This window comes from Pelodiscus sinensis, chromosome 4 (genome assembly GCF_052426305.1).
Source record: "Pelodiscus sinensis isolate ZL-2025 chromosome 4, ASM5242630v1, whole genome shotgun sequence".
In the NCBI taxonomy this organism is placed as follows: Eukaryota; Metazoa; Chordata; order Testudines; family Trionychidae; genus Pelodiscus; species Pelodiscus sinensis.
In genome coordinates this window covers 109,465,068-109,720,540 of record NC_143055.1, presented here as the reverse complement: position 1 = coordinate 109,720,540, position 255,473 = coordinate 109,465,068, and the positions used below count along the sequence as shown (strand labels likewise).

The 255,473-nt window shown below is 41.8% G+C and overlaps 3 protein-coding genes and 1 long non-coding RNA gene across 6 annotated transcripts; 3 read left to right on the top strand and 1 right to left on the bottom strand.

The window, feature by feature from the left end:
- The first annotated feature begins 11,735 nt into the window (after positions 1 to 11,735).
- On the top strand, positions 11,736 to 70,258 carry ARHGEF38 (Rho guanine nucleotide exchange factor 38). Its single transcript, XM_006119314.5, has 14 exons — positions 11,736 to 12,428; positions 24,625 to 24,815; positions 27,368 to 27,491; positions 33,591 to 33,738; positions 36,360 to 36,377; positions 43,537 to 43,736; positions 44,889 to 45,022; positions 47,198 to 47,302; positions 47,717 to 47,839; positions 51,417 to 51,737; positions 54,612 to 54,752; positions 58,596 to 58,794; positions 58,956 to 59,212; positions 69,348 to 70,258. Exons 1-14 carry the CDS (start codon positions 12,227 to 12,229, stop codon positions 69,531 to 69,533), a joined length of 2,349 nt encoding a protein of 782 aa, XP_006119376.1. The 5' UTR covers positions 11,736 to 12,226; the 3' UTR covers positions 69,534 to 70,258.
- A 12,191-nt stretch (positions 70,259 to 82,449) lies between these two features.
- Positions 82,450 to 96,115, top strand: LOC142829556 (uncharacterized). Its single transcript, XR_012904059.2, has 5 exons — positions 82,450 to 82,611; positions 83,859 to 84,023; positions 88,715 to 88,844; positions 93,837 to 93,922; positions 95,732 to 96,115. It is a non-coding gene; the product is annotated as an uncharacterized LOC142829556 (long non-coding RNA).
- Positions 85,612 to 107,282, bottom strand: INTS12 (integrator complex subunit 12). Its single transcript, XM_075929690.2, has 7 exons — positions 107,152 to 107,282; positions 99,380 to 99,543; positions 97,672 to 97,824; positions 96,965 to 97,152; positions 93,030 to 93,189; positions 91,531 to 91,683; positions 85,612 to 86,290 (listed from the first exon to the last, which is right to left on the bottom strand). Exons 2-7 carry the CDS (start codon positions 99,533 to 99,535, stop codon positions 85,709 to 85,711), a joined length of 1,392 nt encoding a protein of 463 aa, XP_075785805.1. The 5' UTR covers positions 99,536 to 99,543; positions 107,152 to 107,282; the 3' UTR covers positions 85,612 to 85,708.
- Positions 107,165 to 240,562, top strand: GSTCD (glutathione S-transferase C-terminal domain containing). Of its 3 annotated transcripts, none has more exons than XM_075929687.2 (13): positions 107,165 to 107,294; positions 129,442 to 129,873; positions 131,845 to 132,321; positions 138,697 to 138,951; positions 139,404 to 139,497; positions 161,780 to 161,842; positions 209,794 to 209,909; positions 211,610 to 211,654; positions 214,604 to 214,732; positions 225,306 to 225,439; positions 227,136 to 227,166; positions 233,342 to 233,411; positions 235,953 to 240,561. In XM_075929687.2, the coding sequence occupies exons 2-13, from the start codon at positions 129,463 to 129,465 to the stop codon at positions 236,087 to 236,089; spliced, it is 1,962 nt and encodes a 653-aa protein (XP_075785802.1). In that variant the 5' UTR covers positions 107,165 to 107,294; positions 129,442 to 129,462; the 3' UTR covers positions 236,090 to 240,561. The 3 variants fall into 3 exon arrangements, with proteins under 3 accessions (XP_075785802.1, XP_089634173.1, XP_006119374.1); XM_089778047.1 differs by lacking the exon at positions 107,165 to 107,294 and adding an exon at positions 116,832 to 117,871 and having other exon boundaries at positions 235,953 to 240,562; XM_006119312.5 differs by lacking the exons at positions 107,165 to 107,294; positions 161,780 to 161,842 and adding an exon at positions 116,841 to 117,871.
- Positions 240,563 to 255,473: the final 14,911 nt, after the last annotated feature.

Here is a 255,473-nt window from a genome sequence, read left to right as displayed (position 1 = left end):
ACAGTCTTGTTACAGCAGTGCCTGGGGCTATGTCTAGGCAGTGGCACTATTTCAGGATACCAGAAGTATCCCGAAATAGCTATTCCATGTCTTTAAACACGCCTGTTACTTCTAAATAGACTTCAAAATAACAGGCACTCTATTCTGGCACCCTTGTAACCCTCATTCCATGAGGGTTAAGGGACTTTTCAGAATAGCACTTTATTTTGAGGTAAGGGTGCAGTGTAGATACACCCTACAGATACCAGTGAAAACAAGGATTCCATTTTCTCCTCTTGATTTGTGAAATTTTCAGACATCAAAAGATCACATCATTTTACTACAAACTTTTGAAGCCTTTTGCAAAATTCTACACCTGTTTTTAAAATAGGGGTTGTCTTCCTGTATCTTACCTTTACTTGGCTCATTTTCTTGCTTTCCTTGGTTAGCTTTGATATCATAACATATATAAGAACGTAAGAATGGCCATACTGGGTCAGATCAAAAGTCCACCTAGCCCAGTATCCTGTCTGCTGACAGTGGCCAATACCAGATGCCCCAGAGGGAGGGAACAAAACAGGTAATCCTCACATGAACCCTCTCCTGTCACCCATTTACAGACAAAGAAGCTAGGGACACCATTCTACCCATCCTGGCTAATAGCCATTGATGGACCCAGGGCCAGCTTTAGGCCGATTCCCCAGAATGGAGCCCCGCGCCTAAGGGGATCCTGCTCCCAGGTGCGCGACGCATGTGCAGTGCTGCCCTGGGTACGCGACGCTCTGGGCGCACAGCGCATGCGCAGTGCCATCCCGGGTGCTCAACGCATGCGCAGTGCCCCAAGCTCTCAACGCATGCCGTGGGTGCATGAAGAATGCGCTGTGCTGCCCAGTGCCCCCGCGCATGCGCAGCCCCACCCCCAGAATCGGGCCCCGCACTTGCAAAAGCCGGCCCTAGATGGACCTAACCTCCATGAATCTATCTTGCTCTTTTTTGAACCCTGTTAAAGTCCTAGTCTTCACCACATTCTCTGGCAAGGAGTTCCACGGGTTGACTATGCGCTGAATGAAGAAAAACTTCTTTTTGTTTGTGTTTAAACCTGCTGCCTATTAATTTAATTTGGTGACCCCCTAGTTCTTATATTGTGGGAATAAGTTAATAACTTTTTCTTACTCACATTTTCCATACCAGTCATGATTTTATAGACCTCTATCATATCCTCCCTTACTCTCCTCTTTTCTAAGATGAAAAGTCCATGTCTTTTTAATCTCACTTCATATGGGACCACTTCATTAGGGACCTGGTGTAACCCCTAATCATTTTGTTGCCCTTTTCTGACCTTTTTCCAATGCCAATATATCAATGTTGAGCAGCAGTCAAAAACCAACTAGAATGTTAGGAATCATTATAAAAGGGATAGAAAATAAGACAGAGAATATCTTATTGCCTCTATGTAAAATCAGGGTACGCCCATATCTTGAATACTGCATACAGATGTGGTTGCCTCATCTCAAAAGATATCACAGTCCCAGCTACTTGATCAGTCGAGTCAGAATACTTTCTTGGGAAGAGTGCTGTTGCTGCTATGACTCCATAACAAAGATTTAAAAACAGATTAGCCCTTGCTTAGTAAATTCATCTTCCCTCGTAAAAAGAGAAGATGAACAAAATGCAAATTTGGATCATGATATCTCCCAATAAGAACAACCAGGCATTAGTTCTTTATTTTTAATTTGAGAATTCAATCAAGAAATTAATTAATTAATCAAGAAAATAAAAATAGAAGGAAGCTATCTGTGAAAGAAAAGACTGGGTGATTCATTCTGCCTTTATAAAATACAGCATTGATACCCTGCATCTCATACTTTCCAGCTTGTCCCTGCTCAGATTGGGCAGTGCCCCAGGCCATCAGTAGCTTTTAATATAGTTAGGGCCGTGGCCGTGAATTGCTGTTCTCAGCCAATGGGAGCTGTGATTGCCTGTATCTGCAAAGATGTAGTTCAATTTAGCCACAGTGGCCACTAGGGGCTAACCCTAGTGAACCACTGCTGTTTTATTGCCCACCCCTGATTTAAGACCTGCACTGTGTGACAAGTCAGTAGCGCAGTGGGAAATAATCTATGAGCTTTACCACAAGGAATTCAGAACACAGACTCCTTTGCCTCACTAACACCAGAAGGCCCACTCGCCCTCACCTGTATCTTTCTTTCTTCAGGTGGACAAGGCCGTAAATGGGCTGAGTTTCAGATGGGACAAATTTGGAGAACACCAAGATGAGCTGAGGCAAACATGGAAAGCGCACATGGCAGCACATTCAAAATGGCAAAATGAAGCCACCTGGGGAATCTGTCTGTACATTTTCTACAGTGTCAAGGACAGGAGGCTGCATGCAGTGAGGATACATTGCTCTTTGGGGACACAGGAATGTGCGGTCGAGATAGAATTCCCACATTTCACCTGGAAACATAGATGTGGGGTTTGCATTAGAGTTTTGCTTTATTGGCTTTGGTATTGCTATCATTTACCATTCAGGAAGATTGCTGCAACAGATTCTGCTGCATCATCTCTGCAGTGTGTGTCCATTCTCACTGATGCAATTCTGCAGTGTTCCCTGGCCTGGATGGTGGCCCTCCTGTAACCATGCACCCTGCCCCTCTCCCTGTGTTTCCCTTTGAATACCTTGTCCCCCTTTACATACATGCAACACATAACATTCCTGGATGTGCATACTCAGGCACAGTCTTTATTCAAAGCAAGAAAAATAGGCAATGCTGCTTCCCTGGTTGCACAGCCTGCTAACTTGAGCTCTCAGCTCTGAAAAATCCTAAATCCCTCTGGCTTCTTCAAGGGAAAATAGCTGCATTAATCTCACATAAACATCTGCAACAGAAGTGGCTAAGAAGCAGTCAATCCACCTGGTCACTTACTTTTATAGATCTGTTTTCTGTATTAGAAGTTTCCCTTCTGGCAAAATCAACAGTGGGAGGCAAGGTGACACGCACATGCCAAACACTTCATGCAAAAAATCTAGCTTCAGCACTTCCCTGAATCTTTTTTTTTTTTTTTTTGCATGAGTTTGGTTTCTTATTACTTTCTCAGTAGCTTTCTCAGATCATTTGGGAGCTTTATCAGTGTATGTGTCAAGGTAATTCAGCTTTGAAATGTTAGTCATGAAAAAATCAAAAACCAGATTCCTAGTTCTATTCATTTTTGCTGCTTTGATACCAGATCTATCATCTTCTTATCTCAAGGTGTAGCTGAGGACATATATTGTATATGTACTAACAACTTCTAATGAATAGGTTACAGTGCTCAAAGTCCTCTGAGATGCAGTCATGTGGTAATTCTTATCACTATTTACATCTCCACCTTATCCTCCCACAGGTGTTTTAGTACAGCTGATATTTTGCATGCCGTCAGAGTGGTAGCTAGTACAATAAAGACCCTATGCGCAACAATATCTACTTCTCCAGAGAGCAGCGGCTAAGTCAGCTTTCTCTGCTTATGTAGCTGGAAGACAAGAGAGGAGTTCTTGGGGCCATCATCATTGTAGGTTTACACCTGTGTGATCGGGGGGGAGGGGCAAAGACATTTCAAACAATAACTGCAGGGAGTGGCTTTTCACATCGTGTGTTTTTCTTGGTTTCGGACAAGAAGACCCATGGAGAGAAAAGCAAATGAAGCATTGTTGGGGGTTGTTGCCACTATAATCCCATTTAAGATCACACTGGGTGTAAGTAATCCCTGTGCACAGGGCTAGTACAAATCTATACACCTCTAAAGATGCAGCTACATTTTGAGCTGGAGGTGTGATTCCCAGCTTGAGGAGAGATATGTCAATGCTAATAATTCTTATGGAGCTGGTGCCTTAAAAAATAACGCATAGCTGCGATGACACAAGCTTCTAGACAGGCTAACCACCCCAAATATGTACCCATTAGAGATCCAGGACCTGCAGCAGCTCACACCATGGCAGCCACACGCTGTTTTATGGAACTATTATGTTAAAATCCTGGCTTCACTAGATTAGTGGCAAAAATTTTGCTGAAATTGATGGTCACATTGGCCCTCAATTCTATTTTACATTTCAAGAATTAAAAACTGATGAGACAAATTCTGGTCCTCAGCCTTGTCTAACAGGAAAACTTTTCAGTGTATGTTTTCCCATTATAGCTTCACTGAAAGTGACTCCATACCATTTTGTATATGCTGTTTTATGCTACTTCCTTGGTGACTCATTGTTTGTCCATGTAGCTCTGTTCTATTAAATTACTTCACACAGCATTCTGGCAGCTATCCAACAGGTGAAGTATAGCCTGCCCCGTTACACAATGTTCCACCATGATTCGTCTCACATAGCACATTGTAGGACATTTACCAAAACCCACTGGAATTCTTGGGTTTGGGATCAAATTATCAGGAAAGAATCATATGATTTTGTAATTCTGTAATTTTAGTGAGGTAGTGCCATTTTATAGACTAGAGAAAACACTGTTTAGTAGTGTAAACCACCCGACTCAGGAGGCGTGCGTGTTCCCCTTTTATTGAACCCTAAGGAAACTCAAAAGCCTTCTTCTTGATAATGCTTCGCCGCTCCCCCCCATCTAGTCCGAACGGGCCGAGTCCAAAGTCCTCCACCAGTTTCCCTAAACCGTGTCACTGCCTACCCCAGTTCGAACAGGCCGAGTTCAAAGCCCTCTACCAATTTCCACAGTCTTTATGTTATTCCAGCCCCGGTACCCTTTTTGGGGCTCAGCACCTTCGTAACACCGGGAGACACTCATGGGTGACGGGGTAGGGGGACCAGGGCCCACCTTCACTCCCGGGTCCCAGCCCAGAGCCCTAAGGCAGGGACTCCTACTTCCCGTGCCTGGCTGACAGAGGAGTTCCCCTAAACTCACCAGCCCATGGGCTTCACGACCCTGCCCTGGGCCACTTGCTACCTGTCTCCTGGTGCTGATGTACATTCACGGGATACTGCCCTCCATCTGGCTGTGCTTCTGGCGTCTTTTGCTCCCAAGTCCCCAGGTTGTCTCGCCGGTCCTCTTCTTTGGGGTTGTGCTCCTAGCTCCCCCCCCCCCCATCTTGCGTCCTTCTGGACCCTTTTGAGCCACCCACCGCCGCTTCAGCGGGTGACATCATTCTCCTGCACCGGGCAGGCGATGGCATCCCCCCGTCACTCCGGCGGGTGATGTCAACCGCCTGCACCAGGCTGACGCTCTGCCTGTTTTCCCCATAGTGCCGGGACAGCGCTGTCGAGAGTGCGGGGCTCGCTAGCCCCATCACAAGCGGCATGACTTTGACAATCATTGATACAACAATGGGGTGCTCTACATGTGTTGGCAGTCACATAGCCAAAGAGCTTTGGATGAATTAAGACATCTAACAACAGAACTGCTGTGTGGCTACTGAAAGAGGAGGAAGAGAAAATCAAGCAGTTACTTCTGTCTAGACCCAATAAATCAACTCCTGAGCACTCTCTCATTGACTCTGGTACTCCATCAAAATGAGAACAGTAGATGGAGTCAATGGGAGAGCGTCAGTTGTTGATTTACCACTGTGAAGATACTGTGGTAAGCAGACCTAAGTACATCAACTTCAGCTAAGTTATTCATGTAGCTGAAATTGAATAATTTAGGTCAACAGCCTGTGGTAACATAGTCAAGACCTGCATCTTACCAATTTGATGTGCACACCTATCAAGAGAGTGCTGCTGGCCTGACTCATACATTTTAGCAATGCTAAGGGGTTACTGATAGATTTGCATGGCTGGGACTTCTGAATAATATTGGGACTACTGATGGAAACCACACACTTTATTATTTGCCCTCCCACACTGGGCATTCAAGTTCAATGGAAAGGAATATTTCTCCATGGTGATCCCTTTAAGCCATTGTAACTGTGTTAACATAAGGGAGGTTGTCCTGGTGTAATGGAACAATTTGTCCCTTAACCTTGATTAAATTAAAATAGTCCATGGTTTAGATGGTTCAGTTTCAGTAATAAAATTGAAAATGGTGGACCTTCTTCACGACCTCATTACTACAGCTTTAAACATATGTAAATCCATTGACATTAAAAAGTGGTAATTAAAATAATGAGTAGGCCCATTATTTTATATCAATGCACAAAAGTCCAAATACATTATTTTTAGTTATTTATTTAAAAAAAAACATGTAACAGCTGTGAGGAGTCACAAAAACAAATAACCATTTGCTTACTTAGTGGCTATCAGAGTCTTGATGGTGCTTTTGGTTCATTTATGGCTGTGGATCCAGCTAAAGATTAGCCTTGACCACACAACTATAACCTAATACTGTTGCTTGGGAACACAATGCCAATATTTTCCATGTTGAGATCAGCACCTGTTCTGTCTCTTAAGTAGCAGTAGCACAGATTATTTGTAAATAATGCAAACATCAATTCCAACATAGAGCCCAATTTTCTAACAATTATGTGAAGAAAATATGTGTGGGTGGGGGGGAATTAGTCAGATTTCACCCTAATTAAAGAAAACATGTCATTTGTTTACAATTTACTATAATCCATTCACTAATTGTTCTTAAGGTTGGAATGAAACAGGAATAATTTCTAAAGTTTGAGTTATTTCTTTAGTTTTATCATGCATTGTGATTAGCAGCTAAGCTCAAGTAGTTCACAGAGTTCTGGTAATGTTTTGTGTAAATTGTATTGCAAACCATGTAAACTACTGAAGATTAAAGGAGTCGTTTACAGGGTGGTGCCTTGTTCTTACATTCCCCAGCCTCCAATCTGACAGTCGCACAGGACTTCTGTTTTTACCAGGCACTGTGTTCTACCAGCTGTGGAAGCCCCTGTGATGAAGTCCTTTGGCAGGCCCTGTCAAGGAGTTCGTGAGGCCCAAGGTGGCATGCTGTGGTTGGCTGTGCCATGAGGCTCCAAGCCAGGGCAGCGAACGAGCAGGCGGACAGGCATGTGCCGGGCAGAGCAGAGCCCTGAAGGTGTGCAGCCCAAGGTAATCAACTGTCTTGCTCACCTTGCCCTAAGGCTAGGCCTGTCCTTTGGCTCATGGCTGGCTGAACGAGGACAATCTACAATGGCTTGTTTGCAACATGGACAGGGAGCCAGACAATCCTTAACTTCAACCCACAGCGTGCAATGCCTCTGAGTTGAGAAATTACCTAAAAACACCCCGCACTTTTTTCCCCCAATAACAGTACTAGACAGCATGCAGCAGGTACTTCAGGAGTCCCAGAAAGCTGTTTTATATGTGGATATTTCAGAAGGGTTTGATCAAACATAATGCTGTGTTGTATGGATCCTTAAGCCATCACGACAAATAATGCAGCAAACTGTATCATGCAACCAGTGTCCCTGACATAGCATCCTTGCTAAGGGAACAAAACACAGGACTATGTAGCACTTTAAAGGCTAACAAGATGGTTTATTAGGTGATGAGACTCATCACCTAATAAACCATCTTGTTAGTCTTTAAAGTGCTACATAGTTCTGTATTTTGTTTCAGCTACACCAGACTAACACGGCTACATTTCTATCGCTATTCTACTTGCTAAGGGAAGACACTTTTACTCTAGAGAATGATTTTTGGGAAGTGGGGAAAATATTTTTGCATCTGGATAGGTAGCAACAGCTGACTAAACTTTATTATGTTAATCGTGGGTTAGACCGAGTCTCTGATGAAGCCCCAAGATTTAATAAAGTTTGTTCCACTGTTTACTGCCATACCTACCTGCAAACTTGCAAAATAATCTCTCCCTCCAACATTCATTATTTTAAAATATAATAAAACCACACGAAACTGATAGAAGTCATGGGCCCTGACAACCATGACAGTGAAAGTTCATAAAGCATCAAATTAAAAGAATTGGCCAGTTAGCACCACCACCTTTATCTATTGTTCACTGATGAGATCCTTAAGGCGCTGCCATTTATCACAGTGCTATCACCAGGACATATCTGCTGCCTTCATACTTTTCTAACCAGTGCATCCAAAGCAGTTGTCACCTTTAAGGAGCTAGTATTAACATACTGATAGGAGAGGTATTTAGAACAATTCAAAATGTAATGGAAATGTCTTACCATGTGCTCTTGGGGAAAACAAACTCTTCACAGTAAACCTTTAACTGCTTTATTTTTCTATTAGGTGTTAGGGGTGGGCATTTTGTGCAGCACTAACAAACTGCTGCATTTACTAACAAACTGATAGTTTCGTAGTAATCTTTTCCATTCACTACTTGGAAGAAAGTGGGAGCATTAATTAAGAGGCAAAGTCAACAGAATAAGAACAATTATCCAAGGACAATGGTCTCCTGCTGCTTCACAGACTGCAGCATTTGAGGGGAAATAAATGTTGAAATGAGGCAGGAGAACTGCCTCTTCTTTTTGCTGTTTCTCTGTAGTCCTTCACAATGTCAGCTGAAGTGATAAAGCTTTAGGCAGTATGGACTGCTGGAAGGTGCTCAGATACAACAGTGTTAAATGCAGACTTGATAACATGGGTCCTACATGCTACACTCTATCTCGTTGTGAGGATGAAACCTTCTGCCACAGCATCAGTGCCACTGCATCCATTGCTTACCACCAAGTGGTAGAGTTGGGTTCCTAGGGTAGACAAGGTCCTAGTGCAGATTGGTTACCAGTTGGTGGTGGTCTTATCTTTGTTAATTAGACCCTCTCAGACTGGATACATGCCAATGTTAAAAATACCATTATAACCTCTTACAGAGATGACTTCTGAAGTCAGTGCAACCAGGAATCTGCTGTACAGGTTGAACCTCTCTAATCCAGCACTCTCCAGTCTGGCAATATCCATGGTCCAGCATGATTTAAGTTAGCTGGATGTCCACTTATCATACATGTGGCCAAGTTTTCTGTGGCTCCATAAAGTTTGTTTACAGCCACCAGTCTTGACTCTCAGTGTTCTGTGCTGCTATTTAGCTTTAATTTACTGCTAAATGTGTCATTTAAGAGGCCAGTAGCAGTGTTGGTAATACTGCTAGACCATATTGACCTGGCAATTACAGACTGGTCTAACGTCAGTATCAGGCAAATAAGCTGAAATTATAGTAAAGAATAAAATTGTCAGACACATAGATGAACATAAATAGTAATAGAGATGTAGCCGTGTTAGTCTGGTCTTGCTGAAACAAAAGACAGGACTATGCAGCACTTTAAAGACTAACAAGATGGTTTATTAGGTGATGAGCTTTTGTGAGCCAAATGAACATAATTGTTGGGGGAAAAGTCATCATGGTTTCTGTAAAGGGAAATCATGCCTAACTAGTCTACTAGGATATGTCTAGCCTGCATCCCTCTGTTGGCAGAGTAATGCATATTAGGCAGGTCGACATTGCAAATGAAGCGGGGATTTAAATATCCCGCACTTAATTTGCATAAAAATGGCTGCCGTTTTTGCCGACTCAGCACTTTGTCAGCAAAAAGAGGCAGTCTAGAAGGGGATCTGTCGAGAAAGAAAGACTTTTTTCAACAGATCCCTTATGCCTCCTGAAAGGAGGTTTGCAGGATCTGTCGAAAAAGGCTTTCTTTCTCGACAGGTCCCCCTCTAGATTGCCTCTTTTGCCATTTTATGCAAATTAAGTGTGAGATATTTAAATCCCCGCTTCAACCTGCCTAATGTCAACCTGCCTAATCTGCAATGTCAACATGCCTAATCTGCATCCCTCTGCCGACAGAGGGATGCAGTCTAGACATACACCTGGAGTTCTTTGAGGGGGTCAACAAACATGTGGACAAGGGGGATCCAGTGGCTATAGTATACTTAGATTTTCAGAAAGCCTTTGACAAAGTACCTCACTAAAGGCCCTTAAGTAAAATAAATTGTCGCAGGATAAGAGGGAAGGTCCTCTAATGGACTGATAGTTGGTTAAAAGACAGGAAACAAAGGGTAGGAATAAATGGTAAGTTTCAAAATGGAGAGACGTAACTAGTGGGGTCCCCAAGGATCCGTATTGGAACCAATCCCATTCAACCTATTCATCTGGAGAAATGGGTAAACAGTGAGATGGTCAAATTTGCAGATGATACTAAACTGCTCAAAATAGTTAAGACCAAAGCAGACTGTAAAGAGCTTCAAAAAGATCTATTGAAACTAAGTGATTGGGCAACAAAATGGCAAATGAAATTCAATGTTAATAAATGTAAAGTAATGCACATTGGAAAAAATTATCCCAATTATACACACAAAACGATGAGGACTAGTTTAGCTATAACTACGCAAGAGAGAGATCTTAGAGGTCATTGTGGCTAGTTCTCTGAAAACATCCAGTCAATGTGCAGCGGCAGTCACAAAAGCAAACAGAATGTTAGGAATCATTAAAAAAGAGATAGACAATAAGACAGATAATATCTTATTGCCTCTATATAAAACCATGGTACGCCCACATCTTGAATACTGCATACAGATGTGGTTGCCTCATCTCAACAAAGATACGTTAGCATTGGAAAAGGTTCAGAAAATGTTCCCAAAAATTATTAGGGATTTGGAACAGGTCTGATGTGAAGAGAGATTAAAAAGATATAAGAACTAGGGGACACCAAAGGAAATTAATAGGTAGCAGGATTAAAACAAACAAAAGGAAGTTTTTCTTCACTCGGCGCACAGTTAACCTGTGGAACTCTTTGCCAGAGGATGTTGTGAAGACCAAGACTTAAAGGGGATTCAAAAAAGAATGAGATAAATTCATGTAGGCTAGGTCCATCAATGTCTATTAGCCAGGTTGAGTAGGAATGATGACCCTAGCCTCTGTTTGTCAGAGGCTAGAAATGGATGACAAGAGAGAGATCACTTGATGATTGATTCCCTGTTCTATTCACTCCCTCTGGGGCATCTGGTATTGGCCACTGTTGGAACACAGGATACTGGGCTAGATAGACCTTTGGTCTTACCCAGTATGGCTATTCTTATGTTCTTTTATTCCCGTGGTTCAGCAAATTCTCTGGTTCAGCACTGAGGTCAGGTCCTGAGGGTGCCAGACTAAAGACTTCAACCTAATGCTTTTTATCCAACAATCTCAAAGTTGAAGATACCAGGAAGGAATAATTAGGAGTACAGTTCTTTGTATATCTTTCCCCTTCTTCCTCTGTCCCTTCTTCTCGCCCTTCCTGGCACTTCATTTTTCTTGGCTCCCTTGTCATGTTCCATGTTACTCTTCTCCTGGTTGCCTTAGGACTTATTTAGCTCAGGGGTGTAACAGAGGTGTAACCTGTGCGATCCCCTGACATAGCCACACCATTCCAGTGTGAAACACGTCAGTTTCCTTAATCTAGGCAAGCCCTCAGGTGCATTCAGTGTCCCACCCCAGATCATTTTTGCATTACCCGTTTGGAAACTCCCTCCCAAAACATGCATTCTGTTTACTTTCCTGTTCTGTCCCAGTGGTGTTCAACCTTTTTTTTATATGCAGACCCCTACACTATTTCCAAACGGAGGTCTGGAGCCCTTTAGAAATGCTAGACGCATTCTTTCCCCCGGGGTCTGTCGACCACCGTAAGAGAGACTGTGTCTCTGCCCTCTAGCCCCGCTGGAGGGGAAAGGAGTTGAGTGGGCGATGAGGAGGAACGAGGTCTCTTGGCTGTGGAAAGGAAAAGCCCTGGGCGTGACCAAGCCCCGGTGCACTAAGTTACTGTCGCATGCACACGGACCGGGGACAGCCTCCAGGGCAGCCTTTGCAAACGGCCTCACCTCCACTCCGAATGGATGGGAAACCCGAGCGAGCCTGCCCGCATAACAATACAGGCTCCCCCCTCCGCCCCTCAGGTGCCAATCGCTCCGCGCAGGCAGGCACGGCCCCAGGAAGTGTGTGGGGGGGAGGGGAGACTCATTCCGGGCTGTTGCTATGCAGATGGCGATTTGGACCCCTAGACAGTCAGGGGCGTACACACCGGTGTCCAGCAGGGGCCCATGGCCCGGCAGCACACACCCGGGGCCGCTCCTAGCGCGGCTCTGCCCGACTCCAAGCTGCCGGTCTCTCAGGTAACAGGTGGCTGGTTCCCCAGTCAGGCTCCCAGGGCAGCCGAGGATGACTTCATAGGGGTGGAGCCCTGCGAGGCTGCAGAGGTGGCAGGCAGCCTGAGCCAGGGGACAAGTGAACTTGTGCAGGTATAGTCAGGTGAGCTGATAGGAACAGGCAGCTTCTCCTTGGGAAACAGGCACTTAAACTCAGCTCCCTAAGAATCGACTTATTCTCCCAAGGCGGTGGGCAAGGGGGGGAAGCTGTCTCTGCTGAAAATGGAAACCAAAGAATCCCCTGGGAAAGAAGGTATGGGAGCCAAGAGGAAGAATTTGACCTTCTTGAAACACAGACTGTACATGTTGGAGAGAAGGAAGACAGATACCGTTGTTGAGAACAGTGTTTCTGTGGACCAGGGTAACTCTGGCACTTTGAGGAGGAGCCAATCCGACAGGACAGAATACAGCCAGAAATTACAAGGTAACAGGAAAAAAATCTACTTATTTATCATTTGTATTGCAGCCTTATCACAAACCAGGACCCCATTGTGCCAGGCACTCTTAAATAAAGAACAAGCCAGGGGGCCCTGTCTTAAAGAGCTTGACATTTAAGTGGCAATTCCCCCCTCCTCCCTATACACACTATGGTAATCCTTCCTGGCTGGTTTTAGAGCTATAAACTATAGCACTTGCACAAGATTCCAAATGGGATTCATATGATGCACAGCTTTTTAAAGCCCATGTACAAAATATACACAGCACTGAAATGCTCCTCTGCATATTAGCCATATGACATAGCAATTCTTCTGGATTTTGAAAACATGCCTCCGCAGGAATTGATATTTTTTCTGTGGAATGGGATTCACACTAAGTGAAACTAATAGAGGTGGCAAGGGATATTTTTGTTTAAGTTAAAACTTGACAAAAATTTAAAGAAACATTTTCCTGATCATCTGTTATCTAGATTGCACGTCTGAATTTCAGGTATATCCATCCATAAACCTTTAATGGTAACTCTGATTCCAATTATAAATTTACAGTGACTTTTCAAATTCATTACCTTTTTTAATTTTAATTTTATTTTTATTCATGAATTATTCATGACATTAGGAAGAAACTTTTAAAATTTCATAAATGTTTTATATAAAGCCAGAGGGATATACACTGAAACAAAGTATGCAGTCAACAGGTTTGATGGTGGCATTCCCTTTCAGTGATTAAAATACTACCTATTCTGATGTAATAAAAACTGTGAAGAGCTTTAGATTAATTTTTTCCTCTCCCAGTGTTCTAAGCAATACCAACTTTAAGGAGAAATTTATTATTCATTGATTAGCAGCTACTTAGTGAAAAAAAACCACCTTGGAATTTGAGTTACCTACAGCTCAATATTTTGAGAAACCAGTAATAATATAATTATATCATAAAGTGGGAAAATCTAACCTCATTGTTTTGCCAAAAGAAATAGGGAAGTTAACTATTAGCATATACCAGAATACTTTATAGTAATCTTTATTGAAAGTGCTGTTCCTTCCTTTCACACATATTAGGCCTGAGTCTCTTATACAGGAGTGAGGAAGTCATGGAAATATGGAGTGCAAAAAAGTGATAGGAATGTAGCAGTATTAGTCTGGTATAGCTGGAACAAAAAACAGGACTATGTAACACTTTAAAGTCTAACAAGATGGTTTATTAGGTGATGAGCTTTCGTGGGCCACACCCACTTCCTCAGATCAAATAGTGGAAGAAAATTGTCACAACCATATATACCAAAGGATACAATTAAAACAAATGAACACATATGAAAAGGACAAATCAAATTTCAGAACAGAAGGGAGATGGGGGGGGGGGAGGTAAATATCTGTGAGCTAATGATATTAGAGGTGATAATTGGGGAAGCTATCTTTGTAATGGGTAAGATAATTTATGTCTTTGTTTAAACCTAAGTGTAAAGTGTCGAATTTAAGCAGGAGTGCAAAAAGTGAGAGAAGATGGGTTACTGTTTTTCAGAACTATAGTCCTCTTCTAGTGAATTGTCATTCTTGAAAGCAAAATGAACTGTATGTCTGTGACCAGTTTGGAAAGGGCCCTGCAAATTTACACTAACCAGATCTTTAGCAGAGATAATTCAGCATTTATTTGTGGGGGGAAAAATCTGCAGAGCTAGTCAAGCTTGTGAATAAAAATACGATCTACAGATTTACTGACCTGATAGTTAATTACCTATTATCAAATGCTCTTTAAACTAGCATTTTTGGTGGGGCCAACTTAAGAAAGTTTAGTTCAAGTGAAAGATGCTAACTTGACAGATTGGGCCACATACTCTGACTAGATAAGGGTAGGCAACAATGGAAAGCAGCTACTCTTCTCCAATTACCTCAGTCCCTGTTGAGAAGACTTCAAATATGAAAGATCTAGTCTACAATGGTATTTCAGTCAGCCCTGTTTATATTAGGAAAATTTGTGAACATTTTGGCTATGCAACAACATATAAAACCCCTAGGCTACGTCTACACTGGCCCCTTTTCCGGAAGGGGCATGTAAATTTCACCAGTCGTCGTAGGGAAATCCGCGGGGGATTTAAATATCCCCCGCGGCATTTAAATAAAAATGTCCGCCGCTTTTTTCCGGCTTTTAAAAAAGCCGGAAAAGAGCGGCGGACATTTTTATTTAAATGCCGCGGGGCATATTTAAATCCCCCGCGGATTTCCTTACGACGACTGGTGAAATTTACATGCCCCTTCCGGAAAAGGGGCCAGTGTAGACGAGCCCCTAATGTCAGTGTACTATACTAGTGCAAAATCGGGCTTTTGCCTGGTCTACACCTAAAACTTAGGTTGACCTAGCTATAAAGCAATAACTGCATAGTATAGACACAGCCTACGTCAATGGAAGGAGTTTTTAACCATTGCTGAACACACACCATCACTGAGTGATGGTAGCAATATGGATAGATGCAGCCCTTTCACTGTGGCTTGGTCTATGAGCACATAGGGTACATCTACACAGCAGTGTTATTTCGGAATAACTGACGTTATTTTGAAATAACAAAGTCTGCATCTACACAGCAAGCCATTATTTCAAAATAATGTTGAGATGAGGGACTTCTTACTCCAACTCCTGTAACTCTCATTTCACGAGGAGTAAGTGACATCGAAGGAAAAGTGTTCTTCCTTCGACTTCCTGTTGTGTAGACAGCGCCGAAAGCCACATTAAGCTACTTCAACTTCAACTACGTAGTTTACATAGCTGACGTTGCATATCTTAATTTGACTTTTCCCTGCAGTGTAGATGTACCCTAAGGTGTTACAGCAGTTGTACCCTTGCTATTCTTTTCTGACAGAGACATGGCTTGATGAGAGCAGCTATAACCCATACTATCACTGTGCTGTTGAAATCCCAGCCCTTTCACAGGCACCTTTACTTTCGAAATGTTAAACTTAAAAAATAACAAATTCCTGTAGTAAGGTAGCACTTTAAAGACTAATAAAACATGTAGAAATGTTGTTAGGCACACAAAGTAACAATGGGTGCAATTTATATGAGCAGAATTGCAGACAAGAAAAATCCACAGATCTTAAAGATTCAGGGCCTCCCCTGGCTTTCCATTATATTTTGCCTTTTGTATGGAATCTAAATGTTCATCTTTTTCAGAGATAACCAGGGGGGCACAGTTAGTTTTGTGACTCCAGATACTGAAGCAACAGGGTTAGGTAGTGTGTGAATTTCCCATTGTCAGTACTTTTCTCTTTAAAAGGTAACTACTTAATTAGCAACATAGCTATGGAAATGTTAAATAATGATTATACCAGAAACATCCAGTAATGCACTTATCTAGTGTGAGTGCTTAATGTTTCATTCATTTTAAAAAGCTATTCCATTGGAGAAAAGCTGACCATTTTGCACTTCAATAGCATCATTTCAGTCTTCAATTTCATAATGCATTACAGACATCAGTCAACTTTCTCAATGTCTTCTCAAAAGCTTCAGAGGGGTAGCTGAGTTAGTCTGAGTTTTTGATCTGAGGAAGTGGGTCTGGCCCACGAAAGCTCATCACCTAATTAACCATCTTGTTAGTCTTTAAAGTGCTACATAGTCCTATTTTTTGTTTGAGTTAGTCTGTAACAGGAAAAACTTAAAAAACAACAAATAGACTAATAGCACCTTAAAGACTAACAAAACATGTTGATGGTATCATGAGTTTTTGTGGGCACAACCCACATCTTCAGATGACAGGAGTATTAGGACAGTATACAAGTCTATTTGTTATTTTTTAAGTTTTTTCAATGTCTTCTGTAAGGCAAAACTCCATTCATTTGAAGAAGTGGGTTGTGTCCATGAAAGCTCATGATACCATCTACATTTTTGTTAGTCTTTAAGGTGCGGCAAGACTATTGCTTGTTTTTTAAGTTTTTCTGTAAGGTAGTTATCTAGGTACTATTAGCCCCGTTTTACAAGTGTATAAACATAGGCACCTACTGATGTACCTCAGTCAGTGGAAAAACCAAACTAAAAAGGAACTTGGTTGGAATTCAGGGGATCTGTGTTTGGTTCCCGGATCTGCTAGCTACAGACTTCTTGGCTATATCATTTCTGTATACTGCAGTTCTCCCCTGGTAGGGTGGGGGTAATATGTGGACATCATGAAGATAATTCATTAATACTTATTATTTATTTAGAAACATTGATCGGATTCTTAGAAGTGTCTTAGAGGTGTCTTAGGACGTCTGACTTCCAGTCCCTTGCAAGTAATGTAATTTGCTTTAGACTCAGTAAGTGAGGACATTACTATTGTCCTTAAAAATCAAATAAACAGTAATTGTTAGTTTGTCAATTTTAAAAACAAATTGTTAGTCTCCCTACTAATAAAGTTTGATCTTTCGTATAAAACCGAGACCAGCAGCAGTGAAAGCCATTGTTATCTTTGTAATAATTTCTGTATTGCATCATAGCAGGGCTTAAACTAATCTAAGGCCTCCATCCTGGAAACGCTTGTATCTAAGTAACTCAAATTCAGTGTCTGTGTCAGTACTCACATGCATAAGTATCTGCAAGATCAGGGCTTAGGCAAAGTCAGGTCTACACTTAGAATTAGATTGATCTAGCTATGTTCAGGGCTGTGAAAAAAAATTCACCGTGTGTGACACAGGTTGACCTAACTCCTTGTGTTGATATTGTCAGGTCAAAAAGGATTCTTCCATTGACCTAGATACTCCCTTTCAGAAAGATGGATTACTTCCATTAACTACAGTGCTACAGCTGTGCTGCTGTATTGTAAGCATACCTTAAGATATGACAGAGAAATGCCATTAGGCATTGAGGGAGGAACACACAAAATAAGTTGAATAGATTGCTTATGTTATGTTTGTTCACTTTATAAGGAGATAACTTATTATCTGAGGGATTATGGAAAAGGTGGTTTTTAGAAAGTATCTAATTTAGGGCTTTGTAGTATTTAACTTTAAGACAATACATATTTTTGAAAAATCTTCTTGTTGGAAGTCTATCTAGTATTAATACCATCATTTTTGACTTGTCACTTTAGGGGCATGTTGATCACCTCTAATGTCAAAACACTGTTTGCAGTGTTCTTGGACTGCTGCTACCATTTGATTTTACAAGAAATCAGATAACAGTCCGTCCCCAAGCCTTTTTCTTTGTCCTAATCCTCACTGAAAACCATGTCACTTCTTCCTATCTGCTGACAGCTTTTCCAAACCTCTTCCTCTGTAGCTCCTCATTGAAAGCCCATATATGTCTCCCCAGTTCTCTTATATTCTTTGAACTCTTCATGGATATTAAATATATGCAGAGCTAATTTCTTATAGCACTGAAAAATGTGTCGCAACTGGTTTCTGGGTTGAATTAATATACAATTAGGAGTAAACATTTGCATAGTTAGTGCAGGAGATGCACTTTGTAAATATAGCCATTCTCCTGAGCTCATTTACAGCAATAAGTCCACTTGTCCTTCCATACTAAAATTTCTATTCAGTGAGCATAAGTCTGCTTTTACTTGCCCCATTGTAAATCTAGAGCAACTCTGGGGAAGTAATTGGAGTTACAAGCAGTCCCCTGGTTACATGGATCCGACTTACATTGGATCCCTACTTACAAACGGGGTGAGGCAACCCTGCACTAGCTGCTTCCCCCCAGCAGACCAGGGAGATGCGAAGCTAGCGGACCCCCCAGCAGACCAGGGAGACGCGGAGCAGCTTTTCTCAGCAGACACCTCAGCTTGAGAATAAAGGACTGAGGGAAGTGAGGTGTGGGAGAATAAAACTGAGCTCTGGAGAAATGTTTGGCTAGAGTTTCCCCTACAATATGTACCAGTTCCGACTTACATACAAATTCAACTTAAGAACAAACCTACAGTCCCTATCTTGTACGTAACCCGGGGACTGCCTGTACACTGATGTAACCTCTTTGGGGAACCACCTCTATGTTTGTACAGCACCTGGCAAAATGGAACCCATGACTGAGGTTCCAAAGGGCTGTTGAAACAAGCTACACTTCCTTTGGCTATGTCTATACTGCTGTTTTTTTTGCAGCAGAAGATATGCAAATTGCACTCTCAATTGCATATCTTCTGCCAAACCTTTTTGTGGAAGAGGTTTTTGCGGTAAAAAGCCCTGTGTAGATGGGGACATTTGTTGGAAAAAAACCCTTTTTCGCAAGATACTGTAAACTTCATTTTTTGAAGAATAAGGGATCTTGGAAAAAAAACTTTTTTCCAACAAATGGTCCCATCTACACAGGGTTTTTTATTGCAAAAACCTCTTCCGCAAAAAGGATCGGCAGAAGATATGCAAATGAGAGTGATTTGCATATCTTCTTCATATCATAGCTTTTGCCAGCAGAGAGTATGCTAATGAAGTGCTCATTAGCATGTGTCACGCTGTCATTTGCATATTTTCTGCCAATGCGTTTTGCACAAAAGGTTTTTGCACAAAAACAAGCAGTGTAGATGGGTCTTGCACAAAAGGGTTTTTTTGCACAAAACGGACCCATCTAAAACCTCTTGCGCAAAAACTTCCTGCACAAAAAGCATCGGCAGAGAATGTACAAATGACAGCATGACACATGCTAATGAGCGCTTCGTTAGCATACTCTCTGCCCGCAAAAGCCTTCAGTGTACACATAGCCTTAGTGTATAATTTTAAAGTGTATAGAAATTCCACCTCCATACACATGGTCAGACCCACTAATAAATGTTTTATTAACTCAAGATGTTAGATCTTGGTTCAGAGACACCTGATAGCCCTTTCAGACGATCCATGTCAGAGGCTGACATGCATATCTGGATGTAGCCATCATCGGGTTTTCTGTTACCAACATTAGCCAACTAGCATACGGCTGATATAAATATACCCGTCCATGACATATTGCAAAGGTTGATTTGCAGGTAATGGCACTAACAGTCACAGCATTCCTCTGTCACACAGCAAATAAGCTTCCTCTTCCAGCACATTCCCATGGGGATCTCTCTACTCTCCTGTCAGCACTCACAGAAATGAACAATCTAATGTCAAGGAACTGAGGAAAGGAATTTCATATAATATTTGAATCTTTTCCATACCTGATGCAAAACAAATAATGACAGAGACTTGAATTATCTAATTACAAACTATCTGTACAAACTATCCTGATATTTGGAGAAATCTCATTACCCTGGCAACTCATGCAAACTCACTTATACTGTAATATTCCTCTTTTTGTGTTCTAAATACTGTAATTTATTTTCCTCTGCACTGGATACTTTCATAACTTCTTCAGGGTGGGTGAAATTCCTCTAACTGCAGAGTGTCAGCATAAAGCTTATACACCACTTACGTGCCACTTGAGCCCTTAAAAATAGGTCATTAACCGACTTTTGCAGAAGGAACAGCATCATGCTCTAGGACCACTAGTTTTTTTTCACCATATTATACTCATTGATGTGTAACCCACTATCAACGCAATTCTCCCTCTCCCTTCAGTGAGAACATTGGATATTCTCACAGGAGGGTTGGACGGGACAAATCTAGGGTCCTCACCTAGTAACTTGGGAAGAATCCTACTCCCAGGGCTGCCCACTCTATGAAGTTGAAGGACTTGAGGATCTTCTGGCTCGGACTTCTCCCAAAGCATGCCCTAAAACTATACTAATGAGATCGCAAGTCCCTCATTAGGATATTTTCTGCCAGAAGAACTCACAGTGAAGGCAAAGCCTGAGGGAGCTACTGCAGAAGAAGGATCTATTGTGTATTGCTTGCACACAAGGCAGATAGCCCCATAAATCCTACCTACACCCTTCTACAGCCAGAGGATCTTTTGTACCCGTGGAGGTAAGTACTGGGATTTGCCTCTTCATGATTATCTTTAAAAAATGGTTTTAGACTGAGCGTTCGCAAAAAGAAAAAGAAAACACAGGTAGCTGTGTTGACAGTGTCTTTACTAGGAGACTGTCATGCTCATATAACCTGACATCTCCAAGGACAAAGGTACTATATTGCGCAACAATGGCACTGAGCCTTAAACAATGCTGCCTCTTTCTCCCGCCTCCCCCACTATTGATGCAGGTGCCAGATTGAACAGAAAAACTTCAAATATAGGCAGAATGTGTTTGCTATAGCTGAATTCCTCTAGCTTTCTTTCTTTCTTTCCCTTCTGACCATAGAATGCTATTAATATCGTCAAAGAACTCAAAAGCAATCAGCAGAACATAAAATCTTAAGTTCCGCTGTATTCATCAGTTCAGCAGCTCCTTTGGCATTATATAGAGACAGGGACATCCAAAGTGAAAAAGTAAATATATTTAGTAAAACTGTAAAGTTATAATATTTTTAATAAATGAAATATTTAAAAATACACCTTCCGTAAGAAAACAGGATTTACTGAAATTTCTCCTATTTGTTTGTGTTGAGGCCTAGTGATGTTATTTCTGGTACTATATGTTATGTATCATATATTAAAACTAATACATGAGTTTTGTCGAACAATTTGAATGACAAACTAAAAGAACAATTTGAAGCCCAAAATGGGATGAGGCATGAGATCATTTTACTGTGTTCACTTAAAAAAAAGTTATAAGATTAGAATGTTTCTCTTCAACATGTCTGTTTACATCATTAGTTTCCAATCTTTTTAAGCACGAGATCACTTTTTGAATTTAAGTGCAATTCAAGATCTACCTCAAACCCAAACACCCTTGCCCCATCTCCTTTGTGCCCCTTCTCTGAGGCCCTGCCCCCTCCTTATTCCATTCTCCCTCCCTCCCCCATCCTCACTTTCACCAGGCTGGGGCAGAGGGTTGGGGTGCAGGCTCTGGTCTTGGATTAAGGGATTTGGAGTGCGAGAGGGGCTCTGAGCAGAGCTTAGGGCAGGCTGTTTGGGTGCCCAAGGGGGTTCTAGGTGTAGGTTCTGGGAGGGCATTTGGATGCAGGGGTGCAGGGCTGGGGCTTGGGGTGCAGGAGGGGTTCTTGACTGGGGTAGGAGTTTGAGAAGTGAGCTCCAGCTGGGCACTACTTACCTCAGGTGGCTCCTAAGTGGGGGTGCAGTGGGGCTAAGGCAGGCTCACCCCTGCCTTCGCCCTGCACCACTTCCAAAAGAAGCCAGCAAACACCCTCCATCCCAAGTCCTCTGCTCTGTGGAGACAGGATACAAGGAGGGGGAAGGGGCACCTTGGTATGAGCACTCCTTACCCTCCCCTGCCATGCACAGAAAGCCGGAGGCTTCTGAGGGGACAGCTCCAAGGCAAAGGCCAGGAGATGCACAGCAAGCTGGGGGGAAGGGAGGGGCAGGTGAAGTGCCAACACCTGTTGGCCAAACCCATTAGGATCACGTCTCAGAGGCTCCAACATCTACCAGTAGATCCCGATTTACTAGTTGGTGACCACTGGTTTACATGGATGCTCCAAACATTGTCCTATAAGTCCTGATAACCAGACAGAGAGACAGTACCCTGGAGTTTTCCATATTGTCTGATGCTCTATGCACATTTTCAGAAATCTTATTCACAATTTAATTACATTATTTTCACATGCCACCTCAATGAACATGTTGATTTTTGTGAAAAGTTCACTACACATAGCACTTAAATGGATTCAATTCTACAGTATTTTAGATGGTTCACTCTGAAGTTTTAAGTGTAGTCACAAATCAAGATTTCTATGGAAAAAAATGAGTGCACTGTTGCAGAGAGGCAACAGACTGAAAGCTCTGGCCCTGTGTTTGAGCTGGGAAATGAGAAGTCATTGGAAGCAGGCCATGAAAAGGTACAAATAACCCCTTTGTTCTTTCTTTCTTTCATCTGTGAGGGCCAATTGCTGGATATAGCAATAACTTGTTCATTTATTCCACTTTGCAGCATCCACGATGAATAGGTATTATAAGTAGATGCAGCGCCACTGAAATCAGTAAAATTGCAACTGCTCACACCACAGCTAAGGATAGCCTAAAAATCTGGATCAGCTGGGCCCAGAGAAGAGAAACATCCTTCTACTAGGTTGCCATTTTGACAGCAATCTTTCATCCTCAAGAAGAAAACTTTCCCCCCTCCTGTTTATCCTTTTATATTTACAAACCAAGGCTGAGAAGCTCAATGATTGCCTAAGAGGAGAAATAAAAATCAAAGCAACCTGGATTGGGCTACAAATGTAGTCAGGCTCATCCTTTGTGTTTGAATATATCAAAATTGAGGGAAGCAAAGAAATGTTCTTATTAAAAAAATCATGGCCTCCTAGCATTACTTAACACAACTGCCCTTTCTGAATATCCAGGGTCAATGCTCACCATAATTACTGAAGATGATGATGACATGTCGGCTCAATACAATTTATAGCCCATGATGATGAAGAACAACTCAAAATATTCCATCTTGCAAGCTTGTTGGTTCTCTCATAAACATTATCCCAAGCGACAGAAATGTAGATCTATATTGTCTTATGCAGGCATTCCTGGATGTTTATTACCATTCTCCTGCTAAGCATTTCATTAATAAACTACAGAATGTTCAATATTGATTATCACCTTGCAAAAATAAAAGATGCATCTTGTTCCTGGCTCATTAGACAATAGGGCGTACGCAAGATGTTGGCACAAAAACTACAAAAGTCTTGTTCTCTGGAGTGGGTTTCAGTGCATTGCCAATCAGCTGTAAGTCTCTTTGCTGTCAAACTGTTAAACGAGTATTGCACAGTAATGATATGTCCCTTTTTTTTTTGGTTGGTTCTATACACCATCTTGTGGCTAGCAGTATCTTAAACACCTTCCGATTCTCCCTTTCTATTACGTAGGAGTTTTTTCCTGTGAAAAAGGGGTAGATCTGCGTACACAGATAAATACACAACCTGTCTACACAGCTCGCATAATGTATCTTCCAGATTGGCAAACCAAACACCTTACAAACCTGTGAAAGGAAGGAACATTATTACAGATGTTCATACCCTGTAATACATGTGAGGATTTCTTGTCTTCTCTACCTGTCACACATGTATATGATTCATCATCAAAGGAACATTTCCAAATATCTGGGATAGAATAGGTATTTTAGGTTTTATATAGGGAAAATAGTCATGAGTAGCCTCGTTTCCATAGCTCCTACCCTTTGGATCCATAGCTCCTACCTTTTGTGTTACTGGATATCACAACTGACCTCATTCTTCTAGAATTTCTCAGCAATGTCCAAAGGAACCTAATCAGATAGAATTACAGATTGCATTATCATCATGGACAGAGAAATCTGTAGCACACTTTCCTGTCTCCCTGAGCCATCACATTAATGCATCTTTAGCAAAGCAAAGTTTATTTCAGTAAAGATCAGTTAAACAAAATAGGAAGTTACATTTTTCCTACCTCAAAGAGTTAATCTAGGGCCAAGATTTTACTTCCAAAGGAGACTAATAGAGTTAGATGCACATGTCCTAATACATTTAAATGGGAGAGAGACAGCATCTACGTCCTTCAGTTCTTTCAGAAGTACCAGCCTAATTTTATAATAGATTTTATAATAGCCTGTCATCTGAGGAAGTAGGTTGTGCCCACAAAAGCTCATGATACGATCTACAATGTTTTGTTAGTCTTTAAGGTGCTACTAGCTATTCGTTGTTTTTTAAGTTTTTCCTGTTACAGACTATCTTGGCTACTCCTCTGAAGCTTTAGAATAGAAATCTGCCTCAAATGCTCACAACCTTATCTTACAACTGCTGGTTGCAGGGTTTCTTCCACCAAAGCAGCTGCTACTGGGCACTAAGTTAATTGGACTAAATGGACTATTTACCTGACCTGAAATAGAAATTCCTAAGTAGCTACTCTGCTGAATATACTTCTCCCCTCTTTGCCCATGTGACTGGACAAGACTTCAGTGGCCTCTAGCATTGGTTCTAACCCCACATTCTCCCACTGCACTAACAGAAAGCAAGCCCTGGAAAAAGCTATGTTGCTTAGAGCTCAGGATTCCCACAGTGAAGCTCCTTGTTCCAGGGCAATGACCACAGGAGTCTGCTGCTTGTTTGACCTTCCTTGTTTGTAGCCAGCGAGACAGGTTTTATCCTTAAGATATACCAAGCCTCTTCATGACTCTGAATAGATTAAACACGTATCAGTACATTGTGACTCAAACCAGGCTGGGCTTGACAGTGGGAATAAACATTCTTACATGACAATTCTCACAAGTTTACTGTGTTCAATTTTAACAGAAAAGATGGCCCCCCAAGCAGGATCCTTGCCACCCGTCACATCACTGAAGGAGAATGAAGAGAAGCTGACCAGGCAAATGATGGCCAAGAGAGTAAAAATCATTGCAGAACTGGTACAGACAGAGAAGGACTACCTCCATGACCTGGAGCTATGCATCAGGGAAATAGTCCAGCCCTTAAGAAACAAGCAGGTAAGAAAGTGTTGGGTGTTTTTTGTTTTTGCAGGAAGCAGGGTAGATTTGACAGAAATCTGAATTCACCCCTGTTCTGTCTGCACTCAACAGGAACTGCATGGTGCCAGCTGCAATTCTAGGCCTGACCATTTTGGAGGGAGTTCTAAGGAGCTTGCTTGCAGGCAGGAGTACTTTAAATGCTCAAGGTTTTTAGAATGAAATTCACTTCAGCTACATAAAGATGGAATAAATGGGGCAGAAACAAGACCGCAGCCTAAATCTCCTCATCATGAATCCTATGGCCATAACTTCAGGCTATGAATTAGAATAGCAGACTTCACTCCTCGGTGCTGCTTGGGCAGCATGCTGTGTAATCACAGATTACCTATCCCCTCTTCTTGCTTTCTCCCATCACCTCCATGGAAGCTCCACTATGCTGACCTCCCCAGTAAGGAGCTTGAGTGTTATGGTCCTTCATGCCATAACATTCAAGGCCGCTTAAGCCCCCTTTATTCAAACAAACTCACCATGGTTCCTTGAACAGCTGTTATGAGGAAATGCTAGGCAAGGCAACCCCGTCAGTCCTGATGTATTTGCATTTTAGATAGTGAAGCTAAATGTAAGCAGGATGGATCAGTTTTCGTCTTTCCTGCAGGTCTTACTGCTCTGCTTATATTCATTCTGCTCTTCCACAGAGATTTCAAACCTGTTTGGCTGCTATTCAGCCGTTTTCCCCACAAAAAAACCTTTGCAATTCTGTGCAAACTGTGTGCTGGAATTGCCAGTATTCTCTGCTGGATGTGCAACAGCTTGTGGCAGACAGATTAAAGTTTTCCTCCTACCTCACAGCCCTCTGTGAAGGCCAAGCAGCTGATATTCGCTACAAGCACAACTCAGAATACACACTGGGTCTTTACCCAATTACCTAAATTGTGTATATATGATTTCATATGAAACAGTTTGACTGCTTTCTCCTCTCTAGCTCCTGGCATTTGGAACAACTTTATGTATCCATTTGCTGCTCTCCGTCATATTGAAAACATTTTCTCCTCTGTCAGCTATTTTATCAGTTAGGTACACCTACCAATTTGGGTCTTTGTCATGTGCTCATGTATTTCTGAATACCACATACATGTTGAATTAGGTAAGGTAGAGATTCACTGATAAAAAGACAAAAGCTTATAAAAATAAGATCACAACCCTACATTTCTAATTTAACATAATCTGCATTTTTAAAAGAAGGCTTCTAAAACAGTCATAGGCTTTTAAGATTATTTTTGAGGTGAATAATCACATTTGAAAGCTTTTATTTATTTGAAGACTTACTGCTTCAACAGGAAAACATTAGTGTCTAGAAGATCAAGCTAGAGATGAATCCTTTACATATCCTAATGGAGTAAAATTATTGTTAATCTCTATAATCAGAAATTAACTACTCAAGCAATTAAAACATGATGTTGATTTATTGCAACATGCAATTCGATTCTCCTGGACTGTTTCTGTAAGCTGCTGTGTAAACACACAGTTCTATTACTAATGAATAGGCATGATCAGAAGTACCGGCATATCTGCCAAAATAAACACTGCCTTTAGTTTTTCACCTTTTTTCTGACAGGGTAACTCTAATTGTTCCATAAATTTAATGATGTCCCTCTATCCATGAAAGGAAGTTGCCAATGTGAAAATTATATTTTCTATTTTGTTTGCCTTTTTCAAAATAAGCAGGGAGATCATTTTCCCTGTCTATTAAGATCTCCTGTTAGCATATGCTGGTTCAGCTTCATTGAAGCCAGTTTGTATCAGCAGAGGATTGGGTGCACAGATTATATTAATGACTAACAGTAAATCTACATATGAAGGGTTGTTTTAGCTGTGTTGGTCCTAGGATATTAGAGACAAGGTGGGCGAGATAATCTTTTATTGAACCAACTTCCGTTGGTGAGAATGATAAGCTTTCAGGTTAGAAAGACATTGGTCCAGTAAAAGATACTACTTCACCCACAATGCCTCTCTAATAACCATAAATCTCTTTCTTTTAGGCAAAATACATTGCCTTGATTTTACTCCTATCACCACAGATACATTGGCTTTTCTATTTGCCTGAAATATGGTACCTCATGTAAATAAACAACCAAGGCTCAAGTTTATGCAGTCTCTATGGGCAACATGATAAAAGGATCAGATTCTCTCTCATAATTGTCATTTTCAGTTTTACTGTCTTTTTTCTCTGAGATGAGGTAAATAAATATTTTAGCTAGCTAAAGCTTTTCCTTTAGCTATCTAATAATATTTACTTCTCTTCAAGATACACATATTCCCTTTAGGAATTGTTCAAAATAAGTTTAAATACTCTTGATAAAGTGCCCCTTGTTAACTGCATTAGCCCAGTTGTATTAATTAAAACACTGCACATGTGTCCTTGACATTACAGCAAGGGTGTTTACATAGGCTTTTGCAAAAGTGGCATGCCCTGTTTCAAACACTTGAGGCTATGCAGGAAAAAGCCTGCACTATTCAGTGTTGCTCCTTATGCTTCTATCCTTTGTTGCTCAATATTTGTGTTCCATCAGATTGTTAGGTTTGACGTGGACGGCTTGTTTAGCAACATTGAATCAGTCCATCAGATATCAGCCAAACTGTTGTCATTGTTGGAAGAAGCCACAGCAGACGTGGAACCACCTATGCAAGTAATTGGTATGTTGATTGTCTTTTTGAGTCCTACAAAATGGCATGAAGGGATAATATAAGAATAGTTGTCCATCCCAGACCCCCACCGGCCTTCAGTCTAAGCTAGGACCACTTCCATTGGGAGCAGGTCTTTACTAAATCCCCATTATACATACAAATAAAAATAAATGTACAGTCTATCTATTGATGTATTGCATTCACATTGAAGGCTGGATCTTGTAGCCCTTACTCAATCTTTATGCAATTTTAATGGGAGAGTAAGAATGGCAAAAGGGAATCCTGACTGTAATGTCACTGGTACTAATTGCCCCTCCCCCTTAGTTTGATATTCCCTACAATTGGGCAAACTTTCATGTTTTACACGATCAATAGTACTGTTATAATAAGGAATTAGAGCATTGGCAAAGTAAGAATACCCTGAACAAAGTGAAAACATGGTTGTAATGATGTTTTCTTGCAATATATTATTCAGCCAAGTATTATTCAGATGTGTGCATGTTGTATAGAGTTCCAAACAGGGTGTGTGGCTCATGGTCAACAAACAGCAGAATACAATCTGTGTGTTAATGCCTGTAGTTGTTTAAATAAGCGATGCTGATTACTTGCATCATGGCAATCCCACAGTCATGAGTTCCTGTGTGATTTCAAGATGTGATAAATTCAGTCTTTAGGTTATTAGACACTATAAGCCAGTTATGGCAATTCAAGCCTCTGGAACCCTGGAGTATGGGAAGCACATGTCATGCTCCCATAATGGGAGAGGGAGGTGTTTTGCTTCCATAAGGCACAAAATCTCCAAGGGCACTAGGGTAAGTATGCTCAGCTATGGCACCTGCTACACTTTTAGAGCCAGCACTTATATTAATGAAAACTTGCTAGTGATTATTGGTGCATAGGAAGGACAATTCTACACAAAGGTGCTGCACTAAAGAGCTTCAACTTCCCTATTAGCAGGGGCGGTTGGGAACGGGGCGGTCGCCCCGGGCCCCGCGCTTCAAAAAGCCCCGTGCATGTGCCGTGGCGCCACCGCGCATGCGCATGGCGTCACTGTGCATGCGCCGTGGCAAAGGGGGGCCCCGCAAAATTATGCTGCCCGGGGCCCCGCAAAACGGTCATCTGCCCCTGCCTATCAGACTCTCACTGCTTTCATTCTTAAGCACAAATTATAGCTGTCTCTTGCAAAGGTACACTGGGAGGGAGAGAGGAGTTCCTTGTGCTGTTTTATTGGATACCAAATCTAATTTTAGATGATAAAAATGCCATAAACATTTATATACTTGAAGAGATTTCACTTTTAAACCCCATTTATTTTCTATATCTCTTCCTTGCCGATATGTCATGGGTCTCACTCAGCATTGGGCCCCTGTTTATGGCAACATCTAAGAATGAGTGCCATTCAGGTTTGATACTCACATTCCTCCTCCGTCTGCAGGACTCAGTCCTTCAGCTGAGCCAAGTCACTGAACAGATCTCCCTTTCCAGAGTATCCAGAACTACTAGATCAGCTGTCCAAACGCTGTTCCAGACAGTCTTCCGCTAAAAGGATGAGTCTTATGCCACTTCTGTAGAGGCTGGTTGCCACCTTTTATATAGCAACTCATGTTTGCTTGCTCCAAAAGCCTGTTGCTATTTTCCTAGACACTTTCCTATTTCCTCCTTTGATTACTTGCCAAACTCTATAGCCTCAAACACATCTTCCCTTCTCCCAGGGAGTGACTGAGTAGACTACTTCCTCTGTGGAACTCTTCTTCTCAGCCCGGTGGCTTTATACAAGCTCAGCCTGCCCCTGCCTAGCTGGGTTTCAAAAACACTTAGTGCTTGTTTTTCAAGCCTAAATCTCCTTCCAGGTGCAGTCTACCTGCCTATCAAAAAATAGGAGTTAGCTAGCTGAAAAGAAAACCTTGATTAATCTTAGAACACAGAGAAAGAAGTAACATTGAGTATTCACTAGTTTCAGTTTCCAATATCTGATAGTGCTTTCCAAGCATGGAGGAAGATTCTTTGCCATCAGGAGCACACCTTCAAGCGGTACTGTAGTGTGACAAGTGAGAGCTATAAAAGGAACTGACGTTGTTTTATTCACTTGTACGGAAGTTAGGACAATGATGGGGGCTTCTAGACACTATAACATATATATAATGAATAATAATAGAGAGGAAAAGGATTACAAAAATAGGCCCACTCTTTCACGGTTGGATCATTGCGCCAGTTAACTTCAGTGGACTTCAATTAGATTTTAGGGTTCCCATCATTGCCAGAGACTGATGAATACTGATATGATTATAATCCAAGAGTCAAGAGAATGAAATCTGAGCAACAGAGATGGGAAAGAATTCTTAGCCAGTCTTTTTAACCATCTTTGTATTTTGTCAACAGCTACTTAACTTCAATGACTAATAAGCGCTTTGGGGAAAATATGTTGTTGTTAAATTTGCAACACCATTGTCCCTTCTGTCACAGTATACATACAGTATGTAGGTTCTGAGATAGCCAGAAAGTTCTCAAAAAAACAAACAAACCCCCCAAAAACCACCAAAGATCAAACTTGCCATTTCTTTGGTTTTGAATTAAGACAAGGATCCATCTTCTCCTGTCTTCAGTCTCAGGACTTCCCCAGTAGGAAGTGATAGCCTTTTTTTTTTTTGTTTCCTGCTGGGCCTAGCTCTTCTAGCTGCTGGAATGCCAATTTGCATTGGTTATGCTAACAGCTAATTTTGCATGATCTCTCTAGGCAGCTCCTGGAGGTCTAAACTGACTGCTGTTTTCTCCCAAAGGGTACCTCATTTGGGTACAGTATATCAAGTTGGGAGAGCCTCCAGCAGAGAGGCATCAAATGCCTGGTATGCCCCTTCACACCAAGTGTAATTCAGAAACATCTGCAGACTCAAATTAATAAAAGCTATGAACGTAGCTTAGCACATGTGCTCACCTCCCATGCACATTACTCAATCAACTCAATATGCACAATGAATAGTCAAAGGAAAGTTTGGGCTTTTTTGTGTTCGATTTTTCCAAATTAGTCATAAGCCTGAAGCAACATGCCATAGAGAGACCGTGTGTGCTTGCAAGAGAATTGAGAAAACCTGTGATTTGCCACAGATTTTAACATGAATGGTGCTTGGCCAAAGTACTGATCTTCGTAAGTCTGTATCCTGTTTGCCAAGGCAAACAGCTAAATGTGATTTGATAAGACTGTGCGGCTTGATGGTATTTCAATAATTCTGTGTCATGGTGATTCTTATATACCTAATTAAAAATGTGCATTAAATCAGGCATTTATTTCCTTCACAGCAATAGGAGTCAGTGTTTTGAGTCCCTGCCATGTCTGGAAGAAAAGGCAAACAATTTCATCAGTCTATTTGGTTGTATTTAGCTATTTCCTTGGAAGCAATATGGACATAAGAATTAGTATGAAAATAAATGTTGGTCTGCTAAAGCTGGATGGCTAAACCACACTGTGTAAAAGACTAGAATGGGCAGGATGGAGCTGGAAAAAGGTTAAAGAGCGGTTCCATCTTGTGACCTTAGTTTCTGAAGAACGATGGTCATATCATTATAGAAAGGCAATTGAGCCTTTGGCATTCCAGAGGGTTAACATGTGAAGATAACTTTGTTTCTGAGGTTCTAATACTCTCTATAAAGGATGAAAAACAAAAGCCCCTGAAAAAAACAATTGCCCCGAGGAAAAGGAACAAAAGAAGATCCCAAAAATAATGTCAGACTCTCCAAACATTCATTAGTGGCAAGGAGCTAAAAATATATTGAATTTAGACATTTTCCAGCATACAATTTTGCTCTTAAATCCAGTCACTATGAGGTTGGGCTGCACTGCTTATTCACCAGTCTGACACCAGAAATGAGATATGTCTAATGTAGACAGGACCTATTTGCACTGGTGGAATAACAACAATGTAGTTAGTGTCATCAGGGTAAATCCCTAACACAGATACACTTACCCAGGTAAATCCCACAATTCATAAAATATTGTTTGCCCTTTGGTGTGTATTGAGCAGAGATTATGTACTCTCCAGTTCTCCTCCTGCATATGTTTCTCTCCCCATTCTAGTGACTGGCTGTCAGAGGAATATGAAGTTTTAGAAATTTCAACAAGGTTTAAATTTACCATGTGACACTTTCTACCCCTGTCACTTTGTTGTAGAAACAGGAAGCACCCCTGAAAGCTGTGGGAAAAGGTTGTTTTCCTTGTTCGAGCCTTTCTGGGGTTTCATCGCCAAGACCAATTTAGCCAGAACATTCTAGAATGCAGTATGGGAGAGAAGTCAGTGTTGGATCCCCCAGATTACTCAGAAGACTGAGACTGGAAGTAATATCCATTTCCAATTACAGCCCGATAGTTTGGACTATGCTATACTGAAAGCTGTCATAATGATTTACCTACATATGTGTTGGTTGGCTCTGTTCATATGGTCTGGAACCAAAAATAACTTTTAGGCCTTTGAAATACATCTGTCTCTACAGGTCCTAATCAGTACATAATGTCTTGTTTAGAAACAACATAAATGCCAATGAATTAATTTGGCATAGTGAGAAACTGTACTAATGCACAGATTTTGTAGAGCTCATGTACTCTAGAAGGCTCTTTTAGATCCTACATGCAAATCGTCTGAGATGAACTGTGAGCCTGTAGTTGGCATTTGTGGTGCAGAAAACGAAATTGTTGCTCTTGCCAGAGGTTAACACACGCAGAAAATCAAGTCCTAAGGGAAAAGGACCCAGAGAACATTTGTATGGTTTTCTTACTTTGTTGGGTAATAATGACCTATACAGGATTAATGGGAAAGTCAGTCCCCTGTTCACATCTTAAAACCAACACACATTATATAGCCCAGCTAACCTTCACTGCAATGGGGAAAAAAACAGAACTGTTGTTACTGTGGAAACAGAATCACTTTTTACTTCAAGACAGAGGGGTTCATGCAGTGTATTATGAGTTAGCAGGCAATGGTCAGGCTGAAAGGCAATGCATACACTGCACCTGACAGGTCCATGCTTGACCTGTGAATGGGGCTATGGATCTCAATTAGTGTGACATTCTGCTTTTTAACTTCAGTCATTATTACCATAACCTCAGTGCAACCTTCTTGTTTATGAAAGGGGAAGAATCTGACTGGTTGCCACACAGGTGTAATTTTTGTTTAGTTCACATTATAATAATTATTTACTATGAATAGTCTAAGCTGCAGCTTGCTATTGATCCTGGCACCATTTCTTAGGGTTAGAACAACAACAACAAAATCACTTAGGATAAGAGATAAAACACCCCTTCCCTACTTTGCATCCTATCTCTTTCTAACAAGAAAACCAAGTTAGGAGGTTTAAAGTGGGGGAAGAATCTGAGGGAAATTAGCACACAAATCCCATTTATATTTAATAGGAGCTGAAAGTGCACTTGAAAATCCAAAATATAATTCTTAAGGGTAGACTGCTGCATGGTATGGTACATTGGGGAAGGAGGTGAGAACATGTTCCTTTATTCTTTTCCATTTTGATTGCATATAAACCCAAATGGTATGTAATAATGATTCTAATCCACAGTGTTTCTTTGGTTCTCAGTGACATGGGGGAAAAAACTCTTATCATGGGCCTCAATCGTTGTTGCTTCAGTATTATGCAAAACAAATAAAAAGAGAAAAAACAAATGGACTAATGGGAGGGCAGGGTCGTTATTCTTGTTATGACCCATTTCAGTGTATGTGCACCTGAAAAAACATCAAAAATAAAATTAGTCTGCTCGTTCCTTCCCCCCAATGCCCACACACGATCATTCTTCCTTCAAAAGCTAAACCACCAGTTTAGTTTCCTTGTAAACTGAGAGGGGACCGGCGCAGGCGAAGAGGAGAAAGAGAGCATTTCATACCTTTCCCTGAGGATTTGTTCTTTCAAACTGTTATAATGGTGCCCAGCTATGACAAAGATGAGCCACTGAGGAAGGCATATAATAAATAATGCACATACATACACAAGGTAGCTTCTAAGGAGAATAAAAGTGGAAACCAGCCTTTTTAGCTCTTGACTAATGTTGTGGAAAACACCTTCTGAGATGCTCTTGTCTGGCTTGACATGCTTTGTTTTTCTGTTTAACAGGGGAAGTCTTCTTGAAGATTAAAGGCCCACTAGAAGACACATATAAAATCTACTGCTATCACCACGACGATGCACACACCATGCTCGAATCCTATGAAAAGGATGAAGCACTGAAGCAGCATTTAAAACACTGTGTACAGTCCTTAAAGTAAGATCTTTTCAAATGATGATATCCATCCATAGTCAGCTGCCTGGCAGGGAACATTTTAAATGGAGATAGATGAAAGGTCCCCTGTAAATCCGGAGTTTTATGAGGTTGGCTGGGAGCTCTGGCTTATGCTGCTTTCATGAAAAGATGACAAGCCAGGGGCCATGATTAGATTTCTTGCTCTCTGGGATGGCCAAAAATAGCACAAGGAAGGTTTTTCTTCCTTTAGCTTCAGTGCCCACACTGGCAGAGAAATGCAGTATTAGAAAAGGTGTTGAGAGTACCTTGTCCAGACCTCCCAAAGACCTCACGCACTTCCCCTATCTACTGTAACTCTGTTAAATATACATGCACAGAATAACGTGACTGGAATTAAAATGTCATGTGATGATAGCTATTTGCTTTCTCTAATGACATACTCATAATTCTGTGTCCCTACATCTTTCTCAGGCTACAGGGATGAGAAGCAAGTGCACTGTTAGATACTGTGCGTTGTGGGCATTAGAACTCACAGTTAAGACATGCTGTGATTGCCTGAGTGAATTTGTTCAGTACCACATAACTTCGTTTCCAGTTCTTTAGGGAAGTTCTATTCAGAGCTGGCATGGAACAGGATAATGTGACTTATTCCTAAACCCAGCCATGTGAATCTGTTTCATCTGTTGATGTAGAGCACCTCCATCCCAATACCCACATTTTCTTTCCATCTCCATTTTGCCTTCTCGTCCAATGGCCTATCTTTGACCCCCCCCCCCAACTCTGTTCTTTCTGGTTAATCCTTAATCTTTTTTCAGGAACTAATTGGGAAAAATCACTATGTGTATTACATTGTGGTTTTTATTTATTTGTTTGTTTGTTTATTGTTTACAGTGACTAAAGATGGCAAGTAGGAACTTTAATATCTGCTTCAGCAAGTGGCAGAAATGTTAGTAAAGAAAGAGTTGAAAGAACACAATCAAAATATATAGCTGTGGTCATCTGAATCTGTTATTGTCCGATAGAGAGTATGGCCCAAAAGTGGGAATTAACTAGAGTTCCTACCAAATATAGACTCCTTTTCAAAACACATTCAGATATCCACAATTATTATTTTTGGAAAATTTCACTCTTAAAAACAATAACATTTTTGTTTGTGTAAGGTATTGTCAGTTTTTAAAAAAAAAAAAAATCTTAAACTGTATCAAAATGATTAAGGAATGGGACGGTTGCTTCTCAACTGAGCTGAGTCCAATAGTATTAAAAGAGTTTCATATTAGGACTAGCATGAGGTTTGTGCTCTGCACATGTGTGCAGGCATACTGTATTTAATTATCCTTGTCTTCCATATCATGATTGATGAGTAACCAACATGTCTGAAATTCCATTGAGCTTGTAGGTGATGCCTTGGGGACATGCTTTGGGGATACCAGCCTTAGTAAATTCTGTAGAATCTTATAATCCAGTGGTGATATTGTGCATTAGCTTAGCCTATGGAATTGATTCTGTGTACATTAAATGTTGCTAGTGCTCACTCCTTTACTGTTAGTTATCAAGTTACTTTGGTATCTAGTTAGTTATTTAGTTACTTTGGTTATCAAAGAGAGGGTCAAAACAACATCAGAAGCACTCGCAAAGCTATCACTGCAGGAACTCTGCAGCACTACAAACCAGCTGTAGTTGATGGGGCTTTGTGGAGGGCAGCCAGATGGTAGTGGGTGAAGATGTTGGGAGGGAATATTGCTCTACATTGAGCAACAGAGAAGTCAGCTGTGAAGAGATGTTGAATTTCTGATTCCAATTTTTTTTTCTGCTAAGCATGCCATACTCATGGCCAAATTTCTCTATGTTAAATCATACCTTTAATAAAATAGCCTGTGTAAATATATCTATGTGTTTCTTTCCACAACATTTTTGGTGTATAAATTCATAGTATTTACACATCTGTTGACAGTTTTTGAAAGTAAATCTACAGAGTCTTTCAGGAAGTAAATCTTTTCATTAGGGGAAAAAAAAGGAATCCTAATAAAAATACAAGGGAACTTCAGAAAGACTGAAATATGCCATCCATCTTTCATTAATATTTTATTTCTATTTAAAGAGAATAGAGTGGATATATATGTACCCCAAGAATTTACACTCTTTTAGTGATTTTGTAGGTAGGATTTAAACATTAATCATTGCTAGCATAGTACCCTCAAGTCCCTTATATAAAACTATCTATGAAATGATTGAATTTTATCATCAAAACTGAGTTTATCAATGTCCTTACCAATGTTCCCTCTAATTTTTCCTAACCATGTGCTGAATAATTTTTGTTCTGTGTGCCAAGGCATGTGCCGATGTGCATCACCAATAGAAACACATGCTGTTGGCTGTGGACACTTTGGGAACTCTGCTAATCATCTGGGCAGCCTTGGAATATCTCCAAGGTTACACTGGTCCTTACCCATTAAGAATTTTCAAGAAGCTGTTTCAGCAGATTCACTGGTAACCACTGGTTGCTTTTTGAAGTACTAACCACAGTTGGCCAATTACAGCTGATTTGTGTCATTGACATGCATTAGTCAGTGTTACCCATAGTCTGTATATATATTTTTTCTTTGAAGCAAGCTAACACTTGTTTTGTTTTTCTCCTTTTACAGAAAGATATATGAGGAAGAGTAAGTATCATGCCAACTTTTTTGTTGCTTTTTAGAAATAAAATAAATTTAAATTATCTCCAGATGTTAAAAAATGTTTAAAACCGCATATATGGAAATATTCAGAACAAGAGCCTCATTTTACTAAACTAGGTAATTCTGTGCAGCAACAGAAATGAGATTCCTCCTAGACACTGGTGATAAAGTCTTTGGCTTTTAATTTCTCTTAATCTATCTGGTGTTCTAATTACTTTTGTGCCAGCTTTGCAATATCTTTCAAAACTAGCTTATGAAGCTACTTAATCTGGTTCCCAATCCTTAGAGCCCATTATTTTGTTGCCTCCCCTCAGAGCAGATGTATTTCTGTGATTCTAAAGCATGCTTCCCAAAAAAACCAACAGTGCTGGTGTTTGAAATCCTAGACTAGCAAGCAATGAGCCAAATGCTAGAGATTTGAGATCTGGATTCGAACCCATCTAGTCTCTCTGCGTACATCTATGCAGCAGGGCTAAAACTGAAATAAGCTAGGCAACTTGAGCTACGTCAATTGTGTAGCATAAGTCTAAATAGCTTGTTTTGGCTTTTGGCGCTGTCTACACATCAGGAAGTCCTAGAAAGAGCTCTCTTCCTCCAACTTCCCTTACTCCTCATACAATGAGGTTTACAGAAGTTGAAGTAAGAAGTCCTCCAGCTCGACATTATTTCGACATGTTGAAATAACTGCTTGTAGTGTAGACACAGACTTTGTTATTTTGGAATAACATCAGTTATTTCAAAATAATGCTGCTGTGTAGACATAGCCTCTCAGAATAAAATTCTTTCCAAGCTAATGCCCTAAATAAAGCAATAAAGAAGGGAACATTCCTAAACTGCAGTTCTGGGAGACCCACAAGCTCAGGGTCATCAAAATGGGACAAATGTGAAGATATCTTGAGAGGGGTTAAGAAAAGAAAGTGCTTTAACTACAAATTACAATCCTAGGCAAAATATTAATTATGATAGATGTCGTGCCTCGGTGTTCTGTACCTTTGGTGGTCTGAACTGTCAGTGTCAGCGTCATCTGGTCAGGGTCATCCAGGCACGCTCTTGACAGGACCTCTACTCCGTCAATGATGATAAACTTTCGGCTGCGTGCATAACAATCGATACTTCCTTTATCTAGAGTGTTAGACCCCGTGCACTTGAGTCAACACAGGAGATCTCTGAGAGGCCCCGGAAACGACAGATACAGGCCAGGTTTAAAATCAGTCGAGCATGTTTATTATCAAATGTGAAGCTCTACCAGTTGGTAACAGAGATCAGTACAATGTTACACCACTGGGCACTATGACCCGCGTTGACAAGGTACCAACACCAGGTAGGCCTATTGCCATATAACAGATATTAACAGCAGTTAGTCAAAGTTAAGCTACTGTGCATTCTGTAAGTTTAGGCAATGACACCTGCCGTTCAGCTAGTGTGCCCCTCCCAAGATTGGCCGGCGAGCACCTTTTGCGGTGTCCTTTTATAGACAGGTACAAACAACTTACATCACTTCTTTACGTACCAGGTTGCCACCCTCTGTTGCCTAGTTACCACCCCTCACCTTACGGAAGGGGGGCTTATTTACTATCCTTCATGCTGTCAATCTCGACCCGGTCCTGAACCTAGGTCGGTATGTGCATTAGTTTTTAGGGAGTCTTTGTACCAAGACATTTCTTATTAAGATGTTCCGTTACTCCCCTTTGGCTCACAGTCTGTACCCAGTGCCTTACATGCTCTATCTAACTTACACAATTACAGTTATCAGTAGGCCTCTCTCTCGGCTCCTGTGTTACTGAACCAAAGTTTTGTTCATTAGACTGCAGTCCTGTTGCTGCTTTCATCTTACAGGCCTCTATTTAGGCCTGCTGACTCCTTGTTACTGACCCTCAACTTACTATATTAGATAAAATTGGTCTGCAAACACCTGACAGGAGTGGGGAAGGAAATCTTAAAAGACAGGAAATTCTAAGTTAAGGGTACAGTTATGAAAAAAAAAAGAAATGGTTAAAATTGTGACTGTGTATGTGTGTTTGCAGTACTGCTAGTTACCAACAGTTCAAATATAATGATTCAGGCCCCCAAAATTAGGAGATAATGTTAAAAATCATTGAGATTTAAAAATAAAATTAATGCTGGATCCTCTTTACTTACTTCTTGGCATTTTGAATCTCTAGAGATCATGTTTTCAAGCTTCTCTCTTTTTTAAATGAAAGTTCAGCCAAGACTTCACTAGCTGGGGCCTTAAGTAAATACCAAATATCATTAGACTAGTAACAAAAGGACTATTGGCAACACTGGGACTATGTCTAAACTTCAATGATTTATTGGAAAAAGGTACACACGCATATTGTGGTCCTCAATTTGCGTACCTTTTCCCATCTACACTGGGCCACATTTTGGAAAAACCTCCTCTTTTGGAAGAGTCCTTCTTCCTCGTGGAATGAGGAAGACAGGGTTCTGAAAGAGCATATCTGCTCTTCCGCAAAAAAAAGTGGAAGAGCAGACACGTTCCCTGGACTACGCCCATAGTGTAGACATAGCCTGAGAGCAGGAATAGTGAGAACTGGCCACCCTGGCTGTGTCTAGACTACACCTCTCTGTCGACAGAGAGATGTAGATTAGGCATGTCGAAATTGCTAATGAAGTAGGGATTTAAATATCCCGCACTTCATTAGCATAAACATGGCCACCGCTTTTTTTTTCAAAATGGAGCTTTTTCAAAAAAACTTGCAATCTAGACACGGATCTGTCGAAAATAAACCCTTTTTCGACAGACCCTATAATCCTCATGTTTTGAGGAATATAGTATCTGTTGGGAAAGGGTTTATTTTCGACAGATCCGTATCTAGACTGCTGGGTTTTGTTTTGTTTTGTTTTTTTGAAAAAAAAGTGGCTGCCATGTTTATGCTAATAAAGCACGAGATATTTAAATCCCTGCTTCATTAGAAATTTCAACATGCTTGATTTGTATCCCTCTGTCGACGTAGCCCTTGACTTGCACTGTACTATCAAAAATTAACATGCACTTTTCTCCCTCAAAGAATGTCCAATAGAAACACGTAAATTGTGAGTTTCTCACTGAGTTTAAATTGAAGGATCCATAACCAGTTACCTCTTAGAGGCCAAACACTGCTTGGCCCTTCTGTGGTTGTAATGGGTGTAAGGAACCATTCTCCTGTGCAAGGACAAGACATAATCACAGTCCATGCACTCAGGAATGCTAAGGAATATTGTAGCACGTGTAGGGAGCTCTGCAAATACCTTCTCCTGGGGTGTCATGTCATTCCTTTCTGGTTAAAAGCCATCAACGAGCCTTTGTCTTGTAGCAATGGGAAGGTGGTTCTGTGTCCTGTAATGTACAGGAGATCAGACTAAATAGTCATAATGGTCCCTTCTGGACATAAAGTCTGTACACCTGTAAATAGAAGGAATGTCTCAATGGGATCCATTGCTGCTTTTTCCATTCCTGCCCTACATAACTGGTTTATCCTGATTTAGAAAGTACACTGTTATTTACTCCAAGCATCTCTGAGGTCACTGGAACTGTGAGGCTACAGACTGTTTTACAGAGTAGTGTAATAGGGAAAACATTGTCTTCAGTATGAAACCTTGCTGCACTTAGCCATCTGTTGGATGGTCAATCAAATATAGCCATTTTCTGCCCTCACTTCTACACGTGCTAGCTCATTGAGTTCATTAGGTTTGCATGGGTGTTAGTGACAATAGAATATAGACCAGTGATTTATTTGCCCAATAGATTTTGTGAAACAGGGAATTTGCACACACAAAAATAATGTTTAAGGAACATTACAAGTTATGACAAACACACACAACAATAAAAGCTGTCAAACTTAACATAACCCTAACTCGACCTGAACATGTTTTCCACTAGGATGTTGTACAATGGAATTATATATTTCATAAAGAGAGTAAGCCAGACTTAACACCAAATAGTATATTTTTCATAGTTTGCCACCATGACTATTTAGATGTACATGTGCATGCCCCCCACTTCTCCATCTGACTTAATTTTGATGTATGCTGTATGGAGGGTGTGCACTCGACTCGGATGCAATTAAACCAGCTGTGTTTACATGACTGCAAAGCAACAGCGATTTGCAATGAGATTAGTGCAGCTACTTCAGCACTAAAATACTTGCTAAATTCTTGATATGACTGGGTGGCTGCAGTAGCATTACAAATGAATTATCAGCTTATTTTTTTGCATAAAAGAAGTCAGAAGTCGTTACATATCTGTTTAAATTGTGTGCCAAGGCAGTGTTCTGATTGGTTGCAGTGTATTCTAACGGGGTGTATTAGAAACGGGACTATTCTAGGGAGAGTAGTTATCACAAAATAATCTTACTGAGTAGAATTAGATGAGTTGAACTTTGTGGCATTTTTTTGCCGCAGGGAGTCATCATCTCCTAACAAACCTACTATCTTTCAAACCATATTGCTAGACTGTGTCATGCAGATATGTGAACAGAGGGCTGTTTATCACTTGGGCGGCTGTCCAAAGTGCAACTGTATGGAGAGAAGACACTTGAAGATTTCCATTCATGAGGCAGCTTTTAAAAGATTTGCATTCATGGGGCTTTTCAGTGAAAACAATAACAATTTAAGATTATTTTTATTCCTGCTGCCAGAAGCTGAAAGAAGGAAAAACAGCTTTATATTTGATGAAGGATGGATGGGGGGGGAGAGGGGGAGGAGGGAGGAGGAAGAGAAAAAGAAAAGAGAAATGATTAAAAGGTTTTGGGACATCAAGAGGCTTTAAAAAGCATTTACTGTTAAAACTCCTTTTTTTCATGCAGGACTTTTTATATTTGGTGTCTGTGAGTGAGTGATGGCTCAAATATGCAGATGTCTCTTTTCCAAAGCATCCAAATCATAACTTAATTAGTCAACAGTGCTCCAGTATATTTTAAGTGGAAGCAAAAGTTTTCCTTCCTTCCTTCCTTCCTTCCTTCCTTTCACCCATGCTCACACATTCTGGTTCACCTCTTTATTAAAACTCATATAGTTAATATCACAGGAAATTTTTCCTTCCAGAAACTCTTTTCTCAGGGTGTAATGGAAGCATTGCTCTGTCGAGAAAAACTGCATTACAGGCAAGGTTCTTGTCTTTTTCACACTATTATCAATAGCTCACCCCCACCTTTAAAGTACAGACCTACAAGAAGGTCCTCAGCAGTTTATACGTGGTTTTGTCTCTCATGTGAAGAGACAGACAAACCCTTTTTACTCAGCTGCTGCAGACAGGACTGCATTAACCTTTTGTGGGCCAGGTGCCAAACATATTTGTGAGCTCCCATGGGGGCAATGGAGCATGGCACAGGGAGACCGATCCCGGGAGCAGGGAGCTGGCCAGGGGCATGGCATGGCAAGGGTGGCTCTGCTCTGCCCATCCAACTTGAGGGCACTGTTTATAAACCAGCAGTTGCCAGATGCACAATGGCCACCTAGCCCTGTACTGCCAAATTATCCCTTCCCCTCGGGATTGGGCATGTCACACTATGCAGCTTCCTGCCCAACTCTGGAAATCCCTCATTGATTACCAGACCCATTCTGCACCCTGCACATCAGCCCTGCCCTGCACCCTGTCTACAACCCCACCACAACTGTCCAGTATACTCACAAACCATTCCCTCAGATCTTCCTTTCCCCCTCACAAACCAGCCCCCACCCCCACCAGGCTCTCCAGAGACCCACTCACCCATGCTCTGCTTCCTGGCTGCATTCACCAGCCTGCTGAGAGGTGACAGTGTCTGCCAGTCTGAAGTACCAGTGCAGCCAGGGCTGGTCCAGGGCCAAGGAACTGCTTTGGCCCCTCAGGAGTGATGCCATCAGCCAGGCCAGGGCCTGCCCCCAGCAGGTTCTTTCAGGGTTGCCTGGAGGGGCCCAGCCAAGCTCCCCTCCCCCGATCTGGCTGGTGTCTGGCTGGTGAGTCTTGCCCACATGCTCAGGATTTAGCTGATCACCATATTTGATCACCATATTCCTCGTGGAATGAGGAGTAACGGTAGTTCGGACTAGGAAGCCTAGTCCAAACTACCTAGTTCGTGCCACGTGTAGCCGCGCGGCACGGGGTTCGAACGAGCAGGGATTTAAAAATGGCGGCGCCCAGTTTATGCAAATGAAGCCCGGGAAATTCAAATCCCGGGCTTCATTTGCAAGTGCAGTATGCCTACATTACCCCACTAGTTCGAACTAGCGGGGTAGTGTAGACATACCCTATGAGTCTACGATCCCATTCAATTGGCCAAGCCTGGCCAAGATTGCTAGGATTCTATACCAGTCCCAGGAGGCTGAGCTCTGGGGAGACAGGTGGGCCCCAACAGCTGGTGAGAAGCAGGGACTACCCAGAGCTGGAGGTGCACTGGGGTCTGGCCTGGAAGTGGAGATGGCTTTTGTGGGGAAGGCAGGAGTCACAGCAGGATAGGATGGGACCAGATGGTTTGGGTAAGCCTAGGGTAAAGTTCCAAACTGGAGAAACCAGACCAAATTTTGAATCCTTTTCAAGTTTGCCCATTACTAGCTATAGTATCGACCCTTTCACTTCTGTGGTGGAAAGACAAAGTACTGTGGTTACAGAGATAAGCTTAGAGGTGTAAGGTACAGTGGGTGTAAAAAAGGAACTCTGAGCTGCTGTCACTTTCCCTGTAAGGTGCCAAACCCAGTTCAAGGCTAAGATCAGGTGTAATATACTTACTTTAATACTTTCATTTGGTTAGTTATTTTTCCTGCTGTATCTCTCTCTCTCCCAGCTACTTGGTGTATAAAGTTTACCATCAGACTCCTGTAGAGTCAAGAGGCTAAATTCAGAGATCATGTAGAAATTATATGCTGATAAGTGGATATGACTTAAGGAAGTATAAACTGGCGTAACTTTCATGCTGAGGGAGCGGAAAGAGTTTTCAATTTACCCCAACCCAGACTCCCCACTGAACGTGTCTTGTAATCTTTCAATTTAAATGGGAATTGTACCTGCGTAACTGAATGCAAAACTTAATGCTAGTTTTGTCATTTTCAGTAGTTAAAAACTCAACAGAAAATTAAAAAGATAACAGTGACTAGAGAGGACTCACGTATTTTTTTCTTCAGGGGAGTTGCCATCTTACATGACAGTTCTGTCTGTTTGTTCAAATAATAGAGGAAAATCAAATTTAATGGACATGGGATCCCTGATGATCAAACCAATACAGCGTGTGATGAAATACCCTTTGTTACTATGTGAGCTCTTGAATTCGACTCCTGCTTCTCACCCTGACCACAAGGCACTGCAAGACGCCTTCGCTGCTGTGAAAGACATTAATGTGAACATCAATGAACTTAAAAGAAGGAAAGATTTAGGTAGGGAACAGAGACGGTATATTTCTTTCTCCTACTAATTGTATTTCTATATTACAGATTTAGGCTGGTGATGATGAGAGATGGTTTCAGCTCCTGTTATGTTACCACAAATAGTGGCTTTATCCCAGCTACAGAACATCGTGGGTGTGTCTAGGCTGGCAAGATTTTGCACAAAAACTTGCCAGTTGTCTACACTGGCCGCTTGAATTTGTGCAAGAGCACTGATGTTCTAATGTAAGAATTCAGTGCTTCTTGTGCAAATACTTTGATGCTCCCGCTCAGGGATAAGCCCTCTTGCGTAAGAATACTTGTGCAAGAGGGCCAGTGTAGACAGGCACCTTAATTTTTTGCGCAAGAAAGCCCGATGGCTAAAATGGCCATCAGAGCTTTCTTGCGCAAAAGCGCATTTATACTGGGCACGGATGCTTTTGTGCAAAAGCACTTTTTGCGCAAAAGCATCTGTGCCAATCTAGACGCTCTTTTGAGGGAATACTTTTAATGGAAAAACTTTTCCGTTAAAGTATTTCCGCAAAATCATGCCAGTCTAGATGCAGCCGTTGGGTTCTGAGAAGCAAAACTGGTGTATAGACTACATTGTAGTTTCAAACTTAAAAATAAATACCCAGGTTGGATCATTAAGGATGTAGACTTCAAAACGTGAAAATTAATACAATGTAGTATTGTATACAATACTTTATATAACCTCAGTGATGCTATGTCAAACACTAAGGCAATGTCTACACTGCCCAGACTTGTGCAAGAACATATGAAAATGACGTGCAGTGATGAATATCACTGTGCCTCATTTGCATACTTAATGAGCTGCCATTTTTGCGCAAGGGACTTTTGCGCTAGAAGGAGCCATCTATACTGCTCCGTCTTGCGCAAAACACCATTCTTGCACAAGAACCATTCTGCCTGAAAAAAAGTGGCAGAATGGCTCTTCGCAAGAGGGGGGGTTTGCGCAAAAAGGAGCCATGTTTGTATGCAAGTGTGTATGCAAATGAGGCGCAGAGAGATTCACCGCTTCACCTCATTTGCATATTCTCTTATGCAAGAGGGGACAGTCTAGACATAGCCTTAAAGTACAGAGCTATGTTACAGCCCTATGAATACAGATTATTAGTTTTGTGAAATTCTCTCTGTCTGCAGTGTTGAAGTATAAGAAGAATGATGAAGAAGAATCTCTTAAAGAGAAGTTATGCAGATTGAATATTCACTCCATTAGCAAGAAATCCAAGAGGGTTACTAGCCACCTGAAAATTCTGACAGGAGGAGAACCACAGGTACTTTGCCATTTCAAATTTTCACTGAGGACTTCATAATGTCACTTGTTATATGGTGTTTCTCGTGATTTCCTGTGTGTCATATCAAAGATTAAAAGATATTATGACCCTAGATTGAAAGGAAAACTTTTCATTGTGTTCTCCACCTTTTCTTTTGGATCTGGCCTTCTCTGCAGACCTCTGACCAGCTGCAAAGAGGTACTGATCAGTAGTTTTCATCACAATGAATACAGAGACCACCCCTCAATAGATGGTTGGTAGAAGATATTATTGCTGTGGGATAGTTACAGAGGGCATTTTCTGTGCATTTTATTCAGCATCATTCAGACTCTGGCCCACCGAGACCACCAAACAAAAGTTATATGCTGATTAATATGGGCAGTTAGTTTTCCCTTACATACATAAGAACCTTTGACTGTCAAAATGATTAGATGATTATACGTTTTTAATAAAAAAAGGCTGCAGTATGTTGAATGCAAAGAATTAAAACACTACTTTATTGTTCCATTGCCATAACTAAATAATTATTGTGGGGAGGGAAATCAAAAGCACCTAAGCTATTTAAGAGGCTAAATGCCACTGACTTTCACTGAGACATAGGCTCTTAAGTGCCTAAGATACTTTTGAAAATGGAACTTAGCCTCCTAAGTGAGTTAGGTGCTTGGAAAATGTTATCACAATAAATAACCTAATTAAGGCAATCAAATTATAAAGAAGTGCTTTAATTCCTTGCACTCCAGCCCCATTTTCAAAATTATATCAGGTTCTTAGGAGCCTGTGTCTCAATGAAAGTTAATGAGTGAGTTGCTTTTGAACATTGTACCCTGTATACTTTACTATGGTTGCTTACACAAGAACATTTCAAAAGTTACCTGCAGGGGTATGCCTTTTTTCTGTTTCCTTCCTTTTGAGGAGACGTTTCTCCCTTCCCAGTTATTTCCACCCTCAACATCTCTTTTTTTTTAATTAGAAATTTTACAAGAGAAATACTTCTGTTTTTCCTAGAAGGCCCAATGGTAGACTGGAGGATTAATAATGTTATTAAATCAGTGATAACCATGCAGTGAAATCCTGGGGAAATTATTTTTATTCAGTCTGTTAGACCTTCCTATTTCCTATTTGCTTTTGTTAACACTTGCTGAATTCTAAAAATCTGAGAATTGCTTAGGAAAAAAGACATTTTTGTTAAAGATTCGGCACCCCCTCTCGTATAATTAGAAGTTGAGAAAGCTCATAATGCACATCTCTGAATCTTTCAATGATTCCGACTGCAAAAACAGTAAATGCTAGATGTGACATTTCTCATATTTCTAAGGGGAAAAGCAAGTAGAAAAGAACTGAGAAACTATCAAGGCCTTCTTTAGACACCACAAAGAACTAAAACAACCCTTTGCAGATAGTGGAACTGTACCATGTACAGGGATGCACTGTGCTAAAGAAATAATGGCAACATCCTTATTTCTGCATAGGCAGTAGCCGCCCACAACTGCTTAAGGCTATGTCTAGACGGCGGTATTCCAGAAAAAAACTCTGCCACGGCCAGGGAACGCGTCCGCTTTTTCAGAACAGTTACCGAAAAAGCAGGTGCGTTCTTTCAGCTTCCCTGTGTTCCTCATTTTATGAGGAATAAGGGATGTTCCAAAAGAGGACATGTAAATGGGCCAAATGTTGGGAAAGCCTGTTCTGAAAAAAGAAGTGGTAAAAGATCCACAAATTGCAGTTTGCAATTTGCGTATCTTTTTCCGAAACCCCCCCAGCAGTGTAGATATGGTCTTAGTGAGCACTGGAGGAAGCACTGTTAGGATGTGAAAAGACACAGGTATTACCTATCATTTTTTGCCCAAATTTGGTCATCATCAAAAGGGAAGGGTTGATTGATAAACATAGATGTAACTGCAAAATAAATAAATAAATAAATAAAATAATTGTGCTTTCTCAGTGCTCTACAAAATTCAAAATCTTTATCATACACATTCCAGTATCCTTGATTTTTCCTCTTTCTCAACCTGATAATGGTAGGTGGGTTTGGAAAAGTTACTGAAGTACAGTGATCCAGCTTTAAGGAGTGGAATGTGTGTTCTTTTTTTTAGATTTTTCTAGCAGATCTTTGGCCATTCCTTTGTTTAGCCAAACCTTTCATTGCTGCCATAACCATCATGTAAACATCTATTTCAGGTGAAAGACCAGACCTTCAATAAGGAAGAAAAACTATTCAGAAGTTTAGAAAAGACTGTGAAATTTTGTGTGAAGAATATTTCATTCTCCCTTCAACATCTGCAGGTGAGTATACCACACACATGCACTTATGTGAGCTAGGTACACATAAACCATATATGTGAACTCTTTCACACACACTTCTCACAGTATCATGTAATACTCAAAAAAGCACTGCATACATAGATTAAAAATGCAGTGTTTTCTGATTGAGCCCTAATGGCGTGGAATAATCTGATAGAGTGAATGGTGATAAACCTGTTCCTTGAGAAATATACAACACAGTTGGACAAAACTTAGGATAATATATCATAGGAAAAAAACCTTACACTGGTAAGAGATGGACTAGATAACTAAAGAGATGTAAGCAATGGAAAAAGCCTATGGTTCAAATGAATATTATTGCAGAGTTTGCATGAACAAGTATCCTGTATTGCAGCAAATTCTCAAAGTTAATTGTCTGACTTTATTCCTTTCTAGGATTCCATGCTTCTAGCGGCACAGAATATAACTGAACTACAAGGTATTTTACACAACAAAGATGATGAAGGCAATGGCTGTTCAAAAATGCCAAATAACATTGGAAACCCTCGGGAAGGCTTTGTAAGTTCATGAAACATGCCAATATCACACAGCTAGCAGCATGTATGGGTCATACATACAGATACAATGAAGGGAAAAGAGCATGAGAAAAATATAGCTTTTACAAGTTTCTGTGGGAAATAAGATAATTTAAGTTACAAAAATTCCTTTGTAAGTTTCAGTTCAGTGTAAAATGGATCAGGTCACTCCTTAAACTAGCAGTGATGCCAACTCACACAATTTTATCATTAGTCTTCTGAAAACTGATGTTCACATAAAGCCCCAGCACCTGGAATCATATGAATTGCAGCTTTTCTTTTCCTGTATTGTTACCTTTTTCTTACCTATATTTCCTGTATTGTTACCTTTTTCTTACCTATAGTTCTGTCCCTAGTGGTTACAGAGAAAGACTGAAAACACAAATCCTTACATTAAAAAAACCCACCAAAACCAAAAAGTACTCCTGGGACTGGCTATACAAGTTAAGTTTCAGTCTGGAGTGCATCTTTCAAGTCAGGGCAAATGTCTGCCTGAACCAGGCTCTCAAGCTAAACTAACTCTTTTGGCCATAGGCAAATTTTATATCTCCTTTGGCTTAGCCCACTAGTATTTTTCCACCTAACTCAAAACAGAGTCTCTGTACTAACAACAAACACTTTGGCTGTGTCTAGACTGCATCCCTTTTCTGTAAAAGGGATGCAAATTAGACACATCACAATTGCAAATGAAGCGGGGATTTAAATCCTCCCCCCTCTTTATTTGCATAAACATGGCTGCCGCTTTTTTCCGGCTCGGAGCTTTGCCGGAAAAAAGCGCCAGTCTAGACGGGGATCTTTCGGAAAATAAAGCCTTTTTTAAAGAGGAATAAGGGATCTTTCGGAAAAGGCTTTATTTTCCGAAAGATCCCCGTCTAGACTGGCGCTTTTTTCCGGCAAAGCTCCAAGCCGGAAAAAAGCGGCAGCCATGTTTATGCAAATGAAGCGGGGGGGATTTAAATCCCTGCTTCATTTGCAATTGCGATGTGTCTAATTTGCATCCCTTTTACGGAAAAGGGATGCAGTCTAGACACAGCCTTTCATGTTAGGTCTACACTAGCAGATAAGTTTGAATTAAGATACTCAACTCCAGCTACATTAATTATGTAGCTGGAATCAAAGTATCTTAAATCACATTTTGACACCATCCACACAGCGGGAAGTCAACGGGAGCACACTCTCTCTTCGACTGCCCTTACTCCTCATAGGAACAGGACTACCAGCACCGATGAGAGTGCTCTCTCAGTTCAAATTAGCGTGTGTTCACTAGGACCTGCTAATTCGAACCCCAGAAGATCAATTGTGGTAGCTTTGATCTTCTCTGAAGTGTAGACAGCCCTGTGACAGATCACTCCATCCCAACTAATGAAAGACAAACTAGACAAGCTGTTCCATTCCAAAACCAAACCACCAAAACTGACTCCATAATTGCAATTCTACTTCCTTTCAAATTCCACCATTTAAAATAATTGCATCATTTGAAAATATATTTTTAAAAATAAATAAAATGAACATAGTGAGCTAAGGGACACATGATTTGCCCTTTTGGCTCATCACAATGATCCATTGAGGGAGTAGGATTTTGCAAAAGTGGTATGAGGTACTTCAGAAGAAGGCACAAGAATCTCCTCAGTGGACAAGTATGCAATAACGTGTGCATAAGGGAAGTTTCTGTCTAATCTCTGTTGGGCCTGTGACCAGAAACAGAAAAGTTTCTCTCTTCTTTTTTTTTTTTAATCGTATCTACTGTAACATAAATGCTTACAATAACCATAAAGATATATTATCTTTCTTTTAATCCTACTAAGAGCTTGGCAACAAGGATATCTTCAGCAATGTGTTCCACAGATTAATTATGCATTAGGTAAAAGGGCATTTCCTTTTAATGAGTTTGAAACAGCTGCCTTTCACTTTATATATCCTCTTGCTTTTATATTGTGAGACCAGGTAAATGGAAGTGCTTGATTTACCTTTTCCATCCCATTCATTATTTTGCATATCTGAATCATGTTCCCTTATATTCATTTCCTTTGAAAACTAAACAGTCCTAGCCTTTACAATGTCTCCTTATATGGAAGTTTTTCTATGCCTGTAATCATTTTTGTTGACTGTCTTGAAACTACTTCTATTACTATTATATCTATTTTAAGATAGTCTGACAAGAACTGAATACACACAGTATTCCAAGGAAAGGCATATCACTGATTTATATGCCTGAATTACAATATTTTCAATCCAATTTGTTATTCAGACTAGCATTTTGTTTGCACTTTTGATCACCATTCACCAGGAGCACAGTTTTTCATTGTGCTGTTCATGGGTTTTTTTGTTTTTTTTTTCCCCTCTGAGTACTTATAGTGGAGAACCCAGTTATGGGGCTGAAAAGTTTAACTTATGTCTTTCCGTGTGCATTACCTTCCATTTGTCAATATTGAATCATCTCCTCAACCCTTAGTTAGGGCCAAATCAAGAATAGCTTCTCCTTTTCTTTGTTCCAGAACCAACAGTCCCAATAAACAACTGTTTAAGGTGCTGAAAAATTACTTATCTAAGCATTTGTCATAGGTGACTGCTTTTCATATGAAAATGGAAAGCTTTGTTCACAGAAAAATGATATATCAAAGGCCATACCAATAAGAAACTATCACTGTACATCAGTCCTCCTCTGGAAGAACCCCTTCTGGAGATGATGGACAATGTAGCCTTTTGCAGCAGTGGTTTGTGTTGTGCAGGAAACTTTTTTTGTTAGTGGTCTGAGTGCATAATTTATTTCAAAGGACTATCCAGCAGCCATTAGATGGTAATGACTTTCAGACACTAGCAGCCTGTGATCTAATGACTTGTAGCTGAAATGATTTTTAAGTGTGATATTAATCCTTTGAGCCATCTGGCCCTCCATAGGTATGTTGGGGTTTTTTAAATATTTTATTTAGCCACCGGCCCTATGAATTTGACTCACTTTCAGTCAACAAAAGGAAGCCTTACAAGAAAGCATACCGCCTTTTAATTAAATCATGTCTGACTGTCTGTGTACGCATTTATTTTGCATCATCAGGCTCTCAGAGCCATTTCCAGGAAAGTGGTTGTTCTTTTATTTTATTCAGTGGGAAATACTGCCATGTAATTGAGGCTGCACTGCCTCTTGCCTCTGATGGTCCTTTCCACTTTAAAGGTTCCAGTCCCAGTGTTGCTTTGCAATATTAATACAGTGGCTAGCACAGGGAACTTGAGTCAGTCATTCCTGTTGTCTAATCCCAGCCCTAGAACTCATCCTTTCTGTGCCCATTTAACTTGTCTGTGCCTCAGTTTCCCTAAGAGGATAATAATAAAGCCGGGCGCAGTTAGATTTGTTACTAGGCTCTTTGATAGGGGTGCTCTTGAGCTTAATTAACACTTAATTAGCAATTAGGGCTTAATTGGGAATGCAAAGTTAATGCTACAAATTGCTGAATGCAGTATTATTAGTTTCATTTTGGTTTTAGAACATAATTGTAAGTGCTACAAAGGAGAGAATTAAATATTATTTGTTGAACTGATTTTTTACTTTGTTTTCTGCTTCCCAGGTGGACCAACTGGAAAAGCTGGTTTTAACCCCTCTCTCGGCTCTACAGGCCTTGTTTCCAGGCCCCCAGAAGCTTATCCAGAAGCGTTATGACAAGCTGCTGGATTACAATGGCTGCCTTCAAAGGACTGCAGGAGACGAACTGGATCTGGCAAAGAAGGACTATGAGGCTCTCAACGCGCAGCTCGTGGAGGAACTTCAGGTGTTCAACAGGACAGCCAAGAAGATTGTGATGAACTGTCTGCATTGCTTCATAACAGTCCTCAGGGACATGATGTGCTCAGCATTTCAATCATACTCGACCATTGTGGTGCCTGTTCCGGTAAGCTACAAGTGTGTGGATAGTATTTAGCCAGGGATGCTTAAAAACCTACATGCAGGGGTGTCCAAACTTTTTTCAAAGAGGGCCAGATTTGATGAAGTGAACATGCGTGAGGGCCGACCATTTTGCCTGACATTCTTTGAACCATTAAAATTAAATGCAAATTAACTATTTTATGCAAAGTTTATTGCAAACGGCAAACGACATAACACCAACTATACATGTTGTGTCCAAATATATTTATAACTGATTTAGACCAACTGACATTAACTGAGATTTTACAATGTATTCATCTCAATTGAAAAAAAAACTTGCCTACACTAATGTGAAGGGTGAAACTGAGATCTGGACTGCAGTACATAGGCTAGGTCTGGTTCAAAGGCAGTCCCTGATCTCAGCAGCTGCGGAGTCCGTCCCTGCACTCTCAGCCCCAAGGTAGAGGGCTTGCAGGGTCAGAGGCGGGCGGAGAGCGCAGGGCACGCTGGCCTCACGGCGGCCCGGGGGCAGGGCGAACCCGTAGCCAAGCGGGGGAGCGGGGCTGCGGACGTGCCCTACATGGTGGACTTTAGGACCGCAGCGGCCGCCATGGACGGCGGCGGCACGGCTGGAAACGGCGCCAGTCAGAGGAGCGCCGGGGAGCCAGGAGAGGGGGAGGAAGCGGGGGCTGTCCCTGCACTCTCAGCCCCAAAGCGGAGTGCAGGGGCAGGGTTTGGGACCGCGGCGGCGGCGGCCCGAAGCAGCGCGCTGAGCGCGCCAGTTAAAAAAAGCACCGGGGAGCCGGGAGAAGCGGGGGGCTGTATTAAATCCGACCGCGGGCCGCATTTGGCCCGCGGGCCGGACTTTGGACATGCCTGCCTACATACTTCAACACCGCCCTCTCCACATGCCTATTGTCCACTCTGATGATCACCATGGATATTTTTTCACATTTCATGTCCTTCACATTGTCACCTCTGAGCTCCCCCAGGCCCAAGAATGTCTCCAGTGTTGCTGCTGCTTTTCCTCCAGTAGTAGCAACGGTAGGAGTCGGCAGCGGCTAGCATTTTTAACCCCTGTATTATTTACTGCTGCCCATGGGTAGTTGGTGCAGCGGGGGTTGGAGGAGGCAGGCCCCCAGTCTTGCTTACAGCCTTGCCCCCTCTTGTAAAGCCCACCACCACCATGGGGAGGGGAAGAAATGGGAGGTGGCACATGCCCATGCGTGCCTCAGCCTGCCCTGCTATGACTGCAGCCTTCCCAGCCCTCAGAGAACAGGGAGGAAGGAAGCTGCGTGGCTCCCACCTGCCCGGCGCCCAGAGTACCAGGGAGGGAGGAGGCTGTGCACCTCCCACCTCCTCAGCCCCCAGAGCACCAGAGAGGGAGGAGGTCATGTGACTCCCAACTCCCTGGCCCCCTGGAGCACTGGGGAGTGTGGGTGGGGCCATGCCTGGCAGTTTGGGAAGGCACAGCCTTCCCCTGTCTAAGCTACTGGACGCCCATGCTGCTGCCCTGAGCAAAGTTAGCTAGCCCACTAGGAAGAATGCCAGCAGCCACAGGAATCCATTCTACATCTGTGCTCCCAGCTTTGCGAATGCTGGTGGAGCTGTGGGGTGTTAGCCATGGCATGGCAATGTTGTCACAAAATCCTACTGCAGACACCTCCTTTGGGAACAGCTTTCTGGTTTAGCTACAACAACATTTTAAATCCTTGGCGCGTTTAGAGAGTGACTACCTGAGCGGAACAAAAATGTATCAGTTTGCATAACATTCTGTTCACACACAGTGTTAATCACAACTCTTAAGACATGGATCCAACACTCCATTGAATTATAATGACTGAATTGGGGTGAATATCAAACAATGCTAGAATTTTATTGTATTTCCTCTCTGCCTCCCCAGAGGAAATGAATCCTCACCTTGACTAAGAGAGTCTGAAGGGTATCCCTACTGTGCCAACCACCCCACACTCCGAAGAAGCTTTGTTCTTCTGAATCACATCTGGACAACAATTCATTTAAAACACATCAGTCCCTGTATGAGCCATATAGATTTCTGTTGGTGCTGCACTGGGGAGAATCAGGCTATTTCCCAACTCCTGTCAAGCTAAAAGTGAGAATCCATACAGGCATTCAACACAGAGATTTTCAGTTTAAGGTAAATTTGAGGGTTTTATCTACATGAGGAATTTTTACCAGTATCATTTGAATGGACTTTTACAATAATATAACAAACCAGTGCAAAAGACAGTGTAGACACACTTATTTCGTTATAAGCGTGACTTATTCCAGTTTAAGTCAATCAAAAAACAGATTTAATTAAACCAAAACAAACAGTTCACACCAGTTTACATCAGTATAAATTCTCACTTTAAGCTACCCTGGTGGAACTTCCTCCTGTGAACAAGCCCTATGCCATTAAAGAGGGCTTTATGTCTTTGGGGAAGCTGCTTGTACCAGGCATTGTTTTCACTAGGGGTTTACCTATAGTGTCATTTTTGAGTTTTACAGTTCACATCATGTTTAAAATTAGGGTTGGGCCTGTGCCAAAACTACAGACCCAACTCCACAGGGGCAACACAACCACTTTAAATCACATTGAGTTAAATAGATACTGCTTTTTAAACTGATTTAAGTTAAACTGATACCACTTCTGTGTAAAGACAAGCCCTTAGCAGCAATGGTTTTTAAGCTTTAGGAAGCTGGGATCATGCCTTATTTTATATCTGCCTGATGATGCCTAGCTCTCTGTGAGCACTACCAGAAACCGATAATAATAATAATAATAATAATAATAACAGATTTCACGAGTCTCAGGGCTTGATCCCTAGATACTGTTCCTTACTTTCCCACTATATGTAATGTGTCTGAGATCTAATGTCCCTTTTCCTATCTGCAGCTGTCTTCCTCAAGCATCTGTGAAGTGCAAAATCAGTTGATGGAAGAGTTTCACAATCTAAATTTTGTAAAAGAAAACAGCAGTGCAACATTTATTGAGAGAAAACTGAGCTTTGAAAAGAAGAAATCTGCCCCAATCCAAGTGAGTATCATGCCTCTGCCAGTGAAAATTTAACATGTAGCAAAAGCATTATCTTAATTCTCCTGGGGTCTGGGCACTGATTTGCCACACAGAGTTTAGGGCCAGAAGAAACCACCAGATGATCTAGTCCCATGGTGTCCAACATGCTAGCCACTAGCCCAGTGGTTCCCAAACTTTTTGACACGGGGACCAGTAAATCCATTCACTAGCTTTTGGAGGACCAGTAACATTAATTTGCATATTTGCATATTCATTAAGCAAATTATGAATATTCAAACAAGTTGTTTCTGGTCCTCCCAAAGCCCCCAGTGCCAGCATTAGCAAAGCTTTTGATACAGTCACCCACAATATTCTTGCCAGCAAGTTAAGGGAATATGGATTGGATAAATAGACGGTAAGATGGATAGAAAGCTGGCTAGACCAGGATTTCCCAAACTTTTTACTTTAGTTGGAACCCGGTTTTTTTAGTACTGTTTTTTGCAGCCCAAAAACATAAACACATATAAAAAAGGAATGAAAAATGAATAAATTTTCAGTTTTCACCCGGCTGCATCCTCCGCCCAGCCTGGGCCAGGGTTTGGGGGACCCAGCGCTGCATTGGCACTCCAGGAGGTGGGAGCAGGAGCAGACTGGGGGTAGGGTACCTGTCTAGGAGGGAGGGTGCAAGGAAGAGTAGGGTTGCCAAGTGTCCAGTTTTGTACCAGACAATCTGGTATTTGAGGGTTTTGTCTGAGAAACAAATTGAGAAATTACCAGACATATAAAATGTCTGGTATTTTCTAATTATAGTTTTATTATAATTAGGTGTATCAGTCCTTAGCTGCGAACTGCCTGGATAGTAGATGTGCTCACGCTGCCTGAGTGTGTCTACCTGTCAGGCAGTTCGCAACTACCAGAGGGAGGGCATGTGGGGGAGGGGGGGGGGCAAAATGGAACCCCCAGGCAGACTCACTCCTCTGCCAGGGTGTGTAAGGTCTGCATGTGCCCAGGTCAGTCCCGCTCCCTTCCCCCCTCTTCTCCCGATCTCCCAGTCAAGCCCAGCTGCCCCCGTCCAGCCCTGCTTCCCGCAGCTGGTTCTCCCGTCCTCTTCCTCCTGTTCTCCCCTGGCCAGCCCCTTGTCCAGCCCTGGCTCTGCCGCCTGCCCTCCCCGATTTCTGCTGGACAGCCCAACTGCCTCCAACCCTGCTTCCGCCACCTGCCCGCCTGCTCCCCCACATTTCCACGGGACAGCTCCGCTGCCCCCAACCTTGCTTCTGCCCCCCGCTAACCCCCCATCTCCACAGGACAGTCCTGCTGCCCCCAACCCTGCTTCCGCCACCCGCCCACCTGGATCTCCACAGGACAGCCCTGCTACCCCTAACCCTGCTTCCACCTGCCGCCCACCCCTTGCCCTGATCTTCGCGCCCCGCTGCCCTCAACCCTTCTTCCCAGCAGCCGGTTCTCCCTTCCCCACCTCCTCCCAGCCCGCCCTGCTCTGCTCCCCTAACGGCAGCCACACGGAGGCCCGGTATTTTTTTCCCGCGGCCCAGTAGCGGGCCGCGGCCCATAGTTTGGGAAACGCTGCACTGACCACATGTGGCTATTTGGCTAGTTGAATGTGGCTAGTTCACTATAGCTTCAGAACTGGTTGGACACCATGGATCTAGTCTGATCTCCTAAATGGGGACCCAAGCTTGGTCGCTTGCTTCTGGGGCCTGAGTTTAAACCTCCAGGCCCTGGGATGAGAGTGCTCCAGCAGTCTTTGATGATTTTCTACTGTCTTTTCATCCCTTCGTGACTTTTGCTGATCATCCCATGGCCCTTAACTATGCATCAAGCTATGAGCTAACCCTAAGGGCTCGTTGACACTATAATCTTAAATCGATCTATGTTACATCAATTTACAGCCACTACAGTTAATTACTGTGGTGGCTGATGTCCCCACAACCCTCTTTTTGTCAGTGGTGTGCATCCTTACTAGGAGTTGTCCCCACGAAAGCTTATGATTCCGTCTACATTTTTTGTTAGTCTCTAAGGTGCGGCAGGACTATTCGTTGTTTTTAAAGATTTTCATTATTCCTATGACTCTCGTGGAAGTTGAGTTATTATGTCGGAGTAGTAGGCACCCATCAGCAGGAGCCAGGCTGACGTGTAGACAATGATATAGTTAGATCAACATAAGGCACTTATGCCCAGGCTCTAATTCTGTACTCTTGACCCAGCCCAAGCTATATTTGTTTCACTTGTTAAACACTCTCACAAAGGTATTAATCTTGTGATGTTTATTTTGTTGAAGTTTTGTGAGTGGGTTTGGATATTTTATATAGCTTATGCAGGAACTGAAAAATCTACTCTGGAATTCAGACATACCTAGCACAGTCTAGTCCAAAAGCATACAGAACTACAATAGCCTCACTTATTATAGTAATAATTAGTACTTTGCCTTTCATATAGCAAAGTCATTTCATATAATATCATAGTCCAGATACTATAGGCTGTATGGCTCCTGCCTTGTAATATTTTATATGACCTCAGTATACCTGATAATTTTGAAGTTACTTCATTTTACATGGGAATTGTAAGAACATTGATAGAGACGAGGTGTGTTAGGCAATACCTTTTTTTGGACTAACTTCAGTTGGTGAAAGAGACAAGCTTTCAAGTTTACATAGAGCTCTTCTTCAGGTCTGTGATCCCTTTGTGAAAAGTGCTCACCCACGGTTTTTGTCTCTTTTATAATTTTTCTGTGGGAGCTCATTTGAGAGAGTAGTGATTGTCTCACTATGCTGTTGAGTGAACTCACACAGCAAAATAATAAAAGACAAAACAGTGGGTGAACCCTTTTCACACAGTGATCACTCTGTATCTGACCTCTTAGACTTCATTCTCAAAGGAAACCTGCACCTCACCTTCAAAAGACAAGCCTAGGAGCTTACATTCATAAGTGTGCTAAATACTAAAAATTATAGACCGACTAAAGATCTTGGATTTATGGTTTATAATCTATAGCCCACTTACCTCCCACCCAATTCTTTTTCTTTTCCATCTATGAACTTAGAGAGGTATCTGTGGGCCTCTTCACTTTGAATGGTCCCTTTAAATATATGTTAACTACTTATACAAACAATCTGTTCCACCTTGAATTTAACTTTGGCCCCCTGAGTACATTTCCAAGACCTGAAGAACAGCTCTGTATAAGCTCAAAATTTGTCTCCCTCACCAACAGAAGTTGGTTCAATAAAAAATACTATTTCACCCACCTTGTTTCTCTAATGTCCTGAGACCAGAACCTAACACCTGACAGTTCAAATTCAATCATTTTTTATTTTATTTTTCAGAGACTATATTTTCAGTCATTAGTGTACCAGGTGAACACACACATCTACTATGCACCCAAAACTCACAGGTTTGAGAGCACAATTAAGGAAATTATACTTCTAAACAGGGCTGGCGACAGTCATGGTCAGGCCCTGGGCAATGTGGGGGGGGCTTGGCTCGGGCCCCCCAGGAGGGGTGGGACTAGCGGCAGCCAGTCCTCAGTGCTGCCTGGACCATGCTGCTCAGGGTTCCAGCAGAAATTTAAAGGGCCTGGGGCTGCAGCTGCCACACCAGTGACATCTGGAGCCCCAGGCTCTTTTAAATAACCAGGCCCTAGATCAACTGCTCCTTTGCCCCTTCTTTTGATGGCCCTGCTCCTAACTATCCAATGGAGATGTAATTGCATGACCTGGCTGTATAAATGTGGAGTGTGACAATCAGACTGGGCATGCACTAATTCCTTTTGTACACAGCTGTAACTGAGAAGTCTCAAAATACCCATTGCTTCCAATGAATGCTGTCTCTCTTTTTTTTTTTCGTTTGCAGCCTGAATCTCCACGTCAGACAGAGAGCCAAAGATCCAAGCTACAGTCTACAAACAGCACCGAGTCACTCTATCAAGCTAAGCGCAAATGCAATGCCACACAGGAATTGGATATTGATTTATATGAAGGTGAACTGGTGGCTGTTGTTGAGCAGAAGGATCCCTTTGGAAGTACAAGCAGGTGGCTTGTTGACACAGGAGGTAAGTCCTATGCCCAAACATCCTAGTAACAGCTTTCCTTTTGGCTCCTGATTTTCTTTTCATTCTGGTTCATCTGTTTACTTCTATCAGATCAAGTTTGTAAAAAACAGGTGACAAACATATTTGAAATATTTTTTTTCTTTTCTATCTGATATATCTAGTTCTTAAAGGGTATGTGTATTCCTCCTTCCTGAAGCCCTACAATCCAACCAAGGTGCAGAAGGATGTAGCAGAAACCAGTTTCTGTGATGATGATTTCGATAACATCAGCCTTTTTGTCTCTTCACGGCCTACCAATGATAGCAGTGCAAGAAGTTTAGGACATAAGAGGAGTGACAGCAGTTCGTCTAATAATAGCCAGTGTGAAAAACCTGCTATTAACGGGACAGAACCTGAGCCTGATGTGGATGATCAACATGTAAGCATAATAATGCAGCATTTCTACCTATATCTATCTGTACCTGTGTTTCTTATTCCAAATATAAAAATTGTGGACTACTGCTCGCAATTTAAAGGGAGCAGGTAACCTTAGTTTATAAAAGGGCTGTTTTAATCTAATTTACCACACACTGTGTGAAAAGATCATAAATATTTAAGGGTTAAATTGTGGGATACAGCCACATCCCTGCATTAGAAGAAGTGTGGCACTGAAGCAACCCACAGGGACATAATACTAGTAGGGCTTCTGGGCGGTAAAGCCACCTTCCACCTTTACAAAGAAAGCAGGAGTGATCCCCACCAAAGCAGCTACCTCTGCCTTGTGCTATTTTCATCTATTTTTAGTAAGAAGAGCATGACCATTCTATTTTGATAAGGAACCTATGCCTTTATCTAGAACAATTTGCTGCAATTTGTGCCTTATAGAACATCTGGTGGTTGAGAGAATTGAAGCGCTCAGTTTAGCATGTGCAAATATGCACCACCAATAGAAACAAAAAACCTCGCGGTGGGCATTCTGATAATCAGCTGGGCAGAATTTCAGTTTCTCCTTAGTGACCGCACAAGCACACAGCTTACAGGGCACAGCTAGGCTGAGACCTAGGCTAGCTCAGTTTTATTATTCAGTCTGCTTCTTTTTCAGCAGTGACGTAAGGGGCTAAGTTTGGTTTTTCTGGGGAATATACTATGTGCCTCCTTGAGGCCCAGGGTGGTTTGATGGTATTTTGCTCATGTTAGGCCCTCACTATTGGACTCCTTAAAAAGAACTACATATAGTTTCTCTGTTGTACTTCACAACACCCCACACCTAGGGCTAGTTTACTAACAGAAAATGTTCAAGCAATCCTTAGAGTCCCCAAAATAAAGTCCATAACAATAACACAAACATTCATACTCAGCCATGGTTCTTCTGCCAAACCTAGAGCTCTTTCTCTTTCCCAGTCTGTACTACTCAAAGCCACTCATCCCTGCTTTTTGGGCCAGAGCTCAGCCCCCTATGCTAACCTTGACTTCCGTTTTTTCACAATCTCCCTTGATTTTGGCCCAGCACCCTCATTACTGAGGCTATGACCACCACTTTCTTACAATCATTATTTGAAAAGATGTACGATTTTTAATCTATTTACTCTTTACTTTCCTTAAGGAAACACAACAAGGCTTTTTTGCACTATTCCATTTCCCTGAAATTCTTGTAAGTCTCTTTAGGGAAAAATCTTTTTCTTAAAGAAACTTTCTTTCCACAGAATATTGTCAGCAGTGCCGTAGAATATGATCAACAGTTTCTTTGGTTCTGCGCACTTTACACAGCCCGTCTTTATGTCTCTTTAATAAGTTTAAATTGCCATTTAAGACACAATGACCTATTAACACTACTTCATTTTTCCAATCATGATTGTGGAGTATGGTATTTTTTTTAGCATACTTCATAGAACCTTTATCCTTTTGTTTCCTTAGTGCATAGTTCTTGCAATTTCTTTGCAAGCTCCTTCAGGAGGACACTTTAACAATCTTGCCTGTTTCAGGGTATCAGCATATGTTCCTCCTCATTTTACAGCCTGTTTTGCTGTTCTGTGAGCCATCTCATTTCTAGATATTCTACTATGTACTAAAATCCATGCTATTGTTACAGAGATATCTGCTTGCATTATTTCTGTAGTTAGGAACATTATTTCATTTATTATGGCATTTTGACTTTCCGAAGTTCCTGTTCTGGTTGTCATTATGACTGAAAAGGAATCAGATAAAATTACAGCTGCAGCCCATTGCATATCTCTTATCAATGTTTCATACATCATCATCAATACCTTCTTATCAGTACTCCATTTGTTTCCAGCTACATTTTAAAAATCATACATTTTTGCATGATCTTATCTATGTGACCTTTCTAAACTAATCATAAAATCATAGAATCATAGAATAATAGGACTGGAAGGGACCACGAGAGGTCATCGAGTCCAGCCCCCCGCCCTCAAGGCAGGACCAAGCTCCGTCTACACCATCCCTGACAGATGTCTATCTAACCTGTTCTTAAATATCTCCAGAGAGGGAGATTCCACCACCTCCCTTGGCAATTTATTCCAATATTTGACCACCCTGACAGTTAGGAATTTTTTCCTAATGTCCAATCTAAACCTCCCCTGCTGCACTTTAAGCCCATTACTCCTTGTCCTGTCCTCAGAAACCAAGAGGAACAAATTTTCTCCTTCCTCCTTGTGACCCCTTTTAGATATTTGAAAACCGCTATCATGTCCCCCCTTAATCTTCTTTTTTCCAAACTAAACAAGCCCAGTTCATGAAGCCTGGCTTCATAGCTCATGTTCTCTAAACCTTTAATCATTCTTGTCGCTCTTCTCTGTACCCTTTCCAATTTCTCCACATCTTTCTTGAAATGTGGCGCCCAGAATTGGACACAGTACTCCAGCTGAGGCCTAACTAGTGCAGAGTAGGGCGGCAGAATGACTTCACGAGTTTTGCTTACAACACACCCGTTGATACAACCTAGAATCATATTTGCTTTTTTTGCAACAGCGTCACACTGTTGACTCATATTCAACTTGTGGTCCACTATGACCCCTATATCCCTTTCTGCCATGCTCCTTCCTAGACAGTCGCTTCCCGTCTTGTATGTATGGAACTGATTGTTCCTTCCTAAGTTTATCATCAAACATTACTCACAGGAACATAAACTTTTGAACTATCTGACTTTTCTACCATTCTTCCCAAATTTTCTTCCAGATTAAAAGTATTCTCTTGGTTTTTGCAAATGAGAATTTAAATCCTTTAATTATTTCCCCACTTGGAAATTCTCTGGAGTGCTTAATTTATCTTTTCCATGGGCACTCTACGTCTTTTATGTTTAGTCCATATTGTGCAGTTGTCTGTGAAGGAGGAGATACCTATTCCCATCTGCACACTTTCCGAGAGGCCATTTGTCACAATGGAACCCAAAGGAGGGGTGATAACGCTCCCTTGTGGAGTTCCATTTGTAAATGTGTAGGGTTTGGATAAAGCTATTCCCACCTTGACTTGTATAGTTTTGTCACTTTCAAAAAAGTCCCTTATCCACCAAATATTTTCCCTTTTATTCTGATTTTGGCTACTTTCTATAGGTGGCCAGGGGAGCCAACAGCCACACTTGGTACCTGGGCAAAATGTGAGGGTGCCCGCTCTGCACTTCCGAAACAGGCGGGGCCTCAGGCAGAAGAGACAGGGCTGACGCGGCCAGCCCTCAGTACTGCCCGGAGCATGCCATACTCCCGCCCCCCCCCCTCCGGCCGCCCTCGCCCTTAGGGCAGTGGTCTCCAACCTTTTTAACCACACAATCACTTTTTCAATGTAAGTGCAATGTGGGGGGAGGAGGAACACCCTGACATCGGCACTCCCGCTTCTCCATCCCACACCCTGCACAGCAAGCAGGAGGCTCCCAGAGGAGCAGCTCCAAGGCAGAGGGCAGGAGCAGCATGACAGTGGGTGGAGGGGCAACTGAAGTGCCAGAGCTTGATAGCTTCCTGGCCAAACCAGTCAAGATCACCTGTCAGAGGCTCCAAGATCTACCGGTAGGTCCCAATTTACTGGGTGGTGACCGCTGCCTTAGGACTCTGGAGAGTCACCTGGAGAGTGATACGGGGCACTCCAGTGGCAATTTAAAGGGAAAGGCAGTGGTGGCAATCAGGAGCCCTGGGCAGTTGCCCTCTTTGTTCCCCCTGTCAGTGGGCCTGTAGGTGGCCTTCCCTTCACTCCATAGCATGTAATCTGCTTTTCCACTGTCGAGTCTGGTTGTCATAACGTTCTTAGGCCTAATATTTGTTCGTATCTCTGATTCTAATCTCAACAGTGTATCTTCCTGAAACCACTTTGTACCTCATTTTTCTCTGAGTATTTCACTATCTTACATTTATCATTTTTCCCCCCTCATTTTCCCCACACATGATGTGAGGGCAATAGGCCTATAAGCATCTTGTCTTGTATGTACCTTGCCTGGTTCCTAACTGGTATCAGCAAAACTTGTTTCCATTCTATTTGCAGCCCTCCTTTTTCTATATATCACTATATTAACTGCAATAGAATCTTTAGGCTCCCTTCTCACCTGTCAAGAATCATTTCATTACTTAGATTATCATTACTTGGGGCTATATTTTCCGTTTTTCCTAATGGCTACAATAAGCTCTTGAATACGAAATTTTTTGCGTAGTGCATCATCAGTATATTATTTCAGCCATTTAATAATTCACGGTTGTCCTCAATAAATTGCTTTTCTTCATGAAACCTATTGTTCTGAATCATATCAGTACTGACCTTTTGGAACTTTTTGCTAAAATGTCTGTTTTTTCTAAGATGGAGACCTCAGTTTCATTGATTATAATAAAAACAGCTATACACTTATTTTTTTCTTTGAATTCCGTTGATTCTGTGAGTTTGCTTATATTTTTGAAAGATTTGAATCTGTCAATTTCCTTTACAGTTTTCTTTTGTTGTTTTTGTTATAATCCTTTCTACCACCACCTTTGACATTTTATAATTCATTAAGTCTCTACTATTAATGTGTGTTTTGCTTGTTTGTATGCCTTATTTCTTTACTTGATTGCTAATTTGCAAACTTCATTCCAGCAGGACACCCGATTTCTGCATTGGGGGCAATATGATGTTTTGTAGGAAGCTAGATCAGCTGCTGCTATAATTCCTTTTATTATGTCATCATAGAATTTTGCTAGGTTGCTACTTGTATACTTACTGCAAAAATATTATTCACATGTAATCTTGAAAAAGTCCCCATCTACTTTTTGAAACTTCCAGCTAGGAACTCTTTTTTGTGGTTTTGACATTTCCTCAACATTGGTACTCAATAACCATAGGGAAGTAATCACTTCCTATTTTGTCTTCTTCATAAAATTCCCAACTAGATTTACTAGTTATGTTATGTGTTGCAGTTCCCAGATCCAAAACAGAAACAGATCTATTTTCTGATTTAACTCTAGAATGCACTCTTGCATTCAGTAGGTCCACATTATAGATGGTAATACATTGTTTTAAACATTTACAATTTAGGATAGTTTTCTTTCTTTCCCATAGTATCTACAAATTATGAGTGGGTTTGTTTACATTAATAACTATTTTTTTTAGTTCTAAAAAACAAATTTTAAATGGATTATAAACAAAAATCTATATATTATAGTTTTTGTTCTGCATGGGAATCTCAGTAGAATTATATTAAAAACTTAGTTTCTGCACATCCATTTTGATATAGCTAAGGCATTTATAAATATACAGATCCCCCTCTTCTGGATTCCTTCCTCTGGTAACTACTTGATTCTTCCAGAGCCATGGTGTCCAACCCGTCTTGAAGTAGTAGCCACTATAATGGCTACTGCAATATCGGACTAGACACATGCAACCATTTTTTAATTTTTATTTTTTAAGCCAACTATCCTCACTCAACTAGCCACATGTGGCTAGTGGCTAGCATGCTGGACACCATGGTTCTAGAGTATATCACATCCTGGTAAATTGAACACAAGTTTACTTATTACCTGTGTTTCTTATACATATATCACATCAGGGTTCCCCCCCCCCCCATTTCAAAGATGGCTTTCTTAAATTTCTCTCCATATATTATTAAACTGTGATGATTCCAGCTAAGGATCATTAAAACCTTTAATAAGCCGTATTACTGCCTTCATTTAAAATTGGGTGAATGCAGTCTATTGAGAGAGTGTCTATTTTTAGGTATTTTTCTGCTGCTTTTGCTATGATTTTAATCCTTTCATTTTTTTTCTCCATGTCTGCAAGGTGCAGTTAATTACTTCTTAATGAATGTTATAAACTTCCCTTTATCTACAAGCAATATATCATTTCCCATTCCTCTCATAGTCTCCTCCCTGTCCAGAGTTGTGTTTTGCTGCACCTCTACATCTTTTCTTTTTCCATAGTTTTCTTTTTCTGATTTCTGCAGTGGATACCTTTTGATTGCCTCAACATTTGACATTTTTTGAATAATTTTAATTATTTGAATTTCTCTAGCTCGTTCTGCTATTGTACATCCTTTATGTGCAGCATTATGCAATTAAGGTGTTTCCTCGATTTCACTGTTCCCTTAGAAATGGCTGGTGCCTGCCCAAATCTCTGACAATCATAATGCCTCACAAGAGTAGGCAAGGGGAAATATAAAAAAAAAATAGATACTACAGTTGGTTCCCAGCCAGGATCATCGATTTATTAAGCATGTCAGGAGCCATAAGTCTCTCACCCACACCTGTGAGTTGCTGTGCAAGAACTTCTCCAGCTGCACCAGCAAGTCCAAAAAGGGAACTACGGCTAACATCTCACTGGCGAAGGCCACCCCCACGGACTCCATTGGGTCAGGTGACCAGCAATAGAGTTCTGCTTGGACACAGCAAGAAGCACAGACAAAGCTTCCTGCTCCTGTCCTACTCTTTACCTGAACAACTAATTGCTGGGCTTGCTGCTGAGCAGAACCCTGAGACCATGTTTTGGCTGCTGGTTTCTCACCCTAATTCCAGTGAGTGACTCCAACTTGACCTTTGGTGTCACTTCTGACTCCAATTCTAGATTAATTCTTGGCCTGGCTATTGATTGATTCTAACCCTGATATTAATTTCTTGGCGTGGCTCCTGACCATGGCTTTGATCTGGGGTGGGATTTCTGAATGTGACCTGATGCTGCCCCCCTGGCTCTGACCAGTAGGTCAGGCTACCCCAAATAGGCTGTCCCATTATGGCTGACAGTTACATGTACAGCTGTAAATGGCTGGTTGTCTCCTTCTCCCACAAAGTAGTCATTTAACCAACAATACTTTATCTTTTGCCTATGTCTTTTTTAATATCATCCTCAGACAATCCTAGGGGCATTCCATACGTCAGTGCTCTTGTTAAAGTCAGGAATTTAGGCAACTGACGAGTAAACTTCATTTTCCCTATGGTTACAATTTGAAGTTTTTCAGCTTCCTCCTTACGTGTTCATTCTATTAATTTATCTCCACCCTGTATTCTTTTAGCTTTTTGTACATCACCAATACTTTCTTTGATCCATTCTGCCATTTTTTGGTGTGTTAACATCTCAGGTGTGTCTACACTGGGCCACTTATTCCGGAAAATCAGCCGCTTTTCCGGAATAAGCTGCGAGCTGTCTACACTGACCCCTTGAATTTCCGGAAAAGCATCGACACTGTACTGTACAAAATCAGCCGCTTTTCCGGAAACGCTACGCTGCTCCCGCTCGGGCAAAAGTCCTTTTTCCGGAAAAGCTTTTCCGGAAAATGGCCAGTGTAGACAGCTTTTCCGGAAAAGCAGAAGAAATGGAAAAAAGCGGTTTGGACGGCGGGAGACACCGTAGAAGCCGCGGACTTCCGCGTAACCCGAGGGCTTAAAGAGCGCGCACGCTACTGGCCGCACGTGGCAGGAGCCCCCCGGAGACCACCCTTCCCAGCTCTGCCACGTGGCAACTGTGCTGCCCAGCCACCTCAGCGCAGGTATGGCAGCTCCAGGTGGTCGTCAGCCACCGTCACCAGGGGAGGAAGCCCCCAGGGGCCGCAAACGCAGGGCCCCATCCTGGACCCCCAGGGAGCTGGAGACCCTCCTGGACTTGTGGTAGGAGCTGGGATGGAGTAGTCTGGGGTGACCCAAGCGACCCTGCTACGGGGCTTGGGCAAACATGTCCACCAGGGCCTCTGTAATGCGCACCGCCTCCTGGCGCGCCTGGCGGATGGCAGCTGTGTCGGGCTGGTCCAAGGTCTGTGCCTCAGCTGCCACCCATGCAGGGAGGAAGGCCTCCCCACTGTGCTCCACAATATTGTGGAGCACACAGCACGCGGCCAGCACCTCTGTTGCATTCTGCTCACCCATGTCGAGATGGGTGAGCAAACAACGGAAGCCGGGCTTTTAAGCGTCCAAACGCCAGCGCCACTGGGTTTCGGGCCCGGTTGAGGCGGTCGTTGAACTGGGCCCGGTTCTGGTCCGGCTGCCCCGTGTAGGGCCACATGAGCTAGGGCATCAGGGGGTAGGCCGCGTCCCCGACGATGCAGATGGGCATCGGCACATCCCCGACAGTCAAGTCCCGCCAGGAGAAGTAGGTGCCCGCCTCCCACCTCTGAAACAGTCCTGAGTTCCGGAGGATGCGGGCGTCGTGTGCCCGGCCGGACCAGCCGCCGTAGATGTCCAGGAAGCGGCCCCGGTGGTCCACGAGGGCCTGCAGGACGATGTAGCAGTACCCCTTTCGGTTCATAAAGTGGGCTGCTCGATGCTCCGGGGCCCGGATGGCAATGTGGGTGGCGTCCAGGGCTCCCCCGCAGTTGGGGAACCCGAGGGCAGCGAAGCCGGCCATGGTATCATCCACGTCGCGCAGGCGGATGATTCTCGGGAGCAGGACGTCATTGATGGCGTAGACAACCTGCAGAAGGGTGCAGAGAAACACAAGGGAACACATTACATACAGCCAGGGGTGAGTGTGCGCTCCCTTGGCCCCCCCTGATTCCCTCTGTCCTCACCCACACACACACACACACACACACACACACACACCCCAGGGCCCCCCTCGCCCCACGCCCCCCCCACCAGCGGGCCTGTGCAAGGGAGGGATGGCCGAAACCCCTGGGCAACCCAGCCTGGAGTCTTGGGTGTCTCTGGGCCTGGAGTGGAGCACCCTCCCCCCATCCCACTCCCCCTGGGACTTACCTGGATGACAATCACTCCAACGGTGGATCTTCCCACCCCGAACTGGTGTGCCACCGAGCGGTAGCTGTCCAGTGTGGCCAGCTTCCACAGCGCGATGGCAACCCTCTTGTTGACGGGGATGGGTGCCCACAGCCGGGGGCGGTTCTCTGCAGCGCAGGGGTGAGCCAGGTGCACAGCGTCATGAAGGTCCGCTTCCTCATCCGAAAATTCCAGATCCACTGGTGGTCGTCCCATTGTCCGAGGACCACACGGTCCCACCAGTCGGTGCTCGTCTCCAAAGTCCAGATGGGCCGGTCTATAGTCAGGTGCTGATGCCACGCGGTTGCCAGGACCTCCCTGGTGAGGGAGTCCAAGGCGATCTCTGCCTCCTGGTATATGAACGCCAGGGCACCAGCCTGCAGCACGAGCTCCAGGCACCTGTACAGGTCCAATGGGCCCGAGCAGGTACATGGACACCCACGGCTCCATGGCAGATAGAGCAGGGCAGACAAAAGAAGACTCTGGGAAAAGCAGTTGGGGGCCAAAGGGTGGTGTCCCCAAAACTCACAGGGCAACCACCAACCCTGTGAAGGGTGCCAGTACCTGGCAGAGGTCCCAAGGCACGGGAGCACAAGACCAACGGCTGCCCGGCGAGACCCCTTTAACCACGCGTCTGGACGGGGCTCAGGCCCCGCCCCCGGAAAGGTCTGGTGGCCTTTGCCCTTTTCAAAATGGTTCCGGGCTTTTGCTTTTCCGGAAAAGCGCGCTGCCAATGTAGACGCTCTTTTCCGGAAAAGCGCATCGTTATCACGGAAACTCCGCTCCTTTTCCGGAAAAGCTGAAAACGGAATAGTATTCCGTTTTAAGCATTTCCGGAAATTCATGCCAGTGTAGACGTAGCTCTCCTGTCTTCACATCTTCTGTCATTGATTTGACAATTATGAAATGCTGACTTCTTCAAATCCTGCAATATTAAATTTTGATTTCTCCTGATCTAAGATCTTTCCTCATCTCACTATTTCTTCTCCTTCATAGTCAAAGGCAACTTTCTCTTCCTCCACCCTATCCATCATTGTCAGTTTCAGTGTTCAGCCTCCTTCCAGCCTGAGGCCAACCTATGCAGCTGTAGCCCATCCTTGTTCTGATGCAGAAGGTAGTTTATATGCTGCCTCCATACCTGAAACTTCCTCCTGACTGGCCCCTCACTACAGGGCTCCTGACACTAGGCCCTTAATGGAACAGTGTCCTGGGATTTCTTCCTCCTACCCCATCCAATTCCTAATTCTCTGATTTCACTTCCCTTCTTCTGCTATTAGGCCTTTGCTGATTCCAGCTCCCTAAAATGGGATCTCCTGAGTACATTTTACATATTAGAATAAATCAGTGGGGCATACTATAGTTACATTTTATCAATTCAACTTTCATTTCTGCTGGTTGTTTCTTTTTCAGACTTTCTATGCTGTTTATGCATTTCAAGCAAGAAGCCATCAGGAACTCAGTCTTCAGGAGTACCAGCGAGTTCGAATACTTCAGTTTTCTGATCTGAGTGGCAATAAAGAATGGTGGTTAGCAGAAGCCAAAGGACAGACAGGCTATGTACCTGCCAACTATCTTGGGAAGATGACATATGCCTAGGAACAGAAAGGATTGTGGGGACTAGTTTCTCTGAAATAGGGACTCATAGTCATAATAATAATCTGTTATAATTTACAGCAAGCAGGGGAAACACACGAGTGATTGATAACCCAGCTGTAATATTTGGAGAGCTACACAGGCTATGCTGAGAACTCCTATGTGCTAAAAGCTATTACATTGTCAAGACCTGAGGAAGAGAAAGTGTTTAACAAGATTCTCTCTGATGAACATCCTGAAATGCTTGCTGTTTCTTTACCCATTCATTTATGAATTATGGTACTAAGTCAGGAGTTAACACACAAATACAAGCATAGCTAAGCTTTCTAGGGGTGTTTCTTCATCATAATACATTTCTAGGGGTGTTTCTTCATCATAATAAATGAACAGTATAGAAACCCAAGAGAATTAATTTTTGAAAAGGACAGATTGTGACTTCAGAGTTGCTGCAGAGACTCTGTTGTTCAGACTGAGATGACTATTCCTTCCCAAAATCTTATTAATTGCTCAGAACTTTACTTTTTGGGCTGCGGACATATACAGAAAGTCATCTGAGCCACTTTTCAATCATTAGAGATGAAAACTGTTGTCTTTCATGTTGGAAGAACATTGTCCTTTTTTGTACTTGATAATTCAAAAAAGGGCTATTTTAAAACTTTAAATTTGGCAAGTACCGTGAGACATGCATGTTGCCAAATTTGGAATAATAAAAAAAAGCTTGTTGAGAAATAAGCAAGTTATCTTTTGACAATGACATATGTATCAGATACAATATGTAATTTTTCATAACTTAAATATGTACCATATAGCTCCAGATATATGCCCCACTAATACGTTTATATTTGGAGACCTGCACATTGACAAATCCAGCTTTTTTTCAGTCATTAGGCTTTAAAATAAAACCAAGAGGTGCCTTTGTTTGAATGCCTTATTGCAGTGGTTTTCAACCTGAAGTCTGTGGACCCTAGCAGTCCGCAGACTATAGCTAAGAGGTCTGGTAAAATAAATGTTTAGATCTCAGAAAAGGTATTCCATTTTTCTGATCAATTAAAAGTATGTGAATACTCCCACCTACAGGTCAAAACCTAGAAGTGTTGTTGTTGCCACTAAAGCCCACACTTTAGCACCTTTTTATGTTGTGTCCAATGCCATGCTGAGCAGATGCAACATTTACTGATGAATTCTATTCAGTCAGTTTTCAGTTTAAAGACTTCCATGGTCCTGGTCCGTGGGCCACAGGCTGAATTTCCTGAGGAGTTCACATTTCTATTTTAAATATTTTAGGGGAACATAAATAAAAAAAGATTGAAAACCTCTCCTTTATTGCTTATGTGACCCTGAGATAACAGTGCCTTGAGAAAGTTCATTTAGGTGTCAGGACTCATGGTGTGGTACAGTGTCTCCTTCAAGTACATTCATTAGTCTTGGAGTAGGTGACTATTAGATTGGAGGGTGGAAACAACTAATTGTATTTGTGCAATAATTAGACTTTTTAGTGTTTGTAGGATGAGAGGCTAGAACACAGAAATACAAAATTATGAGGAAAAAGGTGACCACTGTAGGACTGCTCTTATAAGTCCCTCTTCATTACACACTGGAAAGACTTCTCTGGATTACAAAAATCACCAGGTCAGACCTATAGCCCCCCTCTGACTTGAAATGGTGACTTACCAACATATAAGCCCTTGTCAGGTGTTTTCTGTCTTACATCATTGATAAATATATTGTGACATAGGCAACAGTTAGAATAAAGCCACGGACTGCATGTTTCCTGATCCTGTAGTCCAAATGTAGAGTTTAAAGGTAAAATGAATGAAACCATTTACAAGGATTCAGAACAACAAAAAACAAACAAAACCCCCCAAAAACAGGAGACTGTCAGTGAAGGTAGGAGAGAGGCTAGGATTGCTCAGGAAGTGTAAAGAGGTCTGTTAAAAGAAAAAACTAGCTTTAATTTTTCTAAGAAAGGAAGAGAAACTTGTGGAACTCTCAGAAGAGCAGAGGCATGGCAGGTCACAAAGGAACTTTAGTCTTTTATACATTGTATGACAGAAAAGGCTTGAGAGTTCATTGCCATGGACATAGATTTCGTATTTGAACTTCTGTGATCTGCCACAATCTAAATGATCGATAATTAACTATATGGTTATGCTGCCTTATTTGTGGTGCACAGCATCGTACCAAACTATTGCAATTTCTGTGACTGGAATGCTCCCATCCTAGTCCACCTGTTTAAAATGCAGTCGGTATTGTAAATAATATTACCTTTATGTGAAGTAAAATACAAAACCCCTTTGGGTTGGATGGTTATGTCAGCTTGGTGCTGTGCAATCTTCATTATACTTAATGGGTACTACAGGCCTTAAAGGCCCATGCATAGAGTTGAATATACTCCAATAATAAATTGCACTAATTTTGTCTACCGATAAAAATTGCTCAGAACTTGAAATAAAAAATCTTGTTATGGGAAAGATCCCCAGCAAGAAGTTTTCCAGCACCTCTTATATTTAAATATATCTTAGAGAGGATCTGCTATCTGCAGTTGCTGCAAACTGTTTTAAAGTGGCTGAACTGTGTGCAATAGGTTTAATAAGCTCCTACAAACACAGTGATGAAGCTTTGTATGCTAGGGACTGTAGTTAAATGAAAGAACTAGGGAGCAAGATATTTAAAAGGGACCAGTGATTTTGAATGGTTCTGGGTGTGGGTGCCCAGCATGAGGTCTCTGTCTTGATTCCACAGAGAATGAAGGACTGCGCTCTAGTACTAAAGGATGGGCTTTTCAAAGGAACCAGAGGGAGCTGTCCATCTAAGCCCTATGGAATTTCATAGGATTTGGAAGCCTATTTCCTCAGGCCCTTTTGAAAACCACAGCCTTAGCGGCTGGTGCCTAGAATATATATTTTATATTTTAGAATAAAAATAATCTGTGCATCTTGAATTATATCCACTTTCTTCCATCAACCACAATCACTTTGGACTTTTACTGTAATGTACTCAGTATTGACTCATGGGATCGACTTTGATCATGTCTGAACTCTTGTTTAAACTCTTTTAAATTAATGAAAATATATTTATTTTGCCAACTTTTATGTGTTTTTTAAATTAATAAATTCAAGCCAAGAGCATTGCCAAGATGATGAGAAGTTGTCTGAATTCATGTCTTGCCTACACTAAAGGAATTTAACAAAAATTCTAATGAGTAGATCTAGTTAAATGCTTAAATTAAAACATCACCGACTTATCTACATTAGGGCTCCCTACACTGCTAACAATGGAAGTGAACTGGTTTTAGTAAAGGTGTGATTTGGGAGTGGGAAGACAATTTTCTCTAATGCAGACAAGACTACAGTATTCAAAGGGCCTGTTCCTGTTAATAACAAAACTCTCATTAACATCACTGAAGTAAGGATACATCTAGACTACATGCCTCTGTTGCCAGAGGCATGTAGATTAGGCTACCAGACATAGGAAAATGAAGCGGCGATTTAAATAATTGCCGCTTCATTTAAATTTACATGGCTGCCGCGCTGAGCCGACAAACAGCTGATCAGCTGTTTGTCGGCTCAGCGCAATAGTCTGGACGCGTGGGTGTCGACATCAAAGGTATTTGTCGACCACCCAGGTATACCTCATCCCAGGAGGCATACCTGGGTGGTCGACAAATGCCTTTGATGTCGACACCCACGCGTCCAGACTACCGCGCTGAGCCGACAAACAGCTATTTAGCTGTTTGTCGGCTCAGCGCGGCAGCCATGTAAATTTAAATGAAGCGGCGATTATTTAAATCGCCACTTCATTTTCCTATGTCTGGTAGCCTAATCTACATGCCTCTGGCGACAGAGGCATGTAGTCTAGACGTACGCTAAGAGTGGGCTTCAGTTTTAATAAGGCACCAATCCTGCAAATGTATAAGGATGTAAGCAACCGTTACTTGTGGGATTATGCCCATGCTTAAGTGTTTGTAGGACTGGGTTCCAACTTTGTCAGATGTTTCCTCTTTGACAGGATTTTTTTTTAAAGTGATGACATTGAGCCCTGCACAGCAATTTCATGCTCAGTAAATTCAAAAGCAAAACATTGATACAGGGATTCAAGTTTTATCTTGGTCAACCACCTACTGCACTAGTTTGGTGGTATTTACAATTCCTGTCCTAGACTACTCATTTTTCCTGTGAAAACAATTCCTTCCAATACTTGTTTTTAAATTAATACATTTCAGTGGATTAGCATCAATGTCAAAACTTTAAGAACACTCCCGTTTTTATTTTATGAAAGCTTAGAAAAATGCACAAAATAAGGCCCAGTCCTGCAGTGGGGTTGGGTTTCCTGCATGAGAAAGCGCAGGAGGAATGGACCCTACAATTGCAATAGAAAATATAGCAACGGCAATGCTGGGTGAATCCAGCTTTATTATTATAAATTCCATTTATAGCAATATTGTTTGCACACAAATATTTAAATTCTTCTTTTAAATTATTGTAACAATAAAGATGTATTTTTGCACTTTTGTTCTGTCTTCTTTTAAAAACATACATTTCTGTCTGAAGCATGGTGTCACAATAGACCGGGGTGGCCAATAATTCTTTTTGGGGGGGAAGGGGCACACCAATATTTTGGAAAAGTGGTCAAGGGGATGGAACAGGGGTACCAGAGATAGGCTTTGGCTGAGATGCACTTACCTAAGAATCTCCCAGCCAGCAGCCCTACAGCACTCCCAAGGCAGGCTGGACTCCCTGCCTGCTGCAGCCCTAGATCACTTGAAAATGCAGGCTGTTTCCTCCATGAGGCGCTCAGCTCTGGGAGGGGGAAGAGGTTTGCATTGCCCCCATCACCCAGGCCAATCTCTCAGCTTCTATTGTTTGGTTGTTTCCAGACAAAAGGAGCTGAGAGATTGTTTGGAATCATTTCCTATTGGCTGGTTGTTTCCAGCCAAAAGGAGCAGAGGATTGGGTTGGGGGCGGGGTGATCACACAAAGCCTCCTCCTCCTTGCAGAGCAACGAGCTGCACGGATTGTGCTTTACACTGTGGCAGCTACGTGCCTGAGGGTCTCGGCAGGGTGGTCTGCGGGCCAGATCCAGACCCCGGGCCATATTTTGCCCAGCCTTACCACAAACCATAGAAGTAAGACCTATCTTCTGTTCTGTTATCAACTACAAAGACCATGATGTGATCACTATGGTAGTACAGGAGAGGAAATGAACAATTGCTTCAAATAGATGACATGGTACTTACGGTATTTATCAAGTGCCATTTAGGCACTGAACAAGGTTTAAAACTGCTGAGGAAACTGTTGTGGAAAAGTTAGTTTGGTTCTGCCCTTCCCTGTCTGTAATCCATGCCTGATTTGTGAACATTATTAATTATTTGCCTTACACTAAGGCTATGTCTACACTACAGAGCTTTTTCAGAAAAATGGCCATTTTTCTGAAAAAACATCACTTACGTCCACACTGCAATCATATTCTTTCACAACAAAAAAATCGAAAGAACAGAGGGGTTTTTCCAACATTGGTAAACCTCTTTCTACAAGGAAAAAGCCTTTTTTCCAAAAGAGCTCTTTCAGAAAACGGTATGTGTGGACAGGTGTCAAGGCAAGTCCCCTAAGTAAGACTTAGTTACAAAAGAGGGAAAAAGAACACTTAGCAAGCTCAGCCATTATTTCCAAATTCCCAAACAAGGAAAACAATAAACCCTGATGGACTATCTAAACTTTTCCCTACTTACACATTGTAAGACATCCATTCTTGGACAGAGAAGCGTCTCCCATCTCCCTTGACAGCTGGGAGAAACTGCTCTGAATCTCAAACAAAGAAGAGAGAGAGAGAAAAACCCCTTTTCCAGTTTGAGATTCCTACCTGCATTATTATTGGCTGACCACCAGATACGTTGGCTAGGAGACATTAGTTAACCCCTTAGTCACTGGGTGCTGGTCAGCACTCCTGATTATGACAATGGGGAAGAGGGAGTTCTTTTGAAAGAAGAGGAAAGAGGAAAAAGCACAGGTGCCACTCCATCCATTGTAATCACAGCTTAAATGCGAGATAGCATCCAATCAGTATGGACACTATCTTTCAAAAAAGCAGATTGCTTTTTCGATGTGTTTTGGCAACATGGACACTCTCTTTTGGAAGAAGTTTCCGGAAAAGCTTCCAAAAGAAGCCTACAGTATAGACAGTGGTGGGCAATCTGTGGGTTGTGGGTCACATTTGGCTCGTCAGCGTAAGCCACCAGACAGGTTGTTTATCCTGCATCTGCAGGTACGCCACCCACATCTCCCATTGACTGCGGTTTGCCATTCCCAGATAATGGAAGCTGTGAAAAGGGGTGGCCAGCAAGTCCCTGAGGCCTATGCCACTTCCTACAGCTCCCTTTGAGTGGGAATGGTGAACTGTGGCCAATGGGAGCTACAGGCAGTATTCCCGCAGATGCAAAGTAAACAAAGTGGCTTGCCAGTAGCTTACCAGTAGGCTACAAGTTGCCCACCACAGTTGCAGGATGAGCATGAGTTGTAATAGTGAAAAGCATGTTACACTCAAGACTGTCAGAGAACATTGTGCTAGACTCTGATATACTTATTCACAATGAATGGCATTTTACACCATAAGATTCCTGTCAGGGTGCGGGCTCCCCCTCAGGCTTACAGCCCTATCATCATCGGGGTCCCCTGTCCCTAGTTAACCCTCCAGCACCTGTGCTCTTTAGGTCCCAGTGTCCCAATAAAGCCAGTCAATGTTCCCAAAAAGGCCCACCACCGACCGGGCAGGTCAGTCTCCTTGCTCCGATGCGTGGCAGGGAGGGCGGGACGATCCCACCCCTGCTCCAGGTCCCAACCCCGTACCCTGAAGGCTGCTTGAGTTCATGCTGCCGGGCTGGCGGGGTTCACCCGAAACTCATCAGCCCTCCGTGGGGGCTTGACCACAGCCCTCCTCTCATCTTCGTCCTGGGTCACTTCCACCTTCCTGCTCTCCTCCCGGTTCGCACTTCCGGCCCTTTTGATTCCCCCGCCGGTCCTATCTCCACCTCCTCGGGTCGCAGAGTGATGATGTCACTCAGCGCCTCGTCCCGGCCGGCCTTCACTTGGGGCCGGACTCTTCCTGATCCGTCCGGGCCCTGCATCCGCCCGGGGGTGATCGGGAGCCTCCGCGCCCCCCTCTCCCCCACCTGTGCGGCTTTGTTGGCGGGGGAATCAGCCTCCCCGGTGTCTACGGGAGCGCGCGGGGCCGGGGCCTCCGCACCCATGGAGCTCAGCGCCCTGTCACAATTCCCAATTAAATCCTGCACAACCACTTATAAGGTAATATCCAGCAAGACCAAGAGGATCAGAAAGTGGCCATTTTTAAAGAAGCAGTTTCCTGAGACCTCTGAGAGGAGGGCAAATAGTAGACTGCCTATTTACAAAATGGGTAGGGTAAGCTAAGGCCTTGGCCACACTACAAATGCTTTGCCAGTACAGCGCAATTGATATACTTGTACCAGCAGAGCTCCCTAATGCAGACATAGCTTATATAGACAGAAGTTTTACCTGTCAAGATAGTAACACCTCCTCCCCAAATGACATTGACAGTGCCAAAAGAAGCAGCATATTTCTGTTGGCACAGCTATATCTTCACTGGGGGTTTTGCCAGCATAGCTATGTTGGCTTGAGGGTGAGGTTTTTTCCACACCCTGACCACACAGTTATGCTGACAGATATTTGTAGGTCAAGTTGGTCTATGGCAGCGAATGTTATTTCTAAATCACATAGTAATCCAGAGTCAACATAGAACCTCATAGTCCTGCTATCCAGTCTTTGGCCTGGAAGGTGGCTTCCACTGAACAACACTATAAAATGAACATTCTCTTCTTACACATGGTAGAATTTTTATTCCTTCCATCCTATGGTTCCTAAAGCAGAGAAGTCATTTGTTTCCTACACTCTGGCTACATCTAGACTGCAAGAGATCTTCCGGAAAAGCTTATTTCGAAAGAGAGCATCCACACAGCAAAAATGCAACAAAAAAGCGATGTGATTTTTCGAAAGATAGTGCCCATATTGACTGGACTTTTAAGTTGTGATTAGTCTGGACGAAATAACCACCAGGGTACCTGTGTTATTTCCTGGAGGCCTCTTCTTTCGAAAGAACTCCCTTTTCTGCATTCATACACGCATTTTTCAAAAAAAGCTTTTTTGGGAAAAAGGCCTCTTCCTCATAGAATGAGGTTGACTGCCATCGGAAAAAACCCTCCATTCTTTCGACGTTCTGTCAAAAGAACTCAATGGCAGTGTGGACGCAACTATTGTTTTTTTTTTGGAAAAACAGCTGTTTTTCCGGAAAAACACTGCAGTATAGTTGCATCCTCTGTTTCTAGAGAAAAGCTTCTCTAATGGTGATGCAGTTACTGTGTCAAAAAAGTTCTTTTACTAGTATAGCTAATTTCATTTGAGAAATAGGTACAATCTGTCTCTCCACTGATGGGGTTTACTGGTATAGTCATATCAGCAAATTCATTCTACTGAGCTGAACAGAAAGGAAGAAAGAGACTTGTATCAAATATATGGCCTCATTAATATTCCAAAAAGGAAGAGGAAGTCAAGCTAGCACCAACTCCCTGTCAAATAATATGAGAGTAACAGCTTTTAAATACATTGAGGTGAACTGCTTTAGTATTATTTTAAATCAGATTAGTTATTGTTATGAGATTGTGTTTTGAATTTTGAGATACTTTGCAGCACCAAGGATTTTAAAAACACCCATAAAACTCATTTCTCTTAACTAAAACAACAAAGGTGGTGACCACGTCAGGACACTTTGATTTGCATAAAACAGTGATGAGCTCTGTGATTAAGGTTTTAAATAAATAGAAATTAATTACAAGCATTCTGTAAACTACGATACCCACACAGATTGACAGAGCCAAACGTGTACCCAGAAGCCTCCTGCTACGGGACAAGCCCAAGAAAGAAACCAACAGAACACCACTGGCCATCACCTACAGTCCTCAGCTAAAACCTCTCCAACGCATCATTAGTGATCTTCAGCCCATCCTGGACAATGATCCCTCACTTTCACAGGCCTTGAGAGGTAGGCCAATCCTTGCTCACAGACAATCCACCAACCTGAAGCATATTCTCACCAGCAACTACACACTGCACCATAATAACTCGAACTCAGGAACCAATCCTTGCAACAAACCTCGGTGCCAACTCTGCCCACATATATACACCAGCAACACCATCACAGGACCTAACCAGATCAGCTATACTGTCACTGGTACATTCTCCTGCACATCTACTAACGTAACATATGCCATCATGTGCCAACAATGCCCCACTGCTATATACATCAGCCAAACTGGACAGTCCCTACGTAAAAGAATCAATGGACACAAATCTGATATTAGGAATGGCAACATACAAAAACCTGTAAGGGAACACTTCAATCTTCCTGGACACACAATTGCAGATCTAAAAGTAGATCATCCTGCAGCAAAAAAACTTCAGGACCAGACTTCAAAGAGAAACTGCTGAGCTACAGTTCATCTTCAAGTTTGACACAATCAACTCTGGATTAAACAAAGACTGTAAATGGCTCGCTAACTACAAAAGCAGCTTCTCCTCTCTTGGTATTCACACCTCCAGATCAGCTACTAGAAGTGGGCCTCATCCTCCTTGATTGGATCCACCTCGTCATCTCTAGCCTGATTCTGGCCTGCATATTTATATCTGCCTCTGGAAATTTCCACTACATGCATCTGACAAAGTGGGTCTTTGCCCACGAAAGCTTATGCTCCTACACTTCAGTTAGTCTATAAGGTGCCACAGAACTCCTCGCTGCTTTTGCAGATTCAGACTAACACGGCTACCCTTCTGACACTAGAAATTAATGATAATTTAAAATTAGAAAATCCAACATGGCAGACCAAAATAGCAGAGATTGAGATGATGTAATTTAAAATTAGAGTGGGAAACTCTATCTCCACAGGGATGAGCTCTGCCTTGCCAAAAATAACCTGACAGGGGTCTTTCTAAAGAAAGCATCATGGGGGAGGAGCGCTGTATCTAAAAATAGGATGTCAGGAGAAGAAGCTAGAGGCTGAGTGGCTGAGATGAACTGGCCTTGAGAAAGCAACCGGCATTTACGGCCAACAGCTAGCAGGCTGAAGGTGTGGGATGCTTGTGGGCCAAGAAGCAGGCACCTACAGAGGCAACAGCAGCAGAATCTTCCAGAAGGCAGCAGATTGTGATGCAGCTCCAAAGCAGCTATCTGCAGGAGCAACTGAACCTTCTAGAAGGCAGCAGCTTTTAAGTTTACTATGTATTCCTCTTGGTTTCTGAGGACAGGACAAGGAGTAATGGGCTTAAAGTGCAGCAGGGGAGGTTTAGATTGGACATTAGGAAAAAATTCCTAACTGTCAGGGTGGTCAAATATTGGAATAAATTGCCAAGGGAGGTGGTGGAATCTCCCTCTCTGGAGATATTTAAGAACAGGTTAGATAGACATCTGTCAGGGATGGTGTAGAAGGAGCTTGGTCCTGCCTTGAGGGCGGGGGGCTGGACTCGATGACCTCTCGAGGTCCCTTCCAGTCCTATGATTCTATGATTCTATGATATTAGCCACTAGTTGTCTGTAAAGACAACTCCCACTACCCCACCTGCCTTGGCAGTCCCTGAGACAGGCAGCCACTGCAACATGCCAAAGACAGCAGCAATCATATCCAATTGCTTGACACTAGCCTCTCTGATACTAACAAAGAAGGGCCCTCAAATGAGTCAGAGGGATTCTGGGTGTATGTCTGATTTTCCTATCTCTTGTTAAGAGGTGCCTGAATGTGTTTTTCAATAAAGCTGGATGCCTGTTTCTGAGTAAGATGTACTGGTAGGCTGCCACTCACAGAATGGTAATCTTAAATTGTAACACCTTTTAAATGTTAGGGTTACCATATCTGAACTTTTAAAAAAGAGGACACACGCTGGCCAGGTATTACCCCCCCTGCTGCATGGGCGTGCTAGAAGCCTGAGTTTTAGCATCAGAATCAGAGGTTGGGAGCAAACCCAGCTCACAGGCCAGGGATTCAGGTCACTGTGTGCAGTGCATCGTGGGTATGCAAACGAGCACCCCTAGGTACGCCTGAGTGCACAGGGGAGCTGGGATCTCCCAGCTGCAGCTTTTAGAATGAGGCTCAGGGCTGGGCTGGGCTGCTCCAAGGTTCTATATAAACATTGTGATGTAGTTGGGGTGCTGTCTGCTCTGTAACCCAGTGTCCCCCAGCGCTGTGATGTGATTCCCACTGACTCACCCACATGTGTATTAGCCCAGACACCTAGGCCCAGCCTGACCAGATTACAAGGCTCTTCCTGGGGGAAGATGGGGGGGGGGCGGGGAGGAAGAAACAAAGGGAGGGAGGCGGAGATGAACACTGGTTTAGGGGCAGGGTCTGGGAGCGAGGCAGTTGCTGGCTGGGAAACATGAAGGAAACAACCTAAGCTGAGGGTCTGGGGCGGGGGGACGCCCTAACCCAAGGAGTCTGAGGCATCCTGGCCCTGACTCTGGTAACCACATCACGTCTATGCTGTGCTGTATCCTGGAGGAGCAATAAACCCTCTATATTCTACTGGCTGGCGGAGTCTGTTCTTGTTGCTACGGGGCTGCAGGATCAGGGGGAACCCCAACTAGCTGTCACAAACATATCTAAATTTGTTTGAAAAAGAACAAGCAGGGCAAAATCCCAGACATATTTAGATATGTAAAAAACCTGGCCAGATGGAGATTTAAGGACCGAAAAGGAGGACATGTCTGGGAAAAACAGGATGTATGGTAAACCTATTAAATGTAGGATCCTATTGTGGTTATGTATAGAAGCTATGACAATATAAAAGGTACAATAACATGTAGTGACACTGCATTAAATGCTTTAATATTATATTGTAACTGTTATATTCTCTTCACATGAAATTGAAATATTCCATGTAGACTGTCTTGTTTTGATGTACCATCCTAAGGTACAATTTGTGAGTAAGAATGAATAATGGTTCTTATGTATTGTAATGTATTTTTTCACATTACTGAATTCAATGTAACTGATTATTCTTCTTTAAATTAATAATCCTTTGTTTTTGAAGAATTTCTACTTGATTGTCAATGCTTTGAGTGGAAGGTTGTATCCTTGTTTTTTCAGAGATTAGTTGATGAATGCACACTGACTTGGTTCAGTGGTGGTCTAGAAGAACTGCATCGCATCACACCACTGAAGATGCCATCCCTTGGCTAGGTGACTACGCACATACTAAATAAATTGGGTTAGCAAGATGGGTGTAATATGGGTAGCCCTCTGTGGATTAGAGAAGTCCCCTGGGAACACACTGGCAAATGTTCTACGGGCAGATCACTACCTTAGTACTTATGCTCATTTGGGTAAAGCAAATTGCACAGACCTAGGCAAACAATTACAGGAATTTCCGAGGCCAGAATCCTAGGACTAGCTCCAATTAGCTAACAAAAACAAAGCACACTCTTTTCTTGTGCAGATAAATCTAAAGCAAATCACATAATTTGAAGTTTTAAGGTTTTGGGCCTTTGCGTATATATCCATGAGAAAAACTATCGATATGTTCAGAGCCTGTGCTGAGACCACTTTACAAATTAGGCCTGTGACGGACCCGGCGGGGTCCGCACTAGAGGAGGGGACGGGACTCTCCCTCCCGCCGGAAAAACCGCGCGCCGCAAGCGGCGCGCCGACCGGCACCGCAGCCCCAGAATCAGGGCAGCAGCAAGCCCAAATCAGGGCACCCTGCCGGAAGCGGGGGAGGGCGCGGACCGAGCCGAAGCGGCCACCCGCCCGCCCCAGCTTGTGGCCCCGAACAAGGCACTGGCCCACGCCGGGACGAGGGCAGGGGCGGCGTGCGGGCGGGGCGGAGCGCCCGGACGTCACTCCCTGGCGCCCATAAAGGTGGCGGCCGGGCAGCAGGAGGGGGGGCTAGGAACGAGGTGGCAGCCCTGGCTTCCAGGGGCACCAAGTTCCCAGCCCCCCATGCGACCAGGAAGGACGGCGTTGGCAGCTGGCGGTTCGCACTGGGACGGACCCGGAGACTCCGGCGCGGTGAGTGAACCCCGACCTGCCCCACCTCCGGGACGGGCCAGCAGGGAGTGGAAGGAGCCCGAGGCAGGGCCCTTTTGGCGCCCGTGGGCGGATGAGTTGAGGGCTGCCGCCCCGTCCGTCGTGGAGGGCGACATTTAGGTGCCAAACTCCACTTAGGGCCTCGGGCTGGGACCCGGTGGTGAGGGAGGGCCCGGGTCCCCCACTCCCCCTGCAACCCTCGAGAGCTAGGGACTGGGTGGACTGGACCAGCAGAGGAACCATCCAAGGACCAGGACCCCACTCCCTTTTCCCCAACCACGCCATAACCCGCCCCCTCCCTCCGTCCGGAGGAGGGGGCCCAGACTCGGGGTTCGCCGAACCCTCTCTGCCGTCACTGGTCGGGAGGTGATCGCACCCTCAACAGGCCCTGCCAACGAACCCTGGGGTCAGGGACAAGGAGGGCAAACGAAGGCGGTGGGTCCACGGAGCCCCGCCCCCCTCGGCTCGGTGCAAAGCCAAAAAGGGTGGGGGCGCGAGACGCTCGCACCCGTAAACCCGCCACAAGGCCCTTTATGCTTTCATGCCAGAATAAATTTTACCAACTGAAGTAAATGCTTCACATAGGAGTAAACTGGCTATTAAAGAAATCTATTTTTACACTTCATTTAATAGTATATATGTATCATTCCTACAGAATACTATTCACAAGGAAGAAAAATTCCTATATCTGCACACACAAATCTGATTTAATGTCTCTGTCTCCCCCCATATTGCCATTAAAAAACCTACTCTGCTAGAATGAGGGTGGAAATAGGGATGATTCAGAGGCCATACGCATTTCTTATTTCCTATTATCTGTGCTGTTACTCAAACTATTTTGGCAGTTTACAGAGAATAAAAAAGAGAAAAAAGAAGGCCTTTATTATTTTTAGGAAATAGAGCCATTGAAAAAGGATGCAAGTTCTACTAGCACCTGACCATGATTTTTCTTTAGCTCAGTAAATAAAACTACTACCTGAGAATCAGAAGGCCACTTAGGCCTTGTCTTTACTAGGAAAAGGCTGAATTCAACACATTACATTTTAAATCATGTTTTTATGATGGAAGGTGAACAGGTATGGGGAATGAGGCTGCATTTCCTGGGCTATGCTGATGTGTTAGGAAGCTTGCAAGAAGAAAAACGTTTGTGTTTTTTAGCTGGTGGATAAAGTGTGAAATACTTTTATAATGTTACTGGTTTGTAAGGTATTCTCTCTTCTCTTCTGTAGCTTTCCCTAATTCACATCACCAATACATAAGAAACTGATTCAATGACTGATACTTTCGCAGCATCAGGAGGCAGTAAAATAAATCTCTGAAGGTTCTCTATGGCATCAGTGATCTCAAAGGAACTTTCATACTAATGTTTTGGATCTGCTCCTCCATTTTTTCAGGTGAGGAAGCCTATGTTTTGGCCTCAAAGGAGAATTGTTAGAAAAGTTATGAATGTGCATAAATGACTGTAATATTGGGAAACATGCTGCATTCTTAGTTATAACTAAGGTTAGGATTTTGTCACAGTTATTTTAGTGAAAGTCATGGACAGGTTCAAGGCAATAAAAAAAATTCACAGGAGCCGTGACCTATCCATGATTATTACTAACAATAACAAGAGGGAGGAGGGAGAGAAGAAATGACAGCTGGAGCCCCTTGGAATGGACTAACAACTCCTGACCCACCACCAAAGGGCTGGGGTATACAGCCCTGGATCCAGTTGCAACCATTGGGAATACACAGGCCATAGGATAAGGATGCACAATCCCAGAACCTCAGGGTGGGGATGCACAATCCCTGCTCCGACCCTGGCTGAAGCCACAGTGCTTGGGCACACAGCCCCAACTCCAGCTCCTGCCATTGACAGCTGAAGCCAAAGTTATGCAAGTCCAGTAAAGTCCCAGAACCCATGTCCTGCATGACTAAATCATATCCTTACGAATAACATCACTACTGGCAAATGCTACAACACAGCAGTTCCCAACTGCTGATCCGCAGTCCGGTGCTGAGCCGTGAACCGCTGGGCTGCTAACCGCTGGCTGTCGGGCTATAGCCGCTCTGGAGGCCGGAGAGAGAGGCATGTCCTGCCCCGCCTCTCAGCCAACCAGCGCTGAGCAGGGGCGGGGTCACCTCCTGGACGTAGAAGAGAGGTTTGCTGCGTGGAGCCCAGCACAGCAGCCTTAGAGCAGCCATGATCTGGGCAGCAGTACTTAGCTGGTGGCTGGGACGCAGCGCAGTGCTAGGTGAGGGAGATGAGGCAGACACTGGGGCCTCCGGGGGTGGGGCTAGTGCTGGGGGGCTCTGGAGGTGAAGCTAATATGGGAGGCTCTGGGGCAGTGCTAGTACTGGAGAGCTCTAAGCTGTAGGGGCTCTAAGATGCAGGGGGCTGACATTGGGGGCTCTGAGGGCAGGAGGCTGGCACTGGGAGGGGTTGAGTGCAAGGGACTCTGGGGTCAGTGGTTGGTGCTGGTGGGTTGTGGAGGGATGCGGGGACTCTAGGGGTTAAGGATGGCACAGGGTGGCTCAAGGGACTGGGGTGTCCCCCAGCCCCAATAGTGTCTGCGAAGAAGTTGGTTTCAGCTGTGGCAGCGGCTCGCCACATGATGAACGCTGGAGCTGAAGCCGCCTGTTCGCGGCAGATCTGGGGGCTGGGGCTTGTGGTGGACCAGTATCATTTTATATACACATTTGCATAGTCATTATTTGCATTATGAATATGTAAATATGCAAATAAAATGTCACCAAGCTGCCAAAAGTTTGTGAATGAGTTTTCCAGTCTGCGGAATAATAAAGGTTGGGAACCACTGCTACAATACATCATCTACGGAAACTTTAAACAAATATGAACAAACATTTCTTCAAACTTGAGAAAGGACACGTTAGTCCCCTAGATTTGAAGCATACTGTATATTTACAGTCTGTTGTAGATGAAGCGAATACACAGATTTAGATTGCCTTTTTTCTATAAAATGCTTAACAATCTGGAGGCTAGCTGAATGGATAATTTTATTAAATGATGTATGTTATACTTCACACGTATCTTTATTTTGAAGAATCACAGAAACAGGATTAATAGGCAACGCTATTACTTCTTTAGTTTCTTTTGGGCAGCCTTCTTCTTCACCATTTGTAATCTCTTCATAGCATTGAGCTGTGACTCCTGAGAAGTTGGGCCCTTTAAGGACAGTGACTGGTTGCCAGACTCTGCATTTGATTTGCTGGTGCTACTCCCGCTATTACCTGCTGTACCGCCACTTCCATTCCCACTGTTCACTTGGCTGCTGCTGCCTGGGGCCGTACTGCTGGGACTAGGAAGACCTACTTTGCTGACATTGTCACTGCTAACTGAACGACTGAGACCCGTTTTCCCCAAGGTCAGAGGTGGAAGAGGCTTTAGTTGAACAGGGCTTGTGTTGTTGTTACTGGAAGATAGTTTTGTCCCTAGTCCTGTTTTAGATGTTGCTAACCCTGACAAACCCACAGGTTTCTGGTTGTTAGAGGAGGCTGCAGGTTTTCCACTGGTACTCTGTGTTGTTGATCCCAGTTTGGTGGTTGATGGACCGGTGGAGGAGGTTTTGGCCGCAAAAGCCGCCCATCCAGTAAGGCCACTGGTTGCAGAAGAGGAAACACTGGCACTGGTTGAGTTCCCCGAAATGGCTGCTGCAGTCTAAAATCAATCAGTCCTTTATTAGTAATGTCTGAGCACACAGCAGGAATGGTTTAAATGATCAAATTTCAGTTTCAGATTCTTTACCCAAAAATTCCATTAGACAATATTATAATATTTCATCATGGGTCATCTCTGTCAAAAGCAACAATATAGAAAGGAAGGGAGACAAGTGCAGAGCCTTTATCTTCACTAAAAATGAAGTTAATATCTGTTCTTTTCTTTTTTCTAACTAGTGAACAGGATACCATATGGCACAATGATCCTTCCCTAAACTGTACAAAAGGCAATCTATCTGAAATAATTAAAAAGACCAACATTTATGAAGTGTAAATGAGAAGGGAGGCCCCATCGATTCTGTGTGATTCTATTACCTAGAACTGCTTTTTAAGAAAATGACAGCTGGTGTATCACACAGTCAGACTCCAGGCAATGAAAATAATTCAGATACCAGAGTCTCCTGGTCATTTTATAAAAACAGAATTTCTCCACTGCCATCCTCATGCCTGTCTGCCCATACCTGCCACCACACAAGTTACTGGATTTGTTTCCATTTAGAAATTCTGTTACTGCACAATAATAAATAATACTCAACATTTACATAGTGCTCTTCATCTTCAAATAGCTTTAAAACTTAATGAATCTTCAAAGCACCTCATGAATAGCTAGCCTTTGTTTACATTTGGGGAAAACTGACGCAAGGACATTAAACAATTCGCCCACAGTTATTCAGTGAGCCTGAGTAAAATTTTGGTCAGGTTTAAAGTCAGGGGTTTTCAGCTCCAACCCTCAGCTCAAATCATATCTTTTCTATCGTTTCTAAATGCTAAGGATAATCACTGAAATTAAGTGCTGATCCTAAAATCATTTGTGTGAATAACTTGCCTGGTGTATGAAGTTATTCACATGCATACCTGTCTGCGTCACTGGCATCATATTTTTCATATAGGCTCCCGTGCAGGGAAAGCAGTTAAGCATATTAATAACCTTATATATGCAAAGTGTTCTTCTAATTTTGGCATGGGCTTGGTCTACACGCAGCACTTATACCAGCATAGCAATGTTGGTTGGGGGGTGTGAAAAAAAACCCTACTGAAGCAGTTATGATGATAAAACCCCCATGTTGATGTAGCTATGCTGACAGAAGATTGCTTCTTTTGACATTGGCAACATTGTTCATGGAGGTGGCATTCCTACACCAACAGAAAATCTTCTTCTGTCAGTGGATGCTGCAGCTAGGTTAACTATGCAGGCACAGCCCCATGTACAGCAGACATTGTGATAGTGGCAGACAAGGTGCCAGTTCATGCCAAGGCCACTGGGCCTTGATGAACGCTGACAAAAATATAGTTGGAAACCAGCTAGCATTAGTGGTAGTACTTTTTAAAATAGATATTAGTTCTAAGAATGAGGTTATACTTTATTAAACGAATGTAGAATGCTGCATATATTAATTTTACTTGTAGTATCTGTATGCCATGTTTTAAGGTAATAGTTACATATTTGCTCTATAACTATAAAAATATTTGGAAAGAGTCTAAACCACACAGACAAGAGAGAAGCATTACCAAGTATGAAATACCACAAGAGGCATCATCTCCTCCTTAAAAAAGACCTATTGGAGAGCAACAATGAACAAAACACTTTGTTCATTGCTTCCTCCAGCACCCAAGAAGTGGGTATATATATACAAGCCCTCAGCCCACCAAAGCTTGAGTGCTGGTGAAGGGAATAAAATTTCTGTTAAAGAGAAATTGTGATCACTGTGCTGCTTGAAATTCAGAGAGGGAGAAATTTCTTAGCATGAGCAAGGGATCCCCAAGATGACTGGCTTGGATTAGCTATAAAGGATATATAGACCTTGCATATGTCTTGCCAGCTCCTCAAGCCAAATGCACAGGCAAAGCTTGGAATTACAATACATATGCAAATTTAATTCAATTACTAATGGACTTAATCAAGATATGGGGTGGTGGACCCTTTATCACTGAAGCTGCTAACAGCTTTCTGAATGGTATCCTTCCTGCCTTACCAATCTATCCACCGACTTTGATCTTTACCTACTCAGGTTTAGCACCCTTTCTCCTGATACTTTATGTATAGAGGTGGGGGGGTGGGCAACAGAGCATCTTTCTCTCCCTCCCCTTTCCTTCTATTTATTTTGAGTTTTCTTATCTCCTAGTCATAACTCCAGTCATCTGAAGAAGTAGGCTGTGCCCACGAAAGCTCATGATACCCTCTACATGTTTTGTTAGTCTATAAAATGCTTCCAGACCATTTACTTGCTGTTTTTTGGCATATTAGAGTAACTACTACTATTTTTTGGAACCTAATACTGTATCTCTTTTGTATGTTTATCTGCTTTATCATGGTAGTCTCTTATTTCTTTTTCTTAATTAATAAATCTGTATTTGTTTATTACAGGATTAGCTCTCATCATTGACTTTGGTGAGAGTTCTGGGGTGTGGCTGACCTGGACAAGTGACTGGCCTTTCGGACAGGAAGTAATCTTAAGATTGTTGCGATTATTTTGTGTAAGAGATCTGTCATAAAGGTAGGCTTGTCCAGGTAGCAAGATAGACCACAACGCCCTAGGGGACTGTCTATGACTCCAAAGCAAGGCTCTTATTGAACTTGTGGAGTTTACACTCGTTAGTTGTTTGGTGAAATCTAACTATAGAACATACAACCAATTTGAGGTTTGTGTCTTGCTTCTTGACAGGATGCCCTGAGGTAGGCACCCATGCTTATGTGCCACTGACATAACCTTACAGTTTCACATGTACTTAAGTGCTTTGCTGGACTGAAGTCACAGCTTGCTAGACTACTCAAGATATTTATTATGGCATTGCTGTGGCTTTCAGTTTATCTCCTTTTGTCACCACATGACAATCTTTAACAAAGGAAAATAACCTAGAAACATGAGACATAATACAAAAGAAGGAGGGATCTCTCAGAAGCAACAGGGTTCCTCCATTACCATAAAAAAGTCTTGCAATTGCCAATATATGCACATCACTTTTTTATGTGTGAGAAGATTTCTTACTTCCATAGAAATGCCATTTAAAAACTAATAAGCACGTTTAGACTATGTTTTACTTTTGAAAGAAGATATGAAAATTCAGCGGGAATTTGCATATCTTCTGCCAATCGCTTTTTCAAAAGAGTTTTTTTGATGCGTTTCTTTAAAAAAAGAACAAACCCTTTTTTTGAAAGAACCTTCTTCCTCAAAAACTCACGTTTACAGGTTCTTTCAAAAAGTTTTTTTTTTTTTCTTTAAATAACGCATCTAGTCTGCTTTTTCGGAAAAAACAAAACAAAAAAACAACCCTCCCCTTTTGAAAAAGCGATCAGAAGAAGATATGCAAATTCCCACCTAATTTGCATATCTTCTTTCGAAAGTAAAACATGATCTAGATGTGCCCAACCAGAACAATCTACTTTTTTCCCCTCTATATACAATAAGTTAAAATCACTTAGGAAAGTTAGATGTCAGCAAGTCACCAGGTCCTGATGAAATGCATCCCAGGATACTCAAGGAGCTGATAGAGGAGGTATCTGAGCCTTTAGCTATGATCTTTGAAAAGTCATGGCAGACAGGGGAGATTCCAGAAGACTGGAAAAGGGCAAATATTGTGCCCATCTATAAAAAGGGGAATAAGAACAACCCAGGAAACTACAGACCGGTCAGTTTAACGTCTGTCCCAGGGAAGATAATGGAGCAGGTAATTAAGGAAATCATATGCAAACACTTGGAAGGTAATAAAGTGATAGGGAATAGCCAGCATGGGTTTGTGAAGAACAAGTCATGCCAAACTAATCTGATAGCTTTCTTTGATAGGATAACGAGCCTTGTGGATAAGGGAGAAGCGGTGGATGTCATATACCTAGACTTTAGTAAGGCATTTGATACGGTCTCACATGATATTCTTATTGATAAACTAGGCAAATATAACTTAGATAGGGCCACGATAAGGTGGGTGCATAATTGGCTGGATAACCGTAGTCAGAGAGGAGTTGTTAACGGTGCTAAATCCTGCTGGAAAGGGATAACAAGTGGAGTTCCGCAAGGGTATATTTTGGGACCCGTACTGTTCAATATCTTCATCAATGGCGTAGATATTGGGATAGAGAGTACGCTTATTAAGTTTGCAGATGATACCAAACTGGGTGGGGTTGCAACTTCTTTGGAGGATAGGGACATAATTCAAAATGACCTTAGCAAGTTAGAGAAATGGTCAGAGGTAAACAGGATGAGGTTTAATAAAGAGAAATTCAAAGTGCTCCACTTAGCAAGGAACAATCAGTTCCATACATACAAGATGGGAAGCGACTGTCTAGGAAGGAGCATGGCGGAAAGGGATCTAGGGGTCATAGTGGACCACAAGTTGAATATGAGTCAACAGTGTGATGCTGTTGCAAAAAAAGCAAATATGATTCTAGGTTGTATCAACAGGTGTGTTGTAAGCAAAACTCGTGAAGTCATTCTGCCACTCTACTCTGCACTAGTTAGGCCTCAGCTGGAGTACTGTGTCCAGTTCTGGGCGCCACATTTCAAGAAAGATGTGGAGAAATTGGAAAGGGTACAGAGAAGAGCGACAAGAATGATTAAAGGTTTAGAGAACATGAGCTATGAAGCCAGGCTTCATGAACTGGGCTTGTTTAGTTTGGAAAAAAGAAGATTAAGGGGGGACATGATAGCGGTTTTCAAATATCTAAAAGGGTGTCACAGGGAGGAAGGAGAAAATTTGTTCCTCTTGGTTTCTAAGGACAGGACAAGGAGTAATGGGCTTAAAGTGCAGCAGGGGAGGTTTAGATTGGACATTAGGAAAAAATTCCTAACTGTCAGGGTGGTCAAATATTGGAATAAATTGCCAAGGAAGGTGGTGGAATCTCCCTCTCTGGAGATATTTAAGAACATGTTAGATAGACATCTGTCAGGGATGGTGTAGACGGAGCTTGGTCCTGCCTTGAGGGCGGGGGGCTGGACTCGATGACCTCTCGAGGTCCCTTCCAGTCCTATTATTCTATGAAGTCAAGAAACTTAAAATCCACTGTTACAGCACTACTGAATTCAGACAGAATAAGGGTTTGTCTATTAATTTGGGGGTTTGATCATGGCAAGAGCAAGGTGAGAGTCTGACAAGGGGGAAAAAAACAGGTGTTCAACGTTTCAGCAAGAACATTTCATATATGCAATATAATAAAAACATTTATAAAGAGAGTTTAATGTACAGCACCTTGACTTCTGTCCTCTTGAATGCTAGAAAAGTTGTTTGAGTATCAAGCTTGAGCTTAATTTCAGGTTTCTTTATCAATGGATCTTTCACAGTTGGTGCTACTGAAACTACTGCAGGAGCTGGTTTTTGAGGTGGTTTCTGAGTCTTCTGAGCCTGCATAAATAATAATTAAATTCAAATGTGTTATGTCTCTGTACCAACAATGATGATTTCATTAGGGTGGTAACAGAAAACATGAGTATTATGAGAATACAACATTAGTCATTAGAATACTATTTTAGAGGAGACTTGGTAACTAAGCACTGAGAAAAGAGATAAGAAGGAAGCACAACTTGAGTTTGTAGGAAGGTTTCCAGCTGAGAGGTTGGTTGGATTGAGGCCCATAACAGGAAAAGATTCAAGAAGTTGAAAGGCATGCTAGTGGAACCACATATTTGAGTGGGTAAACAGAGGTAGATGGAGGAGTCAGGACTGATGGAGGGAACGGGTGGACAGAGACAGCAAAGGAAAATGTGGGGAAAGGTTATGTTTAGAAACCAGTTTCTGGGAAACAATTATAGGGCTCCTTTCAGAGAAAGAAGGTAAGGGGGCAGCTTTTGTGCTGAGGTAGCAAAAGGAAACTGTAGGCTGCAAAGGGGAAGTTGACATATGGCAGTTTGATGAGGAGGTGAAGTGTGAAATATTTATAGCTATGAATGAATATGATATCTCAGTGCAATTTACTGAGCACAAGTAAGAAGTACTGAATTCAAAGGACTGAAGATAATCAAAGTACTAAAATTACTAATAAAATTAATAAATAACTTCCATTGACTAATGCAAAAATGTTATAAATAAGATTTTCTTAACAGAAAGGTCATTCCAACAGATATCATTTTGCCAAGTTATCAAAAGTAGCTTCAAAATTTAACAAAATGTTTTCTGGATAAAGTCTCAGTTTTAAAAGGTCTTAGAATTTAAGATTTGTGAGCTAATGATTTATGTGTAGTACAAATAAAGATGTTTTCTTATTCAAGAGATACATTACTTGTATGTCATCTTCAGCTTTTGTAAATTGTTTTTAATATCAAAAGGCACTTTTTACCAACAGACTTTGACTCTTATGAAACTGAGAAATCAACAGCCTGCTTACTAAAAATATTCACACACATCTGAATGAAAATAATGGATCTCATCATCAAGTTCAACAGAAAATGAGGTCACTCAATGGTCAACAAGATCCACCCCAACATGTATAGTCCTTTGTTAGAAGAAATGTTAAGTCCCAGATGAGCAATTCATTCAGGCCCTAAATTTGAGAAGAAAATGACAAACATAATACTATTTAGTAGATGTTCTTTTAGACTACACTTAATCAGAGCTTCAGCAAACAAAGATGCAGTCATGAAAAATGATTCTGCAACATCCTTTAAAGATTTCTAAAAATCCTTTCTTTAAACAGTCCGAATGAATTGCTGTCTTCAAATACTACTGATGGCAGACAAAAAACTGACTCTTACCATTCTCTTCATCTGCCTGGTACAACGGGCACAATACCACACCAAGCGAGGATCATTGACATCTTTGTCTGTCACCTGAGGTTTATGACAATCCTGGTGGTAGAGATTATGGCACTCCTGACACTCCACTAACTGATTTCCAGAAGTAACTGTCATTTGCCTGCAGAACAAACAGTTAAGAAGAGGTTATTGAAGTAACATATGGGGACAGGAGCAGATATGCCTAATTGAAGGAGAGAGGCTAGGGGTCAGCATGTTGGAGGCTCTCTAACAATCCCGTTTGCCCCCCCTCCACACTTCACAAATCTGTTTCATACTTATCCCACTCACACCCAACAACACTCCAAGTTTACACCCAGGATCCTTCCAAGAAACCCCTTCCCTTTTACTCTGCTTCTCTATTACCTTTGACTCCCCACAAAGCCTGTGAGGGAGGTGGGGAAAATATTTCTGTATTGTAGTTCCAATTACTAAGAGTTCTATATTAATATGACAAGTAAGGAATCTTACTTGTCAAAACATTTCCTGAATCTTTTTGGTTGTCTGTATTGTTACAGACATAGCTACCGATAGGTATTTTGAAATAAATGATCAAAAGTAACTGAAACTGGCATGAGTATATTTTGTTACTTTGACAAATACAATCTGTATAATTTTGAAATATCGTGCATGGAATTTTAAATTTCTGGCACATAATTACCTAGGAATAATTATTTTAGTTAAAAGATTAAAAAAAAAACAGGATGCAAGGACTACTCTATTTTGTGGGACTTTTAGTAACCATCCTTTGTTGCCCATCATTGACAGACATTAGAAACATAAGATAATACCAGCGTCATGGAGAAATGGAAGAGAAAGGATTAGCTGTGCAGTTCTGCTTTGAAACAAAAAAGGTAAGATGGTGATGAAGAATGTTTTCTGTGGGCCTCTGGTGAAAACAATCACTTTGTAAGTGACAAATTAGTGATGTACGTATGACTAGACGTATGTCTGCAAAATAGCCTAATAGCTTTTTCCTAAAGATTTCTTCTTTCAGATGACATGTCAGGCTCTTTGATTGTTAAGCTGCTTTTGCTTATTGAGGAGCAGGTACATAGGTAACCATGGAAACTATCTGTGGATGGGCGGGGAAAGGTAATACCTTATTTTTTTATATAACAAGGAAATAAAATCAGAATATGTTGTCCATACAGCTGTAGGAACATTTTCTGAAACATACTTATTTCTTTTAAGTAGGCTATTTAAAAATAAAGGAGGAAATGTTTCAGAAATGTTGGAGCATATTATTAATATTCAGAATATTTAAGAAACTATTTGATTCCTGAAAAATAGACTGGGTCAGACTGTGTTCAACTGAATGTGACAAGAGAATTCACTAATCTCCATACTTTAAAACTATAAAGGACAATTTTTGGTGGATTACAAAAAATAAATTTTTCATGTCGAAAAAACTCCCAAGTCAGACTTACTATAAGATCAAGAGACAGCCTGAATGGTTTTATATCTTTTAAAAATGAAGAAAAAAATTAATTTATTCATTGCTGTTTATAAGGTTGTTTTCACAAAGAGAATATGGATTTTTCATAAACACTCTCTCTCTGACAGGGCTTCAATGTCACCTGCAAGTCACACATGACATTTTCCTTCGTAATATTTCTGATTTTCAGTTTTTAAGGTTCCCTTAACTGGTGATTTGTGGGGTTTTTTTCCCCTTAGAGATCTGTATGCCAAAGAGAGGATCATGGATAAAAGGGAGGGAGTTTTGTACCCCCATTCCCTCTCATCCTGAGAAGAAGAAAAAGAAAAAAAGAAAAAGGAGGGGGTCACTCTGGAACTTCTAATTGCACTCCTATAATTACCAAACTTTCAGTCAGATCCCACTCTACACTAGTGCAAAAAGCAAATAAGCAATGTCACTGTTGGTGCAGGTCTCATGGAGTTAGAACACTTTTATTCTAATGCTGGCTCTGCAGGGACTTGGTATGTGACACTAAGCAAGTTGCTTCACTCTGCACTTCAGATTCCCTATGTTTAAAAAGGATATAACACAGATAGTAGTACAGATAAACTAGCAACTGACTTCCTCTTTGTTCTTTGCTTGTACACTGTCATGCACAACAGGATTTTTGCCAGGACTGCAGTTCCTCAGTGCTACTGCCATGCAAATAAATAAATACATAAATAAATAAAAATATTTGGGCTCTACTTTTCTTCTTAATGCAGTTTAGCTAAGTGTTTCACATTTGGATATGAAGTTTTCATTGGTAATTAGCCAAATACTACCGAATTCACTTTTAAAACACTGTACATATTTGTTTTATTTTACAGAAGACTTCAACACATCTAGAATGCATAGTTAAAATGTGATGTTTAACACTGACATTTTAAAAAAAGATTTTTAAAAGTGACTTAAACCATGTTTATTTGAAGTATTCTGGACTTCTGCTCAGATTAAACAACCACCACCAAACCCTCCCCTTTCTCCACCACCAAATGTTGAAGCAGGAGTTAACAAGCCTGACAATGGCAAAAGTTTGCCAGGTCACAAAGTGGATATAAAACCGTATGTTGAGTTTGTGCTTCTCCAGCAGCAAGGCTGCAAGTGAAAAATCAGCTCCATAGACAAAAGCTGCATTTTCTTTTTTGGCTGTTCTCTTATCTCTTCTTTTGTGTGTGTGTGTGTGTGTTTTTTTGTCTTAAAGGAAACTGTATCAGACTTCAAGGACAACAGCAGCTGAAACAGCTGAAAACAATCTATACCCATCTTTTCTATTTTCCCCTCAAAAGGACAGTTAATACCGTCATTAATACTATCTAAAAAGTCAATCAAATAGGGTTAAAAGGCTCTTTACAGCTAACATGAAATAAGGTAAATTGTTAAAATGAGAAGTTTACTTAGTACTTTGCATTTCAAATGCTTTAGCAGTTTTTCCTTCTTTTGTGTCTTTAATGAAAGATTAAAAAGATTTTCTTCCATGTATAACAATCACCATAAAACTCTGCAATAACTTGACATGAAAATTCAAACTACAATTAACTGTTCAAAGCTGTAACCACAACAACTTATCCATTGTTGGATCTGAGACACTCCTTAATTAAGAGCTTGAAAAGTGACTGTAAGTAAATAAAATTTTTCATATTCAAGAACTTTGAACCCTGTGTGTGTGTATTCACAAAATACATGCTTGTTATTTTTCCTTCTACTAGCACCGCAAAGTGTGTAAGCAGCAACAGAATTAAGCTCCAATTTCCAAGTCATTATTAGTGGTGAAGATGCATGAGTCATACACATCCATCTAGAGACCCCTGGATTCCAAAATAAATTTTCAAGGCTATCCATTCAAAAAACAAAACAAAACCATTTTTACTTGTCAACCAGCTACAACTCGTTATGGGAACATGGAAAAACAAACAAAATGTTGCCAATGTCACTTTTAAAAATGCTTCAGAACAGATCCTAATTTGAAATGCACTGCTCACATATAGTGATTACACAATAATTAAAATCGATACCTGTGGTGTTATGTTTCTACCTTGGCTACTTAAGAGGTTTGATTATTCTGCCCCTCCCTGCTTCTGCAAAATGTGTAGAAGTCTTATCATTAACAAAAGTTTGGACATTGTTATGGTAAATAATTCCTCTAAAGACTAGATATTTATCTTACTGTGACAGATATTTTTTTTCTTAAAAGCCTTACATTTCAGGAAAGTGTCTTTATTCAGGATGCCACTCAAGCATATGATTAATCTGATGTATGTGCTTAAGTCCCACTGAAATGCTTTCCAAAATCAGGTCTAACATTATTAAGAAAATAAAAAACTGGTCTCCTTTGATATGGAGACGTTGAGAGTTGACAAATAAAGAACTAATTTGTCAATATCATAGAAGAACTCATTAGAAGGTGTGAGTGTCTGATAAACCATTAATCACTTACCGGCAAACAACACAGGCTAAGCCCATTTCCATGGCAAAATCATCAGCGCTGGTTTCATCAAAGCTAGACAGATCAGGCATGGATAAATCCTTGATAGCCTGAACTGTGATAGGGGAAGAGCGAGTCTCTTGCTTCTCTAGTCTGGGTTTCTTTGGAACATCAACTCCTTCAACAATTTCCACTTTAATCTATTAAACACCACACACAGAGATGGTGAAAATGTGAAAAGATACTAATTAGTAGTTATCTAAGCAACTAACTGGCATAATTAATTTATAAATACAAGTAGGTAAATGATATTCTGTGGGTCTGCACAACACACACGGCTTGCTATCCCAAAGAGAGAAAACATTTGTGGACTGAAATGATAGTAAAGTCATCAGTTGTACGGCTCACAATGATTTGTAATGATTAAGTGGTCCTGAGATATATACTGTTTAGAATATTTTTACTGGTTTTTCTCTTTCCAACAATAAAGTAGTATATAAAGAAATATGGGGAAAGTTTTTATAAATCCTCTGTTTGGCATCTGCTAGCTTATGGAGTGAGACAGGTGACATGCTGCAGATGCAACCAAAATGAGACACTTTAGCCAAGTTCTGCAGGAACAATTTGGTTCCGGATGAATAATAATTTTAAATTCAAGCACAAATGGAATTCTTTTAGTCCACAATAATTTCACTATTAGGACCAAAATGTAGGCTTACTTTATCAGCAGTCCTCTTCTCGGTTTCTTTCTTCACCTTTTCTGTTGCGACAGGCTTGCCATTATTGCTACCAGAAGGCAAACTGGACGAAGCTTTAGGCTCCTGCTTACTGGAAATTGGCTTGGTAATAGACACCTTGGGTTGCTCTACTTCCTAAATAAATGGGGGGAAAAAGAGCTGACAACAAACAAAGCACCTAAGACATTTGCTACTTTGCAACTGATTAGGTCACAAATCTAGGAAAGCATCAAATTTTCTATATACCCATTAAAAATAACATGACATTACATAACCAGTCATGTAAATAAGTGTTTCCATTTTTTAATCTCCTCTGAGGTAACTATTGCTGAGATACTGAACATTAACCAATCAAATCACATACATGAATAGGAGTACCTTGGCCCTCTGAAGTGAATTTAACCTCCCTCCATCTCCTCTTACTAGTCATCTTTTCAAAGATCCAAGAAAAAACCTCTCTCTAAGTGCACCTTCCTACTGTAAAGTTAATAATAAAGGTAAAACTCTTATACTTTCAAAATTTACAGCCATAATGAGCAGATATTTTTAGATAGTTCTGATAACAAAATTCAATTTACGTAACTATATCTAAGTTGGCTTCTGGTGCCAGTGAACATCAATATTTCATTTCATCTGGGAGGAAAATATTGACCTTTGCTTAATTGTAGTCAACTTCTACCTCTTGGGTCAACAAATCTTGATATTCATCTTATTGGAAGTCAATAGCTGCTTATTTGTATCAGTGATGGATAATAATCAGGTCAATTCTGAACATAAATGATTAAATTAGTCCCAAAAGTCGTAAGAAAATGTGTGAAAATCAGAGACTGAGCAAGGTGCCATGGCTAAAATCTTAATTCCTTTGGGAACAAGAGATCACATCTGAGCATTTAACACTGGTTATCCACTTGGGGGTGGAAAGCAGGACAAACAGGTTATTAGTGGAATCCCTTTAAGTTTAATATAATATTCTGTATCTTAACTGGTTAGTGTGTTTTTAGTGTTTGGCACTTGTTAGTTATGTTGCGTAATGCATTAATAGGAGAAGCTCAGACACCAGAGTGATGAACATGACAATAAGAACCTACACAGAACTGAATGTGACACTTTTTTTTTTCATTCATCAACTGTACTAGTGGTTTTGGTTCTGCAAATAATTTGGCTTTAAAACCTGCCCTGTGATATTTTTCAGCTTATCTTACCTGCACACAAATCAATCAACAGAATTTACAGAAAACTGATATAGTTTTACCATTATCTAGCTACATTGCTTAAGATTTCACTCAGCAATAATAATTAACCTGCATTTTTATAAGCTTTCAATACTAACTTTGGTTCAGGATTGTTGAGCTATGTGGTACAGAAGCAATAGACACACAATCGCCAAAGACAGGATAAAAGTATTTAGAAGGGACCATGTTACGAAAAGTCCCTCCTCACCCTAATAGGAAAAAGTTTTTTTCCAGAACCAGACACTGCGCTACTGAAGTCAATACAATTTTTTTCCTACAACTTCAATGGCACCAGGATCAAATGCATAAAGGTCAAGAAATAACATAGTTAGTCCACACATCTGTTTTCCCCCTTTCTGATTCCCATAGTTCTACAGCTATAAAACTTGAAAAAAGGAATAGCCAGAACTGTAATAACACATATAAAAATGACCTGCATTTTCTATTCATGTGAATACCTTTTGTGAAGGACGATAGCTCGAATCAATTCCTCTGGCCAAAGACTCATCAAGCAGAGCTTTTAGCTTTTCAGCAGAATCTTTACTCTTTGAATGCAGAAAGCCTAGGGCTTTCAAAAAGATGGGATCAAGTTCTAGGTTCACGGTAGCAGCCATGGTAGCTTCTTTGAAAGGAAATGAAAAAGAAGAAATTAACCTTTATGCATATGGAGCACAACTCAAAATAATACAACAGCTAATAATTTCAAGGAAAACCTTTTTCAGGAGAAAAAATGGGCACATTATTTAGCACATCAGTTCCAGGCATAGATATGAATTTAAAAAAACAAAAAGGGAAACAGTCACAAAAGCCAACTACCTTCTACCTCCATTAGGAGACAAAAAATTCACTGCATTCTAGAAAGACAGAGTACAGGTTGAACCTCTCTAGTTCAGCAATATCCATGGTCTGACATGAAATTAGTTAGCCAGATGTTCACTTAACATGGGCCAAATTTCTTGCAGTCCCATAAAGTTTGTTTATAGCCACCAGTGGTGGCCCAGTCTTAGTTCTCAGTGTTCTGTGGTGCTATTTAGCTTTAATTGACCCTGAAATGTCTTCTAAGAGCCCTATAAGTAATGGAAAAGTTGGTAATGCTGCTAGACAATATTGGCCTTACGTGGTTTGGAAATGCTCAAATTCAGCACCAGTCAGGTCTTGAGGGTGCCGGACTAGAGTTTCAACCTGTATCTGTATTTTATTATCCCACGTCTAAAATTGTGTCAGATTCTGAATTTGACAAACCGAAAGTCAGAAAATCAAATGTTTTGTATTTAAAAGAGTGCAACACGTATTTCAGCGTATCATTATTCAGAACATAAGCAAAATTCAAGTGTAATCGATTAAAAGTGAGTGAAAATAAAATACGTGTTTTATTTTAAAACTAATAAAAGAAAGTTCTTCACACAGCGTGTAGTCAACCTGTGGAACTCCTTGCCAGAAGAGGCTGTGAAGGCTAGGACTATAATAGAGTTTAAAAGAGAAGCTAGATAATTTCATAGAGGTTAGGTCCATAAAAGGCTATTAGGCAGGGGATAAAATGGTGTCCTTGGCCTCTGTTTGTCAGAGGCTGGAGAGAGATGGCAGGAGACAAATCGCTTGATCACTGTCTTCGGTCCACCCTCTCTGGGGCACCTGGTGCTGGCCACTGTCGGCAGACAGGATACTGGACTAGAAGGACCTTTGGTCTGACCCAGTACAGCCGTTCTTATGTCCTTATGACAGCTTCAAGAAAAATTAATAGGTTGTAGATTTCCTCTTTCTATATCACTTTTGGAACTTTTCAGAATAGCTTCTTATTATAACATCTAGAACAGTTGCTTCACAATTTTTGGTTTAAAAATGAGAATATCCAGATGTCAATTGTTTAATTCTGACAACCCAAATAAATTCAGTATCCAGGCTATTAATTGTCCAAGTCCTTTTGTGACTATTGATTGTATTTCATGACAAGTAAAAATTATCTAGGGTTTGACATGCCACAATATTCGAGGTGAAGTGAGGGGAAGGGACATAATTAATTCTAAAACATCTTTTCTTGATAGCAACATTTTTTTCCATTAGAGGAGTTTTCTCTATTCAGTGAACCTACCTAACTAATTATTTCTACCTAGACTAGGTGGCTGCACCAACACCCCTCTCTCTGGCAGCTTTCATGGTCAGAGGCGAGGATTGGGTGTGATCTGGGAATCAGCTGATTCCTGGCTTGTGCCTGATCCCCGCTACCCCTCTGCCTCCCCTGCCCCTGGTGGAGATACGTGCTGTGTACCAGCTTTTGAGCCAGCTTCCCCCAGCACGGGCTCCTGCTCCCCTGCTTGCAGCCTCTGATAAACCCGGGGGGAGGGGGAAGAGAAGCGACTAGTTTAGGGACTAGTTGACTAGTCGCTTACATCCCTAATCCCTGCACTGTTGTTCTCCCAGCTGAGGGAGGGGGAAGGGAAACGGCAGCACACAGGGAGCCTCGGGGCTTTCTCCCCTGCCCCACTGCAGGAACCTCGTGATGGGTGGGGCGGTGAGGCTGTAATGCCAGTGCTGGCTTCCTGAGAGGCAAGGTGAGGAGAAAGCCCTGAGGCTCCCCACATGCTGCTGCTTCCCTTCTCCCTCCCCTGGCCAGGGGAACAGCAGCACTGGGACATGCTTCAAGGAGGCTTTTCCTGCTGCTTGGCAGGATGATAAGTGAGGGGAATGGGTGTGTGGGGTCTCAGCTGGGGGGGCAAGGTTGGAGTGGCAGCGTGGGCTCCCTGCTGTGGGGAGAGGGCCGGGCGCTGAGCTGGAGCTGATGAGTGAGGGGGCTGGGTGGAGGGGCAGGAGCGAAGAAGCCACCAGCAGGCGAGCGGGGAGCTCGCTGCATCCAGCCACTGCAGACCATGGTGCCCATGGGGCTCCCTCCACTTTGGCATCACCTGTGAGGGAGGTGGGCAGCGCACAAAGAACCCTTTGTGGTACGGCTGCTGCCCATGCCCCAGGCTTGTCCATGCTGTGCCTGCTGACAGCATGCGCTGCGTCCAGGCGGGCTTTCCCCTACTCTATGCAGTGCTCTGAGCTTCCTTGGCTCCCCCAGCAGTGGGATGATGGGTACACTGTAATGCATGATCCCCAACTGAGCCAGGGGTCTGCTTCGCTACTGCCTTCTCCCCCAGCATTGCATCACCACCGAGGGAAATCTCTCTCACTCTCACCAACCCGTTTCAGCCTGTTGCCGCTGACGTGATGATGTCATTCTGTTGTCCCGCAGGGAAATGTTTTTATAGAGAGAGAGATAAGCAAGGGGGCTGTCTGTGTCAGCAACATAAATTCCAGGAAAGGGCAACTACATATGAGATCCTCCATACAAAAAGAAGAAATCCCCCCCCCAACAGTAATATATCTTTATTATTGCAATTTAAGGAAATCTACAGCAAATAAAGGCTTCTTGTCTTTTCCAAAAAGTGTGAAATGTAAGTATTCTTAATCCTTTTTATCTTGCCACATTTATTGAGATTTCTTATTTCCTCCCTATAATTCAGAAAACTCTTTTAAAAGAGCTTTCATGCCACTCCTCTCAAAAGTACAGCTTGGACATGTACTCTGGTCCCAGCTCGTAGAGTCCTACCTGACTGAATCCTTTTTTATCTTAAGCACAGCGGAAATAGTGAACTTTTACCTTGCTGGACCATTCACCAGCAGTGGAAAGCTACTCCATCATTCCATGCCTACAAAACTCCAGGAGCCTGTATTTCATGCTGGGCTTTCACAAGACAATAGAGAATCACTCTACCAAGATCATCAAGGAGTTCAGCTTATAAGAGACTTCATAAGGATTTTATCAATGGACCCAGCAGAGAGCTAAGAATTCTATTCAGAACCTTTTCTCTATTCCTTAATCTTTGCTTTTTATCAAATAATTTCTCAGTGGCCACAGAACTTCTAGTCGTATTTCCTAAACACCAGGAACTCTGGTTTTCTACTGATCAAGCAAAGACTACAGCGTAAAACTATCTCAGAGCAACTCAGTTTCTCTTTAATGTCTATAAAAATGAAATTCAATGCATGTGGTTATCCTCTTTTCTCATACACCCACCCATATGGTAACTACTCAGGACACTCTTGTGATGTATGGGCTATACTACCTGCTCTTTTTCTTTGTTCAGTATTTATGGTCTGTGCTTCAGTAGCATAGACTGTATATATAGGTTTCTGTTAAATCCCCAAAGATTTAAAAGTAAGTGGGATAACAGAATCCTTGTTTAAGACAATGGAATAATGCACTGATTTCTTGTGAGTTTTCCTGTTTACAAGTCTCCATATAACATACTGTCACAGTCAGAACAGATATTAGTAACAAGGCACTCAGGATGCCACCAGGCTACATATGATTTCTCAAATTAAAATAACTTTGAGAAAATGACTATAAGCAATGCTGAGTCCAACACTACCAGGGCAATTTTGTTTTGTAATAGGTAACAGTTTGTAGGTCTATTTCCAATTTCAACTTTTAAGAACTCTACTGTCAAGGAATTATTTAAAAAAGAGCACTGTTTGTGTTCAATCCTTTGATCTGCATACCATGACTTGCTATCGCTCTTCTGGCCTCAAGGTTAATCATCATAATGCTGCTTGCTAGTATGGTCACAGTTAAGAATTTGACTGTCTCCAATATAATCTCCCATTTTCAGGGGGTTTATAAGGCTATTTAAAATATGCAGAAGGCTGAAACGTGGCACACAAGGGCTCAGCACAGAAATGATTTTTCACTCTAAAAGATCTCTTTTGTTGCTTTTTAAGCTGAAGAAAGAGGGAAAGTATATTTTCCACAGTGAGATGCTCACATGTTAACTTAAAATGGAATTAATCTGTAAAAATAATGTTGATGACCTGCTCTCCTTACATGCACAGCTCTGTGATTGGAACACAGTAACTTAGGAAGTGTTATCCTGGCCAGTTGTCTGTCTGGTCCAGCATCCTGTCATTTGCAATGGCCAGCACTTCAAACATTACATTTATAAAAGGAAGGATAATCAAGTCTTTAGGTCACCAGACCGGGGCGTGGCAAACTCAGGTTCAATTTCCTGCTCTGTCACATACTGCTTTGGGCTGATTGGCCCAAAGCACTCTGTGCCTCAGTTCCCCATCTGTACAGTGGGGATAACAATATTTCCTTACTGCACAGTTATGAGGAGAAATAAAGTCAGTGAGGCACTCAAATACTATGGTAATGGTGTGATTAGGGATGTTAGCTATCAGTTAATTGAATAATCAACAAACCGCATTAATTCTTAGCGGTTAGTCGATTATTCTAGTCTCCAGGGGTGGGGACGGCAGCCAGTGCACTCCAGCACCACTCTGGGGAGTGTCCTGCCAACCCACGCTGCTACCTCTCTATCACAGAAGGCAGCGTGGAGTGCCAGATGGGAGCTGGTCTGCAAGGGGTGTGGAGAAATCCCTGTAATATTATCATTCTCATATAACTTTGTATTAAGATCTTGTCCTTTTAGATATATCTGTAAGTGTTCGTACAGAATCTTTGTAACACTTCTCCTATAACTTTGTATTAAGAGAAACTTTCCTTGTAAGAAAAAAAAATGTCTTTTGAGCTCTCCCCTTTCCTTGATTGTCCTGTTGAAATGAATGAGGTGTGAAGGGAGAATTAAAGGTGAGCACCTCCAGCAGCAGTTGCAAGGGTGGAGAAGGTCTGGGAGCCAGATCCAAGACAATACCTGTAAAGTGAGCTCATTAAGAAGACTGGACAGACAGCTACCTTGGGAGTCAAGCAGCATTGCCTGCCCTTGGAAGAACTCTCTTTGAAGCAGCATTAAGAAAGGCAAGATGATGACTAATTGGCTGCATGAGAGGGATAAATAGGAGGCATCTTGGAGAGGACCCTGGGTTTTCATCTTGTCAACATGGGAGCATCGATCTACAGAAGGCCAGCTCCACCCCTCCTCCATCTAACTCACCTGGCCAGTGCAGTTAGGGGGAGCAACTTTTGGTAACAACAAAATGGAGTGTGCTTGTGTGAGAGTGCATGAGTTTAATGTATCATATGCATATGATAAATATTGATTGATCTATGTATGTTCAAGAAATGTGGCGTGTTGCCTTATCCCCCTGAAAAAGATTCTGGGTGCTTCTTTTAAGCACAACAGGGGAGCCAGTTTAAAAAACAGCTACCCCCGATAGACCAGCTGCCTATTGCCTTATGCTACTACATCTGAGACAGAGGCAGCAAAGGGAGGTGGTGGAAATACTAATAGTCAACTAGATTAACCATTAAGACCAGGTTTATCGACTAGTTGGCTACTAGTTCACATCCCTAGTGCAAAGCACAGGTTTGTATTAGATTTCCTTTAAGAAGGGAGCAGTGATCTCAAGTCTATTCATTCCTTGTTTTGAGGATTATTTAAATACTGTAGACAAAATCAAAATATAAATGTCAAAAAGTGATCATAATCTTAAACCACAGATTGTTATATATGAGGAGTAAATTTTACTCAAGTTAGAGGTATTCATTTCCTAGCCAAATGTTTGTTGGTCTAACCCTTCAATCCACTGTGTCTGGATTAGATGTGTGATAGAAATGTAGCCGTGTTAGTCTGGGGTAGTTGAAGCAAAATGCAGGACAATGTAGCACTTTAAAGACTAACAAGATGGTTTATTAGATGATGAGCTTTCGTGGGCCAGACCCACTTCCTCAGATCAAATAGTGGAAGAAAGTAGTCACAACCATATATACCAAAGGATACAATTAAAAAAAATGAACAAATATGAAAAGGACAAATCACATTGCAGAACAGGAGGGGGATGCGGGGGGGGGGGGGGGGAGGAAGGAAGGTAAGTGTCTGTGAATTGATGATATTAGAGGTAGGGAGAGTGGGATGTTTGTGAGTTAATGGTATTAGAGGTGATAATTGGGGAAACTATCTTGGTAATGGGTGAGATAGTTCAAATGTTTGTTAAGTCCTTGTTGGAAAGTGTCGAATTTTAACATGAATGACAGTTCAGAGGATTCCCTTTCAAGTGCAGATGTAAAAGGTCTTTGTAGCAGAATGCAGGTGGTTAAGTCATTGAGAGAGTGTCCTTTTTGGTTAAAATGGCAAGAAACTGTTTTCTCTTTGTGATCACTCACAAACATCCCACTCTCCCTACCTCTAATATCATCAATTCACAGACACTTACCTTCCTTCCTCCCCCCCCCCCCTGCATCCCCTTCCTGTTCTGCAATGTGATTTGTCCTTTTCATATTTGTTCATTTTTTTAAATTGTATCCTTTGGTATATATGGTTGTGACTACTTTCTTCCACTATTTGATCTGAGGAAGTGGGTCTGGCCCACGAAAGCTCATCATCTAATAAACCATCTTGTTAGTCTTTAAAGTGCTACATTGTCCTGCATTTTGGATTAGATGTGAGCTCCTGAAGGGAGCAACTGTGCTGCTTTCTCTCTGTAGAAAACACTTATCACATGGTGATATGCTACCACACATCAAAAACAACAGACCCACAGCACAACTAATGAGAACCTTCCATTATGAGTTACAATAAGGACTTAAACTCCACACTGTCTGCAAAATACAAGTGTACACATCTGCCTGGCAGAATAGAGGAATTATTGGCTGGAAGAGGAAGGAAGGGAACCGCACTGAAGACTGAAGCAAAATAAAGTGACCATTCATTTACAAGGAGTGGTTACCGGGGGTCAGGGAAAGTGTCACATCACAAGGAGATATTAGAATCATGGAATCCTAGGGCTGGGAGAGACCTCAGGAGGTCATCAAGTCCAGCCCCAGGTCCAAAGCAGGACCAACCTCAACTAAATCAACCCAGTCAGGGATTTGTCCAGCTAGGACTTAAAAGCCTCTGGGGATGGAGATTCCACCACCTCCCTAGGGAACCCATTCCAGTGCTTCACCACCCTCCTGGTGAAATAGTTTTTCCAAATATCTACCCTAGGCCTCCCCCACTGTAACTAGTAAGATCAGTGGTTTCCTAGGAGACTGACAGCACAGCAAGCCAGAGGAGAGGGAGATGCTCGCCCAGTGATCAGACCCCCGCGTTGCAACAGCGCGACACTGCGCTCCCCAGCGTGGCCCGGGCAAGCAGCGCGCCCAGCCCCCGCGGCCGGCGCCGGCCTCGCGTGGCCCCGCTGAGGCCGGGCAGGGTGGGGAGCCCGGGGGGCTCACGGGCGGGGGGGACGCGGCTGCAGCCCCGGCCCTGTCCGCGCAGCCCTAGGCCCAGCCCGCCCGCGCGCTCCTTACCCCTCGCCGTTGGCCCGGGCGCCCGGCGGGTGACGCTGCGGCGCAGAGCCCGGCCGAGCCGCAGGAAGCCCCGGAGGCGCCGCGGCGGCAGCGTGCGGAGGAAGAGGCGGAGCCGGGGAGGAAGCGGCGGAGCTGAGGCGGGGGTAAGCGGCGTGGGGGGCCTGTAGGGCCGCGGAGCCGGGCCCGGGGATGCCGGGGCCTGGAGCGGGGCGAAGCCTCCCCGAGACTCGGGGACGGGCGGGCGCTGAGGATGCGCGGTGGCTGGGCACAGGGCCCCCGCGATGAGGCAGCTGCTGGGGAAGCGGGGTGAACTCGGGGCCCCCCAGGAACTGGCAGCTGCGGAGGCCGCGAGGTGATCTCCGGGGCACAGAGACCGCAGCGTGGGGCAGGTGCTGAGGATGTGGGGTGCAAGCTTAGGTCAGAGGGGCTGAAGCGTGGGGCAGGTGCTGAGGATGTGGGGTGCAAGCTTAGGTCAGAGGGGCTGAAGCGTGGGGCAGGTGCTGAGGATGTGGGGTGCAAGCTTAGGTCAGAGGGGCTGAAGCGTGGGGCAGGTGGTGAGGATGTGGGGTGCAAGCTTAGGTCAGAGGGGCTGAAGCGTGGGGCAGGTGCTGAGGATGTGGGGTGTACCCCTTGGGCACAGGGGCAGCAGGGCAGGTGCGTTGGATGTGGGGTAAAGACCTTTGTGAGGGACAGTTCCTGAGCTCTCTGTTATTGGGGGGGGGGAGTCACTCACCTCAGGCCCCTGAGGCATTCCCCCCTCAATTTCTCATTTACTTTCCCATGGGTTTTGCTAGTGTAGGTGTGGGGAGCTATCCTCCACTTTGTGGGAGAATGACGGGCACCCTCTGTATTACACAGCTAATACCACAGCCCCCCACTCTGCAAAGCAGAGACCTTTGTCCATGCTGTGAATGTAACAGCCCCCATCAAGGTATTTCAGCAGAGTTTTAATCCCTGATCTTAAGCACTGCAACACAGATCACCATTATGGGAGGTAATGGAGACTCTCCACTACTGGGTAGTCAGTTACCTTCTATTAAACAAGGGGAGGATATATAGAAGATAGGGACACGCTCCTTGCCATAATAGTTAAGTGATCCAGACATGTTCGTAAATAGCATTCAGTGCAGACTTATTAGCAGTGAACAAAGAGGGAAATCACAATTGGTTTATGAACCAAATAAAAGGGTGTCATTTAGATGACAATTGTTTGCAATTACATTTGGAAAAAAGGAAGATCTTTGGGAACATAGGCATCTGCCATAATGGATCAGACCAGTGGCTTTCTAGTTCAGTTTGCTGTCTCTTAGAGTGGCCAGGGCCCTATGCATTGGAGCAAAAGGCAATAAATCCAAAACAGAATAAATATCCTGCCTATGGGTGTTCTCCAAACCACCATGAGATACTGGTTGTGCCATGATGCATCTATTTCTTATGAACTTTCTAATGTAACTGGATGTTTTCATCCTTATAAAAATTCAGTTATTTTTTTTAAATCCCTGCTAAGATCTTGGTATCAATAGTATCTAGTAGCAAAGAATCTGACTAGTTATACCTTGGGTACTTTTAAAATTGCTGGTTTTCAGATTATTTCAAAAGCTTCAGAGGGGTAGCCAACTTAGTCTGTTTATTTCATTGTTCGCTTGTTTTCTTTTTATCAATAGGATTAGGATGGATTCTCAATGCACCTTTTTTATACCTTTAATCTGTATACCTCTATCTTGTTTCCTTTCTAAAATAAACAGCCCCAATACTTTTAGTCTCGCTTCATGTAAAAAATATTTTCCATTTAGTTGGTCGTTCCTGTGAGTTTTTTCTGAATGAGGGTTCACTGAAAATTTTACATGGAAACTTTTTGATAGCAAGCTGACATAAATGGAATATAAACTAGATATCCTGCATCTGATGCCTTAATACCACAGCTATTATTTTTGCTGTGCTACATATTTATTGGAATAACCATTACATTTATCAGTAACGTGCAGTAACACATGCTACATGAAAAGAAACCTTGTCAAATGTCCAGAGTTGTATTTTTCTATAATACAACAAACAAAACCTTTTACAGCAGTAGTCTCCAACCTTTTAAAGCAGTGGTCCCCAACACGGTGCCCGCGGGCGCCATGATGCCTGCGGGGGCATTTGTGTGCGTCTGCCAAATGCTCGGGGCTGGCCTGGCCCTGGGCACGTGGCGCATGCGTGGTGCCGGAGCCGGCCCTGAGCGCATGGTGAGCGCCGGCCCTGGGAGCGCTGCGGATTGGCCGCCCGTGCTCTGGGCGCGCAGCGCTGGGGGGGGCGCCAGCCCTGGGCGCGCGGCGCTTGGGGGGGGCGCGTGGCGCTTGGGGTGAACGACCATGCCCCCTGGCGCCTGGCAACCTCAAATGGTTGGGGACCACTGTTTTAAAGTATGAGATCACTTTTTGAATTTAAGTGCAATCCTAAATACCTTTGCCCCGCCTCCTTCGTGGCCCTGCCCCTGCTCACCTCACCCTTCCTTCCTCCCCCATCCTTTCGCCTTTTCATCAGGCAGGGGCAGCTGGTCTTGGGCTAAGGGATTTGGAGTGTGAGAAGGGCTCTGATCCTGGGGCAGGGGTTGGGGTACAGGAAGGGGTTCAGGGTAAGGGTCTGTAAGGGAGTTTGGGTCTGGGGATGCTCAGGGCTAGGGCAGGGACTTGGGGTACAGTACAGGGTAAAATACTGGAACAGGGATTCAGAATGCAGGTTCCAGCTGGACACTGCTTACCACAGGTGGCTCCTGGATAATGGTGCAGTGGGGCTAAGGCAGGCTCACCCCTGCACCGTCCCTGCACCACTCTCCAAAGCAGCCAGCAAACTTCCTCCATCCCAAACCCTGTTGTGCCCCCACCCCTGTTCTGTGAAGATAGAATACAGCAGTGGTCCCCAACATTTTGGGGCTGCTGCGTGTCCGGGGGCGGGGCCGCTCACGTTCCATGCACAAGGGGCAGGGCTGTGTATGTGCCGCGCACCAGGGGCCAGCACCAGCATGTGCCACTCGCCCGGGGTAGGAGCTGCCCATGCACCAGGCGCCTGGGGCCGGCACCACACATGTGCCATGTGTCTGTGGCAGAGGCTACCCATGCGCCAGGAGCCAGCCCTGGCATGTGCCGTGCGCCCGGAGGCAGGGCCGGCTCAGATTGTTCCGTGGGCACCGCATTGGGGACCACTGGAATACAGGGTGGGTGAGGGGAACAGCTCCAAGGCAAAGGGCAGGAGATGCACAGCAGTGGTGGGAGGGGCAGCTGAAGTGCTGCACTTGATAGCCTCTTGGTCAAACCAGTCAAGATCACCTGTCAGAGGCTCCAAGATCTGATCTTCTAGTTGGTGACACTGTTTTACAGAAACTAAGCACAATAGAAATGTTTTCATTTTTTGTTTGTATTTTTCTGGAAGCATTTGTTTTTAAACAAATAAGTTCTCTGTAGTGTAATCCAAATGTGTAGCATACTGAAACAGACATAATTGATATTGAGCCCATGTTGGAGAAATTTTAAGAAGTAAACAGCACAATTAGTTTAAATGAATTGGATTTTTAACATTCTTTTAGTTCTAACCAGCTAAGCTACCCTTAGTTCCATATTGTAAACAAACACATTTATTTACCTATCTGCTCTTTAAGATGTGCAGTAGAGCTGATGCTGTTAATTGTATTGCAGCAGAGGCACTAGCTACAGACCCTAAGTGAGGCTAAGTTGGCCCTTCTGCTGCCAGTGGCTGTGGGCCCACTCTGGCAGCAGCAGAGGGGCTGGCATTGACCAAGGAATGATGGGGGGCAGGGCACAAGTGCGAAGAGGCAAGGTGGCTGCAGAGCTCTGTGGCTAGGGGCCAGGAGTGCAGCCCCCCGGGAGCACATCGAATTCTGTGGCTAGCAGTCTGGAGGTCAGACTGGTGTCTGTGGGGTTCTCCCTCCCATTGGGCTGTATTCCTGGACCTGGCTGTAGAGCTCCAGAACTACCCTGCCTCTTCCCCCGTGTACCTCCTCTCTCCTGCCTCTTCTCCTTGTCCTTCCCTCCCTAAGCTTAAATGCTGCAAATGAGAGGGAGAAGAGCTGCTGAGCTCATGACCCCCAGCTTTTCCCCATAAGTGTTACAATCTGAGAACACCAACAGGGATGCCTGACCACAAATGTTGTTGGATGAGGGAAATCTAGATTATAGAGGTCCAATCTATAGAATAGAGTAAGTGGCAATCTCTGTCCCAAAGATTTTCTCTCTCTGGGTGGGTATGTCTAGACTACATGCCTCTGTCAGCAGAGGCATATAGAATAGGCTACCCAACATAGTCAGTGAAGTAGGGATTTTAATATCGTCGGCACAGCGTGGCAGTCAAGATATGGATCAGTTGACGGGAAGCCTTTGTCGACTGCTCCTGTAAACCTCGTTTCATGAGGCATAAGGGAATGGTTGACAAAGGTTTCCCCTGTCGACCGATCCGCATCTTGACTGCTGCGCTGTGCTGACAATCAGCTAATCCGGCACAGTGCGGCGGCCATTTTCATTTTAATAAAGCTGGGGATATTTAACTCCCCGCTTCATTGACTGTGTCGGGTAGCTTATTTTACATGCCTCTGCCAACAGGCATGTAGTCTAGACATAACAGCTGCGTCTAGATTGGCATGATTTTCCAGAAATGCTTTTAACGGAAAAGTTTTCCATTAAAAGCATTATTGGAACAGAGCATCTAGATTGGCATGGACGCTTTTCCGCAAAAGCACTTTTTGCGGAAAAGCGTCCGTGCCAATCTAGACATGCTTTTTCGCAAAAAAGCCCCGATCGCCATTTTCGCGATCGGGGCTTTTTTTGCGCCAAACAAATCTGAGCTGTCTACACTGGCCCTTTTGCACGAAAGCTTTGTGCAAAAGGGACTTTTGCCTGAACGGGAGCAGAATAGTATTTCTGCAAGAAGCACTGATTTCTTACAGTAGGAAGTCAGTGCTTTTGTGGAAATTCAAGCGGCCAGTGTAGACAGCTGGCAAGTTTTTCTGGAAACGTGGCTGATTTTCTGGAAAACCTGGGCCAGTCTAGACACAGCCAACCGGTATGTCTATGCTGCAATAAAAAACCTGCTGCACCAGGTCTCGTAGCTTGAATCAATCGGGTTGGCTTGCAGGGCCTGGGCTGTGAGGCTAAAAATTGCATCGTAGATGTTTGGGCCTGAGCTGGAGCCCAGGCACCTTTTGAGAGAGGTAGATCTCAGAGCCTGTACTCCAGACTGAGCCTGAAAGTTAAACTGTAAATGTTAGCACTACTATTTGAGTCTCACAAGCCCAACTCAACTGATCTGGGCCAGCTTTCAGCTATGCCACTGGTCTTTTATTGTCGTGTAGACATATCTAAATTAATTCAAGGGAATGGAGGGAAGGGAGAAGATAATATACAAGCAGAATGAACAACATGATTTGAAAACATATTAATTCTGTGATTTAAAAAAAATGTTTAGGGGTTGGGTTTTATAAGGCAAATGAGCTGAAAGTCAAGACAAAAGGAAGGTGAAAGAGTATATAGGAAACAGAAGGAAGAAGGGGAACATAGAGTGCAGGTACATAAGGCTAATGTGAAGAAACTGTTCAGGAGGAGCTTGATCAAGGAGCCTGAACAGGGGAAAGAAAGTTAAACATTTCTGATGACATCACTTGTGTCCAAAGCATGCTGCAGCTGTTTATAAGTTGTAATAGTATTGAGAGAATGATTTTAGGTGGATGGTTAAAAGTTTGGCTGATGTTACGGTCAGGATGACCACTGTCTCAATCCTACAACTGGTTCTGTGAGGATGGCATTTTCAGGATTGGAGTACATTTTTCCTTATCTATGTAATTCCGTGTTCCTCAACACGGCGCCCGCGGGGGCATTTCTCGGCGCCCGCCAAGTGCTCAGGGCTGGCTTGGCCCCGGGCACGTGGCGCATGCACGGTGCCGGAGCCGGCCCCGGGCGCGTGGCGCACTGTGAGCGCCGGCCCTGGGGGCGCCACGGATTCACCCCCCACGGCGCATGGGGGGGAGAAAGTGCTAGCGCCGGCCCCGGGCGCGCGGCGCTTGAGGGAGAGGGGAGAAAGAGCGCCAGCGCCGGCCCCGGGCGCGCGGCGCTTGGGGGAGAGAGCGCCGGCCCCGGGCGCGCGGCGCTTGGGAGGGGGGGGGAGAGAGCGCCGGCCCCGGGCACGCGGCTCTTGGGGGAGAGAGCGCCGGCCCCGGAATGCGGCTATGGGGGGGGTGCCCCCCCGGGCGCCCGGCGGGCGAACGGCCACGCCCCCTGGCGCCCAGCAACCCCAAATGGTTGGGGACCACTGATGTAATTTAATATATACATGTGATTATTAAAACTGAAATAACTTTAGAAGTCTCATTTACTTTTCACTATTAATACTATTTATATTTTACATTTCTTTTGTCTAGGATTGTGAGAATAGGCAATAATCAGTTTCTCTTTCTAGTTAGGATTTATTTTTGGTTTTCGTGCACTACTAAGAACACTTACATTGCATTGCAAACACTGCTGATATTTGTTCAAAATATTTTTTCTGCTGTTTTCTTAAACACAAGTTCAGGAGCACATTTTTCATAGTTTTAATTTTTTCATAAGAGACATACATTTTGGATAAAATTTGATCTATTTCTTAGAACCTTTTTTATGTTTCATTATTCATTAAACAATGAGAGAGGCTGGACCACAGAACCCACAAGTCCCATCCCTATGTCACTTGTTGACACTTAATAAATATACTCTGCTTCTTTACAGAAATACGAGCCAAATATAATTTTATATAATGTATTGAATAGTTTTGCAGGCCTATGTGAAAGCCCATCATGTCTGTTTAACAATTATTCTGTCAGCTTAGTGTAACATGCTTTTAAACTTCTTGCGCTAGAGGAAATGTAACAAGTTCCATATTACACAACAACCAAACCAATCTGAAAGGAAAAATGTTATCAGCAAAAAATTCCTTCCTTTTCTTAGTTCTCTTCACATTGCCCCCTTCTGATTTTCAAAGAGATGACTATTGAAAGTGCATATCTAATCCCCATAATTATTTCCTCTGTCCAGTTTCACTTACATTTATTATTATTCAACACTGTTAAGAGACAGACAAGGGAGATTTAAATCTGGAGAAGGAGGAAAATGCTAGGGAATGAGCAACTCCTTAGATCACCTTAAGCATGTGGGTTTGAATAACACGAGGCAAGATATTAATGCTTCCAGCAGGAGGAGCCAGTGAAACTCAGCATGGCCCTAATGCAGTGGTCACCAACCAGTAGATCAGGATCTACTGGTAGATCTTGGAGCCTCTGACAGGTGAACCTGACTGGTCTGTCTGGGAGGCTATCAAGTACCAGCCCTTCAGCTGCCCTTCCCCACACTGTCCTGCTGCTCCTGCTCAGATCTTCAGAGCTGCCCCTGGGAGCCTCCTGCTTGTTGTGCAGCGTGAAGGAGAGAGAGGCAGGGGAGGCACTGATGTCACTCTGTCCCCCTTTCCCATACCACATCTTCACAGAGTGAGAAGGGTGGTGCCTCAGCAAAGGGGTGAAGCAGGGGTTTGGCCTTAGAGAAGGGCTAGGGCAGGGATATTTGTATCTGAGATAGATCCTGGACTGACTTAAATTCAAAAAGTGATCTTGTGCTTAAAAAGGTTGGCAACCACTGCCCTAATGTTACTTTAGAAAATTAACTATTGCTGCAGTGAGTATCAGCAAGTATAGACCAGGATAAACAACAGAAACAATGGTTTTCTGAAAGGATGCTGAACATGGATTGTACTGGTCTATGCATGTAGGTAGGTCTTCTGGTGTAGGTTTATGTGAATGACTATATTTTAAAGCATATTTAATGTGTCTTTGTATAGTTTTCATGTACAGTTGTCATTTTAAAAACATAAGATGAAGGCAGTATCCTTATCTATAGAAACTGCAGTGTTACAAGGAGAGAGGAAAATGCCCTATTGGAGAGAACAGTTAACTGGGAATAAAAAAACAGCCTTTTGAACATAGCAGGTGGGTTTGCATTCAGCACTACCATCTGTCTGAGACTGAATGAGAAATTTCCTAAATAAATGTTTGAGGTAATGAATTGTCTGTTTCATGATGAAAAGGTTTTTGATGGCTAGGAGAGTGAGAGCAAGAGAAACCTGTTGGATTAATCTAAGCCTTCAAATTTCAAAGATGAATGCAAAATGTAACTGAGACACCAAGATGAGCATATTATTGTGCGGTTGGGTCAGTTGAGTGTGAAAGTTAGCAGTTAGAAATTATACTGCATCTTTCTGAAAAGTGGTTTGTGTAAGCAAGGGTGGGAGGTTTTCCTAGCACACTACTCTATACAGGTAGTCCCCGAGTTACGCGGATCCGACTTATGTCGGATCCGCAGTTACAAACGGGGATTTTCTCGCCCCGGAGGACTCGAGCGGTGGGACGCCTGGTCCCGCCGCCCGCCTTCTCCGGGGCGAGAAAAGCTGCTCCCTGTCTGCCTGGTCTGCTGCGGGAGCCAGCAGACCAGGGAGACAGGGAGCAAAGCGGCACAGGACCCAGGGCCGGACCCGCGGCCGCTTCCAGATCAGCGGCTGAATCTGGATTCCAGTTCCGACTTACATACAGATTCAACTTAAGAACAAACCTACAGTCCCTATCTTGTACGTAACCCGGGGACTGCCTGTAACTGGAATTGTGATAGATAATCTGCTTGTAGGAGTTGGAGGTTTGTTAAAGATGAAGCACAAAGGATTTTTTCTACAATTGGCTTTTTGCATTTTTTCCTTTTTATGGTATGTAAAGAAGGCCTGAAAAGCTTTTTGTTAAAGTTTTTTCCCTTATTTTTTATATTAGAGATATCAGGCATGTCTAATGCAGTCTTCCCTAGCTATGCTGCATAACCCTCTGGGAAATCTTAGGGATGTTTATTGAGAGTTGTAACACCATAATTGAAAAGGCAAGGAGGTTGAATCTTTAACAAGGCTCACTTTAGTTGTGATTTTAATCACTGAAATTATGTAGCTGTAAACATGAAAAACAAAAAGCATAAACAGACTGACTAAAAATCTCTTCCTTCTTCCTATTGCTAAGATCTGTATTGGCTCTTATGAAGTTACCATTTCAGTAGTTTTTTGGTCACCATAGAGTCTTCCAGCCTTACCATGATCTGAATGTTTTATATGGAAAACAAAAAGAATTAAATTAAACATACCTGAAACATCACTTCAGACAATCCTTACACGTAATAAAGGAACAAAAATAAAGGGCATGAGCACAAATTCCTCTCTTCTCCATTTAATGCAGATTATCTTTAAATCTGGTGGAGGTTTATGATGATCTGTCAGTAGTGGCTCCATGTAAAGATAGTCTTGGTTGAGCCAAGAAAAAGACAGAAACAACCCAAATGCTCTGTGGTGACCTAATATATCTTTAGGGGTGTTTATTCTTTTTCTCTAACAAATTGTTTTGAAGATTTGAGCTTTACTTACATGCATGAGCAGGCATGTTTATTTTTTATTTGTTTGTTGCATGATATAACGTTCGAACTATATTTTGAAAATTAACTCTGTATTAAGATTTTAAGGACTGGAGCAATTTTATGGCATAATGCTTTCTCTCTACTGGAAAGACATTTTCTACAGCATAGACTGTGATAAGGTGTCTAAAAAGGTATGAGGGTTTTTTTTTCCCCTCTGTCAAACATTCTGGAGAATTTAACGTTTAATTGGAAAACATTTTCTTAGCCTCTCAGGTGGCAAAATTATCTTTCCAAATATGAACCATTAGAGTGTTGTCTTCTCTGCAGACAGAGAAGTTTGAAAATCTCCAAAATAGCTCTAAGAAATGTTATGTGCCACTGTTCAACTCAACAAAATGTTGATGCCTGATGACACATTAATATCAATATTATTAATTAATTCACTGTTGATTATTTTAAGAGAAACATCCAATTACAGTAAAACTCCAATAGTCTGGCATCCAATAGTCCGGCACTCCTGATAGTCCGGCATCAAAATGGCAAGAGCCTAGTGAGTGAGCTTCAGCAAAAAATGAGTCACAAGGTAACAGCGGCAGCAGCTGAACTGAGCAAAAAGGGTAAAAAAGGCTTAAAAAAACTAAAACATTACAGTGTACTGTATACAGTATGTACAATAAAAAGAGTTAAGAGCACTTTATATACAGTATATAATGTATACAGTGTATATATATATAACCAGTTTATAGTACCTCTTGATAGTCCGGCATATCTGATAATCTGTCACCACCTAGGACCCATAGGTTCTGGATTATCGGAAGTCTACTGTACTGTGCTTTCTCTCTTCATACTGAATGTTGTGGGGGATGAATAAAAGAGTGGCTACCTTCAGCCTATTGGTGTTAAAGTCTACAATTGTAAGCAGAGAAATCCTACAATAGGTTAGGCCTTCCTCTGCCTGACTCTCAGCATCTGAATGTACCCTCTGTCTAAGCTTTTGTCTAAGAAGGCATGTGTTTTTCCTTGCTTCAGCCAGCAACTGCTTATCATCTTTTCTCAGCATAGTCTCTGATACGGCTTCCTACTTAATGTAGTACAGTGAGAATATACGTTTGTGATAGAGACACATGGAACAGCTGAGGACAGAGCAAAAGGCAAAGCAAGTTCTGTTAAGGAGCTTGGCTATGGGAGAAGAGGATACATTGTGGTAATTCTCCCTTTGATGCAGGCCCAGGGAAGAGAAGAGAAAAAGTTCCGGATGATGAAAAATGGTAAGGCCAAGTGTGAAATTCAGGATTGGGAAATTATATTATTTTTTAGGTGCTGGCAGTGTACTTTGCACTTTGTGCATACTAATATTGCAATTCCAATGGAGTTTACATCTTAAGAAAGACTTAAGATAGAGGTGGACTAGAAGAGGTGTTGAGTATTGAAAATATCTTTGTTCAGTTTTTTGTATAGTTTGGGGGGATGGAAAAGAGAACAGTCTAGAGGCCAGCATAGTTAAAATGGTGTAAATGTGACAACAGCAGAGTTACTTTGCATTAGTGTAACTACAGTCAGATTCTGGCCCTAGGAGGTTAAGCTGCTCTAAACAATTCTAAAAACCTGAAATTTTTTTGGCGGGGGGGGGGGGGCTGTTGTGAACAGAGAGCAATATACTGTATTGGCCTTGTCTAGGCTGTTCCCTACTCTGGCACTCTGAGTGCAGATGGTGGGGGCCCACAAGAGACCTCAAAATACCTTGCCCTATTGGCTTCTGTCTAAAAGCTTCCCAAGGTCACAGATTCTCTGGCCTTGGGAAGTAGCTGCCACCACCAAGTGAAAAACCCCTTTCTTCCTGAACCAAGGAAGAAGCATTTGGGACTTCTTCCAGAGAAGTACTCCTAAGCATTTTTACCACTGGAGAGCTTGGAATAAAAAGAGAAAACAAACTGCAATTTCTGATAGCTGACCTCCCAGTCTTAGGCATGCATACACAGACCTCCTTTGCCTTCCAGGACACAAGAGTCAAATCATAGCCTTAAAAAAGGTGATTTTATTAACAAAACAAAAAGATATATTTGATAAATCATACTTGGTTGGAGGGGTTTTAAAACAATGGAGAAAAGAATAATTTAAAAACAGAGCGAAATCCCATCCCTGGAATACAGCTTAAAGTTACAACGTATGAGGGGAGGGATACATGGGCTTAGCACAGAGAAGTTTAACCAAACAACAGAACAAAGGAAATAACCTGATCGCATCTAAATAGGAATTTCCATATCTGCTTATGATCTGTGCTTTAAGGTCCAGTCCATTTCCATGCCCAGTATTCTTTGTAGGCATGGTAGTTCTGCCTGATTTAATTAATTTTGTTCCCTCAACTCCTGGCTTAAATTCACACACAGGAAAAACAGCAGGCAGATATCCCTTTCAATTGAAATCTCAATACTTTCTCCCATTGGCTTTCCTGGCTTCCTGCCAACACCCCCTGGCTACTTGAGTTTAACCCTTTAGTCATCAAATGCTGGGATGTTCAGAAAAGACCAGCACTTCTATCCATCACAGTTCTAACTGGACTTAATTAAGAACATAATTTGTTCCACTCCATAGAATGAGTTTAATACTGCTGATCTATCTGGTAGCTGACAAAAGGGTTAAATGTAAAGCAGTATACCTCTGTGTCTGCCATTGTTTCTTGGTATATTACTTTCAAGTAGATTCTGTTTAGCAGATCCCAGGAATATTCTAATGCTTCCATTATAATACAGTAAACTTCCGATAATCCGACACCTTTAGGACCCAGGGGGTGCCGGATTATCAAATATGCCGGACTATCGGAAGGGGGGGGGCTATGAGAGGTCTGGGGTGGGTTGGGGTGGGCTGATCCTTGGTGCAGCGAGACCAACCCGGCAGCACCCCAGCTGCTCTTGGCGCTACTGGACCAACCCAACAGCATCCTAGCTGCTCTGCCCCAGGTGTCCCCAAGTCAGCCGCTGCTTATACTGATCAGCAGCTGACTCCAGGAAGTCCAAGGCAGAGCTGCTTTGCCCTGGGCTTTCTGGAGTCAGCCGCTGGTCAGTTTCAACAGCAGCTGAATCAGGACACCTGGGACAGAGCAGCTGGGAGGCTGCGGGGTTAGTCCCCGCAGCGCCGCACCTCGGGGCTGCGCGACCAACCTGGCAGCACCTCAACTGCTCTGTCCCAGGCGTCCCAATTCAGCTGCTGTTGAAACTGACCAGCAGCTGACTCCAGGAAGCCGGGGCAGAGCAGCTCTGCCTTGGGCTTCCTGGAGTCAGCGGCTAGTCAGTTTCAGCAGCAGCTGAAATGGGGACAGCTGGGGTGCTGCCAACTTGGTCCCGCAGCCCTGAGGGGCAGTGTTACGGGACCTACCCGGCGGCACTCCAGCTGCTCTGCCCCCAGCTCCCCCGATTCAGCCACTGGTCAGTTTTAGCAGCAGCTGAATCGGGGAAGCTGGGGGCAGAGCAGCTCCAATGGTCCGGCTGCCTGGAGCACTTCCGGGTTCCTGATGGTGCCAGACCATCAGGAGTGCCAGGGCATCAGATGCCGGACTATTGGAGTTTTACTGTACAGGCAGTCCCCGAGTTATGCGGATCCGACTTATGTCGGATCCGTACTTACGAACGGGGCTTTTCTCGCCCCGGAGGACGCGGGCTGCGGGACCGCCCAGATGTGCCGAGGTCCCGCCGCCCGCATCCTCCGGGGCGAGAAAAGCTGCTCCGCGTCTCCCTGGTCTGCTGACGCGGAGCAAAGCATCTGGGTGCTCCCACCGCCCGGGTCCTCTGCAGCAGACCAGGGAGACGCGGAGCAAAGCCGCGGAGGACCCAGGCGGGACAGCGGCGCATCTGGGTGCTCCCGCCACCCGGGTCCTCCGCGGCTTTGCTCCTAGTCTCTCTGGTCTTTTGGGGGAGGCCCCCCCCAGAAGACCAGGGAGACGCGGAGCAAAGCCGTGGAGGACCTGGGCGGCGGTACCGCGGTGTGTCTCGGTCCCGCCGCCTGCGTCTCCATGGTCTGCTGGGGGGGGGGGGGCAGCTAGTGCGGCCCCACCCCCCAGCAGACCAGGCTTTTTTCGAGGATGCATGTGGTAGAGCAGCTGGGGTGCTGCCGGTTGGTCCCGCAGCGCCGCTCCTCGGCGCTACTGGACCAACCCGGCAGCACCCCAGCTGCTCTGCCCCAGGAGTCCTGATTCAGCCGCTGCTGATCAGTTTCAGCAGCGGCTGAATCCGCACGCCTGGGGCAGAGCACCTGGGGTGCTGCCGGGTTGGACCCCGCTGCGCTGAGGTGCGGTGCTGCGGAGACCTACCCGGCAGCGCCCCAGCTGCTCTGTCCCAGGCGTCCGAATTCAGCTGCTGTTCAAACTGATCAGCGGCTGATTCCAGGAAGCCCGGGGCAGAGAAACTCTGTCTCGGGCTTCCTGTAGTCAGCTGCTGGTCAGTTTCAGCAGCGGCTGAATCTGGACGCCTGTTCCTACTTAAGTACAAATTCAACTTAAGTACAAGCCTACAGTCCCTATCTTGTACGTAACCCGGGGACTGCCTTTATATAGTTTTAACGTGTTCATTTGTTCCTCAAGCAGGACTTTTGTGTCACATTAACCACTAGCCATCAGCTTTTACATTTTTTTCCATCCCAATGCCTCATCCCCTGCATAGTGATTACAGTTTGGAGTCTTTCCTCCAGCAGAAAAAATGAGCAAGTGAATCCTCCGCTGTTTGCCTGATGAGAAGTACTTTGGGATGAAAAGACATACACATTATTCCTTGAGTCTTGATTGTTGGATTTGGAATGTCAATATTGTAAAAGTTTGTGATTAAGGGGTGAAGAACTGCTCACAAATTTGGAATGGAAACATCAGCAGATTTTGCTAAAAGGATTTGCAGCTTTATCTATAACATTAAGAGCAAGCACTATATCATAATTTACTGAGAAAATCTAGTCTACAGTAGAATCAGTAGAAAAACCTGTAAGAAGAGTTGTAGTTTATAAGAGGAACTAGAAGATTTGCCCAAAGTTGGGTGGGTCCTTTAAGTTAAATAAAGTTTTGTTTGTCTTCATTTAAATCATTGTTCTGGAGTGGAGCCGCTCCCAGTGGTCATTCTGCAATAAAACTGTTCCTTCTAGAAGACTTGCCCACCCCCTTCCATTTTATGAGAAACAATCAGATTCACACACACCCAATTGTCCTGGCACAACCAAAACCTGGCCTTGCTGTAAGTTATGATAAGAGAAAGCTGCATACCAAATTTGGTGGTCTGAGCCCTTACCCTGTAGAAGGCGTTCTTGAACAAATGCACTCATGGACGCACATTTCTAAAATATATAGTAAAAAAGATGTATCTATTTGATAGGTTGAAATAACCTTGAAAGCAGAGATCTTATTCATGCTTTTGCATGACAAATTAAAATAATCCAAATGCACACAAAACGAATTTAAAAATTCTTGCAACATATTTTATATGAAAAGCATTGACTTAAAATGCCAGTAATCAGGTAATTCATAGCTAAGACTGATTCTCCTGGATGGATTCTCCATCTTTTGTTTTATAATGCTCCCCACTGAATCATTCTCTCCCCAGAAGTGATTCTAATATATAATCTATGTTGACTTAACTTCTTTGGCTTTAGAGAGTGGGTATGTGAATGGTTAACCAGAAATCCTTACCCTGACCGGTTCTGGTTAACTGCTAGGGGCTGGAGCAGCTCTCTGCCCACCAAGGTCAGGGGGTTGTTCCAGCCCTTCTGGGCCCACTGTAGCTCCTGTCCATGGCAGGCCTAGCCCTCCTCCTCCCGGCCATAGCCTTTGTTCACTGTAGATAGGGACCCATGCTTCCACCCGCCCTACCCCCTTATTTGTTTAATTAAATGGGATTTTATATCCCTTTTCTAGAGTTTGTTTGACCCTCATGATTTCTGGGTTTTTTTAAAGTGCGTTTTTAGGAGAATTAATATTTATTTATTTATTTTATTTGTTGTGCCCTTTTTTGCTTGGCAGGTATATTAAGCTAAGGGAAGATTCAATGTGAATGGTTAACCTTGATGAGCTTCATATATTTTAAATGAAGTGGTGTTATCCGTTATTTTAAAATACTTGTTGTTCCCTTTTTTGCTTGGCAGGTATATTAAGCAAAGGGAAGATTCAATGATTTCTTGATGAGCTTCATATATTTTAAATGAAGTGGTGTTATCAGTTATTTTAAAATACTGTAATACATTATAACCATTGCAGTAATCTGGATTTTTACTTTTAGTCCCAAAGGTGGTCTAGAAATATGTTCATACTTAAGTCCCAGAACAATAGTTTTGGTTCAGTTATAATGATGTTCTTAAATGGTATTTTGACTCCTACATATCCATTAAGTCTCCCTCCCTCCCTCCTCCGTGTATGTAAAAGACAAACCTTTTTATTGTGGAAGCAAATAATTACAGCACATTCATGTATTTGCTCCAGGATTTCTTAATAACTTAGATAATTTTTTAAAAGACTAGTATTGGTCCAGAGTCACTTGCTTTCTATACAAAACATTCATAATAGCATGTTTTTGTAGTGCTAATATTCCTGTCTCCAGTTATGGTGGTATTTGCTTCTAAAGTTCTTCCTTCAAAATACTGCCATCTAGTGTCTAAAGATTGCAATATGAATTGTGATTTATAAGGCAATTGGATGGGAATTTTATTAAGTGGTGGTGCAGAACAATTATTACATCATAATTCTTAAACTGCCTAGAAATAGTGTAAGATTGATAGAGGAAACTGACTCTTGAATGAAGTATTAAGGAAATTGAATTGATTTTGTTTCATATGATGACAAGAATATTAATATGAGACATGAGTACTATTTTAATTAAATCAAGCTTCTCTTTAAATGACTTGTGTGCTTGAGATGCACACACATAGGATACTTGAGGTGCATTCAACTTATCTGTTTTGTTTGCTCATACCTTCAGTGAATGACCCTGAATTTGTAGTGTAGAAACTAATTGATCTCTGAGACACAGATCTGTGCCTCAGAAAATCAATTGCAGTATCTGATTTTAAAAAAATGCATGGTAATCCTGTGAGAGCGCTACTATATATGTATTGATTTTTAGAACACCTTTTCTCATAACTGATAAGTTCTTACTTATACATTTTTAAGAATTCCAAATAGTAAATTGCAGAAAATCATTCAAAGGCTCATGATTGATTGATGTAAATCGTTTTGAAAAAGATTTAAATTACTGATTTTAGTTGATATTTAAATTCAGTGGGAAGGACACCTTGATTTTAATAATTAATTTTCACCTTGTTTTGCTGTTGTAGTATTTTCCTAAAGAAATATTGATTCTCATTGATTGGTAGCCATTGAGACATGTTGAATTACAACTAGATTTAGTCTTTACACTAACTTTGGTTTTTTTTTTGCTAACCAGGAGAATGCTTGATGTCCCAGATTTTTAAAGGTATTTAGGCATTGCTTAGTTCAGCATTTCATTGTCCAGATCTCATTTTCAAAAGTGATCTAGGCACTTATATGCCTAAGTTCCGTTGACCCGAGTTATACATCTTACCATACATTCATTTTTTTACATTTTTTGTTATATTAGAAAGTAATGAATGGTGCATTTATCATTTATTTGATTATTACATTTTTACTCATATTTGTGTAAACCTGCATTTTAATTTTTTCTTAAATAAAATTACCCGAGGTATGCTGGCTACGTGTGAGGGCCTGGGGGAGAAGTAATAGATTTATCAAACAGTTTTAAATGCAAAATTTAATTGACTTATTAAATGGGAAGCATTATGTCTAGTTAGTGATTAGAAGTACTTGTTTCTGGCCATCATGCCATTCAGGTTTTTAGAATTAATAGATTCATCACCTCACATAATATTTTTATTCATAGATTGGCAGAAGAAAACAAATATGGGCCTAAACTGATGGTTGTAATTTAAGTATAGGTTGTTGTAATGTACAATTTAATTATAAATAGGTTTGCTTTGAAAAAGAAAAATATATGTAATTGAAAATCTATGTTTGTATTTTTAATGATTGAATTAAGAAAACCAATGTCCTTTTGTCAGGAGGAACCCCAAAAGGACACACATTCAGTACAAATAAAAAAAAATAATTATATCACGATCACAGGTAAGGCAGAAGTAGATGTGTGATAATAATCACAGCAAATTATTTAGTTTTCTAATTTATGCTGCTTCGGAGCAGTCTGGATTAAAGGCCTGATGCTGAAACTCACGAAGATCATTCTCTGACACAAAATACGATGTCTACTATGAGTGATGCTGAGCAATAGACACCTACATATCCACTTGGGCAACAAAATCAGTTTGCCCTGTCAGGGCTGATCCCCACTCTGGCACTCTGAGTGCAGAAAGTGGGGACCTGCAAAGACTTTAAATATACAGGCAGTCCCCGGGTTACGTACAAGATAGGGACTGTAGGTTTGTTCTTAAGTTGAATCTGTATGTAAGTCGGAACTGGCATCAGCCGCTGCTGAAACTGATCAGTTTCAACCACGGCTGAATCTGGACGCCAGTTCTGACTTACATACAGATTCAACTTAAGAAACCCAGGCGTCCCCAAGTCAGCTGCTGCTGAAACTGGTCAGCGGCTGATTCCAAGAAGCATGGGGCACAGCAACTCTGCCTCGGGCTTCCAGTAGTCAGCCGCTGGTCAATTTCAGCAGCGGCTGACTTGGGGACGCCTGGGGCAGACCAGCTGGGGTGCTGCCGGGTTGGTCCGGAGCGGCACTGCGGGACCAACCCGGCAGCCCCCAGCTTCTCTACCCCAGGGGTAGGCAAGAAAAGCCTGGTCTGCTGGGGGGGGGGCACTAGCTGCACCCCCCCCAGCAGACCAGGGAGACGGGGGTGGCGGGACCACCCAAGTCCTCCACGGCTTTGCTCCGTCTCCCTGGTCTGCTGACCTGGGAGATGCGGAGCAAAGACACAGAGCACGCGGGCAGCGGACCAGGCGCGCCGCGGCTGTCCCACTGCTGGCGTGCTCCGTGGCTTTGCTCCCCATCTCCCTGGTCTGCTGGTCAGACCAGGGAGACGGGGAGCAAAGCCTTGGAGCACGCCTGCAGCAGGACAGCCCAGGCGCGCTTGGGTTGTCCCCCTGCGGGCGTGCTCCAAGGCTTTGCTCCCCGTTTCCCTGCAGACCAGGGAGACGGGGAGCAGCTTTTCTTGCCCCAGAGGATGGGGGCGGCGGACCGCGGCGCATCTGGGCGTCCCGCCGCTCCCGTCCTCCGGAGCGAGAAAAGCCCCATTCGTAACTGCGGATCTGACATAAGTCAGATCCGTGTAACTCGGGGACTACCTGTACCTTGCCATTACAGGCACTAGTTACAAAAACTTCCTCCAGAGTCACAAATGCACAGATTTGGGGAGGGGGAGGGAATGTCGCTGTCATCAAGTGATTTTTCATCCCTAAAATCTGGGGCAAACACTTGAATTCTCCCCCCAGGGGTACCCCAAGCTCTTCTGTTAGAAGAGAGCTTGAAAAAAGAAAGACAAACAAACTGCAGTCTCTGGTAGCTGACCTCTCAGTCTGAGACATGCAGATACAAACAGACAGACCAACCTCCTGTCCCTTCTAGGACACAAGAATAAAATCATTAGCTTAAGAAAGTGATTTTTATTACAAAACAAAAGATATACTTGATAAAGCATACTTGGTTGTGAGATGTTACAGAGCAACTAAGGAGAACAAATTAAAACACAAAGAAAATCACTGGAAATAATGCTTTGATGATAAATGGGGAAGGGAGGCATAGATTCACAGAAAGCAGTTCAAACCAAACCAACAAATAAACAAAATACCCTGATCGTGACTAGATTCCCTTTTTACTTTTACTTTATTCCAGTCTTTTCTTGGTTCAGTCCACTTCCATGCCCCAAATTCCTTGATGGCATTGTAGTCCTGCTTGCGTTTAAATCATTCTGTCTCTCTCAACTCATAGTTTAACTCTCCCACCCAAATAAGGCAGGCAAGGAAACTATATCCATTTCAAATTTCAACCCTCTATGTCGATTAGTTCTCCTGGACCCCTGGCCAACACCCTTGCTAGCTACCCTTGCTGAGTTTAACCCCTTAGTCACCGGATACTGGTCAGCACTCCTCCTATCAATTACAGCCCCAGTTCCTCAACAGTGAATAAGGTTCAGTGTTCATGTCGTTGCTTTTCAGTATTTACACAAGCAACATGCTGCAACTAAGTCATGCAGATTTGCATATGTGGATGACCCTAACCTGGCAATGCAAGCAGATAAGTTCAGACTGCCTTGAATAGGAACCTAAACACCATGAAGGAATGTTTCTGGCAATAGAGTCTCTAGCCAAATCCTCATGAAAGTAGTCCATGCATTCTATCTTGATAGAAGGAATGCTAAGCACACACTGAAAGTTACCTTCTGAGGTTGGGATATAAAGGTTTAACCAGTAAGCATTGCCTTACCAGCATATTTACCTGGGTAACTGGTTAACCAGCACCCAGATAGGCTGGAGAGCCCCCAGCGTGGTGCCAGACCCCACACACTTAGCGGTGCAGCAGGCACTTAATTGGCTAAACCTATAGTTTAGCTGGTTAATAATTTACATGGGATTTTACATTCCTATTCTGTGACAATACTGCAGCATGACCCCACTTCAACCTATCTTGGAGTGAAGCTGGACTACATGCTAACCTTCCATGACCATCTGAAGAAAGTAGCAGACAAGATGAAGACAAGGGTCAGCCTGGTTCCAAAACTGGCAAGCACAAACTGGGGAGCATCAGCATCAGTGTTACATAGCGATGGTTCCCATGTACTCTGTAGTCGAGGATAGTACACTGAATATACCAAAAGTATCCATATTCAGCTTGCTGATGTCCAAGTAAACGCCACAGTGTAATGCATTGCTGGAACCCTCAACTTGATCCTGGCACCTTGGCTGGCAGTGCTGTCACGCATTGCTCCCCCATCCATTCATTGCAATGCCACAACCATTCATAAATATCAGAAGATTGTGGAAATACAATGTCTTCCCATCCATGAGGACCTTAATAATGCTCCTCACCACTGCTTGCAGTTGCACAAGTCTTTTTCGACCCATGCATTTAATCTTCAACAATGCAACTTCCTCCCTCATGAAACTTAGAAATCCTAATGGAATTCACAAGAAGTCACAAATAAATACCTCAAGACAGACCCAATGTGGAAGATCCCTGGCTTTGATCTCCCACATTTCCTTCCCAATTCACAAATATGAAGGAAGCATTATGTTGTGAAGATTAAGACTTTAACAGGGTTCAAAAAAAGAGTTAGATAATTCATGAAGGCCAGGTCCATCAATGGCTGTTAGTTGGGATGGATAGGAATGGTGTCCCTAGCCTCTGTTTGTCTGGAAATGGATGACAGGGGAGGGATCATGTGATGATTACCTGCTGTGTTCACTCCCTCTGGGGCATCTGGCATTGACCACTGTTGGCAGACAGGATACTGGGCTAGATGGTTCTTTGGTCTGATCCAGTATGGCCTTTCTTATGTTCTTATTATGGGTGTAAATTCCTGTTTAATTGATTAACTGGTTAAACATATAGTTTAAGTGCTTAAACAATTAAAAAGGGAGCAGGTGGGGGGGTTGGAGTGCCCCTTCTCTCCCTCTGCCCCACTGCAGGCAGCAGTTTCACCAACCTGGCTGGAGCAGCCTCTGTCCATGACAGGCCTCCATGGGGCTGGAGCAGCCAATGGCAGGTGGGGAGCTGCTCCAGCCCCCTACGGTTCACTAGATAAGCATTCACATCCCTAGGAGGCATAACAGCAATACCATGCTACTCCAGATGCAGTTATCTGGCTTAACCGTCTAAATGTAAAATTACAATTGTTGGTCTACATTTAAGTCAGTTATACGAAGGAGAAGAAGGGGAGAAGAAAATTAGCTGTTAGCCCCAGGCTGGGACCTGTACAGAAGGACCATGCAAACCTGGGAAGGAGGGATAAAAGAGACAGCTGGAACCCTGTCTCCTGGGTGCAGGGTTTCCAGCCACCCTACTTCCATATCCCGCACGTGGAGGTGGTGGGGCTCTGTCAGCTCCATGGTGGCAGCAGCAGTGCAGAAGTAAGGGGAGCAATGGGGCACAAAGTCTGCTGTGAAAAGTTATGTTGACAAACATAATTTTTTACATTACTACCTGCACAATTATTTCTGTGCTGGTGGGGTGAGGTTCAGAGCTGGGCAACTTGCATGCAGCCACAGCTCTCTGTTCTGACTTCAGAGCTTCATGGTGATGTATGTATCTGGGCAGGAGTACATTAAAAACTACAAACACAAAAAAGGGGTACCCACTCAAATATGTTTGGGATCCATTTCTAGATCCATTTCTGACCAGTTACTCATTTCAAAGTTCATGATCAATTTGAGTTTTCATGACAGAATAAATATTCTCTCAGGCTTTGGTGTGAGTATCCATTGGCATATCACTTCCACAGCAGAGAACAGATTAGTTAAAATGCAGAATTGGTAGCTTAATACAGTGCCTGTTCCACACTGAGGTTTGAAAGTGCAAGGTCATACATGTGAGTAGATCTGTGCACATACAGTTGGGATTGGGAGCTTAGTTTTTGAGTCTGGGTGGGGCTTGTTTGTGAGATGTTGAAAATAAATAAATACACATCTTCAAGCATTTGCATCAGAGGGGATTGTGATCCACTTGCTATTTGAACTAGCAAATATATAAAAGAACACATCTCAAGTTAAAACCACCTCTTTCAAACAGGTGCAGTGGTCATTATTTCAACTCTTTTTTAGAAAAATTAGTAAATGCTATATTCTTTATGAATGTTATTGTTCTGACTTGTGTTTCAGGTACTTCAGCCCAGAAGGAAAATGAAAGGTGGTTTTACTGAAGAGCACCTGTACTTGGCCTACTCCCATCAGTTTGAAGATTGCATCATTCCTCTCCACACTTCAATATCCTTGTTCTTGCTGTCCTACTGTGACTGCAAATTATTTAAAGTTTTCTTAGTGCCTGTTAGTGACAGTACAGATGACCAGTTATTTGACAAAGCACAACTTTATGACCTAGAGGTCCACTTTATTTCAAGATGTCAACTCCCTTTGGTTGTCCAGAGCTGCTGTTTGCCTGCTATAGTTGAAGAAAATGGCAAATTCTGTCGAGCTGGTCTTTCTGTTGTGTTGAGGCACATAATACAGGAAATACAACAGGTTGATCCATCAAAGAAGTTGGTTTTGGAACTTTTGGGGTTTAAAAAGACCTGCCTAAAGGCCTGTGCTGAAGTGAGTGCATCTTTCTCTGTTACATATTTTAATGTAGATTAACAGTAAAAATTGGGTTTTAAAGTGGATGTCTGCTGGAATGTCCAGTTGGGATATTTTATCATACTGTTTCCTGTTGCTAGTACAGCAGCACACTGTATTGATTCTGGCATAATCATAGAATAATAGAACACTAGAACTGGAAGGGACCTTAAGAGGTTATTGAGTCCACTCCCCTGCCCTCACAGCAGGACCAACCACTGTCTAGATCATCGCTGACAGGTGTCTGTCTAACCTACTCTTAAATATCTCTAGTGAGGGAGATTCCACAGCCCTCCTTGGCAGTTTATTCCAGTGTTTAACTACACTGACAGGAAGTTTTTCCTGCTGTCCAACCTAAACTTCTCTTGCTGCAATTTAAGCCCATTGCTTCTTGTCCTATCCTCAGAGCCCAAGGAAAACAATTTTTCTCCCTTCTCCTTATAACACCCTTTTAGATACTTGAAAACTGCTATTGTGTCCCCTCTCAGTCTTCTCTTTTCTAAACTAAACAAGTGAATGCTGGTCATTTATAATAAAAACAGTCTACATATTTAACAGAATAAGTAGCCTTAAAATTAAAAATATGAACCAGATCCTCAGATGGTATAATCTGGTGGAGTTTCATAGAATCAGTGGAGCTGTACCATTTTAGACCCATTGGACCACTATATGTTTAAAAAGAAATTCAATTTACCTTTTACCTGCCATACTCAGATTTCAGGATTGTATGTGAGAGCTGGAGTTATATACCACCTATAAATCAAATCAATGAGTTGCATCATTATACATAGGTGTTTAGGATTACATCAGTTCTTCAAAGATAATTACAGAATCCTGAACTAAGGCCTTGGAAGGTGTGTAAAAGAGAAGATAATATTGAAATCTAGTTTCATAATAGCAAATGTCCAGAACCAAACTTATGGGCTACTTGTGCTAGGAAAGACTTGACCATTTACAACTCGCATCACTCTAGTTCTGATGTTTAAAAAGTTAAATGTAAAAACAAACCAACAAAGTCTCTTTGTTTTTGTACCATAGAAAGTAAAAGCCACTGTTGTGCAAAAAAAATCCAACAAATGAAAATCCAATGGGAAATGTAGGTAAAGGCAGAACATGTTTAATGAAAAGCCTACTTAGAACATCTCAGAAAGGGAAGTAATTTATTTTACGCTGTGAAACTCTGTAATGTCATTGAGAAATTCCATGTAGCCATTTAATTTTTCAATATGAATATTACCTACACCACTTTATGGAAAATATCTGCTTACTTGATCACCACTTTGAAAAATAATGCCTTCTTAAACTGTTGCTAAATGTATTCTGTCATAGACTACCTTATAGTCTTTAATATTGGTCAGTCCATTGACCTCATTTCATTCCAGTTAAATTGAACAAAATCCCTTAGATGTGGCCATGTTTCTCTGCAGCACATTCCTCAGCCCTCCTTGGCAGTTTTGGACCAATTGGACCACATTTTGTGACATTAATTTGTTCTATCACCATGAAATATCTTTCATTCCTGTTCCTCAAAACAACAAATACTACTCTTGCTTATGAAAATACTAATATAAAATTTATTGATGCTTATTCTCAACCCTAATGCCAACAAAAGACATTTAGATTATCATGAATTCCTTTTATGTATAAAATTTAGTTTCTGGATTGATACTGGAATTTAGTCTATTAATGGTTTAATGTAAACTAACAAAAGCAAGGAAATTCAGAGAGCTTAAACTTCATCCTATTTGACTAAAACAGTATTGCATGTATACACACACAGAGACATACCCATGGAATTTCTGATATGGATGTGGCATGTATTAAGGAAGGAGTTTCAGTCTTTCCATGGAAGCTCTTTACATTATTTAAGTCATGCCCTTAATTTTGAATGTCTGCATTATAATCCAAACAGATCTAGTGAAATTGTGCTTGTTTGTGTTTATGTGGCAGGTAAGTCAGTGGACAAGACTTTGTGAGATCAGCATCCCTCAGGCTGTTGAGAACTTGCTGAATGCATCTCCCCATCAATATGAGGACATTCCATCTGAGGTTTTGCTTTTTGAGAAGAAGCTAAGAGAACCTGTCAGAGTGCACAATGATGACAAAATCCGAAGGCAGAAACTTCAACAGCAAAAGGCAGGTGATAAGACTGCAGCACCCGCCATTGCTAGAAGAGCAACAAAAAATCTTAGCCCGGAAGAAGGAACAGTAATGGACATCCAGGAGCAAGAACTTGCAAGCCTGGAACTGAGAGTAGCTTTCTCAAAGCTAGTTGTGCAGGAAATACCTGTTACAACAAGCAGGGAGCCCTCTCACATCAGAAAAACAAAAACCTCTGATCTTCCACCTCTGGAGCACGTTTTTGCTGAGGGGCTTTATTTCACTCTGGCAGATGTAGTACTCTTGCCATGCATCCATCAATTCTTGGTAAGAAAATAACTTCTGTAGTTAATAAATAGTGTCCATATCTGGTAAGAGTCTGAAAGGTTACATAACTACCTGATATAAGACATAGTCAAGCCAAGTATTTACTATATAACCCTACATGACTCAAAATAGTTCCCTTTAATTGTTTTGTATGTGTGTCACAGAGAATGAAGAGTTTTCTCTCTCAATAACTCAAATGTAAAATATATGAGACAGTTGTTGGTAATGTGCCAGATGGGTCCCATACATTTACAATTAAAACATACTGAAATATACTTCTGGAATACAGGATATATCTTTTAATAATTATTTCAAGCACTTTAACTGGCCATTTATTTTTGTGCTTTGTGTGTCTTCACAATTGGCTGGGACTGCTAAAGCAGAGTAGAACATGACTTCTATTTGAAACTTAGTGTTATTTGGTGTCTAGCTCCTTTAAGGGAAGATGCGGCCAGCCGTACTTATGCTTGGGGATGTGAAGGGTTAATTGGTGCGACTGTAGCAGCTCCCAGCTTGTTGTGGGCTGGGTGCTGCTCTAGCCCCACAGGGGCATGTTGTGAACAACTGCAGTGAAGAAGGTTGAAATTTCGGACTCTATCCTAGAACCAGAGACTTTAAAGATAACTTGGAAGGAACTGGAAACTGAGACCAGGATGGGCTAGAGAGGAACCAAAAGTGGGGAAAAAGAGAAATTGAGGTCAGAGTGACCCAGCTAAAGGACATGAACTGCTGAGAGACAGAAAATCCTGTGAGGAGGACACTGAGTCAGGGAGTGCTGCAGAGTTACACATGGCCAGTAAGGAGCAGGTATGCTCCATGGCACTCAGGCAACAAGCTGTGACATCCCAAACAATAGCTTCTTCCATACCTGAAGCATCATACTAAATGAGAGGGAGAAGCAACAGGAAAGGTGATCAGTTGTAATCCAGTCTGAAGTATATTGCAGGTGAGAGCACTAAGTGAAAGATACGAGAAGTCTAATCTGGGGACCAAGAGGAAGGAATTTATGTTTACGTGGGAGTGGGAATTCGTCACTGTGTCGCTTTCAGATTCCGGAAGACCCATCACAGAGCAATTCCTGAGTACTATTTTAAATGTATGTGGATTCCCAAGCTAAAAATTTGTTAAACTGGATTTATGTTTGTATATACCAAAAGCTTAAAGGGTGAAAAAACCCTTAGTAAGATAATATCATACTTTTCTCAGTTATTAATAAATTCCAAGTTTAAAGTTACTCATAAAATTAACCACCATCACTCCATGTGCTCAAATAATCTTAATTTTTCCCTGCATGCTCAAAATATCTTCATATCAGGAGGTACTCCTTTACAGGCAGTCTCTGACTTATGAACAGGTTATCTTCTGAACACCTGGTCATAACTCGATTTGGTTGTAAGTCAGAAATACCCTTAAACGCGCTGCCCCCGCAGTTTGAAAAACTTGACGTATATGGTTCTTAACTTGAAAATATTATAATGGGGTTAATGGGAGGTTGGCCATAAGTACGGATGGCTGTAAGTCGGTGTGTTCATAAGTTGGGGAGTGGCTGTATTCAACAACACATATTTAGCTCATCCATAACCAATAGCATAAATCTAACTAGAATATTTTCCACTTGTTAACTGATTCTAGACTCTTGTAGCATTTAAACCTAAGTAACAGAAGAAGAATAAAAATATTGTTATTTATTTATTTATTTATTTATTATATTAACTCCTAAGGTATGTCTACTCAGCAGTGATATTTTGGAATAACTGATGTTATTCCGAAATAACATAGTCTGCGTCTACACTACAAGTAGTTACTTTGACATAATGTCAAAACAACATCAAGCTGAAGGACTTCTTACTCCAACTCCTGTAACCCTCATTGTATGAGGATTAAGGGAAGTCAGAGGAAAAGTGCTTATTTTGTGCCAAAAGCCAAAATAAGCTATTTCGACTTAAGCTATGCAATTGATGTAGTTGTTACGTTATGTAGCTGATTTTGTCATTAGTCCTGCTGTATAGATGTGCCACTATTGTCCGGTAGAAAAGCACATGTTGGAATTGCTTTCTAAGGGTATGTCTACACTGAATCCCTAGTTCAGACTGGGGATGCAAATGGAGACGACCGAAGTACTTAATGAAGCAGGGATTTAAATATCCCGCGCTTCATTAACATGATCTTGCCGGCGCGCTAGTTTGAATCACAGCTGATTCGAACCAGGAAGTGCATGCCGGGCTGCGTTAGTTCGGACTAAAGCCCTTAGGGTTCCTGGTTCGAATCAGCCGTGATTTGAACTAGTGCGCCGGGGAGATAATGTTAATGAAGCGCGGGATACAGGCAGTCCCCGGGTTACGTACAAGATAGGGACTGTAGGTTTGTTCTTAAATTGAATCTGTATGTAAGTCGGAACTGGCGTCCAGATTCAGCCGCTGCTGAAACTGACCGCCAGTTCTGACTTACATACAGATTCAACTTAAGAACCCCAAGTCAGCTGCTGCTGAAACTGATCAGCAGCTGATTCCAGGAAGCCCGGGGCAGAGCAACGGCTGACTTGGGGACATCTGGGGCAGAGCAGCTGGGGTGCTGCTGGGTTGCTCCAGTAGCACCGCTCCTCGGCGCTACTGGACCAACCCAGCAGCACCCCAGCTGCTCTGCCCCAGGAGTCCTGATTCAGCCGCTGCTGAAACTGACCAGCAGCGGCTGAATCAGGACGCCTGGGGCAGAGCAGCTGGGGTGCTGCCGGGTTGGTCCAGTAGTGCCCAGAGCGGCGCTGCAGGACCAACCGGCAGCGCCCCAGCTGCTCTGCCCCAGGGTCCACAACAAAAGCCTGGTTTGCTGGGGGGGGGGGCACACTTGCTGCGGGTCCCCCCCCCCCCAGCAGACCAGGGACACAGGGAGCAAAGCGGCAGCGGGGGCTGCCTCGCCTCTGAGGCTTTGCTCTGGCGCGGGACCGCTTTGCTCCCAGTGCCCCTGGTTTGCTGGAGACGGTCCCCAGCAGACCAGGGGCACCGCGAGCAAACCCCGCAGCAGCGGCGGGTTCCCGCACTTCTGAGGCTTTGCCAGAGCAAAGCCTCAGAAGCGGGGGACCCCGCCGCTGCTGCGGGTTTGCTCCCGATGCCCCTGGTCTGCTGGTGACGGTCCCCAGCAGACCAGGGGTACCGGGAGCAGCTTTTCTCGCCCCGGAGGTCGAGGTGGCTGACCGCTGCCTGTGAGCTCCGGGGCGAGAGAGCCCCGTTCCTAAGTGTGGATCCAACATAAGTCGGATCCGCGTAAGTCGGGGACTGCCTGTATTTAAATCCCTGCTTCATTAACTACTTCGGTTGTCTCCATTTGCATCCCTAGTCCAAACTAGGGATGCAGTGTAGACGTACCCTAAAAGACAATATCCTCTGCAAAGTAAATATTTTCCTACGTGTATCCTAAATAAATGCACATAATTTAATATTTAATTAAATATCCTGATACTTTTTAGTCTTGTCTTTGCACTCTAGTTATAACTAATTACTTACGATTAATTTGTAAAAACAATACAAAAAACGCAGCCTATACTTTTGATCATTTACCAATTCCAGGATCCAGAGTGCTAATTCATTCTCTCTCTGTCTCTCTCTCTTTCTCTCCCTGCATGTTATTTCTTTGTTGGTTTTATTTACAATCGTAATTTACAATCTTCTGTTTTGTAGTGTAACCATTTCCATGGCAACAGTGCATAGTATCTCACAGGTCAATGACCTCCTGATTTGGCTAAACTAATTTACAAATAGGGCTGAAATGGAAAGACACCTTATAGAGAGAAAGACTTTAAAAATTAATTGATATAATTATATAAAAACACAGAGAGGCATTTGTAGGCTGTTACATTTCCATTTTTTTCAATATCTACTAGGTTGTTGATCTAACTCAAATAACTTGAGAAAAGAACTATTGAATGATTGTACCCTGAAGTTTTACAGAATAAATAAGTCAATATTTTATTTTCCTGAATTTTTCAATTTTTTAAAATCAAGGAATATTTTCTGAAGGAAAGCAATTTTACATCTCACTGTTTAAAAAAAATAACTCCAAACTTTCTGACAGCTCTCTATAGATAATGTTGTTTGGGTTAAGCTTAATTTATTTAAAAAAAATCTGTCTGCTTTGCTACTGTCTCCTTTTCTCTCATTCCTCAGTTGCAAGAAGAGAGAAAATAGGCAGTGATACAACAGACTGATGGTAGGATCCAGAGGAAAAGAGAGTAGGTGCTGTAGTGGTGAAGTACAGTAGCATGTTCTGGGGTCGAGGGAACATAGGGGAGCAATTATGGCAGCTCAGTGAATCATTACTTTTTCCTGATGGCTGATATTTTATGCCTCAGAACTTTTGTTTTTATGGAGGAAAAAAAATCTAGTCCTTATGTCTGCTCAGGGACATAGCTGGAGACAATGAGATGTGGAAAGAAGAAAAATGAGGAGTAAATAAAATATAAAGATTAGAATAAAGTAGAAAAAGGGCACCATGTGTCAGAGAGAGAAGAGAACCAAGGATGGCAGAAGGCAAGAGAGAGATGCATGACACCAACAAACTGATATAATTGATCCCTCTGTAAAATGGCCAAAATCTTGAAGATTATTGCTTGTATAAAGTGGTAGATGTTCTGAAATTCACTTTGTCTTAACGATGTAGGAATTAGCATAATATTACTTATTTGCTTGTCAGTCCTACCAACCAGCCCTCTATGCCAAAGTCTAGAGTCACTGCTACTCCTGATAGACCTTTGTAATGTGCCCATTATTTAACTAGCCTGTTCCAAATGCAGTTAAACAATTTTAAATGAACAGATTGTTTCAATACAGATTATTTGGTGATGGTGCAAAATAAAAATAATAAACTAGTAATTTAAAAATCCAGAGTCAACTTGCTTCAAGCACAACAAGGTCTTTTGTCTGATTTTGGCATTAAACTCCTTCCACATTATTTACACACACAGTAAATTCTCCAAAGCGTTTATATGTAAGGCTTCGAATTTATCATTGAGGTCGCAGAATTAATGGATTCTGACTCCCAAAGACCTCCGTGACTTCAGTGGCTGGTAATTGCAGGGTCCCTCTGCTTCCCATGGCGGTAGGAAGATGTGGGGCACACCTATTGCCTGGGGCAATGGGTCTCCCAAGCTCTTGAGCCACGATGGGTAGTGTGAGTACCTTGCACCTCAGTCCTGTGGGAAGTTGAGGACCCCCTTAGCTTCTCACCACTGCAGGCAGAGTGAGACTGAAATAAATTGTCCTATCTCAGTTTATATAGTTGAACACATCTTATATGCAAGATTTCCTTTCTACCACACTTAGAAATGGTTCTGTCAAGTAATCTGTTCAGAGCTGAAATATTGTATGTAAAATGGCTGGCACACTTTTTGAGTTATAAATACCAAAATACAACTATCGTTATTTTAATTATGTATCTTAGGTATTTAAAACCTCATTTTTTCTTCAAGATCAGTTAAAAGATGAACCAGATTTAATTTATGATGAACCACTTTCAGCTTTCTATTTCCTCTCCTCTTCTGGTTTTTGGAACAACTTGGTGACTATTTGGTCCAAATAGGCATCATAAGGAATTTGCCTGACCATTCATAGTTTACTATTCCCTTATTTAATCATAGAACCATAGATCTGGAAGAAACCTCAGAGGGTCATCAAGTCCAGCCCCCTGCTTTATGCAGGACCAATCCCAACTAAATCAACCCAGCCAGGGCTTTGTCCTTCCTCTCTTCCCTCCCCCCCACACGCAATCAAGTGATAGCGAAGGTATTTGAAACAATATTTCCCTTCTCCTAAGGTTAGTTTATTCAACAGCATTCAGTCCCCTTTCTGCTTACCCCTCAGACTTAACATTTCACAGTCCTTTTTCTTGGAACTATGACTTTAAATCCTAGCCTCTACAGTCTATAACTTGCCCCTGAAGTTTAGGGGTTACACAGCTATCCTTCCTAAGACTATGGGTCGGTTAACTTCTTTTAAACAGATTGAGGCTTCTACAGAGTCCTGGATTTGTCTTTCTTCCTTTGCACTCTTTCAAAGCAGAAACATTACAAACCAAAGTTATAACTGTTATAGTAGGAAGACTCCCAGGGGCCAGATTCATAATTAAAATCCAGTATTGGGGCAACACAAAGGTGTTACAGAATCTGTCTAGAAACAGAAAGTGAAAAAATCTAGCTGGAAGGGCACAGCTTTCAGGTGGTATGAAGCCAGGGAATTCAGCTTTTTCCCATCCACTTGTCCTACAGTATCCGTGACATGTTGGGGAAAAGGGAGGAGCAGAGCTTTGCTCTGGAGTATAGCTTCTCTCTTCTGTGGATTGAATGCAAAAAATTGCAGTACTAAATGGGATTTCTGCTTTATTGTCTAGGTTTTCAGCAAGAAGAACAACAAAAAGCTATTAGATTTGCCGCTGGTATCCAGGTGGTACCACAGAGTTCAGGAAGTGCCTGGAGTAAAGAACGCTGCTGCCAAATGCAATATGCAGTTTCTCCAGTTTCCAGATTTGTTGTTTTTCCCAGATGAGCAGCTGAGAGACGTCTATACAATTCCTGATGATTTAAGGGAAAAATGTGAAGACAGTCAGTTTATAGGTGGTCCAAGGCCAACCATGACAAAGTTAATGGTAATTATTATTTTAAATAATAATGAAGATGCTATTACAGCTGTGCCCGAATTTAGGAAAATGCAGCTCTCTAAGTAGACTAATTAGAAGTGCTTGAAAAACATGGAAGCCATAATCAGTTCACTAAGGGCTAAATGATACATTTTGTGATTGGATGAAACCAGATGCTAAGATGATGTGCAGTGGTATTTGTACGTATATTATGAAAAAAAATTAGGTGGTTTTAGAACCAAAAATAAAATTCTGCTTTGGTATTTCATTTTAATATTATGCCTTTTGTGATTTTTTTCAGTTACTTGTTCAGAGCTGTGAGTATCTGGAGACCCAACTAACTTTTTGTTAATCCTGTGCCATTAATGTTGATAGGAACTTAGCTACTGACTTCAGTGAGCCGTAAGCATGAAACCTGTTTGAATCTGTTTTTGAGAGATCTATTTTTTTCTTACCCATAGGAAAGCGGTATTGAAGCAAAGTTTTCTCCTCATCCCTGCCCTAGGTGGACCCTAGACTGGAATAGTCTACCAGCAGCAGTCAATCCTGGAAAAGGTAGAGTCTTTCATTTTTTTTTCTTTTTCTTAAACCTGTTCCTATAAAAAAAATATACTACTAATAAAACTATGTATTGGTTTTGGCAGAGTGAATGGAAGTGTACAGTACTTTTCTTGAACATATATTGTATTTTTCCCTTTATGTCCAATGTTACGTTTTCTACTGTAGCTTTGTGTGGCATGCTAATTAGTATGGTAAGTATTAGGGATGTAAGAATGTAGCTGTTTAAACTGGTAACCAATAAGCTCATTCTTACCAGTTACCCAGACAGATACATAGCTACATGTGGCTCCTGCTGTATCAGAGGCAGCAGTGTGGGACAGCAGCTGGCTCCCTGGGAGCAGCGTGACAGGTAGGAGACAGTGCATGCTGGGAGCTGGCTTGAATACCAGCTCCCAGCGTGCACTGGCTCCTAGGGAGCTGGCTGCCACCCCATATGTATCTGTGTAACTGCTGAAATTTTCAGTGGTTACATGGCTAATAAATTACATGCATTTTAATATCTCTAGTGAGTATTGTTATGAATTGTAACTCCCCTAAATCATCAGCAGATTCTTGTCACTTGCAAAAAATATTCTTACAGTAACCAGACTTGGAAACTTTTATACCATTTTTCTCTTGTGTAGGTTTACAATAGCTTCTTCTGCTCCTCCAGCACATTAGGTAGCATTCTCTTACTTCATAGACTAGCTGGTAGGTTTTGTTGCATGTGTACAGTTCCGTACGCTACTCGGCCCTTTAATTCTTATTCTCATCAATAAATTCCTGAGAGCTTTACATTCTGAATTCTCCTGGGACTCTGAATGTCATATACCTCAGCATTATCTCAAAAAATGAAATCTTCTCAGAGCCTTGACAAATGTGTTTGGAGCCTCTTAAGGCTTCTAGTTACTCAGACTACAAATTCTTCAAGGCTTCAGACATTTCTTTCTTTCTTTCTTTTTTTTTTTTTCTTTTTTTTTTTTTTTTGGAAGATAACGCCTCAGCTTGCTAGCTATAGTGTTGTTTCACAAATATCACTGCTGTCAATTTTCCTTTTCCTCCTGTGTGCCATGGAGGATTTTCCTCATATTTCTTTACCATTGCTTTAAAAATAAGAAAGTAAAAAATAAACTGCCAAGCTGGATCGGGAGTTTAGACAGAGATCTAATTCAGCCTCTTTTAAGGGATTAATCTTAATATTTCCTGATCAACAAACTCTTCCACATTCCCCCTCACTTCTGAGTTTTATCTTGAATTTTAGAAATCTTACTTGCCACATAAAATGGAATAATTTCCAGTTGCTTTAAATGCAAGCTAGAGACTAGATGCTGGAATAGATTTAAAAGGTTTATGTTCTCTGCTGTTTCTTGATATAATCCCAGAGGAAGTTGCCTGAACTCTATGCAGAAGGAAGAATCTGTCAGTTTAAAGTGTTCAGTGTGGTTTCAAGAACTTGCTGTACACCTTCACTAACTGTAGAGTTTTGGTGGCTGTGTAGCTATGGCAAGGTTTCAGTTTTGAGCAAGGCCAATAGAAAAGCCTATCAAACCTTCAAAAGGTTTTGAGCTTGCTCTCAATTACAAAAAACTGAGCTTGCTAGTATGTTGGTCTAGTGCAGGGATGGGCAATTTTTGCCTGGGGCCACCTCTGAAAGTGCGGGGCTACCCCACCCCCAGACCATAATTGATCTGGGGGTGGAGGAGCCCCTTCCCCCACCCTTCCCACTAGGCACCCATACCCTGGAAGAGGCTTGGCACGCACCCCCACCCCCAGGCCAATCAGGGCCTGGGGGCGGGGGAGCACAGGAAGCCTCCTCCCACCCTGTGAGGAGCACGTGGTGCTTTGAAGTGCTGTGGGCTCCTGCAGGGTTCGGACAAGGTGAAGGAAGATGCACGCAGCTCCCCCGCCCCCAAGCCCTAGGGGTGGGGGAATGCGTGAAGCCTCTTCTGCTCTCCCCCGCCTTGCAAGCAAAGCACCACGTGCTCCCGGCAGGGCGGGAGGAGGCTTCGTGTGCTCTCCCGCCCCCAAGGCCAATTAAGGCCTGGGGGCGGGGGAGTGTGTGAAGCCTTCTCCACTCTGCCCCCACCCTGTGAGCAGCACACAGCGCTTTGGGGGCAAAGTGGAGAAGGCTTCGGGCTCTCTCCCACCTCTAGGTCCTGATTAGCCTGGGGGCAGGGGACCAGCAGCGCCTCCTAGGGCTGGATCCACCCTCTTGGCAGGCTGAATCTGGCCCGTGGAAGCCCTTTTGCCCATCCCTTGTTTAGTGTTTGCTAGAAGGAAAGACTTGTGCTCTTTGGCAACTGGGCCTTTGAATTCAGAACAGGCACATAATTGTCATCCTATTTTTTCTGAGATGTATGACATCATGTCTCCAATTGATAGTTTAAGTACCTATTTTTTTTTTGTCTAGATTGTTTAACCAGAAGGATACAATGTGTTTGCAGTAGTGCACTAAGACAATTTGTAATGTTAGTGGTCATGGTGAAATTTTGCAGGCATCTCTTATTCTATTATCTGTCTTCTAAGTCGTTATTCAGTTACCACAAGTTAAGCTGTTCTAATTGCAAGGACTTTTTGTGTGAATCTAGTTGGTTTACAGGTGATGTCATGGATGTTTACTGTATTAGCTGGTACAGGTAGTAGATTATGTCTTTTCATGTAGGTTAGTAACCTCTGGAATTTTTTTTTTTCACACCCCCACTCTGATCACAATGATTGTTCTTGAGATTTCCAATTTACAGGCTGGTTTCCTGAGCAGACATTACCAGAACATCTGGATTCTGCATTAGGGTGTCATAAAACAGATGTTCAGACATGCCTATTCCAGATTTACAACTGCAAAATGAGGAAATATATGCACAGATAACGGGGAGTTCTCAGGGAAGGTATTCTAAAAATGTTGGCCTAAGGGCATATTAGAGCCTTAATGCCAGCATACTGCTTTTGTTTCTATGTGAGCTTTTTTAAACAGGTTTTTGGAATCATGATAATTTTGGCCCTTTCCTGATCAAGATTATTTCACCTCCCTATAGAGGCATTGAAACTAGAGGTACTGGGGATGCTGATGCACCTCCTGGCTTAAAATGGTTTTCATTATATGTAGGGTTTACAGTTTGGTTCATTGTTTCTCAGCATCCTCACTATCAGTTGTTCTAGCACCACTGCCTAATTAAAACCCTAATAGTCTGCTGCACATGGATATTATGTAGGCAGAAAGCACTCAGAAACAGATCTCTGGCCCTAAAGGACTTTGTCCATTTCATGGGCAGTTTGTCTGCTATGAAGTACAACTTGTATAATAGAGTTTCTCTTAAGTACCACATCTGTTGCCAAGTGTCATGAAGCTAGTGAAGAGTCACAATCTCTGCAAAAGTGGAAAAGGTTTGCTTTCTTTTTTGAAAAGCACAAACATCATCTTAGAGACTGGTTGAATGGCCAGCACACTGAAATAACAAATTCAATCAAGTATGTGTTGGGATCCACTTAAGACACACAGAAGCACAAACAAACACTCTCCTCTATAGATGGAAATAACCTGTATTATTTTATGTAGCCATTTAGTTCAGAAATTGGTGGCCCCTGTGTTTGAGGTAGATACAGTCAAAGTCATGACAGCCTGTAGCTGTTTCATGAATAGATTTATGGTTTATAATTTAATATATCTGTTGTCCTAAGATTAACTTTATGTTGTTAGTTTCCTGCTGAGAAATTATTTTGCTGGGAAGTTACGCAACTGCTTGCACTATTGTTGCTCAGTTTCTTTTAATATTTGAAGGACAAATAACCTTTAATATAAGATTTGTCATTATTACACAATTATGGTTCAGACTCTTTGTCAGCTTCTGGATAGAGGCCTTGTATTAAAATAATTTTCTAGTTTAGCATAACAGGGACAAGTAAAAGCTATATTAAAAGATTCCAACATTTGTGGCAGTCAGATTGAATTTTTTGTTTGCATCCTGTCTTCGAACATTGGGCTGGCATTTTCCATTCACACTGTGTTTAGGTGGCTGATTTCTTCTTTTGGATAGGAAAATGTTAGAAGAGGTGATTTATAAGGACCATTATGTTTTTGGATTTTTGTGTGTGTAGATCCAGTTCTCGGGGGAGAGGAGAACGTCATCATTCATGGAGTATCCTGCCCACCCAGCTGAATGGAAGGGTTTTTTTTTCCTTTTATTATTTTGGAAAGCTGATATTTTTTCCTGCTGGCACACTTGCTGAAATAGTCACAATAATGGCATCTACACAATGGTTATGAATAGTTTATTCAATACTAGTTTGCAAAAAAAAAAAATTCTAGTTTTGCATCATCTTTGGAAATATTATTTAGAGAAAGCATAGCTAGCTCACCAAATATGCCAGCAGTGGTATGTTCCAGCTCTGCCTCCCTTCCCTCCAAATCAACCCTACCTTCTTTAGGTAGATTTGGTGAGGGATGCCATTTCTGTAGAGAACTGTGGAGCCATACTGAAAAAAAAAATATAGGTAAGAGAACTACTGTTGCTTTTCAATTAGATTTAGCTACTTATTCAGCTCTGCTATTCTGACTCTATGACTGTACTGTATGTCATCTGCCCTTTTACTGACAGTGACCAATTGGGGCTATATAAAGTCTCAGTGTTTTTTTATTAGGCCCTACCTGTCATGGTAGGAAAATAAAGTGACTGGATGTGACACGGTTTTAAACTGGATTTGAATAATGCATTTCCATTGTATAAAAAGGCTTTCAAACAGATTGCTCCTGTAATTTGGTAAATAAAGTTACTTTTATTAACGTTCCTATAAATGGAAGCAAGTGTATCAGTTCAGACACAGGTTTTTATCTACAATTAACTGAATTTGCTGCCAAATATTTTCATTTAATAGTATGAATAATATACTTGGTACTAGCTTTAAACTATCTTAAATTAAACATTCATACTTTGTATTCTGTTGTGATGTACTAATGTTCAGAGCTTACTAATGTTCAGAGAATGTGTTCTTCACTACAGAAGTTTAATTGGACCACTTTGCTGTCATAGTTACTTATTATAGCAAATAGCTATTGATGCTGACAATACGAGTACATTTTATTTAGATTAAAATAAATGTCATTCAATATTTTCTTAATGGGATTATTTACTTTTGCAAAACTAAAGATTTTTTTCTTGTGATTTGAATTTCACCCATATTATGTATCCAAATGTTAAATAACCTAATTTTTTATTTTAGAAATATTATTATGTATTAAGCCTCTATCACTGTTAATTGGAATGTAGTTTTTAAAAGCTGTACTTTACTAAGAACAAAGTAAACTAATATTTTAAATTTTGGATCTGCTCCGGTCATTTTATTCATGACGTTATGTGGTTTCACTTTCCAAAAGCAATTGTAGCAACCTTGAGACATTATGAATGTTTGACCTCAGCCTACTTCAGTGACAGGTGATCAAAATATTTGTTCATGTTTCATGTACTCCATATCTTATGTTGCAAAATATTTCTAAGTTTATGTAAATAAGGTACTCATCAAATGTATTAGTGTGGCACTTGCAGGTGTTGTTCATAGTAATGATTTTAGACTTTTATAAATCTGCCATAAAGATGCAGTGAAGCGTGCAAACAACTTTGCTATCTGTTGTAAAGTTTATGTGAACATCAGCATGTATTCCTAATTTATGACTTGTTTAATGTTCAGCTTTTGTTTCCCCGTCCTCTAATTAATATGTAGGAGCAAAAGTGATAAAATCGTCATAACGTATAACTTTTCCTTATTTCTTTATGTGCCATTATAAGCTGTTTCTGTTCTCAATTTTTGGAACCTAAAAGCCTCAGCCAATATTTTAATGCAGTGTTTCTCAAACTGTGCTCCGTGGAGCCCCAGGGCTCCGCGAGACACCTCCAGGGGTTCCGCAAGGTTGACAAACTGGAAACATCAATAGGTACAACACATACAATCAGTGGACCGCTGGGGCTCCACATACATTTTTATGCATGTAAAGGGCGCTGGAGCCCAAAAAGTTTGAGAACCGCTGTTTTAATGAATAGGTATATTAAGTTTGGCGCTGAAATCCATATTTAGGTTCCTATGTATGCTTGGCCTGAATTTTGAAAAGTGGATCAGTTACCCTGCTGTGGTATGCGTTGTACAAAAATAAAAATAGATGTGGTTTTTATATTGCAAAACTTATAATTAATAGCTTTTTTGCTCTTCATCCCAACTGTGCCATTCCTCTGTCTTATTGGTGAGGTGGAGGAAGAGGGAAAGTATATTAGAAAAATGTGAGATAGGGATGAGATTTAATTGGGCATTCAGGAACCATTGTGCCTAGTTGTGACTCCAGGACCTTTGATGCCAACTGGCAGAATTCATTGGGTACAGAGATCCCATGGCTTCACCAGATGGGTCATGTCAGTTCTTAACTGAAAGCCTGTATCAAAGTGGCCATCATAGTCATTAAGAGATGAAACAATGGAAAATATGTGAGGGATAATATATGTATACTAAATATGTGCTTTATAGATCTGTAATTACACTGCTCATGAGTAATCTACTTTTATCTTGAGATAAACATCTCTGGACAGGGCTGGGAGATGCTTATATCCATGGTGGACCAGTATGTTCTGTATGCCATAGAGTAGAAGGCTGTTAGCTATCTAAGTCAAATGCTAATCAAGAATTCAAAGGAATTCAAAAGGAACTTAACAGGAAGAAGTAAAGAGCGGGGGGACCTCTGTTTTGAGGTGAACATCTAAGGTCTATTCTGGTATATTTGGGAGGGCAGAGAGATACTTTGTCATCCTTCATAGAATCCTAGGGCTGGAAGAGACATCAGGAGGTGACAACAGTCTATTATATAAACAAACAAGATGGAGCTCGTTCCCAGACTCTCTGCAAGGAGGCCGTACATCTCTGGAACTGGTGTATTTGACACAACATCATAATTACCGCTGCTTATCTCCCAGGGGACGACAACACTACAGCAGACACGCTCAGCTGACATTTTGCATAACAGCATTAATGGGAGTTACACCCCGAGGTTGTACAGGACATATTTCAACTATGGACCTCTTTGCCATGCAGTACAATGCGAAGTGTGACCACTACTGCTCCAGAGCAGGAATAGGTCAAGCATTTTGGGGCAAAGCATTTTGGGGCAAACTCCTCCTAGACCGGAGTCGACAACTGCTGTCTGTGTTTCCACCAATTCCCCTAATACACAAGGTCCTAGAGAAAGCACTAGTAGACGGAGCAACACTAATTCTAGTAGCACCATTCTAGCCACACCAGACGTAGTTCTCTTACCTCCTCCATATGTCATCTCATCCCACATATCACCTTCCCACTCGGCCTGATCTTATCACACAGGAGCAGGGGAAACTACTTCATCCACTACCAGATCACCTCGCCTTATCCGCTTGGTTCCTGGCACCTGCCAACAAGGAAGATTAGGGGGCTTAGCAGCGGTCGACCATGTACTCCTACATAGCAGAAAAACGTCGACCCGAAATACTTACCTGCAAAAAAAGGAAAAGGTTCACCGAGTGATGTACACATAAAGACATGGACCCTCGTAGAGTGCCGCTATACTCCATTCTAGAGTATGTTTTGCACCTCAAACATAGTGCGCTTTCCCTATCGTTGCTGAAGGTCCACTTAGCGGCCACATGGCCTCTTTATACCTCCTTCCTGGCCTCTTCTTGTATGCAGCAGGTCACCTGGTCAGAGGCCAATCTCTGTGTTTCCTGCTGGCTGCTCTCAGGTGACAGCCCCCATTCTTTGGGTGTGTCCACAGCCCATTGAGAGCCATTGTTCCACAGGGCCTCGGTAATTAGCATGTCCACAGGCTCGGCCCTGCCCAATGCTTAACCACATGCAGGGAAATCTTCAGTGTCCATACAAGTACATGCTCATAATTGCACACACAGACATTATACAAACACAAGAACAGCATACATAGGATTATCAGATAATAAGCTTCTATTCAATACCTCACATGGCCCCCTCCTATACCATTTTTGGGGCCAACACCCCCATCTATGGGTGCATCAGTGATCTGGCTGCTCCCCTCAAGATCCAGCAACGTGACAGTCGAACTACCACATAGGGTCAGGGCCCATTCCGCCAGGGCAGTAGCATCGTCAACAGCCTTTCTTAAGGGAGTTCCAATGAAGGACATTTGCTGTGCAACAACGTGGGCCTCCGAACTTACGTTCACAAACCATTATGCACTTTCCAGAGTCATCACATCCGACACGGCAGTAGCCAACGCCGTCCTTTCCTCAGCAGCACTACACTGACTCTGACCCTCCTCCTTACGTCGGCTATTGCTGTGGAATCACCCACAGTGGAGCACCCATGGGGACACTACCTGAAGAAAAAGTAGTAGTTACTCATCTTGTGCAGTAACGATGGTTCTTCGAGGTGTGTGTCCCCGTGGATGCTCCACGACCTGCCCTCCTCCCCTCTTCGGAGTCTCTTGTTTTGTCTTGCAGACCTCGACGGTTGGGAGGAACTGGTGGGGCTGGATCGTGCAAGCAGAAATGGCGCGAAAAGCTGCAAGATGACTGCTGTGCATGCACGGTCCAGCAAACAACAGCTGAACATCTCCGAACTGCAGCGCCGGGACGAGCCCGACACCCACAGTGGAGCACCCACGGGGACACACACCTCGAAGAACCATCGTTACTGCACAAGGTGAGTAACTTCTTCTTTTCTGCTGAACTGCTATATAGCCAGTCGGTCCCCAGCCTGTAACAAAGCTTTGAATTCTTCTGTCCCAAGTGCAGGACTCTGCACTTGTCCTTGTTGAACTTCATCCGATTTCTTTTGACCCAATCCTGTAATCTGTCTGTCACTCTGGACCCTATCCCTGCCCTCCAACGTATCTACCTCTCCCCCTAGCTTAGTGTCATCTGCAAACTTGCAGGAGGTGCAATCCATACCCTCATCCAGGTCATTAGTGAAGATGTTGAATAAAACCGGCATTAGAACTGATCCTTGGGGCACTCCACTTGATATTGACCACCAACCAGACATCGAGCCATTCATCACTACCCATTGGGCCCGACAATCTAGCCAGCTTTATATCTACCTTCCAGTCCATTTATCCAATCCATATTTCCCTAACTTGATGGCAAGAATATTGTGGGAGACCGTATCAAAAGCTTTGCTGAAGTCAAGGTACATCATGTCCACAGAGCCAGTTACCTCAGGAAGTAAACTGACAGTGAGTTTGCTTCATGAAAAAGGAATCTCAGCTAGGCTTGGTTTGAACTTTGGGGTGAGGTAAGCTTCTTTAGACAGAAGCATAACTTATTAGTTATATTTAAGCTCAAGAACATGTGCAACCATTTGCTTCAATTTCTTACTGATTACTTGAATTTCTCTCTGTCTTAAAGAAATGTTCTTTTTTTTTTATAATTGAACTCAAGTGCTGTGTGTGATACAGGAGCAGTGGTCCAAGGTGAAACTGGTTAATTGTGACACACTGTTCCTTTGTGAATAGAAAGGGCTGGGGTGCATCTGTTGTCAATCTGCAAGAAAAGGCTAGTATAGCCTAGAATAGAGTGTTGGAGTGGCTGACAGGCTGGCTGAGTTAGGGAGCTGGCATATGCAAGATTCCTCCGCCTCCCCAAATGGTAAAGTGACACAAAGAAGCATCATATTGATCATTTTAGCCTAATAAATATGAATTTACTAGAAGGCTAAGATGCTTGAAGGAGGAGAAGTAAGAGGATATAAGAGTTGTTGGGAGTAAAATAGAAGGATGGGATAACAAGGTGGAGTGAGCACATAAAGTTGGAGGTGGTACAGATAAGATTAGAGGATGTATTGCAAAACACTTCAGCAAATCATGACATATATAAATAGCAACTGTAATACAATACTTAGATCAGTAAGAATGTGAAATCAGTAATGAGCAAGCCGAAAGTGTCACATGACAGTGCTTGAAAAGTGCCTTCTGTCAGAGTGGTGATAGAAATGTAGCCGTGTTAGTCTGGTGTAGCTGAAACAAAAAACAGGACTATGTAGCACTTTAAAGACTAAGAAGAGGGTTTATTAGGTGATGAGCTTTCGTGGGCCAGACCCACTTCCTCAGAACACCAAATGTTGAATGGATACTACTGATTTCCTAACTTAATAACTGGATTGGTTATATCTCGAAATCAGAGCCCCAATTGGGCCCCTAGAGCCTCAAATTGGCTTTTAGAAGCACTTAATCATAGGCATTTGCTGGACTCTTCTGTTAAGTGTGTCACATAAACTGCATCTACGAGATCCTTTCCCTATGATTAAAGAAAAAGTATTTCCAATAAAATGTTATGTTAACGTAATTTACATAGTTCATTCACCACACCTTTTGTTATCAAGAAATGAGCTAAATGTAAATGCGTTATGTAAGCACATCGCTAGCTATGGTAATTTCTTAAAGTAATATATAAGAGAAAATTATTTCCAAGAAAATATGCTATGTTACTGTCATTGATGTAGTTCATTCATCACATCTTTTACTATATTTTCCCCGGGCGATGCTGGGTATTTCTGCTAGTTTTGAAATATAACAGGCTTGTTATTCCAACGTCCCTGTAAACCTTATTCCACGAGGAGTAAGGGATGTTTCAGAATAGCAACTTATTTCAAAATAAGTGCTATTTTGAAATTGACTTGAAATAAGCTATGCAATTTTTGTAGCTCAAATTGCATAGCTTATTTCAAGCTACAGGTGCAGTATAGAGGCACCCTAAGAAAACTTGTTACAGATCATAATTTCTCACCATAGACCTTATGTCAGGTAAAGTCCTTCTCAGACCACAGATGTCTTATCTACCTGGTTCCAGCAGTTTTCCAATGCTCTCATTACATTTATTTTATTTCCAGGTGTTTTAATGTATTCTCTTGGGATGATGAGGCAGTCTGTAAAGCCAGCCAAAGATAATAATTGTTTACTTCCCTTGTCTTGCATAGAATTTTCCTAGGGCAGGAAGCCTTTGTTGAATTCCCTACACTCCTGTGGAAAAGTACAATATTCAAGATGGATTCCAGCATCAGGTGACATGGGCACATGTCTTTGTAGCATATCTGCTGCGAGAGTTGTCTCTTGCTAATGGACTATTAATTCTGTGTCTGGTTTCTTCATTGTTGTTCCTGATAGGCTTTACTCACCATGAACACATTGATAATAAATCTACAGTCAATATACTTAATTTCAGATACAGAAATGGTACATGCATACAAATAGAATATACACATTCAGGGGATTACAAGTTTTCCAGTAATATTTTTGCATAAGGCATATTCAAGTTGGGTATATTCGTAGGCCTATTTCAGTAAAGAATATGGGGTACAACATTACAAGTGCATTGCAAAGCAATTTGTTTTCTCCTTGGAGGTCAGCTCTCATGGACATAAACTTAATGACCTCCATAATTGTTTTACAAATACAGAGCATTATATCAGTTATTTTGCTGCATACACAAAATGTATCCTCACTGTAAGGACTGATTCCAAAGGGAAACTTTATATTCCAGTATTTTGAATAAAGTACATAGAGGTATCTTGTTTTAGGAAGTATATTGAAAATTAAATAAAATGTTCAGGGGAGGAATGTAATAGGTTTATGTGAAGACATATGAATTCTTGGTTTACTCTTTGTTTAAAGGTAGCCCATAAAAACAAAATAAATATTAATAGTCATACTTCTTTTTTCTTAGGTTGTGATTTAAAAAATTGAATGTATTGCATGTTAAAATTGTCAGATTAAAAACCCTGGAGACTGAAGGGCTCTGTTTAACAGCAGAGCAGATGCATCAGACACAGCAGCCATGCCAGATTCCCAACATTGCTTTGTTGCTGTGCTGATGTACTTCAGATCGGACCTAGATTAGACAATCATCTCTGCTTAGTTTAGTCTCTGGGATATTTTCTGCTAGCATTACTCCACTAGTTATGTTATCAGAGAATTTGACTTCTATGCTTGGATAAAGTCATGTAGTCCAACCCCCTGCATAACATGGGCCGTAAAAAATTAATGAGTAATGCTTGCACCCAGCCCAATTTGTGGCTGAATTAGAATATATTTTATTAGAAGGACATCTAATCTTGATTTAAACCATAATTTTATGCTGCCTTATTAAACAATGAAAATCAAGAGCTCTTGCTATGCAATCAAGATAAAGGTTAATCTCACCTATGGGAGAATATGCTTCTAATTTGGATATTTTATGGGAAAAGATCTACTGAAGGTATAGTTAACATGAAAGGAGTACAATATTAAATAATATACTTATAGATTTATGAGTATTGATTACTAATTGGTAAATAGACATATTTTAGTTCTGTTAAAGCACATGTATCGATTATTCAAAATAACAAATATATAGTTTAAAGTGTTCTAATTTAGAAATATTTTTTAAAAGTTATTTAAAAAATTCATTGGTAGGTAACAAGCAGACAGAAACGTGGAGATGTGGCTTCATGGTACTAGTTAACATTCCATTAAAAGAATCTAAGTAGTATATTTTCCTCAAGGACCATTGCTAGACTTCAGTACAAGCAGTCCCCGAGTTACGCGGATCCGACTTATGTCGGATCCGCAGTTACGAACGGGGCCCTCCCTCTCCCTGGTCTCCAGCAGACCAGGGAGAGGAAGCAAAGCGGCGGAACACGTGGGCAGCGGACAGACCAGACGCGTCTGGGCTGTCCGCTGGCCGCGTGCTCCGCAGCTTTGCTCTGCTTTGCTCCCCGTCCCCCTGGTCTGCAGACGCGTCTGGGCTGTCAGCTGGCCACGTGTTCCGCTGCTTTGCTCTGCTTTGCTCCCCGTCCCCCTGATCTGCAGGGGGACGGGGAGCAAAGCAGAGCAAAGCCGCGGAGCACGCGGCCAGCCGACAGCCCAGACGCGTCTGGGCTGTCCGCTGCCCACGTGTTCCGCCGCTTTGCTCCCCGTCCCCCCTGGTCTACAGACCAGGGGGACGGGAAGCAGAGCAAAGCCGCGGAGCACGCGGCCAGCTGACAGCCCAGACGCGTCTGGGCTGTCAGCTGGCCGCGTGTTCCGCCGCTTTGCTCTGCTTTGCTCCCTGTCCCCCTGGTCTGCAGGGGGACGGGGAGCAAAACAGAGCAAAGCCGCGGAGCACGCGGCCAGCTGACAGCCCAGACGCGTCTGGGCTGTCGGCTGGCCGCGTGTTCCGCCGCTTTGCTCTGCTTTGCTCCCTGTCCCCCTGGTCTGCAGGGGGACGGGGAGCAAAGCAGAGCAAAGCCACGGAGCCCGAGGGCAGTAGGATAGCCACGGCGCATCTGGGCTGTCCCGCTGCCCCTGTGTTCCGCCGCTTTGCTCCGGACTCCTGTGGTACAGCAGCTGGGGCGCTGCCGGTTGGTCCCGTAGCGCCACTCTGGACACCACTGGACCAACCCGGCAGCACCCCAGCTGCTCTACCCCAGGCGTCCTGATTCAGCCACTGCTGGTCAGTTTCAGCAGCGGCTGAATCAGGACGCCTGGGGCGGGGCAGAGCAGCTGGGGTGCTGCTGGGTTGGTCCAGTAGCGCCGTGGAGAGGCGGCGCTACTGGACCAACCCAGCAGCACCCCAGCTGCTCTGCCCCAGGTGTCCCCAAGTCAGCCGCTGCTGAAACTGACCAGTGGCTGACTTCCTGGAATCAGCCGCTGATCAGTTTCAGCAGCGGCTGACTTGGGGATGCCTGGGGTTCTTAAGTTGAATCTGTATGTAAGTCAGAACTGGCGTCCAGATTCAGCCGCTGTTGAAACTGATCAGTTTCAGCAGCGGCTGAATCTGGACGCCAGTTCCGACTTACATACAGATTCAACTTAAGAACAAACCTACAGTCCCTATCTTGTACGTAACCCAGGGACTGCCTGTATTCTGAAGTATGGGATCACTTTAATTTAGTCTGATATTTCAACAGAAAAGGTACTGAGGCTCTTTAATTTGCTAAGGCTGAACCTTGGCATACTTCTAATCCTTTTCTTAGTACTCACAGACCTGATCATCATCTACTGGAATAGATGGAAAAACTTGTGTTGGTGTCAACTGACTTCTACCTTAGGTCTGCATATAGACTGGCATGATTTTGCAGAAATACTTTTAACGGAAAAGTTTTTCCGTTAAAAGTATTTCCGCTAAAGAGCGTCTAGATTGGCACGGATGCTTTTGCGCAAAAAGTGCTTTTCTGCAAAAGCATCCATGCCCAGTATAGACACACTTTTGCGCAAGAAAGCTCTGATGGCCATTTTAGTCATCTGGCTTTCTTGCGCAAAAAATTAAGGTGCCTGTCTACACTGGCCCTCTTGCGCAAGTATTCTTGCACAAGAGGGCTTATCCCTGAGCAAGAGCGTCAAAGTATTTGCACAAGAAGCACTGAATTCTTACATTAGAAAGTCAGTGCTCTTGCGGAAATTCAAGCGGCCAGTGTAGACAGCTGGCAAAATCTTTCCAGTCTAGACGCACCCTAGTTGAACTATCTTTCGCTTATGTGGAACTTCACTTTGATTCTAGATTATTGTTATCTTAATGTCAGTTCATATTGTTGCTATATTGACTGTAAACCAAATTTGTGCAAGGAGATGTCTTCAGGCAATATAATAGCCTCAGTCACTGACCAATCCCAAATACTTTGAAGAATATCCATTCTGCCTCCAGTTATTATCTGGTAAAAATCTAGAGTAATGGAAGAAATAATGCAAAAGAGAGAAGATAGGAGAGAAAAATAAATAAACCTAAGAGTCATTTTGTAGACATTTTAATTAGTTTAGCACCCATAGGGCCAAATTCTCATCTGAAGTAAATAGCTTCTGTCCATTTATTCTAATTACAGGTTGAACCTCTCTAATCTGGCATTCTCTGGTCTGGCAACATCTGTGGTCCAGCATTATTTTTGTTAGTCAGATGTCCTTTTATTGTGGTTGTGGCCAAGTTTATTTATAGCCACCAGTCCTGGCTCTCAATGTTCTGTGTTTTTACTTAGCTCTAAATTACCCCCAAAGAGATCAACAAGCAGTGGAAGTGCTGGAAATTCTGTTAAGCATAAGCATGTTTTTTATGCTTTATCTACTTATTTCCTTGTGCTAATACAGCAAAACTGAGTAACAATACTAACACTTTGTTATGAAGAGAGCTGATAAGCCTTGGCCAGGCATAGGCTTAATTAGGGTGTATCAGTACAGTTATACATTAATAAGCAGCACTCCAAGTGCTTTTGTTCCATGTATTCGTCTTGGTGAAATAAAAATAAAGAGACCCACTCACTACAGTATTGACCTACTGTGGTTCAGCAAATTCTCTGATTCAGCGCTGGTCAGGTCCTAAGGGTGTTACACTAGAGAGGTTCAATTTGTACCTATTTATACCTGCAGTTTTGGGTTTGGATATTTACATTTAAACAGGTATCTGCTACTACTTCTAATAAGTAGCTGAAAATAAACCTGTGTAAGTAAAATTCGGAAGTGGTAAAACAATTTCAGTTAAGGCTTGTTAGCAAAGGAGATTTTTTTTGGTGTTTTCATGTGAGAACGTGTGTCTGAAAATCATTTCATAAGCTTCTGTGAGCTTTGAATTCAGGTTCTGAAACCTGATTCAAGTCACATTCCTCAACTCTCAGATGCATTTGAAATGTGTGTATAAGTCTTCCAAGGGACTTCTGTTGACAGGATTGCTTTACTAACCCTGACAGAGAGTGTTACAGAGTTAATTGAAAAAAATTAGTCTATTAAATGCTGGTGACTTTTGGATACCTACTAAAGTTGTTTTGTAAGTGTTCACAAAATTGATTAGCAGCAAACATGTTATATGTTCATTGTCAATAATAATCTAAAGATCTGTGGCATATAGTAATGATAACACTTTCAAGTTCCTTTTTTGATATCAGAGTTCATGATATGTCACATACTATAGTAATTCCACTTATTGTCACAGATTAAACTATTTTATTTTGGCATTATCTTTAGCACAAGTTAGACATAGGAGAGGCTTTCAGAGCAGATAGTACATAAAGGTATTAATCATTTATTAAAATTCCTTCCAATCAACAGCAAGTTTACAGCAGCAGAGTTTAAATTGTGATGCTTTGCTTTTAAAAAAATCCAACAGTGCCCCTTAAATGAGATCCAGGAAGTTATTTATTCTATAAAAAAGGGTTAGAGAACTTTCAAGTGTTTCTTTTATTTCCCTTGCAAGCCTGTCAGAACTTTTGAAGGGCTTTGAAGGTTTGTTTTTAAAGTTTTACTAGCATTTCTCCATCTCAGGCATCCTAAAAGCAGGAACTCCATCCTTCTGTAACTGATTTTTCCATATCAGACAGTTCTTTGCCTGCAAACCATATGTGTAAGAATCCAAGTGAAGCTTAAATGAACGAAGAACTGCTTCTCATTAACCTCTTTCCCTGCTGCTGAAGTTCAGGTTCACACTTACTTATTTTAAAAGCCTGAACCAACATACAGTTGCGTTTCATTTTTCTAGTCTGAGGTCAGGAAAACTCAGTCTATCATCCTAGGAAAGATGCATCCAACATGACAAATTCTTCATCAGCCCTTTCTGTAACCATACTTTGCAGATATCCATCATTTCAGATCGCCAGGTTACCTGTGGTCTACACACATTTTTTGTCCCTTCACTTTTATTATTGAAAATCATTTACATCTGAAGTTACTCTTTTCACCTCTGTTTCCATTATTTTATTTACCCTTAAGGAATGATTCCTCAGAATTTTAGTTATCTTTCATTTTGGAACTTTGTTGCATATTGTGCCCCACCTCTGGCCTTTGGCAGGTCAAGAGTTTGTAACCGAGTGCTTGTCAGTACAGTAGACTTCCGATAATCCGGAACCTATGGGACCTAGGTGGTGCCGGATTATCAGATATGCCGGACTATCGGGAGGTACTATAAGATGGTTATATATATACTGTCTACATTATATACTGTATATAAAGTGTTCTTAACCCTTTTTATTGTACGTACTGTCATGTTTTAGTTTTTTTAAGCCTTTTTTACCCTTTTTGCTCAGTTCAGCTGCTGCCGCTGTTACCTTGTGACTCATTTTTTGCTGAAGCTCACTTACTAGGCTCTTGCCATTTTGATGCTGGACTATCAGGAGTGCCGGACTATTGGATGCCCGACTATTGGAGTTTTACTGTATTAGGGATGTCACAGTGTACACATTTAAATGGTTAACCCATAACTTTGGGCTCCTGGGTTAACTTTCATGATTGCATGCAAGGCCCCTGCCTCCCACCCTGGCGCTGCTGCCTCTATATCAGAGACAGCAGCAAGGAGATGGGGGAGCAGGCGGGAGCTGGTTCTCGCAGAGAGCTGGCTCGACATGCATACTGGCTCTATAAAGAGTAGGGTTGCCAGATGGTTTCAACAAAAATACCAGACACACTTGACATTACATCACAATCTACATTACAACTTATTTAGAAAATAATGGACATTTATATTTCCTCAGTTTGTTTCCCGAACAGAAAGCTCAAATACTGGACTGTCCAGTTCAAAATCGGACATCTGTCAAACCTAATAAAGAGCCACTTGGTCCCTCCTTTCCTCCTCTCCCCCCGTCATGTTGCTGCCTCTTTATCAGCAGTACGTGGTGCGGGGAGGCGCTGGTGTCAGTCAGTGGTTTCAGGGATCAGACTTTAAGGTGGCTCCCCACACGCACAGGCTCCTGCAGAGCTGCTTCCTTCTTTTCCCCCTCCAGTGTGTAAATTGAGTGGTTACATGTTTACAAAGAAAGGCAGTTTAGCATCCCTATTATTTACCATATTGCTTTTATCACAGGTTTGTAAATCTACTTCTAAAAGTTCAATTTTCTCTCAGCTCTTTAGTTTTGTATTATAAGAACACTAAGAATAATATCCTCCCCCCAAAATAAACGGGGGAATGTGAATTCAGAGATAGCCAGGAGATTTTTTTAAAACTACAGCTCAGTCTTTGCTCTGGTTCATAAACTTCTTATCTTCAGCATCCTCCTCATAAATATTTGATAAATGTTAAACAAATAGTCTGTTGTTTATCTCCAGCCTTTGGTTCACTTAATTTGTTCAGTGTTTTTGTACACAGTGTATTGTATTTCTAGATTAGTTGGTAAGAATGGTATTTTTCACATGGTTAGTGGCTACCTTTCTTGCTGAATGATGACTTTCTTTATTTAGTGCCTGATGATGTGATGATGCTTTTATTAGCTGCTGCTGGCATTTCTGAGGTCTCTGAATTATTCAAGCTTTCTCATTACTGGAGTTTCATTTCTTCAGTTCCTGTTGTGCGAGTGACACATTTCCTTTTCTATAGGAGCACTTTTTCAGGGCTTCTCCCAGGGTAATAAACTATTTCTGGTTGTTTGTCAGTAAAATTCATAAATCTGGATTTTACATAAGGAAAAAAATCCCTGTATTAGTATAAGATTAAATTAGTAAAATTTTAGTCTCAACAGAAGACATTCAGAGTCAAAGTTCTCTCAGAAATCTGATCTCTGATCTTAAATACATACATTACAATTCCACCTGCTAGGGCAACATAACATACAATACAGCAAATATAAGGAGGAAAATATAATAAAGAAAAATATTTTTATTTCGTTTTGATATAATTTAGTAGATTTAATATTAGATTTTATCGCATGTATGATGTGGGATTGACTAATGAACCTCTTTTGGATAGTGATAGAAATGTAGCCGTGTTAGTCTGGTGTAGCTGAAACAAAATACAGGACTATGTAGCACTTTAAAGACTAACAAGATGGTTTATTAGATGATGAGCTTTCGTGGGCCAGACCCACCATCTTGTTAGTCTTTAAAGTGCTACATAGTCCTGTATTTTGTTCCTCTTTTGGATGGTGCTGTTATAGTTCCAGTATGCCTGCTGGCTTTTGTTGTCCTTCTCTGTCCCCTATACAAGTTCATATGTTTCATACTCTAAATTGCATTGTTCCTTGCACATTTCAAAGGCTCTATGTCCCAAAATGTGATTACAGTATTTGAGTTAGTTCTTATTGGAATTAGTGTACTCATAATTATTTTAAGGAGTCTTTTATGCCAAATATATAAAGGAACAGGGTTTGCTGGCTGGCCTAGCCCTGCCTTTGCAATGCAGCGAGAACCTGACTCAGTTGATGCAGAGGATATTGGCCAGGGAAAGAAAGACTTATTCCAGGAGTCTGGTGATTGGAAATACCAAGATTAGGGAAAATAACAAATCTGTTCTGCAAAGAGGCTATTTACTGCGTATGGCTGAAATATGACAACAGCTTGCTATATGAGTTGGCCTCACAGTTTTCTGTCTCCCAACTTCATTAACATGATGCTGCCTTGGTACAGCTGAACAGCAACATGCAGAAGTGTGTAAACTTGTAGAAAAGAAGGGGTAAACGTTCTTTTTTAGGTTTCTTTATCCAGAGCAGAAATCCTACTCTTAAGGAGACAGTATACTACTAATGAAATCTTTGATTGTTCTCAGCAGGGCCTTTTTGGCATTACTGTAATTTCATAGCATTGGCGCCATATGTCGTCCAGCTGGAATAGTGTAGTAAGACCTACGAAGATGTAGTCTTGTTCATGCCTTACTTCCTCAGTAAGGTTCTTAGACCAAATCAGCAATTCTCTGACCTTCAGAACTGCACTTCCATCGAATGCTGCAAGAAGTGAAAAGTCTATAATCAGAAGAGATCTAAAATCTGACAAAGTACTGTATGTATAAAGCCAGAATGAAGGCACCAGTTGTTAGGCATGCTTCCTCACCAATTGTATACACACATGTATACAATTGTAAATCTTTTATCACTGCTGAGTCATTTACTTACATCCAGTGAATATCCTCTTCCCCAGTTTTCCGCTAACTGGCTCATGGAGACCTAATGCTCTCCCCTACCGTCTTAGCCTTTGGGTTGGATCAGCTAATCAGAGTGGGTCATGTGATCTTGACAGAATGGGGCAAATGATCTGGGAAGTGATTATAGAGTGTAATGATTATGTAGCTAGGCCTTGCTACTTTCTAACTTGCCAGCCATCGAGACACTTTCCAGTAGTAGACGTGAGCATTCTTGTTGCAGTTTGATGATTACGTAGCAGGCTTTTTAGTTTACAGAAAACTGATTTTTATGTCAATATCCTGTGTAGTTCAAGATTCCTTTAATTGGATTTTGTTATTTGGGATATATTTATAATCTTCTGGCTTTTTTTAAACTGTGGAAAAAAATTTTAACATACAGTTTGACTGGGGTGTTCTCTTATGGGAGCATGAACTCACTTAAGTTGTCTGCACATTTCAGGTGATACCGTTATACCATTGCACTCAATGGCCATTTCAGGATTAGGATATGACCTTCAATATTTTACATAAGCTTCATTTTAACTTGCACAAGGTATGCAGATACTGGTGATTAACACCATATAAGTATCTGAATATTATTGTTGCTAGTAAAAATATCATGTTTAAAGCCTTTATTTTTCTATATCTTTTTTGTTTCAAAAGATTTGGAATATACACATTGGACCTCTCTCTTCCAGCATCCTCAGGACCAGACCCATCCTGGATTAAGGAATTTTCCAGACAATGGGAGGTCTCCTGACACCAGCCCCCTCAGCCTACTGCCTCTCCCCACTGCCAGCTCCTTCAGCCCAGCTTGGCTGTCTGCAGGCCAACCCTAGTCCTTGGTCCGCTGCCAGACAGCTGGGTAGCTCCAGCTCCACTGCCGAATGGCAGGTTGCTTAACTGGGCTGCTGCAGCTCCACTCATGCTGCTAGGCACACATGGCTGCGCTGATTCTGCTGGGCTGCCATGGCTGACTTTTCCTCTTGGGCTGCTGCGGCTGCAGGTCCGACCCCTGGCAGGCTCAGTCATGCTGCCACCTCCCAGGCTGACGTGGTTTGTCCAGGCTTCCCTCTTGGGCTGCTGTGGTTCCAGCCCTGCTGTTGGGCAGCAGACGGTCCTGATCGTGCTCTTGCAGCCCCACTGCTAGCAGACTTGTAGGGGTGCACAGGGTTCCCAGCTGCTGGCTCTTCTATCTTGGGGCGCTCTCATCCCAGAACATACATGCTCATGCTGGACTATGGAGGTTGCTGGATGAGAGAATCCTGGATTTGGGAGGTGCAACCTGTACTATTTATCATCTGGTGAAAAAGCTGATTAGTTTCTTCTGTAATGTAGTAATGACGAGTGTTCTGGATGCTGTAAAATGTAATTGAAAATATTGCACCATCAGTGTTCATTTTAAATGAATTATTTTGCCCACTTCATAGCTCTTTTCTGTTTACAGCAGTAAATATCACAGTGTTAAGTGATTTCCTGTTTTTCCTAAGGATTTTTGGTTAGTTTCTCATCAGATTTTCAAGTCCAACTTTACTGATATTTTGTAGTTAACACTGTAACTTAGCCCAACATTATTCTGTCTCTCCTTTCTTTTAGACATAATGTTTTGTCACCCTATGACACTTTCGGCTGTGGGTATTTCACGAGGAATCGTGATTTATAGGCTGGCATACTAAATTTAATTACCAGCACAAGAAGTCTTTACACAAACATTTTTTCTTTGGACTCTTCAATTTTTTCCTGGCTTGTTTAAACTTTGTTTTCCAGATGATGTGGTAAATGCAAGTATATTCATGTAATCCTTTCATTTATCCATGCAACAGCTATCTGAGGGTAGTCATTCTCTGTATTTTTGTTGTAATGCCTGAAGCACTCCTTTTTTTTTTTAGAAAAGGCTTCAGGCTTCCTGAATCCTGTTGATATAGTCTCCAACTGTGCACAGTTTATTTTTAAATAGAATCAAGAGAAAAATATGAATTCTCCAATCTGAATGACAAATCAAAGGTGGGTGTTTTTTTTAACTTTTCATGAGTCTTAGTGAATAAATTTTTATAGATTATATATCTTCACTAGCCACTAGAGGGCAGCAAGATCTATTTGAATGCCAAGCTGTTAGTACAGAGATGAATGGAAAACAACATCTGGGCAGATGAAGAATTCTCCAAAAGACATGCCACATTTTAATAAGAGTAGCTGCCGTTTTGTTGTTGTTGAGGGTTGCAGTGTTCTCTGTCTCTCTCATATCTTCCTTGCTGTATTTCAGTACTCACTTCCCCTCTGTCCTGGAAGGGCTATTTGAAAGGAGAGAGAGAATACAGCAGTCTCTAATTCCAATCGTGGGCCTCTCTCTCGTTCTCTCTCCTGAGGTAGCCAGTGTTAGTAGCAGTGTTGGGCATTTTAATTGTTTTTATGATTTCTTCACTTTTGTTTCAAAAGAAGTTTTTGGCATTAACCTTATTGTAGGTAGTAGCTAAAATCTTGATCATTTTATTTTATTTTATTTTCAGCATGCATTATGATGCATCCATATCTGAAATATGCGGAAGAATTTGTGAAAGTTTTGGTTAAAGGTAATATAATTTTGTTAAGAGTTTCATGGCCGTGCATTGAAGGGGGTAGACACCTCTTACATTTTAATATTTTATCTAGTGAAATTGCAGTTTACTTCACTGAGAGCATGAACAGGCTCTCCTATAGGTAGAGCCCTGCATATCTGCAGATATCCAGTTTGTCTGTGGATCAAGTTTGCAGAACGGATGTAGGTACACATTTTATATTCATGCAGGATTCTATATACCAAGCTGGAGTTTGAGAATTTTGATTATAGTTCAGAGAACTTATTATTTCTGTGATGTGGGCATGCTATGATAATTATTTAACTACTATATTAACATGTTTAATTATTTGTTCAATAGGTTATGAAATAATTATTAATGTAAATGTATTTATAGCCTGAGAAAAAATTTGGATTTTTCTATTGTTTGTTTTACTGAACTATAAAAAAATTGTACAGGCAGTCCCCGACTTACGCGGATCTGACTTATGTCAGATCCGCAGTTACGAACGGGGCTCGCCCCAGAGGACACGGACTGCGGGACCTCGCGGTCCTGCCGCCCGTGTACTCTGGGGCTTTCTCCGCGTCTCCCTGGTCTGCAGACCAGGAAGACGTGGAGCAAAGCCACGGAGGGGCTTTGCAAAGCCTCGGGGAAGCAGGCAGCGGAGCAGCCCAGGCGTGCCTGAGCCCCCCCGCGGCTTTGCAAAGCCTCGGGGAAGCCGGCAGCGGGACAGCCCAGACGCCCCGCGGCTGTCCCGCTGCTGGCGTCCTCAGAGGCTTTGCTCCCCGTCTCCCTGGTCTGCTGGTCTCTAGCAGACCAGGGAGACGGGGAGCAAAGCCGCGGAGGACCCAGGTGGCGGGACCACGGTGCGTCTCGGTCCGCCGCTCGCATCTTCCTGGTCTGCTGGTAGTCTTCCTGGTCTGCTAGTACACCCCCCCCCCCCCCCCCCCCCACCAGCAGACTGGGCTTTTCTCCGGACGCCTGTGGCAGAGCAGCTGGGGCGCTGCCAGTTGGTCCCGCAGCGCCACTCTGGGCGCTACTGGACCAACCCGGCAGCACCCCAGCTGCTCTGCCCCAGGCGTCCCCAAGTCAGCTGCTGCTGAAACTGACCAGCGCTGACTACAGGAAGCCCGAGGCAGAGTTGCTCTGCCCCGGGCTTCCTGGAATCAGCTGCTGATCAGTTTCAGCAGCAGCTGACTTGGGGGCGCTTGGGGTTCTTAAGTTGATTCTGTATGTAAGTCGGAACTGGCGGTCAGTTTCAGCAGCGGCTGAATCTGGACGCCAGTTCTGACTTACATACAGATTCAACTTAAGAACAAACCTACAGTCCCTATCTTGTACGTAACCCGGGGACTGCCTGTATAGCAAAAACATTATGAAACACTGCACTCTGTGGGTGGGTGGAGGGGGGGCTTTCAGATTCCCCAGTTCAGAATAAAAGAACCTGGAATATCCAGAGCAATTTTTGAATTGTCAGTACATTATATTTTTAACAGTGACCCCTTTTATTTTATTTTTCTGCACTCTTTATTGGATTAATGAAGTTCTATTTGACTCCTTTATTTAATACTTTAACACCTAAAAAAGAAGTTATTTGTAAAGCTATTGTTTGCTTTTAATATATGTAATTGTCCTGATTCTTTACTATAATGACAGTAACTAAAATATATATATATTCTGTTAACATTAGACTGTTTCTTTGAGAAAGGCAGGAAGTCTTTCTCCAAAAGATTTCATTTTGGTACTTTATTCTCCTTATGTAGAAAGTATTCATAGCTGACATGAGTTTCTATCTGTTGAAAAGTCCTTGCACAAAACTTAATAGTAACAATACCAATAGGTTTAGGCTGTTGATTAAAATTTGGTCAGGAGCTTATGAATTACATACTCCATTGTGTTGAAGTAAAACAAATTTCATACTACAAAGCCTTTTGAAAATATACTTGATTTGTACTTTGATGCTTATGCCATAAATGTAAGTGTAATATGTGCTTTAAGTACAAGCATTATGCAAATACCTGCACATACATTTTTTTTCCATTTACCTTAGTCTTTGTTAAAAATTCAGAGACAGATTTTCTTTCAAACTCTGAATTACTTATGACAAAGTCTGAGATAAAGAACTCCTCTGCTTGTTAAAGTTACTTATTGTTTCCATCTGCATCTGCAGATTCTTAGATTTCCATCTACATTAAGAAGCACAAATGTTTTGCTTGTACTGGATACAGGCCCACATTAGATAAGGTCAGGAGTTTTGACTTGGCTCTTCCTGAAAGTGAGATTTTAAACTTTCTGTGTGTGTATTTAGAATTCTAATCAGTAGTTTTGGGAAAAGCAATGTTACCATAAGAACATATCAAATGTATGTAAGTATTTAATTATAAGCAACTCATAATCTGTTCCAAGTAGTTTTTTGCTACTCAAAAGCTTTTGATTATGCCAAATAAAGGTCATACTACTGTGTGTTCAGTGTTTTTAGTGAAGGTGGTATTAATTATTTCCTAGTTAAAACATTCTTGCCCAGATACTCTGAAATAGCTTCTGAAAAGTTAATTTTTGGCTCATGTCTCATGTCAAATTTCTGGCATCTTTCCATAGTACTATCAGAAGGAGTTCACATCCTTTTTTGACTTTTATTATTCAAAAGGAAAGACAAAAAGGAAATTGATCTAATGGTATATGTGAACACCCTGAATCACGAAGAAATAGGAAAATAATAACAGTATTAAGAACAATTATATTATAACAATTATAATCTCTAAAGTATTAGGACATACCGTTTTAAAAATCTCATTGTTGAGGAGTTTGATGATCTCATGCTATCAGTTTGTTTTAAGCCTTTAATATATCTAGGGCAGGGTTGTTGGACTTTGCAATAGTATTGAATTTGCTTGGTTCTCAAATACTGTGGGTTTACCATCTGAGTCAACATTAATTCACTAACTCGATGAACAGCAGAGTCCTACCTCGAACTCTTTCCTGTGTTTTTGGACCTTATGGGACATTGATCATTGTATTTATTTTGATACCTTGTGGTCCTACTAAATTAGATCTTCTGAGCTGTTCTGTCTGTTATGACAGTCTCCATAAACAATGATCAATGACATCCAAGCTTATTATGAAACAAGGGGATAAGGATGATGAATTGGACAAAACTCCAATCTTGCTCCTCAGCTGCTTTCCATGTTCATGCAAGCCTTCTTTTCTATGCAAGAGTAGATTGCAAAAAACTCAGCAGGAAACTCACAACTCATTGCTAACATAGACCTTGGTCATAATCTTTTGGTCTATATAACCTAAAGCTGGCTCAGCTTTTTATGCATTTCAGATTGCAAATGAATCTGAAATGCATAATTGCTTTCCAGACCCAGTTTGAGAAGTTTGGCTTCAAATGTATCTCAAACTATATGCTAATCAAGATAAGGTACTGGGTGCAATCTTTCTGACACCCCTCTTCCCAGTAAAATCAGTGGGTTGTTTTGGGATGGACTTCAGGGGGCCAGGTTTTTACTCAGTATCCTGAATAGATCTGTATTCTGCAATACAACTGCTAGTGGGAGTTGGGATCTGATTATATGAAGCTAGTGAAGCCGAACACGGTGCTATTTACTAAGAAACAATGGCCCTTGTAGAACAGCTCAGAGGATTTTGTTGCAGGCAGTGTCCCCCAGTTATTGTGTAGTTTGCATATTGGGATTTGATTTTGATATAAAGAGTTGTTCTAATACGCCAAAGTATTTCAATAGAGACTACTCTAGAACTAAGTTATTAAATAAGAGTACTTCAAAGTAGGGATGTGAAAGTGTAACCTTGCACATGGTTAGCCAATGAGCCTGGGCTTATTGGTTAACATTCATGGTTACATACAGGATCCCAGTATGTGTGGGGAGCTGCCTGCCCCTCCCACCCCACTGCCTCTGATACAGCATGTGACCACTGAAATTTTCGGTTACTTAATTAGACACATTTTAATATCCCAACTTCAAATGTCCTGTTGGAATATGATTCTAAGAGCATGCTGTTGCTACTTTGGATGGTAAGGGAAATTGTTTGTCCATATATTGAGTCCATATATTGAACTTTGTATGCTCAATAAAACTTCATTGTGTTTAAAATTAAGCAGATGATTTCTATTCAGGCATTTCAACTTCTATTATAGTTGCTCATCAAGAAAGTTATGAAGAAAAAATCTTCACTACGCAAATTAGAAAGTCATAGGACAAATTACTTTAATATCAATATTAAATTTCTCCATAACAGGTTAAATATTTGTTATAGCTTTATATAAGAATGTTGTTCAGAAAATATAAATTTTCATTTTTTAATATATATATATATATATATATATATATATATATATATATATATATATAATATTAAGAGAATGCTAAATTAGTAAAAAGTAGGCATAACAAGGTATTGGTTTCTTGATTGGACTTTTACCAACTTACTGTTAATTTCCTAGGTATATTTATGATTGAATTGTTTCTAGAATACTTTGAATGTAGAAAAAGAGTATCTAATATTAAAGTTTAAAGCCTGTAGCAACAGATGATGACACGGGTTTGATATGTATCAGCGTTTCAAGGCTCATTACCTAATAGATAACAAAACCAAAGAGTTTACTGTAAAGCTGTCAGTCCTTGTTTGCCAGAGAGGAAAGTGAAAATGACAGCACTGGAGAATGAACGTTTTTGGTTTTCTGGCATTAAATCATTCACAGTATTTATCAAACTGTGTAAATTTAAGGGAATAATTTTTTTCAGTAGGATGGTTTTCTCTTTGTCCATTCTGAATATAAGTGAGAATACAATTTTAATTTAAAAAAAATGTTGCAAAGAGATCTTAGGGAGGTTTTTTTCTTATTTCTCTTTTTTCTTAGTTAGGGAATTTGGAAATTTTAAATCTCTGTAAAATAGTATGTATGTAAAATACTGTACCCTGTTGTGTAGTCTAAACAAATATTAAGAACTCCAGAGATTTGATTATCTGAACTAGTCTTTGATGAATGTTTTATTTTTTATGGAATAGGTCAGTGTTTATAAAAACAAACTCCAAAAATACATACCAGTAGTTATGAGAGAGAAAAAACAAGGACAATTTCAAACCAAAATACATTTCCCTTTAAAATCTTTGATTGAAGATATTTAAAAACAGGTTAGAAAAACACATGTCGGGGTTGGTCTAGTTAAGTAGTCCTCAAACTGAGCATCAGAATCCCAGCATGGGGTACAACCCAGTTTCAACGGGGTCACCAGAGCTGGCTCAGACTTGCTGGGGCCTAAGGCTATGTCTACATTGCCACTTTCAATCAGAAAAAGGTACACAAATTGCAATTTGCGTACCTTTTTTTTTTTTGGAAGAGGCTTTTCCAAAATTTGGTCCATCTACACTAGGCCAAATATGAGAAAAACCTCCTCTTTTGGAAGAGCCCTTCTTCCTTGTGGCATCTGATCTTCTACAAAAAATGTTGGAAGAGCAGATGTGTTCCCTGGACGTAGCAGAGTTTTTCCCGGAAAAATTCCATAGTCTAGACCAGTGGTCTCTAACCTTTTTGAGCAAGAGATCACTTTTCGCATTTAAGTGCAATCCAAGATCTATCTCAAATGTAAATACCCTTGCCCCACCCCCTTCTCGCCCCTTCTCTGAGGCCCCACTCCTGATCACTCTCTTTCCTCTCTTGCCCTTCCTCACTCACTTTCATCAGGATGGGGCAAAGGGTTAGGGTGCAGGCTCTGATCTTGGATTAAGGGATTTGGAGTGTGAGCAGGGCTCTGAGCTGCTCTTGGGGCAGGCAGTTGGGGCGTGGGAGGGGGTTTTAGGTGCAGACTCTGGGAGGGTGTTTGGATGCAGGGGTGCTCAGGGCGAGGACAGGAGCTTGGGGTGCAGGAGGGTATTCATGACAGGAGTTTTGGATGTGAGCTCCAGCTTGGCACTGTTGGTGGTTCCTGGTTGGTGGTGAAGTGGGGCTAAGACAGGCTCACCCCTGCTCTGGCCCTGCACCACTCCCTAAAGCAGCCAGCAAATTCCATCCCAAGTCCTGTTGTGCCTCCTTTCTGCTCTGTGGAGAAAGGATACAGAGTGGGAGGGGGCACCTTGACATCAATGCCCTGCACTTCCTCCCCTTCCCTGCACAGAAAGCAGGAGGCTGCCCAGTGGGAGGGACAGTTCCAAGGCAAAGGGCAGGAGAGGAGCAGCAGTGGGGATGAGCAGCTGAAGTGCTGCGCTTGATAGCCTCTCGGCCAAACCAGTCAGGATCACCTGTCAGAAGCTCCAAGGTTTACTGGTTGGGGACCACTGGTCTAGACATAGACTAAGGCCAGAGCTGAAGCCCTTGCCCCACTACTGGGGGGGGGGGGGGGAGCTCAGATTACAGGCCCTCTGCCTGAAGCCGAAGCCTTTGGGCTTCAGTTTTGGCTCCCCCCACCTTGGGACATGGGGCTCGAATGGGCACAGGCTTCAGTTCCCCCACCTCAGTTCGTGTAGTAATTATTTTTATCAGAAGGGGGTCAAGGTGCAATGAAGTTTGAAAATCCTTGATCTAGTTAATACTTGGTGCTGCCTCAGTGTAGTGGACTGAACTCGATGATCTCTTGAGGTCCCATCCGGTTCTGCATTTTGATGATTCTGTGATATATCAAATGTTAGGAAGAGCTGAAGCAAACCTGAGTCTTCCATATATGTATCATATAATTGCTCAGGATTGAAGTCTAATTTTTCCAATAACAAGTCACACTCCTATTGTCTGAGTGAAACAAAAGACAGAACTATGTAGCACTTTAAAGACTAGCATGATTGTTTATTAGGCGATGAGCTTTCGTGGGTCAGACCCACTTCTTCAGATCAATCTGTGGAAGAAAATCGGCACAACCATATATACTAAAGTGATGCAATCAAAAAAATGAACGCATGTGAAATTGACAAATCAAATTTTAGAACAGAGTGGGGCTGAGGGGAGAAGGTTAGTATCTGTGAGGTAATGACATAGGGGTGATAATAGGGGAAGTTTCTGTGAGGTAATAATATTAGGGGTGATAATTGGGGAAGCTATCTTTGTAATGGGTGAGATAATTAGAGTCTTTGTTTAAAACCCATACATAAAGTGTCAAATTTAAGCATGAATGACAATTCTGAAGCTTCTCCTTGAAGTCTGGAGGTAAAGTCTCTTTGAAGCAATATGCATGTTTTAAGGTCATTGAGGGAATGGTCAGTCTGGCTGAAATGGCAAGCAACAGCTTTCTCTCTGTGAGAGAGTCTTATGTCTGTTTTGTGTGCATCGATTCTTTGGTGAAGTGTCTGAGACGTTTGTCCAATGTACATAGCAGACGGACACTTTAGGCACATGATTGCATAAATTATATTTCTGGATGAACAGGAATATGTGTTCTTGATCTTGTAACTGGCATGGTTAGGTCCAATAATGGTGTCAGCAGAGTAAATATGTGGACAAAGCTGGCACTGGGGTTTGTTGCAAGGGAAAGTTCCAGGGTTGCTATTAGTGTGATATGTCCTGTGGTTGTTGGTAAGAATCATCCTGAGGTCAGGTGGTTGTCTATAGGAGACTATGGGTCTGTCTCCCAGAGCCTCTCGGAGTGTAGTGTCCTGTTCCAGTATAGGTTGTAGTTTATTGATAATGCATTGGACGGCTTTAAATTGGGGGCTATAGGTGATGAAAAGTGGTGTTCTATTGTTGGTTTTCCTGGGTCTGTCTTAAAGTAGATGGTTTCTGGGTATTCGTCTGGCTCTTTCAATTTGTTTTTTTTATTTCTCCGGGTGGGTAATTGAGGTTTAAAAATGCTTGGTAGAGATCCTGAAGTTTCTGGTCTCTGTCAGTGGGATTAGAGCAGATGCAATTGTATCTAAGGGCTTGGCTGTTAACGATGAATCGTGTGGTGTGTCCTGGATGAGAGCTGGAGGCATGTAGGTACCCAAAAGACTGAAAGTGAACAACCCATTAAGATCAACATACTGTACTGACTACAGTGAGAGACTCTGCGTCACACTATCCAAAAAATTAAGGTACCACCTGATTACCATCTAATACAAGAAACAAAAAAAAACCAAGAATGACATCTCTAACCTAGAGAATCTCATCTCAAGACAAACCTCTACACCGACTAACACTTCACAAGACTTTTGTTCCATCAGATGAGAAATCTACTATACACACTTCTATTCCCTACTAAAAAGAAAAGTCAACAAACTTTCTAAACTGTTCCACAGCACAGGCTACAACAGCAACTACCTCAACCCACCGGATAATATTGTTAACCTCTCTAGCTACAAACTCAACCCAACAGAAGAGTCTGTTTTATCCCGGAGGCTTTCTTTCTGCCCCACCTCCCCCACTAACTGGATTCAATTTTGTGGTGACCTTGAGGCTTTCTTTCGCCGCCTCCGCCTACAAGAATATTTCCAAACTACTAATGAACAGCTAGACCAGACTAACATGGCTGAATCTCTATCACTATCCTATTGTCTGAGTCTCTTTAAATCTTAAGGCGGATGGAGGGGAGGTATTCTTTTTCTCAAACTTCACTATTGTCCGTGGAGCTCTACAGATTTATATCAGCAGTGGATATGGCCTGTATACACTCTTTTGCAAAGCTAAACTGATTGTCATAAATTACTCAAAAACAACATTATTTGCTACAGAGAGGCTTCTTTTTTGTAAGAGTTTTATTATTTATTTCATCATATTTATTCACTTGTAGTTTGACACATTCCATTATAGCAACTCTTGCACAAGCACAAACATTAATGGAGTGACAGAAAATAAATATGCATTTCATTATCATAGCATCAGTAAAAATTCACAAAATAGGCTTTTAATTTTCTTTATGCAGCATCAGCTAGAAGTGTTATGACTGGACTAAGCAGCCTTTTGTGATACTTAATTTCACCTTAAATGTGGTTTTAGTTAATTTTAAGAACACGGTAATCTTCTCATCAGTAACAAATATCACTGCTAAATTTAAAAGACCAGAAATAACATAGTTGACAGAAGTTAAATGAACACTATGTTCTAGTCCTCTTAGATATGTAGAAAGATGAAATCTAATAGGAAATTAATATATTTTGGAGAACTTCAGTATGTAGCATGCTTTAGGTATAAAAGAGACAGTATGTATTAAATAAAAAGTAGGCATTAAACTTATTTCACCAGTTTTTTTAAATATGTTGCACAGTGTTTCTTTAAGATAGATGAACTTAAATGGACATTAATAATTTAAGCCCCTGATTCTATTAGCACTCAGATGCTTAATTTTTATACATGAACTCAGTGGCACTACTCATGTGTATAAACTAGGGGTGGGCAAATTTTTGGGCCCAAGGGCCACATTAGGATATGGAAATTATGTGGAGGGTCATAAATGCTCATAAAATTGGGTTGGGATGAGGAAGGGGGTGAGAGCCCAGGCAGGGAGTGTGAGCTCTGGGGTGGAGCCAGAAATAAGGAGTTCAGAGTGTAGGAGGGTGTTCAGGGTGGGACGGAAGGATTCGGAGGGCAGGAGGGGGATCTGGGCTGTGGCAAGGTATTGGAGGATTAGGGAAGGGGCCTCGGAGGTGCAGGATCTGAGCTGTACTTATCACCTCCAGCAGCTCCCAGAAACAATGGTCTTTGCCTTTCTGGCTGGCTCCTATACAGAGGCATGGTAAGACAGCTCTGTTCACTGCCTCTCCAGTCAGCAGGTACTGCCCCTGCAGCTCCTATTGACCCTGATTCCTGTCTAATGGGAGCTGCAGGAGCAGTGAATGGAGCCCTCTGGCTCCCATGAAAGGGAGGACATGGTGCTGATTCTGGGAGCTGGGTGGAGTAGGGGAACTCCAGACCCTGCTCCCCAACAGAAGCTTGAGGGCTGGATGTGACCCATGGGCCATAGTTTGCTCAGTGCTGGTATAAACCTAAGTACGAGCATGTTTGCAGAATTGGGGCATTAATTAAGCTTAAAACAACAATTTTAAAATAGTTTTTATAAAAACTAAGAACAAAATAAATGTTTCCATGGATTTTTATAAATGTAATTATACTTTGATCTTAAAGGAATATGCCTCTAAGTGTCTGAAACACTCTACAGTACTGAAGTGAAACTGTCCTCATTCATTTTCAGTGTTCAAGCTGAGAAAAATGCCAAAAGTTAATAACTTTTCACTGTTACGAATGAATTTTATTTTCTTACAATATGAGCATTTCCAAGCTAGAAGTATCTCTTTAAGCTAGGGATGTTAGATAGAATAGTCGACTAACCGCATACATTCTTAGCTGTTAGTTGACTATTCTATAGTTCCTGGAGGTGGGGCCAGCAGCCAGTGCGCTCCAGCCCCACTTCCGGGGAGCCCCCTGCCACCCTGGGCTGCTGCCTCTGCAGGAGCCAGTCTGTGAGGGGAGCCAGTTTAAAAACCAGCTCCTCTTGCTGACCAGCTGCCTGTCACTCCATGCTGCTGCCTCTAATAGAGGCAGCAGCATGGTATGACAGCAGCCTCTGTCCATTGGTGGCCCAAGCTCCCCATGGACAGAGACTGCAGGGGGAAGGCGGGGAGGCAGTGGAGGAGCCTGCTGTGAAGCAGCCTCTGTTCATGGCAGCCTGGGCTGGCCGCGGACAGAGGCTGCTCTAGCAGCAGCCCCTGTCCACAAGGGTTCCAAGCTCCCTGCGGACAGAGGCTACTGCCATGAAGAAGCCTCTGCCCACAGTGGGCCCAGGCTCACCGTGGACAGAGGCTGCTCCACAGGTTATGGCGCAGTCTCTGTCCGCAGTGAGCGTAGGCCTGCTGCGGGCAGGGGCTGCTGCCGCAAAGCAGCCTCTGTCCCCCGCAGCAGCCTCCCCTGCTTCCCTCTCCCCAGTGCTGCTGCCTTTGATAGAGGCAGCAGCACAGGGTAGGACAGGTGGCACTGGAAGAATCCCCCAAACACTGGCTCCTGCTTCCCGCTGCCTCTGATACAGAGGCAACACCAGTGGGGAGAATACAAGTATTCAACTAGATTAACTGATAAGTCTAGGCTTATCAGTTAATCATCTAGTCAACTACTTGTTGACATTCCTACTTTAAACATATTCATATTCAATATTAAATGGTGCTTCAGAGGGTATAAGGCTCAAGACTGGGGCAAACCTGGATGGGGCAGGATGTACCCATAGCCAGGCCCTTTCACCTGCCTGGTTATTCTGTCTTTTTTTTAATGTTTTTTATGAGAAGCAATCCCATTCCAGGCACGTCACATTTTCCTGGCACAACCCAACCCTGACCTTGCTTTAATGTATGGTAAGAGGAAGCTGTATACTGAATGTTGTGGTTCTAGCTCTTACCATTAAGGAGGAGTTCTTGAATAAACAGACACAGAGACAGACAAACTCAAGTATACAGTAGATACCATAAACGCAACATCACACAATAAGTGAATAATAACTAAAATCATTGGCTAAATAATAATAACTGAAATCATCCAATTCTTAGGACTCAAAGACTAGCCAAGTGGTGAAGTGTGAATTAGTGAGTTTTAGCATAAATTACTGTTAAACTTTCAATGTTACTGATCATTTTATATTGTGAAGTTAGTTCCATAACACACGCAGCTACAAACTGTTTTTCGAGGGTTTTTTTTTAAACAAACTTGATACTGTGCCCTGTGAGAGAGTATACAGTACACATTGTGTCAAGTATCAGAGGGGTAGCCGTGTTAGTCTGAATCTGCAAAAGCAGTGAGGAGTCCTGTGGCACCTTATAGACTAACTGAAGTGTAGGAGCATAAGCTTTCGTGGGCAAAGACCCACTTCATCAGATGCATGTAGTGGAAATCTCCAGAGGCGGGTATAAATGTGCAGGCCAAAATCAGGCTAGAGATGACGAGGTGGATCCAATCAGGGAGGATGAAGCCCACTTCTAGTAGCTGATCTGGAGGTGTGAATACCAAGAGAGGAGAAGCTGCTTTTGTAGTTAGCTAGCCATTCACAGTCTTTGTTTAATCCTGAGTTGATTGTGTCAAACTTGAAGATGAACTGTAGCTCAGCAGTTTCTCTTTGAAGTCTGGTCCTGAAGTTTTTTTGCTGAAGAATGGCTACCTTTAGATCTGCAATTGTGTGTCCAGGGAGATTGAAGTGATCCCCTACAGATTTTTGTATGTTGCCATTCCTAATATCTGATTTGTGTCCATTTATTCTTTTATGTAGGGACCGTCCAGTTTGGCCGATGTATATAGCAGAGGGGCATTGTTGGCACATGATGGCATATATTATGTTAGTAGATGTGCAGGAGAATGAACCAGTGATGGTATGGCTGATCTGGTTAGGTCCTGTGATGGTGTTGCTGGTGTATATATGTGGGCGGAGTTGGCACTGAGGTTTGTTGCATGGATTGGTTCCGGAGTTAGAGTTATTATGGTGCGGTGTATAGTTGCTGGTGAGAATATGCTTCAGGTTGGCGGGTTGTCTGTGGGTGAGGACTGGCCTCCCTCCCAAGGCCTGTGAAAGTGAGGTATCATTGTCCAGGACGGGTTGTAGATCACTAATGATGCATTGGAGAGGTTTTAGCTGAGGACTGTAGGTGATGGCCAGTGGTGTTCTGTTGGTTTCTTTCTTGGGTTTGTCCCGTATCAGGAGGCTTCTGGGTACACGTCTGGCTCTGTTAATCTGTCTCCTCACTTCCTCGTGTGGGTATCGTAGTTTACCCAACTCTGCCCACATATATACACCAACAACACCATCACAAGACATAATGAGATCAGCCATACCATCACTAGCCTGATTCTGGCCTGCATATTTATACCTGCCTCTGGAAATTTCCACTACATGCATCTGACGAAGTGGGTCTTTGCCCATGAAAGCTTATGCTCCAACACTTCGGTTAGTCTATAAGGTGCCACAGGACTCCTTGCCACTTTTACAGTACACATTGTTCTCTGCCATGTGCAATGAACAATGCTCACCGGCTAATTGGAGAGTGTAATTGGTAGATCCATGAGTGATGGAGACACATACACCACTCCCTTTCAGAGTGGGCTTCTCCCATCTCTCCTACCTTTTGACATGGATGAATGGGATAAGTTAGGACACTGGCATCCACTGTGGTCCCTGGATAGACCAGAAGGCATAGTGGTGGCACTGCCTTCATACCCATCCTCAAATTGTGGAATGTGGAGGCTATTTGAGCCCAGTTGAATTCTTCACTAAAATGACCTGCTGAATAGTTCAGGGAGGAATTCCCCACTGGCTAATAATTTAATAAAGTTCTTGACTCTGCTTTTAACCATACTTTGGCTTGTGTGCCTCAGCGTTTTCATCCGAGTCAATGAAACATTGCCCACCGCATGCATGTCCTAGCTCTGATAAAATATCATATTAGTAAGTATCAGCAAACACTATTTATACCATCTTTATAAGGACCAGGCGCTGGATAGTAAACAGATCTGCTAACTATTAATCAACAAAAATGTTTCTGTAGGTAGAACATGGAAATAATACAATCTCAGTTATTTTGTTTGCAAAGCACTTGAATTCTGAGCTCTAAAGAAAGCCTGATTGACTTGAAGATTTAATACATCATCTCCACAAGATGTAAGTAACTTCATCCAAAATAAATCACTGCAAACCTACATTCAACATAGATCAATAAGGATCACAACTTCATCAAAGTGTCCAGTAGTAAGTATACAAGAAGGAATGCCAGATATGCATTGCAGATAAGTTGTAAAGTTGTGTGTCGGGCACAACTGTTTTTCAGTATCACATAACACTGGCTAAAAATGCTCCATGTCAGCCCAAGTTTATTACAATCAGGTCTTCTGAGTATGTCTAATTTTTTGACCAGTAAATCATTTATAGACTTTAAAAAAACAAAACAAAATTATAATCCATGAATGAAGAGGAAGGATATAATGAAAGAAATTAAGAACTGACTGCATGCATTATATCAGCTATATATAGAATTATGCCACATTCAGGTCTTTACATTCAGATCAGTTTTATTCTCCTTTCTCTTTTTCAACAATACCTCTATAAATAAGTGCAAATAAATATAACTTCTGATCAGTGGTAATTGAAAAGTTGTATTGACATTTATGTTTTGAAAAAGCTAAACTCAACGAAGTCACAAGGCCAAATAAAGAGTTCTGTGAGTAGCCTCCTAAAAATTAAATTTTTCCTCTATATTTCATCACTATGATTTTTTATTAGCATAGTAACACTACACAGTAAAGGTCTTGATTTCAAAAGTGATTGTGGTTAATTGCATACTAATTTCCATAAGCAGTTGCACAAACTAATATTTTCAAGTACAAATGGCCATGGAACAGACTACTTGCATCTACAAGTGGATAGTTTGCATATACAATTGCTGTTGTTGCACATTAAAAAGGAAAATGACTGAGTTGCTTTTTTTCATCATGATCTTCATTTAGGCACACCAAAAATTACTCACTACTGTAGTCTGAGTGCATCACAATCTTTAAAGCGTCACATCTGTAAAATGGAGATAATGGTGTTTCCTCATTGCAAGGATAAATAGGTCTTTGCTATCTCTATTTTTCATGATGCTTTTTTGAGCCATCTCTCATTCTCCTGAGAGAGCACACATTTGTTTATTTATCTAGAACTAATTTATTCATGGATTCAAAATTTATTTGTTTCCCAAGGAAGAACTAGTATCAACAAATGTTTCACATATAGGTCCCAGAGCAATTTTTAAAGCAGTGGTAGGCAACCTGTAGGCTGAGGGCCACATGCGACCCACTGGGGTTCTAAGTGTAGCCTACAAAACATTTTGTTTGCCATTACCCAAACATAAGGTTACCAGTCTCTGCTGGTTTTCGTCTACTTAGTTTTTTTCCTCCCCGTATTATAAAAGTGACATGCACTTAAAGCAAGGGCCCGTGAAATGAGATGAGTGCTGATTACATACATTTTTAGAGCCATGTACTCCGTCTTCATCCAACTGAAGTGCTACGATGGTTCAGTTGGTGCACCCCACAAATTCTATGTATGGAAGTGCATTTAGCAAACCTATCCTATCCCAGGAGACCATCTGGGCTGTGTGGCTCACAGAGATGGAGGGCCACTCATGCAGCCCACTTACTAACTTATGTTGCTCCTTACTCATTTAAAGGCTTGACACACAATCTACTAAAGTCAATAGAAAGCCTTGCTGCAACATCCCTTTACTTCAACAGGCTTTGCATCAGGCCCTTAATTAATACTGTATTTATGTGATTTGGGCAGGGCTCTGAATCAAAAATAAACTTTCCCCTAATTTCACAAACTGCAACAAAAAAAAGTGGTGTTTTGCTTCAAAAAGCACTGAGAAGTTCTACATACTGCAATAAAAAAATCTGTCTCACTTTTCACAACTTTAAGCACACAGACTGCAGAAAGAACCTGTTTTATAGAATAATTCTGGATGAATCATTTGAGAAAAAGAATCAGTCACTGCAGTTATTTTGAGTTCTTGCAGAAAAACAAACAAAAACCAACCAAACAAGAAAAGCCCATTCTTGAGTCTGCTTTTTTATGTAAACTTTTACTATAGTTGGAAAGCTTTATCATCAGAATTCTTATAGTCAGATTTGTATCTGATTTTTCAGCATCTTTCATGTGCAGTTTTCCCTATATTTAAAATGTATTTAGGATTATAATATAGTCATAGATTTTTTTTATTTTGCAGAACTCTGTATTTTTGAAACCACAACAACAATCACATATATAATAAGATAGTAGCGAAATAATTAGCCATACTGGGGAAAAAAGGACCATATAATTGGGGACCATAAAGATGGCTTAATCAGCTTCTGAGTATTTCCTCCCAAATACTTCATTGCAGCCTCATGCCCTGATTTTGCAACATCTTGCATGCAGCCAGAGTCCCATTAATTTCAGTGGGCTCCAACTAGGCATAGTAGTCTCTCCTTCACAAGCTTCAGGACAGACCTGTGTTAGTTGAAGAAGAACTGTATTCTACTTTGCCTTGTGTCATCAGTCAGTTAAATTCTGATTCCAGAAACTTTATGCTTCGTGATAATCAGGATTAAAGATTTGTCTTGAGTAACATGGAATCATATTAAATATAAAAAATCAGTACACATGTCTACATGCCACAGATATTGTATATTGCAATAGAGAATCACTATGTCAAAGTCCTTTCTCCTTCATTGGGAAAACAATCCATCAGTTGCATTTACATTGGGAAAGTTAGAATAGGAACACTTACCAGTGTACTCCTCACTTGCAAGACCACCTTTACCTTCTTGCAAGTAGAGACAAAGTACAGTACTCAGACATCTGATTTGACAAACCTCAATCAGGCAACAGCAATTGCTGTGCAACTGAATGGTCACACAACAAAAGCTCAGTGAGAAAGAGAGAGAGTAGATAATGAGGATATGTAATCAGATTCACAGGAATTGGTACAATTTAAAAGCTTTGGGCCCAGTTTTGGCAAATGCAGTTGATTTTAGAAAAATGTAACATACGAAGGTGGGGAGCTAGTATCTGTGTTTTAATGTATTAAACACGATTGTCTAGCACCTTGATAAGGAGGAGAATTATGGAGTTATTGTGAAAATCATTGAAAGCTTCCCTCTAGCCATGTTAAAAGATCATTCTGATAGTAGATGGGTAGAATCAGAAGCAATATGTGATAGTATTATTGTATAACCAATCTTGCAGCCCACTGAGATGGAAGGATCTACAGAGTACTTTATACAATAAAGGGCCCATCTAAAACCTACTGAAGTCAATAGGAGTCTTTTAGTTGTTTTCAATGGGTATAGATAGGATAAGGCCCATATTGTCCTACATTGTTTATGTAATGAGACAATGCAGATACCAGGGTTAAAAAAAACAAAAGGTATATTCTGAATACAAAATAGAAGACTTTGAAGTGACATATTTTGTGTCTCTAACAAAAAAAGATAGATACATTTCTTTTTGTAAACAAATGAAATAATTGGGGACATAATATTGAAAATTAGGAAGTAGAGAAAGGGAAGGCAAACTACTTTGCTCAGTAATATGAATATATTAAAGTAGGTATTAAAGGCGATTGAAGCAAAAAATAGCCATGTTTTCAAAAGAGCCCCTCACACAATAGTGCCCATTAGAAAAAGCATACGGTTATTCAGAAGTGCTCAGCACCCAACAGAGCCATGTGATATGAGTGCTTGAAAATCGGGTCATTTCATTTAGATGCTGAAATCGAGGTTGACCTCTTGAAATATGGTCCCAGTTGGAAGTGCTGAGCACTTTTAGTTCTACTCCAACAGTATACCTAAGTTCAGGAGATACTGGGATGTATCATATCATCAGGCTTCTAAGCAGAATTTCTCTTTGAAGCCAGTTGTAAATTCTGCTTAAAAGCTGGTGTCATAATATTGTCCAAGATTTCATCCCCATAGAGATTGAGATAGATGGTAGGGATGTGAACAGATAAGCATTACCCTTAATGGCCCATGGGATCCCGCTTAATCAGTTAACTGGTTACATGTAATAATTAAATGATTATTAAACAAGATTTCACATCCCTTATGGATGGTGAGTTTAAAATACAGTGGGCTAGACAGCTATTGCCCACTCCTAATTTTTTGTTTGTTTTTAACACACAGGTTAATATATCCAATAAATTCTGAGTTTGTAATTGTCTTTCAGATACATAATCTATGGATTAATTGTTGAATTGTGCTTTGCAATTCATTTTAAACAAATGTATTTTCTCTTTTGTTGTTTACCATGGATGGTTTGGCTGTTTGTTACAATACTTCCTTTAAAACAATATTTACAAATGAAAATATTGGTTCTAAAATATTTAACCACTTATGATTATTTTATTTGTACCGTGGCTTACTTTAAATTTACTGGAAATAATTTATAGGATTGAAGCTAATAAAAGCCCTTAACATAGTTAGCAAACAGTCAAAAACATAATTGCCATTTCAAATATCTAAAGTTGTAAATATTTGTACCTGGAAAGATAGCAAGCAAGTTTACAAATAAATAGCCAACAGTATATACATAATCAGTATTTATATCACCTGATAACTAAAAATGAAGCAAAATAAGTTGATTTAAAATGAAATTACTTGGATGCTAAACTTCATATTATGTAGGGACAACTGTTTAATTTTAATCAGTTAGGTATGGTAACATACTTTAATGACAAATACCTGTACTAAGGCCTGAATCTTGAAAACACATTTTCATGGGAGTTCTTCCAGGTAAATTATCTAGATATTATGTGAAGTTACTCATGTGCATGCAGGATTCATTCTAGGACATACACGTGTAAATCTCTGTTATGGAACGAATTAACTATATGTTAATAATATTACTTTGATCATAATCAATGTCTGAAGATTAACATTCTTAGGGTACGTCTACACTACAGCGCTAATTCGAACTAACTTAGTTCGAATTAGTTAATTCGAACTAAGCTAATTCGAACTAACGCGTCCAGAACTAAAAACTAGTTCGAATTAGCGTTTTGCTAATTCGAACTAGCATGTCCACATTAAGTGGACCCTGAACTGGGCTTAAGGATGGCCGGAAGCAGTGCCGGCAGGGCATCAGAGGAGGACTTAGAGCGTGGAGATGCTGTCTCAGGCTAGCCGAGGGCTGCGCTTAAAGGGACCTGACCCCCACCCCGGACAGACAGTTCTCAGGGGTGCTCTGCTTGCAAACCAGTCCTGGCTTGGAGTTCCCGGAGTGCCCACACTGGGCACATCACAGCACTTGGCCATCAGACAGGCTGCACTTGCCGCAGGCTTCCATCTGGGGAGAGGGGGCAATTGGGAGGCTGCAGGAGAGCTTCCACCCCCAGAAGCCTACAGAGCCAGCCCAGTCCTCCCCATCGGGGGCTCGTACCCCATTCCTCCCTCACCTCCTTCCACTTACCCTTCCCTAGCCCCTTTTCTTGATGTACAAAATAAAGGACAATTGTGTTCAAAAATGGAATCTGTCTTTATTGAACAAAACTGGGGGAGACTGGGAAAAGGAGGTGGGAGAGGGGAAGAGAGAGGGTGGGAGAGGGGAGGGCAACTACAATGATCAGGGGTTGGGAACAGGTCCCATATGAAGAGAGGCTAAAGAGACTGGGACTTTTCAGCTTAGAAAAGAGGAGACAGAGGGGGGACAGGATAGAGGTCTCTAAAAGCAGGCGTTGGGTGGAGAGGGTGCATACAGAAAAGTTCTTCACTAGTTCCCATAAAGAAGGACTAGAGGACACCAAAGGAAAGGAATGGGTAGCAGGCTTCAAACTAGTAACAGAAAGTTGTTCTTCACAAAGCAAAGAGTCAACCTGTGGAACTCCTTGCTGCAGGAGGCTGTGAAGGCTAGAACTAGAACAGAGTTTAAAGGGAAGTGAGATCAAGTCATGGAGGTTGGGTCCATGGAGTGGTATTAGCCAGGGGGTAGGAGTGGTGTCCCTGCCCAAGGTTTGTGGAAGGCTGGAGAGGGATGGCACGAGACAAATGGCTTGGTTACTGTCTTCGGTCCATCCCCTCCAGGGTCCCTAGGGTTGGCCGCTGTCGGCAGACCAGCTACTAGGCTAGATGGACCTTTGGTCTGACCCAGGACGGCCATTGTAAGCTCAGGGCTCAGGGTCGGGGGTCTCAGTGGACCCCCTTGATTTTCATGCACACCTGCTCCTGGGTGGCCAGGCTGGCAGCTCTCCTGCCCTAGCCAGCCACTTTCCTGTGCCTAGTGTGGAGATCGTGGACGAGGTCCACGATGTCCACACTAGCCCAGGCGAGTGCCCGCCTCTTGCGGTCTTGGGCAAGCTCCCGGGAGCTGCCAGCCTGGTCCCGGGAAGAGGGGGAGGGCTCGAGCCGTGCCAGGTGCAGGGTCTGCTGGCTGGGTGCTGGCAGGCTTGCACCTGGCACGGGCACTGTAGCCAGCCCGTGCCCCTTTAAGGGGTCCGGGACCGGGAGGGGGGCAATAGAGTTTCCCTGGTGTTGGCCAGAGTGGCCACCAGGGAAACCTGGGGAAGGCTAGCCTCCCACTAGTTCGAATTAAGGGGCTACACACCCCTTAATTCGAACTAGCTAGTTCGAACTAGGCTTAATCCTCGTAAAATGAGGTTTTCCTAGTTCGAACTAAGTGCTCCGCTAGTTCGAATTAAGTTCGAACTAGCGGAGCGCTAGTGTAGCGCCTATGAAAGTTAGTTCGAACTAACTTCCGTTAGTTCGAACTAACTCTGTAGTGTAGACATACCCTTATAGACAACAGTATAGCCAAGCAAACTAACACTCTATATTTTTTTTCCAAGTAATCTGATGTTTGTATATGATCAAATCACTTGTTACATTCTTACAAAATCATTAATCTTGTGTTTTCTCATAGACTCAGAGACTTTAAGGTCAGAAGGGATCATTATGATCATCTAGTCTGACCCCCTGCACAGTGCAGGCTACATAATCTCACCCACCCCCTCATAGAAAATCCTCTCACCTATATGTCAGATATTGAAGTCTTCAGATGCAGAGAATCCTCCAGCTGTGATCTGTACCCCATGCTACAGAGGAAGGCGAAAAACCTCCAGGGCCTCTGCCAATCTACCCTGGAAGAAAATTCCTTCCTGACCCCAGATACGGCGATCAGCTAAACCCTGAGCATGTGGGCAAGACTCACCAGCCAGACACCCAGAAAGTTCTCTGTAGTAACTCCTTTCATCCCTCCATTGACCTATTTACCACTGATAATGAATGGTCAATTAGTTTTCAAATTGTGTCTGGCTATACTAGTGGTGAATACCAAACTATCATTGACAACTGTATACAGCCGTAATTCTCAAACTTATTTGATTATCTCCCCCACCTCTTTGTGTCTGTAGTTGCTTATGCCCCACCCTCTTCATAAGTACATATACTGTTGTCAAGCTCTAAAGGCAGAGTGGAGAGCTGCAGCTGCAGGCTGTGCTAGCAACAGCACGGAAGTAAGGATGGCAATGTGAAAAGTGATATTTGACAAATATTACTTTTTACAGCAAATTTAGCGCCATTTGACACCTTAAATCCTTTGCTGGGGCTGACAACTGGAGCTCCCAGGTCGCAACCTCATAGTGAGGGACTGAAGGGTGGGGAGAAAGAAAGCCCCCCACTAAGTCCCCCCTTGGTTTGAGGGGGATATTTCTGTCATTCTGTTTATTTTTCTGTGCCATTTCTTTTACACATTTTTGATCACATTTATATTTTGCATGCTAGATTTTCATATATTTTTACTACGCTGGTATCTCTGAAGAAAAGTACAATATTAATATCTGTGTGGCATTTTTCTTTCTTTAATAAAGATGATTTTGTGTTTTTTAAACATTTCTTCTTTAGCATTAGCATTGTATGTCATCAAGAGCTAAGAGAAAGTTCAGTATATTCTGTGTCATATTCTACTCCAAATTCTCACTGATGTAAACATAGATTAGTACTAAAATATGGACCTCAAATTTAAAATATACTTATGTTTCCTTGACTTTTAAACTAATTATATGCAGAAACCCCCTCTAACACTTACTGCCATCACTGGCATTTACAGAAATTAGCCAATATTTGTTTACATGTTGTATTTAAATTGATAATGTGTTTTCCCGAAATTAATTAGTTGCAGCATGTGATGTAATTTCAGTATAAAAGCAAGAAGTCTGTTGTAGTAATAATTTGTTGCCTGTAGTAGATTTATATCCTTGCCATCTGTAAATCAGGATTTAAAATACAATTCATTTCCAGCTTTCTGAAGCTGTTTTCCCTTATTCCTATAATAAATTGACTCTATTTTTAAACAGTTAAGTACTTACTGTAAATGAATCCAGTGGGAGATGTCTTCTTACTGTGATAGCTGTAAAATCTCAAGGTCTTTGTAAGATACTGACCTTTGAATGTATTTAGTGCTATGAAATGCTCTTTATACTTAGAGCCTGGCAAATCCATGGATATCTGCAGCTGATTTTTAAGATACAAACTGTGGATGTAGATACAAATTTTGTATCCGTGCAAGGCTGTATGTATACTTGGTCTTTTTACAGACTGAGAGCCTTTTTACTACCAATCTCCCCCTGACCTTTTAAAAAAAAGTATTACCTTAGAAGAGGAAATGTATTCCAGGCTCTCATTCTCACTGGCAGACATGCAAACCGAGGTGGGTGAATTCATTGTAATTTTTATTGCGTGAGCATTTTATTGCGTGAGTAATATTTTGCAAAGGAACTTGAGGAAAATGTAAAATATTTATGATCCTGTGATTACTTTTTTAATCTAATTTCATGAATCTTTAGATTTTATTAAATGTTATGCATGAACTGTAGATGATAGGTATATGTGGATAGGTTGGGAAGAGGAAAAATAAAACATCAAATGTTTCTTTGGGAACCTGGATACCAGAAAAGCATTATATTTCTCCTAACAAATATTTGCAGAGGATTGACTTTTGAGCCGAAGGCCAGTGTAAAACCTTATGCACCTTTTCATTAGTATTTATTTTAGGAATGTTTGCCATTGTGACAATTTACATTGCTTGATTAACAGTATCAGCCTTAAAATCACTGGCATGCATACGGGGTGTTCCGGGTGCACCCAGGCATACCCTCATGTGTTAGGGTTGCCAGGTGTCCGGTTTTCTACTGGTCAGCCTGGTTTTTTGGGGCTCTGTCTGGTAAAAAAAAAAAAAAAAAAATCCAGAAAATTGCACATGTCCAGTATTTTCTGGTTTTCCAGCTGGGCGCCCAGAAGCCTGGCGGGGGGAATGGCTGGGAGGTGGGGCGCGATCGGCACTGGGAGCCCTGGTTGCGTGTGAGGAGGGAGGGGCAGCCTGGTTCTTGCTCTTGCACCTGGACCGTGCAGGGGGTGGGAGCGCCTTGGGATCTGCACTGCCCGGGTCAGTCCCGCTCCCCACCCGCTGAAAAGCTCCTCCCCCCTGCCCTTTCCTGGCCGGCTGGTTGGTTCTCCTTCACTTCTCCTCCCGATCTTCCCTGGCCAGCCCCGCTGCACCCGCCGCCAGCCCTGCTTCTGGCGGCCAGTTCTCTCTTCCTCTTCCAGCTCTGCTTCCCGTCGGCCGCCCCCCGATCTCCTCCAGCCAGTCCCCAACCCCCAACCCCCCCCCCGCCAGTTCTGCTTCCCGCCACCCCCCCCCCTTCCTCCTGGCCAGCACCGCTCCCCTCCCAGCAGGTTTCCCCCCTCCCCCCATATGAAGTGTGTCCGGTATTTTTTTTAAAAACTACCTGGTAACCCTATAATGTCTCAAAAAAAATGTCTTTGCATTTTAATTTAATCGCATGATACGCTCTTTTAGTTTTAAAGTATGGATTCCTGTATTATGCAATAAGCACCGAATTGCACATGTAAAAAACAAACTAAGTAGTACAATGTCCAATACTTAAGTTTGTATTTTTTAAGTAAAGTTTAGTTGTTAATTTAAAAAAAATTAAATTTAGTTGTTTTAATTTCTTTAGTTTGTTTGATGAATAAAAATAATGTCCTTTATGACTGAGTATTCAGTAAATGTTCGCCTTAAAAAAAAATTCTCTGGGTGCACACCCTAATGAAATGTGCTGCACACACCTATGCTTAAAATGCTCAGCTGATCCACTAACAGAATTCCAGTTGACTACATATGATGATTTTTTTTACTTGCCTATTATAACAATGCAAATAAGTTTAGAGATAAATAAGATCATATCAAAATAATCATTTTACTAACCTACCAGCTCTCTTGCCCACCACCCCACTGACGCAAAGTCATGAGAGATCACATGGACTTTACCACATCTCTTGAAGGTCAGGAGATTTGATTGCTGTTCAATCAAAAGATGGAAGTGATTTCCAGAGTTGAAGACATTGAGATTACAGTATCACCTGACCCCAATTTTTTAAGTTCTAGGGATGTTAGTGTTTAATATTGTGTGGTATGCCGGGGATATAAGGTGGTTTCCAAGCCAAATTGCATTGCAATGAATACCTTCTCTTAGAGTTGAATTTCACTTGATATTTTTAGTTATAGTGAAGGTTCAGTGCACATCCTCTTCATTCTCCTACTTTAGCACTTGTCAAGAAAGAAAAGTTATTTTTTAAATTGAATCTAACATGTGAATGTAAACTGATTATAGTCATACAGGTATTAGTAAAACCTCCATGTATTCTCTCAAACCAACAACAGTGCCCATATTGTGGGTTGAGATAGAAATGTAGCCGTGTTAGTCTGGTGTAGCTGAAGCAAAAAACAGGACTATGTAGCACTTTAAAGACTAACAAGATGGTTTATTAGGTGATGAGTTTTCGTGGGCCAGACCCACTTCCTCAGATCAAATAGTGGAAGAAAATTGGCACAACCATATACAGTAAACTTCTGATAATCCGGCACCTTTAGGACCCAGGGGGTGCCGGATTATCAGATATGCCGGACTATCAGAAGGGGGGGCTATGAGGGGTCTGGGGTGGGGTGGGGAGATGCTACCCCAGACCCCCTCATAACCTCCCCTTCCGATAGTCCAGCTCTGCCTCAGGAGTCCCTGGTTCAGCCGCTGCTGGTCAGTTTCAGCAGCTGCTGAATCGGGGATGTCTGCAGCAGAGCAGCTGGGGACGGGGTGCTGCCGGGTTGGTCCCGCAGCGCCGCTCCTCGGCGCTACTGGACCAACCTGGCAGCACCCCAGCTTCTCTGCCCCAGGTGTCCCCAAGTCAGCCGCTGCTGAAACTGATCAGCGGCTGACTCCAGAAAGCCAGAGGCAGAGCTGCTCTGCCCCGGGATTCCTGGAGTCAGCCCTGGTCAGTTTCAGCAGCTGCTGAATCAGGATGCCTGGGGCAGAGCAGCTGGAAGGCTGCTGGGTTGGTCCCACAGCGCCGAGGAGCGGCGCTACTGGACCAACCCGGCAGCACCCCAGCTGCTCTGCCCCAGGTGTCCCCAAGTCAGCCGCTGATGAAGCTGGCCAGCGGCTGACTCCAGGAAGCCCAAGACAGAGCAGCTCTGCCTTGGGCTTCCTGGAGTCAGTTTCAACAGCAGCTGGTCAGTTTCAACAGCAGCTGAATCCGGATGCCTGGAACAGAGCAGCTGGGGCGCTGCTGGGTTGGTCTGGTAGCGCCAAACCTCGGCACTGCGGGGACCAACCCAGCAGCACCCCAGCTGCTCTGTCCCAGGTGTACCCAAGTCAGCTGCTGCTGAAACTGATCAGCGGCTGATTCCAGGAAGCTGGGGCAGAACAGCTCTGCCTCGGGCTTCCTGGAGTCAGCTGTTGGTCAATTTCAGCAGCAGCTGAATCGGGGACAGCTGGAGTGCTGCCGGGTTGGTCCCGCAGCGCCAAGGGGCAGCGCTACGGGACCTACCTGGCAGCACTCCAGCTGTTCTGCCCCCGGGCTTCCCAGATTCAGCCGCTGGTCAGTTTTAGCAGTGGCTGAATCGGGGAAGCTGGGGGCAGAGACGCTCCAATGGTCCGGCTGCCCGGAGCACTTCCGGGTTCCTGATGGTGCCGGACCATCAGGAGTGCCAGACCATCAGATGCCAGACCATTGGAGTTTTACTATATACCATCAAAAAAAATGAACACATATGAAAAGGACAAATCAAATTTCAGAACAGAAGGGGTATGAGGGGGGGAGGAAAATGTCTGTGAGCTAATGATATTAGAGGTGATAATTGGGGAAGCTATCTTTGGTTGTGGCTTTGTATTGGGGGTTATGCTTTATAGCTTTTTATATCCCATTATGTATTGTGTCTGTGTTGTTCACTAGCATACAGATTTGTATCTGAACCCTGAGGCTAGTTTGCCTGTGATGTAAATATTATAGTAGCTAGTTTTATTTAGCTAGTGTTTCTCTGCCTCTTCCCAAAGCTAAAATGAATAAGTAGCATGTTAAAAGAACCAATAAGGGATATTGAGATCTACTGTATGTCAGATGCAGTAACAGAAGGAGAACTGTATATACTGTCCTCATAATTGTTTGTTAGATGTTTATCCTAGTTCCTCTACTCGGTCTAATTATAAATAGGTTAATGGAACTACAAGCATATCTTATTTGGAGCTAATTTTCTCTGTGCTTAAATTCCAATTCTGATGAGATGTACAGTTGAACTAGATGTGCTGCATATCTGCCTTTGCATTCTGTGTTAGTGAAAGAATCCTTGACAGAAAAGAGATGACAGCAGACTCCCCAAGAACAAAGCTTGAATAGGCAGTTAGATTAATTCTAAATGTAGCTTAAATTATATTTGCTTAATCTAGTTGTATATATTAAGGCCAAAGGTTTTCCCATCAAATACATCAAGCAAAAGTCAGTATGACAAACTGTCTTTATATGTCTAAACTTACTTTTGTCTTTGTTTCCTTATTAGGCCTATTCTGTTATGATGATACACATACTGTTTTGGTTGAAATGTGTATATTTTGAGCTGTTTATATTTTGATCTCCCTTGTAGAAACATTCCGTGATCTCCCTTGACTAGCATTTTTGTCTTGCTGGTTATTTATTTTGCCCAATATGATGGAGTTCATAATTGATTTTTATTGGGAAAATGTTTGTATGTATTTATAATTTCACATAATAAATACAAAAACAATATAAATAAGTTTCTGAGGAAAACTACACATGCTAAACATATTAATAACAATCCATAAAATTAAAAGTAAAAATTAAATAAAGTTCCCGGCAAAAAGAACATATTTCACATTTCATTTAAATGGACTTTTATATATGAATTTTGAAAAAGTTCTAGATGTATAAGTAATTAGAATAAGCACTACCACAAGATATGTAAAAAGCTGATTTATTGATGAATATATCTTAATATATATATTCAATTTATAGAATACCAGGTATTTATAAGAATGTGTTCACTAACTCAATGAATCTTTAAATAAGACATTACATTTTAAAATGATAATTAATAGATGAAGAGAATACATGCCATTCATTCTACAGTGTTAGAAATTTCATAGAATTAATGAATCAATCAAGTGGCATGCAACCACAAATCTTTTATTTACAGGCAGTCCCCGGGTTACGTACAAGATAGGGACTGTAGGTTTGCTCTTAAGTTGAATCTGTATGTAAGTCGGAACTGGCGTCCAGATTCAGCCGCTGCTGAAACTGACCGCCAGTTCTGACTTACATACAGATTCAACTTAAGAACCCCAAGCGTCCCCAAGTCAGCTGCTGCTGAAACTGATCAGCGGCTGATTCCAGGAAGCCTGGGGCAGAGCAACTCTGCCTCGGGCTTCCTGTAGTCAGCGCTGGTCAGTTTCAGCAGCGGCTGACTTGGGGACGCCTGGGGCAGAGCAGCTGGGGTGCTGCTGGGTTGCTCCAGTAGCACCGCTCTTCGCTCCTCGGCGCTACTGGACCAACCCAGCAGCACCCCATTGCTCTGCCCCAGGCGTCCTGGATTCAGCCACTGCTGAAACTGACCAGCAGCGGCTGAATCAGGACCTGGGGCAGAGCAGCTGGGGTGCTGCCGGGTTGGTCCAGTAGTGCCCAGAGCGGCGCTGCAGGACCAATCGGCAGCGCCCCAGCTGCTCTGCCCCAGGGTCCAAAACAAAAGCCTGGTCTGCTGGGGGGGGGCACACTAGCTGCGCCTTCCTCCCCCCCCCCCCCCCCCCAGCAGACCAGGGACACGGGGAGCAGAGCCGCAGCGGCAGCGGGGTGCCGCGCCTCTGAGGCTTTGCTCTGGCAAAGCCTCAGAGGCGCAGGACCCCGCCACGGCTGCGGCTTCAGTCCCGGTGCCCGTGGTCTGCTGGGGACGGTCCCCAGCAGACCACGGGCACCGGGACTGAAGCCGCAGCCGCGGCGGGGTCCCGCGCCTCTGAGACTTTGCTCTGGCAAAGCCTCAGAAGCGCGGGAACCCGCCCGGTGCCCCTGGTCTGCTGGAGACGGTCTCCAGCAGACCAGGGGCACCGGAGCAGCTTACGAACGGGGCTTTCTCGCCCCGGAGCTCGCAGGTAGCAATCCGCCACCTCGACCTCCGGGGCGAGAAAGCCCCGTTCGTAAGTGCGGATCCGACATAAGTTGGATCCACCTAAGTCGGGGACTGCCTGTAATCTATAATTTTGGGTGTGTTCATTTCATTTTGACAGATGGACTGGTGGACAATGCCTTTTGGCTATTAGTAGAAAGGATGTTGCTTTCCTTTCCAGAAGGTGGATATTTTGCAAAGTTGATACTAAGTGATGAAAGTTAGACTAAGTCTTTGCTTAGATATATCATTTTGTTACCATTTGTTGCTGAATTTTATCGCAGAATTTATTTCTGAAGTGGAACGGGTGGGCATACTACTAGGACCCCATCCATTATTGGCAGGCTAGCTATTGGAAAAGTTAAGACAATGTATGAGAAATTAATTTCTTCTGAAAAGAAGTTTATTAATTTCTGCTGACTTCTAATCAATTCCGGAATTGCTTATAGAAATCCAACAGATTGTCTATAAATGATGAATATATGCAATTCATTCATAATATATCAATCTATAATTCCCCTCTAAAGTCTCTGATCCAGTGTGTCTCTGTCAAAGTATTTCTAAGGCACCTGTCGCCACAGTATCTTACTGCCACATGACAATTAAAATACATTAGAGATGGGGAGAACCCAGTGCCTGAAGGGAGGTTGTGAGAACATTCAATCTTATTCCACCTTCCACATATCTGTCATACCAAGTCTCCAAAATGTTGGGAGATATAGTACAAGCATATGACATTTTGTCTTTAGCTCTTGAGCAAAGATTTGAATGTGATGCATTTTGCACACTCTGTTGCTGGTCTCATAAGTTAGTCCTTGTTGGGAAGGAATCTAATATTTGTCAGGGACTCTTATTTTTCCTTGGTGAATGAGCAACCTAGATCCTAGAGATAATGTCAGGGATGTGGGGATTGGACAGGTAGCTGGTGTGGTAATCTCAGATGCTTCCTACCCTAGCATCTGTAATGGATGAGCGTAATTCTATGTCTATAGTAAAATGCAAATCCTTTCTGTTTTGTGAACACTGCTTTGATGGTAAAACTGCATCTTACCTTCAGTTAGACATTCAGGTCTTGAAAAACCCAAGAGGTGTCAGGAATATTTCTTACATCTAGCACTGGGCTAACAATGGAGAGTGGTCTAGCATTGTCAGCCAGGATGGTCTTCCATGCAGATGGGCATATCTTAGTTCAAGGAGTTGGCAGAAGCTAGGGGAAACAGTGTTCCCAGTCTGATACTGCAGGTAGGCTGGAACTAACCAGCACATCACCTGATAGGGACCTTAAAGCCACTCAGGAGGGTCACCTGACAAAGGGAACAGGAACTTTATAAAACAGCAAATTCTACTCTGAGCTGTTTTCCCTTTCTGGTCATCCTTGGGGAAGCCAGAGCCAAAAGAAAAGACTGGGTAAGATGGAGAGTGCAAAAGAATCCTGGGTCTCTTGGACAACATATAAGTGATTATTATTCTGTAGATCTGCATAACTATGCTTTGTCTATGAGGAAAAAGGCTGCAGTGTAGAAGTGCCTTTTTTAGAACTCTATTTGTCTCTTGCTTTAATTGTCACAAAGTTTCTGAAGGATTAAACTAACCAGGAGCACCTATGGGGTTGGAGGTGGGACAGCTCTGGAAAGGCTGAGAGACAGCTACTGAGGAGAGTTGTAGAGTTTGCACTGGTCTTCAGGCATAATACTGCTGGACTGTGGGCCCTCATAACTAAGAAGGGATAGCAGCATTGGAGTGTATATGCTAGAGAGTGCACTTAAAGAACCAGATGTATAGCTAGTGTCTGGATGCTCATACTGTTTGTTTAAAGCAGGAGTGGAGAACTGGTGCAGGGAAGTGGTTCATCATTCCTGGCCAATGGGAGCTACAGGAAGCGGCCAGGGCTGGGCCACCACTTCCTGCCATTCCCTAGGAACAGCAGACCATGGCCACTGAGAGCTGTGAGTGGCTGCAGGTGTGCATGGTCAGGTAAATAAAGTGTCTGGCGGCTCACCAGCAGCTAACACTGACAAACCACATCAGATCAGCATACCGGCAGTTCCCCACTCTGATTTTAAGGATGTAGAATCTAAGATCTCTTGTCCCTCTTCAAGAGGAAATCAGCCATGACTACAGCTGCTTGTGATATCTTACCCACCCCAGTATAGCTCTTCAGGCATTCATGTCTCTATGTCCAGTGGTTCCTCTGCTTCAGGGGTGGGGAACCTCAGGCCTGGGGGCTGGATGCAGCCCCTGACTTGCCTGGTTCTGGCCACGAGGCTCCGGCCTCCTCCTCCCAGCATTAGGAGTCCCTGGCCACTCCACTGCGGGGCTCGAGCACACAAAATCCATTATCCTGGGCCCCCCTAGGCTCTGGTGTGTGAGGGGAATGCAGGGAGTGTCTTTCTACTTCTCAGATGAGGGTCATGTCAGTGACGGTTTGTTTTGGGGGTTTTTTTTGCCTTTCATTTGTGTGTGGCCCCCGACTGATTTTTCTCTGAGTCAGCAAACCCCGACCCAAAAAGGGTTTCACTTCCCTGCTCTGCTTCCTGACTTCTCCACTCCTCTCATGAAAGCAAAAGAGTAAGTATGTGGGGGAGTAGATGAAGTAAATTGTGTTGCTGGAGGGATAAGCGAGCCAAAGAGGGAAACGTGGTTTGAGAGATTCCCTCTGAAGGCCAAACTTCTTTAAGTTATTATCTCTTGTTATTGAGGTAGGTGATGGATTCCAACAAAGCAAACTATTGTGCAGATGGTCCATAAATACATTTCATATCAGACCTATTGTCGAACAGCTGGTAAAACAAAAGGTTCTCACAAAACAAAATTACAGCATAACCAGATGAAAGACTGGGCTTTCATAAAACCAGTCAGGAAAATAAACAATTCCTCTTTGAATATTTCTTCTTACCATTTCGCTGTGTCCTGCTTCATCCATACTCCCTATTGTTGGTTGGTCCTGAGAGATGCTGGCCTCCCTCAAAAAAATAATTTTTCATATTAGTTCATCTTTTAAAAATTGGAAGTCAAAGCCTATTGAGGAAAATAGAAAGGAGTATAAACTCTGTCAAATTAAGTGTAAAAATATAATAAGAAAAGCCAAAAAGGAGTTTGCAGAACAGCTAGCCAAAAACTCAAAAAGTAATAGTAAAATGTTTTCTTAAGTACATCAGAAACAGAAAGCCTGCTAAACAACCAGTGGGACCCTTGGCCGATCGAGATACTAAAGGAGCACTTAAAGGTGATAACATCATTGTGGAGAAGCTAAATGAATTCTTGCTTCAGTCTTCATCGATGAGGATATTGGGGAGAGTTCCATACCTGAGCCATTCTTTTTAGGTGACAAATCTGAGGAATTGTCGCAGATGGAGGTGTCATTAGAGCAGGTTCTGGAACAAATTGATAAACAACAGTAACAAGTTATCACGATCAGATGGCATTCACCCAAGAGTTCTGAACTCAAATGTGAAATTGTGGAACTATTAACTGTGGTTTGTAACCTATCCTTTAAATCAGCTTCCGTATCTAATGATTGGAAGATAGCTTATATGACGTCAACATTTAAAAAGGGCTCTAGAGTGATCCTGGCAATTACAGACTGGTAAGTCTAACGTCAGTACTGTGTAAATTAGTTGAAACGATAGTAAAGCATAAAATTGTCAGACACATAGATGAACATAATTTGTTGGGGAAAGTCAACATAGTTCTGTAAAGGGAAATCATGCCTTACTAATCTACTAGAGTTCTTTGAGGTGGGTCAACAAACGTGTGAACAAGGGGAATATATATTGGCATTGGAAAAGGTTCAGAGAAGTGCACCAAAAATGATTAGGGGTTTGGAATAGGTCCCATATGAAGAGAGATTAAAAAGACTTGGACTTTTCAGTTTAGAAAAGAGAAGATTAAAAGGGGATACGATAGAGATCTATAAAATCATGATTGGTGTGGAAAAAGTGAATAAGGAAAAGTTATGTACTTATTCTGGCAATATAAGAACTAGGGGTCATGAAATGAAACTAATGGGCAGCAGATTTAAAACAAACAAAAGGAAGTTTTTCTTCACTCAGCGCACAGTCAGCCTGTGAAGCTCCTTGCCAGAGAGTGTGATGAAGACTAGGACTTTAACAGGGTTCAAAAAAGAGCTAGATAGATTCATGGAGATGAGGTCCATCAATGGCTATTAGCCAGGAGAGGTAGGAATGGTATCCCTAGCCTCTGCTTATCTGATATGGATGACAGGAGAGGGATCACGTGATGATTACCTGTTGTGTTCCCTCCCTCTGGGGCATCTGGTGTCTGCCACGGTCAGCAGACTGGATACTGGGCTAGATGGACCTTTGGTTTGACTCAGTATGGCTGTTCTTATGTTCTTATGCATTTAGACCCAAACATGATCAGTATTAGGTTTATTCTGATGATCTGTGGTAAAATGTTCCATAGGTAGGCTCCTGCCTCTTAAAAATATCCTGCTCTATTGACTAAAGAGTCCTGTCATAGATCTGATTAGTTGCATCAAATCTGAGGAAGGAGCACAGCTGTCTTTGTGGGATAATAGACTGTGCCTAGTGTTTTATGGACCTTCCAGATGCAGGACAGGCCTTCAAATTCAATCTGGAAGTGGATGGGGAGCCAGTAGAGTCTGTGGCGCATTAATTCATTATGTTCACAGTGCGTTTTATTAAGTGTAATGCATTAGTGGCAATTTAGCCACAGATAAAACAGGTGCAGTTAGGAGTCTTTCAGCCATTAATCAGCATGAAACAGATGCAAGTTAATGATTGCTACATTGTTCATTAGCCAACTTTTATTCAGAAGAGCTTGCTGTTTGAGGACCCAACAGTCCAAGTCTCTCTATCCTTCTTCTATCTTTAGCTTTTAAATGTGAAGTTAAAAGGATTGGATTATAGAACTGATCTGGTGCCCACATTCTCAGCAGAGTACCCAGTTTTTATTTCCTTCTGGACACTAGTGTCTATTTCAAAGGCTGATAAAGGGATTTATGGATTTCTTGACACTTTGTTTTCATAAATTGTCTAAAAGTAATGCAAAAGCCCACCCTGGAAAAAGCTGTGCAATTCATGAGGACTAGACTCTTTTTGAAGTTGGATTAGCTGTTAGCTAGTCAGGGAATACCCATAAACTCAAAGTCTTGGAAACTTGGGCAGATTTTTGTCTTTATTTTGGAGTGTAACTGGATTAGCTAAACTGTGGAAATGTGTGCATGAATTATGTTCTTCTGAAAATCCATTTGTGAGGTAAATTTATATCAACATTTATTCTTTGGTACCAAAAAAATACATGTTTGCGTTTTGAGAACAACACAATTAGCTTCTCTGAAAGTATTTTAACCTGCATCAATCCTGTGTAACAACAGTTCAGAAATACCATTGTTATCTGCATGCGCTTTTCAGAAATTGTATACACATAGTTTCTCCCTGTTTAAATGGTTCTTTATGCTTATACTGAAATTTTCTTGAAGAATAGCTTATTGTGATTTTTTTAAAATGAATCAAGAATACCAGAATATGCATAATTTGTTATATATATTTTTCACCTGTTCAGAATACTGCGCACACATAATTTAAAAAATAAAACAAAACTACAATTTGAAAATTGTACACGTATCAGGTGTGCATGTGTAATATATACAAATGGAGACTGTGAAAAAGCTAATGGGGGGAAGGTTGAACAAATGAACCCCCTAAATCTCTTGATGCCATTGATGTGGATATCGATGTCAGAGGATGTTGTGAAGACCAGGACTTTAACGGTATTCAAAAAAGAACTAGATAAATTCATGGAGGTTAGGTCCATCAATGGCTAATAGCCAGGATGAGTAGGAATGGTGTCCCTAGCTTCTGTTTGTCAGAGGCTGGAAATGGATCACAGGAGAGGGATCATATAATGGTTACCTGTTCTGTTCACTCCTTCTGGGGCATCTGGCATACTAAGCTATATAGCCTTTTGGTCTGACCCTGTATGGCCCTTCTTGTATTCTTAAGTTCATGTGTACTGTATATATGGGAAATATGAATGTGGCAGAGATATTTGATTATTATCTTTCTCAATAAATCATAGAATCATATAATGTCGGGAGGTCATTAAGTCCAGTCCCCAATGTTGATATACAGGCAGTCCCCGACTTACGCGGATCCGACTTATGTCGGATCCGCACTTACGAACAGGGCTTTTCTTGCCCCGGAGCTCACGGGCGGCAGATCGCCACCCGTGTCCTCCAGGGCGAGAAAAGCTTCTCCTGGTCTCCCTGGTCTGCTGGGGGGGTCCAGCAAAGCCGCTGGACCCCCCCAGCAGACCAGGGACACCCGAGCAAAGCCGCCTAAGCAGCGGGACTCCCCCCGCCTGGGCGGCTTTGCTCCTGTCCCCCTGGTCTGCTGGGGGGGTCCAGAAAAACCCCTGGACCTCCCCAGCAGACCAGGGACACCCAAGCAAAGCCGCCGCCTGGGCGGCTTTGCTCCTTGGCAAACGAGCAAAGCCGCCCAGGTGGCGGCTTTGCTCTGGTGTCCCTGGTCTGCTGTGGGGGTCCAGCGGCTTTGCTGGACCCCCCCAGCAGACTAGGGGGACAGGAGCAAAGCCGCGGAGCACGCCCGCAGCGGGACAGCCCAAGCGCGCCCAAGCTGTCTCGCTGCGGGCGTGCTCAGCGGCTTTGCTCCCCGTCTCTCTGGTCTGCAGGGAGACGGGGAGCAAAGCCTTGGAGCACGCCCGCAGCGGGACAGCCCGGGCGCGCTTGGGCTGTCCCGCTGCGGGCATGCTCCGCGGCTTTGCTCCTGTGCCCCTGGTCTGCTGGGGGGGGGCGGTGCAGCTAGTGCCCCCCCCCCAGCAGACCAGGCTTTTCTTGCCTACCCCTGGGGTAGAGCATCTGGGGGCTGCCGGGTTGGTCCTGATTCAGCCGCTGCTGGTCAGTTTCAGCAGCGGCTGAATCAGGACGCCTGGGGCAGAGCAGCTGGGGTGCTGCTGGGTTGCTCCAGTAGAGCCGAGGAGCCGCGTTACTGGAGCAACCCAGCAGCACCTCAGCTGCTCTGCCCCAGGCATCCCCAAGTCTGCCGCTGCTGAAACTGACCAGCGGCTGACTACAGGAAGCCCCAGGCAGAGTTGCTCTGCCCCAGGCTTCCTGGAATCAGCCGCTGATCAGTTTCAGCAGCAGCTGACTTGGGGCCGCCTGGGTTTTTTAAGTTGAATCTGTATGTAAGTCAGAACTGGCATCCAGATTCAGCCGCGGTTGAAACTGATCAGTTTCAGCAGCGGCTGACGCCAGTTCCGACTTACATACAGATTCAACTTAAGAACAAACCTACAGTCCCTATCTTGTACGTAACCCTGGGACTGCCTGTATTGAAATCTCTGAGCATTCTTGCAGAGAAGCTACGTTTTAAGGTGGTTGGACAAACCCATTGGATAAAAAAGTCAAGAGAGAGAGAGAGATTATACAAAAAAATCTTAAGATAAATATTTTAGATAGATAGGTATTAAAATGTTGATTCTGACCCAGCCTGGATACCCACAGAGCACTTAAAATATCTGAGGAATCCCAGGTAACCACTCCCATTTTTTTTTACATGCTGTGTAAAAGTATATGCTCAGCATTCAGTGCCTGAATTTAATAACGATAGAAATGTAGCCGTGTTAGTCTGGTGTAGCTGAAACAAAATACAGGACTATGTAGCACTTTAAAGACTAATAAACCATCTTGTTAGTCTTTAAAGTGCTACATAGTCCTGTATTGAATTTAATAACTGAATTATACTCAAAAGAAATTCTGCCATCTCATCAGGGTATTGGCCCTTATGCATTCATCATTCATTTTATAACATGAAGGAGCATCAGAAAACACAGACCTAAGTAACAGTGAGGGCGGGGTAGGGAAGTACTAATCAAAACCACACTTTTCTGTCTGTGACGCATACTTTTTGTGATACAAGCTGTTTTTTTCAAGATTCAATTCAAGCTTTCATATTTCAGGCCTGCTTTTACAATCGGAGCAGGTGGCACAACAGAAAACAGATTTTGCTGTTAAAGTCAGAGGATCAGAAAACACCTGTCAAAACTCAATGGTGTGGTTTAAAACCACACAAAAACATTCCCAGCTTATATTTGGCATTCACAGTATTTCATTGTTTAATGTTTACAAGATTACTTTTAAAAACAGTTTTGTTTTTAGCTTTATTTTTTTTTAATGGGACAAAAAGTATAAAAATCTACGAGTAGCCTAACAGTTATTGCATCTTAAATGAAAATTGCAGGATGGAAGCACTCATTACTGAGTTTTACTCAAACTTTTAAACAGTGTTTTGCTCTTTTTAAACTAATCAAAGCTGCATGAATAGCAAAGGCACTGTTTTAGAGATCTGTATCAATCCTGCCTAACAGTTTCCATAAAACTCATATTTACACAGGATGAGGCTAAACAAACCTTGATAACTGCAGTGGTACACAGACTGAGATGGCCTGGCAAACATGTTTGGTTTCTCTGCAGAATATGAAGACATGGGGCATTTGGTTTAATTTATGCAACATATGTAACCAAAGTGTTTTAACCTGAAGTCTTTGTGTAAAAACAAAACAAAAAAAAGAACAAAAAAAAAAAAACAAAAAAAAATATGGATACATAAACAGTTGTGGGGGTGGTCCAGTTTTCAAATTCCTGTGTTCATCAACCCTGAGTTTTAATTTTTGTAGTGACTGAAATGTGAAGATGCTGTCACCATTCAAGATTTTTCAAGGCATTATAGTAGTAATGTAGTAACTGTTTCAAAATTACCTTTTCCTGTGTCTCCAAACTGGTGCACTCTACTAAGGAAAATTCAAAACGGTGAGAGTCTGTTTGAACAAAAACAACAAATGACCTATTAAAATAATTTACATGTTAAGTCTGTGGTGACACTCAATACATGATAATGGGATTATAAAGTATCTTTCCGACCTTTCTTCCAGTACTGGTGTGATGATGTTCTTCATTGCACTTGGCTATTTTAATTTTATGGAAAGATACAGAATGGACTTTTGTTTCACCTTTTCATGCAATATGCTTTTTTCCTTCCTGAGGACCGCATTTTACTTTAAACCTAGATTAAGGTTTTGTTTATTCCCTTTAAGTCTTTTTTCATATTTGTGTTGATTTCCTTTCCCTTTTCCTTCTTGACTCAAACACCTTTGCTGGAAGATGTTTTTTATCATCATGAATAGAGAGCAAGATTAGAAGCATAAGGAAAAAGTGATATTATGGCTCTGGGGAAGAGAAGTGACACAATGTCACATAGAAGTGAGATTAGGTATGAGGAAGACACTGATAGGAATAAGAGGATGATATTGAAATACTATGAGGAGAAAAGTCAAGACATGAAAGGAAAGGGGGGAATGAAAAGGGAAGAAAGGACACAGGGACAGAATGAGGAAGAGAATTTAATATATATATATATATATATATGTGTGTGTGTAAATGGAAGGGGAAAATAAGAGAAAATAAAAGCAAAGGAGACATTTAGTACTAAATTACATGGTTAATTACTGTCTTATAGATGCATGAATGTTTTAGTTGTTGAACAAAAATACATATTTCAATATATTTTGTATTCACTAATAATAAACGCTCTAGTAGTTAGATCAGCAAACGGCATGACAATATCTCAGGTCTGACACATCTCAAGTTGCATATCTTTAAAGCTTGAAATAATATTTTTATGCAGCATTGTTTCTTACAGGTTATGTCCATGTAAGAAAATGCATGTTAAAATTAGTGCAGATAACAGTGGTATGGTTTCACTACATTCGCTTCAGCTTTGCTGTTAGTAGCTACTATGATAATAAAAGTGTATACTTGGCTCCAAACAGCTAGTGGTTTGTCTAACCATGCTTGGTCTTCCTCAAAATGGCAGATACTGCAGGTGCCTGTGTACTCACTCCTGCTATTGCCATCATTAGTACAGGTGAAAAATTTTCTAGTGTAGAAAAGTCATTTAATCAGAGTATGATTATTTTTCTAAATATCTTCAGATGCAATCTAAATAAATAATAAATATATAGGTCTCCATTAGATGAAAACCTAGTGCATTGAAATTGCCATATAAGGCATTTAATAAAATCAGTATTTAAAAATAACTTTTAAAGTTATAAAATATAAGTTGAAATATAAGTAAGCTAAGATAAAGATGCAATATTGCGGTAAAGTACATTGGTTAATGTTCTGCTTCTGCTCTAGTAATACAATTCATCTCAATGCAGAGGGCGGCATGATGCCTAAACTTCGCTTAAATCCCACTTAGTGGGACTAAAATTGTCATGTACTCCCTCTACATGGGGAGAATTTCACCTGTGAGTTCAGACAAGTCTTAGGCTACGTCTAGACTGGCCCCTTCTCCGGAAGAGGCATGCAAAGCAGGCAAGTCAGAATAGGGAAATCCGCGGGGGATTTAAATATCCCCCGCGGGATTTAAATAAACATGGCCGCCGCTTTTTTTCCGGCTTGGGGAAAAGCCGGAAAAGAGCATCTACACTGGCACGATCCTCCGGAATAAAGCCCTTTTCCAGAGGATCTCTTATTCCTACTTGCAAGTAGGAATAAGAGATCCTCCGGAAAAGGGCTTTATTCCGGAGGATCGTGCCAGTCTTGCAAGTAGGAATAAGAGATCCTCCGGAAAAGGGCTTTATTCCGGAGGATCGTGCCAGTCTTGCAAGTAGGAATAAAAGATCCTCCGGAAAAGGGCTGCCCGGCTGCCCGAGCCCCTCCGCAGCTTTGCTCCGCGTCTTCCTGGTCTACAGACCAGGGAGACGCGGAACAGCTTTTCTTGCCCTGGAGTACATGGGTGGCGGGACCGCGAGGTCCCGCAGTCCGTGTCCTCCGGGGCGAGAAAAGCCGCGTTCGTAAATGCGGATCCGACATAAGTCGGATCCGCGTAAGTCGGGGACTTCCTGTATTGTACATGTAATGTCATAGTCCTACTGACTTATAAAACTTTTCACAGGTCGGAATAATACTCTCTGATATTTCTCAGTATGATAGGATTCTTTATAATCAGGTGAAGAATAGAGTAAAAAGTACAGAGGCTAAAAAAGTGCTCCAGTGAGAAGCAAAATCCAAAATAATGTCAGCAGCCTGAATTGTTTAGATTGCTTCTTGTCAGATGTTAAACAGATGCCTTTTGGGAAGCATGTAGGTGTCGATTTGAGAAAAAAAATTGCAAGCAGAAATTAGATACATTTACTTTTGTGGAAACCTAGCATATGTCCTCATGTCTCTTTAATGCATGGGTGAGGAACCTCAGGCCCAGGGCCCAGATGCAGCCCTTGGCTTAACCGGCTATGACCCTGAGGCTTTGGGCTCCCATACTGGTGAGAGGTGGGTTTTTTTTCTTTCTCACTTGTGTGCAGCCCCCGACTGATTATTCTGTGAGTCAGTGTCCCCAACCCAAAAAAGGTTCCCCACCCTGGTTTTAATGGCTTCCCCGGGACTTCGCATGCGGCCTCCTGCCCCGAAGCCCTGATTGGCCTGGGGGTAGGGGAAGCAGCAGGGCCTCCGTGGGCCAAATCAACTTGCTTGGCAGGCCAAATCTGGCCCACAGAGGCCTTTTTTGCCCACCCCTGGCCTAAATGGATTAATCAATGCTTAATATGTTAGTGTACTTTTAAAATCACATCCCCGTAGAGTGCTACAATATGGAGTAGACAAGGTGTCTGGCTTTGCAGGACTTTAAAGCATTCATAGTTCCCCGAGTACATCATCATAAACTGCTATTCATAAAAAGCATACTTCAGAGCTTTTTGGATCATTTTGTCAGTGACTGGGTACTTCAAACTATCAATTTATTTATATTAAGAAGAAGTATTTCCTAAAAAGCAGGTTGATATTTTTATGCATAGCATAATTTTCTGTCTGCACGCAACAGGCATATTTTAGCAAGCGTTTGTTTTATAAAATAGCAAACTATTGGTAGTTAAGTTGGAAGGTTGTGTTTATTTTAAGTTTCTGGGTGTAAATAAAGTGATTTCCCTTTTAGACACAAATGAGTCTTCTCTTTTCTGTATAATGTTTTTGCTCTGAGAGTATATGACGAGAGCAGAAGAGTAATAAAAAGTAGTCTCTCAATTAATATTACTGTTTTTATTTATTCACTTATTTCCCATTTTGATCATCTTTGTAATAAAACAATCCAAGCAGGCCTGCCAACATGGGGAGGAAGGAAGGAGGCAGTTTTCCTGTGGCCCAGCGATTCAAAGGGGTCCAGGCTCCCAGCCGTCACTACTGATACTGCAGTTCTGGCAGCCGCTGGAGCCCCGCACCCATTTAAATAGTCGCACACTCCATGTGTCTTTGGTGGTGGTAGTGTGTGGGGTACACTCCAAGCAGCATGGAGGACTGGCTGTACCCAACCTTGCCCCTTCTGCCTAAGGCCCCGCCCCACCATGAGCGCAGAGCCAGATCATCCCCACCTAGCCCTGGGGCTTATAGAGGCTGTTGGCTTCCCTGAATCCAAGCAACATTTTATGGCACCATTGATCCCAATGGAACTTGAATACTGAAAAATGAAAGAGTTAACTTGTTTAAACAAGTTGAATGGTAAGCACTGGCCTCTCTTTGTTTCTGTTAAAATCAATGGGAGTTTTACCATTGATTTGAAAGTGAGTTGTTAGCCAGTGCTGAGCCCTTCTTCAAAACTACTGCCTTAATCCACCAATAAATATAGTGTACAAGAAGCTAAATCAGAAAATTCCCTGAAATTGACAATCAATAAGCAATAGCAAAGGGAAAAGCAAAGCAAGATTCATGTTATGTTTTATTGTGATATAAATGTTCTTTTTTACCATTAAGTTTTGCCCGTGGAAGTGTTTGTTTTGGGTGATCTACAAAATGGTATTTTTTGTGTGTATAACCCTGGTATGTTACTTTCAAAAAATGAACATGCAATGTCACCCATGTGAAAACCCAGAGCTATTTCTTCATTATAAATGAAAGTGTTTAACAAATTATTATATTAATGTAAAAATTCAGTAGGATTGCAACTGTTTTCATTTAATATCCTATGAAAGATATTCTGAAAATTAATTTGTACTACAAGTTAATTTTATTAGATTGTTCAAAAAAAAAACCATGCTGCAATCAGTAAAGCCTTTTTAGAAATTTGTGTCTGGCTTTGATTTTATCAGTATGAATCTGAACTCTTGTAGTTCCAAAATTACACTATATTCCTGTCCTATTCTGGTATATTCTTACTACTGCCAAGCCCAGAAGAATTTATAACTTTTCTGATCCTGGACATTTGGTCCAAATATAAGCTTTCCCTCTTGCATTTTTCCAGTCTATTTTGTATCTTTATAGGCCTCTAAAATTACATTTAAAATGTCAAACTGAATTGTTTTTAGCTTCAATGTGTGTTAGACTTGGAGGTCTGGACATGACGCAGAATTGCAATTTTCAGTTGTAGATTTTCTTTCCTTCCAATGTTGTTATTCCCTTAACAACAAAGAGTTAGATATTTTTCAAGGTCAAGAGGCAGCTATATTGCTGGATAGTGACATCACTCCATACATCAATGTAATCTTCATCTATCAAGTAGAATAACCACCCAATTGTACCATTCCAAATTCTCCGTTTGATTCTCTCAATACAGGGCAATTTGTGAACCTTTTACTTACTTTGGTGAGCAGGTTCCTCCAGAGAGTTGTTGCACATCAAAATATGTAACTTGATACGAGGCATATTAGCGGAGATAAAGATCTCTCCTTTTTAATACATCAGCAGCATGAACAGACATAGAGGAATTATAAACTCACAGAAAGGAATAAGTAGAAGGGACATTGATAGGTCGTCAAGTACAGTCTCCTTTACTGAACAAGGCCAAGTAAATCTGGACCATCACTGATTTCTTAATAAGAACCTGAAGTGGTGAACTACCATTATAATTAGAAAGTTTTTCTAATATCTAATCTGAAGATATGTCTTCACTCCTGAGTGGATTAACACTGTGGCAATCAATCCAGCAGGAATAGATTTAGTGGGTCTACTAAAGATCTGTCAAATTGACTGCCGAATGTACTCCTGTCAACTCTGGTACTCCACTGGAATGAAATGCTGAAAGCAGGTCAGTGGGAGAATTTCTCCCATCAAACCAGCACAGTGTAGATGCTGCAGGTAGTCAACCTAAGATACAACTCCAGCTACATCATCCATGAAGCTGCAGTTGTATAATTTTGGTTGACTTTAGCTCCTAGCATAGACCTGCCTTAAATCTCTCTTGCTGCAGACAAATCCCACTAATTTTTGTCTGACCTTGATCTTCATCCTCTTTATAATAACAGCCCTTAACATATTTGAAGACTGTTATCAGATCCCTCCTTAGTCATCTTTTCTAAAGAATAAGCATGCCCAATTTTTTTTAACTTTTCCTCAGAGGTCAAGTTTTCTAAACCAGTTAGCCTTTTTCTTGCTCTCCTCTGGAATCTCCAGTTTGTCCACATCTTTTCTAAAGTGTGGCACCCAGATTTGAACACAGAAATCCAGGTGAGATCTCACCAGTGCTGATTAGAGCAGGAAAAGTACCTCCCATGTTTTACAGATGACATTCCAGAACACACTCTAGAGGATTAGACCTTTTTTTGCAACTGCATCACCTTTTTGACTTATACGCAATTTGTGATCCATTATAACCCCAGGATCTTTTTCAGCAGTACTACTACCTACCCAGTTGTTCATCATTTTGTAGTTGTGCATTTGGTTTTTCTTCTTAAGTGAAATGCTTTGAGCTTGTTGTTAAATTTCATCTTGTAGAATTCAGACCAGTTCTCCAATTTTGCCATAGTCGTTTTGAATTCTCATGCTGTCCTCCAAAGTGCTTGCAACCCCTCCCAGCTTGCCATTTCATTATTCAAGTCATTAATGAAAATATAGGACTAAACCCAGTCCTGATCCCCTTGGGACTCCATTAGATACACCCTCCCAATTCAAAAGTAAACCATTGATAACTACTCTTTGAATACGGTCTTTCAGCCAGTTATGCACCCACCTTATAGTTATTCCATCGTGACCACGTGTCCCTAATTTTCTTATGAGAGTATCCTAAAATCAGGATACATCTCATAAAGCTATGCAACAGGAAGGTAATACACATAGATAGTGAAAGCAATATACTGCCAAAAATCTAAAAGGCACAGCCCTGCATTTGGAGTCAGTACAGAGTTGCACTGCCTTAGGAGATGAATGGCAAGTTGAGGTGATTTGTCTGACTTTGCTGAACTCTTTGCCACGTTGTGGATCCAGAAATGGCTTAAAGCTCAGGCTTATAAAATACTTCGGAAGGACAGGTTTTTTGCTTTTTGAATGGATCAGGTTGTTGTACCAAGTGGTAGATACATAATTAAAATCCAGGCAGTGGATGCCACTAACCTTTTGATATGGTATTCATCTTCTTCCCCCATCTCTCAGTTTATGTACACAGACAGATATGTTGCACATTCTGGTGTACTATCACCGTAGTCAATATTTTTTATCAGGAACAAAGTGTAAATGTTTCTAGTGAAATGCAACTTACCAAACCCAGCACCGAAGTAACTGAACACTCTGAAGTGGTATTTCTTCTGAGCAGGAAGCATTTTTATTTACAGCTAAATGTCAGCAGGGCTCTGGTTTTTCATCAAGCACCTGGCAGAATTGTCTAATTGAATGATGCTTTGTTTAATGGTTGCATGGAAACTACTGTAAGGGGTTGTGGATGTGGCTTGAAATGACAAATGATGTGTTTGTAGAAACTGCTGACAGGCATGGCTAGTCTTGACTTCAGCTGTTGTGAGGTAAAATCTTCAAGGTGAGAGAGACACAGGTTACGTGTTAGGAAATAACTAAGTGTACAACATTACCAGGATCAAATATAAAAAAAAATCACGAGTTGTGGTTAAAAAAAATGCAGTTTATAAAATATGCAAATGTGGGGGGGGGGATCTTTTTATTTGCCTTCTGGTTTCTGAGACGTTAGGTTACACTGGGGTCATGTTTTCAAGCTTTACTCCAAAACTAGAAGGACAAGAAACTTACTTTAAAAAAATGAATCCAGAAGCTAGAGCTTTAAGAAAACTATGGTGAGACTTGGAATAAAATTGTGAGACTCGGCAGCACTGCATATAAAATGTCATTCAGTGGAAATGATTTCAAAATTAAAGAAACAGGCTTAAGATCTCAAATTTACTTTATCAAGAAAACAAAAGTGATATTAAATCAAAACATATATGGAAAATCTGAAGATATATTTTGGCAGTTAGTGATTGTTTGCACTTAGTGACTGTTTACATAGCCTCTAATGTATCAAAAAAATGATGTCAAATTTAAGTTTTCCAGCATTCTCTAGGCCAAACCAAGAGGCCATTTAATACTATGAAGACTTTTATATTCCTCATCACAGAATCTGGATTAATAACAATGTTTAACTGATGAATCCAGAGGTATTGGTTTTGATCACAAATGAAAAAGAAAAATCCAACCTGCTGAGCATGCATGGCAACCTGTCAAGCAGAGTTTTACAAAAGAGACATATGTTTTATTTTGGTGTTGTAATGTACTGTGAGAAAAGGTCACATTCTTCAAGAAGGTTTCACCTTGTAGGAATACATTTCAAAGAAAAAAAGTGTTAAAGACTGTCTTATTGGGCTTTAAGAAAAATATATATTCTATGATATAATATTCTATGATAATAGTAATTCTAGATTATGTGAAGACTGAAAAAGAATAGATGAATAGGAGTATTTAGGCATTCATGATTTAGTTCAATTAATTACACTTAGGGAAAGACTGTTTTACTAGGCAAGCATCTTAACATTTTATACATTTTCTGGATTTTTATATCAACAGTTAAGTAAGCACGGTCACAATATGAAAAAAAAGGCTGTTGTTTGGTTTTCAGTCCTAAAAGGAAAGTTGTATGCGTGTTACTCATGACCATTTTTGGAAAGTGTAGCTGAGTCTCTCTTTGTTATATAACAACATAAGAACAGCCATACTGGGTCAGACCAATGGTCCATCTAGCCCAGTTTCCTTTCTGCTGACAAAGATTAATGCCATATGCTTCAAAGAGAACGAACATAATAGTTCAGTAATCAAGTGATCCATCCCATGTGTCAGTATCTGGCAGCTGGAGAAATGGGAAAAATATTTGTCAGTATATTTTTGGAGGTTGTGTTTTACCTTTTGACTTCCTATCAAGAAGCTGCAAATGCTAGAATAATTCATTGAGGTATGATGTCACATAGGAATGCTTTTAAAAAAACACAACACTGTGTTCCTAACACAGAAATGTGATTCATTTTTCTTATCTTTTTCTATGCACAATTAAATTAAATCAAATCATGTGAGGTGATTCATTGCTTTAAGCTAAAAAAGATAAATGAAAAAACATAATCAGATGTCCAAACTAATGGATAAAATGGTATGCCCGGCACTAGTTTTCCTGTTAAAAATTGGAGCTACCACTTTTGATTAGAATAATCAGACGTTCTTTGCATTTTTCTGACTTCGGAGCAAAAATGCTTGTATGTATTTTTTTTGTTTTAAATCTCTTCCTTAACTTTGAAAGTAAGGCCCAAGTTCTTCAGGAAATCAAGGACAATGCCTGAATGACAACAAAAATGGTAATAATGTTTACATTCAAGTTTCTGGGAAGCCGGGCTGGGAAAAATAAAATTACCCATGGTGGGTAAATTACATGCCAGGGGACTACTTGAAGACCCTTTCATCAACAGCAGCATTTTCTCAGATTGTTCTGCAAAACCAAGAAAATTGGTTCTAGCCAAGCCAGGAATGGATCTTAAAGCCATTTTCTTTCATTAATGTGCTATGGATGGAGTTTCAGACATCGGTTTCAGACTAAAAATAGAAATAAACATTCAACATTTTGAAATTAGTCACTGTTCTCAAAATACTACTTTCTCTGACTCACTAAGTAATTTTTGAGCTCTTACTTTCCTTTCTAGGCAGCTTCAAGTTATTTATAAACTCTGAAAGAATTACTGAAAGAATACTTTAAACACAGAATATCTTTATTTATAGATGACTACTGTAAGCATCTCAGTATTACTGCTCATTGTACCATCTCCTGCAGCCTTTTTTTCTGTTGTCTTTGCATAGATAGCATAGAATGTGCTACTGTAAGAAGTGGATCTTTTATATTTCTGTTGAAAAATATATTTCTGTTGAAAAAGATTGTGATACTCTTCCACCATAAGTAGATCTATTGACTTTGTGATACTTTTGGTCATGGTCAGTAATATGGATGTTAACAGGCGGGTAATTCATTAATCGTGTAGTTGATAAAATTTTTATTGACTATACGATTAGTCAGTAAGGGAAGGCTTGCTCAGTCCCGGCTCGCGCTGGATCCAGGAACTATCTCCACTGTGGCTCTGCAGTTTAAATGTAGTAAGAGGCAGGCGCACAGGCTGCCTGGCTCCTACTATATTTAAACTGCAGAGGCACAGTGGGGTTAGCTCCTGGACCCTGAGCGAACCGAGACTGAACAGGGCTTCCTCAGTCCCGACTCACACCGGGTCCAGCAGCCCCTGTCCACGGGAGCTGCTGCCGGAGAAGCCTCTCCTGCTACTTTGCAGCAGCCTCCCCTGCTCCCCCTCCCTCCTGTGCTGCTGCCTCTGATAGAAGCAGCAACGCATGGGGAGGGGAAGGAATGCGGCATTGCAGAGACAGTGCTGGGGGGAACTGGCTTTTAAGTTGGTTCCCTCCAGCACCAGCTCCTGCTTCCTGCCTTTTGCTGCCTCTGATCCTACCCTTTGACTAACTACTTGTTTACATCTCTAATAAGTAACCTGGCCATAAATTTGGATCATTTAATTAGAAAGACATTGCCCCAATTTGGTAGGGGAAAGAGGAGCTGCTCCTGCAGATGCAATGAGCAGAAAGCTTACGGGTTTTTTTGGAAACATGCTAGAATTTATTCTTAGTTACTTTGCTCTTATAATAAGATATCCTTAAAACACTATTCCCTTAAATCTGAACAGAAGCTTATTTTTTGTAGAATAGATAAGCAAAGAATGTTGCAGAAAAATAGAGACAGATCCATTCAGTGGTTCGGGTCCAAAAAAGCTTGTGGTGCATCAGCAGCATTTAACATACTCAACCACATTGCAGAGCTCAAAGAAAGCCCTGTATTTATATTTCAGAGGATGTGGAACAAAGATTTGGACATGTGATGTGCATGAAAATTTAATGAGAAGAAAAAAAGAAGTTGCCTAGATACCTTTTCTTCTTACCTCAATGATTAGCTTGTAAATGACAATTTCACTACTAGAAATGTCTATCTACAGTTCCAAATATTTTTCTGAGCAAAGAAAAGGGATGTTATGGTCTCTTTCTTCATCTTAACAAATAATAAGGTCCGCAAACGTCATTAGTTTCACTGAAGCCAACAGCATGTTTGGACTATATAAATGCTAACCAAACAAATTAATTCTATCTCAAGAAGCCATTTCATCTTTTTTAAGTACTGTTGAAAGCACTGAGGTTTTAGTTTTCTTTTGTATGAAGGTAGGGCATTCCAGTTGTTCTGCAGACAGCTATGAAGTAACATCTTAATTTACAAATAGAATAATTAAATAAATGGGGATTACTTGCAGTGCACTCAATATGAGTGAAAGTGAAACAGTCTGAAACAAGGTGCTTAAAGAACTCGCGTGATTTTTCTCCTGTAAAATCTCTGATCTGAGACAAATCTCTGTTTCTGAGCCTGAGTCACTGGGTGAAAATGCCCTTTAAGGTTGTGTTGAAGGATTTGATTACCATATCACAATTCATTTCCATTTGTAAGTGTAATTGTACAAAGCCATCTGCATGCCTTAACAGGAACAACGTGAAGAAAGAATTCCATAATGTGCTAAAGCAATTAATGGAACAGTTCAAAATATTTAGGCTGAGATTTTAAAATGTGCCAAATGTGATTATTTTTCTAAACTGTCTAGACAGCTTTGAAAATCTCATAATTGTTGGTTCTGGTTTTCTTATAACTGTTAAAAAAGTTACAAATATTATGGAATAGCTATAAAAATTAGTCGTCATTAATTTATTTTGTTTGTTGTCATCCTCAGGAAAGATGTCTGGTGATCGTGGTCTGAGGAAACAGCAGCAGTTGAACAATCTGGTGTCCATGGTGATAAAACTATCTAAGCCTGGAGATGTGATTGTGGATTTTTGCAGTGGAGGGGTATTGTATGTTCTCTGTATATAGTGCAACATTATTGTTTTTTTAATCTTTTACAATTTCAGCAGGACATGATTGCAAAAAATAGGATCATGGAGGATCATTCTTTCAGGGCTGTCAGGGACCAGCCTACCTGTGACAGGCTTCTGTAAGAGACAACAAGACAGTTCAGACCACCCTACAAACAATGATATTTCTAGGCAGCTTATTAGTTAATGAACCTGATAAAGTTGCCAAGGTCCTGTTAAGGGGGATGCTAGAGGCCAGATGCTCCTGAGAAGAGAAGCTCCCATCAGAGCAAGGGGCCTGGAAAGTGTGCTTCTAGAGAGGGGAGTTGGCTAAGTAGGTAGGGTTGCCAGGTGTCTAGTTTTGAACCAGACGGTCCAGTATTTGAGCTTTCTGTCTGTGAAAGAAATTGAGAAAATACCGGACATATAAATGTCCGGTATTTTCTAATTAAGTACGTTTTATTATTATCATAAATATCAGTACGCAAATACACAGTAGAGAGGAGGGGGGCGGGGTGAGGTGGGATGGAATCCCTGGGGCCAGACTCACCCTTGCGCCCCGCCGGAAACGTGTATGGGATGGGCAACAAACACCCTGGGATCTGCATGCACCCAGGCCAGCCCTGCTCCCCGCCTGCCAGTTCCCCCACTTCCCCTACCCCCGCTCCCCTCCTGGCCAGCCCCACTCCTCACCAGCCAGTCCCACTCCCCCCAATCTCCTCCTGGCCAGCCCTGCTTCCCGCCAGCAGGTTCCCCCCCCCCCCCCATATCCCTGAGCCAGCCCCGACCCTCACCTGGCCAGCCCCGCTCCCCGCTGGCTGGTTCTTCCCCGGCCAGCCCCACTACCCCCCCAACCCTCTCCCGGCCAGCCCTGCTTCCCACTGGCCGGTCTCGTCTTCCCCCCCCCCCCCCCCATCTGAGATCAAGTGTGTCCGGTATTTTTTTGAAACCATCTGGTTACCCTATAAGTAGGAGCAGCAACAGCAACACAAAAGCTTACAAAAGAAAGCTGTAGAAAGTAGCTTCAGGTGAATGCCACAAACAATAAAGGTAGAGATAATGGGTGATGGGTGAAGGCCCAGTCCTTCCGCCTGAGGCCCCACTCCTGCAGCATCTTCTCCTCTGGAGCCAAGCCCCACCCAGTCCCAGCCCAATCTTTCCTAGCTAGCAGCCCCAACCCTCCCAGGTGGCCAGGGAAATGGGCTGTCTCAGCCCTAGCCTTCCTGGGTGGCTGAGGCACATGGGCATTTTTTGGGAAGGCAGTGCCTTTTTTTGCCTATGTTAGAGGCATAGCATGGTAGGGCAGGCTGCCCATGGTAGAGATCGAACCGAACCCAGCTCCAGGAAGGAAGGCTGATGCAAAGAGAATGAAGAGCTTTGGTTGATAGTTCAAGGCTGCAGCAGAAAGAAGGAAAAGATTTTACTTTGGGGGTATGTTTGGACTCAATGTAGACACCAGAGGGGACTTTGAACTGTGCAGTTATTTAAAAAGTTCAGAAGAGAGTTAACTGAGAAGGGAGTCTGCAGAGCTACCTCAAGGGAAGTTGAAAGGTTGGTGCTTGTGAGTGCCACTTTGTGACACAAGGCAAAGTTACAAACTTCGTAATCTGAGTTGCTTACAAAGTCACTGTCACTTTTGAAGGGGGTCAGCTGCATGAGGATTGAAGAATGACTTTCTTTTTTTGGTTTTCACAGGGCCATGTAGGAATTGTTCTTGCTCACATGTTGCCATCATGTCAGGTAAAGTTTCAATAAACTACAGACAATGCAATCATCAGTATTTGATCATTCACAACTTTTGTTAAAAAAAAGCCACTACAGGGTGTCCCCCCTATAAGTTGCCTTGGTATACATCCATTCCGCACTAAAGTCATTGGCGCTTGTAGGAACTGATGGTTATAAGTCCTCCCATTCTCGCTCTTAAGTTGCACAAAAAAAACCCCAATTTGTGCACATTGAAGTCAGCTGCAGGGAAAAAAATCCTCACCTTAAGTCATTTTGCTATAAGTCCAAGTTTTTTGGAACATATCTTTGGAACAGTGAGGATGGCCTGATGGAAATCACAGTCGGCTAACAGTAATGCTATAGTGGCTTTACATATATACTCTAGTGAGGGGCTCTGAATTTGTGCATACATCAGTATTTGTTGTATTGCAGAATTGTGGGTTATCCCTATTCAGCAAAGCACATAAGTACATGTTTAAGTTCTCTGCTGAATTGAAGTGTTGAATTGAATATTCTCTGGAAAAGCAACTAGCCCGCTTTTCTGACCAATCCTAGGATGTGGGAAGAAGTCTGGCTAACCAACATATATTACATGCACTAGTGAAGGCAGCCCTGTCCTAAATCTTGAGAGGATGTTTCCTTCAGCAATTCTTGAGGCTCCAAGTGAACCTCAAAGAGTTGATTCACTTCTAGCCACTTGCAACAGGGTTCGGGTAAAAAAATCACATTGGGAACTAAAACCTGTAGCCACTCACCCGCTCGATTTCCTCAAACTTGCGTGGAGATTAGATTCAGTCTAAGAGCCCTTTGTTTTCCGTTTTAATTTTATTTAATTTTTCCAGGGCATTTATTGGTGTGAACAAGTGAATATTGGCATAAAACTATTAATTTTTTGGATAAAATATCGGGGGGAGGGCAGATGGAAAGACGGGGAAAAAGTAATCAATAGATTAATACTTTGATGAGTGGAATTCAGTGTGGTTTGCTGCAGAACTAAAACAGAACTCAAAATACAATGCTACCTCTGACTTTAAGAAAACGATATATTCCTAATCCCCAAATAAAGCATAAACAGTTTACTGTTGTAGACATAGAACTATTAGTCTATAAATATTTACATTTAATAAGTGAGCCATGCTACTTACAGCACGTACACTCAACTTCATCCTTTTCTTATGTTTTTGGTTTTTTTATAACTTTTGAATACTTCCGTGTGTGCTGAACCATATTTTGATTCAGATTTTCATTTTCTTCCCATTTTAGTGTGTCAGACCTTTAACCATTGTTTGCTAACAGCTTGAAATGTATACAGGGTGGGTGTGAGATTCATCAATACATTCTGATGTGCATGCACTTCAGAGTTTGTGTGTGTGCCTGCTTGTTTTTTGTGCACATCTTCTAGACTAATCCAGAGCCTTCCTTCAACAGGCAGCTTTGCATATACACAGACTAATGTATTGTCATAATACATGTATCTCATGCAGTGTATTGTATTTTCCCATTAAAACTGTGTGTGTGTGTGTGAGAGAGAGAGAGAGAGAGAGAGAGAGAGAGAGAGAATCACAAACGTAGAATGAACATTGGAGGAAAAAAATAATACTTTTTGTAAAACCTGGGGTTTTTTTTTAGTAAAAATGAGTTTAAACTGAAAACAAAGGGATTTACTTATACTGGATATAATTGCTGTGTTAAATCCCTTCCAGGTTTATTACATTTCAAAGAGCTAAGAATTAGTACTAGTATTAGTATGTTCTGTTCTAACAGTGCCTTAGCTCAGATTAGCCATCATGCACAGTGAAGGAATAGGACAGAGATTACATCAAGAATAACCATTTAAAAAGTGATAGAGTTTGGAAGGCTACATCAAAAGAACAAGATGTTATCATCTGGCTTGGTATATGGTGTGGACAAAGCAAAACTATGAGTTACAGAATTGAAGGTTAATTTAAGATATCTCTGTAAAGTAGTTGTCAGGGAAATGTTTTAATCCACTATTGGGGATTTGAATGGTTAACCAGTAAGCTTAACAGGTGATGCTTTCTGGTTCCGGTTAACTGATAGGAGGTGGAGCAGCTTCCTGCCACGGCGGGCAAGGGGCTGCTCCAGGCCCATAGGGCCTGCCACAGGCAAGAGATTCTCTAGCCCCTTCCTCCCCTCACAGTGGGGGTGAGGATCGCTCCAGCCCTGCTCCTGTCCCCTCTACTCAGTTAACTGATTAAAAATTCTGTCTAACTGGTTAACCAATTAAATGGGATTTTATATCCCTACAAGCAATTCCTAATTGAAAAGTCTACTGATGTTATACAGTTTTGAGTATTTTTATAATCAAAACAGCAAATATTAAGTATGTAGTGATTTTTTTCATATATTTGTGTGTTTCTTGGTTGTGAAAGGAGCAAACTAACAATATTTGAAACTGCAGAATCCACAAGAACACTTCAGGGCAACAAATAATCCCTGTCAATTCTTGACTGAAAGCACTGATTTTTAGAGAAAGAAGGTTAGATATTCAAATGTCAAACTTAGTGCAGGAGATAAAGAGGAACTAGTAAGTTGTATTATAGTGTGTCATTAAACATGTTTCTGTAATGTATTTTTACAAAACAATGTTTCTCTCACACACAAAAACAACCTCCTACCAGCACTGTATCTTTAGTTTCTAACATTTGCAAATGTTAGAATATAAAAGTTTAGCTAGTCCCAAATAGTTGTGGAAATTGACTGCAAAAAGAAAAAAATTTTGTTTAGAAAAACCAGACACATCTGCCAGTCACTTGGTACTAGTAAATATTGAGCACCTTCCATTTATTTCACTAGAATGTTGCTTTTTAAGAGATCTCTTCACTGGTCTCAAGAAATTAAATAAATATTTTGCATCAAAATATTTGTACTGTATTGAAAATATCATTTTATTTTGATTTTAGAGCAGTATTACTGACTTATTTTCTTGCATATGGAATCCAGGTGGTGCTGATAGAAAATAAGGAGTTGTCACTGGTACGTGCTAAAGACAGAAGTGATGAATTAGGATTGCACAACATTTGGTTTATTCAAGCAAACCTGGACTATTTTAAAGGAACTTTTAATATTGGGGTAAGTGGTTGAAAGTGTCTACTGATTATTGAGAAAAAAATGCTTTCTTTCTGAAGGTGACTAAGTATATTCAAAAACATTTCCCATACTTGGTATTATGAAGCCAGGCATTTCTGATGCTATACAAACTCTTGTTCTGTTAGCAGGAAATCATCTTTGAATTTTTTAGACTTAGACAATAAGATAATATTATCATCCTGTTCTTAGTTATTTGTTGAGTGATCAAATTATTCTCTTCAATGTGCAAAACTCATATGAGAAAGATGTTCTTGTTCCAAGGTATTCAGTGTCTACGGGTACATCTTGACTACGTGCCTTTTTCGAAAGAGGCTTTTTCAAAAAATACTTTTGAAAAAGCTTCTTTTGAAAAAGAGCATCTAGACTACAGCCAGTACTTTCGAAAAAGCAAGCTGCTTTTTTGAAAGAGCGCACAAAGGCAGTCTGGATGCTCTCTTTCGAAAAAGCATAGTTTGCATTACATAGCGCCTTTTTTCAAAAGAGCACTTTCCAAAAAAAGGCGTTATTCTTTGTAAAACAAGGTTTTCCACAGTCAAACAAACTGCCGCATTCTTTCGATTTACTTTCGAAAGAATGCAGCAGCAGTCTAGACACAGGGGAAGTTTTTTCGAAAAAAGGCCACTTTTTTCGAAAAAACCCTATAGTCTAGACACACCCTAAGAAAATAATTAAAGTAAATCTTAGCATTGGGGAGATGCATCGTGATGTAGAAAGGCAAATGTTTTTGTTTGTTTTTAATTAATTACAGCACTTCAAGGTTAGAGTGGCTCATTAAAGAACAGTACTTTGAGGAAGGGTTTGAAGCTGGAAGGGCAATATTCACCGCACCAGGGCTCAAGGTAGCGTGAAATGTGCAGCATGGAAGATGATGAAAAGAAGTTACCTATATACTGTGGTCGTGTGAACTTCAGAAATATTTTCAGTAGAGAAAAATCAGAAAAGGATGCTAAGGGGTAGTCAAGTATAAAGCGTTTTCAGAGTAAAGTGAGTAGAGTGGGGTGGGCAAAATCCAGTCTGCCACAATTCTCTTGTCCCACAGCTGAGCAGGACCTGGGGTAGGCCCCCTGCATCAGGCTTCCTGCCTGCTGCTGTCCCTAGCATGCCACTCCAAGTGGTTGGCTTCTAGGGGCAGCCTGTGAGTCCCCACATGGTGCCAGAAACCGCCCAGTGAGAGCTGCCTGGGCCATGCTTGTGTGTGTGAGCAACTCATAAGGCAAGATCAGAGTGGAGATATGAAAGGCCTCAAAGGTCAAGACCTTTAAAGAACTTATATTTGATGCTAAATTTGAGAAGGAATGAGAAGATATGTATCACACTGAGTGAGAGGGAAAAGCTTACATTTTAAAGGCTCAGACATTATACTAGGTATGTAAAATCCCATTTAATTGGTTAATCAGTTAAACATAATGTTTAATTGGTTAATTGATTAAAGGGGGATAGAGGCGAGCCACTTAACAGGAACTGCTCCTGTCATGCTAGAGCGCCCCTGCCTGCAGCACACTCAGGCTGGGCCTGCCACCAACAGGTTGCTGCTGCGGCCAGATTGAAGAGCCTCCGACGTATGGTGGGCAATATGGGGCTTGATTATGTAAGTTATTTACTCAGAAAACTTAGTAAAGAATCAGACTCAAATTATCATCTGTTCCTCAAAGGCAAAATAAATGTACTGCAGATACTTCACATTACATATATTTACAATTTACTTCATAGGTACTAATAATGTCCTGCTGACAAAATTATTATAATTTGCAAATAGTGAAATGATGGATGTTAAACATGGCATAACAACCCAGGAGTATGGTTACACAGAAATAAAACGGTATAGAAATAATTGACAACTGATATGGTTCTTGAAAGGTTCTAGAAATAATCTCTCAACTCTAATAATTGTGCATACCCTAAATATGGTTGATTAAGAAAGAAATATTTTAAGTTTCTCCAGGCATATCATATGGTATAGTTCATCAGATTGCATCACAGCAGCACAGGCAGTATAGATTACTTGACAGTATTTACAGATAGAACATTTTAAACCAATTCACCCCCACTCAAATATTCTTTAAGCATTGTGTAACTTTGTTGTGTTTAATGAAATATTCCTGGTGGAGACTGTCATTGGCCGTGGCTTTGAGGATAAATGCAGCAGCAAGCTGTTCAGTTTGTTGTGGACATCCAGATGAATACTAAATTAAAGGTTTTTTTTTTGTTATCACTGAAGAAAATAACCTGTCATTGTTCATTTTGTTGGTGTAGGTGATATTCTTGGAACACAAGGAAGAGGCAAAAAACTCTGACATTTTATATACACCTAGCAAAGAAGTCTTGATCTCTTTAGATTTTATTAGTGGGGAATGTGTTTATCTGTCTTCAGATAAAGTTGTGGTGGTCTGTTTAGCTGCTAACTTATTGTTAACTTACATTTGAAAATGTGAAGCTAAGAATAACTTCTCCTAATTAATTCCTCTTATTCGTCAGATCAAATTACAATATTCTAAATGCAAGGAATAGTAATAAACAAGGTTACAAAAATGTATTTTAATAAATGATCTTGTTCAGCGGTTCTAAAACTGTGGGTCAGGACCCAAAGTGGGCTAGAACCCCACACCAGGGCTGGCTTAGAGTGGTCGGGGATTGGAGCCAAATCCTGAGTCCAACCACCACCATAGGTGTCAGGGCTAGGTTACAGCCCCCTGCCTCATGGAACTCAGGCTTCAATTTCCTTCTGAGTTCAGGCAGTAATTTTTGTTAAAAGCCGACTTCCCATGAGCACTGGCTCATCTCTGCCTCCTCATGTGTAAATGTGTAACCCACTAAAATTTCAAGCAGTTACACATTTACATAAAAACACATAATGTCCCTAGTCTAGACATGTACCATCACTGCATCATCTGTGTTGCTTCCTATGTTTGGGAAAGTTCCTGAGACGACATATTATTTTGGGAGTGTTCTGTATTCTTTAAGGACTACAGACAGTCCCCGGGTTACGTAGAAGATAGGGACTGTAGGTTTGTTCTTAAGTTGAATCTGTATGTAAGTCGGAACTGGCGTCCAGATTCAGCCGCTGCTGAAACTGACCGCCAGTTCCGACTTACATACAGAATCAACTTAAGAACCCCGAGCGTCCCCAAGTCAGCTGCTGCTAAAACTGATCAGCAGCTGATTCCAGGAAGCCCGGGGCAGAGCAACTCTGCCTCGAGCTTCCTGTAGTCAGCGCTGGTAAGTTTCAGCAGCAGCTGACTTGTGGACGCCTGGGGCAGAGCAGCTGGGGTGCTGCTGGGTTGCTCCAGTAGCGCTGCTCCTCGGTGCTACTGGACCAACCCAGCAGCACCCCATCTGCTCTGCCCCAGGCGTCCTGATTCAGCCGCTGCTGAAATTGACCAGCAACGCCCCCTCCCCACCCCAGCAGACCAGGAAGACGCGGGCGGCAGACCGAGACGCACCGCGGTCCCGCCGCCTGGGTCCTCCGCGGCTTTGCTCCCCGTCTCCCTGGTATGCTGGAGACCAGCAGACCAGGGAGACGGGGAACAAAGCCTCTGAGGATGCCAGCAGCGGGACAGCCGCGGGGCGTCTGGGCTGTCCCGCTGCCTGCTTCCCCGAGGCTTTGCAAAGCCGCGGGGGGGCTCGGGTGGCGAGGCAGCCCAGGCGCGGAGAAAGCCCCGAGTACATGGGTAGCAGGACCGCGAGGTCCCGCAGTCCGTGTCCTCCGGGGAGAGCCCCGTTCGTAACTGCAGATCCGACGTAAGTCGGGGACTGCCTGTACTTGAATTAGGTTTCTGTGTACAGATTAATATGTAGTACAGAAGAACAGCACATGGTGACCAGGAGCGACCCTAGACGAGCTGCCAGCAACTGGCGCCCTAGGCAAAATGCGCGATCGGCGCCCCTGCCTCCAGAGCCCTCAACGGCAGTTTATCTTGGCGCCTTAGGCAACCGCCTAGGTTGCCTGTATTGACGGGCCGCCCCTGATGGTGACAAAAACTCCATATTGGATGTCATTAATGATATCCAGTTTTCAGTTGTGTAGATTCTGCTGGGCTAAACAGAGAAGTTAGTTGGCTTAAAGCTCATGTAGGATCAATAAAATAATTCTGTATTGATATTAGCTAACAGCAGTTAATTCTTTCTTTTATATGTATTAGATCTGTGTTTTAGCACTACACTGAAAGAAGAGCTTCTGTCCCCCTCAAAGGAGAGCATAGAATTAGTGTTGTTGTAACTGGTAGCTGTGATTTTTAAAAATCTTCTCTTGTTTTAAAATTATTTTTGTTCGGCTACTTTGTTTTTCTATGATGAACGGTCTGTTTAATACATCCATTATACCTTTTGCTGCACTAATAACTAACAAACATATTTCTGATCTTTCTTTGTGCAGCTGATTGATTTCTTTGTTCACTGGAGCTTATATAATGAGGTTTGCAGACAACAATAGAACATTATTATATGTTTTGTGTTGTTTTTACCCAAATTTTGGATTTAACTTATTTTATCTTCTCATTTCTGTAGTCCAAAATCTTATTGGGAACCTTTAAATGGGAGTTTAAACCTTGTTTCATAACTTCCATTAATGATACCGATTAAAGCACATTTATATAAATACACACTGCATACCTGTGTGTGCAGAATAGTCAATTGGGGTGTGTCTAGACATTTCTTCTGGTATCCTGAAATAGCATTTTCTGTATCTTGACAGCACTCCCATTATTTCAAAATAGCTTTCAAAATAATGAATGCGCTATTCCAATGTTCCTGTAAACCTCATTCCATGAGGATTAAGGGATGTTTCGGAGCAGTGGTTTATTTCAAAATTTAGCGCTGGGTAGATACTGCCAATTTTCAAAATAAGATATTTTGAAATTAATTTGAAATAAGCTACACAATTGGCGTAGCTCAAATTGCATACTTTATTTCAAGCTAAGGGTGCAGTGTAGGTGCACCCTTAGAGGCAAAACATGCAGTAATTTCTCCAGTGCTCAGAGCCCATAAAGAAAATTAACCATTAAAATGGTCATCCATTGTGCTTCAAGTACATTTCTCCTCCACATGTTAATGGCTTGTATCAATTGGTACCCCATCCTTGATGTTGTTTTCATGTAGTCTGTTTTTCTTCATTCTTTTACTGCTGCCAGAAATCTAGCGCCTCTTAACTAGAAGCTGTTTGGGACAATAACTTGTCTTTATTTAGTGTCATGTACACCATGCTTAAGAACTATTAATGATTATAATGGTAGCAGTGAAATTGTATCCCTGTTGTCCATTTTAGCTTTCTTCAGCAAAAATATATGGGCAGCAGATGCAAGGTAGTGACTGAAGAGGTGTAGAAGGAGTTGTGAGACAAGTGGAAATTGGGAGAGGAAAACAAGACTAAGAAGCACATCTTTTTGTTTTTTCTTTCCAAAAGCCAGGATAGAGAATGATATAAGGGTTAACCAGTTACCTGGTAAAGCTTTAACTGATTAGCTTTTAAACATGATTTTACATTCCTAATGTAGATACTGCTCTTCTCTTCCAGTGTCACTGGGTGAAGGAGAGAGAGTTAAAGGTTCCCCCTCACTCTTCATCGGTGCCAAAATGTTTTTTTAGGGAGGATGGAAAAGAGTGAAGATTTTCTTTTTTTTCTACAGCAGCTGTGGCTGTGGAGATTTTGAGCATTCCTGAGCACCTTTGAGTCATCAGGAGCTGAAATCTCTTAAGATCAAGGGCATAAATTGTTCCTGAATTTTTGTGCATCAGTCTAGTCTTCTTCACTTCACTGGTACAAAAAGTTTTGAAATATCACTTTGGTATGTCACTGGTTTCTCACATCAGTTTTAGATGAAATATTTTATCTCGAATATTATAAGCGGTGTCCATCAAAGAGAAATGGAATTTAATCCACTTGAGAACTATGCCCGAAAAGGTCACATATTGGAAAACTAATCTAAGATCAAGGCTTCAGTGCCTATGAATGAAATGTAATTATTCATAGATAATTGTCAAGAAGCACTAACAAGTCAATACAGTCACAGAAAACAACTACTAATATAAATCACAACCAGACCCTCATCTTACTACTCAGACGTCATACTGCTTTTTACTCTTTGCTGTTAAAGAGTGGCTGTCCCTCTGGAACACTCTATAAACACTGTATCCTATTTCTTTTGTTTTGTTTCCTCTCCACACATAAAGAAATCTTGATGAATGACTTAAAATGGTGGCTGATTATCATTTTTTCCATCACTAGAAGAATCTGATAAATTTGTTATGTTCTAAATTGGCTTGCTTTCTTTATTTTCTGTTAAGAAAATGTAAATGAGAACATGATCCTTTCGCCGAGGATTCATTTGTTCCTGCTTGTTCTCCCTGTGAAATCCCAATCTGTGATGTAATTTCCATATTACCCAATTGTGTGGTCAATCAGAATTATGATATTAAGAATAATCAGGAGGAACAGGTTAATGTGTAAAACAGAATGAGCCTGTTTTTATGTACCAGTCCCTATAAAGAAAAAATATATAAACAAAATGTTGATATAAGGAAACATTATTTCTGTAAATTCTCATTTTTTGTAAATCTGCTGCTTTGGCATATTGCATGCCATGAAATAGAGAATATAGCCAAGAGTTCTCTTCATAGAACTGGAAGGAACCTTTAGAGGTCATCAAGTCCAGTCCCCTGCACTCAGGGCAGGACCATGCACCATTTCTAACCTGCTCTTAAAAATCTCCAATGATGGAGATTCCATAATCTCCCTAGGCAATTTAATCCAGTGCTTTTAACCACCTAAACAGGAAGTTTTCCTAATGTTTTACCTAACCTTCTTTGCTGCAATTTAAGCCCATTGACTTATTCTCATTGCTTCATCTGACTGATTCTGAATTGCTCAGACATTGTGGCTTTGTCTACGCTGCAGGGTTTTTGTGCAAGAAGCTTTTTGCAGAAGAGATCTTTCGCAAAAACGTCTTGCGCAAAAGCACGTCCACACCTAAAAAGCTCATCGCAAGAGAGCGTCCACGCTGCATGGACACTCTTGTGCAAGAATGTTATGATTGCTATTCACAAAAAGGCCATCAGAGCACCTGTGCTTTTTCTGATAGGCTCTTTTTGTACAAGAAACCCCTGTTGAGCGTCCCCACACACCTTTTTGTGCAAGAACTCTTGCGAAAAAAGGAGTTATTCTTCGTAGAAAGAGGTATACCTACACCACAAAAAGCCTTCTGTTCTGCCATTTTACTGTAAATTTTCTTGCTCAAAAAAGCACAAAAACCCTGTAGTGTAAACATAGACTGTGTGTTTAAAACTAATTACAATATAGGCTTAGCAGAGACACAGTAGGCATCTCTTACAGTTTTTTATTAATGCAGCCTTTTCCTTCTACTACAACTATATATTGGATTGTTTCTATTCTTTTATTTTGACCACTTCAATTTTCCCTTTGTGTGATGGTAGCTATTATGATGCATTGTCCTGTTTGAGGGACCACTGTCACTTTTGGTTTTGGTTCAGGCAATTGGGAAGTACAAAACTATGACCTATAAATCTAACTGCAGAACTGTCTACAGATTTGCATCCATTCCCCGTTGTGATCATGTCTGTAATTCTGGAGTATTATTGGATCTTGAATCCAAAATGGAAGTCATGTAGTCTTTTGAAAAGTCAGTTTCCCATGAGGTATCACGTTGTAGTTCTGTAATGCAATCCTTAAAACAAACCCTGCTTTTATATTCTCTAGGCCAGTGTTTCTCAACCAGTGGTACAAGTACCCTTAGGGATACTTGAGAGAAGTCTGGGAGGGTACTTCAAGACAACTGAAATTTGGAGAAAACTGAATTTTTGTTTTAAGTTTTACAACGCTTTATTATTTTTGTACTTTTTACACCCAAAAATTTCATCGCCCGCCTGGCTACAGTTAAGTTGTTTAAACAAATGTGTAGTAATGGTAGAAAAAAATTTGTGTGTCTGAAAACCATAGGTACTGGGGATACTTATAATCAGGGCTTGCCAAGCGGCGGTGAGCCCCACTCACCAGCCACGCGGTTTCGCACAGTTCTGTGCCGGCTCTTCCGGGTTGTAATCTGCTTGCCACCGGCGAGTAGATTACATTATTTGTCGAGCCCTGCTTATAATTTTTTTAAAGGGGGTACTTATAATGTTTTTTTAAAGGGGTACTTTATTTTTTAAAAAAAGGTTGAAAAACACTGCTCTAGGCTTGCGCATCTGTCTGGGATTGGTTAGAACATAATTCTTCACAAATGAGAACATTTTGCATTGTGTGCATTATTGTCTAATTATTGAGCTCAAACAGAGTCACATCTAATTTAATTTTTCCTGTGCCTTATAAACCTCTCAAAAAATGAAACAAGAACATAATATATTTGTTTGGTCATAGTTAGAAAATTAATTAATTGCTCCAGTATAACCTGCTAGCATTGTCCTGTCTTTTCAAAATGGTGAACAAGCGATTGTGTAATTATTTTTGACATAATGATTATGCAGTGTTCTTGTTACATTTCATGAAAAAAAAGTAGCTTGCAGTCATTTGAGTGTCACTCAATTTTTCATAAAGCCAAACATCAAATGGAAATAAAATAAAATCACAAAAAAGCTTCAGAAAAATTACATTAAATAAATGCTACTTTAAAAAGAGGCACATTTGCCTGAGAGCTGCATCTTTGAGAGAGGGTGAGGGGAAAAGATGGTTGACTAACTTAGATTTTTAAAATATATATACCCAATTTAAGAGAATACAGATCTGATCCTGCAAACATTTATGATTTGATGAACTTTACAAACATGAACCTCGTAATGTCCCTCATTGCATTGAGAGCATTCATGTGAGTATGTATGCATGTGTATTTATAGGAGTAGGCTCTAAAACACTTCATAAAGGAACAAATGCCTGTCATTGTAGTTCTGAAGCAGCAATAAGGGACACACTAAAAGATTTTTGGATTTCACATACTATTTTAGCATATTGATCAACACCTTATGAGTCTTTACATGTGTCATCTCTCATGAAGCAGGTGCTAATTTAGAGTCCAGTCCTGCAGTGAACTCCAAATGCAACTTCACAGAACTCTGTGGGATCAGGACCCTTGGAGATATTCTGAAATCAATTCTTAAACATACAGTACATAATGGTGTCATATGTTCCAGTATATATGGTTTTGGAGTTTATTTTTTAAAAAGACTAATTTGTTTCCTGTTTATTTCTACCTACAGATCTACATGGAATGTAGAGCCCAGCTACATATAATGTTTACAAGCCTGTACACTTTTGTTTTTTATTTACATATGATTCAGTTAATCAGATTTTGTTTTTTGATGTAGGAATAAAATAAATCTCTTCTCTAACTTCAGAGTGTTATTTTGGCATTGGCCAATTTCTGCTATAATTGTTGGCATAGGCTTTTTTGGGATATCACAAATTCAGCCTCTCTACTAGCTTAAATAGATGGAGGAGATAGGCTCTAATATAGAGGAACCCTGTTGAAATACACATATTTGACAATTACCAAAGTGACTGAGGAAAAATATCTAAAGTCTGCATTGTGGGATTGCATCCATCTTAAGGGCAATTGTACCATCAACAGGCAAATTTGCTAAATGGCAGATTGCACCATCCCTTAAAAGAGATGTTCTTCCCGTGTGTCTGGGCCACTCTTTGGGCTCAGGGGTGGACAAATTACCCCACTGCTTTCAGCCCCTTGTATATCAAAGGAGCTGACTTGCTCTCCACAACAAGTGCAGTTGTGACTGGCACTTAAAGCGAGTGGAACCTCCTTGCATGTTTGATATGCACATGAACTCAGAATCTATCCTGTCATGATGAAATGACATGTTAAATGTTTTTTTCCTGGTGTACAAGTACATCCCAAAAGAATGAAAAGAAAATTACAACAGAATGACAAAATCTTTGCCTGCTTATTGTCTCTGACAAACAAATACCCATTTATTAAATATCTCAGTTAAAAAGGTGCTTTCTCATAAGCCTAAATTTGATTTAACATATTTTTTCCTCTTTCATGGCTTTGCAGAAACCAAGTCGTCGTTAAGATTTTCTTTCAGTGAGAGATGATATATAATGTAACCTGTATGTGCGTGTTACTGATTATTGTGTTTCACATATCGTTTTTATCATTAAAATCTAGCTTTAAAAAATCTCTACACATTTCTAAGCATTTCTTTCTTGGACTGACATTCTTCACTAACCAGCATGATATTTTGTATTTTGTAAAATATTTTAAAGGTATCTTCATTTGAGTTGATACTGTAAAATGTCATTGGCAAGTAATTTTAGTTTAGTGTCTATAGTTTCTCCACCAACAAGAATTATTGATGAAGTTCCCTTGGCATTAAAATGAGCAAGAGAAATGTTTGACAGAGCTATGAGACACTCTCTGGTTGAGTGGTTGGGAATAAGCCCTAGCCTTACCCTCTAGCTTTCACTGCAGTGTGTGTGTATGTGTGTGGGGGGGGGAGGGGTCAGATAATTCAATCATCCAGAAAACTTCTAAGAAATAGAGTTGTAAGAGAACAGAAGAATACTGTTAAAGTTTCTTTTCTTTATATGTTTTAGGTGGCTCTGCATGCTTGTGGCGTGGCAACTGACATGGTGATTGAACACTGCATCAAGGCCCACGCAGCCTTTGTTGTCTGCCCTTGCTGTTACGGTTTCATTCAGAACACAGTGAAATTTATGTTTCCTCGAAGGTGAAGAATCTAGTTGTACAAGGGTCTGGAAATGTAAAGTTTAAAAATCAAAAGTATGTAAATGGACATTTAATAACACCCACAGAACCTTAACTCTGCCCCATAAAGCTGCTGCATCACCACTGAAAAACCAATTGGTTTTAACTATCCAGGATAAACAGGTTCACCTCATTAGTGACCACAAAAATACCTACAGTGGCAAAGAGATTCCAGCCTTCTTTCCAGAAAAACGTACTCCACTGAGAAAGGGGATACTTTACTAATTCCTAGCTCAGTGTCAAAGGCAGCTATTCAACACTGTTCATAAAGATTTTATATGTCACCAGTTATATAGGGATTGTTAGATACAGTGCTAGTGACTTATGGAAATTTAATGAAAACAGCAAAAGGTAATGAGTTGTATTTATGTGTGTGGTAGTGCAGACTATCACACTGAGTGCTAGACACATAATACGTATGCAGTGGGATGACAGGTTACATCATCCATTAAATAATATAGCCTGTTCTCCCTGTGTGTCTGGTCCACTCGTTGGGCTTAGGGGTGGATGAATGACCCCATCACCTTGGGACTCATTGACACATGTGTTACTGCAGTTCACCACCAGTGATATCCCATAGATTTTGGTAGATTTATACTGTTATAAAACTAAACAATCAAATCCATTGCTCTTATGTTAATATTTTTATATTTCTATCACAAACTGTGCTTACTGTTTTCTCCAGATTTAAGATGTCCATAATCATAACCCTTAGGCTCTGGGCTTTTTAACACACTTGATTAAAAAATAACGTATCTTAAGAAGTAGGTATATGGGAATGAAGATTAGAGTGTTTCAGGACGGAGTTATGATTGTGTTAAAAGCTTTAATTGTGTATTTTTATACTTTCAGACTGGCTTATGGTTTTAAGTAGACTCTTTTGAATTTTCAAGATTATAAAATGTATACTTTATTAGAAAATCCAAAATTCTTTTGGATTATATTGTCTGATGTAAATAATAGCCTTTCTATCAAAAAAAAGTTTCAACACCGTAAAAATTATATATTTTTGTTTGAAAATATTTTTCTTACTATTTTTACAAGAAATGTCAAAGTTGTTAAACATAACACGAATGGAATTCTGATACAAATTTGACACCCTGAACCAAGGTCTAAAATAAATACATGGAGTGGTTCTTGCATTACAGTAGGTAGTTTCCCATTCAAGTACTTTCACCTTCTCACCAGTGTTGGAGACGAGCCACGTTCATTCTAATGTAATTAGCACTGTTGTCACACTCCCATCTCTATCCGTTTTCTTTCATTTATTCTTTCTTTCATTCTGTCTGTCTCTCTTTTTCTCTTCAGCATCTGAGGGAGTTGTAGTTAGTGAAAGCTTATGTTCTAATAGTCTAATAAATGTATTAGTCTTTAAAGGGCCTACAGGACTCCTTGCTGTTTTTGCTGAAACAGACTAACACAGCTACCTCTCTGAAACCTTGTATATGTTCTACAATAAAACATAAAATGGCACGTAATATTCCTTTTCTATTCAGTGAATAGAAAAACTGTCATATTTTCTCCTTCTGAAGACAGCTTCTCAGCCTCCAGATAAAAGTATTATTTTTTAGAATTCAATCAAGTGTTTAAAGACTGCTTCTGTTTTCAATCTTGATTATTTCCAGTGTGAACTGAATCAATATTCTTTTCTCTTTCAGTCACCAGTTCAAGGAAGTCTTATCCTATAAGGTATGTAAAAGCATTTCTGTGGTTAGATTTTCTTTTTGTTTCCTTTTCTGCATTTTCCCTGTGATTTGTAGTGGAATGAATAATCTGTATTCATCTTTTAATTATGAGGATGAACACACAATGTAATTATGATGATTAGTAATTCAGATCTACTCACAATCCTTTCACTTTTTTAAAAAAAGTCAAATAAATGCAGATGGTTTCTCCATTAAAGAATGTTATATCTTAGTAAAGATAAGGAAAACACCCTAAGATGAGGAATATTTTGACACATTTCACTTAAAATCTTCTGGATACCACTCATTTTATAGACTTTGGATAAGTATTGATTATTCTTAGGTATATAGACCTAACTAACTATAAAGTAGCATTTTTGTACAGTTTGATTCTAGAGATTTCATTTTCCAGTAGCTGTTATCTGAAAAATACTTAAAGAACAAGCCTTCTTTCTGTGCTGCAGCTTATTAAAGGCATTACACTCTGTTGTAAGCCTCAGATTTTTCTCTTGTCTAATGATAATGCTTCTACTTAATTTGCAGTTAGAGTGAATGGTCACTTATAAATAAGAATAAACAATAAATATAATTATTTACTAAGATTGTTTTAGTAATTATTTTAATTAAAATAGCTTTCCAAAGCATTTAATAATATATTAAATAAATGTCATATTCAGTATAACATAACTTTAAAATGTCAGTGATCAACAAACTTTTGAATAGTTGTATTACTCTCCATCTCTAATAGTTATCCTGTGTGTGACTGGGCGCAGTGTTAACTAAAAATTTTTATTTCAAAATAAGAGGACTTTTTGTTCAATAATGAATTCATTGACAAATGGATTTTATTATTTCTTCTGACTAAATTTGCTTTCTAGAAGTAATTCTTGAGCCATTTCTCACCTCTTCTGTAATCAGAGGTGGTGTGTGTGTAGGGGGGTGTCATATGGGGTAACATGCCCTCTTAGATCTCTGCCTGGGTTTATATACCCTGTCCTGAATTCTTCTGCATAACAACAAAACCTTTAAATTGTGCCCTCAAACCTCCCCCGCCATTAACAAGTATGTGTCACTTATATCTTTAATGATTCTACAGGCAGTCCCCGGGTTACGTACAAGATAGGGACTATAGGTTTGTTCTTAAGTTGAATTTGTATGTAAGTCGGAACTGGCTCCAGATTCAGCTGCTGCCACTGAAACTGTCCAGGGGCTGACTAAAGGAAGCCGGAGGCAGAGTTGCTCTGCCCCCAGCTTCCTGGAATCAGCCTGATCAGTTTCAACAGCTGCTGAATCTGGAGCCTGGGACAGAACAGCTCGGGTGCTGCCTGGCAGGTTCCCACAGGACCAACCCGGCAGCACCCCAGCTGCTCTACCCGAGGCATCCCGCAACAAAAGCCTGGTCTGCTGGGGGGAGGGTGCACTAGCTGCGCCCCTCCCCCCCCAGCAGACCAGGGAGATCCAGGCAAAGCCGCACAGGCGGAGGGACCCCGCTGCCCGTGCGGCTTTGCTCCTGTCTCCCTGGGGTGCTGGGAGGAGTCCCCCCCAGCACACCAGGGAGACCCGAGCAAAACCGCACAGGCGGAGGGACCCCGCTGCCCGTGCGGCTTTGCTCCTGTCTCCCTGGGGTTCTGGGGGGGTCCAGCAAAGCCGCTGGACCCCCCCAGCAGACCAGGGACACCCGAGCAAAGCCGTCGCCTGGGCGGCTTTGCTCATAAAGCTGCCCAGGCGGCGGCTTTGCTCGGGTGTCCCTGGTCTGCTGGGGGGGTCCAGCGGCTTTGCTGGACCCCCCCCCCCCAGCAGACTAGGGAGACCGGGAGAAGCTTTTCTCTCCCCGGAGGACACGGGTGGCGACCTGCCGCCCGTGAGCTCCGGGGCAAGAAAAGCCCCGTTCGTAAGTGCGGATCCGACATAAGTCGGATCCGCGCAAGTTGGGGACTGCCTGTATATTTGGAGGAACCTACCCTTGAAATACCAGCATGTCTTCTCAGATCTCCTTGTGGACATCTTAGGTCTCTTGATGTTGTAGAATAGGGCTGGGCAAGAGGCTATCAGCAGGCCAGATCCAGCTTGCCTAGTCCTTTCATCCGGCCCATGGCAGCTCCTGGCCCTGCCCCCAATGCATTTCCTGGGAGCCGCCAAGAAGGTGTAAGCCCTTTCAACTCCTGCTACTTAAAGGCTCCGTCCAAGGCCCTGCCCCTTTCACCCGAGGCTTCACCCCTTCTGGGGCAACCTGCAAACAGTTCAGAAATTTTTGAAGTTGCCACCCTTCAAAAATTATTGCCCACCACTATTGCACAGTAACTATAGGACAATGATGCTCTGACTATGGCTCTCAAGATGCAAGTGGCTCGTTAATGTGTCTTTCATGTGTGATAGTAAAACGTGTGTGATAGTGAAACAATGATTTTATGCTACTGTAGCTCTTTTGGTAATACGGATTGCTAATTTGGCTCCTGAACCATTGAGGTCTGAGTATACCTCTGCTATAGAAAATCCCTTGAAGCTTGAGAAACCTCCTCATACTTGAACAGTAGAAAGAAAAACCATTATGTTCCTTTCAGCCCCTAGGACTCTGTGTCCATAGAAATAAATACATAATATTAATATCTGTGTCAGTCACTGATAAATTGCTTTACGAATTACTTGTCAGCACAAGTTTCTGGGGACAAATAAGTCTGAGGATTTTTTGGTTGTCACATGCAATGTAGTTGTAGTTGTGTTATTACCAGCATATTAGAAAGATGAAGTGGGTGAAGTAATATCTTTTATTGGACCAACTTCTGTTGGTTACAAAGGCAAGTTTTCGAGCCACACACAGAATTCTTTTTAACATCTGGCAAAGGTATTCCAAGCATCACTGCTAAATGCTAACTGTTTATGCTAAAGGTATCGTGAACTTTCAAGGGCACAGCCCACTTCTTCAAATGACAGGAGTGTTGGAAGTCCAGATCCAAGAATAAATAAGGGAAGGAGGGAGGAGGGGAGAAGGGAAGAAAATGGAGGGGGGGAAGAAAAAAATCTGGTATTGATTATCTTCCTTTCAAGTGCAACTAATGGTTCTTATCAGCCTCTTGGAACTGTTTAGTCTTTCAGGCGCTACTAGACTATTAGTTGTTTTTTAAGTTTTTCCTGTTACAGACTAACTCGGCTATCCCTCTGAAGCTTATCTACTCACTATCTTTTTTTTTCTTCCTCCCCTCCATTTTTTCCCCTTCTCCTCCCTCCTTCCTTCCCTTATTTATTCTTGGATCTGGACTTCCAACACTCCTGTAATCTGAAGAAATGGGTTGTGCCCATGAAAGCTCATGATACTATCTACATGTTTTGTTAGTCTTTAAGGTGCTACCAGACTTTTGTTGTTTTTTAAGTTTTTCCTGTTACAGTCTAACTATGCTACCCCTCTGAAGCTTTTGTTTAAGTTAAGCAATCTGCTCTACTTTGCATTTAATCATCCTCAAGGGAAACCATCGCAATACTTTCCAAAGCAGAGTCTGGGAACTTAAATTCTTAACTCTGCAAAACGCTAAAAATCATATTACTATATTGATTAAAATGATTGGTTAGTGACTAAAATTCCAATGTGGTGGCCAGACATTGTCTATGTTCTTTAGTTCCCGTGTTCAATTAATGTTTCTTATCTTCCTTTGAGTGATCCAAGGAGACTTCAAGAAGAATGAAAGTTCCTACATAAATCAATTTACTTCATTTGTACATAACAAGACTTACAGTAGACCATCAGGGATATAGCTTCTCTATGTAGATGGGATCCATTTACTGTTCATCTTATAGGTCTATCTGACAGCATTTTCTTTTGGGAATATTTGCCTTGATTTATTGGAGTTTAAAGTTACAAAACTAGGCTTATGATGTGGCTAGTGCCACAAGACACCCAGAGGCCACATTTTATTATCTTTCCCTGAGGATGGTTGGAAGGAACAAAACCACTTCACTTATTTAGCTTTGAGAGCTTAATAACATTTGAGTCTGTTCCAGAGAGTGAGTTAACCACGTGGAAAGCTGGATAATTTTAATTATGATGTTTGTTGACCTGATAATGGCTGTACCATTTCTGCCATCAGGAAATGTGACAGGTTGCTGTTCATTTGAGAGGGAAATTATAGAGCTATTACCTAGACGCTAGTTTAAGTTTCAGGTTGTTGCCACAGGAAAATAAGATGTTTTTGTGTTTTCACAAGCCAGTCCTCATTTTTCATGCTAGGTGAGTGATAGTGCTTACCTCAACATTCAGATCTGGTTTGACAGGCCGCAAAACTGGTGGGGGCAGTGGGCAGGGCTTTGGGCAGGGTAACCTGATGAAGGCAGGAAGCTTTGTATATGCTCCTTCTTCATGTGAAAAAACTGAGCTGATCCTGTTTCTTTGGGAACTATAAGTCAGAGTGCATTTAGAGTACTTGACTGTACTGCAATCCACTGAAGTTTCACTTGATTAGTTTTGTGCCACATTTTGAGGTATTTTTATATGATGTTGTGAAGCCACATTTTCTTTGCATTTTTGAGGACATTTATTTTATTGGCCTCACTCCTAATCCTTTTGCCTCTTTGGACAGCCCAGCTGTGTTGCAGAATAGGAATTTGACAAGAAGTTGGTCATGATAGTTGTGAGATGTAAAATCAGAAGTTGTGCAAAACTAGTTTCTGGGAAGGTTGTTAAGACCTGCATAAAAATATTCTTATTTCTTTGGAGACTATACGTTTTAAGTATGGCCCTCTATCTTGCCTAGGCTGTGTTACAGCCTGACATATCTTTGGAGCTACCTTTCACTCATTTACCATGAAATGACAACAGCTTATCTTCCCAAATTGGAGTTGTTTACTTGTCGCTGCTTTCTCTTATTTGGAGCTGCCTCGAGTTTCTCTCCCCCAAGCTCTAATTGCCCTTTCTGTACCACAGCCAGGTGTTCTTGGAAGCCTCTGTTTGGAGGCTTAATTTGTTTTTTGGGTTTTTTTCCCGTTACCAGCTCTTCTTGCTCTGATCAACAGCTCCAGCTTCTTCAAGGTTCCCAAACAGCTGCTCCAGCAGCTGTAATAGCTGGTGAAAAGTTAGAAATCAGGCAGAAGCATCTGAGCTTTCAGTCACTTCACTTAATACAGGCGCTAACCTTTAAAAATTATCTGTTTGCATTAGCCAAGAATGAAAGCATAACCTAGTTCGATTTTAAAAAGTGCTCATTTTCAGGGCTTTAACTTTGGGTTGTTATATTGCATAGGAAAGTCTCTTGCCATTGCAGAGGGTTCTATTAAGCTGGACAGTTCTGAAATAGTTCTTGTCAGAGGCAGTGCTAGCACTTTGGGGACCTTAAGCAGGAATATTTCCTCTTCCCAATATATAATCAGAAGTGAATAGAGTCCTTCCTTTTGCTGCTTGTGGCCATAAGTAGTTACTTATTCTGGTTCTGGTTGCTAGGTCTTGACACTTTAAATTTCAGCTGTCCCACTTAATACAGTTGTCAGAAGAGCATTCTTTTCAGTTGTCATTGCATTACAATCTTTCCTTCTCCCACTCTGCAAGAATAGTTAACTTACCTATCCCTTCTTCATTTGTTTTACTAGCCAAAGGCTAAAAATGGAAAGCAGAATCTATTCTTTATCTTAAAAGCAGGGTTCTACTTTTGTTTAAGTTTATTTTGTGCTGTTGAGTGAAGAAAGTTTCCCCATGTCATGGTATGGAACTCTGGACTCAAATTTCAAATTGATTCTGTGCTAACTGGGGTGGGATTTGAGCAATGGCAAGTTGCCCTGTCCCCAATAAGGCTGACGGCATTTCTTCCCTCTTCCGATTCATTTACTGATAGGAAACGCAGGATGTTTGAGTGCCCCCATTCCAGGATGGCTGCTCCCCACAAATGGGGACAAGACTTGAAGTATGAACACTATGAACACTGCCCTGTTGTGGGAACTGTGTCCAACTTCCCTGCTGAGTGGAAATAGAGAAGGCAGATCCAGGAACAAATTCACTGCCCCCAAAATATAGGGTACTTAAAAGGATGGGTGTCCAAACTTAATTGTCACACGCTTTCAAAGTCCAAATCAATTACACAATTATAAACAGTTTTCTGGTACCATTGAATAATCAATATAGAGTTTTTTTTATGTTGTGACTAAATAACAGTTTTAAAGAGTAATGAAATAAAATCCTATTTCTGTACTTTTTATTCTAGGAGCACATGATTCTTTGCAGATTTGCAGATCAAACAGCTGTTCGGCTTCCACCCGAACGTAGACTAATAGGTATGTGATTCCACAGCTGTTGTGCAGAATATGCACATTATATTTGGTGATGTGCTTAATTTATGATCTATGAGAAGAACTAGTACGTTTATCAATAGAGGATCAAATTTCTGCTTTGTGAGCACACTTAAAGAAGTGAGTGTTTCTATTGCTATATATTTTTTTTCATTATGGGTGAAGTTTTTCCAGATATGAGCTAGAGTATGATTTTGGCATTTTACTCATCACCATGTCTCTGCACTAGTTACTCTATACTATACTCTATACTCTGGAAAGCAAAAAGACACCTTGTAGTCCACTAGAGACCTCCTTAAAACCAGTGTAACTCCCATGAAAGATACTGTGGCAGTGGGTAACAGTATGAAACCCCTAGATATATTAAACATGACATATAGTAATTGATGATCAATCATTTTAAGAATTCACTGACAAGGGCAAGATGGGAACGGTACAAAAATTGTGTTGAAAGTAGTAAAGATAGAAATATCTTCAGCAGAAATATTGAAAACTTCTTTGAAATCAAAGGACTTAAATGACCAAACAGGAAATTGCTATATCTAGTCTATGAAGAGAATTATCAAGGAAAGATACAGGAAGATAGAGGTATATGCTTAATTTCACTAGAAAGAACAATCTAGATACATTAATCATAGTGAGTTTTTAAAAAATAATTAAGGATAGTTACATCTAGAATACTTTACTCTCAAGAATAAAGAAACTTGGTTGGTGTATTGGCTTCCAACTTCTAGGGAAGAAAACATATTTGTAACAGTTCAGCTTTTAGTATTTGGTGCATTAAATTGAAATGGTGGTTTTTCAGTTTTACAGTTTTATATCATAATGGTATACAGGCAGTCCCCGGGTTACATGGATCCGACTTACATCGGATCCCTACTTACAAACGGGGCGAGGCAACCCCGCACTAGCTGCTTCCCCCCAGCAGACCAGGGAGACGCGAAGCTAGTGCCCCCCCCAGCAGACCAGGGAGACGCGGAGCGGCTTTTCTCAGCAGACACCTCAGCTTGAGAATAAAGGACTGAGAGAAGTGAGGTGTGGGAGAATAAAACTGAGCTCTGGAGAAATGTTTGGCTAGAGTTTCCCCTACAATATGTACCAGTTCCGACTTGCATACAAATTCAACTTAAGAACAAACCTACAGTCCCTATCTTGTACGTAACCCGGGGACTGCCTGTATAACAGCAAAAACTAAGTGCAGGATGAGCATTTCCATGCAATTTATGACTAGCTGGGTTAAGGTACATGGGCCTATTGTTTCCTTCAGTGGCTATTAAGTGCTGAAAACACCCTGTTCTCTCTGTTGGCCAGTAATTAAATAAAAAAGAGAGGCTGATTTGAAGTAAAGGTGGAAGGCTATACTTACTAGAACTTTGTAAAGGAATGTGTTTTACCAGATCCCATATGCAATTGTTCCCAAAACATAGACATTTGCTGGATGGTATCTGAACCTAGATCCACATCTTACAGCTCGAGTCCATATTTAGTTCTTGTGTAGAAAAGTGACAAATGATAGTTGTTCAAGAGCAGACAAAAGACTTAGCTGTGGAAGATGGATATTGTTCTTCTATAGGATTTAGTATGCTAAAGGGAAAAGGGAGACTACAAACTAGTTTCAAATTAAAAAACCAACAACAATTCAAGCCACAATTAGGGAAACATTTTTGTGGAATGCAAGTGCGTCTTGGCTCAATAACACTTATGAAATATTTCAAAGGCAGTAAGGAACAACTAATCTAAATACATTTTTAAAAGCTGCATTTGTGATAGTTGGGGTATTTCCTATAATTAAGAATACTAAAGGAAATACTGCAGATTTTAATTTCAAATTTTACGTAAAAGTAGATATAATTATTTTACTATCTCCATTATATTTAGACAAAAAAACCACTAGGTCAGTGTTACAGCTGCCAATTAGACTCCACCCTCTGAAAGGGGGTGTCTTCTACTGGTTATGAGATACCCATGGGACATGGGAAAGAAACAGCCAGTTCAAAAGAGAGGGAAGAGGCATCAAATAAGCTTTTGTTGGCATTTTGATACAAAATATCTGGAGGCTTTGAATTATTTCACCTTTTTGTATATTTTGTGTGTCATAGAAATTGTATAGTATTCTTTCCAAATGTCTGTTTCCTTAAGGAGAAAAAATACCTCATTGGTATTTCTATTTTAAAAGAAACATTATTTTCCTGATTTATTCCATTAAACTATTCCATTCTATTGAAAATCTTTATGGGTGCGTGGTTGCTGTGCATTAAGTTTTATTTTCAGGTGACTAAGATAAAGGTCAGACCACATTTGTGTTAGTCATGTTCTTTTGTAAGTCGAAGTGGAATAAAGCAGATTTGGAGATGATAGGTACTTCTGGATTAGGTTGCTTCAGGATTTTAAGTTATTTACTTCTATGTTTTCCTGACATCACTAGTAACTGAACAGTGCCAAAGTGTACATTTATTTGTATATCATATATTACTAGTAGAAATTAAGGAAGCTTTTAATGGTTCCATTTTTGTCCTGGTATTCTAGGAAAACACTGTATGGGGCTGGTGGATCTGGATCGGGCATGGGCTGCAGAAGGATGCAACTACTCTGTCCAAGTGATGTCCATGGAGCCAGAGAGTTGCTCCCCAAAGAACAACATGGTAGTGGGTGTCCCTATTTAGATTGAGAGTTCTATTTGATTTTAATTAAACATCAGTCATGATCAATGCCTGAAAACACCTTAGGGGGTTCAAACTGCTGGGAAGCAGACATTACACATTCTGAACCTGTGGTTTTCATAAGACTAAGTAGCGGGGAAAAGGCTTGGAAAGTGGGCTGCCTATAGAGCATTGCAAATTCTACTTGTAATATGTTATTAAAGGATTGCTGGCTTTCATAATGAGAATCCCCTCAAGCTTTCACGGCCCCACAGAGCAAGCTCCAGCAAAGGTTGGAAAGGGTTTGATTTCATTTCTGGAAAAGTGATTTTCTTTTCAGTACAGCCATCTCTGCTGATCTTTCACATTTGAAATTACAGTTCAAAACGACATTTATGTTTGTAGGTTGAGTATATGACAGTATTGCAGGTCTCCACATGGACAATAAAAGTTGCTGACCATTTTGTACTTAAATATGAAAAATCTAGTCACATATTTATGGTGTGACTTTTCTTATGGGCAGACTGTCCAATAATAGACTACATGCTGTATGGCATTGGTAGCTTTTTCTTGTAAAAAGTCTCTACTGTTATAACAGTATTGTTTTCCATAAAGATCCTTGAAATACTTTTTGTATCATTCTACTCAACATATATATTTTAATCTCTTAATTTTTTTTTAATAATTTACATTGCTTTGGAAGTGTGGAATGTGGATTTTGTGCTCAGGAATCTGAAAGTATGGACAGTTGCTGAAAGTAAAATCCTTCTGTTTATCCATGGTATTGAGTGTGGCAGATACTGTATGATCCTCCTGATTAGAGATGGACACCTAAGATAATTTTGGTTGTTGGCAAAAAAAAAATTATATATATATTTATGGTTTTTGATTGATCCAAAAATGATTTTTTTCAACATTTTTTTATGAAACAATAATCATGATGATAATGATGATTTCGGGTTGAATGACGATGATAATGACGATTTGCCCTGAAATGAAATGTGTTGTTTTCATGTTGAACATTTAATGTTTTTTAATAAAATTAAAGAACATTTTGAAATAAAAAGTAATTTTGAATCAAAATAAAAAATGTTTCATTTATAAAAATATCAAAACAAAACATTTAGATTTTTTTAAACAAAATAATTTTGGCAAAATTGACACAATTGACAAAATGTATTTGTCACTGCAGTTAACTTCTTACCTCCAGCCTGCCCTCCCCCCAAAATAGAAAGATTGTGGGTGAAGGTTTCAGTTGTGTGCCTGATACTGCCTTGCTAACCTTGGCAAGGATTGTTATTCACCTTAGGTTGAGACACTCATTGCCAGGACTGGCTCATGGCTGTGCCATTCCTAAAACAGAGTAATGGTTATATTTGGAAAAGTCTGAACTTTTATCTGTCATTGTCAGTTATTTTTACTAAATTTAAAATTTGTACACAACTGCATTATGGGAACCCTGTGAAAATATCAATCATATGTTACAATAAAAAGAAAATGAATCTCTTGCGTAATAAGTAGAATCTCTGTATCCTAATTTAAATGAGTAGCATCACTCTTTGACACTCACAGAAATCAAAATGCAATATAATGAATTTGTATGAAAGACTTGATTTGATGCATTTATGAATTTTGAAATTTGTTACTTTAAAGCAGTGGTGGCCAACCTGTTCATCAGGGTAAGCCTCCAGATACTTTATTTACTGTGTGTCCAAAGATTACAGGGACTTGCTGGCCACTACTTCCTGCAGCTCCCATTGTCTGGGAATGACTTACCATGACATATGGGAGCTGAGGGCAACCGCATATGTGGATGCAAGATAAACAACCTGTCTGGCGGTCCGCCAGTGTCTTACCCTGACAGACAACATGCATGCTGCAGGTTTGCCACCACCAATTTAAAGTATAACTAAGGTTTGGTCAATATGGATATCACCTTAGCTCTTCAGTGAGTGTTGAACATGAATCTACATTGTACAAGATGCTAGCAGACATCGAGGAAATAAAATTAATCCTCTGGATTTTTTTCTGTCTGATGGTTACATCTCCAAAGGATCCAGATGACTTTTAGTGAATGACAATGGAAACTTCATGCTGCTTCATTTGGAAATTCAGGAGTCCACAAACTGATGTAACTTCACACACACATCTTGAATTTTTACGACACAATGATGCTTTTACACGAACTTCTTGACATGTCAGGGAAGCAAGTGATATCTTATTTTTTAATCACTCTGGTAACAGTGAAGACATTCCACATTGTGGTTTGAGACTCGCCTAAAATAGATAACAGCAAACAATGCGTCTTGCAATTTCTTAAACATATCCAAAGAGAAGTTAGTTTTTGGATACCATTTCAATTAATTTATCTTTCACTGACTCTAAGCATAATGTGAGGAGAGAGAAAATTACTTATTTGCTTGCTGCATGTTGCACAGAAGAAAAGACTCACCAGGATAAGTCATATGTTGTAAGCTCAATTTTGTATATTAGAGGCTTGCTTTGGAGAGATACATCAATCTAAGTAAGCCCTAAGCTGTTGGTTTTAACCCTGGTAATTGCTAAGAAGTAGATTTAAGGGGTAAACTTTGCTGATCATGTTAGTCTAGTATCCAACTGTAATAGTTTTTTATTAATTTACATTTGTAGTTTGATATCATACTTAAAATGTCTGGAGTTTCTATTTGAATAATCTATAATTTTGTCTTTCCAGCTAGCAAGAAGGGTTTGGAGGTAGGAGGTGTTTTGAGCTAACAACTGCAGACACCTGCCCTGGAGTTGACCATTGAATAAAAGCTGGGGAGGGAGAACCGTCATCCTAGGGACCAGGGGAGCTAATTCAGGCAAACATCGATGTAGTTGTCGGTGTACGTGTATTTCTATCTTTATTTCCACCCTTTTTCTTTCTGTGTTTCTGTTATATGAGTTAGCTGCTTTCAGAATTCCTTATCAATGCATTTTAGCATTGCTGTGTTTATGTGGAACTAATAGTATACACATGCATTCCTAAGTGTGGGCAGTGTGCCTCCTTACTATCTTAGGCCACGTCTTCGCTATGTGGAAGATTGATGCTGCCTCAGTTAATCTTCCAGGGTTCGATTTAGTGGGTGAAGTGAAGACCTGCTAGATTCAACTCAGAGGGCGCCTCCGCTAGTGCCACTATTCCTTCTTCTCACTAAGAGTAAGGGAAGTCAATGGGAGTGTTTGCTTCTGTTGACCTCCCACTGTGGGGGTGTCGAGGAAACTCGATTTAAGGTATGTTGATTTCAGCTATGTAATTAACGTAGCTGGAGTTGTGTATCTTAATTTGACTTTCTGCTGTAGTGTAGAGCAGGCCTTAGAATCATGGGACTGGGAGGGGACCTTGAGAGGTCATCTAGTTCAGTCCCCTGCACTTATGGCAGGATTAAGTTTTATGTATACTAACCCTGACAACTGTTTGTTTAACCTTTATTTCTTAATTTAATCTTATCGAAATGCATGATGACATTAATATTGTTCCATTAAACTGATCTACTAGTTTATTATGAAAGGCAAATTTGTTGTATATATTAGTTGTTTCTACTGTCATGCCTATAAAACATTTTGTTCATAGGGCTGTAAAAATTCTAGATTGGGATTTTTCTCAAGATCATGAATGTTTGACTTCCAAATTTTTGTCTAAAGGGCCGTTGGAACATGTTTTCAAACGTAATTTTATGGATTTAATAGCAGAAATGTCACTTTGGATGCTGAACTTCAAAGTATTAATATAATATTGTTATATTAATGATAAATCTGACTTAGTGGCAGGTCCTGCCAAGAGGTGTATTTATTTTCATTGTAAACTATATTTATGTCTATATCTTATCTATATCTAGAGAGAGAGAGAGAGATTTTAATTGAAAAATAAATGGATACCTAAGGTGACATCCATCCTTTTTGCAAGTTTCCTGAAGCTTTTCTGTAAACAGAGATAGTTGCAAAGTTGAAACGTCTGCATGGGATTTCTGCAGCAACCATTGTTTTGCCCATGAAGCTGTGATCATTGCGTATGACTCCAGGTTCATTTGTGTGTATGACTCAATCTGAATTCTTCTACATTATCCCCATTTTATGACTTTGAAATAAATGAAGGCTCCTAATAACCTGTTTTATCTATTTACAAGGCTGGCTTTAAAGTGTTATTTATACACTATGTTTACAAAAAGGAGGCACACCAAAAACACATTCCACGTACAGAAACTTTCACTTAAATTATTGGTGGCTTTCATGGTTACAGTCAATATTTTCTAGCAAGTTCCAAAATTAGACGACAACATTAAATGAAACTTTTGATTTCCTAAATGAATAATTGATTAAAGATATATGCAAAGGGTGAAGCTGAAAACTTGTTTCATTTGACTCTTAATTGTGTTTCTTTTATCCACATAAGAACGGCCGTACTGGGTCAGACCAAAGGTCCATCTAGCCCAGTATCCTGTCTACTGACAGTGGCCAGCACCAGGTGCCCCAGAGAGGGTGGACCGAAGACAACGATCAAGCAATTTGTCTCCTGCCATCCCTCTCCAGCCTCTGACAGACAGAGGCCAAGGACACCATTTTATCCCCTGGCTAGTAGCCTTTTATGGACCTAACCTCCATGAAATTATCTAGCTTCTCTTTAAACTCCAATATAGTCCTAGCCTTCACAGCCTCCTCTGGCAAGGAGTTCCACAGGTTGACAACACGCTGTGTGAAGAAGAACTTCCTTTTATTAGTTTTAAACCTGCTCCCCATTAATTTCGTTTGGTGTCCTCTAGTTCTTCTATTTAGGGAACTAATAAATAACTTTTCTTTATCCGCCCTCTCCACACCACTCATGATTTTATATACCTCTATCATATCCCCCCTCAGTCTCCTCTTTTTTAAACTGAAAAGTCCCAGTCACTTTAACCTCTCCTCATATGGGACCTGTTCCAAACCCCTAATAATTTTAGTTGCCCTTTTCTGAACCCTTTCCAAGGCCAAAATATCTTTTTTGAGGTGAGGAGACCACATCTGTACACAGTATTCAAGATGTGGGCGTACCATAGTTTTATACAGGGGCAGTAAGATATTCTGGGTCTTATTTTCTATCCCTTTCCTAATAATTCCTAGCATCCTATTTGCCTTTTTGACCGCCGCTGCACACTGCGTGGAAGTTTACAGAGAACTGTCCACGATAACTCCAAGATCTCTCCTGATTTGTCGTAGCCAAATTAGCCCCCATCATACTGTACGTATAGTTGGGGTTATTTTTCCCGATGTGCATTACTTTACACTTATCCTCATTAAATTTCATTTGCCATTTTGTTGCCCAATCACTCAGTTTGGTGAGATCTTTTTGGAGTCCCTCACAGTCTGCTTTTGTCTTGACTATTCTAAACAGTTTTCTATCATCTGCAAACTTTACTACCTCACTACTTACCCCTTTCTCCAGATCATTTATGAATAAGTTGAAAAGGATTGGTCCCAGGACTGACCCTTGGGGTACACCACTAGTTACCCCTCTCCAATCTGAAAATTTACCATTTATTCCTACCCTTTGTTTCCTGTCTTTTAACCAGTTCTCAATCCAAGAAAGGACCTTCCCTCTTATCCCATGGCCATGTAATTTACACAAGAGCCTTTGGTGAGGGACCTTGTCAAAGGCTTTCTGAAAATCTAAGTATACTATATCTACTGGATCCCCCTTGTCCGCATGTTTGTTAACCCCTTCAAAGCACTCTAACAGATTAGTAAGACAGGATTTCCCTTTACAGAAACCATGTTGACTTTTGTCCAACAAATTATGTTCTTCTACATGCTTCACAATTTTATTCTTTACTATTGTTTCGACTAATTTGCCCAGTACTGAAGTTAGACTTACCGGTCTGTAATTGCCAGGATCTCCTCTTTTTAAATATTGGTGTCACGTTGGCTACCTTCCAGTCATTAGGAACGGAAGCCGATTTAAAGGATAGGTTACAAACCACAGATAATAGCTCAGCAATTTCCCATTTGAGTTCTTTTAGAACCCCTGGATGAATGCCATCCGGTCCCAGAGATTTGTTAACATTAAGTTTTTCTATTTGTTCCAAAACCTCCTCTAATGACACTTCAATCTGGGACAGTTCCTCAGATTCATCACCCACAAAGGACGGTGCAGATTCAGGAATCTCCCCAACATCCTCAGCCGTGAAGACTGAAGCAAAGAAATCATTTAGTTTCTCTGCAATGGCTTTATCGTCCTTGATTGCTCCTTTTATAGCTCAATCATCTAGGGGACCCACAGGTTTTTTAGCAGGCTTTCTGCTTCTAATGTACTTAAAAAACATTTTATTTCTTTTTGAGTTTTTGGCTAGCTGTTCCTCAAAATCTTTTTTTGCTTTTCTTATTACATGTTTACACTTGATTTGACAGTGTTTATGTTCTTTTCTATTTATCTCACTAGGATTGGACTTTCACTTCTTAAAAGATACCTTTTTGTCCCTCACTGCTTCTTTTACATGGTGGTTAAGCCACGGTGACTCTTTCTTATGTCTCTTGCTATGTTTTTTAATTTGGGGTATACATTTAAGTTGGGTCTCTATTATGGTGTCTTTAAAAAGTTTCCATGCAGCTTTCAGGGATTTGGCTCTAGTCACTGTGCCTTTTAATTTCTGTTTAACAAACCTCCTCATTTTTGTGTAATTCCCCTTTTTGAAATTAAATGCCAGGGTGCTGGACTGCTGAGGTGTTCTTCCCACCACAGGAATGTTGAATGTTGTTATATTATGGTCACTATTCCCAAACGGACCTGATCCTGCACTCCACTCAGGACTAAATCAAGAATTGCCTCTCCCCGTGTGGGTTCCTGCACCAGCTGCTCCAAGAAGCAGTCATTTAAGCCATTGAGAAATTTTATCTCTGCGTCTCTTCCTGAGGTGACATGTATCCAGTCAATATGGGGGTAATTAAAATCCCCCATTATTACAGAGTTCTTTATTTTGGTAGCCTCTCTAATCTCCCTCAGCATTTCTATGTCAGTATCGCTGTCCTGGTCAGGTGGTTGGTAATATATCCCTACTGCTAATTTCTTATTATTGGAGCATGGAATTACTATCGATAGCGATTCTATTGAACATGTTGATTCACTTAATATTTTTATTTCATTTGATTCTACATTATCTTTCACATACAGTGCCACTCTGCCACCCAGCCGGCCTGCTCTATCCTTTCTATATATTTTATATCCCGGTATGATTGTGTCCCACAGATTTTCCTCATTCCACCAGGTTTCAGTGATGCCTATTATGTCTATCTCCTCATTTAATACGAGGTACTCTAGTTCACCCATCTTATTAGTCAGACTCCTAGCATTTGCGTACAAGCACTTTAAAAATTTGCCACTGCTTATTTGTCTGCCCTTCCCTGATGCATTGGATTCCTTTGTATGCGGTTGTTTGTCTGCTCTGGCCCATGGTTTGCCCTCTCCCCTCCTCTCTTTCTGACTACAGCTTAGAGAATCTCTATCAATGGATTCTCCTCTAAGAGAAGTCTCCTTCCGATTAACGTGCATCTCCGCACCAATCGGCTTTCCCCCATCTCTTAGTTTAAAAACTGCTCTATGGCCTTTTTAATGTTTAGTGCCAGCAGTCTGGTTCCACCCTGGTTTAGGTGGAGCCCATCCTTCCAGTATAGGCTCTCCCTCTCCCAAAAGTGTCCCCAGTTCCTAATAAATCTAAACCCCTCTTCCCTACACCATTGTCTCATCCACGCATTGAGACTCTGAAGCTCTGCCTGCCTACCTGGCCCTGCGCATGGAACTGGAAGCATTTCCGAGAATGCCACCATAAAGGTCCTGGATTTCAGTCTCTTTCCTAGCAGCCTAAATTTGGCCTCCAGGACATCTCTCCTACCCTTCTCTATGTCATTGGTACCTACATGTACCACGACCACTGGCTCCTCCCCAGCACTACACAGAAGTCTATCTAGATGCCTCGAGAGATCCGCAACCTTTGCACCAGGCAGGCAAGTGACCATACGGTTCTCCTGGTCATCACAAACCCAACTATCTATGTTTCTAACGATCGAATCACCCACTACTAACACCTGCCTCTTCCTAACTGGCATTCCCTCCCCATCAGAGGTATCCTCAGTGCGAGAGGATACCGCAACATCCTCTGGGAGGAGGGTCCCAACTACGGGATGGTAAGTCCCGGGAGGGTCCCTCTACTCCCATTGAATGCTCTGTTCCCTTGAGACTTTCATCCTCCTTAAGAGCACTCAGACTGGAGGTGGGACAGTACTACAGTGTCCTGGAAAGTCTCATCAACATAGCTCTCTGACTCTCTGAGCTCCTCCAGTTCAGCCACCCTGGCCTCCAAAGCCCGAACTCAGTCTCTGAGGGTCAGGAGCTCCTTGTATAGCTCCATAGTTAAGGGAGTAAAAAGCAGTTCCTTCCTCCAACCCCTCACTTTCCACTAAAAATGATAGAAGATGTTTGAAAAGTCTCCTGCTTCATCTCAGGCTTGAGGAAATATGTTTTGCATAAGTTGAAATAAATCATTCAGACCGTTTTTTAGTGGAAAAATAACAGGCTTTGAAGACTTTTGTAATACATATGAGAAAGTATTTTCTAACTTGTAATTTAAAACAAGAGTAGGCTTGAGTTTAAATTTGGATCCGGGGGTGAAGCTAGAACATGCCACCTAGGCGAATGCCCAATGCCCTATCCCCTGAGCCATATGGAAACCCACCCCACCACCCTACCTTCATAAGGTCCCTTATGTCCTGTGTTGGCGGTCTGGTGGATCCAGGGGCGGGGCTAGAAGGACTTCTGGCCCTTTAAGGATTAAAACCCAGCCCTGGGAGAGGGCTAGAGTGGTGGAGCCAGGAGTTGAGGCAGAGACAGCCAATTAGGGCCCAGCTGGGGCTGTATAAATAAGAGCTCTTGGAAGCGCGGAGACAGACTCATTTTTGCTCTGGCTGTGGAGCAGGAGGGACCTAGCTGCCAGGGAATCTAAAGGCTTCCTGACATAGAGGAGGGCTGGGGAAAGACAGGCAGAGCTGGAGGAGCTCTGGCCAGGCAAGGTCCCAGGCTGCAGGGCCTGAAGCAAGGAATGAGAGTACTAAGGGGAACAGCCAAGATAGCAGAAGGCACCAGGTCTACACCCCCTTGCTAATGATCAATGGTCATTTCAGACTGCAGTTTGCCCCTGAGGTAAGGGGCTATATGTCGTCTGGCAGTGCGTCACTGAGGCAAGGTGCGTATAGGGGGTACCCTGAAGGGGAGGACCCAAGTGTGTGAAGGATCCCAGAGCGTGGGGATACTGCAGTGGGGCAGTACCCAGAGGAAACGGTACCATGGTCTGGGAGGGACATAGGTCCTAACTAGGGCTATTAATTAACACGCATTAACACCTGCGATTAACTCGGGGCAGAATTAATGCGTCAAAATAATTAACACATTAATCTCAGGTGTTTCCTTGCAGCACTGCCCCTTTGAAACATTGCCATGGCATTGCAAAGGGGGCAGCACCAAGCAGAGTCTGGGATCTGCTGGAGTCCCCATCTGCCCCTTTGAAACACCGCTGCTGCATTTCAAAAGGGAAGCAATGAGGAGCCCAGGGTTAGCTGGAGTCTTATTATTGTTTAACAGCACAATTGATTGCAATGTTTTAATTGCTTGAGAGCCCTATTCCTAACACAAAGTGGTTAAGAATAACAACTAATAGCAGGCATGACACCAGCCAGAAAGGGGCGCTCCAGGGCTTAAGTGCTAATTCCCAAATGACCAGCAGGAGGCTCCGCGGCCGTGAGTCCTGTTACAGTTCCTTAGAACTAGAGGTTGAGATTAGATCATTTTCAGCAAAAACGATCAGTTCTTTGAGGTTATTTCATTAACTCACTAAATAGTCAGTGATCCCAGAGATTAAATTCTTAATTGATTCTTTGACCATCACCCAGTAGCCTGTTTCATCCACTTGTTTCACATTGTTACAAGCCTTGATTGTGAACTAGGGGTGTTAAAAATAGTTTATTACGGTAACCATGTAACCACTAAAAATTCTTAGGGGTTACACACGCTGCAGGCTCTGCAGTATAACTCTTAACTAAGCTTTATACTGCAGAGCCCTCAGTGAAGCCTTCCCAGGACTGGGGCTGCCAGCCCTTGCCTGACTGACTCCCAGGGAGGAGGCTTTGCTGCCCTGTTGCAGTGACCCCACCTCCCCGGGAGCCACCTGAGGTTAACCGATTAGAATCAGCTTATCAGTTAAATGGTTAATCAGTTAAACTCTAAGATCCCTGTTGTGAATCCCTTTAGGGCAAGGAAACTAACTTCATAAAAATAAGTTTCTAGCCATTTTTCAATATCCTTCAGAAATGTAAGCCAGGCACTAGAGTTGAAATGTTCCAAAAATGAGTCTTGTTTATCAATCACAGGCCATTGACCGCCAGTGTTCCTACCATGCAGTCCTGCTTCCAATAGATGGCATCTTCTATCCTTCCCCTGTCCAGTGCCACTCCCCCTATAGCTTTAGCAGCTTCCCTGCCAATGTCATTGGGGCAAACTTTCAGTGTCATGTCTCCCTCTGGTTTTAAGAGTTAGAACGGTGCTATTCAGTATATACAATGGGTGTAATACTAACTGCATTGAAGTCAATGGCAAAATTCCCTTTGGCTTTAATGGCACCATAATTTCTCCCTTTGATTCAATGAGAGGTTAACCTAACCAAGGGTTACAAAAGAATATAGAATTTCCAATAAGGAGCTAACAGGGTATGTGAATGGTTACAAATTGTTTTGGCTAAACGGTATCATCCAGAAACCCTCTCCCCTTAAACAAACAGGTTGCTAAGACTAACATAAAACAGCAGAGAAGAAAATGGCCTTGGAATGCAGCAGAACTGGAAAAAATGTTACGAACCCAGAGCAACCTCTCAGCATTGTCGCAGGTGAGTGAATCTGATAAATAATATGAGATACCAGAACAGAGCAGACACCCAAGCAACATGGATCATAGCTCACACAATCATCAAGGCTAATTTGTAATACAGTGACAACCTGGAGAACATAGCCAGCAATTTGGGTACAAAACATGGCCAATGCTTATAAGACACTGCTACACAGTGGAAATCCAATAATATAGTAACAATAGGAAAGCATTTGACAAAGTGATCATAAAATAATGTAGGGGGATAAAGATATTAGGTTGGATTGTCCCTCAGTTTAACCAGACCACCTTAGAAATTTCATAAAATAACTATTGCACCTGTCAGTTCAAGAACACAGATGCACAGTGTATAGAGCCCAGATTCAGCTTTTTCTGTGGTGATGCCTGTAAGACACTACAAAACAACACACTGTCATTTGCTTGTCTTATTGCTCTATTATGTATGCATACTTCCTGTGCCAGCTCTAGTTCATCATGATCTGGCAGTGATCTGGGAGCACAGAAATAACACTGCGCCTGTTGCTGCTGTTTATCACACCCTCTTTTCACAGCACTTGCCCTCTCAGAGTATGGTTATCCCCTCGTTACTACCTTGGTTAATGTGTCAAGGTTACCAGTTTTGGTGCCAGTTATCCCCTTCTGGTACTAGAAATGCCTTCTTTGTCCAGTTCTGAATTACAGAGTATAATTGAACAATTCAGCCCTATCAGGTTTTTTGTTTGGACACTAAAACAATTTAAATAATCAGGCAGAAATACATTTGGGGTATGTCATAACGACACTCCTTTGTCAGTAGAGGGATGTAAATAAAGCACATCGGAAATGCAAATGAAGTGGGGATTTAAATATCCCACACTTCATTTGCATAATCACGTTCGGGCGCTCTTTAGAACAAACCCCATTTCGAAACTGAAGCCACGGTTCTGCCGACAGCAGGGTGATTTTTCGACAGATCCTGTACTCCTCAAAAAATGAGGACTTCTTACTACGACTCCTGTAACCCTCATTTTACGAGGATTAAGGAAAGTCGGAGGAAGAGTGCTCTATTTTGAAATAACTGCTGTGTAGATGTGTCAAGGTTATTTCTGAGGGTGTCTACACAGCACGGCTAAATTTACAATAAGCTATTTTGACTTAAGCTACACAATTAGTGTAGCTCAAGTTGCATAGCTTATTTTGAGTTTAGCCCTGCTGTGTAGACGTACTGTCAGAAATAAAGGCCTTAGGATACAGTGCATAGAAAAGAAAACACATTTCTGCTTCCTAGGTATATGTATCACACTGTAACTTAACTAATTTCAGAAAAGTTATATGGCAATCTTTCTGTTTACAGTAATGCATCACATACTGTATATAAACCCATTCGTTCATAAGCAAACCCCCACTCCACAAGTCACAGAAAAAAAATGTTAAAAACGCAGTAACCCATTTATAAGCTGACTCTGTATCGGCTGTTTACAAACTTACAGTCCCAGCTCGTCAGTGTAAGCCGCTAGCACATGGGTACACTTTGTTTACCTGAAGCATCTGCAGGCTCCCAGTGTCTGTGATTCACCATTTCTGAGCAACAGATGCGGTGGGAAGTGGCACCAAGCATGTCCCTCAGTCCGGGCTGCTTCCCATAGCTCCCTTTGACTGGGAACAGCAATGGGCAGCAAATGGGCACTGAGAGGCTCCGTGCCAGCCATTTGACTTGCTGGGCTGGGAACTGAGGTTTGCTGACCCTTCCCCCCAGTGGAAAAAAAATGTGAAATGCAATGACCTGATCATAAGTTGACCCCTGCTCTTTACAGTGTGACTTTTTACCCAAAAAATTCAGCTTATGATTGAGTATATAGTTCATGTTAAAATTCTCACTAAACTACACAGAGTGTAATTTCATCTGCTAAATTGTGGTGTCCTTTTGAATAGTAGTGTTAAAAGCCTGATTTAGTTTAGAATTACAGGCCATCCTCGCTATTAGTCCAAGATACTTTCAAAAAAACTTGAATTTATAGCAAAACAACTTAAAGTGGGGAATAATTTTCCCGTGGCTAAATTCCATTTGCGCAAATTGTTTGGTTTTTTTTGCACTACTTAAGAGTGGAGAATGGGAGGACTTGTAACGCATCACTTCCTACAAGCGTCAACAACTTCAATGTGGAACAGATGTATACCGGGGTGATTTATATATAGCAAGGATGCCCTGTACACATCAGCATACTTGTGCACTATATTTTATTTTATCAAGTAGTTTTGTGACTTTGCAATCATAATTTGTAACATGATAAGTATTTTGTTGCTATTTGTGTATGTTGTCTTGTATTGTGTTATTTTCAGAGTAGGAAGCTCGTAGAAGATACAATTTAGAAAGAAAAGAGGATGTTATTCTCATCAGTGTCTCAGCCTACCATTAACCAACCTTACACTGGGTCAAACATGGGAGGTCACAATCCATAATGATTATTTACTCCAAATTCCAAGTTATATCAGTAAAGCTGAAATGGAAACATCTCATAATAGACATCTTTGGGCTAATAAAAATTAACACAGAAACAACTAGGACAAGACATGCAAAAAGAAACATGTAAAATGTATGTTGCAGAAAATAGCCAAAGCATTACATGTCACCCCTGGAGAGTTCCTGAGTGAAATGATAGGACAGTAAATCCTTCTACTGTATGGAAAACCCAATCCAGGCGTACATTCCTCACTGGCAGCGTACTCAGTCCTTTGGAGAAAGGATTAAAGAATGTGTCACACAATAGCAACTTTTCTGTATGCTAAAAGTGAGACTGATGGGCTCTAAAGTTTCCCTAGGCCTTGGGTGAACATGTTATGGCTAAGAGATGAGGCCTTAAAGTGAAATGTTTTTAAGGAAGGAGGAAATGGATGGATTTTCATGGTTACATAATAAAAATGGAGGAGTAAGGTATTAAGATGTTGGACTGGTTTTGAAAAAAGCCAGAAAGCAACTGATTTTCCATTGAACACCTTAGAAATGTACTGCATGATTCAGAGCAGATCTTTTTGCCTCCAAACAATTGAGATCACATGAAGTGATTGCTTCTTCTATATGGATAGGAGGTGGGAGGGAGCAAAGGTGTTTGAGAGGAATGCTCCCTCTAACACTCCAGCAAAGCTCAGCTTTACTGATTTTCAGTGTGTACTTAAAAACAGCCTTTTCTTCAGGCGTTTGCTGGACTATGGATCCTTAGCGAGTTATTTATGCCTGTTTGAGTTGAAACAGTGAGAAGAGCTGCTTACACAGTTTTAGTACTAGTTTTATTTAAGATTTGGTTGTATTCAGTCTGTTGTGCATGCTGATGGAATGGGGATATAAAAGATTTTTAAATAAAAAATGCATATGCATTTTAACAGCTTACATCCAACAGATCATATTATAGTTTACAAAGAAAATATCCCAAAGAGATGATCTGTGGTAATATCACCAACATACTGCATATTGTTGCATCATATGGTGTGAACTCATGAATCTGATAACCTAAAAAGAAAAGGGTAAAGTATAAAATAATTATATATAGTAAATACATGTTTTTAAAATAAAATGCAGAATTAGCCTGCAGAAATCACTGACACAAGCTTTCACTGGAGCTGAATTCTTGGCAGGATTTTTAAGAAGGAATGGTCTTTTCCAAGGATAATACAACATCTAGTTAGTGTTACAATAGACAGGCTAAAAGAATTATGAGGCATATAAATCTTTAAGCTTCATGGTGTTGACCATCTCATACTGGAAATGACTGGCTATTTCACAATTGTCTATTACAAAGATTCTAGCACATATCTATGAAGCAGGCATCATTACTGGCTGCTGCTGGAAACAAGCTATTGGACTAGATGGAGCATGTCTGATCCATGGTGGCAATTCTTGTGATTCAGTCTTTGTAAATGCCCCTCTAGTTGGAGCCTGCAGTAGTTGATCTTTTTTTAAACTCTGCTGCTTCCTGTTAATGTACTGTGATTTTTGAACAGCTAAAATTTTTTTCACATACCTCAGCATAAATTGTAGATTCTATTTATGGATAGATATTAGCTGTCACACTCCAATTGTTACAGTTCATGAACTATAATATATGCCATTACGGTTGGATGGAAGCTAAAATAGTATAGCAGACTAACAGTAATTCCTAGATTTTTTTTTAGAAGATTCATTCAAAAAAGCTACTCTAAAAGAACATAATGGGTCTTCCACTAGCAGCCAGTAGTTATAATAACTGCATGCAATTAGCTAATATGTACAAATATCTGTTATACATGTGCACATGTTGTGATGTCCAATTGCTTTTGTGCACATGCAGATGCCCACTTTAGGACTGTGCATGATTTATTTTGAATTTTCTTACACTGCAGGAAAAGAACATTTCTTCAACGGAGCACTTTTGGCAACCTTTTAAAAGTACATGTATAAATAAAGAGAACTTTCAATTATTCCAATATCAAATAAAAAACCCAGCAAATAATATTTAACCTCTCTATACAATCACAACCAGACGTTCATCCTTCCACTGCTCAGTCCTAGTCAACACTCATGCGAGGCAGAAAAGATTTACTCTGCAGCTAACAAATTCATGCTGTTGTTTCTTCCCATACTTTACAAGTTCCAAAGGCTCAGCAACCTAAGGGGCAATTCCTTCTCATGTATACCACTAGATCTCCAATTTAGGCTTCTCTACTGACCTCCATATTGCAACAGTATATCAGAGAGAGAGAGAGAGAGATTTTATTAGATAATAATAGGCATTGGCCATATTAGACTTCGTACATGAAACCTAACATCTTAAAATTAACTGAGAAACCAATATGCTTGTTGTGAAGCACAGTGTAATTCTGAATTGTGTGCACACAGCCATAGGGAACTGTGGAGAATTCTGTATCTTGTGTAAGCGCTGAACAATAATTCAAAGTCTGGAGATAGTGACACCTATGCTTTTATTGGCTGAATGTATTATGTATTTTTCTGTGATCTCATGCCTGATCTTATGAGAGTTTTTGGTTGGCAGTTAAAACTGTGACTATGTACAGGCAGTCCCCGACTTACGCGGATCCGACTTATGTCGGATCTGCACTTACGAACGGGGCTTTCTCGCCCCAGAGCTCGCAGGCAGCGGTCCGCCACCTCGAACTCTGGGGCGAGAAAAGCTGCTCCCAGTGCCCCTGGTCAGCTTGGGACCGTCTCCAGCAGACCAGGGGCACCGGGAGCAAAGCCGCAGCCGCAGCGGGGTCCCGCGCTTCTGAGGCTTTGCTCTGGCAAAGCCTCAGAAGCGTAGGAACCCGCCGCAGCTGCGGCTTTGCTCGCAGTGTCCCTGGTCTGCTGGAGACGGTCCCCAGCAGACCAGGGGCACCGGGAGCAAAGCCGCAGCGGCGGCGGATCCCTCGCCAGAGCAAAGCCTCAGAGGTGCGGCACCCCGCCGCTGCGGCTTTGCTCCCCGTGTCCCTGGTCTGCTGGGGGAGGGGGGCGCAGCTAGTATGCCCCCCCCAGCAGACCAGGCTTTTGTTGTGGACCCTGGGGCAGAGCAGCTGGGGCGCTGCCAGTTGGTCCCGCAGCGCCGCTCTGGGCACTACTGGACCAACCCGGCAGCACCCCAGCTGCTCTGCCCCAGGCGTCAAGATTCAGCCGCTGCTGGTCAGTTTCAGTGGCGGCTGAATCAGGAAGCCTGGGGCAGAGCAGCTCGGGTGCTGCTGGGTTGGTCCAGTAGCGCCGAGGAGCGGTGCTACTGGAGCAACCCAGCAGCACCCCAGCTGCTCTGCCCCAGGCGTTCCCAAGTCAGCCGCTGCTGAAACTGACCAGCGCTGAGGCACAGTTGCTCTGCCCCGGGCTTCCTGGAATCAGCGGCTGATCAGTTTCAGCAGCAGCTGACTTGGGGTTCTTAAGTTGAATCTGTATGTAAGTCAGAACTGGCGCTCAGTTTCAGCAGCGGCTGAATCTGGACGCCAGTTCCGACTTACATACAGGTTCAACTTAAGAACAAACCTACAGTCCCTATCTTGTACATAACCTGGGGACTGCCTGTATTTACTAGAGTTGAATGTGAAACAGTTTTTCCATCTCATGAATATTTTTGAGTACTTGGAAAATTTTTCCATTCTTTGCTTCAAGATTAAATATTTTTTTGAAGTTTTTTGATTAAACACCAGAGTGAAACTCCTATCTACACACTATAGTGTGGTTAAGGCTCTCACCTGGGATATGGGAGACTTAAGTTTAAGTCCCTACTCCAAATCAGGCAGAGCAGGGACTGCACTTGGGTTGCTCACATCCCAGGTGAGCGCTGTGTTGACTATTCTGGAGTTGGTGTGTTTCACTCTCGTTTTAATCAGAAATTCTAACCTAGAGATGAGAAACCTCTCAATGAAACTTCTGTCGAATCTGGAATGTTCCCTGCTGAAAGTTTCACTTGCAACAAATGGACATTTTCTGGTGGACCCATCACAATCAGTGAAATTCACAATCAGTTCTATTCAAGACTCCTAGGTTTTGTCTCTGCCACCGACTGTCTTTGTTTCTGAGACAAAATACAGGACTATGTAGCACTTTAAAGACTAACAAGATGGTTTATTAGATGATGAGCTTTCGTGGGCCAGACCCACTTCCTCAGATCAAATAGTGGAAGAAAATAGTCACAACCATATATACCAAAGGATACAATTAAAAAAAATGAACACATATGTTCACATTTTTTTTTAATTGTATCCTTTGGTATATATGGTTGTGACTATTTTCTTCCACTATTTGATCTGAGGAAGTGGGTCTGGCCCACGAAAGCTCATCATCTAATAAACCATCTTGTTAGTCTTTAAAGTGCTACATAGTCCTGTATTTTGTTTCAGCTACACCAGACTAACACGGCTACTTTCTATCATTTTGTTTCTGAGAAAATTCTTAACTTTTTTGTGCCTCTTTAATTCATACTTCATAAAGGTGTTGTAAAACTTAAATATTCACAGTATGCTTGTGATCCGCAACTGAAAGTGTGATGTAAGTGCTGCTTTAAGTATTATTGTTATAATTATTATTAACAGTTAACCTACAGTGAGCTCACTGGAAATAGTTCATATTGAATCTGATCTCCATGAAATCATTGATAAAAATCAGTGAGTTTTGGGTCTCAGGCTTTCAGTCGTCTCTTTAAACATTGACCATGACCTGGCTTAGACTGAGACATATTCTAGTGTCTTCTGGATCAGTATCTCTTAAAAATGCAAAACTCTTGTCTTTGGGGCCTGCAGTGCAAATAGTGGTCTGTATCCCTTTCGATGCAGAAGGGTCCATAGGCTACCATTAGAGCAACACTGATACTGGATGAGCAGACTTTAACATAGAATGGTCTGCAGCTCTGTTGATGCCCAATGAGGGACTAGACAGTAATCAGTATTTATATCTCAATATAAAGAGATAAACAACATTTCTAAAAAACACATTTTCCTGAATATGGCCTCTGGTTGCTGATAGTGCATTTTGTCAATAAATAATCTGAACACAAACCTCCTTGAGGAGGAAAACGTGTTAGCAAATATTCACGTTCCAAGTAAATTTTCTGTCTGGTTTGAAATACATACAGCCTTTACATTAGGTTTTCAGGATAAATTATATGGAGGATTGGAAAAAACCAAGACAAAAATGAGTGTTTCATTTCTCTTTTTTGCATTTGGATAGTGAGCTATTTTTTGACTGTTATATTCTCAGAGGTTTGGTTGAAAAGTTCAGGCCAATATGGACCCACTTATCTGCTGTTAAAAAAATGGCAATGGAACATTTGGTGCAATGCAGAAAGAGCCAGAGCATAAGAATATAAGAATGGCCATACTGAGTAAGACCAAAGGTCCATCTAGACCAGGATCCTGTCTTCCGACAATGGCCAATTCCATACACCCCAGAGATGGGGAGCAGAACAGGGAATCATAGAATCATAGAACACTACAACTGGAAGGAACCTTGAGAGGTCATCGAGTCCAGTCCCCTGCCTTAACGGCAGGACCTAGTACCATAGGGTATGTCTACACTACAAAGTTAATTCGAACTAACGGACGTTAGTTCGAATTAACTTTCATAGGCGCTACACTAGCGCTCCGCTAGTTCGAACTTAATTCGAACTAGCGGAGCACTTAGTTCGAACTAGGTAAACCTCATTTTACGAGGATTAAGCCTAGTTCGAACTTACTAGTTCGAATTAAGGGGTGTGTAGCCCCTTAATTCGAACTAGTGGGAGGCTAGCCCTCTCCAGGTTTCCATGGTGGCCACTCTGGGCACCACCAGGGAAACTCGAATGCCCCCCTCCCGGCCCCGGCCCCGGCCCCCTTAAAGGGGCATGGGCTGGCTACGATGCCCGTGCCAGGTGCAAGCCTGCCAGCACCCAGCCAGCAGACCCTGCACCGGGCACGGCTTGAGCCAGCCACCCGATGCCCCCCAGCCCTCCCCCTCTTCCCGGGACCAGGCTGGCGGCTCCCGGGAGCTTGCCCGGGACCTCAAGAGGTGGGCACCCGCCTGGT

Bases quoted from the DNA above. Each gene is read 5' to 3' on its own strand.
- ARHGEF38 (XM_006119314.5), top strand. From the start codon at position 12,227: ATGGAAACCAAAGAATCCCCTGGGAAAGAAGGTATGGGAGCCAAGAGG. The intron at 43,737-44,888 runs GTAGGGAACAGA...CTCTGTCTGCAG, and splicing joins TAAAAGAAGGAAAGATTTAG to TGTTGAAGTATAAGAAGAAT. The intron at 51,738-54,611 runs GTAAGCTACAAG...TCCTATCTGCAG, and splicing joins CCATTGTGGTGCCTGTTCCG to CTGTCTTCCTCAAGCATCTG.
- INTS12 (XM_075929690.2), bottom strand. From the start codon at position 99,535: ATGGCTGCTACCGTGAACCTAGAACTTGATCCCATCTTTTTGAAAGCC. The intron at 97,153-97,671 runs GTAAGCCTACAT...GGTGTTTAATAG, and splicing joins AGAAGAGGACTGCTGATAAA to ATTAAAGTGGAAATTGTTGA. The intron at 86,291-91,530 runs GTGCTGTACATT...GATTGATTTTAG, and splicing joins TCAAGAGGACAGAAGTCAAG to ACTGCAGCAGCCATTTCGGG.
- GSTCD (XM_089778047.1), top strand. The intron at 211,655-214,603 runs GTAAAGTTTCAA...TATGGAATCCAG, and splicing joins ACATGTTGCCATCATGTCAG to GTGGTGCTGATAGAAAATAA. The intron at 225,440-227,135 runs GTGAAGAATCTA...TTTCTCTTTCAG, and splicing joins AAATTTATGTTTCCTCGAAG to TCACCAGTTCAAGGAAGTCT.